At 38.5% G+C, this 288,358-nt stretch overlaps 4 protein-coding genes, 2 non-coding genes and 1 pseudogene across 9 annotated transcripts; 5 read left to right on the forward strand and 2 right to left on the reverse strand.

The window, feature by feature from the left end:
• Positions 1 to 32,536: 32,536 nt before the first annotated feature.
• ALG6 (ALG6 alpha-1,3-glucosyltransferase) lies at positions 32,537 to 84,352 on the forward strand. 2 transcript variants are annotated; one of them, XM_020288992.2, is made up of 15 exons: positions 32,537 to 32,632; positions 37,174 to 37,443; positions 42,385 to 42,469; positions 48,961 to 49,050; positions 50,900 to 50,988; positions 55,127 to 55,209; positions 57,241 to 57,305; positions 59,346 to 59,531; positions 60,134 to 60,269; positions 62,636 to 62,721; positions 64,143 to 64,227; positions 66,459 to 66,529; positions 80,509 to 80,577; positions 80,703 to 80,901; positions 82,420 to 84,352. In XM_020288992.2, exons 2-15 carry the CDS (start codon positions 37,362 to 37,364, stop codon positions 82,615 to 82,617), a joined length of 1,524 nt encoding a protein of 507 aa, XP_020144581.1. In that variant the 5' UTR covers positions 32,537 to 32,632; positions 37,174 to 37,361; the 3' UTR covers positions 82,618 to 84,352. The 2 variants fall into 2 exon arrangements, with proteins under 2 accessions (XP_020144581.1, XP_020144579.1); XM_020288990.2 differs by lacking the exon at positions 32,537 to 32,632 and adding an exon at positions 32,686 to 36,577.
• Positions 36,337 to 36,423, forward strand: LOC142869823 (small nucleolar RNA SNORD16). Its single transcript, XR_012918375.1, has one exon. It is a non-coding gene; the product is annotated as a small nucleolar RNA SNORD16 (small nucleolar RNA).
• Positions 84,353 to 86,751: 2,399 nt separating the features above from the next.
• Positions 86,752 to 150,459, reverse strand: ITGB3BP (integrin subunit beta 3 binding protein). Of its 2 annotated transcripts, none has more exons than XM_012767122.3 (9): positions 150,308 to 150,459; positions 130,112 to 130,154; positions 119,833 to 119,968; positions 107,283 to 107,352; positions 99,190 to 99,268; positions 98,668 to 98,761; positions 98,203 to 98,262; positions 91,801 to 91,848; positions 86,752 to 87,086 (listed from the first exon to the last, which is right to left on the reverse strand). In XM_012767122.3, exons 3-8 carry the CDS (start codon positions 119,894 to 119,896, stop codon positions 91,802 to 91,804), a joined length of 414 nt encoding a protein of 137 aa, XP_012622576.1. In that variant the 5' UTR covers positions 119,897 to 119,968; positions 130,112 to 130,154; positions 150,308 to 150,459; the 3' UTR covers positions 86,752 to 87,086; position 91,801. The 2 variants fall into 2 exon arrangements, with proteins under 2 accessions (XP_012622576.1, XP_012622573.1); XM_012767119.2 differs by lacking the exon at positions 150,308 to 150,459 and adding an exon at positions 150,172 to 150,299.
• EFCAB7 (EF-hand calcium binding domain 7) lies at positions 150,362 to 197,605 on the forward strand. The gene is made up of 14 exons (XM_075999000.1): positions 150,362 to 150,673; positions 152,943 to 153,130; positions 156,583 to 156,794; positions 157,413 to 157,499; positions 158,206 to 158,401; positions 158,844 to 158,965; positions 170,694 to 170,835; positions 176,041 to 176,150; positions 178,718 to 178,875; positions 180,170 to 180,303; positions 185,441 to 185,589; positions 191,864 to 192,073; positions 194,525 to 194,632; positions 196,286 to 197,605. The coding sequence occupies exons 2-14, from the start codon at positions 152,944 to 152,946 to the stop codon at positions 196,358 to 196,360; spliced, it is 1,890 nt and encodes a 629-aa protein (XP_075855115.1). The 5' UTR covers positions 150,362 to 150,673; position 152,943; the 3' UTR covers positions 196,361 to 197,605.
• Positions 161,893 to 161,954, reverse strand: LOC142869805 (U7 small nuclear RNA). The gene has a single exon (XR_012918360.1). It is a non-coding gene; the product is annotated as a U7 small nuclear RNA (small nuclear RNA).
• Positions 171,207 to 176,028, forward strand: LOC105872864 (heterogeneous nuclear ribonucleoprotein A1-like; annotated as a pseudogene).
• Positions 197,606 to 213,416: 15,811 nt separating the features above from the next.
• On the forward strand, positions 213,417 to 279,452 carry PGM1 (phosphoglucomutase 1). 2 transcript variants are annotated; one of them, XM_075999006.1, is made up of 11 exons: positions 213,417 to 213,871; positions 249,712 to 249,874; positions 250,228 to 250,374; positions 252,508 to 252,633; positions 255,525 to 255,715; positions 256,973 to 257,127; positions 260,224 to 260,339; positions 269,165 to 269,300; positions 272,261 to 272,444; positions 275,161 to 275,295; positions 278,823 to 279,452. In XM_075999006.1, exons 1-11 carry the CDS (start codon positions 213,626 to 213,628, stop codon positions 278,910 to 278,912), a joined length of 1,689 nt encoding a protein of 562 aa, XP_075855121.1. In that variant the 5' UTR covers positions 213,417 to 213,625; the 3' UTR covers positions 278,913 to 279,452. The 2 variants fall into 2 exon arrangements, with proteins under 2 accessions (XP_075855121.1, XP_075855124.1); XM_075999009.1 differs by lacking the exon at positions 213,417 to 213,871 and adding an exon at positions 243,060 to 243,374.
• Positions 279,453 to 288,358: the final 8,906 nt, after the last annotated feature.

Raw genomic sequence — 288,358 nt, forward strand, 5'->3', positions numbered from 1 at the left:
CCCAGGCACCTGCGACGAAAGGCACTGGAAACAGCTCTCGCATTGAGATTTAAAGGCAACACGATTGATATCTGCTTTTTATTCCACTTAAGAAAAAAAAAACTATAGGAAAGGGGGCAGATTTATTTGCAACGAAAGGAGGGAACGGGTTGATTTTTATAGGGAAGATTTTAGCTTTCGGCTACACACAAATTTAGACACGTTTCCATTTCCTCTGACACTCATTTCTAGGAAATCAATCCAGTCTCGAGGCCTGTGGCCTCTCAAGCATCCTCAGGACGGAGTTCCTAGGTGGGGCCCCCGCACCCAGTCCCTCGGGGACCGAAGAGTAGATTTGGATATCCAGGGAAATTTGAGCGAAGAGTAGCGTGAAATACTTGTACCGGCTGTGCAGGGCTCTCGATGCGATAGCAGACGTGGCCTCTAGGGGGCGACGAGCAGACGGAAAACTTCCCGATTTGTCTCTGGGGGTCCACCTCCAGCCCTCAAAGGCCTCTCTTTCCCTCGCATGGTCTGAGCCTCCCGTCACCCTTGCTCATCCCTGGGCCGGGGGCGCTCAGGTCGAATTTCAGAGAAGTTGCTTTCCTCAGCCTGTCTACTGGAGGGGACAGAGTCCCCAGGGGGAGTGTGTCCCTAAAGATTGGGAAGTAATAAAGTTTAGTGATGAGGAAACATTAACTTGGAAGCAATTAAGAATTATATTTGAGGTTATTTATTTTACATGGTTTATGGAAAGAGTCTTGGCAGTGAGGAGAACATGAAACGCTATGTGGGGAGGGGGCTGTGGGGGTGTTTTAAAGTGCATCAGTTGAGACACTGTCCTGAAGAGTGTGTGAGCTGACAGAAAGCTGGTTCCAGAGCCATGTGTCGACTGACCCCACCTGTGTCCGTGGTGGTGCAAACTGCAACATAAAGTAGTGACGGGAGGGGGGTTGGAAGGGCATGCTGAGAGTGCCAGGCCCAGTTTGGGTGTGTGCGGTGGTGGTGGGTGTCTCTTTCCTTGTAGGGGATGGCAGGAAGAAATGGGATGGTGGGAAGACAGGCCTTGCAGAAGGTGCTGGATTCAGGGATTAAGCATTTCCTAACTGTGACTTTGTACAAACTGCTAAGTTTCTTTTTGAATCCCCCCCCCCCTTTCCTTGACTCTACAATGACAATGTGTCTGCCTGACGCTTGGGCTTGCAGAGTTTTAGGTGAGCGTTAGTGAAAAATATTTTATGAACTATAAAGAGCTGAGGGCATGTAGAGTTTGGTTTAAAAAAAAAAAAAAGCCTCTGGACACAGAAACAACTCTGTTCCAAGCACCAGTAGTGTTTGGCTTGATTTTGAACAACTCGATTTTAGGTGTGAAAAAATGGGTTTTTCTAAGAGGGGTCATAGAACCTGCCCTGGCCCCCGGCTGCCTGGAAAGATGGAGCAAATGAGAAGCTGGTCAGAAGAGGCTTTTAAAACGTAGGGCCTCCTCCTGGAGTTGAGTTCTTCGACCACGCCTTAGGAAAAGCCCATGGTGTCCACCTACCCTTCTACCCGCATCCCCCAGCCCCACAGGCCAGGCATATCTCCTTCCGGCAGAGCTGTCTGCTTTGCGGTGTGCCCCCATGCTTCCACCGTCTGAGGCAAGTGGGGAAACCCGAGCCCTCCGCTGACAGACGCCCATTAGGGTAAGAAGCGGCCGTGCAGGCAAATTAAAGGTAACCAGATTCCAACCCCGCGTAAAAGACCACCCTCCCTTCGCCGCCCTCCGACAGTTGGCAGAGTTACACCCGGAGCCAACTCTCTCTTCGCCACTCCCACTCCCCTCGCCCTCTTAGGAATGTACAAGCCATTCTTTGCTCCCTGGGGTGCGCCGAACAAAATTGGAAAAGAAATGTAAAAACAGCCAGGATGTCTCAAAGAAGCACAACCATCTCATTTTTATTTCCTCCGAGGAGGGGTCTTACATTAGAATTTTCCTAAATGAAGAGGTAAATGAGGCCTCTACCCCACTTTAACATAAAACCGGTATCAAAAGTTCTTTTCCAGCTGACTTTGGGCCTATGCATCCAGCCCCATCGGGGCATGGCGAGGTGGGGAGGAAGGGGTCACCTTCATTTCCTTGCCCAAGCCCTCAGGAGCTCAATTTCGGACGCTTCTTCAGAAAAGAACAGTCCTAGAATATCGGCGTTAGACGGCGCCTCGGGGATCAACCTCTCCCTCTCTTCACACAGGCCCACCCAGGAGGCCCCGTGACTTGCCCAAGGCCACTCGGCAGCCCAAGCGTAAGCCACGGAAATCAAGCAGGAAAAGGCGTTTGTTACCCGGGTAGACTGCGCCACCGGAGGAAATGAAAACAGCAAACACTGGGTCAAGGAAGGTTGGGAAGGGTGGAGAGGAGCAGAAAAAAGACACAGGCGCTGGCCGAGCGGGACTCCGTTCCGGGGGGAGGTAGACTTAGACCTGGGGGCTTCCCGCGGCCTAGGCCGCCGGCTCTGCGCTCACCCGCGGGCGCCGCGGGGCGGTGGGGACCCACGGCCCCATTTCCTCCTGGCCTCGTCATTTGGGAGGGAAGGAGGCAAAAACTGCGGGCCGGAAGCTCCCCTCACCCAGCGGGCCAGCCGCAGCACTGCCGTGTCGGCGGTGGGTCCCCACGGGCGTCCCCCAGCCCACGCCGAGACCACCCCCTCGCCAGCCTCGAAGGCGCGGCCTGCGGGACTCCAGCTCCCCCTGCCTGGAGGGCCGGAAAGGAGAGGAGAATCCGAATTCATTAGGGAGGACGCAGAGCTGTAAAAGGCACCCGCAGCGGAGATGGGCGTGCGGCGGGCGCGCGCTGGGGCCTTGCCGCCGGGCCCTGTCCCTCGGCGCCGCCGTTGACTTGTAAATCCCCGCCGAGTGAACCTGGGCAGCCGAGGCGACCCAGCCTGGGATCTCTGGGGAACCTGGAGCAAGTTTGCTGCGCACTAGACCATAGCTCTAGCAGGAGGACTCCCGGCCACCCGGCCAGGCTGGGGGGTGGACGGGAGTGCCCCCAACCCTGGACTGCTCGCCCGACCCCAAAGCACAGTGAGAAGTATGCTTTCCGCGGTTGGGCCCCTGTCGCTGCTACTTGTGCGGACTCGGCACTTGGAGTTCTCCTTCCCGGGGTCCGGCGACCGGAGCTGCGGTGCACGTCGTATTGAAGAGGGGAGCTTTGGTTCTTTCCCTCCCTTCGTCCCTCCCACTCTCAACTGATGGTAGGCAAGACTCAGTTTTCTCCAAAAGAGCCCCTGTTACCCTTTTCTGCAAGGGGCGCGTGCCTAGGTTCGCAGGGAGTTCTACCGTCAGCGCTAGAGCAACCTCAAACCCCCAATTTTCTCTTTGCTCTCAAGCTCCACCCAGGTGCCACACCTCCTCCGGGAAGCCTTCCTGAGCCTCCCCGCCCGCTTGGAGCCCACCATGCCAACTAATGAACCATTGTTATCAGTTGATCCTGCGTGGAGCCCACCATGCCAACTAATGAACCATTGTTATCACCGATGCCCTCTGAGTTCCTGGTGAGCTCCCCACTGCCTCGCATTGCTGAGCACGAGGCCGAGGATCCAAATTATTTGTCTAATCAATGACAGCCTCAAACCATGGGGCGGGCACGGGGAATCTTGAAGGCTGTTACTTGATCAAATCAAGTCTTTCGCAAGAGTTTTGGAGTCTGTTTTCTTTCCATTTCTTTTCTTCAGCTCCCTTTTTGTATAACAAATGCTTTTATAAACACCCTGTTAATTTTTTAAATAAATGAATTTAAAAAGCATTTATTAGAGATCTAAAAAGTGTAAGACCCATCAACTGCTCATGATATAATTGGATTTCCTGGCATGTTTTCTCTTCATTGTGAAATTAGTGGAAAACTTCTCCCAGCCTGAAATACCAGCAGCCAGTTTCACCTCCCACATGATAGAGAAACCCCTCCAGAACACCTTGGTTTTCAGCCATCTTCTTCTCCAGTTTTTCCAATGGAAGAGGAACCACTGCCTCACAAAACAATCCATTCCACTTAGGGGCATTTTTATTTGTAAAATTGTCTTTCTATTATAGAACCTTTTTATTTCCTTAATAAAGAATAGTGAATTTGAGAGTCATTGGCTCAGATTTTCATATTAAAGATGGGCATATTACCATATATTGGGTTTCTTTACCTAGAAATACAAAGAAACCACTTTGGCACACAATCTCCTGTGGGGCTTCTTCAAATTATTCACCGGGCCTCATAATTCCTAGTCCTAGTCCTGACATTGAACTTGGAAGCCCATGTAAAGACCACTATTGAAAAATTTAGCTGAGAAAAAGAGAGAAAGCAATTATAGTATAGTAACTATCGTTTCAAAATGATAAGGGACTGGATCATTCCTTTCTACTACCACCCATGAGGTCTGATGAATAACTTGAAGAAGCGCCACAGGAGATTGTGGGCAAAAGTGATTTGGCTTCTACCTACATTGAAACTACTGTTTGTGGGGAAAGCTGAGCAAAAGCTAAAGCTTTCAGAAAGCATCTGGATTCTGTATTCAGCACAATTGTTCCAGGGTGGTCCATGGGCCTTGCTTTGAGATCTACTTGGAGAGCCTTAGTTACCTACTACCTCACCAGGGGTTAGGTTCAGACTAGACTGGTGGTAAAAATCTTATGGAATAGTTGTTAGAATTTTGTGTTCTTGCTTTTTAACCAGACAAAAAAATTTTTTTAAAGTTAAATCAGGCCAGGCATGGTGGCTCACGCCTGTAATCCTAGCACTCTGGGAGGCCGAGGAAGGAGGATCGCTCAAGGTCAGGAGTTTAATACCAGCCTGAGCAAAAGTGAGACCCTGTCTCTACTAAAAACAGAAATTAATTGGCCAACTAAAAACACATATATAGAAAAAATTAGCTGGGCATGGTAGTGTATGCCTGTAGTCCCAGCTACTCAGGAGGCTGAGGCAGGAGGATTGCTTGAGCCTAGGAGTTTGAGGTTGCTGTGAGCTAGCCTGACACCACGGCACTCTAGCCTGAGCAACAGAGTGAGACTCTGTCTCAAAAAAAAAACCAAAAACCTTAAAAGTTAAATCATTTTTCTCTGTCATTGCTGTATTTTTTGGCATAAAAGTTATCTCTTACATATCTGTCATCTAAACCATTCACCATACAAAACTAGGAACTTAGATGTCTTCTCTGAAAGATATTCATGCAGATTCCACTATTTAGTATAGAGAAACAGAAAGAAGAAGAATCCTAGATTATTAGGCCATTGTCTTCCAATTGGGATCAAGATAATGTGCTCTTTTGTATTATACATTTCATGCATTTTTTGCAAATTTATATCCCAATTGCGTATTTCCCATTGATTTAGTCTTTACATAGCTCTTTCAGCTTCTTTCTTTGCCACTGTTACAGATTATACCAGTAAACCATCCCTCAAATCTACCATCTTGCAAATGTAAATGTTGGTTACAAGAGCAAGGTAGTATCAAGATCAGCAGAAATTAATCACAACCACTGTGAAACATCTGCTTTATTGATGGTACTTCAACGGCATCACCTTTCCACATACATCAGGAATTATGACTTTATGATAAAGTTGCTCTTATTGCTGGAGGGAATTGAGTAGAACAGTTAATAGATTGGATTAAAAGACAAGAGGAATTCCTAGTCCTAGTCCTGACATTGAACTTGGAATCCCATGTAAAGACCACTATTGAAAACTGAGCTGAGAAAAAGAAAGAATTATAGTATGATAACTATCATTTCAAAATTTTATCTTTTTGAGTAACTGTTAAAAAATTTAGAGTTTTTTCAAACCTTGATTTTACTTTTGTCTTGATTTAAGATATCTGTCTTTCTAAGCTATCTGTCATTCAAATCTCCATCAGTTTGAGAACTCCTTTACTCTGATATTGATGCTATATGCTGTATTTCAGACTGAATCATTCTCTTCTACTACCACCCATGAGGCCCAGTGAATAACTTGAAGAAGGCCTACAGGAGACTGTGATCGAATCCACCTTCAATTTTGGGAACCATAATTCTAGTGCAAAATCTTCAATATACTTATGTAATGGGTTACATTTTTTTCTGTTGCTTTAAAATATTCTTAAATTAGGCCAGGCACGGTGGCTCACGCCTGTAATCCTAGCACTCTGGGAGGCCGAGGTGGGTAGGTTGCTCGAGGTCAGGAGTTCAAAACCAGCCTGAGCAAGAGCGAGACCCTGTCTCTACTATAAATAGAAAGGAATTAATTGGCTAACTAATATATAGAGAAAAAATTAGCCAGGCATGGTGGTGCATGCCTGTAGTTCCAGCTACTGGGGAGGCTGAGGCAGTAGGATTGCTTGAGCCCAGGAGTTTGAGATTGCTGTGAGCTAGCCTGACGCCATGGCACTCACTCTAGCCTGGGCAAAAAATCGAGACTCTGTCTCAAAAAAAAAAAAAAATTCTTAAATTAAATGAGATGAAGTTTGAGAAGCGTTTATTAGTTTTAAGAGCTAAACACTTGTCATTTAACAGATATCTATGCTATGTTTTCCAAATTGATTCTTTTCCTAGGGAGGGTTTCTTATTTGAGACACAGAATGATATTCTGGAAAAAGCATGGGCTTTGGATTTGATAATCTTAGGGTCAAATCCTGGCTCTGCCATTTCCTAACTATGTGATCTTGATCAAAGTTACTTAGCCTCTCTGATCTCAGTTTTCTTATCTACAAAATGGGGATCATAACATGAAGATTTACTATTATGTATTTGGAATTCTCAAATATGGTGGCTATATTACTATACAGTTTTGCTGCTTTATAGTGGTCATATTTTCATGAGGCTACCTTTATTTTTTTCTCTGATATATACCAAGTAGTTGTCACATTTCATGTTTAAAAATGAAGTTGCTGAGACCACAGTCCCTTCTCTCTGAGCTAGGTATCATTTTTGTGTTCCCACAACTTAACAAATGTGAAACAATTTACTCTGCAGTGCTGCTTGGTAAATCACGTTTTCACTTTCAGGATATTTTTCAGTCTTGTGGATGAGAGGTCTTGACAATAGTCATTAAAGATATGATAGCATTTTCACAAGAACAAGGACATGTGCCTTATGTCTCTTTGCTGAGCTCTGGTCTAGGTGGAGTAATTTTAACATTTGTCTAGAGCCACACTAAGATTTCACTGGGGGAAGTCACTATCTGCCTAGATTGGATCTGATTAGGTCAATACCTAATTTTTGAGCTCATAAAACCACCTCAGCTACACGATAGGGTTAATGGGGGGATGTATAAAAGAGGATGGCATAGAAGTCAGATGACTTGGGTTTGCTGGCTGGTGACTTAGATTATTATAATCTGATGGAGACTTACGTATCTGTTTAGCTTACTCCAATTAAACCAAACATCATTTAAAAAGTAAGGGGGGGCCGGGCGTGGTGGCTCTAGCCTGTAATCCTAGCACTCTGGGAGGCCGAGGCGGGCAGGTTGCTCGAGGTCAGGAGTTCAAAAACCAGACTGAGCAAGAGGGAGACCCTGTCTCTACTATAAATATAAACAAATTAATTGGCCAACTAATAAATATAGAAAAAATTAGCTAGGCATGGTGGCACATGCCTGTAGTCCCAGCTACTCAGGAGGCTGACGCAGCAGGATCGCTTGAGCCCAGGAGTTTGAGGTTGCTGGGAGCTAGGCTAACGCCATGGCACTCACTCTAGCCTGAGCAACAGAGTGAGACTCTGTCTCAAAAAAAAAAAAGAAAAGAAAAGAAAAAAGTAAGGGGGAAGGTAGGAAAGAGAGAGAATGAAAAACCATTTAAATGTGAAGTTGCACTGAATTCCACTCAATAGGCATGAGATACAGGGAACTGAAGCAAGAGTGGCACAAAGTTGTCTGTTTCCATGGTTAATCTCAGTTCCCTTACACCTTTTATAGTGTGGGCCAATTGCTGCCAAAAATGGGGTCTTTGTGTTTACATATGCTGCCCTTATGTTTTGTACAGCATGGCTCTAAATGCAAGTCAGCCATTACATTCAGTTTAGAGCTCGACCAAACGAAAAGCTGGCTATTAGATTAATGGAGAGATGGTATGCTTGTATTCTATACTATTAATATAAGGGCAAATTTAAGGGGTTTTGTGGCTAATTTTATTATATTTGATTTTTACCTTACATGTTACTTTAGAGTTTAGCTCCTGCACAAGATGCAATTTCCACTGTAATATCTGCCTTACCAGGGTTGTTCTGGGGATCAAATGATATATGTTTAATTGCTTTGCAAAATTCACAGTGCTATGAAATGTAAAATGTTTCTGTCATCTAGACAAGACGTGGCTAGGAATCCATTTAAATGGTTTTACTTTTATTTGTTTTGTGTTTTCACACAGAAAGTAAATGGTAGCCGAACACAGAACAACAACCATGATGAGGATGATGATGATGATGAAAGGAGTTAAGATTAATTGACCACTTACCACATGCCAGGAATGTGCTTAGTGCTGTAAGTGGATTTTCTCAATTATATATTGTTTTAAGAAGAATTTTTCCTCCTAGCTTTTTCTCTCCTCCAGGCCCTCCTGAAGGTACTTCAATTTCAAATATTATATATGCTTTCTGAGAAGCTTCCAAATTACTTCGGTATCTGTGTATGTGTGTGTAACTAGTATTTTTTCATTCTTATAGAGCTAGACTAATAAGTGCTAGGTGAGGAAATACTTATTTCCTACTCAACATGTTTGTATGGGAAGGAATTTTCAGGAGAGAATTGTGAGCGTCTTCCTCTTACTCCCTCCTCAACTGAGGGAAGGAGACTGACTTACCTGACTGATGAGTTTGGAAGAAGGAATTCGGCATGTATGGATTCGCCACACCCATGCATGTTAGACCTGCCTCCTTGAAGAGAGGTTGCATTCCCATTTCAGTTTCTTTTCTTTTCTTTTTTTTGAGACAGAGTCTCACTTTGTTGCCCAGGCTAGAGTGAGTACCATGGCGTCAGCCTAGCTCCCAGCAACCTCAAACTCCTGGGCTCAAGCGATCCTCCTGCCTTAGCCTCCCAGGTAGCTGGGACTACAGGCATGCGCCACCATGCCGGACTAATTTTTTCTGTATATATTAGTTGGCCAATTAGTTTTTTTCTATTTTATATTAGAGACGGAGTCTCGCTCTTGCTCAGGTTGGTTTCGAACTCCTGAGCTCAAATGATCTTCCCGCCTCGGCCTCCCAGAGAGCTAGGATTACAGGCGTGAGCCACCACGCCCAGCCCCCGTTTCAGTTTCTGCCATGTTGTGACCTTAGCAGAACATGCTCTACATTTGTGGATGAGGTCCGCACCTGTTTAGTGCTGCCGGTGGCTGGGTAGGTAAGTCTAACTAGTTCAGCAACTATTAGGAAGTCAACTTGGTTGTACATCCTTCAACTTGGCTTTTGCCAGAAATAAAGCTAACATTTTTTTATCTCTGACTCCTGGGTCTACTTCTTAGTTGGTTTCAAATTTAAATGGGCAATATAGAAGGGTTCTCAATTTACTACTTAACTATGAATTAACTACCTTAACAAAAGGCAATATAAGGAAGTGGTATGGAAATGAGATTGCCTGATTTCAATTCTGACTCTATCACTTATTAGCTGTGTTGCCTTATGCAAGTTACTTAACCTCTCTGTGCCTTAATTACCTTATCTTTAAAATAGGGACACTATTGGGTGCTTGCTTTGGCAGCACATATTCTATAAAATAGGGACAATATTGGGACCTACCCCCATAGAGTTGGTGAGAGGATTAAATTAGTTAACATGCAGAGTGTTTCGAATAGTCCTGAGCATATGATAAGCATTCAACTGATGTTAGCTATTATTATCATGATATCCATACTAACAGCCTGCGGATATAATCTAAATATTTGCAAATAATTTGCATTCAGCTTCTTTCTTCCTGCAATGGACTGAATGTTTATGTCTCCCCAAAATTCATATGCTGAAATCCTAACGCTGAAGATGATGGTATTAAGGGTGGGGCCTTTGAGAGGTGATTAGGTCATGAGGGCAGAGCCCTTATAAATGGGATTAATGCCCTTAATTTGCTTGACTATAGTAACCCTTTCACTATATATATCAAAACATATTGTACACCTTTAGTATATGTAATAAAAATAAAATAGTCACAAAAGAAAATAATAGTAAAAGAAATCATACAAAAAGTAAAAAAAAAAAGAAAAAGGAAAATATCCCAGAGAAATGAGGAATCCCCTGTCCCTTCCACCTTGTTGAGGTTGAAGCGAGAAGACAGCCACCTATGAAGAAGCAGGTCTTTACCAAACACTTTATCTGCTAGTGTCTTGCTGTCACACTTCTCAGCCTATCCAGAACTATAGGAAGTAAATTTCTTTTTTTTTTTTTTTTTTAATTTTTTTTTTTTGAGACAGAGTCTCACTTTGTTGCCTGGGCTAGAGTGCTGTGGTGTCAGCCTAGCTCACAGCAACCTCAAACTCCGGGTTCAAGTGATCCTCCTGCCCTAGCCTCCTGAGTAGCTGGGACTACAGTCATGCCCAGCTAATTTTTCCTATATATTTTTAGTTGGCCAATTAATTTCTTTCTATTTTTAGTAGAGATGGGGTCTTGCTCTTGCTCAGGCTGGTTTCAACTCCTAACCTTGAGCAATCCTCCCACGTTGGCCTCCCAGAGTGCTAGGATTACAGGCATGAGCCACTGCGCCCGGCCGGAAGTAAATTTCTGTTGTTTATAAACCACCAGTCTATGGTATTTTCTTATAGCAGCCCCAACAGACTAAGTCACCTCCTTTAAAAATGTTGATTCACTGATTATTAGCACAGGGGCCTTCTCTGTGCTAAATATAGTAGGTTAGTCTTTTTTCTCCCATTTTCTCTACTTGCCACAATCTGCAGAAATGAGACTCACAGTGACATTACCTGGGGACACTTTTCAGCCTAGTCCACGTGATCATTCTTATTTCAGAAGCCCATGGCACTTTGTCTGTCCTATACAATTTAGTAGTAAAATGTATGCCGTCATATGTAGTGGGATGCTGGATAGGGTAGACTTTTAAAACGAGAGGCAGAATCACCTGAGTGTCTCTTAGGGTGCAGATACATTGCAGTTATGTTTGGGAAAGAGTGTTCAACATTTTACTATGGAAAATTTCAGACACAGAGAAGATGAAAGAATTTGTTACAAGTACCTGTGTACTCACTATTCTACTATTAGCATTTTTTTTTTTTTTTTTTTTTTTTTGAGACAGAGTCTCACTTTGTTGCCCAGGCTAGAGTGAGTGCCGTGGCGTCAGCCTGGCTCACAGCAACCTCAATCTCCGGGGCTCAGCGATCCTACTGCCTCAGCCTCCCGAGTAGCTGGGACTACAGGCATGCGCCACCATGCCCGGCTAATTTTTTGTATATATATTTTTAGTTGGTCAATTAATTTATTTCTATTTTTGGTAGAGACGGGGTCTCGCTCAGGCTGGTTTCGAACTCCTGACCTTGAGCAATCCGCCCGCCTCGGCCTCCAAAGTGCTAGGATTACAGGCGTGAGCCACCGCGCCCGGCCTACTATTAGCATTTTAATACACTTATTATATAATTGATCCATCCATTTATCCTTTGATCCATCCACCAGTCCATCTTACTTTTCTGATGCATGTTGAAGTAGAGTATTGCAATAATATTTTTTTTTTTTTTTTTGAGACAGAGTCTCGCTTTGTTGCCCAGGCTAGAGTGAGTGCCGTGGCGTCAGCCTAGCTCACAGCAACCTCAAACTCCTGGGCTCAAGCGATCCTCCTGCCTCAGCCTCCCAAGTAGCTGGGACTACAGGCATGTGCCACCATGCCCGGCTAGTTTTTTGTATATATATTTTTAGTTGGTCAATTAATTTCTTTCTATTTTTAGTAGAGACGGGGTCTCGCTCAGGATGGTTTCGAACTCCCAACCTTGAGCAATCCGCCCTCCTCGGCCTCCCAGAGTGCTAGGATTACAGGCGTGAGCCACCGCGCCCGGCCTGCAATAATATTTTGAAATGCTTACACTTGATTTTCTGTGGCTCTTCTATTTTCTCTTGAGAAGAAAAAGTGGGATGGCGTAGTGGACAGGATCCGGAGCCTGATTGCTTGGGTTTGATGTCCAGCCCCACCACCTGCTAGCCGTGTGACCCACGTAACATTACTATGACTCAGTGTCCTCATCTGTAACAAGAGAATAATAACAGTATCTACCTCATGAAGTTGTTGTGGGACTAAATGAGGTAGTGCATGCAAAGTGCTTGCAATAACGCTTGGCCAGCAAACACTTGTGGAATGATCACTTGCACTAGGCACTTTCTATGTATTAACTCATTTAATTGTCACCAAAACCCCATGAGGCAGTCCCACTATTATTAAATATAATGAATATTAACTATTATCATTTGTTATAGCAGAAATTCATAGAGAAAAAATTATGCTTAGTTTTTGAGTTTGTAAACAGACATTTTGAAGTTCATGGCAAAGAGGCCGGGCAAGGTGGGTCACACCTGTGATCCTAGCAATTTGTGAGGCTGAAGAGGGAAGATTGCTTCAGGCCAGGAGTTTGAGACCAGCCTGAGCAACATAGCAAAACCCCATGTCTACAAAAATAGAAAAATTAGCTGAGTATAGTGGCGCATGCCTGTAGTCCCAGCTACTTGGGAGGCTGAGGCAGGAGGATCACTTGAGCTCAGGAGTTTGAGGTTGCAGTGAGATTTTTTTGTTTGTTTTTTGAGACAGAGTCTCACTTGTGTTGCTCAGGCTAGCATGCCATGGCGTCAGCCTAGCTCACAGCAACTTCAAACTCCTGGGCTCAAGCAATCCTTCTGCCTCAGCCTCCCAAGTAGCTGGGACTATAGGCATGCGCCACCATGCCCGGCTAATTTTTTTCTATATATTTTTAGTTGGCCAATTAATTTCTTTCTATTTTTAGTAGAGATGGGGTCTCGCTCTTGCTCAGGCTGGTTTCAAACTCCTGACCTTGAGCAATTCACCCGCCTGGGCCTCCCAGAGTGCTAGGATTACAGGTGTGAGCCACCATGCCCAGCCTGCAGTGAGCTGTGATGATGCCACCACTGCACTCTAGCCCCAGCAACAGAGCGAGAATTCATCTCAAAAAAAAAGTATATATATATATATATATATATATATATATATATATATATATATATATAGAGAGAGAGAGAGAGAGAGAGAGAGAGAGAGACAGTAGTTTGAGAAGAAACGCTTTTTGAAAGAAACTGGGCTTGTTGCCTGTGAAAAGCCAAAGTACTAAAGGTCAAAGTTTATATCACTAACAATTGATTTGGAACAATAGATAAAGAATCTCACCTGACCAAATTATATAAAGATGCTTAGCCTTGGTGAGGAAAGAGAGAAACAACCAAGGAGAAGCTGATTAGGGTATCTGGGACTTGTGCCAATCAAGGCAGATTTCCAGATTGGGATGAAAGTACCTCTGGTCTGGATTTGACAGCACAGGGGAACTGTCCTTCCCTGTGACTATCCAGACTGGGGGGGGGGGTGGTGGTGGTAGGAGAGTAGATCTTGAGGTGGAATGATTTATTTTTTTAAATCTTATCTCTTTTTCCAGTTTAAACTAGAACTTGTCATCTACCACCTCAGGAAAGGGAAGCCATAAGAAACAATATGTTTAATTTTTGGCTTTTGAGCACTAAAAGCCAAAGACCTGGCCCCAAAATAAAAACAAACAAAAAACATGTTTGGGCCAGGTACAGTGGCTCACACCTGTAATCCTAGTACTCTAGGGGGCTGAGGCAGGAGGATCACTCAAGCCCAGGAATTTGAGGTTGCAGTGAACAATGACACGACTGCACTCTAGCTGGGTGACAGAATAAGACTCTGTCTCAAAACAAAACAAAACAAAACAAAAAACATGTTTGGAACAGTATAGTTGTTTCTAGTTCCAAAGCAGATAGAAATTCTCCAGATTAGAAGACAGGAACAGTCCCAGGCAAACTGAGACAGTTGGTCGCCCTACTTGGGAGGGTCTTCTGTTTCCAATTATACTTGATATTTATAAAATAAATTTAGTAAAGTTAGACTGTATTGAAAATTCAGTATTCTACCAATAAATGCAAGGCCTGGCAATTTCTCAGCATCCCTACTATATATGACATAAATATTAATAGCTGGAACTCCCAAAATTTTTAGGAAGAATTGCTATATTTGCTGACTTGAGTTGACTGTAATTTTCAATTGTTCCTAGTTTTGCTTTTTAATTTAAAATTCTTGTTCTAAGCACTTTACCTCAGTAGGCTATATAAAGGATAATTCATATATATTACTTTCCAATTGTTTTGTATAACCATGTTTATTTGCCACAGGAAATAAGAAATAACTATATTAAGTATTAGCAATATGGAGTTGTAGTTAAGAGAACGGTCTCAGGAGGCAGATTATCTGGGTTTGAACACTAGCCTTGCCCCTTTTTAGTTGTGTGATTTTGGACTAGTTTTATTTTTTCATATGCAAAATGAGAACTAAAATAGTATCCACCCTAGTAAAATAGTATCCACCTAGTAAAATAGTTATAAGGATGAAATTAGTTAATATATGTAAGGTATGTATACTGGTGCCCAGCACCTAGTAGGCACTCAGGAATCATTAGATGATCTGCAAGTTCTTTTGCTTTACTAATGAAACTTAACAGCTATTTTTTTTTTTTTTTTGACATAGAGTCTGGCTCTGTTGCCTGGGCTAGAGTGCAGTGGCATCATCATAGCTCACAGCAACCTCAAACTCCTGGGCTCAAATGCTCCTCCTGCCTCACCCTCCTAAGTAGGATTACAGGCATGTGCCACTACGCTCAGCTAATTTTTCTATTTTTTGTAGAGATTAGGTTCTTTTTTTTTTTTTTTGCTCAGGCTGGTCTCGAACTTCTTGCCTCAAGCAATCCTCCCACCTCAGCCTCCCAGAGTGCTACATTTCGAGATGTGAGCCACCACTCTTGGGGAAACTTAACAGTTTAACCACAGTTCATTATTTTCATGAATAAGACTTCACTAAGAGTTGGGAAAGCAGATGAGAATGTTTTCTGAGATGACACATCATTTTTCCCCCTAAATTTTAATAAGACTGTCCTATGGACTGAAATGTATCCTCCCCAAAATTCATATGTTGAAGCCTCAACGCCCGATGTGACTATATTTGGAGACAGGATCTTTAGGAGATTATTAAAATTAAATGAGGTCTTAAGAGTGGAGACCTAATCTGATGGGACTGGTGGCTTTATAGAAAGAGAAAGCTCTCTCTTAATCTCCACCCTCACCATCTCCCAAGCCCCCATGAATCTTTGTCTCTCTCTAGGCCCATGCGCCAAGGAAAGGCCACGTGAGGACACAGTAAGGAGGAAGTCCTTGCAAGCCAGGAAGAGAGCTCTCACCCAGGAACCAACACTATTAGACCTTGATCTGGGACTTTTAGCCTCCAGCACTGTGAGAAAATTAATTTCTGTTGTTTAAGCCACTCAGTCTATGGTATTTTGTTATGGCAGCCTGAGCAAACTAAAACAGATTGCTAATAAGTAGTAAAGACCTGAGGAAAACTCGAGTGGCATTTATGTGCCAAAGAATGGGGGCAGTCGCCCCAGTTTTGTTACCCCTTCCTGCACTAGGCAGAGGCACCTGATGGCTGGCAGAACGATGACATGGGACAAAGACCTGACTGCTCGGCCCAGCCCTGCCTCTCACCAGCTGAGTCATCTTGGGCATTCCTTTAATTTCGTCATGCCTTGATTTTTTTCCCCCTCAGTATAAAATGCCATATAGGAGGATAATACGCTTATCTTTGTTTAATAGGGTCGAGTTATTTCCACTTCTGAAAAAATCCTGAAAAAAAAAAAAAAAGAAAAAGGGTCGAGTCACATGTTTGAATCAATGACAAGGCTGAGATGAAGGAGAAGCAACTATATAAAGGCCAAGAACTTACAAGACAAATGGGTGGAGCCAGAAGCAACTGGCATGAGAATAAGCCCCTACTTCTTTTCAGAGATATTGAGAAGGGCGTTGTATTTTCCTCGGGAGGTGGAATGGGGGTCTGAGTCAATCTCATGACATCTTACAAGAAAGGGAGACCTTGGCTGCCATCCGGGTTACCAGGAGGTTTTGCTAGATGCTCTCTAAATCATCTTCCAGCTCTTAGGGTCTATGACTTCATGACTGGGAGGTGGGGTAGGGGGATGAGGAAAGGAGCAAAGAGGGAGGATGAGAACACAATTGTGTTTAAAAACAAAAAATATAATCGGTCTCTAAATTGCCCTTTACTCCTACAAAATAGAGGGATCTGTCTTCTTCACATATGCATTTCTTTACGTGTCTGTAATATTCATTTTAAGTTGATTGGGATGCCTTGTCTGGGTCTCCAGCACTTCCTTGGATAGCCCTGGTCCTATAGGTCACTAGGGGCAATGCTGTCCCCTCTCATCTCTCATCCACACCTGCAGGGTATGTATTAGATCGGGGCTAACGTCTCAGATGAACATTGAATTCCAGCTCTGCCACTCACTGCCACGTACCTTTGAGCAAGTTACTTAAGCACTCTATGCTACATGCCATTTTATTTTTTAATCTGTTAGGTAGGGATAAATAAAATACATACCTCATATGGTTGTTGAAGGCACTAAATAATATAATATTTAGAAACTCCCTCCACATTTTGAATCTCTTGAGAACAGGGACCATACCTTTCTTATTCTCATGCCTAGCATGTAGTAGGTGCTTAATCACGTTTTTTTTTTTTTTTTGAGACAGAGTCTCATTGTGTTACCTGGGCTAGAGTGCCGTGGCATCAGCCTAGTTCACAGCAACCTCAAACTCCTGGGTTCAAGTGATCTTCCTGCCTCAGCCTCCCAAGTAGCTGGGACTACAGGCATGCGCCACTATACCCGGTTAATTTTTTCTATATATTTTTAGTTGGACAATTAATTTCTTTCTATTTTTAGTAGAGACGGGGTTTTGCTCTTGCTCAGGCTGGTTTTGAACTCCTGACCTCGAGCAATCTGCCTGCCTCAGCCTCCCAGAGTGCTAGGATTACAGGAGACATTCTCTTATATTTTATTTTTATTTATTTACTTATTTGAGACATTCTCTTTTTTTTTTTTTTGAGACAGAGTCTCACTTTGTTGCCCAGGCTAGAGTGAGTGCCCTGGCGTCAGCCTAGCTCACAGCAACCTCAAACTTGTGGGCTCAAGCAATTAATTAATTTCTTTGTATTTATAGTAGAGACAGGGTCTTGCTCAGGCTGGTTTCGAACTCCTGACCTCGAGCAATCCGCCCGCCTCGGCCTCCCAGAGTGCTAGGATTACAGGCGTGAGCCACTGCGCCCGGCGGAGACATTCTCTTTTAATCAAGGTTGCCAAGTTGGTGAAAGGTAAGCCTGAAGGTACTGGTGGCTGTCTTGTTCTGTGTAAGAAGGATCTGCCCAGAATAAAGCTCAGAGAAAGAAAAACAGACCCAAGGAATGGAAGGAAACTGATACCTGCTGACGTCTTTTAGCATCTGGATCCAGCCAAAAGTATGAGAAACACATCTCTCTTCAAGGAGCTTTAAGGATAGGTAAAGACGATGAGATCAGGGAGGGTCTGGCTGCCATGGAAACACATAAGCCAGGATACAAAATCAGGACTTTGGTGAGCTGAGGTCAGCTTCTGTTCAGCCAGCCAGAGACCTCTAGAAAGATGGAAATGATGGATCTGAGTTAGCCAGAAATGGGGGTGGCGAGGGGATTGATATACATGAGAGAGGGTGGGAAGGAAATGGAGTGTAAAAAGGAAAAACAATAGCTCAAAGGCAAAACAGCACAGTGCTTTCAGGGAATTCAACATAACCAAAGCATTTAGTTGTTTGTTAGCTCTCCTGACAGGAGGCAAGCTCCCCTTAACGAGGGGCGGTGATGAGATTGGTGATCATGTTCAGAAAGCTTGAGTAGACTCCTTGGCATAGGATCGATGTCTGGGCAAAGGATGTGGCAATTGTAGCCTTTGGCAAAAGATCAGGGGCCTGCTATGGCATACCAGGAGGAACACACAGCACTGAGGACAGCAAAGAGTGACTTTGGCAGGGTGACAAAAGCTAAACAAAAATGTCAGCTGCCTTGGGTAGGGACCATCATCTTTGGTATTGGCTAGACCATAGTACTGTCCTGCTAATTCTGATTGTTGGGTAGAAAACAATCATTTGCTGGAGTGGAGCTTCCAGAGATCTTTGTAAGGGAGCACCATCCTTGCTCCCATCCTCACCTCCTATAGATCTACTTACATGTATGCATAGATGTATTATATATATGTGCAAAGATGATCATTGCATTAATGTTTGTAAATAACAAGAAAGCAGAAATAACCTAAATATCCATCTGAAGGTGCTTGGGAAAATAAATTATATTATATCCAGATAATAGAATACTGTGAAGCCATTTATATGACTGATGTGGAGTAAGTTCTATATTAAGGGACTCTGGCAAGATGCTGAGCAGTATGTAGAACATGCTTCCATTGTAGGGGCTATTGTGTCTGTGGATGGGGACTGAGGTTTTGGGGGGAAAGAAAGATATATTTTTGCTTGTTTTCAATTTTTTTTTTTTTTACCAGATGTATTGTGCCAGTTATTTATTGCTTTATAACAAGTCACCTCAAACTTAAGGGCTAAAGTAACATTTTATTTGGTTACAATTACAAGGGTCAGAAATTACGACTGGGCTCAGATGATCATTTCTCCTGGCCTTTCCTGGAGTCACTCATGTGGCCACAGTCACCTGGTGACCAGACAAGAACTGGATAGTGTAAGATGAGGCCAGGTGTGGTGGCTCACACCTGTAACCCTAGCACTTTGGGAGGCTGAGGCAGGAGGATTGATTGAGGGCAGGAGTTTGAGACCAGCCTGAGAAAGAGTGAGATCCTGTCTCTACCAAAAATAGAAAAATTAGCCAGGTTTGGTGGAGTGTGCCTGTGATCCCAGCTACTTGGGAAGCTGGGACAGGAGAATCGCTTGAGCCCAGGAGTTGGAGGCTGCAGTGAGGTATGATGATGCCATTGTACTATAGCCCAGGCAACAGAATGAGACTCAGTCTCAAAAAAAAAAAGAGGGCCTCATGGAAATGTCTAGCTGTTAATGGTGGCTGGTATCTGAATCAGCAGCTTAGCCTGGGCTCCTTCATATAGATGCCATTGTGGAAGGAGAGCAAGAGAAGACACTGCAAAGCCTCCTGAGGCCTAGATTCCAGAGGAAATCATGCAATAATACTACCACATTCTACTAGCCAAGAAAGTCACAAGGCCAGTCCAGATTCAAGCAGCGGGGAAATACACTGTACTTCTTATAGAGGAGGTGCAAAGAATTTGTGGCTATTTTAAATCTACCGATTGCATAATATTACTTTTTTCAATAAAAGGTCCCCTTAATTAAAAAGATAAGAATTAATGCTATTTGTAAGGAACCCACAGGATTCTAAGAATTGGCTAGAACCTTGGAAATTATCTAGTATAATCCTCCTAAGTTTATAAGTAAGGATACTGAGGCCTAGAGAGCTAAAGTGTTTTGGATAAGGTAATATAGTAGCAGTATCAGGATTAGAACCACATCTTCTGACTTCTGGTCTTGTGCTTTTAATTCCACAGTAGGATTCCCTTTTTCAAACAGGGCTTATTAGTGATGTTTAAGAAAACTTGAAGACAACTTTGCAGTCCTATTGCTCTTATAGTTAAGAAATTTAAAGTTTCTATCTAAACCAAGCAAAGGAAAAGCCTAAGAAATAGTCCAGGCAATTCTGAGAAAAGCAGAGCAGGAATTTGAATTATCTATCTTATCTAGTCTTAGTACTGCTTCTGTTTTGTTAACATTTAAAAAAAAATTATTTATTTATTTTTTGAGACAGAGTCTCGCTTTGTCATCTGGACTAGAGTGCAGTGGTGTCATCATAGTTCACTGTAGCCTCCAGCTCCTGGGCTCAAGTGATCCTCCTGCCTCAGCCTCCTCAGTAGTTGGGACTATAGGCGAATGCCATGACACCTGGCTAATTTTTCTATTTTCAGTAGAGACGGGGTCTCACTCTTTCTCAGGCTGGTCTCGAACTCCTGAACTTAAGCAATCCTCCTGCCTTTGTCTCCAAGAGTGCTGGGATTACAGGTATGAGCCACCGTGCCTGGTCATCCTTCTTTTTCTAAGAAACCTAATCTTAGTGTATCTGTGGAATAAATAATTTGCTGAGTCATTAATACCTTGATCAAAATTGCTTTACAAAATATCCAAATGGGTCTAGATTATTTTTCTTTTTGGAATATTTTTAAAACTAAAATGAACAGTCAAATATACTTATCTTTGTTAGCCCCACTGGGAATTTAGATGTTCTCTAACAGCTCTGCTTAGTCTTTTTTTCTTTTCTTTTCTTTTCTTTTTTGAGACAGAGTCTCACTTTGTTGCCCAGGCTAGAGTGAGTGCCATGGCGTCAGCCTAGCTCACAGCAACCTCAAACTCCTGGGCTCAAGCAATCCTGCTACCTCAGTCCCCCGAGTAGCTGGGACTACAGGCATGCACCACCATTCCAGGTTAATTTTTTCTATATATATTAGTTGATCAATTAATTTCTTTCTATTTATAGTAGAGACAGGGTCTTGCTCTTGTTCAGGCTGGTTTCGAACTCCCGACCTCAAGCAATCCGCCTGCCTGGGCCTCCTAGTGTGCTAGGATTACAGGCGTGAGCCACTGCACCCGGCCTCTGCTTAGTCTTTAATTAATACAATTTTGTTAATAAATTGGTTGGTTAATGAATTTTAAATTAATTCAACAACTATTTATTATGAACCCACTGGTTCAAATTACTGTGCTGAAAATTGTAAAAAATATAGAGGAGAATAAGGCATGCACCCTCTTCTTAAGAAGTTTACAATCTAGTTGCAGGCAAACATGTACAACCTAACTACAACACAAGGAGAAAAGAATTGGATGCCATAAGGGAGGTATTAACAAAGTGGAATGAGACTACAGAAGAAAGATTATAGTAATGCCAACTGGACAGAGTGGGAAAGGCTATACTATTATTTATGGCAGAAAGAAAGAACTGAGGCTGGGCACGGTGGCTCATGCCTGTAATCCTAGCACTCTGGGAGGCCGAGGCGGGTGGATCGCTCCAGGTCAGGAGTTCGAAACCAGCCTGAGCAAGAGCGAGACCCTGTCTCTACTATAAATAGAAAGAAATTAATTGGCCAACTAATATATATAGAAAAAATTAGCCGGGCATGGTGGCGAATGCCTGTAGTCCCAGCTACTAGGGAGGCTGAGGCAGAAGGATTGCTTGAGCCCAGGAGTTTGAGGTTGCTGTGAGCTAGGCTGACGCCACGGCACTCTAGCCTGGGCAAAATAGCAAGACTATCTCAAAAACAAAAAAAACAACAAAAAACACCCCACCTAAATAAAAAGGCAAACTGGCCAGGCAGAAGTTCCTTTAAAAAGAGAAAATGCTGAAGTTGGCCCAAATTTCAATGAGAATGAAAACTATTCTGGTTAGTTTATTTTTCTTTATTTATTTTTTGACAGGGTCTCACTATGTCACCCAGGCTGAAGTACAGTGTTCTCATCACAGCTCACTGCAACCTTAAACTCCTGGGTTCGAGTGATCCTCCTGCTTCAGCCTCCCGAGTAGCTGGGACTACAGGCGTGTGCTGCCACACCTAGCTAATTATTAATTAATTAATTAATTAATTGTTGAGATGGGGTCTGGATCTTGTTCAGGCTGGTCTTAATCTCCTGGCCTCAAGCGATTCTCCTGCCTTAGGTCTCCAAGAGTGCTGGGATTACAGGCGTGAGCCACCATGCCTGGCCTCTGTTTAGTTTAGAACATAAGCTCATAAACTATTCCTCTCACGGCCTTGAAACCCTGTGAACAAGTTGAGTTGATGTGAGGATAGTGTTTTAACTAGCTATTGTTGCTTTCTTGTTTTAAATAAGACTTGTGATCTCATTTTATGGAGTGCCTGTGTTATTTTTCAACATCTGGTCACCTTATGATATGCAGGTGCTAATGGAGCAAAGGATGTATATCATTGGATAAATATGAACACTATATTTTTCTTGAGGGACAACACATATTCTTGGGACTTTTTATTGAGTTACGTTTTACTAGTCCTAAAATATTTAGAGTTATGTACTTAAAAGATACAGAGCATAGGTATTACATCCACAGAAAGTATTTTAGTCAGTGAATGTTCAATGTAGCAGGTAGAGATGAACTTAGCATGTCTCGTAGACTGAACTGGGAACAGACTCTTCAGCCATAAAATGCACTTAACAGTCTATTTAATAGTGGCGAGGTCCTTGAAAATGCAATATCCATGCTAATCTTGCCTTTTTCTAAATCACAGATGAAAAATAGGTCAGTTAGGTAGAGCCTTCTCTTTCTATTTAAAGTCTGACATTTAATCTATTTAAACAACTACCAAAACTTTATTAATTCAATATAAGAAAAGCGTGTTGAGAAAGTAGAGAACTTTACTTAAGAACACAAGGTTTTCCAAAATTTAATCTAGATGTCTTAGATCTCAGGACTCTATAAAAATTTCTACTTGGGGTTTTCAATCAAATCAGTAACAGCAAGGAAGGAACAGGAAAAAAAGCAACCCTGAATGTAATTAAATCTCACACTGTGAAATGGCTTAAAGGAACTGAGTATTTTACAAAAGAGAAGAGGAAAAAATTAGAAGAGAAACCTCCAGAGAAAGGATTTCTGCTTCTCTGATGCCCCTAGGGAAAATTCATTTGGGAAGAGAATATAGGGAGGCAGAAAGCTTCCAGCAGAGAACTACCCAAGGAGTCAAATTAGGGTTTAATGTGACTAGATACTAGCTTTGGTGCATTTCTTTTAAACCATAATGTTCTGTAGAATTCTTTGGAGAGGAAAATGCTGGGTATCTGATGAATCCTAATTACATTTCACTTGGGTCTATTTTGGAGAATGTTCACACTTTTCTTTTCAGCCCTTCTCACTTATTTCAGTAGGATTTAGTACTCTCTGGCCCCACCCTTCTAATCAGCCCAAATGTTTACCTAGGGTAATACAGTAGTTTCATCTTTCCCAAAAACAATTATAAAGAACAAGTGCTTCCAGTATTTGAAAAGCAAGCAACATAACACTATTCCACAACAGCTGTAGGTAGAGGTTTTGAAATAAATTTTCTTTTATTTTGCTTTTCTGTTTTTTATTTCTTCTCATTATATACTTTCTTTTTTTTTTTTTTTTTTTTTTTTTTTTTTTTTTTTTTGAGACAGAGTCTCACTTTGTTGCCCAGGCTAGAGTGAGTGCCGTGGCGTCAGCCTGGCTCACAGCAACCTCAATCTCTGGGGCTCAGCGATCCTACTGCCTCAGCCTCCCGAGTAGCTGGGACTACAGGCATGTGCCACCATGCCCGGCTAATTTTTTGTATATATATTTTTAGTTGGTCAATTAATTTATTTCTATTTTTGGTAGAGACGGGGTCTCGCTCAGGCTGGTTTCGAACTCCTGACCTTGAGCAATCCGCCCGCCTCGGCCTCCCAAAGTGCTAGGATTACAGGCGTGAGCCACCGCGCCCGGCCTATATACTTTCTTAGTTGTAGATTTGGGTGCTGTAATTGAAGGGAGAGGATACTTTCCTCCTCCCAGCCCTCTTCTCTAGATGCCGGAAGGAAGAACTCCTGGAAGAGAGAGGGCACCTAGAGGTTATTTCTCCTGCTTAACTGACTACTGTGGATTCAATAACAGTTTAGTTCTGTTCAGTTCAGCTCTTATTCAAGAAAACTAACTCCATCAATTATAGAAAATAACTTTTTATAGATAGAGTTTTTCCAAAGCTATCTTCACTACATATCCAGAAAGGATTATTTTCCTTTACACCATCAAAGCACCTAGTTTCTTTCCTTCATTTTTATGAGAATCATTCAGGTGATATGTAGTAGCTACTATTATCAGGCACATGTGGTATCTCATTTAGATTTTTAAATCCATGTTCATAGAGGCTGAGTGCTGCTATTGACAGTATCTGCTGTCTCCTTTCTCATTAAAACCAACCCCAAACCTACTATCAAACAAAATGGTGATAGAAAAATCACACCGTATGTATTTTGTGTCCTGACATTCTCTCTCCTCAGCCATCCTTTTTGGTTTGGTGATCTTTAAAAAAATGGTGAAAAAAGCAAAACATCAAGAAAGAAACAAAGACTTGGTTGGTGTCTTACCCTGTTTCACTGATAAGGACTTTGATTCCTTACTATAAATAAAAATTTATTTTAAAATCTGACTTTAAATCTTGATGTATTTACTGTACATCTTACAAGTTGGAACCTCCTACCATTTTGATTTATATGATCTTAAAATGGAGTTCTTACAATTTCCCTCGGGAAGACTTTTTGGTATGAATAGTTCTTACTGGCAGGTTGCCTCCTTTAAGGTTAGCCCAAATTTTCATTTTCAGAGACTGTATTAGACAAGTACCACGATAGCTCTAAGCCAATGGATCTGTATGCCACATAATAGAGTGTGACAATCCACTCAGTTGTGAAAGACACTGGAGATAAAGTAATAAAGCAGCATTTGTGTTATCATATTGGCTTTACAAATCTACTTAAACACTGACCCAACAGTGTTAGTCATTATTGGGAATTGTAGATGTTTATAATTCTCCAAAAATATGTTGGGATAAGTTATATCACATGCAATATATTTTAAATTTAAATTCAAAATCCAGGGCTCAGAGAGATGTAGATTTGTGACACTCCTTGGAGGTTTGGGGTCCATGAACCAATGAATACATTATATTACCACATTAAATAACTCTTTTTATCTGTAAAGATATAACATGTATTATTTCTTTTATGGTCCATATAAACAAAATCATTCTTATATGTATGATTATATACATATATACGTTTGAAAAATCTGTATATGAGAATAATTCTAGCTTGTATCTGAAATTGAGAGTAAAAATAACAATTATTATATTCTCCTAGACACTATATAATACTGTGTATATAATAATGCTCTAAGCACCTCAAAGGCAGGCTATTCAATACATATTTGTTGAATAAATGAGTATATCCATAAGCGATTATAAATTAACTTGATTAACTTTATTTAAGCAATAAAGAAACTGAAATCACTCTATTCACAGTATACAACAATTCACTTTTAGCTTGATCCATTTTGGTTCTATTCAAATATGTGGTTAGCGTCTGAAGTCCCAAAAGAGATTCTCTTTACCTGTAGGGCTGTTCTATGGTTTGAAACAAGGGCGACAGTGTGTGTTGTGTGTTTATGTGTGTGTGTTTGTAAAAGAAAGGGAGAGGGAAGAGGGTGGGGAGAGGGAGGGGAAGGGTAGCTGAAATAGTGTATAAAGAGAAACTCCCATCTCAACTATTTGTCTACCCAGTGGAATAGTTTATATCAGAAAGACAGAATAGGCCAGGCACCGAGGGTCACACCTGTAATCCCAGTACTCTGGGAGGCCGAGGCAGGTGGATCCTTTGAGCTTAGGAGTTTGAGACCAGCCTGAACAAGAGTGAGACCCCGTCTCTACTAAAAATAGAAAGAATTAATTGGCCAACTAAAAATACATGGAAAAAAAAATTTAGCTGGGCATGGTGGCGCATTCCTGTAGTCCTAGCTACTCAGGAAGCTGAGGCAGTAGGATTGCTTGAGCCCAGGAGCTTGAGGTTGCTGTGAGCTAAACTGATGCCACAGCACTCTAGCCGGGGCAACAGAGTAAGACTCTGTCTCAAAAAGAAAGGACAGAATAACAGCTACGTTATTCTTTTTCTTTATTTAACAGGATTCAAAATGAGTAGGTTTATTAGCTTCTTCCATTGGTGATCATTTTTTTTTTAAAGTATCATTATAGCCAGGTGAGGTGGCTCACGCCTGTAATCCTAGCACTCTGGGAGGCCAAGGCAGGTGGATTGCTCAAGGTCGGGAGTTCGAAACCAGCCTGAGCAAGAGTGAGACCTCATCTCTACTATAAATAGAAAGAAATTAATTGGCCAACTAAAAACATATATAGAAAAAAATTAGCCGGGCATGGTGGCGCATGCCTGTAGTCCCAGCTACTTAGGAGGCTGAGGCAGAAGGATTGCTTGAGCCCAGGAGTTTGAGGTTGCTGTGATCTAGGCTGACGCTATGGCACTCACTCTAGCCTGGGCAACAAAGCAAGACTCTGTCTCAAAAAAAAAGTATCATTATAAACTCATAGAAATGTAACAGGCAATTCACATTTGATGTGTTTCAATCCATTGTAGTTATTGTGCTTACTGATGCTCAATGTGTCCCATTGCTAGCAGGAGTCTCTTCAAGTTGGCTCCTTAGTCCTTTTGACATGATTATTTGCTTGAGTCATACTTTCCTTGCTATCTGGTATAACAAGATGTTCCAGATTTATTTTGAATATTTCTTTCCTTTTCCCTCCTTCCCTCCCTCCCTCCTTCCCTCCCCCTTCCTTCCCTCCCTCCTTCCCTCCTTCCTTCCTCCCTCGCTCCCTTCCTTCCTTCCTTCCTTCCTTCCTTCCTTCCTTCCTTCCTTCCTTCCTTCCTTCCTTCCTTCCTTCCTTCCTTTTCATTTTTTGAGACATGATTTCACTCTGTTGCCCAGACTAGGATACAGTGGCATATTGTAGCTGATTGCAACCTCAAACTCCTGAGCTCAATGGATCTTCTTGCCTCAGCCTCCTGAGTAGCTGGGACTACAGGCATGTGCCACCATGCCTGGCTAATTTTTTAAAACATTTTTTTGTAGAGATGGGGGTCTTGCTATGTTGCTCAGGTTGGTATTGAACTGCTGTCCTCAAGCGATTCTCCCACCTTGGCCTCCCAAAGTGCTAGGATTATAGGTGTGTGCCAAGGCATCTGGTTGAATATATATATTTTTTGAGACACAGTCTTGCTTTGTTGCCCAGGCAAGAGTGAGTGCTGTGGTGTCGGCCTAGCTCACAGCAACCTCAAACTCCTGGGCTTAAGCAATCCTCCTGCCTCAGCCTCCCGAGTAGCTGGGACTACAGGCATGCGCCACCATGCCCGGCTAATTTTTTCTCTATATATTAGTTGGCCAATTAATTTCTTTCTATTTATAGTAGAGACAGGGTCTCGCTCTTGTTCCGGCTGGTTTCGAACTCCTAAGCTCAAAGGATCCACCTGCCTCGGCCTCCCAGAGTACTGGGATTACAGGCGTGACCCACGGTGCCTCGAGCCTCGAGCCACGGTGCCAGCTCCTGGCCTCAGCAATCCGCCCGCCTCGGCCTCCCAGAGTACTAGGATTACAGGCGAGAGCCACCATGCCCGGCCTAGTATTTATGTTTTAATCATAGTTAAGATATTTATTTGTGGTATCTCTTAGAAAAATTGTACAATGTCTCAAACCAGCATTTCCAATAGTATGTTTCAGGGACTACTCTGTAGGATGAGAAGTACAGGGTGGGTGGGTTGTGGGGATAGGATTATATGGTCAAATAAGTCTTAAGATTCCATATTCTCTTGGAGAATCATGGTATAAATAATATATAAAAGGTTTTTGAGAAGATATGGAGTAAGGAATCCTTCTTAGATTTGTGTAACCCAGGGTTTTCGAATGTATTTGTCTGTATCCAAAGACTGTCATTGCCTGGGTGTGGTGGCTCATGACTGTAATCCCAGCATGTTGAGAGGCTGAGGCAGGAGCATTGCATGAGGTCAGGAGTTTGAGACCAGCCTGGGCAACAGAGCTAAACCCCATCTCTACAAAAGAAGCCCAAACTTAAAAATTAGCCAGTGTGGTGGCATGTACCTATAGTTTCAGTTACCTGGGAGGCTGAGATGGGAGGATGGCTTAAGCCCAGGAAGTCGAGGTTCCAGTGAGCTAAGATCAGGCTGGCCACTGCATGACCTTGTCTCTAAAATAAATAAATAACAGAGAGAAAGAGATAGACTATCCTCACACTATTTTGTTTTTGATGATAGTTATTATCTCAATAAATGAGAGTTCTGTGTAACATGCTTTGGGAATTGTTGCTCTCAAGTTTTCTTATGTGTCAGAGGGGGATAATAATACCTGTCCTACCATTCTCTCAGAGTTATTGTGAGGACCAAGTGAGTTGGATATGAAAGACTTTTGCTAATGCCTTTATTGGAATTATTGGAACTAAGCCTTTATTGGGAAATTGGAAATGTGGAGGTTAACTCTGACCCCATGCCACTTAGGTGGACTTATGCCCTGCAGGGGACAAGAAAGAGTGTAATGAGACTTGGAGATTTCAGAAGAGTCAGGGATTTCAGAAGAATGAAAAAGACATACAGGGATCAATTGAGGAAGATGTAATTATAGGAAAAGGGATTCTGTTTTAAAGAACAGCTATGATCAGATGGATAGTTTTCACTTGGAATCAAGGAAGATACAGAATCTATATAGAAAAGGGCTTGTTTTCTTAGTGAGTGGAAGTGATCTAGGAAAGGAACTAGACACTGATATAAAAGTGTGATATGTGTGAGGAAGTTTGCCTAGCTCATTGAGTATTTTTTTTTTTTCTTTTTTGAGACAGAGTCTCGCTTTGTTGCCCAGGCTAGAGTGAGTGCCGGGGCGTCAGCCTAGCTCACAGCAACCTCAAACTCCTGGGCTCAAGCAATCCTCCTGCCTCAGTCTCCTGAGTAGCTGGGACTACAGGCATGTGCTACCATGCCCGGTTAATTTTTTGTATATATATATATATATATATATATATATATATATTAGTTGGCCAATTAATTTCTTTCTATTTATAGTAGAGACAGGGGTCTTGCTCTTGCTCAGCCTGGTTTCGAACTCCTGACCTGGAGCAATCCGCCCGCCTTGGCCTCCCAGAGTGCTAGGATTACAGACGTGAGCCACCGTGCTCGGCCACTCATTGAATATTGAAAATACCTTCAATAAGGTATGTATTAGTTTGTTAAGGTTGCTGCAACAAAATACCACAGGCTCAGTGGCTTAAACAACACAAATGTGCTTTCTCATAGTTTTGGAGGCTAAAAGCTTGGGCTTAAGGTGTCTACAGGGCTGTTTTCTTCTGAGGCCTCTCTCCTTGGCTTGGTGATGCCCCTTTTCTTCTGTCTTTGCATGGTCTTTCCTCTGTGTGCATGCATGTCTGTGTCCAAATACCCTATTCTTACGAGGATGCCAGTTATATTGGATTAGGACCCATCCTAAATGACCTCATTTAATATTTTTTTCTCAGACTGCAAATGGAGACCTCATTTAATCTTAATTATCTCTTTAATGTAATCCCAAGAATGACCCCTGTCAATGAAAGTAGAACAGAAGAACCACTCAGGTTAACCCTCCCTAGATTCATGATCCATAGAATCATAAATAAATAAAATGATTGTCACTTAGACACTAAGTTTTGGAGTAATTTGTTAACCAGCAGTATGATTGGAATCATCACCTATTGGCCCAACTGGCTTTAAGAGATTAATATTGCTGCTTTCGGATTATCATCTTCCTTTAAAATACAACTGTTGAGAAGGATTACGTATTAGTGTAGATTGGTTTCAGAGAAAATTTTCAGATAGTATAAACTGTAGGCTTTTTGGTGGGGATGTGAATATATGTATACATGGACAGTTATATTGGAGGGGAAAGAATAGACTTCCAAGAGAGGAAAAGGCTATCCAAAGTAAGAACATATTAAAGACAAATTGTAATCACTATTATTTATTGATTGCATACAATGTATCAGGCAATACGTTCAAAACTTTACATGCATGATTTCATTTTACTATCATTATAATTCGGAGAAGATGATATTGATTCTCTTTTGGGGGTGAAATAATTATAGAGACATTAGGAGACTTTACCAGGGTCACACAGCTAGAAAGTAGAACTGAGATTTAAATCTAAACCTATTTGTCTCCAGAGTCAGACACTAGTTCTTAACCACCTCTCTATACTGCCTCTAAACTTGATCTGCTCTACAGTTTTGCCATGGCTTATCCTTTTTTTTTTTTTATCATAGTAAATGTTATCATTCAAAATGCATTTATTGAATGATACATAACATCTGTTATGTATAGGCACTGGACATTCAGAGGTGAAAGACTGTACCAACTGAGGGAATGAGCAGGAGTAGGTATGTAGATGGTAGTGGTGGGGCAGTTCAGCTATGAGTTAGAGGCTTTGAAATCTCTTCCACTATTTATTCAATGAACATTTTGAGCACCAACTTTGTGGTAAATATTGGGTCAGAAGCTATTGGGTTGAGAGGCAGGAATGAGAGATTGATATTGATTTTCATCATTTTAAGATGTATAGTTTTAACGTATTAATATTTCTGAGATTATTATGTGTTTTATAATCAATACCAGTTTGAATGGTAGCATTTTTTTTCATTCTTAGTGGTACATGAAATAAAGGTGCTTTGAAAAAAAATTGTTTTTCTGAGAAGGGGCTATCACTTTGTTGCCCACGCTGGAGTGCAGTGGCTATCAGAGGCATGATCACAGCTTACTACTGCTTAAACCTCTGGCCTCAAGCAAGCCTCCCACTTCAGTCTGCCAAATAGCTAGAACTACATGCTAAATAATGTTTTTGGCAATTAATGGAACCTTAGATTCAATAAAAATGTGATTTTTTTTGATATGCCAAACAATATGCTTAATTCTTATGATCTTGCAATGTACTGAAGTTCACCCTACATTGGAAACCATGTAATATCCTTCATCAGCTCACCTTCCTCCTCTTGGCCTTAAATATGTGTTTACTTAAGTATATTTGTCTATTTTCCCTCTATACTGTCTCCATTATTCTTCAGCAAAAACAAAAAACAAACAAACAAAAAAACACTTTCATCTTCAGCCCTACTCTTTTTCCTGGGCTTTGATTCATAACTGACACTTGAGTGTTACTATTTGGTTGTTATGCTGTAACCTTGAAATCAATACAACGGCACCATCTTTCCTTCAAACCAGCTTCTTCTCTTCTCTGGGCTTCCCAAAATGTATCAATTCTAGTAATTCAGTCTTGATTCTTCCCTCTCCTTTGTTTCGCTTCTATATATCTAGTGTGTTAGGAAGACCTGTACACTCTTCCTCTTGAACTGAATTGCTTCCTTCCTTTCCAGTTCCACTACTACATCTCACTCCAGGCCCTTCTCTAATCATACATGGACTACTATGGCGATTTCTATCTCTCCCTCTGATTCATCTGATCCATTATTATCACCACTTTAAATTTTCTCTAACACTGTATTGTGCACTTGATTCCTTGCTAAAAGCCACTTAATGGTCCCTTACTGATCACTGAATAAATTCTAAACACCATGGCCTGGTATTCAAGGCTCTCCACAATAGGCACCTTTATTACACAATAGCCAACTTTATTACCCACCATCTAAACTGGAGGGAATGTTCTGCACTTTTCAGCTGCCACGATTTTGGTTTGAACCATTTCCTATTCCCACTCTCTGGGCTTATCTAAACCCAGGTTTCCCTTCAGAGCTCAGCCAACTCCTCCAGAAAAAGCGTTTTCTGATAGTATGTAGTTTACCGGGAACCCTCTGCTCCTAACTCCTTCAGTGCGTAGTGTAATATACTAGCAATGTAGCATTTAGCATGTGTTCCTTTTTGTTACTTTCTAGCCATTTATGCATGAAAATATCGTTCCACTGAGAAATAAATCCTTTCAGAGCAAGGACCTGGCCATGTCTCTATATTTCCAGTGCTGATGGTCTTATAAATAGGATAAAACTGTAGATCTGGAAGTTCATCTAGCCCTACTGATGAAGACACCGAGGCCTGGGGTGTTGTTCAGACCCACTTAGTAGAAAACCATAGCCACAGCCAAATATTTGCTAATACTTATAATTGGAGGGCTTGGCTAATACAGAATGGCGGGATTCACCAGGGGGGAATGAGGGCATTCTCTGAACAAAGGAGGGCCAGTAGAAATAGTCCATGCATGACTGGACAAGGGCTGGATTGAGATGGAAATAGTCAAACTGTAAAGGAAGGAATCAATGCAAAAGGAAAAATGTACAGGTCTTGGTAACACACTAGATACGAATTTTTGGCAAATTTGGGAATAGGTGATTCAAGCTGCCCACTGGGGCACGTGTAGCACTGCTCGAGGGCAGGGCTGTGCTTCTGTGCAACCCGCAAGCTCTCCAAAATGGTTGGACGTTCAATAACGTTTCTCACGTGCAGTGACTTCCTAGCCTTACTACATTCTTCTTTGTGTGCATGTCGCTGGTAGAAAGTGAAGTAGGTTGGTTGCCCTTTTGGCGCCTTGAGGGCACAGGCCCAGAAGAGGACCTACTGCCCGGTGGTGAGGGCTGGCCAAGGGCTCTCTCCTCCGTGAGGCCAGCCAGGACCCACCCCTGACAGGAATCCGTGGGCTAGGCAGCCGCTCGGGCCTTGGCCACGATCCCGGGAAAGAAGAGTAAGGGGCTTTCCACCTGCCCCTGGCCTAACCCGGGACGGGCGGCCTCTCGAGTTCCAGCCGCTGGCGCCCCGCCTCCTGCGCCCGCCGCCTCCCCCCCGCGTCCAGGGTGCCCGCCCCTCCCCTCACGCTCGACGGGCTCGCTCCCGCCCGGGGCGCGCGGACGGCGCGCGAGCTCGCGGAGGCGGAAGGCCGGAGGCGTACCCGGCCGCGGGGGCGAGCGCGCAGGCGCCTTCCAGGGACCCGCTGCGGGCGCGAATCCCAGCGGCCGGTGAGCGGCGGGTTAAGAGCTCGGGATTCCGGGGCTTCTGGACGCCCGGCGGTGTGGGGAGGCGCTGGGGCCTCGCGCCGCGCCGCCAGCCGGCGCAGAGCCGGCCGCCCGGATCCCGGCTCCGCCCCATTCCCAGGGACGCGGCGCGAGGCCTCCTCAGCACCGGCCGCAGGGTCGCCTGGGGGTCGGGCGGCTGAAGGGATGACGGGGTCGTGGTGGCACCTCCTGGCTGGCGTGCTCCCTGCGGTTCTAGGGATCTGGCCCCCTGGAGAAAGGAAGGAGAAACGTCGGGAGGGATCTGTTGCCAGATCTGCTCCGCTGGGATAGCTGCCCTCCCCGGGTGTCGTGTCCACTGTGTGTGTGTGTGGGGGGGAAAGGACCTTTCAGACTGAAAGGAACAAATTTGGCTCTGGGACGTGGACGGCGGAATTTTCGGTTTTCGAGATGCACCCTCAGGGCAAAGTAGCACTGAAAGCTCCTCTGCCACCTGCATGGCAACTTCATGGCGTGTGGATGGGTTAGAACGTTGCCGTATTTTGATTTACAGGTGGAAAAAGTCATAAAGGACCCTTTTAACCATAAAGGACTGTTTAAAGAGAAGAGAGCTGTTAAAAGCCTCACATTATATCTTTAACCACACAGGACTCAGGAAGATTAGGTACCTCCCCTCTTCTCTCTTACACACACGCACTCCTACCTTCACACCTTCATTCAGCAAATACTTCGTGGGTACTTGCCTTCTGCAGACACTGTTCTAAGAGAGGGGAACAGAGCGATGGCTAAGACAGGAGAATCCGTGCTCACATGAGCTTTTATTCCAGTTGACACATATATATAATTTCCTTTTATACTTTTTAATTGGAATATAGCATACGTACAGAAAAATAGTGTACACAAATCATAACTTATTATCACAAATCACCTTACCACAAAGTAAACACATCTTTTATTATTTTATTTTATTTTATTTTGAGAGTCTCACTTTTGTTGCCCGGGCTAGAGTGCCATGGCATCAGCTTAGCTCACAGCAACCTCAAATTCCTGGGCTCAAGCTATCCTCCTGCCTCAGCCTCCCATAGTCCCAGTAGCTGGGACTACAGGCATGAACCACCATGCCCGGCTAATTTTTTAAATATATTTATATGTCTAGTTGGCTAATTAAATTCTTTCTATTTTTATAGTAGAGATGGGGTCTCGGGGTCTCGCTCTTGCTCAGGCTGGTTTTGAACTCCTGACCTTGAGCAGTCCACGGGCCTCGGCCTCCCAGAATGCTAGGATTACAGGTGTGAGCCACCCAGAATGCTAGGATTACAGGTGTGAGCCACCGGGCTGGTCTAAACACATCTTTTAATCACCATTCAAGGAAACAAAACATTTACAGTATCTCAGAAGACCTCTCTGGGGACCCCTCCCAATCACCAGCCCTTCTTTCCTCCCCAAAGGGAACCTCTTTCCTGATTTCTAACACCATTGAGTAGTTCTTCCTACTTACGAGCCTTCTGAGTTCTTCCTACTCATGGAACCATATGTATGTACGTATATATTCTGTATTGTCCAGCTTTTTTTTTACTGAGAATTAGGTGTGTGAGATTGTTCTGTGTCATGTGAAAATACAATTTTTGATAGTGAAAAGAATTAAGAAGAAAATTAAAGAAGGTAATGGTGCAAACAGTGAGGGAAGGAAAATTTAATAGGGTGGTCAGGGATGATCTTTCCAAAGGGATGACTTGAGATGAAACGTGAATGGGAAAAGATTAGCCACAAGTAAGCTGCATGAGTAAGAGCATTCCATGCAGAGGGAACAGAACTGGAAAGGAACTGAGGTATCAATGAATTTGACAGGTTCTGGGAAGAGAAGGAAGACCTTGTGGGAAAGTGGGAGATGAAGTTGGAGAGGCAGGCAAGGGTCAGATCTTAGAGAGTCTTGTGGCAGGGGAGATTTGGATTTTATTCTAAGTATTATTCATGTAAAGGAGATATTTTTGATGTCATTCTGCTTCCAGCATGAGCCACTTATGGAGGATGAGAAGGCTTATCATTTTACTCATCAAGGAAGCCCTACAAAAGTGGCAAAACTAAGTAGCCATTGGGAATTAGGGGAAACATTAACATGTTGAGAGACCAAGTCATGATTTATGTTAATTCAACACATAATTTGCTTCTAAAATCAGATTTAGAAGATACTTTAGAAATTAATAATCTATTCTAACATTCTAAAAATATTCCTGTCAAGTAGTCACTCAGTTTCTGTTTGGATCTGTTAAATAGGAACTCCCTTTTCAATAAGCTCATTTTGGTTTTGGACAGCTCGAATTTTTAGAAAAGTTTTCCTAATATTTAATCCAAATACCTGTAACATTGGTCATCACTTCTGAGTCCACACAGAACTGATAATTATCATTTATCTGTTGCTTCCTATTTGGCATTCATGCAGTTGATTTTTGTTTTGTGTGGAGGGGTTTTTTTTCTTCACATTGAAGTGCAGGACTTTGAATTTATCTTTGTTGTGATTTCTGGAGTTAGACATGGTCGGTCCGTAGATGCTGTCCAAATCTCTTTGGACCTGATCCCTTCATCCATCAGTTAGTGATTCCTTCTGCCATTGTGCTCTTAGCAAACTGGATCAGCATGATGTCAGTTAAGCATTATGTTCTTTATAACTTCATTAGGTCTATTAAGTGCTATTGGTAGTCTTATTTTTGCTACTTAAGGTTACTGGGGAAGTACTTAAAAATGTTTATTTGAACTGTGGATAGTTGACTTAAGTTGGTCACAGTAGTGATTTAAATTTCCCAGATAGAATATTAGTTAAGCTATATTTTTAGTTCCAGGAATTAGCATTTATGTAATAGATTTTAAACATGATGTCTTAGCAGAAAATAGTGTTATATAGTAATTCTGAAATACATGGTGCAACATGTTGATAAAAGGGGCTTTTCAAATTAGGATAAAAAAGAATGTGAATAGTTTATAATGGCCTGTAACCAGTGTCAAAGTCAGAATCTACATCAGAAAGTGATTTAATTTTAATTTTTCCTCTTTTCTTGCCTCTGCGGTAGAAGTTCCAGTGAATAATGAAGTAGTCAAAGGTGAATGCAGGCTGGGCATAGTGGCTTTCACACCTCTTATCCTAGCACTTTGGGAGAGGCAGGAAGATTGCTTGAGACCAGGAGTTTGAGACCAGCCTGGGCAACATAGTGAGACCTTTATCTACCAAAAAAAAGTTAAAAAAAAATTAGGTGGGCATGGTGGTGCAGCACTTGTAGTCCCAGCTACTTGGGAGGCTGAGGCAGGAGGATCACTCCTGAGCCCACCCAGGAGTTCAGACTAAAGTGAGCTATGTTGACTCGACTGCACTGCCTGGGTGACAGATCAAGACTCTGTCTTAAAAAAAAAAAAAAGAGAGAGAGAAAGAAAAAAAGTGAATTCAGTAGGAGGGAGGAAAGAGAAAGGGAATTTATATAATCTAAATTTGAATATTATAGTTACATAGCCTTATTAAATGCTTTGAATTGTCCTACCTGATTGAGGCGCTAGGCTTCATTGGTTTTGGAGTTGTCCATTGATGTTTTTATTTTAAGTAAGAAAATACTTTTAGCCCAGTAGGTGGCATGTACTGATTATACACTAAAATTTTCAGTTGATATATTATATTTTTCTGAATATATTTAAAATATATCCTGTGGTTAAAATAGTCTATCACTTGCAATGATGTTGTAATTTGTGTCTTGCTCTGTTCTCAGCAACAGTTGTCTGCTATAAAGAAGGTTGACAAAAATTCTTACTGAGCAAGACATAACCTTTTTTAATTCCTAAAACTTGAGAAATGTGATTCCTAACTGAGGAAATAGGAAAAAACATTCATCATTTTTCAAAGGGAAGAGGAAGAAGTTAATTTGCTTTCTTCTTTTAAACTCCAACCGAAGGGAAAAAGTGAAAAAGAATGTAAGTGGTTAATTAAGTTTTACTGCTTTTGTATTTTCTCCTCAGATTTCGGGATATTCTTACTATTTCTTGCAAAGGTTCATTTCTCTAAAATGGAAAGTTGGTGTGGTTAGTGCAAATATATTTTAGAAGAAAGGAAGTCAAAACCTAGCTACAGAAATTACTTTAGTGGAAGACTTTCCCAAACTATATATGAAGACAAAATTCCTCTTTCTCTCTGTACCAAAGATAAATCACCCCTTTGTCTACCTTTGTGGACTTATATCTACCTGTAGGTAAACATATTCTACATAGAACTGCTGGTGCCATTATCTACATATATCTGTTGGTTTTCTTCTCTCAGAAATATTCTCTTGTGAGAGCAAATCTTTACTGTATCTTTAGACATACTGAGTCCCATTTAACAGGGAGAGTTAACTTTTTGAGGTATATTTCTCAATTAAGGACTAGGGAATAAGGAACTTCAAACTACTCCCTTCCCTTCATCTCTCAAAATTACCACCACCTTCTAATTCTCTATCTTGCTACTTGATTTAATAGGTTCATTGTTGTAGGTACTGTGTTTAGCTAAATCTTGTATCTTTTTTTCCCTCTAGGCTACTTCTACATAGACATAATCAGTGTTGACTGTTTGGAATTGAAGCATCATTAAAATCTTCTCAAACTTCTCATTCCAAAGAAGTGATAACATTTTTCTGAACAAGAAAAGAAGTGACTGACTACGTGTTAAAAGTATTCTGGCAGTGGTCCTGTTTTTTTCCCCCCGCTCTAAATTTGAAGAACTATGGAGAAGTGGTACTTGATGACAGTCGTGGTCTTAATAGGACTAACAGTACGGTGGACAGTTTCTCTTAATTCTTATTCAGGTAAAACATTTTACTGTTTAAAAGAAAGGTAAAGCGGCCGGGCCCAGTGGCTCACTCCTGTAATCCTAGCACTCTGGGAGGCCGAGGTGGGCAGATTGCTCGAGGTCAAGAGTTTGAAACCAGCCTGAGCAAGAGTGAGACCCTGACTCTCCTATAAATAGAAAGAAATTAATTGGCCAACTAATATATATACAAAAAATTATCCAGGCATGGTGGCGCATGCCTGTAGTCCCAGCTACTTGGGAGGCTGAGGCAGGAAGATCTTTTGAGCCCAAGAGTTTGAGGTTGCTGTGAGCTAGACTGACACCACAGCACTCACTCTAGCCTGGGCAACAAAGCGAGACTCTGTCTCCAAAAAAAATAAATAAATAAAAATAAAAAAATAAAAGAAAGGTAAATATTCCTTTGAATAGATGTTTGTTTGTTTTCGGAACAAGTTACAGTTTTCTGACCAGGATAGAGATGAAAGAGAAGAATTTCAGGCTTTATTGGCATGTGCAAGACCATACATTTGGCCAGGCGAGGTGGCTCATGACTCTAGTCCCTAGCACTCTGGGAGGCTAAGGCAGGAGGATTGCTTGAGCCCAGGAATTTGAGGTTGCTGTGAGCTAGGCTGATGTTCTTCTGAGTATCCACCCATCTTTGGAGATAATGGTGCTTCTTTCTTCTGGGTATAGGGTGGGCAGCTCTTACATGAGGGTCTTATGATCTGCTTCAGGGGGAAAGTCAGTCTTTCTTGTATCTGTTGTTTCTCAAATTCCTTAACCTTAAAATATTCAATATGCCAAGGTGCCATACTTTGTAGTAGCCTGGCCTAAACCCCATCACACTCAATTGTGGAAGCTAAGGCTAGCTTGCTTAGTATTCCTTCTTTGTAAATGTGTACATTATTTAGGCAGACTAGACTACTTATGTATATTATTTGAATTTAAATTTTTCTAAAATTTCTATCCCTTACATTTTTAGAGCTGCTTATTATGTAAATTAATTTACACAAGCCTAAAAATATTGAATAAATACTGTTTGTTACTTTTAAATAATCCATGGGGAGTAGACAAATTTTGATTTTAGTATTGATTGATTATCATTTTCTTGCAGAGATTCACAGTTCCTCTGTACTTGATGCAATGTGTTACCAATGTTTTTAGAGCAAATAGCAACATTTGAGCTGAAGAAGATTATTTTATTTTAATGACCTTTTTCTCCCTAAGCTACATGGGCTGTTTAGGAGGAGAAAGTCATAGAGAATTGGTTTTTGCAAGATATCACTCATTGTTAAAGTATGACTGTGTTCTATTTAATCAGTTAGTTTCTCTCAACTTACCCATTGCTATGGAATGTATAAGAGGAAGATTTTATTATAGAAAATTTTAACCAGATTTTTTAATGATGTTTAAAATGTCAATGTAAAGACAGTATGTATTGTTAACAATGAAACTACTTGCTTTTTAAATTCAAACATAATTCTGAATAATTCAGCAATTAATAAAATGAACATTTAAGTGGTGCTTAAGCCCATTTTCCTGAGAATGAGACAAAATTGAAGCTCTATAAATATACATTAGAGTGTTTTCTTTATGTAATTCTGAATCTCATGTAAATGAATTTGTAGAATTAATCACTGTGGAAGGAATCCTTTTTGCCCTTCCCAAATGAAGCTCCCACAGGTACAGTTGGGTTGTCCTTCTGGGTTGCTTTAAGGGCACTTTAGCAGTTTTAAAAACTTAAGTACTAATTTGATAGCCAGTGTCAGCTGAATTTATTGAAGTAGGTCAGACTCTGGATAGAAACTTGTTTCTCAACCCTAAAGAGAGTCATTATCCATTCTTCTATTTGTTAGAGAATGGTAATAAATTCTTCCACATTGACCACAAGTCTAGAGCAATTTTAGAAGGCCTAGATAGTGGGATTTTTTTCAGGTGTAGGAAATTACTTGAGATCCTCTCTGACTTTTATGATCCCAGTGGATCAAAAACAAATAAAAACAAAACAAACAAAAAATCAAAATCAACTCTTTTCCCCCCAAAAGAAGCTATATTCAATGGTTGTATTCTTTAAAATAGAAATACACATATGCACGTACACACACACACACACACACCTCTATGAAATACACATGCAAAAATGCAATTCATTGAGAAATTATTTTCTTTAAAAAAATTTTTATTGTGGGCCATTCTCTCCTATTCAGTTTAATTAAACAATTTTTTTTTTTTTTTTTTTTTTTGAGACAGAGTCTCGCTTTGTTGTCCAGGCTAGAGTGAGTGCCGTGGCGTCAGCCTAGCTCACAGCAACCTCAAACTCCTGGGCTCGAGCGATCCTTCTGCCTCAGCCTCCCGAGTAGCTGGGACTACAGGCATGAGCCACCATGCCCGGCTAATTTTTTATATATATATCAGTTGGCCAATTAATTTCTTTCTATTTATAGTAGAGACGGGGTCTCGCTCTTGCTCAGGCTGGTTTTGAACTCCTGACCTTGAGCAATCCGCCCGCCTCGGCCTCCCAAGAGCTAGGATTACAGGCGTGAGCCACCGCGCCCGGCCTAATTAAACAAATTTTTAAAGTATTATATGCCTAGCAATATATTTCCTTTGAGCTCTAGAAAATCAATTTTTCTGTCTATAAGAACTAAAATTCTTATTTGGGTAGTAATTAGGAAATAGTATAGTCATATGACTAAGCATATGATACTAAAAGCATAAGCATTATGAGAAGTAGGTAATTAATATCAATATGCTTTTAATTTATAAAGGAAGGTTTCATGGAAAATTTAAGATTTGAGATGATTCTTATTTATTTTTTTTTAGAGACGGGGTCTCGCTCTTGCTCAGGCTGGTTTCGAACTCCTGACCTTGAGCAGTCCGCCTGCCTTGGCCTCCCAGAGTGCTAGGATTATAGGCGTGAGCCACCGCACCCAGCCTTGAGATGATTCTTGAAGGCTGGGTATGAGTTGAAAGAAGAAATGTATAGAACAGGGAGTAGTAAGCCGCACGAACAGAGGCTTAGAGTTTCAAAGTGCCAGACAGTAACTTGAAGATGTTTTTAGGCAAGAACCAGTATGTGGGCATCATTTTAAAGCAGCCCTGGCATAATTAATTGGTCTATCACCATAAATTAATGTTGCACATCCAGTAAGTGGACAATTAGGAACTCACAAACTCAACTTTTTTTGTTTTTGAGACAGAGTCTCACCCTGTTGCCCGGGCTAGAGTGCCCTGGCGTCAGCCTAGCTCACAGCAACCTCAAACTCCTGGACTCAAGCGATCCTTCTGTCTCAGCCTCCCAAGTAACTGGGACTACAGGCATGCGCCACCATGCCCGGCTAACTTTTTCTATATATATTAGTTGGCTAATTAATTTCTTTCTATTTTTAGTAGAGACGGGGTCTCGCTCTTGCTCAGGCTGGTTTCAAACTCATGACCTTGAGCGATCCTCCTGCTTTGGCCTCCCAGAGTGCTAGGATTACAGGTGTGAGCCACTGCGTCCAGCCAGAACCCAAGTCTTTTGAACTGAAAATCCTTGCTATGTCACACTGATTATATCAGCTTCCTTGCTATATCACCATTCACTGAGAATCTATTAGGTGCTACTACATCCTGAGAATACAAAGATTACGCCTGTAATCCTAGCACTCTGGGAGGCCGAGGCAGGCAGATTGCTCGAGGTCAGGAGTTTGAAACCAGCCTGAGCAAGAGCGAGACCCCGTCTCTAAAAAAAAATAAATAAGAATCATCTCAAATCTTAAATTTTCCATGAAACCTTCCTTTATAAATTAAAAGCATCCTGAGAATACAAAGATGAGAATTACATTGTTCTTTCTGAGAAACAGGTGTGTGTGTATACAAACACATGTGTATGTATACTGTGGTTAATTTTGTGCCAGTCACTCAATGTTTATATGCTATAGAGACATTAATCTACTTTTCCCATGATTATCTCATAGTGGTAGTATCTTCTTGGATAAAGATTCTAGCATTTAAAGAATATTGGTATAATTCAACTATTAATTGCAAGCAATCTACTTAATGTAGTGTTCCCAAACTGGAGAAGAGCTAGGTTACATTTCAGTGAGCAACAATATGTCATTCTTCAATGTGGCACACCTTCCCAATAGATTGAGTATATTTAACTATATGTGATTTTCACCTTACATGCCAGCTTAATAATCTGTGGCTATACTGTAGCTCTTTGAGCTTTCTCACAATTTTGTTGTCAACTATTAATTAGTGAGTGGGTGTTTTCTCTTTTCTAAATGGAAATACCTTTATGTCATTTTAAATGATTCAAGGGTAATAACCTACTTTAACCAAGTTGTACAGCATTTCAGAATAGGAGCTGAGAGTGTGGATTATGGAGCCAGTCTGCCTGAGTTCAAATCCAGACTCTGATACTTATTATCTGACCACTGCCTGGAGGGTAATAATAATACCTATTTCATAGGTTCATAGGCTTCTTGTATTTGGCACTTAGTAGACACTATCACATGTTAAGTTATTAAAGGTCTGTTATCCCTTATTTGAAAATTTTAAATTAAAATCAAACAATAAACTGACAGATTTCACATAATTCATTTGACCACAAAGTCTGAACTGATTAATGTCTTTGTAATATATAGTCTGATTCTATACTTTACCTTAAGTTATTTGTATATTAAGTTTGTATAAGACCTTTGTAAAATGCAGGTATTCATTATTATTTTATGATACTTATTGGACAGTATAGTTTCCACATCACTCAGGGGTGCTGGGCACTGGGACATGAGTGTAAGTACACCATCTGTACGGTTCCCAGGCCAACTAGTCAGAGACAACTCAGAGCATTCCTCAGAGCAGCTGGATTCTGCCGCATCTGGATCCCAAATTTCTCCCTTTCTTAATGAAATAAAAATCACTGATATGCTAAAGTACATTGTTGTATTGTTCTTTTTATCTTTTATCTTAGGTGCTGGAAAACCCCCTATGTTTGGTGATTATGAAGCTCAGAGACATTGGCAAGAAATTACTTTTAATTTACCAATCAAACAATGGTATGGATAATTTTAACTTGATTTTATTGTTTATCACAATCAGTTAATATATATTGTTTGAAAATATTTAGAAGGAAACATGCTATTTTCTTCATCTTGAGCATCCTCATCTCACGCATACTGATAACATTTATATGCCTAGCATATTGTCAGCCCATCTTTGAAATTTCATAGTGTTACAGCTGGTGGTCCCGAGGACAAACTGAGTGGCACACAGAGAGTCAGAGAATCAAAGTTTATTCACGGGCGGGCTCAAGAGGGTCTCGCCACCAAATTCTGATCCCCTTGTACCCAATTTTTCCCATTTTTATTAAGTTGGGGTGGTCCGAGGGCTGGAGTCTCACGTGGCTAAGGTAATAGGTTAGCTGTTGTGTCAGATAATAGGTTATTATTATGTTGATGCGCCAGGTAATAGATTAGTTGATGGGCCAGGTAATAGATTAGTAGTATGCTGATGTGTGTCTTCTGTGAGGGGCCCTTCTATTACCTGGCCCATCAACTAATAAATTAGTTGATGGGCCAGGTAATAGATTAGTAGTATGCTGATGTGTGTCTTCTGTGAGGGGCCCTTCTATTACCTGGCCCATCAACTAATAAATTAGTTGATGGGCCAGGTAATAGATTAGTAGTATGCTGATGTGTGTCTTCCCAGTGAGTGATAGCCTCATAAGGCCATTATGTGAGCTGTTGCTCTCGGGGTTACAGTTGTCTCTACAAATTTTATAATTGTTTTTAGTATGTAGGGGCCGGTGATGGTGCCAGTCCAGTATTTATTTCCCCGCTGTGGAGGGGAAGATATTCTGCAAAATGGCGGTGTCCGCAAAATGGCGGTTGGTGCCCGTTCGCTTTGGTCACTGAGGTCACCAGTTGCTGTGCCCATCCCAAACTGGTGGCTTCAAGGGGCCAGCCCGGTCGGTTAGCGTGGTCGGTTAGCGTGGTCGGTTAGCGTGGTCGGTTAGCGTGGTCGGTTAGCGCAGTCGGTTTTCCCAGTCAGGGAACCAAAATGTAACAGCAAATGTTATAGTGGGTGGTCCTGAGGACAAACGGGAGGCACAGGGAGAGTTGGAGAATCAAAAGTTTATTCTGGTAGGCGGGTTCAGAGAGGTCTCGCCAGCAAACTCTGAGCTCCGTCTATCTGATTTTTCTCACTTTTATTAAGTTGAGGTGGTTCCAGGGGTGGGGTATAAGGTGGCTAATGCCCGCCAGGTAATAGGTTAATTTGTGTCAGGTAATAGGTTTAGTGTTATGCTGATGCCCCAAGTAATATGTTAGTTGTTGCTCCAGGTAATAGCTTCTGTGTTTTGCTGATATGCCAAGGCAATAGATTAGTTGATGGGCCAGGTAATAGGTTAGTATTATGCTGATGCAGGTCTTCCATGGGGGGTGGGGGTCTCAGGTGGCTGATGTGCCAAGTAATAGATGGGGGTTTTCCTTATCACTAGTGTGTCAGTTCATTGCGTGACCTCCTCAGTGAAGCTTGGTCTGTTGTCACTGCCAAAGGAGAGTGGCAGACCGTGCCTGGGGATGATTTCTCTCAATAGAAGCTTTGCCACTTCCCTACCCTTTTAGGTCTGGGTAGGGACTACCTCGAGCCATCCTGAGAAGGTGCATATCACTACCAGCAGGTATTTATAGCCCCGACATGGTTTTACTTCGGTGAAATCAGTTTCTGTATCTTGAATGGAGAGGTTGCGGTGTACTGAATTCCTGGGGCCTGTCTTGGCCTGGCTGCTGCAGCGTTGGATGGAAGTTTGGCGATGTAGTAGTACCTGGCCCGTAGCTGCCTAAGGGCTGTTTTCCCTAAGTGAGTCAGGTTGTGATGTCTGGAGGCAATAGGGTATGCTAATTTATGGGGATAAAGATGTTATGGTTCTGTAGATGGCATCACCTGTCTGCGTCCTTCTTGGCCTTCTCCTGCTCTGCCCACTGGTTCTCTTCTGGGCTATATTTTGGTTCTTCGGGTCACTTGGGTGCCAACAAGATTTGGCACTGGGTTAGAGTGTTGTCCTCTGAACATTCTTGGCTGACTGCACTTTTGGCAGCTTGGTCTGCTAGACTATTGCTGGTGGCAATTGGATCTGTGCCCTTTTGGTGCCCTCAACAGTGGATGACCACAGTTTCTTTCGGCTCCCAAACAGCCTCTAGCAGTTGGAAGATTTCATCGCTATTTTTGATCTCCTTTCCGCCTACAATCAGCAGTCCCCTCTGCCTGTATAATGCACCGTGGATATGTATTGTGGCAAATGCATACTTAGAGTCTGTGTATACGTTTGTCTTCTTAATCCGGGCATGCCTGAGGGCTTGGATGGGGGCCGTAGCTCCGCCCTTTGTGCCGACCACCCTTAGGGCAAAGGAGCTGACGTGATTACCTCATCAACTGTGGTGACTGCAAAGCCTGCCAGTCGTTTCCCACTCTTGATAAAACTACCGCCATCCATGTGGAGTTCTAAGTCTGGTGCTGGTAGAGCACTGTCTTTCAGATCTGGCCTCTGGCATAGACTTCCTGTACCGCCTCAGTGCAGTCATGGTTCGGGGGCCCTGGCTCAGTGGGTAGGAGGGTGGCAGGACTCAAAGTCCGCACATCTCCAGGGTTACCTGTGGATTTTCACATAGTAGTCCTTGGTATTGTGCTAACTGGTTGCTTGAGAGCCACTGGTGCCCTGAGGTGTTCATTAGAGATATTACTGTATGAGGGACTCGCACACGGAGGTTTTGTCCCAGAGTGAGTTTGCCTGCTTCCTTGACTAGCAGGATGGTGGCCGCCTTAGCGCAGAGGCAAGGTGGCTACCCTGCCGCTACCGGATCCAATTGTTTTGACAAGTAAGCCACTGGTCCCTGCCACAGGCCCACGGTTTGAGTCAAAACCTCCAGAGCCACTTGTTTTTTCTCGTGTATAAAGAGGTTGAAGTTTTTGGTGAGGTCTAATAGCCCTAGTGCGGGGACTCTTTTTAATAAGTCTTATTTTCTGGAAAGCCCTTTTCTGACTCTCAGCCCATTGCAATTCTTTATTTTGAGGCCCACACAGGGGCTCGTACAGAGGCTTGGCTTTTAGGGAGAAATTTGGGATCTAGATGCGGCAGAATCCAGCTGCTCTGAGGAATGCTCTGAGTTGTCTCTGACTAGTTGGCCTGGGAACCGTACAGATGGTGTACTTACACTCATGTCCCAGTGTCCAGCACCCCTGAGTGATGTGGAAACCTAGGTACTTCACCTGTTGCCTGCAGATCTTTTTTTTTTTTTTTATTATTTCGGCATATTATGGGGATACAAATTTTAAGGTTTCAATAAATGCCCTTTTCCCCCTCTCCCCACAAGTCTGAGTGCCTGCAGATCTTTTCCCAGGAGACTTTGTGTCCTTTGTCAGTGAGCAATTGGAGCAGGCACATGGTTCCCCGGTAGCAGTCTTCTCTGGTTGGGCTTGCTAGGAGGAGACCATTGACATACTGTAGAAGTGCAGCGGGTTTCTTCTCACGGAAAGGAGATGAGGTCAGTAGCTAGAGCTTCCCCGAATGGAGTTGGTGAATTTTTTTTTATTTATTTTTTATTTTCATTTTTTGGAGACAGAGTCTCACTCAGTTGCCTGGGCTAGAGTACCGTGGCATCAGCCTAGCTCACAGCAACCTCAAACTCCTGGTCTCAAGTGATCCTCCTGCCTCAGCCTCCCAAGTAGCTGGGACTACAGGCATGCGCCACTATGCCTGGCTAATTTTTTCTATATATTTTTAGTTGGCCAATTAATTTCTCTCTATTTTTAGTAGAGACGGGGTCTTGCTCTTGTTCAGGCTGGTTTCTAACTCCTGACCTTGAGCGATCCACCTGCCTCGGCCTCCCAGAGTGCTAGGATTATAGGTGTGAGCCACTGCGCCCGGCCGAGTTGGTGAATTTTTAAATCTTTGTGGTAGCTGTGTTCAGTTCAGCTGGGACCCCGTGGAGGAGAGCATCCCGATACCTTCCAAGTGCCTCTAGTACGCTGTGGGAGTTGAAATCCCAATCTGGGTTGGTCTCGGACGCTGCTCTCTGTGCCCATTGCTCCACGTCCAAGGTTCTTGCTGGAGCCTGGTCCTGGAGCCGCCTCTGGGTCCCAGCTACAATCTGCCGTTGTTCTTCCGTGTTACAAAGAGTCAGAAGGATCTGGCGGCAGTCTTCCTAAATGGGATGGTGGGTCTGAAAGATGGATTCCAGAAGGTCAACGAGGGCCTGAGGTTTTTTGGAGTATGGAGGAGTGTGGTGCGTCCATTTCAGAAGGTCAGTGGTGGAGAAGGGCTGGTAGTACAGGACTGGCTGACCTGGCTGAACAGACCCACCATCTGTAATCTGCATCGGACCTCGCACCTCACACGGGCATCTGGAGGGCTGAAGTTGGGGCCTGAGCTGACCTTAGCTGGTAGGTGATGGGAGTGTCGGCACCCAATTGGTCTGGAACTGGTGGCGGGGTGTCTGGTGGATTTGGGGGTACTTCAGGAGGTGTCATGGTAGGGTTGTAGGGCAGTGATAGTGGATCCTCTTCAGGAGCTTCCTGATAGATGGGCTTGGACAGTTTGGAGTCTCTGGTCCTTTGGACCACAAAAATCCTGCTCTGTCCCTTATTAGCACAGAACCAGACCCAAGGGGGCACGATGTGAGGAATCTCTAGCCATGAATCTATGTAAGGGAATTGGTTGGGATGGCCAGGAGTCCCTGCCACGATTCCCCAAACTGCTCACACTGTGAAGAGGTCTCAGGTTCCTGTTGCGGGCCAGTCAACCCTGAATGTGGGCCATTTGTATTCACAGAAGGTCCTAAGTCTACTGGGTCTCAATGTGACACCGTAACTGTGAAAGCCTTCTTAAAGTTCTTTAACATGCATTTAAAGACCTTAGGCTTAGAGTCTACACTACCTATCCTAGACCCTTGGACGGTTTCGCAGCTTAACAGACAAAGTGGGGGAGGTTTTTCTCAGGCATGTGCCTGATTGCGTCCCCCTCGGGAACTTAGGCACATCTTGACGAAGGTGTACCCGTATAAACCCTGGGCGTTGTCGTTCCCTTTAGGGGAGTGAATCACCCTTTTATAAATTTTATTTTATTATTTATTTTTATTTTTTTGAGACAGAGTCTCGCTTTGTTGCCCAGGCTAGAGTGAGTGTTGTGGCGTCAGCTTAGCTCACAACAACCTCAAACTCCTGGGCTCAAGCAATCCTCCTGCGTCAGCCTCCCCAGTAGCTGGGACTACAGGCATTTGCCACCATGCCCGGCTAATTTTTTCTATATATATAGAAAAAATATATATATTGGCCAATTAATTTCTTTCTATTTCTAGTACAGACAGGGTCTCGCTCTTGCTCAGGCTGGTTTCAAACTCCTGACCTCGAGCAATCCGCTCGCCTCAGCCTCCCAGAGTGCTAGGATTACAGGCGTGAGCCACGGAGCCTGGCCTGAATCACCCTATGGCGTAGGACATTGTGGCAGAACCGCAGGTGAAGACCCACTCAAGTTCCGTAGCCGTAGCTGTGGAACCACAGTCCCTCTTCACTCACTCTTCACTCTCTCATTCAGACAGGCAGGAGTCACACATTCCCACCCTGGGAATTCCCTGCTCTTAGGAGGTGATCTAGCTCCTCTTTTGCCATCTGAGGGACCTGACTCAGGCGGGTCCAGGAACCTTACCTGGTCTGATGCCTCCAGACCTGATTTGACTTGTCCTTCCCTCCGGCGTGTCCGGGCGAGTTCGGGACCGGTGGGAGCTCCCGAGGAGCAAAGATATTCTGCAGAATGGCGATTGGCGCCGGTTCTGTTCTGTTGCCGAGTTCCCAACAGTCGAGTTCCTGACAGTCGCTGTGCTTGTTCCCCAACCCACAACCGGTGGCTTCAAGGGGCCAACACCGCGGTTGGTTTTCTGTGTCAGGGAACCAAAATGTAACAGCAAGTGTTACAGCAGGTGGTACTGAGGACAAACTGAGTGGCACACGGAGAGTCAGAGAATCAAAAGTTTATTCTGGTTGGCAGGCTCAGAGGGGCCTCTCCAGCAAATTCTGAGCACTGTCTACCAGATTTTTCCCATTTTTATTAAGCTGTAGTCTGAGGGGTGGGGTGTCAGGTTGCTAATGCCCGCCAGGTAATGTTAGTATTATGTTGAAGAACCAGGCAATAGCTTTAGTGTTATGCTGATACCAGGCATTAGACTAGTTGATGGACCAGGTAACAGGTTAGTATTATGCTGATGCGGGTCTTCCTGAGGGGTAGGGGTCTCTGGTGCCTGATGTGCCAAGTAATAGATGGGGGTTTCCCTTATCATCTCTACCAAAATAAAAAAAAATTAGCCAAGCATTGTAGCACATGCCTGAAGTCCCAGTTATTCAGGTGGCTCAGGCAGGAGGATCTCTTGAGCTCAGGAGTTTAAGTTTTAGTGAGCTATGAGGACGCCTGGGTGAGAGAGTTAGACTCTGTCTCAAAATGATAAAAAGTCTGCTTGAATATCAATTAATGGAATGGTGCTTTCTTTTTTTTTTTCAGGTATTTTAACAGCAGTGATAACAATTTACAGTATTGGGGATTGGATTACCCACCTCTAACAGCTTATCACAGTTTCTTATGTGCATATGTGTAAGTTTTTCTTCTTATTGTAACTCTGAATATTATTCTCTTTGCAGATAAAGAACCAGTGTGATTGGGCTTTCTTGAATAGAAAAGTGATTGCTCATAGCTGCTCTTGTAATTATGTATTATAAATGGGTTGTGAGAGTTTGAACATTTGTATAATTTCTTTGGAGGACAATCTAGAAAGAAATACAAAAACCTACCTTTGTTTTGAAGTAGAGATGTTACCAGTCATGGATGGACTACTGAGATCTTATATGGGTTAGTTGTATGTAGGAAAGCCTTTTTCTGGCATGGCCCAAAGTAAATGAAAAATATAGGTCCAAATGGTATTCTAACTAATCTGTCAAGTTAGAAACTAGAATTATTGTATTAATAGTGTTTCACTTATGATTAACATTCAGGGATAGAATTTCTCTTCCTTTTAAAGAAATTGAATAGTTTATAGAAGAAGAGAAACTTGTATTTTAGTAGAGACCCAGTTCTACTCTGTAATGGGATTCCATCTCATACTTGAAGAAGTGTGTCAGCAAAAATTTGAGGAACTTTTTCATAGTATCTCCTGAACTCATCTTCCTTGTTTAATTATTTCTACTTTCACCACACCATGTATCACTTAATGATGGTGATACATTCTGAGAAATGTGTTGTTAGGTGATTTTGTGGTCATGTGAACATCATAGAGTGTACTTACAAAAACTTAGATGTGACCGGGCACAGTGGCTCGAGCCTGTAATCCTAGCACTCTGGGAGGCCACAGCAGGCAGATCGCTCAAGGTCAGGAGTTCAAAACCAGTCTGAGCAAGAGTGAGAGCCCATCTCTACTAAAAATAGAAAGAAATTAACTGGACAACTAAAAACATACATGGAAAATGTTAGCCAGGCATGGTGGCACATGCCTGTAGTCCCAGCTACTTGGGAGGCTGAGACAGAAGGATTGCTTGAGCCCAGCAGTTTGAGGTTGCTGTGAGGTAGGCCGACGCCACGGCACTCTAGCCCTGGCAGCACAGTGAGACTCTGTCTCAAAAAAAAAAAAAAGCCTCAAAAACCTAGATGTATATGGCCTATTACACACCTAGGCTATATGGTGTAACCTGTTGCTCCTAGGCTACAAACCTATACACCATGTTACTGTACTGAATACTATAGGAAATTGTAACAATGATAAATATTTGTGTATTTAAACATAGATAAACATAGAAAAGGTACAGTCAAAATACAGTGTTATATTCTTATGGGATTATAGTCATGTGGTCCAATGTTGACTGAAGCATTATTATGCAGCATATGAGTATATTTCATAGTTTATAAAAATAAGCTTCATGGATTGAAATAAGCTTCCAAACATCATGATAATCAGTTATACTTTATAGTGTTTGGGGTAATATAATATGATTGAAAATTTACTTTATCTTTAACAATTATGTTTAGTTTTATGCAATGATTTATGATTAATAGCTATTCATTATAGCCAATTGTTATGATAACTGAAAAGATTGTAAATCATAAAACATGATCCTCTGCTCAATACTAGCATATTGTTCTTTATAAAGTATGTGTTTAATAAATGAAATGTGAGACACCAGATTGTTTTTTACACTGGTAGAATTGTGAAGGTAGGGTTTGTAGTTACACATTACATGGTTTGTTGGAAGATGAGCAAGAAAGATGCTGTTTCATAGCTTAAGTCAGTTCCACATGATTAAATAAAAAGAATAAAGCTTAAGCATTGACTCTATCACTTTATATATAAGAGCAATGGACAATTCTCAAAATAAATGCATATGTCCTCAAATGTCCTTATAGCTAAAAGTAATGAGGAATAAAGTACATGTATATATGCTTTGATTTGCAGGGCAAAGTTTATAAATCAAGACTGGATTGCTCTTCATACATCACGTGGATATGAGAGTCAGGCACACAAACTCTTCATGCGTGCAACAGGTAAAAGGGCAATAGGTATTGAGGGTAAAATTTGATTTTAAAAAATTTTGGATAAACTGATAAAAGTTACTATTTATTGTTTTTACTGACTTTAAAATTTTAAGCCAGTGCGGTGGCTCACGCCTGTAAGCCTAGCACTCTGGGAGGCCGAGGGGGGGTGGTGGATCGCTCAAGGTCAGGAGTTCAATACCAGCCTGAGCAAGAGCAAGACCCTGTCCCTACTAAAAATAGAAAGAAATTAATTGGCCAACTAAAAATATATAGAAAAAATTAGCCGGGCATGGTGGCGCATGCCTGTAGTCCCAGCTACTTGGGAGGCTGAGGCAGGAGGATTGCTTGAGCCCAGGAGTTTGAGGTTGCTGTGAGCTAGGCTGACGCCAGGGCACTCACTCTAGCCTGGCCAATAGAGTGAGACTCTGTCTCAAAAAAAAAAAAAAATTATACCTACACATACACATATATAAGACCAAATGTTTATGTAAGCAGAAAAAAAAGAGTAGAGAGGAATAATTCTGGGTGTTTTTAATTTTTATCTCACTTAATTCTTTGAACACCCAAATGAGGTAAATCCTTATATATATTTATCCTTATAATGCTTAATTTAAGATAAGGAAACTAAGGCATAGTTAAATGAGGCCAATAGCTTAGCCGAGGTCAGACAGCTATAAATTGAAGTTTTGGTTGTTGAGGCTGCTGCTTTAATATTCTCATTCCAAATCCCTTTCACTTTTTTTTTTTAAAGTAGACTTTACAATTGTGTCTCATACATTGTATTGTTGTGCATTGTTGCTAAATTAAACAATCCACTCAACAAATGTTTATTGAGCATCTATATGTGCTGTTCTGGGAGCTTGAATGTAATAAGCTTAGATTTCTTTAAAAGCTTTATATGACTCAGACTTTAATGCTAGCTCAGGCCTTCTCCTTTTTTTTAAATTTCAAAATATTAAGGGGGTACAAATATTTTTGTTACATGGCTATCTTTTATAATGCTTAAGTGAGGGCTATTCTTGTGCCCATCACCCGAATAGTGTTCGTTGTACCTGATAGGTAGGTTTTTGCCCCTCTTCCCTTCCCCTCCCTGCTTCTTGATTTCCAATGACCTTTACTTCTCTCTGTGCCCATGGGGGCCCACTGATTAGTACCAAATTATTAGAGAGTACATGTGGTGTTCGTTTTTCTATTCTTGAGCTACTTCACTTAGGATAATGATCTCTAGTTCCATCCAAGTTGTTGCAGCTCAGACCTTTTCCTTAATTAGTCTAAATTTAGCCAGAGTTTGTTCTCTCTACCGTTCATCCAGTTGTGGAATCTCAGGCCCAAGAGATGGTTTATGTTGCCTGGCTTTCCTTCTCCCACATCACTCCCCTTACCCCTCCAAAGCTTTAATCATTCCTGTACTGCACAGTCAGCATGTGATTATTCAGCTTCTGAACTAATACCTATATTTGCAGGAAACTCACAACATTTAGAGATGACAGACTATTTTTTTTTTCAGAGATCCCCCATCATCAAAAATTACCTTTTTATGTTGAACTTTCACCAGTCATTCCAGGTTTTGTTTCCTTGTGTTACAGAGAACAAATCTGATCCCTAATATACCTAATATATTACAAGCATTTGAGGTCACTTCTTCTCTAGGTTAAAAATTCCTAGATACTTTAGTTATTCCATAGATTGGATGACCAGTTTGTTGAATGTGATTAAGGTTTTGAGGCCTCTGTTCCAGCACTCCTTTGGGTACGTTCCTGTTTGTCAGTGTCATCTTAAATGTGGCATCAGGGCAGGCGTGGTGGCTCATGGCTGTAATCCTAGCACTCTGGGAGGCCGAGGTGGGCAGATGGCTCGAAGTCAGGAGTTCAGAACCAGCCTGAACAAGAGCAAGACCCTGTCTTTACTAAAATAGAAAGAAATTAATTGGCCAACTAATATATATAGAAAAACTTAGCCAGGCATGGTGGTCCATGCCTATAGTCCCAGCCACTCGGGAGGCTGAGGCAGAAGGATTACTTGACCCCAGGAGTTTGAGGTTGCTGTGAGCTAGGCTGACGCCGCAGCACTCACTCCAGCCTGGGCAACAAAGCAAGACTCTGTCTCAAAAAAAAAAAAAAAGTGGCATCAGGAGTTGAACATAAGATAGATTGTAGCATCTTACACTGACAGTTTACTATCACTTACCTTTTTCTAGACACTATATTTAGTGAGGTACAAAAAAAAATTGTCTATGTGGCTGGCTATGTTGTACATTTAGAGAACCTAATATATTTGGTTTTGTGGTTTTTTTGTCCTGAACTGCACATTTAGAGTTATAAATTACTATTTTTTGTTTTTTTTCATTTTTCTAACCTCACCTGCACCTCTCAAACTCTTTATATGCATTAATTAGTAAAACTTTACATTTTTTTAAAGATTAACATTTTAAAAAGATTCTCCTTTGCATTGCAACATTTGAGTTATTCTTCATAGCAGAAAATTTGGAGTATACAGATTTTGAAGAAAAAATAGTCTTCCCTCATTTTGAATATTCTTAATTTCTTCTTTTGCCTTGTAATCAGTATATTAAGGAGACATTCATTCATTTGAAGAATTGCTTAAATTTTTTTTTTTTTTTTGAGAGAGTCTTACTCTGTTGCCCGGGCTAGAGTGCCGTGCATCAGCTTAGCTCACAGCACCCTTCAACTCCTGGGCTCAAGCAATCCTTCTGCCTCAGCCTCCCGAGTGGCTGGGACTACAGGCATGTGCCCCATGCCTGGCTAATTTTTTCTATATATTTTTAGTTGTCCAGCAAATTTTTTTCAATTTTTAGTAGAGATGGGGTCTTGATCTTGCTCAGGCTGGTTTCGAACTCCTGACCTTTAGCGATCCACCTGCCTTGGCCTCCCAGAGTGCTAGGATTACAGGCGTGAGCCACCACGCCTGGCCAAGAATTGTTTAAATTCTGATATCCATATTTAAGCATGTGAACTTATGAAACTTTTAAACATACAAGTAAAGCTTCTCATCATAATTTGCTGTACTACCAACATTAAATTACAGTTACATTGGAGCATAAGTCAAATGGTTTAAAGTAAGCCTGTAATATACCTAAAAAATACCTTCCTATATTATATTACATGCAAATTACTTCATGTAAAGGTCTCTTTACTTTAAGTTAAAGTTATCCAGCTCTGGAGATCACTTCTTAGGGACTTGTCATGGTCCAAAGAGAAAGGGGCAAAAAACCAGGATTGGTCACGATTACATATATATGTAAACACATATATATCTGCTGTGCCATCCACATATATATATTTATATAGCCATCCATATAAATACAAGAAAGGTGGCAGAGCAGAAGGTAATGCAATTCTAGAAGTACAAGCTCTCAAGAAGCAGCATATTATGATTAAACCCCTTCTTTAGAAAGGTATCATTTCTATCACTGATAACACAGACTAAATTATATATTATGCCATCTTCAACTAACAGTTAAGGTAATAGTGAATATTCTTAATTTTTAAGCTCAAGTCAGAGCAAAGAGAGAATGTTGGATTCCAATCAATTAAATGTATAAATTTGTTAGAGAAAATTAAGAGACTCCTTTGTAACATAGTAATTAAAATTAGGCACAGGCCGGGCGCTGTGGCTCACGCCTGTAATCCTAGCTCTTGGGAGGCCGAGGCGGGCGGATTGCTCAAGGTCAGGAGTTCAAAACCAGCCTGAGCGAGACCCCGTCTCTACTATAAATAGAAAGGAATTAATTGGCCAACTGATATATATATAAAAAATTAGCTGGGCATGGTGGCGCATGCCTGTAGTCCCAGCTACTCGGGAGGCTGAGGCAGAAGGATCACTCAAGCCCAGGAGTTTGAGGTTGCTGTGAGCTAGGCTGACGCCACGGCACTCACTCTAGCCTGGACAACAAAGTGAGACTCTGTCTCAAAAAAAAAAAAAAAAAAAAAAAAATTAGGCACAGGTGAAAGGAATGAAAAGGACTAATTGTATGAATGAATGAAAAGGACTAATTGACGTGCCCATAGTGGGGTAGGAACCTTGTCTTAATAGAATTCTCAAGCAAGGTTAGAGGAAGGGAGGCAGTTTATGGGTGGTTGTAGATCCTGATGGACTCATGGTGAAAATTATTTACTTGTTTTTTCAGTTTTAATTGCTGATTTGCTGATTTACATACCTGCAGTGGTTTTGTACTGTTGTTGTTTAAAAGAAATCTCCACTAAGAAAAAGGTAAGTTTTAAAGCAACTATTTTCTTTCTTTTTTCTTTTTTTATTTTGAGGCAGAGTCTCACTCTGTTGCCTGGGCTAGAGTGAGGTGGGTTCAGCCTAACTCACAGCAACTTCAAACTCAAGTTTGAAGGATTGCTCAAGCAATCCTTCTGTCTCAGCCTCCTGAGTAGCTGGGACTACAGGCATGCGCCACCATGCCTGGCTAATTTTTTCTATATATTTTTAGTTGGCCAATTAATTTCTTTCTATTTTTAGTAGAGACGGGGTCTCACTCTTGCTCAGGCTGGTTTTGAACTCCTTACCTTGGGTGATCCGCCAGCCTTGGCCTCCCAGAGTGCTAGGATTATAGGCATGAGCCACTGCGCCCAGCCCGCAACTATTTTCTTTATTAGCCTAACTCTTAAGTATAGACTTAAGTATAGACTTTAGAGAGTCATGCTTTTGGAAACAGAATAAGGAACATTGTATCTTCTGTCAATTAATTTTCATTTAGAAAACACCAGCTTATCTCACAGTAATTATTTTAATGCCCTACTATAGTACTAATAAGACATACTGAATTTTATAAGTTATGTACTGCTGAACTACACACCATGCTGAATTTATTGCTTAACTGGTAAATCTGAATTTCGAGCTGGCTTGTGAGATTGACTAAATTGAAAGGCATTTTAAAAAGTTGTTATAAGGTCTGGCACGGTGGCTCACGCCTGTAATCCTAGCACTCTGGGAGGCCGAGCGGGTGGATTGCGCAATGTTAAAAGTTCGAAACCAGCCTGAGCAAGAGCAAGACCCCGTCTCTACTATAAATAGAAAGAAATGAATTGGCCAACTAATATGTATACAAAAAATTAGCTGGGCATGGTGGTGTATGCCTATAGTCCCAGCTACTCGGAAGGCTGAGGCAGCAGGATTGCTTGAGCCCAGGAGTTTGAAGTTGCTGTGAGCTAGATTGATGCCATGGCACTCACTCTAGCCTGGGCAACAAAGCGAAAAACAAAACAAAAAAAAGGAAAAAAAAAGTTGTTATATATTTTCATATTCATGGTTATCAAATATCCTTCTTGGTTATTTTAAATAAGTTAATCATTAGATTGACTTCTCTGATTTGTATATCCAAAAGTACTTCCTCTGATAAATGCCGTTTAGTCATTTTACTGAAGTATCCTATGTCACCTCCATGAAACTTTAGTGTCTAAAGAGTTGTTTTTTAAAAAAGGAAATTTTTATTTTTTTGAGACAGAGTCTCACTCTGTTGCCTGGGCTAGAGTGCCGTGGTGTCAGCCTAGCTCACAGCAACCTCAAACTCCTGGGCTCAAGCAATCCTTCTGCCTCAGCCTCCCGAGTAGCTGGGACTACAGGCATGCGCCACCATGCCTGGCTAATTTTTTCTATATATTTTTAGTTGGCCAATTAATTTCTTTCTATTTTTAGTAGAGATAGGGTCTTGCTCTTGCTCAGGCTGGTTTTGAACTCCTGACCTTGAGTGATCTGCCCTTCTTGGCCTCCCAGAGTGCTAGGATTACAGGCGTGAGCCACCGCACCCAGCCAAAAAATGGAATATTTTGATAAAAAGAAGGGATAGCATCTCAGGAAATTGGGAACATTTGCTACTTTTTTTTTTTTTTTTTTTGAGACAGAGTCTCACTTTGTTGCCCAGGCTAGAGTGAGTGCTGTGGTGTCAGCCTACCTCACAGCAACCTCAAGTTCCTAGGCTCAAGTGATCCTCCTGCTTTAGCCTCCCGAGTAGCTGGGACTACAGGCATGCAGCACCATGCCCGGCTAATTTTTTGTATATATATTTTTAGTTGGTCAATTAATTTCTTTATATTTTTAGTAGAGACGGGGGTCTCACTCAAGCTGGTTTCGAACTCCTGACCTCGAGCAATCCACCTGCCTCTGCCTCCCAGAGTGCTAGGATTACAGGCGTGAGCACCACGCCCGGCCATTTGCTACTGTATTAAATGAAAATCACAGTTTTACCCTGTTGATTTGAGTAATAGATTACTTATTTCACAATATTTTTCTTTATAGATTGCTAGTGCATTGTGCATATTGCTGTATCCAGGCCTTATTCTTATCGACCATGGACATTTTCAGTATCCTTTACTATTTAGAAATGAAGTCAGTTGCATATTATGAAATGTAGACTAAATTTATATGATGTTGTTATTCAGTAATGTCTTATTAAATATTTGCTAGAGTGCTTGCTTATATAAACTGTTTCAGAGTAGTATAAAATAATCTCTTCATCAGTCTTTTACTTGAAGGGTAAAGTACAGATTTATTAAAAGTAGAATTGCATTTTCAAATTTGTATAGCCTGGAAGCAGAATGTTGGTAACTGATTAGCTATTTCTGGGGAGTTGGGAAAAGAGTGCCAAGTATGGTTAAGCTCCTCTAATTCTAAAATGTATAACCTGTCTTCTGTCTTTTGTAAATGTTAACTGATGCTGAAAAAAGGAAAACAGTCTTACAGTTTTTTGTTTTAAAACAAAGTATTTCTCTAACAGATAATTGTAGCTTGAAGCTTCAGGACACTAAAACTGAATTATTAAAATCTATATGGATTTTATGTTTACATTTTTTTTTTTTTTGGAGACAGAGTCTCACTTTGTTGTCCAGGCTAGAGTGAGTGCCATGGCGTCAGCCTAGCTCACAGCAACCTCAAACTCCTGGGCTCAAGCAATCCTCCTGCCTCAGCCTCCCAAGTAACTGGGACTATAGGCATGCGCCACCATGCCCGGCTAATTTTTTTCCTCTCTCTATATATATATTAGTTGGCCAATTAATTTCTTTCTATTTATACTAGAGATAGGGTCTCGCTCTTGCTCAGGCTGGTTTTGAACTCCTGACCTCGAGCGATCCGCCTGCCTCGGCCTCCCAGAGTGCTAGGATTACAGGCGTGAGCCACCACGCCCGGCCTTATGTTTACATTTTTGATACTTAAAGTAAGGAACATTTAAACAAACAAATCTTAGAAGATAAATTGATAAAAATTTGTACATATCTATCCAATTTTTCTTCTAATGTATCAAATATACTACCTGCCCCCATCTCTAGGGGAACAAAAAGACATAATATTAATACACAGCAACATGGTTGTTTAGTTAATTTAACTGCTTTTCCTTTTGATGCCAATCTATTTTAATTATAATAAAATTAGTATGTGTGTGTATCTGTCATTTATATGGAGGGGACTGCATTTATAGTGCTAACTTCTATACTAGCTGCCGTGGATAGTTTATTTTATTTCTTGGGAATATTCCTTCATTTGTTGCCTGGGCGTAAATGCTTGGCTACCTAATAATCTTTGCAAAGGCATGGGGTGACATTTGACTTCTCCATTTAGGGATTTTAAGTTAATCTCTTTGTTTTCTTTTTTACATATTACTCAAACACTCCAATCTACTTGGTGTTGCTAAAGTTCTCTTGGGTCTTGGAGGGTGGATTGTCGCCTTGCTTCCCTGAGTTTATTCTATGCATTTCCTTTGCTGTGGCTTCTTTTTCATTTTGTTATCACTATCACTTCTGTCTTCCAGAAATATGTTGAAATTTTTATGATAACCCATACTCCTATTCTCTTTATGGCTATGAATTTATACTTTTAAAAAATTCCATTTCTTATCATTTTAAGGGTCTTGGTAAGGAGAGGAGGTAAACATGAGTGCTTAGCTCACCATTTTGAACTGAAAATCTCATTATGATGTTTTAATTAACAGTTATTAGTTTCTAACCAATGACGTATATTAATTTATATTATTGATGCATGTTATAGAGGAAGTTAGTGATCTCAGTAAGTTTTTTTTTTAAATTACTACTGTAGCATTGTTTTATTCTCTAGATTTTGGTATGTTATAGTAATATTGTGAAGTAATGTAACAGAAACAAAGCTATGTTTTAACTATTTAGAACTCTTTTAAACCTAAACAAATCGGTTGCTGTTTAGTAGTGGATTTAATAAATGTGAGGCTATTATATATACTTTCATGTTTGTTTATCACTTTGATACTTTCAATTTTCATTTGGACGTAGCTTTCATTGTTTATATTATCTTAAAATTGCATAAGAAATATTCTCTATAAAATACAAGATCTACCTCTTTTAATTATTGAGATAATTTCCTTGACACAGGAACATATATAATTCTGTGAGTCTTGGCTTTGCTTTGTGGGGTGTTCTTGGAGTATCTTGTGACTGGGACCTGTTAGGGTCACTGGCATTTTGCTTAGCTATAAATTATAAACAGATGGAACTATACCACTCCTTGCCATTTTTTTGCTTTTTACTTGGCAAGTGTTTTAAAAAAGATCTCAAAGGAAAAGGGTGAGTGACTTTTAAACACCAGAATTCAAAAATTTGCTTTAAAATAGTTTTTTTGGCATGCTTAATTGTAGGAAGGTGATCTTCCACTTTGCCTTTTGTTGATTTCTTATAAATGTGTTGGCCATGGTGTGAGTAGGAGGAAAGAGATTAAGTCATAGCCTGGTATTCTTTTATTTTAAATTTTCCTAACTAGAGAATTATTTTGATCAATATATATTTACTGGAGGTAATGGGGATTGGCTTGTTAGAGTACTGCTGTAGGGTTTCATCACTTTACAGCTTGTTCCATTTTATACTTATTATAAATACATTCTTCCCATTTGGTATTTTTTTCTTGACTACATTTCCCGTATTCCCATAGGAATGGCATCTAAGTGAAATGTTAATTAGGATGGTGATAGCAGTCTTTTTGTTGAAGTGCACATCTTAACAGTTGTGAATTTTTTTAACTCTGATTTGAGCAGACTCCCATCTTAAACCTATATTGGTAACATAGATTTAGCATTACTATACATTTGCATTCATTATATTCAGTGAGACTCAACTTGGTTTTTCAGAATTATTAACCTTTCCCTATCTTACTGCTTACCTTTGTTTTCTAGGTTTGTGTTGCTAATTAAGCTAGTTTGTACTGTTGTGGCTTCCTTCATTCTCTGCTGGCTGCCATTCTTTACTGAAAGGGAACAAACCTTGCAGGTTTTAAGAAGACTCTTCCCAGTTGATCGTGGATTATTTGAGGCATGTTTAAAAACTTTCCTCTCCTTTCTGTTACTGTATCTTTCCTGTGACCTTTAGGGATTTCATGTAGAAGACACACAAGGGCCCAGGTATGGTAGCTCATGGCTGTAATCCTAGTACTTTGGGAGGCTGAGGCGAGAGAATTGTTTGAGGCCAGGAGTTTGAGACCAGCATAGGCAAAATAATAAGACCCTATCTCTAAAAATAAAAAAAATAAGCCAGGTGCAGTAGTATGTACCTATAGTCTCAACTAATTGGGAGGCTGAGGTGAGAGAATTGCTTGCGCCCAGAGTTTGAGGTTGCAGCGAGTTATGATGATACCATTGCACTCCAGCCTGGGCAACAGAACAAGACCCTGTCTCTTTAAAAAAGACACACAGGAATAGAAACTTCAGCTACTCTCCTCCTATAATCATACCTTGCCAGTTATTTATTGTTTTTAGAGACAGTGTCTCACTATATTGCAAAGGCTGTACCTGCACTACAGCCTTGAACTCCTGAGCTCAAGTAATCCTCCTGCCTCAGCCTCCTGAATAGTGAGGACTATAGGCACGGGTACCTTGCTAGTTATTTAATTTAGCATATAACCCCTAGCTCAGCTGGCATTTTAATCAATAGGTAATATTTATGCCATTGTCAAATCCATAATTCAATTATATATTTTTCTAATGAAATAGGGTCCATAATGAAAGATAGTATAGAAGTTGCAGTTACAATTTTAACAGTTGTGTGATTTTTTTGGTTTATATACTCTTTTTAGTCTTAGAAAATTATTTGTTAAACTAATAATCATGTTTGCTTCAGAAAGATCTCATAATTCCTTATGAGATACATAACCTTCATCTATAGTAATTTTTAATGAGAATCTTTCAATTAATGCTAGTTTAATCACTCTTGTTAAACTTTTATTACATGAATAATTTGATCATTTAGATTTAGTAATTAAATCAAACAAACCATTTTTCTAAAACAAAAAGGCCTTTTAATAAAGTTACACAGAGACAACATATTTATAGATAATTTGCTTTTGAATAACATTTCTTTTAAAAAGAATTAGGGAAGCATATGTATCTTTCCAATTTTGAATATATACATTTCTATAGAATATCTTACAGTGGATTTATAGGAGGATGAAACAAGCATTTTGAAGGAGACTAAGAAAGGAGTTTGGTGTAAAGTAATGGGAACATGTGACTGTGGGTCACTGGGGATAATGGTAGTGGTGATACTGATAATAATATATGATCACTATTATTATTAATTGTTACCACTATTTACTTATTAGATGTGAGATATTTCCATGTAATTTTCTTTGATCCTTACAGTAGCTCTAAGGTAGCTGCTATCTCTGTTACAGTAACTCTGAGGTCACTATCAGGTTACTCTGAGGTTGCTATCCCCACTTTACATATAAGTAAACTGAGGTCAGAGATTCATGAAACTAGTATTTGACAGAGCTGTCATTTGAACTTTGAAAATTGTACTCCCAATCTCTTCTTTATATAACCTCTAACTAACACCTATATAAAGAAAAATTTAATTCTCCATATAAGCAGCCTAGTTATTTGCCTTACCTTCCATTTCAGAAATGGTATTTATCATGATAATTATAAAAATTAGTATAAGACATGCTTGATGTTTCCAGTCTCTTCCATTCACTTGTTGCCCTCAAAATCTGAAGAACATTTTCTTTGATGTAACTGAGGAATGTGGGATGGTATATTTGTCAGTGACAGTTACTTTATTGTTGTGATGCCTAGACAGCTGAGAGTCAAGCAGTTGTTTGGAGGATGAGTTTTACCAGCATGAGAGGTATAGTTACAATTTAATTTTGAAAGTAATCCTAGCATAACCGCTAATGTCTTTAAAATTCTTGACTTATTAGCAATTACTTCTTGTCATTGCTAGTGGCTTTTAGGTTACTTTAAATAAATTCAGGTGTGTGATAAAAATGGGTCAAATGTAATATGTATTCTATAAATTAGGGGAAAAAAGATTTCTAAGAAAAACTTCCAAAGATAAGCAACTTAAGTATTTAGGGATAGTGTACCGCTTTTTGAAAAATATTTAGTATTTCTTGGGAATATCTATGATTGGTCAATGATTTAGATCAGCTCTCATGTAAAACAAATGAAAAATGCTTGGGAGTGTGCTTGTGTATATGTTTATTTCTTGTTATTAATGTTTATTAATAATTTATTAATATTAGATAGTAGATTAATAATGTTATTAATCTACTTTGTTATAATTGTGAATAAAAGTTTTATATATCTTAAAAGTTTATTAGAGATTATGGGCTGTACTTTGTGGGGTGTAATATTTCTTTCAATTATATCAGAATGTAAAATCAACAAATCTCTTTTAAGGATAAAGTAGCCAATATTTGGTGTAGCTTCAGTGTCTTTCTGAAGATTAAGGATATTTTGCCACATCACATCCAGATAATAATCAGGTAAGAGACACAAAGTTTGTATATAGTATTGTATAGCTACTCTCTAAAAGCATTATTGTAATTAATATTTGATTTTTCTGGCATCAGTAGGGAATGAGGTCTTTTTCATTAGTAAATTTTCCACATAACTTAAATGTATCTGTCTACACAATAAAACTCTTTTCTTTGAATTGTTTTATGTGAAAGTCTTTCTGAATTGTTACCTAATTCTCTGCTTAAACAGAGAGTACACTACACATGATTTAACATTATCTTGAAGAGTCATGATTTTCAGTGATGTATCCATCAGGGTCAATTAGAATTAGAAGGAGTAGGTCACTGTGTAGTGTGTGTGTGTTTGTGTCTGTGTTTGAATTTATAATAAGGAATTGGCTTATGCAGATGTGGGGGCTGACAGGCAAACTGGAACTCCACAAGGCAGACCCTCTGGAAGGAATATCTAGGGGGAAGGAAGAGTAATTCATAACCATATGCCTTTAGGGAAGATCTAAGCCCTCTTTTAAAAGGTTAGGCCCTTCAGGATAATTTACCTTTTGATTAACTTAAAATCAGCTGAATAGGGACTTTACCTCTCCAAAATCTCTTCACGGCAGCATCTAAAGATAGTGTTTGAATAACTGAGGGAAGGTGCTGCCTCCGTCTGGCCTTCAATTCTTGGGAGAATTTCCCTTGTGGCCCACCCTAACAAGAAGCATACAGGAAGGGAATTCTTGGGACTTTAGTCCAGCCTAGCTAAGCTGATAAGTCATAAAGTTACCACAACTGGGAAAAATCAGTTCTTGTATTAGGTTATATACTTGTTTTCAGGGCTTGCTATTTGCCATGGTACTAAATGGCACCAGACCACTCTTGAGCCTGTGTGCATTAATCTAGGTTTTTTTCCCTTCCTACCTATCAGCCATTTTTAGGAGAAGCTCTAGTAGTTTCCGGCTGCCTTTTAAACTTGTTCTGATTTACCATGGGTTTGAAAGTCAGATAATCACCTTTTGTGAAATGAGGGCTAGACTCTTTTGTGAGTAAAGTTTAGGAATGTTTATGTTACAGATACAGCATTATCTCATACCTCATTATGTTTTCTTATTTTGAGTGTTTGGTGATTGACCTTCAACTATATATATATATATCATTGTATCTTTTCTGTACATCATATTAAATACTAAACTAACAGAAGCAATATTTAGTATTATGATATTTTGTTCTGTATTATATCATGTAATCATTTATGAAAGTATATATGTATTTTAATGTATGATTTTATGTAAATGTTATTTTGTCTTAATTTAAATTTAATAAATAAAAGTAAACTTTAATTTAAAATTAAATTAAATACATAATGTGATCCTTATATTTTAAAAAATATTTGTTTTAGTTATATTTATATCTCTATAAAAAACAATTTTATTTTTATTATTATTTTTTAGCTTTTGTTTTACATTTTTGAGTCTGCTTCCTTCATGCTTAAAATTAACACTTCAGCCCTCTCCCAAAGGATTCAAATTTACTCTGGTAAGTTTTTCATTACTTTTAATTCTTCCTACAACAATCTTTTAAAAATTATTTTCTTGTTCTGTACAGGATTTAGTGGATTGGGAAAGAGGACATTCATTTATTTGGCAAACATTTATTGAGTGCTTCCCATTCTTAGGTGCTATGTTGGACATCAGGCTAAGCAATGAGAATCTTTCAGTTTAATTCAACAGTTATTTAATTTGTTTTATATTAGTTAATGGGGTAATACAAAGAAGAAAACAGTGGTGATAAACATATACTTAAATAATTATGCTATAAAGCAGATGGTATTAAGTTCTGTCAGGTACAAATGAAGTCCTAAGTTGGTGTGGGAAAGGGAGATATTATCTTGGGGGAAGATTTTAGACAGCTGTTTAGAGCAAGTAGGATTTGAGCCAAGTTTTGAACGCTGGGCAAGATTTGGAACAGGAGGTTATATAGCAGAAGATAAATTCAAGACAAGAGGAAGTTGAAGGTATAGAGGTGGGAAAGGACAGGCAATGTTCTGGGAACAGCTATTAAACAGTAAAATTTGTGTGACTTTTATGTGTGTGTTGTGTGTAGGAGAGGAGATGGTGAGAAAGGAGGGTCAAAAAGGATCAAACTATAGAAGATCTTGAATGTCTGGTTGAAAGATTTGGAGTTAGATTTGTGTGCAAGAGGAGCCAAAAGAAGATTTTTGGGAAGGAGACGAGGCAGATCTCTGTTTTAGTAAGATGACTTGTGTCAGTTTGAGATGGGTTGGGTATATTTTCCATAGTTTAGGGTTTTTCTGAGAGGGTTTACAAATTCTTCCTGGTTGTATTTCGGTGGTATTTAAAATTTTTTCCTCTATACCATGGTCTATAAAATGACATTTAACAAATACTTTTTATAGTATCAAGAACATTTTGTTTATGAAAACAGTAAGTCCTAGTAGATTTATAAGATGACAACAGTTTAGAAATTAAGGTTCCAATTCTGGAACTGCCACTTACATATGTTACATTCTAAAAACAAGCTAAACAGAACAGTGAAACATTTCAAAAGTGCATCTCAGTACCAGAATACAAAAAGGATAGTTTCATGTTCCTCTTATTTTTTATTACCTTTTTATTGACAATTTCTGTTGTTTTGTTCTGTGAATAAACTCTGAAAATACCAAGTCATCTGTTGGTAATATTCTATAGGACATTTAGAACAGGATTGACATACTTAGTGATGCTTTGATATCTTCAATAGGCTTAACTTGAAATATTTTCAAGCTTATGACAGATTATTTTTCTAGGAAATAGCATGCTAAATAAAGGTATATTTCAAAGATAATGGAATAGAATTTCAGAGTTTGGGCAACTTAGGCAGAGAGATGATTACTTTTTGGATTATAAACCAGAAAAAACATTTTCTTAATTTCCTAATTTTATTCTGTTTGCTATGTTTTAAAATAAGCCATTGTGTTAAAAATTTTTTAGAAACTTATGATTTTTGTTATTTCATTCTTGTTGATAATGCTTTGAATTCTTATATATTTCTGAGAGCTTTAAGAACATTTCCTATCATAATTATTTTAAAAGTATTTTCCTTTTAATCAAATGGCAGAGGTGAATGAAGAGAAGAGGAAGGATATTGTATTTAGGAGGTGCTGTAGATGGGAGTTGCTGATGGAGATGTATAGCTTATACAAGACAATAATTCAGGTGTTTTGCTTGAATAACTAGATGGAGGTATAGACAGCTGTCTAATAATACAGAACAGAAACTTCTGAAAATAGATTTAAGTAATTTTTCATTTTAAACCCCAAATAGCACATTATGAATTTATAAAAAACATTTAGTATGTTTTATTGAAGTGTACATTTTAAAAATACTGAAATAGATTTGGCAGTTGATTTTGACCTTGTCCTTCACACTTTCAAATTTAAATTGTCAGAGATTTCAAGGGAGGATGAAGGTATGATTGTTGTGTCTGAGGTATTAAGTAGTTTTGTTTATTAGTAAGTGAGTCTCAGTGAACTTTTTTTTAGATGGTTAAGTAAAGCTTTATAGTCATTGTTTTCTGAAAAAATATTTTTATTTTTAAATTTGATTAAAATGTTATACATATTAGTGTTATGTTTACATTTTACTTCTAGATAGAAGCTATAATAAACTTTTAACTTTTTTTGAAATGATTGTTATTTAGGTTCAAAATTGACTTGATATTGTATTTTATAAGTTATAATATCTCATTTTCCTTCTTTTTTCTTAAAGGTTAGCTGTGCACTATCATTCTTCTTATTTTCTTTCCAAGTGCATGAAAAGTCCATTCTCTTGGTATCATTGTAAGTAGAAATGTTTGAAGTATGCATTTATTATGTGTTTATAACATATAAAAAGTTTATTATTTACATGTAAATATTCATTTGAATGCAGAGCCCACACAAATGTTGTATCTTTGCATAAAACTATCTCAGTCATATTTTTCTAGAATAATATCTATGACTTTACTTCTTTCCCATATACAGTACTTTAAAAAAAAAAAGGTAGAATTATTATTGACATACTTTTTATTTCTTCCTATTTCTTCATCTACATTTTCTATATGCTAATAAAAATTATATCCTCCAAAGAGGCTTATCTCAGATTACAGCCTGTTTGTCATTTTATTTGTTTCATTGTATTCATTTTCACATCTATTCAGTAGCCTTGTTTCGCTATTTACTTCCATGGTGTCTTTTATATGTTGCCTCCTTTCTGTTTCTTTTTTGCCACAACCTTTGTTTAGACTCTATTGGCAAACCCTAACCAGGCTACTTTGTTTTAGGAGCATTAAATTTTTTTCCTGGTCTTCATAGAAAGAACTGGGTGACAGTTGGAGGTATAATATCCAGTATCCTAATACTAAAATAGTGTTTGCCCAGAATACTTTGGAATACTTGAATCCTCTGCTAGGTCACTCCTGACTAACCACTACTCTACCTCTCACCCTGTATTCCCTGGGTTCCTATAGAAGATAGACATACAGAGTGACCAATGACAACTGGAAGGCAGTATGGCTTGTATTTGGTGAAGCTTTGGACTAAAACCTTAATGCAGAGCTTTCCAGGAAACTGGGTTGGCCTATCTGGAAGGCTTCTTGGCTCTGAACAAAATAGTCTCATTTCATTGCAGACTGAGATGACTGCTTACTGTCATCTGCTGAAGCCCAAACCTGAGTTAGATCTCACCACTGTTATGAAGCTAGGATGAAACTACACAAATCCCTAGTGCCAGTGGATGAAACTATGGTGAGGTATTACTTCCGAATATGTTTATTTTCCCCAGAATTTCTACTTCATAGAAAGGCAGCCTATTTAAGTTCTGTAATCTGACCAGATTAATTTTCAGACCCTGAACTTCCAGGGGTTCATTCTCTACAGCTCTACCCAGATTATTTGTAATAGCTCATGGCTTTAATACAATTTTGATCAAAAGATTTTAAAGTTAGCATTAAAAGTTGCTCTTGACCTGATCCCAGCTAATCTTTTATTAATCAGATATTCCATTTAATAAATATTTATTGAGTGCCTACTATGTGTCAGGCACTGTTCTGTGCGCTTGGGCTATATTTGTGAACAAAACAGACAAAAATCCCTGCCTTCTTATCTATCATTCTCAAGGATAAACACTAATAAAAAAAATAAAAACAAGACATTAAGTAGTGTATTAGAATAGTATGTAATAATAAATGCCATGAAGAAGAAATAACACAAGGCAAGGTAAATTGGGAGTACTAGAGGAGGGAATGCAGGTGCAGATTGCTATTTTAAATATGGATGTTAAGGTGGGCCTCACTGAAGATATTAGAGTGGCTCAGAGGAGGTGGGGAAGTTAGCTGTATGGATATCTGGGAGAATAACAGTCTAGACAGTGTGAACAGTCAGTGCCACGGCCCTAAGATTGGAGTATGCCTGGTATGTTTAGGGAACAACAAACTGGCCAGTGTGGCTACAGTGGAGTGATCAAAGTGGGGAGTATTAGAACATGAAGTCAAAGAGGTAGCAGGGGTCCAAATTATGTAGTACCTTGTAGGCCATATTAGGAACTTTGGTTTTTATTCTGAAGGGAATGGGGAACCTTAGGAGGCTTTTGAGGAAGTAACTTTATCTGACTTAATATTTTAAAAGAATCACTTTGGCTGTGGGTCAAGTAGAGAGTATATGGAGCAAGTGTAGAAAACATGGAGACTATTCAGAGGGCTATTACCATAATCTAGTAAGAGATGGTGGTGTCTGGGACCAAGATAGTAATAGTGGGATAAGTGAGAATAGTTTTTGGGTTTAGTATATGTAGAACCAGAAGGTTTCCTGATGATTTGGGTGTAGCATGTGAGGGAAGGAGAAAAATCAAAGGCGTGTATATGGTTTTTGGCCTGGAACTAGAAGGATGAAACAGCCATTGACTGAATGGAGAAGACTTCAAGTGGAGCAGGATTAGGCTAGGTGTGGACAGGGTAAAAGGTTTCTGAGTGTTTAACATGTCTTTGAACATCCAAGCAGAGGTGTAGAGTCAGCATTTGGATATGAATCTGGATTGGATATATAAGTGGAGTTCTAAAGAGAGGTTAAGCTGGAGATGTAAATTTAGGAGTTTGTCAGTAGAGATGATATTTAAAATCATGAGACTGGATGAGATCACCAAAGAAGTGAGTATTGACAGAGAAGACGACTGAGGATTGAGTCCCAAGCCATAGTGTTACGAGGACTGGGATAAGAGGTGAATAGGAAAGACCAGCGAGGTAAGATGAAAACCATGAGAGTTGATTGACATCCTAAAAGTGGAGTGACAGCTGAGTGAAGGTGTTTTAAGGACGTGAGGTGATCAATTGTATCATATGCTGCTAATAGGTCAAATAAGATGAGGGCTGAGAACAGATTATTTGCCTTAGAAATAGGGAATTCACTGGTGACTTTGACAAGGCCAGTGTTGGTGGAGTAATGGAGGGAAAAGCCTGATTTGAGTAGGTTTAAAAAAAAAATGAGGAGGGGGCGGAGCAAGATGGTTGAATAGAAACTTCCAGTGATCGTACCTCTGCACAAACACCAAATTCAACAAGTATACATGAAAGCAACACCTTCAGAAGAACCAAAAATCAGTCCACCAAGGCAGTACCACCAGGAGTCTGCAAGAATCACAGTATTACAGTGCTTGGGGGACCCTCAGTGCTGATACGGCTGCAGTAACCAAACATTTAAATCATAATACTCAATTCCCTTTGAACATCCAAAAAGCTTTCACAAAAAGGATGGGTTCAAACAAGCCCAGACTGTGAAGATTAAAATAAATACCTTCTCAAGTCAGGAATAGGCCTAAAATTAAAAATAAATAAATAAATAAATAAATAAATAAATACCTAACTCTTCAATGCCCAGACATTGAAGAACATCCACAAGTATCAAGAACATCCAAGAAAACACGACCTTAACAATCGACCTAAATAAGATACCAGTGACCAATCCTGGACTGATGGAGATATATGACCTTTCAGACAAAGAATTCAAAACAGCTGTTCTGAAGAAGCTTAATTAACTTAAAAACAACACAGAAAAGGAATTCGGGCCAGGCGCGGTGACTCACGCCTGTAATCCTAGCACTCTGGGAGTCCGAGGCGGGCGAATTGTTCGAGATCAGGAGTTCGAAACCAGCCTGAGCAAGAGCGAGACCCTGTCTCTACTATAAATAGAAAGAAATTAATTGGCCAACTCATATATATAGAAAAAGTTAGCTGGGCATGGTGGCGCATGCCTGTAGTCCCAGCTACTCGGGAGGCTGAGGCAGTAGGATTGCTTGAGCCCAGGAGTTTGAAGTTGCTGTGAGCTAGGCTGATGCCACGGCACTCACTCTAGCCTGGGCAACAAAGTGAGACTCTGTCTCAAGAAAAAAAAAAAAAAAAGAAATCATCTGAAGATATACAACTCATTGGTAATAGTAAGTATACAAATATAAAATACTCTATTGCTATAACTGCCATGTAAAAACTGCTTATATCTTGAGTAGGAAGACTAAATGACAAACATATCAAAAACAACTGTAACAATTTTTTGAGAGATAGATAGTATAAAAAGATAGGGATGGAAACAACAAAAATTAAAAAGTAGGGGAGGGGATAGAGTTAAAAAATAGAATTTCTGTGAGATTTCTGTTTGCCTGTTTGTTTGTAAGCAGAGTTGTCATATGTTTAAAATAATTGGTACCTGGACATTGTCTTGGAGGAAAAAAGAAGAAAGAAAAAATAAAATAAAATAAAATAAAATAAAATAATTGGTTATGTTTTTTGCAAACCTCATGGTAACTTTAAATCAAAAACCTACAATAGATACACAAAAAGGAAAAAGCAAGAAATAAAACACTCTACCAGAGAAAGTCATTTTTAATAAAGGAAGGCAGGAAGGAAGTAAAAAAGAAAGAGAGGACAACAAAACAACCAGAAATTGAATAACAACATTGCAGGAGTAAGTCCTTACCTAACAATAACAACATTGAATGTGATTGGATTAAATTCTCTAATCAAAAGACATAGAGTGGCTGAATGGATTTAAAAAACAATAGCTAACCTATATGTTGTCTGCAAGAAACACACTGTCCCTAGAAAGAGATACATAGACTGAAAATTAAGGGATGGAAAAAGATATTCCATGCAAATGGAAATCAAAAAAGAACAGGAGTAGCTATACTTCTATCAGATAAAATAGATTTCAAGACAAAAACTAAAAGGAGACAAAGAATACCATTATATATAGTGATAAAGGGGTCAATTCAGTAAGAGGATATAACAATTCTAAATATATATGCACCAAAACACTAGATCACCCAGATATATAAAGCAAATATTATTAGAGCTAAAGAGAGAGATAGACCCCAATAACAATAATTGTTGGAGACCTCAACACTCCACTTTCAACATCGGACAGATCATCCAGACAGAAAATCAACAAAGAAACATTGGACTTAATCTGCACTATAGACCAAATGGACCTAATAGATATTTACAGAGTGTTTTATCATACACTTGCAGAATACACATTCCTCTCAGCTCATGGATTATTCTCAAGAATAGACCATATGTCACAAAACAAGTCTTAAAAATTTCAAAAATGTTGAAATCATACCAAGTATTTTCTCTCACCATAATGAAATAAAACCAGACATCAATAACAAGAGGGACATTGGAAAATATACAAACACATGGAAATTAAACAATATGCTCCTGAATGATGGATCAGTGGGTCAATGAAGAGATTAAGAAAGAAATTTAAAAAATTTCTTGAAACAAATGAAAATATAACATATCAAAACCTATGGCATATAGGAAAAGCAGTAATAAGAGGAAAGTTTACAGCAGTGAGTGCTTGCATCAGAAAAGTAGAAAAGCTTCAAATAGACAACTTAGTGATGCATCTCAAAGAACTAGAAAAACAAGAGCAAACTAAACCCAAAATTAGTAGAAGAAAAGAAATAATAAAGATCAGAGCAGAAATAAATGAAATCAAAACCTCCCAATACAAAAGATCAACAAAATGAAAAGTGGATTTTTTGAAAAGATAAACAAAATTGACACACCTTTAGCCAGACTAACAAAAAAGAAAGAAGACCCAAATAAATAAAATGAGAAATGAAAAGGGAGACATTACTGATACTGCAGAAATCCAGAGGATCCTTAGAGACATAAGCAACATGTGACAGTAAGGAAAACCTAGAAGAAATGGATAAATTCTTAGACACATACAACCTACCAAGATTGAACCAGGAGGAAATCCAAAGCCTGAATAGACCAATAACAAGTAATGAGATAGAGGCGGTTATAAAAAGTCTCCCATCAAAGAAAAGCCCAGGATAGATGGTTTCACTGCTGAATTCTACCAAACATTCAAGAACTAATACCAATCTTACTTAAACTATTCCAAAAAATTGAGGCGGAGGGAATACTTCCAAAGTCATTATGTGAGGCCTATATCACCCTGATACCAAAACCACACAAAAAAGGAAAACTATAGGCCAGTACTTCTGATGAACATAGATGTAAAAATCCTCAACAAAATATGAACAAACTGAATTCAACAACATATTAAAAAGATTATTCATCATGATCAAGTGGGATTCCTCTCAGGAATTCAAGGATGGTTCAACATACATAAAGCAGTCAATGTGATACATCATATCAACAGATCAAAGGACAAAATCCATATAGTCACTTCGATTAATACTGAAAAAGCATTCGATAAAATTCAACATCTTGATAAAAACTGGATATGAAAGGAACTTATTGAGGTAAAACAATATGGCGATAAAAACGATAGAAGCCATGTGTGACAGACTCATAGCTAGTATATCATACTGAATGGGAAAAAACTGAAAGCCTTTCCTCTAAGATCACTCCTGTTATTCAACATAGAGATAGAAGTTCTAGCTAGAGCAGTCAGATAAAAGAAAGAAATAAAGTGTATCTTAATTGGAAAGGAAGAAGTCAAATTATCCTTATTTGCAGATGACATGATTTTAGATCTAGAGAAACCTAAAGACTCCACACACACACACACAAAAAACTATTAGAACTGATAAGCAAATTCAGTAAACTGGCAGGATACAAAATCAACATACAAAAATCAGTAGCATTTCTTTATGCTAACAGTAAATCTGAACAAGGAATCAAGAAAGAAATCTGATTTACAATAGCTACAAATAAAATACTTAGGAATAAACTTAACCAAAGAAGTGAAAGATCTCTGTAAAGAAAAGTATAAAATATTGATGAAAGAAATGAAAAAAATGGAAGATATTCCATTCCTATTGATTTAAAGAATCAATATCGTTAAAATGTCCATATTACCCGAAGCAATCTACAGATTGAATGCAATCCCTAGCAAAATCCCTATGACATTCTTCACAGAAATAGAAAAAATAATCCTAAAATTTATGTGGACCACAAATGACCCAGAATAGCTAAAGGTATCCTGAGCAAAAAGAACAAAACTGTAGGAATCACATTACCTGACTTCAAAGTATACTACAGAGCTGTATTAACCAAAACAGCATTGTACTGGCATAAAAACAAGACACATTGACCAATGGCACAGAATAGAGAATTCAGAAATAAATCTACACATCTTATCTTTGTAAATGTACCAAGAACATAAAATGTTCATAAGAACATAAAATGCAAAAGGATAGTCTCTTCAATTAATGGTGCTGGGAAAACTGGATATTTATATACAGAAGAATGAAATTAGGCCCTTATCTCTGGTCATATACAAAAACCAAATGAAAATGGATTAAAGACTTAAATCTAAGACCTGAAACTATGAAACTACTAAAAGAAAATATTGGGGAAATGGTTCAGGGCATTGGTCTGGGCAAGGACTTTTTGAGTAATAACCCTTAAAGCACAGGCAAGCAAAGCAAAATTGGACAAATGGGATCACCTCAAGCTAAAAAGCTTCTACACAGCAAAGGAAACAATCAGCAAAGTCAAGAGACAACCCACAGAATGGGAGAAAGTATTTGCAACGTACCCGTCCAAAAAGGGATTAATAATTAGAATATAATGTGCTCCAACAAGTCAATAGGAAAAAATAAAATAATCTGATTAAAAAATGGGCAAAGGATCTGAATAGCCGTTCTCAAAAGAAGATATACAGATGCCCAACAAGTATACGAAAAAATACTCACCATCATTAGTCATCAGAGAAATGCAAACCAAAACTGTAATAAGATATCATCTCACCGCAGTTAAAATGGCTTTTATCAAAAAGATAGGCAAAAAAGAATGCTGATGAGGATGTGAAAAAGGGGGACCTTCCTACACTCTTGATGGGAATATAAATTAGTGCAACCATTATGGAGAACAGTATGGAGGTTCCTCAAAAAACTAAAAATACAACTACCATATGAGCCAGCAATTCCACTGCTGGATACATATCCAAAGGAGGAGAAATGAGCATATCGAAAAGATATCTGCACTCCACCTTTATTGCAGCATTATTCGCAATAGGCAAAATTTGAAATCAACCTAAGTGTCTATCAACAGCTGAATGGATAAAGAAATGGTGGTATATATATACAATGGGATATTATATAGCCACAAAAAAAGAATGAAATCCTGCCATTTGCAACAGCATGGAAGGAACTGGAGAACTTTATGTTAAGTTTAATAAGCCAAACACATAAAGACAAATCTAGCATGTTTTCACCCATATGTGGGAGATAAATACTAAATACAAATGATCTCTGGAAACAGGGTAGAATGATGGCTACCAGAGGCTGGGAAAGGTAGCAGGGAGGAGAGGATAAAGTGAGGATGGTTATTGGGTGCAAAAGCATAGTTAGAGGCCGGGCACGGTGGCTCGCGCCTCTAATCCTAGCACTCTGGGAGGCTGAGGTGGGGGGATTGCTCGAGGTCAGGAGTTTGAAACCAGCCTGAGTGAGACTCAGTCTCTACTAAAAATAGAAAGAAATTAATTGACCAACTAAAAATATATATACAAAAACTTAGCCGGGCATGGTGGCACATGCCTGTAGTCTCAGCTACTCGGGAGGCTGAGGCAGCAGGATTGCTTGAGCCCAGGATTTGAGGTTGCTGTGAGCTAGGCTGATGCCACGGCACTCACTCTAGCCTGGGCAACAAAGTGAGACTCTGTCTCAAAAAAAAAAAAAAAAAATGCATAGTTAGATACAATGAAAAATATGTGATATAGCACAACAAAGTGACTATAATCAACAATAAGTTAGGATATACTTTAAAGTAACTAAAAGAGTGGAATTGGAATTATTCCTAATATAAAGAAGTGATAAATGCCAGAGATGATGGACACACTAACTACCCTGATTTGATTAATCCATATTGTATGCCTGTATCCAAGCATCACATGTACCCTATAACCATACACAACTGTTATGTACCCATAATTATAAAAAATAAAAAAATTAAATATTAGAGGAGAATAACTGAAGACAAGTATGGAAAGTTCTTGGTTATTTTAGAGAAATTTTAAAATTATTTAAAATAATTTTGGTAAAGTACATAAATTTTACCATTAGTACATTCACAATGTTATACAACTATCATCACTATCTACTTCCAGAACATTTTCATCACCTCACAAGGAAACCATACCCAAAGCAATCACTCCTTATTTTCCCTCTTCCCATTCCCTTCTAACCATGGATCTGCTTTTTGCAAATCTCTATGGATTTGTCTATTTGAGGTATTTCATATAAGTGAGGTCATATAGTATGGGGCCTACCTTTTTCACTTAGCATAATATTTTCAAGGTTTATCTGTGATGTATTAGGATTTCAGTCTGTTTTATACCTGAATAATATTGCATTGTATGGATATACCAAATTTATTCATCCATTCATCAGTTGATGGGCATTGCATTGGGTCATTTCTACCTTTGACTGTTGTGAATAGTACTACTGTGAACATTTATGTACAAATTTTTGTTTGAACACTTGTTTTCAGTTCTCCTGAGTACATATTCAGGAGTGGAACTGCGGGGTAACATGGTTATTCTATATTTAACTTAAGAACCACCAGACTGTTTTCCATAGCAGCTGTACCATTATGATTCTCATTAGTTATGTGTGAGGGCTTCAATTTCTCCACATCCTTTACTGCACTTGTTATTTTCCATTATTTTGATTATAGCCATGTTAGTGGGTATGAAGTGGTATTTCACTGTGGTTCTTACTCGTATTTCCCTAATGACTAATGATATTGAGCATCTTTTTACGTGCTTGTTGGCAGTATGTATATCTTCTTGAGAGGAAAGCCTATTTAAATCCTTTGTCCTTTGAACACTACTATTGGGACAAAAAAAAAAAAAAAAGTAAATCCTTTGTCCAATTTTTAGTTGGGTTGTCTTTTTGTTGAGTTTTAGGAGTTCTTTATATATTCTCGGTATTAACTTTTATTAGATATGTGGTTTGCAAATATTTTCTCCCATTTTTTTACCTTCTTTTTTCTTTTTTATTCTTCTTTTCCACATGCAGACCTTTTGGTTGATCATTTTACCTTCTTGATAGTGTTCTTTGATGCATAAAAGTTTTTAATATTGATGAATTTCCAATTTATCTTTTGTTGAATGTACTTTTGGTGTCATATCTAAGAAACCATTGCCACATCCAAGGTAATTCTAAGAGTTTTATGGATTTATATCTCATATTTAGGTCTGTCATCTAATTTAAGTTCATTTTTATATATGATGTGAGGAAGGTAGACTAGTCTTTAGAGGAGTTTTATTGAAAAGAGGAGCAGAGAAATAGGGCAATAACTGGTAGAGAACATAGAGTCAAGATAGGTTTTTTATTTTTATTTATTTTTTATAAAGAACAAAAATTTATTTTCTGACAATTCTGCAGGTTGGGAAGTCTAAGGTTAAGATGCCAGCATCTGGCAAGGGCCTTCTTGCTATGTCATCACATGGCAGAAAGCCTCACATGGCAGAAGACTTCATATGGCAGAAGGACAAAGGGAGAGAGACAAAAGGGGACCAAACCCACCCTTTTAAAATGATGTTAATCCCACCTATGAGGGCAGAGCCCTCATGGCCTAATCACCTCTTAAAGGGCGATTAAATTTCAACATAAGCTTTGAAAAGCACAAATATTCAAACCATAGCAGCAGGTGCATGAACCACTTAAGTGGCTCCTCCAGCCCCAGTCAAGCCTTCAGATGATTGCAGCCCTGACCAACTTCTTTTTCTTTTTTTTAAGACAGAGTCTCACTCTGTTGCCCTGGCTAGAGTGCCATGGCGACAGCCCAGCTCACAGTAGCCTCAAACTCCTGGGCTCAAGCGATCCTTCTGTCTCAGCCTTCTGAGTAGCTGGAACTACAGGCATGCACCACCATGCCTGGCTAATTTTTTCTATATATTTTTAGTTGGCCAATTAATTAACTAATTAATTAATTATATATTTTGCCAATTAATTTCTTTGTATTTTTAGTAGAGACGGGGTCTTGCTCTTGGTCAGGCTGGTTTTGAACTCCTGACCTTGAGCGATCTGCCCGCCTTGGCCTCTCATAGTGCTAGAATTACAGTCGTGAGCCACCGCGCCTGGCCCCTGGCCAACTTCTTGACAATCTCATGGAAGATCCTGAGTTAGAAACACCCAGCCAAGCTCCTCCTGACCTGTAGAGACTCTGAAATAGTAAATGTTTATTGTTTTATGCTGCTAAGTTTGGGGGTAATTTCTTAGCAGCAGTAGATAATTGATATACCCTGGATGGCTCAGATCATCCTTTTTTGTTTTATTTTATTTTATTTTTATTTATTTATTTTTTTATTTAAGCATATTATGGGGGTACAAGTGTTAAGGTTACGTATAGATAGGTTTTTTTAAAGAGAGGAGCAATAATGGCATGGGAATGATCAACAGAGAAGGAAAACTGATGATATAGGAGGGAGGTACGAATTGGCTTTGGACAGATATATGAATAGCTCATCTTCAGTAAAAGGAGTGATTAGAGTGTAATGGCACATATGCTGGGAAGGGAGTAGATGTGATGGTGGGTATCTGTGAAGGTTCTAATTGTTTCAGTTTTTTTATTGAAGTGAGAGGTAAAGTCATCAGCCAAGAGTGAGTTGGAGCTGTTCAAGTATAAGGAAAGGAGAAGGTGTGAAATATTTTTCTAAGGAGAGACAGTGTAAACAGATTAGGGAAATATTATATATAGGAATTACAGGGCACTTGAATATCATGATCATGTATTTAAAGTGAGACCAGTTTGGGTAAATGTGTTTCTCCAGAGCAGTTGCTAGCATGATTGGAGTAAGTGTAGGGGGGCGGGGGGTAGAGTTGGGTATTTCTAAGTCTGTGGTTTTGTCTGGTGAAGATAACTTCCTTGCTTAGGGGCTTAAGAGTGAATGCATGGGAGTGATTATAATGATTGAACTTTGAATTTAAGGTGAGTAAAAAGGGAAGAAGCCATGGGGGTGAGAAAAAGTGAAAAGGTTATAGGAGCAATGGATTGAAGTTCTTGGTGGAATCAAAAGATTGTTGGGGTAGGGCGTGGGCGCGGTGGCTCACGCCTGTAATCCTAGCACTCTGGGAGGCCGAGGCGGGTGGATTGCTCTAGGTCAGGAGTTCGAAACCAGCCTGAGGAAGAGCGAGACCCCCGTCTCTACTATAAATAGAAAGAAATTAATTGGCCAACTAATACATATAGAAAAAATTAGCTGGGCATGGTGGCGCATGCCTGTAGTCCCAGCTACTCGGGAGGCTGAGGCAGAAGGATTGCTTGAGCCCAGGAGTTTGAGGTTGCTGTGAGCTAGGCTGACGCCACGGCACTCACTCTAGCCTGGGCAACAAAGTGAGACCCTGTCTCAAAAAAAAAAGAAAGATTGTTGGAGTTGGGGTACCTAAAAGGCAGGAGATAGTGATCAGGGTAAAGGTCATGAACTGTGATCAGGGATGGGTAGTAGTCTAAAGCATGACCTTAAGGGATAGGATTAAAGATGAGATCACCGGAAGAGAGGAGTTCCAGCAAATGAGGTATGTTGGAAGGATTATCTATGTACATATTAAAATTGCCAAGAATTAAATAGTAGTGACAATTTGTAAGGAGCCTAGGAACTTGAGGTTGCTGTGAGCTAGGCTGATGCCACTGCACTCACTGTAGCCTGGGCAACAAAGTGAGACTCTGTCTCAAAAAAAAAAAAAAAAAAAAAGAACAAGAGAGGGAGAACAAGGAAGTTATCTCCCACCTTCAGGTCAAGTGATTTGGGAGCTATGGAAACAATAAAAATGAACAATTGAGAGGGCAGAGGGGCAGCATTGTCCTCAGGCAAGAGAGCCAGTGATTGTTTCAAACAGGTGGTGAAGGGACAGGTTCAGAGAAGAGGCTGAGGATGTACAAGATTTTGCTGCATGGTTCTGAATTTTAGGTACCTTGAGGTTAGGGGCTGAGTTATATTCATGTTTGTATTCCTTTCAGAACATTGCCTGTATGTACTGTTTTTGAGTAATGCTTGTGTTTGGTAAATAAATATTGAATGAATAAATGGGAAATAATTAAAAGCCAGATAGAACAATATTTATTAAGCACCTGCTATTAATATGTGCTTATTATTAACATGAACCCTTTAGAAAGCATTAAGCAGTGAAATGGAAAGGCCTCTAGTATTTTCTTTTAGTATAGTAGTTTTCAATCAGTTTATATATTTCCAGGGCTTAAATCTCATATACTAGTTGACACGGGGGAAAAATATCATCCTTCTAGGAAAGGGGGGCAATGCTCAAATCTTTATAGAGCATTTTTAAAAAGGAGATACAAAATCATAGTAATAATGATAAATATTATTCAACAACCACCTTTAGAAAGTTTATTTTTACATAAAAAAAATAAACACTAGATGATACTTTCAAAGAGTTATTTCAGCTAAACAATACAACATTAAAAAAAAATCACTAGATGATACTTTCAAAGAGTTATTTCAACTAAACAATACAAGGTATTATTATTTTCATTTACCCATAAGAAAATAGGTTAAATTAATCATTTGCTTAAGGTCACATAGTAAGTGTCAGAGATGGGACTAGGAATTGGGGCTTCTGACTAACCCTTTCTCCTTGAGCATTGTTACAGTTGAATCCAGGCGGTATTGGATCGGGAGTTGTGGTAATGCCACAGAATTTGGAGCTATGATCCTAAACAGCTCTTTGATAAAGGCAGTGGTTCCATTTATTGACATTATGCTTCCTGTATCTAGCCCTTTTCATGTAACCTCTTACTACTAATCTTTTCCTTTTTTATTTTAGTATTATCAACTTATTTCCCTTTATAACTCTTCTTTGTCTGTATTGTCCTTTTCAGTGGCATGATGATCCTGCCTGTTATACCTCTGGTTTTTAACTTAGCTGAGTAATATGTAACATGAAGGATCATAAGAGAGAAGTTTGAAAACAACTGTCTGAGAATTTATTTCATATTTACCAAGTAGTATGAAATATATGAGAAAGCTTTCTTTTTCTGAATGTGCAGATCTGTTTATCTGATCCTTTCCTTAAGCTACTTACTTGTATGATGGAGAAAAAAATATTCCATTAATGGTGTACTGGAAGCAGCAGTTTTCCATTTATTATAAGGAATTGACATTTTTTTGTCTAGACTAATTTAGTTTGGACTAAAATCATTCAGTAGTTCATAGGGAGACCTTCTTGGCTTTTTTTTTTTTTAACTACCCCTGAAAATCAGACAGATAAAATGTGTTCATAGTTTTTACAAGTAGGACCTGAAATTATATTCTGTAATATTAAAATTTTTTTTTCTTTATCATTTTAGACCAGTCTGCTTAGTTTTAAATGAAATTCCTTTCATGTCTACTTGGTTTTTACTTGTGTCAACATTTAGGTAAGTCAAAATAATTTCCATTTAATATTTTTAATATGATTCATGTAAACTAATTTAAAATTCTTTTACAAAGTAACTATGGTTTGGATTGATTCTTTTGATTTTTTAAAAATTTTCCTTTACAGTATGCTACCTCTTCTGTTGAAGGATGAACTCCTAATGCCCTCAGTTGTGACAATGATGGCATTTTTTATAGTTTGTGCATTCTCCTTTTCAATATTTGAAAAGACGTCTGAAGAAGAACTGCAGTTGAAATCCTTTTCCACTTCTGTTAGGAAGTATCTTCCATGGTTTACATTTCTTTCCAGAATTATACAATATTTGGTAAGTTGTTCAGTTTTTAAGGAATGGTATATTTTTCAGTATTTCAATAATTTTCAAATTATTGAAATTTCTTTTTCCTTTTATAGCTTTTTGAGATATAATTCACATATATCCACACATTTAAAGTGTGTAATTCATGTTTTTAAGTATATACCCAGATTTGTACAACATACAATACTGTACTGGAATACTGATATAGACCATCTCCATCACTGCAGAAAGTTCTATTGTACAGTACACTGGTCTAGAGAAGAAAACTGACTACACAATTACATAAACGTGATAATTATTTTTATTGCTCATTTTGGCATTTAATCAAATGTGACCTTGTAATCTTATTTAACATTCTCCTAATTAAATGGAAAATTCTTTGAGGCCAGATGATTACATTTTCTTTCATATGCTCCACTGTTCTTTTTTTGAGACAGAGTCCACCCTGTTGCCTGGGCTAGAGTGCCATGGCGTCAGCCTAGCTCACAGCAACCTCAAACTCCTGGGCTCAAGCAATCCTTCTGCCTCAGCCTCCCAGGTAACTGGGACTACAGGCATGTGCCACTGTACCTGGCTAATTTTTTCTATTTTTAGTTGTTTGGCTAATTTCTATTTATAGTAGAGGCCAGGTCTTGCTCTTGCTCAAGCTGGTCTTGAGCTCCTGAGCTCAAGCAATCCTCCTGCCTCAGCCTCCCAGAGTGCTAGGATTACAGGCGTGAGCCACCGCGCCAGCCCTTCACTGTTCTTTACTAAAACATTAGCTCACTGTAAGCATTCAGTGAATATAAAATGTAATTTTTCATTTGCCATGGAAAACTTTTTCATAGACAAGTTCTCGGGATTAGCTTGGAATTTGCATATTGATACATAATAGATGTATATATTTTGGGGATGTGTGATAGATAACTCGATATATTCATATAATGAGTAAAGATCAAATCTGGGTAATAGGGATTTCCATCACCTTAAATATTTATCTTTTATGTTAGGAAAATTTGAATTATTCTTTTCTAGCTACTTTGAAATGTACAATAGAGTAACTGTATTCATCCTACTGATCTATCAAACACTAGGTTTTATTTCTTCTAATTGTGTATTTGTACCCATTAGCTTAGAATTTTATATCCTTTGGGGACCTAGGGCTCCAAGGGGATGCCATGAATTTAACCCTGACTAGCAGTAACATCTATCCCAGATATCTTTCTTCAGTGCCTGGGTGGTATGAAGTATTATGAGATAGGTGTTCTCAGGCTTTGGCTATATGTGGGAATCACTTAGCTTTGAAAAGTACTGGGGCTACTCTAGAGATTCTGATTTAATTGGTCTGGGGTGTAGCCTGGGCATTGAGATTTTTAAAACCCTTCATATGATTCTAATGTAAAGCCAAAGTTGAGATCTACCAGGAGAGATTGGACCTTCAACCTTCACTTTAAATTCTGTTCATTTAATAGCTACAAATCAGTGTTATCAGTACATTATGTTTCACCTTCCATTCTACTTAATAATACTTTTTTTCCTCCCTTATAGTTTCTTGTCTCAGTGATCACTATGGTCCTTCTGACGCTGATGACTGTCACACTGGATCCTCCTCAGAAATTACCAGACTTATTTTCTGTATTGGTGTGTTTTGTATCCTGCTTGAACTTCCTATTCTTCTTGGTATACTTCAACATTATAATCATGTGGGATTCCAAAAATGGAAGAAATCAGAAGAAAATCAACTAGTTGTATTCCTAAACAAATGTGAAAATGTGAACCGTGCTAAAAGGTTTTGTGAACTTTTTGCTGTGTATAAATGAAATTATCATTTTAAGAATCATGGAACTATAGGAAAGGAAATCATGAAAAGTCATCATTTTCCATACAAAATAAACGTATGTCAGGACCAAAGAACAATGGAAGCTTTTATTTTCTGTCTGTTGTCTGGCCAAAGCATTGTAAAAAATTGTAGTTTTATTAATATTCACAGCTATTCAAGTGGAAAAAGAAGAGAAAAATGTCCTTAATCTCAGTGTTTACTTAGGAAATATACTCTATATATTATGTCTTGAAAATTTTGAGAAAGATTTCTTGGTCAGGTGCAGTGGCTCATGCTTGTAATCCCAGCACTCTGATGCTGAGGTGGGAGGATCACTTGAGCCTTGGAGTTTGAGACTAGCCTGGGCAACACAGTAAAACCCCATCTCTAAAAAAAATTAAAAAATTAACCAGGCATGGTTACACACCTATAGTCCTAGCCAATTGGGAAGCCAAGGCAGGAGGATCGCTTGAGCCTAGGAGTTAGAGGCTGCAGTGAGCTGTGGTCAGGTCACCGTGTTTTAGCCTGAGTGACAGAGCAAGACCACATCTCAAAAGTGAAAAAAAAAGAAAGAACTATTTCTTGATTTTTGCTTTGTCTAAATCTACTTTATCAGACCATATAATAGTCTGATGAGAGAATTGAGCCCCTTCTTTTTATAGGAAATCACCAATTTTGGTATTCAAATTTAGTTTTCCTTACATTTTAGAATGCAATTAAAGAAGTTTATAAATTATTTTTCAGGGAATTAGATATGTGATAATCTTTTTAATTACCGAGAAGGCAATTTAAACTGTTTGAAGTTTGAACATGCCTTGTTACATGTACAAATCTGAATTTCTTTTTAACAAGGCAAAAAGATTTAAACCATGTCCTTTATTTCCAAGAATGCAGATTTACTTGAATCCAATTAAAAAATGAATTTTCCTAAGGAGAAAAAAAAGAACTTTCTTGAATTTAAATCTAAGTTTGAAATCTAAGTAGTTTGAGTGAAATCTTTTTAATTATTTATGATCACTAGTTCTAAACTTCCATAATCATTCTGTTTCACATTAACTGCATTATATAGGATTCCATCCTTTTCTTTCCTTTTTTTTTTTTTGAGACAGAGTCTCGCTTTGTTGCCCAGGCTAGAGTGAGTGCCATGGCGTCAGCCTAGCTCACAGCAACCTCAAACTCCTGGCTCAAGCAATCCTCCTGCCTCAGCCTCCCAAGTAGCTGGGACTACAGGCATTCGCCACCATGCCCGGCTAATTTTTTGTATATATGTTAGTTGGCCAATTAATTTCTTTCTATTTATAGTAGAGACGGGGTCTCGCTCTTGCTCAGGCTGGTTTCGAACTCCTGACCTCGAGCAATCCGCCCGCCTCGGCCTCCCAGAGTGCTAGGATTACAGGCGTGAGCCACCGCGCCCGGCCAAGGATTCCATCCTTTTCTTGTGACATGGTTCAAGGTTACCACTGCCAAAGCATTGGTTCATGTCATGCTTCATGTTAACTTTGTCTTTTTAATACTGTATCCCTCTATATTGGCATAAGCTCGTCTTTACTGTAGTATTCAACTGGCAGAAATAATGTATGATATCCATGTTGTAATTTCTCATATAAAGATATGTGTTCTTTAGTCTCTGTGATAAAAATAAAACAATCATTTTACAATCAACCTGTTTTTTAGTGAATATATTTATTTCATAAGATAGCATTAAGGCATATTAAGTGGTGGTATGTTTTAAAACGGTGCAAATCAAACCACATACACACAAAGAAAATTTGGTTCTGGATATGGATAGTTGCATGCTGATGCAAGGAAGTATATGTCTGATAAAGGAAGTGGGTTTAGACAAAGCAAAAATCAAAAAGTATTTCTTTCTCAAATAAATGTGCATAAAGACTCAAAGGGCAGGTCAGCACAGAAAAGCAGCCTTGAATGGCTGCCGAATCAGCAGGAACATTGCTGTCCATGGTCACCATCTGTAATCACTGTGCCCAAATGTCAGCATCTTGGCTGGCTGGTATAGACTTCTTTTTTAAATTTTGTTTTGTAATAGTATACTTGTGTTTAACAAAGAATATTGATTTAAATAAATGATGAAATTTTAAGTTATAACTTCTAAATAATTGGAATAGAAAAACTTTATTTAAAAATAAAAGTTTTATATAAACATTAGTAAAATAGAATGCACCTGTATTCAAGGTATCCCACAGGTAAATTCTGTAAATACATGCACATTTTTCAGATGATTTAATCATATTGAGGTATACTGTAGCTTTTATAGAGACCTGTAGCCATTGTCTTATAAGTCAAGTGTCTTTCATATCTATTAAAAACCAGTTTAAGAGTATACTTTGAACTTAGAGGGATTAGGTTCCAAAATACCAAAAATATCCAGCAATGAATAAAGATCACAGAAGTAGCCAATTCCAAAGCACTTCTCTTAGCTAAACTCAGGATTATAAGGATGCTTTAAAGATATTCAAGTTATGCAAAAATATTAAAGATAGATTTTTCACCTTCTTCACTAATATACCTATCAAAAAATGAATCATTCTAAGTTATTTTCAAGTACATTTTAGATGGAAGAGGCATTCTGAGAAATGCAGTTTTCTCAGTTGCCAATAAACTTAGGTTTGCTTCTTAAAATGAAGAGAATGGAGTGTATGTTCATGTATCATATAAGAGGCATACAGAAGTCATTTTCCCTTGAGGCCTCAGGGAGGGGAGAAAAATCCCCGATGTAGCATTCTGTCCAAATGATAAACCACAACTAAGTGAGTGAAACATTTACAAAAGTCAAGACAGCCAAAGAAGCCTCAATAGAAAGAAAGAGATGGATAGGATATAACTAAATAATGGTTCAAGTAACACAATGGTTTCAAGTCTCAATTGGTCTCTCTTGTGTTATGTTCATTGGAAGATCAGGGCCAAGTATATCCCCTCCCCCCACAATATAAACATTAGTTTTGTGTGTGGTTCTTTCTGCTTTGTCCTTCATGTGGCCTCCAAGGGTGATAAAGCGAGAGTCATCCGATCTACAATGAAGGGAACTGGAAAATGATTCTTAGCAGACCCAGCTGTTCTGAAAGGCAAAAGCTTAGTGTATCAAGAGGTCAAACATACAGTAACTGGTTTAATAGCATTAAGCACATACCTGCATAATTTGGATTACATATGAAACCAATCTACTTCTTAACCCTGTATTTCCTAACTAATGTAGGTTACTTTATAAAATGTTTTGGCTATATCCTAGGGTTAGTTTTCAATCCTAGAAAAATCCCTTTTAGTTATCTTTGGTAACATCCTATTATAAGGACTGTATCATAAAGTATTTTTAATATTTAGCAGATAGATTATCTTTAAAAATCTCATTTAAATAGTACCAAGAAAATCATTAATGAAGGCAATCAGGTTTAATAGTTAAGGGGGTTACTATGTAATAACTATGTCATTTATATTAATAATTTTTAAAAAAACACTTTCATTTTAAAAAGTGAATCTGAAGTTTCTCTAAGTGGGAAATGAGTCATTTCAACTTTAATTTGTTAAATTTTGTTTCATATTTTCATATAGTATTTTTGTTTTCATGATACACTGAATCATATGACATATTTTATACGACTTTTGTCAAAACTTACAGGAAAGTTCCAAAGGTAAACATTTTTTTCCCTATGGAATTGGTCAAATATAGAATTTTTTATCAAGATAATAATATACTCTGTGATTCTCCCTCTCCCCTTTGTGAGTGACAACACAAACCAATGATGATACAAAATACCACTATAGAACAGATATTTAATGCTTCAAAATAATTTGGAAGGGATCACATACTGCCCCATAATACAGGTCTTTTCTTCAAATGCAACAGTCTGTGTAGTTTAGTTCAAAAAAACTCAATATTTAAATGTCTGTACTGAAAAATGCATTCCTGCATTTTATAAAAGGTGTGAAATTTAAAAATTTTAAAAAATAAGCAGCTGGGGCTTTAAATGGGAAAACTGGTACCTAATTCCACTCACCATTACATTTAATCTGAATTTTAGGAAAATATATAGCTTTACCAAAGGTGCCATTTTCTGATATGCTTTATTAAGTCTATCCACAAATGATAAAAGTATACAGAAATGTATGTGATACAAAATACAAGTCAAGATCCTCCTGTACATATTGGCTTTATGTTAAAGGGTCAAGAAGAAATGTATTATTTACATTGAGATTATCTACTGGTGTGTGTAGAAAGTTTAAATTAGCTGCAAGAAATTTTATCTAGACACGCACCTGCCTAGTGCTATGAGCTGGTATTTACTGGGCAGATTAATTACAAATATTTCTCTGTTCCTTTAAATATGATCAGGCAGATGCAGAGGTTGCTGCTCATAGTGAGTGCATTTCTTCTAAATGCCTGTGGGATATAAAAGGTGATTATTACATCATCAAGAATTAGTTTCCAAATTAACATGCATCTCATACATGACTTAAGAAATGATTTTAATACCCGCTTACCATGTAATTCAGTACCTACTTTAGTTAGATACTGGTAACTTCTTGTTTGCTTATTTTTGAATCTTCTAAGGAAGAATCACCTTCCCAAATAACTGCCAATATGACTACTCTGACATACCACTCCTCACCTTGTGTGTCCATACTTGAGATACTTCTGAGAGAATTTTAAAACTCCAATATGACCTACAGAAAATGCCAAATTTACATGCCTTTGTCTGTAAGCCTCAGGGGCCTTTTAGCAGGTGTCTCCTCCAACAGCTGCCCCAGGGGAAAAAAAAAAGACAGTATTTACTGTGTCAGATGCCTCTTCAGTGTGTCCCTCTGGGGACTCCTAGTGGTGGTAAAAGCTCTTACTCTTTTGGCCTTGTGACCCTAGTGTGAGAAGCCTTTGAAGAAAGCAGCCATTGGCAACTGATGGCAAACATTCCCATAGGGCCTTCAAGAAATGACCTAATCATCCCATCCAGAGGTAATCCATGTCTGCTCTGAATTCCTGTAACACTGCTTATTCTTCATGTGGTACTTACAGTAGAGAGGAATGTTTATATCCCTCCATCAGAAGGGGAAGGAAATTCTGTCAACTCTTCCTCTTTCTATACCCCATGGAAATATGACAGATTTGATTGGTCAAAATCTGGAACATTCATTGGTCCACATTTTACTAGTAATATTACAGATAAGTATTTTTATATAATTTTCTTCCCCACTGTGTAGATTCCCTCTCACTGCCTACTCTCAAGTCCAATGGGACTTTTCTGTTTCCTAATTTCATGTAAGGAAACCAACCCGTTCCGTGGCTCTGACTTGCGACCAGGGTTGTAAATGCACATCTGTGGTCTTCACAGCTTTAGGCACATGGACTTGGGTGTCTATTTCAAAGATTAGCTTTCTCTTCAGGTTCAGGAAAGCACACAGAGTCCAAGATTTAGATTCAGTGTGGGAGAGAAGAGGTTCTATTTTGGCTTTAAGGCTTAATCGGCTTTAGTTACCCCAAACTTCCGATAGAGGGCCTGCCATGTTGGAGGTTATCAATTTCTCCACAATCAAGTTGATACTTTGATCCTCACTGGATTCACTATCCTCGTTTGTACTTGCTATTGGCCAGAGCCTGGAAAGAAGAGTCTGAACTTGTATCACTTATAATAGCTTGCCTTACATTGTTATTGTTTCATGTGTATAAACCTTATCTTGCTAGGTTTCAAAGGTTGTCATTTTATACAGTGCTTTGTTCAAACTAAGCCTCATACTTTCTTTCTTTAACCAAGTGATTTATCCACGTTGTTACTAGATAAAGTATCCCGGTTATCTTCTGTTACTATTAGCCAAAATCATGTTTTTTCTCTTCCCCTCTTTTGATGGTTTTAGCACTCTGCCTATGGCCTCTGGGTTGCTGTCACCCTTACTTTCTCTCTTATTCTAACAATATTTCATAAAGGCTTCATTTTTTAAAAGCCCTGAGAATGAATTTTTTTTGTTTTTGAGACAGAGTCTCACTTTGTTGCCCAGTCTAGAGTGAGTGCCGTGGCGTCAGCCTAGCTCATAGCAACCTCAAACTCCTGGGCTCAAGCAATCCTTCTGCCTCAGCCTCCCAAGTAGCTGGGACTACAAGCATGTGCCACCATGCCCGGCTAATTTTTTGCATATATATATTTTAGTTGGTCAATTAATTTCTTTCTATTTTTAGTAGAGACAGGGTCTTGCTCAGGCTGGTTTCGAACTCCTAACCTCGAGCAATCCGCCCGCCTCAGCCTCCCAGAGTGCTAGGATTACTGGCGTGAGCCACCACGCCCAGCCTGAGAATGAATTTTTATGGGACAATCCTCCCCACTGAACATTTACAGGTCAAGAGGAATAATCCCCGAAATGTGAGGAAGGGCAGGAGCTGTTGTGCAGACAGGGAAGGTGGCCACAGTGGTATCTGGAGTACTATGTGTGTCCGAGGTTTCTAGGACATAGGCAAAATCAAGGAGTTCATACCCTCCCTTATTCTTACTGGCAGGGCAGCTATGACAAATGCACAAAAGAAAAGCAATGAGAGAACATGGAGGAGAGGGATCTGGGAAGCCTAGTAGAAGGTGAGTTCTTAGCAGGTTTTGAAAGAAGGGTAAGATTTTGACAATGATGAGGGAAAAAGCATGCTAGGCAGAGGAGACAAGAACAAGGGTAAGGAAGAAAGGCACTTTCTGGGGGATGTGTCTGGGAAATGGCGAGTAATCTGGAGTGAATGAGGCACAACGGAGAAATTGGAAAGGTAAGCTGTGATCAGATCAGGGAGAGTCCTGAATGTCAGTTTAAATTTGGATTTTATTGTGAATATGGTAGAGTGATAATTTTTAAAGTACAGATTTGTCCAATAGGAGGATAGGCTGTAGGGGCAAGGGACTAAAGGGCAGAGAGGTTGGTTACAATGGGGATAACAATAATCTGGGAGAGGTAATGAAGGAAGAAACTAGTCCAGTGGCCTGGAAAGAACTAAGCATTTTCAGAAGTAATATGATCTGGAAGCAGTTTGGATATGCAGACAAAAAGAGACAGAATTTTGAGCTTTTTAGCCTGATCAATGGAATGATGCAATCCCTAGAAAGGTAGAAGGACAATTTCAAAGGAGAAATGATGAAATCAGTATACTTGAGGGACATTGTATGGCAGCTGAAATTGTGGGTTTATAGCTCAGTAGGGAGGTCACAAATAAATTTGGAAACCATATACAAGAAGGTGAAAACTAAAGTCAGGGGAATAGATGAGATCATGAACAAAGTGCTCCAAATGGGAAGAAAACACTGTCAAAGCAGAATCCAGGCCAGGTGTGGTAGCTCACACCTATGATCCTAGCACTTTGGGAGGCTGAAGCAGGAAGATCACTTGAGGTCAGGATTTCAAAACCAGCCTGGGTAACATAGCTAGACCCTGTCTCTACAAAAAAATTAGCCAGGCATGGTGGCATGTGCCTACATAGTCCTAGCTACTCAGGTATTCGGGAGGTTAAGGTGGGAGGATTGCTTATGTCCAGGAGTTTGAGGTTACAGTGAACTATGATTATGCCACTGTACTCTAACCTAGGTGACAGTGAGACCCTGTCTCTTAAAAAAAAAAAGATATCCCCAAATTGTGATGATCTTTACTAGAATCCATGAACAGAAAGCTATTCTCAGTATTCTAAATTCCCCGTAAGTTTATTAATTAGAATGTCATATACTAAATGTGTATATTTATTTGCTTAAACATATACCCAGTTATGATATTTTATAGGTGAGGAAACTCAGGTACAAGGTCAAGAATATGTACCCACGATCACCATCTAATACAATATTTCTCTGATGGGTTTTTATGAGTCAGAAATTTTATAAAACATCTAACCTTAGAATGAATGAATATAGGTATATGCGTGTATATGTATATATCTCTATCTATCTATCTATCTATCTATCTATCTATCTATCTATCTATCTATCTATCATATCCTTAATATTAGTAGGATATAAAATCCTAGGTCAGTAGTGAAATCTGACATTCATAGATTATTACTATGCAGTGGTCAAGAGGATATGTTCTGGTGCCAGACTACTTAGCTTAGTATCCTGGCTGTGTCTCTTAGGTAATTCTGGGATAAGGTAATTAGCCTTTTTGTGCCTTAGTTTCCTCACCTGTAAAATAAAGATAATAACTGTATCAAACTCACAAGTTGTTGTGAAGATTAAATGGGATATGTACAAAGCACTTATAACACTGACACATAGAAAGTGCTCAATGTTAGCTGTTATTATAAGCTATTATTTATGGTATACAATAGAACGATCATTTTAAGGAATGAAAGTGACACAATTTTCTATATAAGATCATTGCAGTACTTTAAAAACGGCTTGTTTCTTGAGATACTATTTCCAAAGAAGAGTATTTTGGGGATAAAATATAACTTTTATTTTGCTTTAATTTTTTTCCCTAAGTGACACCAAGAAACACCTGGTTAGCTTCTAAGAATCTTAATTAATACTGACACCACAAAGTCTGGGATGATGCCAGTTCTTAATGTGAATGTTCAGTTACAGGTGCACTAAACACTCATATCGCCTCATGACTCATATTGCTTCTAGCATATATGTTATTATATAATAAGCTACTTATAAACATGTAATTTTTACTTGTATTGCTGAATCAATAGGAATTGTTTTGAAGGTATAACTAGTTAATCTATAATTATTTACTTAATTTAGCACATTTCAAAATTTAACAGATTTGTTATATCTTGTTTAGTCGGATGTGTTTTATAGAAATTATAACCTACCTGTTGGTATCTATTTAGCTATTTATACAAAAGGTGCTCAATTAAGGGCCTTCTTTATACCCAGTTAAAAATGTGCCCTCACTGACTTTTAAAGCTAGCCTAGTCAGCTCTAAAGTGTTATTTTATAATAAGCCTCTAACTCACAGATCTTGTGTCCTCCTGTTGTTTATAAGAAGAGATGAAAGATAATTTCAACTAAAGCTCCAAAGCTCATGCCCCTGTTTCCTTACTGAAAGCACCAAATCTGATAATGCAAGTAAAATGTTTCTACCTGAACAAAACACAGTGAAATTTAACAAGGTTAAACTGAATTAGAAAGGTAAAACAGTACCTCAGTTTAAAATGGATTTAAGGAATTCATAGCTGTCAGGATGACATTCTGTATGAAAGAAGAAAGATTGTTTTTCAGAAAATAGTCCAAAGTAACTTGTCACAGTATATGACACAGAATAAATGCTGAATCGAACTGAAATTAAAATAACCTAAAGCTTTATTTTACATTATATTAATAAATAGCAGTTTGGGGGCTACAGATTCTCATTTCAATATACTACTGATTCGATTTCAGAATGTACATTTTAAAATTTGTTTTGAAAACTGCCAAGACATTTATTAGTATGATGCATGCTTAATACCATTGTTAGTATACTTTTTATGGTTTATTCTAATTTCTTGTCATTTATGCTAGATTCTATACTCCTGAGGGCAGGACTACGTCTGCCTTGATATCAGTTTACCCCAATGCTAGAACAATGCCTGGCTCATAGTAGGAATCCAATGAACATTAATGAGGTGTGTAAGGACATAGTAATTTATAAGTTTTTGAAAATATTTAAAAATTCCTAGTGGCCATTTGCTGTCATTAATTCACACATCCATTGCCCTGTATTGTGGTCCTTCTTTCCAGGTTCTGTACTAGACTCTGGGGCTACAGTACAGAGTTAAGACTTGTTTGTTTGCCAAAAAGGGGCCTAGAAAGAGTCCTGCAACCAGTTACAATGCACTACAACATTATACATTTATAAAAATTCAGACAAGTGTTGTGGCAGCCTAGAAGATGAAGCAATTTAGCTTTACCTAGGAGAGCTGGGGAGAGCTTCAGAGGATGTGACATCTGAGACAGACCTTAAAAGATAAGCAGTAGTTTGCTAGACAAAGAAGGAAGAAAGCACAATCTAGGTAGTGGGAAAAGCAGCAGAGAGGCCTGGAGTCCTGAAAGATTCCAGAGGGCTGAAGCATGTCGTATGGATAGTATGAATAAAAACGACCATCTTCTTCCTATCTGAGGTCTGAGCTGGAGGAGAAATCACCTAATATTTAATAATTACTCAAGTCCTGCTTTTAACTGTATAAGTAGCTATATAACACTAGAAACATCAGATCTATTATATATGTGTTTAAAATATATAAACCACTTACTTAGAGAATTTATTCAACTCTTTTTTGTGGGGCTTTTTTGACTAAGAGTTAAAAATGGAAAAAAAGTTCACCTGTCAGGTGACATAAAGCCAATTTCTACTAAATGTGCCAGAATAATTTTTCTCCATCTCAAGAACAGTTAGTCTTCAGTCTATTCATTACTGTCTTTTTATAGTATTTTTATTTAATAAAACCTATTAAGACTACCATACAAATCTCTTTACTTATGCTTTTATCTTTTAACTGATCAATTTTTATATTGCTGACATCCCTTCTTCACCATTTGCTCATTTAAAAATTCATAGTATGTGAGATATGTCTCTAGGGAAAATGTCTATAAAATTTGTTACAGCTGGCAAATGTGTATGAGTCAGTGATAGCACATGACTAAATGCTTCACAGAAAATAAAATTTGTTTCTGTAGTAAGCAGAACTGTTTAAATGTTATTTATTTTTATGTTTCAAAGAAAATATATTGTGAAGTGTTGCATTGATTTAATACGCAACAATGTCTGTGTACACGCTGTAGAAGGAAAATTTATGAAACCTTTGCACAACTCCTTTAATTGAATTTTCCAAATCTCTCACCACACACAAATAATCAATATCTTCTGCAGAGAAAACCAGTCAGAATTATTACAGTCTTTCTTTTCAATTTTGTTGTCATCAGCACATACAGAGCACCTGGATATTTGTAATGTCTGATAGCAAGTTACTTACACCTCTTAAACACATAATTGCTACTAAGTGAGCCCAAATCTATAGTTTTTTTTTACTGATTTTACTTAAAAAATTTTTTTACTGATTTTACTTAAAAGAAAAATTATCATACTTCTAGTAAAGTATTAAAAAATTTAAATCATGGAAGAAATTATTAAAAAGGCTGTGAAAAGTAATAAACAGTTTGCTTTTACTTAAATCCTAGACAAATCTGAAGTAAGCATTTTTAGCAGCTGAAATGAATCCCCAAAACAGTGATGAATAGTGTAAAACAAGAGCATTAACATTATTAATAGGAAAGGTATGAGCCACGTATAGCATACATGGCAGCTGAATCCTTATAAAGAGCTAAGGCCTACAGTTATACATTAATGTATATTTGTGCTACCAAAATTAATAGCTCCATTTTTTATCTCCAGATAAACCTAGAATGTTAAAGCATAAGGGGGAATTTTTGTTGTTTCTCCTAAATCTCATCATGTCTAAAATTCAAACCTCAGTGCTTTTAAAATTGAAGTATATGTTTGAAAAAAGATATTGTTTAATGTTAAGATAAAATAGAAAAAACTAAAAGGTTAGTAATCTTTTGGGAGTAAAATTATTTAGCTGATGTGATGAATACTTTTTCAAGCCTGAGTAGGGGAAAGAACAACATATTTTTATGTTTAAAAATACTTCAGTGGGTGGTTAGAATGAAAAGGCAGTATCAACCTATTTTATAGTCTTAGAACAGAGGGAGTTTAAAATTTGTCTAAGAATTTGATAACTTTAAAATCCTATAACCAAGATGAATTTTACAATGAAAGAACACACTAAGTTAGCTAAAGAAAACAGGAACATTATAGTGTATATTTTTTTTAAAAGAACAGAGCTAGAAATTCTGAAATATTTTCTATTATAAACAGCTGAAACAATCAACTTTTTTGAACAATGTGAAGTTCAGATGGTTACATTTCATTTAAAATATGCATACTGCAACCTACACAATTATTTTCACAGCAGATAAAATATGTTTTGGACTGAAGCTAAATGTCTTGATTTCATATCTTGGCAATTGCTCTACAATTTGCTTACATTCTTTTCAAAAACATTTTGTTTATTGGAAGTACTAGTCATAGACAAACAATGATGGTATTTTTTAATATCTCCAAGAAAATGAAAACACTAAGTACTACATAATGCCATCTATTGACTAAGGAATATCTGTATCAAGTTGTTTTAAGTAGAGGTTGACTATGTAAAGTAAATAAATTTCATGCTTTACCATGTGATGATAATGTGACATTCCATCTGTATCAACTCACTGAATGGTCATAAGTTTTAAATCTTCACCATAACAAATTTAAAATAATTTTGAAAATTCACATCCAAAGCTAACAGAAAAAGAATCTTTCATTTCACTATTTTCCTAATAGTCATAAAGCCAGTATTATTGAGGAAAACGAAGTTAAGCTTATTTCCTAAGTAATTGAAGAAAGAAGTTCCTTTGTTAAAGAAATCTGTATTTAGCAGGGGAGATCCTCTTTTATGCATACACTCCATCAAGGCATTCCCTGATTTACAAGGTCCAGCTCTTTTGAAAACTATAAAAATCTCAGTGTGCCTTTTCATGTTATTGTGTATGTTTTATATTTCTCTTGAATAAGTTATATAAAGCCTTAACAATGTATGTCAGATGTCTATTTATTTAAAACACTGCTATTGTTATTTTTACAACTACACTCTTCTTCCTATAATAAAGACTGCAACCGAAGTTAAATGGAACTGCCATTGAAATGAAAAAATAAATAGAACTAAGAGACTGATTTGAAGGGGCAATCTGACTGACTTTCAATAGAATTTACATAATTTCTAATATTATGAAGATTCCTAAAACATTTTTAAATTTAAACAATTCTGGGTACTAGCATAATAAAAGAAAAAGGCAAAGTAGAAATTTCTATAAAAAGCTGAAGGCCAGATCTCAAAATAAGAAACATAAAACACAAATTAATTTGAGATGTCAAAAAATTAGCAAAATCCTCTTAAAGGGGTGAAAATTCTTAGCTTAGTAAAAAAAACTTACATTAGTGTGTGTTTATATTTATATATCAACTAAACCAAAAAAGAAAAAAAAGCCTCCAAAACTAAAAATATACACATTAGGAATTAGAGAAAGAGGTAGGAAAAACATTCAGCAAAATGACTTAAACGCAAATTATAACAAATATAAGCGTTAATCTGTTTTTCATGCAACATTAATTTTCCAAAATTAGTTGGAAAGCTAATGATGTTTAGAATACCTCAGGAAATATAAAGAGCTAGTAAACTCTTGCCAAGAAACAGAAATGGAAGATGACTAATACATAAACACAACATAATACATATTAATATATAAATATTATATTATATATTTTAAAACTCAGTTTTCATTTAAATCTCAACAAATAAAATGAATGATTATTAGAATCTTTTTTTTTTTTTAAGAGACGAGGCCTCGTTCTGTCACTCAGGCTGGAGTACAATGGCATGATCATAGCTCTCTGCAGCTTTGAACTCCTGGGCTCAAGTGATCCTCCTGCCTTAGCCTCCAGAGTGATTGGGGCTATCGGTGTGTACCTGGCTGATTTTTTTTTCATTATTTTTTCTTAGAGATGGGGTCTTGAACTCCTGGCCTTCAGAGTTCCTCTCATCTCAGCTTTTGGAGTTGCTTGGATTATAGGCATGAGCCACTGTGCCCAGCTATTATTAAAATATTTAAAACATGATTTAGTAATACAATCTCCTCTACACATGAACAAAACTCAGTCCTTTGGGAAAATCTGGTAATGGGCAAGTCTTAATGCCTAAAATAATTGAAAATAGTTTTAAGGCTGATCATGCAAAACACACAAAGAATTGATTGATATATATTGGCTAACTGACAGGAGATGACAAAAAATATCCCCTAGAAGGAAAAATTTTAATGAAGTATTAATATTTTCGGAAAAAATTTTTTTACATTATTAACTGTGACAATTCAGTAACTTGTTCTGGAATTTTTCCCCTTGATTTCTCAAAGCTGTTTGTAAAAGCCAAGTATGTGAAGCCTGATTCTAATTAGTTCTAGGAAATTACATATATTTTTATCAAATAACACTATTGGCATAGAATATAGAGAAGAAAGATTTTTTTTTTCTAGCTGGGAAATAATAAATATTTCAATTTCCCATTATGATCCTTTAAAACTTGTCAAGTTAGGAGAGACTGAAATCACTGAAACTCAGTTACACATTCTAATCAAGTTATACAACTAAAGCAAGACAGAAGAGATCAGATCCCAAGCCATGTTCTTAAATTCTTGGGATCACAGCAGACGTCAGCTATTCAAGTGAAAGGCTCAGGAAGCTGGCTAAACTCCCTTCCCACATGAGCTTTGAGGCTGGGCATGGTGGCTCACGCCTGTAATCTTAGCACTCTGGGAGGCCCAGGCAGGCAGATCGCTCAAGGTCAGGAGTTCGAAACCACATGAGCTTTGGAAGAGTCTTGCCATGGCTGCTGCCCTGCCATGACTCAGTTAACCAAGGGATCTGACTTGCTGGGAATCCCAGCACTTTCCATCACAAACTTACTCCTGGTTTATTATTACAAGTCCTAAACCTTAACATACTAATACTAGATTGTTGAAGCAGTTTCAGTTATGTGTCAAGTTTGAATCTGAAAGTTGGGATGACTGGATGATTTCATTTGTTAGGAAAAGACAACATGGAATAATGAAAAGACCATACATAGTTTTTGAGATCAGATTGGTCTTTAATCGGAATTCCTGCTGTCACTTAAGTAGCAGTGTCTTTGGGCAAATTACTTAATATTTTTTGTGTCTTTGTTCCTTGTCTATGATGACAATGATAATACAGTATAGCTATCTTGCTGTAAAGATCTGTTGATCCTAGTATTAAAAATATAGTAATTATTGGTAGTCATTGGCACTTAAAAATGGTAGACTGAAACATGGCTATTCATTTCAAGGCCTAATACTACTTGCAAAGATTGCTAAATGGTATCCGTACTGGTACTATTAAAACGATCACTTTTACGTTGGTCTAAAGGTTTTAATATCATATAGTCCATGATTAATTTGCTCATTGAGGTGTGGCTGTGTATTTCCTATGGGAATTTAAAAACTGCTAATTTAGTTTCCCATGCTATGAAATGCCTGGAGGCATAGGAGTTCATAGTAGATGAAACATCATTAATGATTTGAAAGAGTCCAGATTACTGGTTATAAAATAACTTTCAGTGCTTTGTGTATCCTTCTAACACACCACTGAAAACTGTAGTACATCTGTGCATTGTTGCCCCTATTTTTCTGTTTTCTTAAAAAGAAATTTTAATGAAGAGACAAAACTAAATCTTACACTGAAAATTGTATTTCAAAAGACATATAAAAAGTTCAATCATCAGAGAAGTTGATCTCATCAGATACTGTCTTCTGCTAAATGCAATATACAGCTTTTCAAATGAGATTCATGGTCTTTTAAAAGAACACATTAAAAAGAACCCATGATGATTGGTTTTAAGTAGTGAAATGAGGTAAAAATATCTCTTTATGTTAAACTAAAACACAACTCTTTACCTTTGTGAAGAAGTCCTGAACTCTTCTTTTCAAATAGTTTTTGTTTTGTTACTTTTGTCACTAAAAGAAAAAAAATTCCATATTAAGAATTAACATGGAATATGAATAGTTTCTCATTACTTGTAAGAAACAACTTTATAGCAAAAATAATTCAAAGTCATACATATTTATAGGTATCAAATATAAAATACAATACTTTATTATATCTTATTTTTAAAATGAATGCTACATAAAAAAGCCTACTATCAGTTTCCAAAATATATTCTTTTCCTTCACATTCAAGAGGAATCCCTAAAATAACATACCACGGTAAAAGATATGTGGCTTCTTATTTAAAGAAGGCAATAGCATTTTTATCACATGCCTAGTAGTGGTATATATAAGGATGTCCATCAAATTTAAATGAGAAAAATTATAGTTTATCTTTAAAATTATTGTCATTGAAAACTCATAAATTCTTCTTACTCAGTTCTTTGGTTTTCTGCATTTCTCTTTTTAAGAAACATGATGTACCGGAGATACCAATGAGATTTTCAAGCTCTCTACTGCCCTCCAAAGCCTAAAAGAAAGCCATCTTAAATGAGTTTAGTAAGTTCTCTACATGTATAAAATTATCAACAAACCTAGAGAAAATGCAGTATACATTGTTTCCTTCATTTGAAAAATTTATATTCTATATTAGGAAATTTAACTTCTTCTAGTAGGTCAACTATTTCAAGCCCTAAAATGCCTGAATAAAAACAATTTGTTATTAACCAACTAGAGTAAACATAATCTACAAATTTACTTAAATGTAAAAAAGTCAGATATTACTAAAATATTAAAGTAATGTTCTTATAAGAAAAAAATTCCCATGAAAAGTAAATTAAACATACTCTCTACAAATGCTTTCCTGGATTAGATTATCTAATCAGAGGCTTTTTTCCTATTATCCTTTCCAAATGAGGTAGTAGAAGTATGAAAAACTGTGTGGAAAAAAAGGCAAACCTGTATACTATTTAAATTTTGCATTATCTCCATGATTTCTTCTGATGATTTCTCAACTTTGGATAGCAACATCATGAATCTAGAAATGAAGAAAAAAATATTTACCAAGAGTATTTAAACACAGCAAATCATTTTCAGAGCTTTAATTCCTTTTAAAAGAATTTAGATTCAGTTTTCTAATCCTTTCTTTACATTTTTCAAAGTGGTAAAAGATATAAATGTTCCTCTTTCATTCTTTCATTTCTTTACCAGAACAATATATATTATCAACTATCATCTTTCAGAGTTTCACTTCCTCTCATTCTCACTGAACTGCTCCTTTCTCCATAATGCCACCTTGAGAACACGAATACACCGCTGTTCTCTTCTTTACCTTGACCTGAGTCTATGAATCAGTATCACACAGGGACTTTCTTTTAATAAAAAATACGTTTTATGACTTTAATATAGTTAAGTATGAAAAAAGATATGAGGGCAATCTTTTAAATTTGAAAGTAAAGAAAGGAAAGGAAGAAAACTTCACTTGGAATTTTACCTTTGGAATGTATCTCCAGCTAGCATTTTGGAAAAATTCTCGTACATTTTTAAAAGAAATTTTATAACTTTATATCATGCTTTCTTTACTTAATATAACATGACACACATTTTTTGAGCCACACAGTTCATATGTCTGTAATTTTAATGGCTGCACAATACGCTATCTAGTAAACCTACCAAAGATGATTTAACCATTCCCTTATTGTTGTAATTTTAGTTTCTTTCTCAATTTTAAGATCCCATTGCTGTATATGATAATCTATACCAACACAGTCTAATAGAAATATAATGCAAGCCACATATGTAATTTAAAATTTTCTAGCAGCCACGTTAAAAGGAGTAAAAACCAACAGGTAAGCATAATTTTAATAATATATTTTCTTTAACCCAATATATCTAAATTATTACCATTGCAACATATAATCAATATAAAAATTATTGAGTATTTCATACTCTTTTTCAAATCCCATGTGTGCTTTACAATTACAACACATCTCATTCTAGATTAGCCACATTTCAAGTGCTCATTAGCCACACGTGGCTAGTGACTACTGTTTCAGACAGCACAAATCTATACTATCAATTTTATAAGAGAAACCAAAAATTCTATTCAAATGCTTTTCAAGATCACATCAGTGCTAGATGTGCTAAACATTAATTTCTGTGCTATTAAAAATAGGACAAATATAACAAAATGTTAAAATTTTCACACATAATATATATGTACAGTATGTTTCATCTAAGTAAAATTTATATCTAAGTATATAAATAAGAAATGGAAACTTCACAGCATTATGCAAAAATTAAAAATTATGAGAGGACAGAATTATGGGTGATTTTTTTCTTTAAAAATTTTCCTTTATTATTATGTATTGTCAATTAAAAGTCATCTGTCGGAGGCCCTAACTGCTTAACAGTGGAACCTGGTTTGAGAGATAGTGAGTGACATAAAGGGATTCCTGCTCTTCCCATTGGGCTCCAAAAGCCTGCAGGAACAAGAGGATGTAAGTGACCCCTACCCAAGCTGGGACCCTCTACCTTCCACATGATGCCAAAGCCTGCTAAGTGCCATAGGGTGCAAGGTGGAGGCAAATAAGCTATTAATACTTTGCTATGAGAAGGAATCCTGGGAACTTCTTACCTTGCATCTTCCATCCCTTTCCTGGGAGGAATGGAGTGCAAGGGTATTTCCAGGCTGGTGTGGTGGCTCACGCCTGTAATCCTAGCACTCTGGGAAGCCGAGGCAGGCGGATTGCTGGAGGTCAGGAGTTCGAAACCAGCCTGAGCAAGAGCGAGACCCTATCTCTACTATAAATAGAAAGAAATTAATTGGCCAACTAATATATATATAGAAAAAATTAGCCGGACATGTTGGCGCATGCCTGTAGTCCCAGCTACTTGGGAGGCTGAGGCAGGAGGATTGCTTGAGCCCAGGAGTTTAAGGTTGCTGTGAGTTAGGCTGATGCCACAGCACTCACTCTAGCCTGGGCAACAAAGTGAGACTCTGTCTCAAAAAAAAATAAAAAAGAGTATTTCCAAACTGTCTTATATCATAAAGAGCTGATAATACTCCCTTTTGACCTTCAAGGAATTGTGTGGGAAAGGCTGGGTCCTGTAGGGCTGCCATCTTGAATAATTCCAATGGGCACTTACATAGAATAAGATGTGAATGGTACCCCCAGGAGTTGTGCAGTGTAGCATCCCTAAAGGACCTACTAGCAGCTCTCCCAAATAAAGTTACCGAGGAGCTCAGCTAAGCAAAAGGTCTTTACAACCTTTGAGAATTATATGGACTAAGTATCAATTATCTGGGGACGTTGTTTCAAGACATCCTTGACGGCCGGGCGTGGTGGCTCACGCCTGTAATCCTAGCACTCTGGGAGGCCGAGGCAGGCGGATTGCTTGAGGTCAGGAGTTCGAAACCAGCCTGAGCAAGAGCAAGACCCCGTCTCTACTATAAATAGAAAGAAATTAATTGGCCAACTGATATTATATACAAAAAAATGAGCCGGGCATGGTGGCGAATGCCTGTAGTCCCAGCTTCTCGGGAGGCTGAGGCAGGAGGATTGCTTGAGCCCAGGAGTTTGAGGTTGCTGTAAGCTAGGCTGACGCCACGGCACTCATTCTAGCCTGGGCAACAAAGCGAGATTCTGTCTCAAAAAAAAAAAAAAGACATCCTTGACATGCCTAAAGCTGCTTTTTCAGGGACATTTGTCTCTACTGCAGGATCAAGTAGACTAGTGGACATACCATCGTTCCTCTATATTCTTCTTGCTAGAGGAAATCAACTCTTTCAACCACCTTGATAGCAACTAAGTTTCCATGGATCGTTTTGTAACTGTCATACAACTGTTAAATCCTGAGAAATTCAGAAAGTGTGTTCTTTTCCACATCTTTTGAATTATTGGAGAAGCCTTTATAATCTTTGGAGATAAACTACTTGCTGAGCAGATTTTGGGGGAAATGTGGCTGCCACTTTCTTCATTCTAGACAAAATGGCACTTCTTATACACATACTTAATCCCACTTATGCTGGAAAGTAAATTTTGCCTGCTACTGAGAGCCTCTTTCTATATATTCAGTGCATGGTTCAAATTCTACTTTGCTGCCCTAATACAGCACTATTGTTTGCTTAGAGTTTTTAATATCATCTTGATGTTCCTTCACTAATTTATTTCTGAAAACCAATAACGTTTCATTTTGTTAAGCTGCCTTCAGAATATATTTCTCAAGTTTATTATGGTATAAAATTTCAAAGTTATTGTTGCTCTCCCTTTCAAGTTGGTCAGAAGTATCATCAGTGGGTGCCATTCATATCTTACAGAATACAGTTCCTTTCAACAGATTTGCCTCTGGCTAGACTAAATTGGATCAAATATTTTATCTTATAATGGCCTTTTGAATCATCCAGATGTTGATGGGCTACTGCATCCAGATATCTAGTGACTGCTACCAGTTTCATGGTATTCTTACAAGATTTGATCAAACCCTGTATTATGATCAAAGACTATTGTAGCACAACTTGAGGAATATGAAATCTTGGTCCTCCTTGAATAAACATTTTTCTTGCTTATCACTAGAGTAAACATCTAGCAGCTTTCTTTTTTAGCATCTTAAGTTTTTCCCTTAAGAAAGCCTTATGTCAAAAATTCAGGATTTTCAGTGCATTTTTCCAATTTGCTTAGAAGAGTCTCATTGTGAAACTCAGAGTTTTCTCATATTCCTCAAAGAGAAAGTCTTTATTGTTCTAAAGACCAACTGAAATTAGATGCTACAGCCAAATAAAATCCAAGGGAAGCATTGGATATATCCATTAATTATGCTTTTAACTCCCTCTATATTAATTTCTTCAGTCTTAAGCAAGTCATGTATAACTTGACTATCAAAACTATAATTCTGCTCCAGTTCTAAGTTTTTCCTATCGTGACCACTTTCAATTATTTTCTATTCTTAGCTTCAAATTTAGCTTCATCATTTTCCCTTTCTCTGTAAAGTTCCTCAGATGTATTCTGAGTAGAGAACTAAAAGAATAAAGAGAAACTGTCATTAAATTGGTGATTCTAATTAAGATTTGTTGATGTAGGTTGTTAGCAAGCATTTATGCAGAGGCTGCTGTGCCATCCTTGATGTAGAAGAAAGGGAAGCAAAGGAGAAGAGCAGATGAAAAAGGAGCCCAGTGATTTCTCAGAGATTCTTAGCATGCAAGCCATGGTACCTACTGTACTAACAGTGTAGGCACTGTAGATATAGCAAAGAGGTAAAATCTTTAAGAGCCATGATAATGGCCACTCATGATCCTGATTTCCCTCCTTTTTATAACTTCCGATTGTTTGACATATGTTTTCCTCATTAGATTGTAAGTTCCATGAGGGCAGGCAAGTTCCAGGAATACCAGTATGTTATTTACTGTCACAGCCCATGTTATCTAATATGGTGTCTGTAGTATGATAGGTGCCCAATAAAAATTTGATGGATCAATGAACTAAATAAAAAAGACCTGGTCCAGTAACTATCCATCCTTAAATCCAAATGAAACATGCACATCTTTTAGTTTTTTCTTTCTTTTACTTCTTTCCTATCAGAGACTTCATGATTCATCAATTCATTTACATTGTTGAGAAAGTTAATTACCTCAGCCTCTTAACCTTCTGCCACATATATGTTTTTCTGATATGTAACACTGAATTTCACTATCTACTTGTCTTTTTTGCTCCTGGCTTAAGCTGCGAGTGCTATAGAAAAAAAATCTTATAACAGTACTGATAGTCAATATTAGAAGTATGATTTTGCTGAGCCCCCGATGCTGTTTAATTCTCCTTTTACTTGTTAATTCAACAAATATTCTTCCTTTCACAAATTATTTCTCAAAATAATGGTCTAACCCAATCTCTACTTCCTCCATATTGAAATTAACTCTTATATTCAGATTTTTGCCTTCTAATTCTACTAATAAAATACTCTAAAAAGCCACAAATAAACTCTTAATTCATTCCATTACTAAAAGCTGTTATTTGATTAGCACTGTATGGGGGAAGGGCATGCTTATAGCCTTGGTTTGGGCGAGGCAAAGGCATTACATGCACCTAAAATGTTTGTACCCACATAATACTCTGAAATAATAAAAAAAAAAAACACCTGTTATTTGAAAGTTATTATCTCCAAGAAATTATACTTTGATAAAATCTCAAGTCTTGAGAGTTACATCTACACAACAGAGATGAATCCTCAGGTTTTTCTGTATCCTTATAATACTTATGATTCATACAGAAAAAGGTAACCAGGTCACTGAATTACTTTGGATGACAGTTGGATTATGATAACAATGAATATACTGCTAACATTTTTAGTGCTAAGTTCAAGGCACCATATTTGTTACTTTACAAGCTAAATCATATTTAATTTTCAAAACTCTCTGTAATAAATATTATCTCCATTTTACAGATATGAAAACTGAAGCACAAAGAAATTATTTAATTATCCAGGGTTACATAACAAGGGGCAGAGTCAGAACTTGGACCCAGCTGTGTTTGGCCCTACGTTCTTAATCATTACACTATATTTCCAAAAGTATAATTTACTTATGACTGGCATCAGAATTTCTCAGTGAGAGTGTTAAAATAGAAATTCCTAGGCTGTCTCCAAGATCTACTAATCAAGAATGTCTCTAGATGGGAACTAGAAATATGCATTTCCAGGTGATTCTTATACATATCAAAATTAATTAAAAACATTTTTTCCTGAAGACTGTTCAAATAAAAAAATCTGGTTAATATAAATAAAATTGATACCTCTTTGTCAAAAAAAAAATCCCTATGTTTAGGCATATTTAAAAATTTTTTTGTATCCTGAGACTACTAAACTCATTTATCAATTCCGGGAGTCTCTTGGTTGATACAAAATCAATACACACAAATCAGAGGCATTCATATACACCAATAACAGTCAAGCCGAAATTCAAATAAAAAACGCAGTACCTTTTACAATAGCCTCAAAGAAAATTAAATATCTAGAAATATATTTAATGACAGAGGTGGGAGACATATACAGGGAGAACTATGAAACACTAAGAAAAGAAATTGTAGAAGATGTAAACAGATGGAAAAATCTACCTTGCTCATGGATTGGTAGAATAACATTGTTAAAATGTCCATACTACCTAAAGTGATCTACAGAATTGATGCAATCCTATCAAAGTACCATCATCATTCTTTACAGATCTAGAAAAAATAGTTCTATGCTTTGTATGGAACCAGAAAAGACCTCATATAGCCAAAGAAATTTTAAGCAAAAAGAACTGGGATGTATCAGTCTACCAGACTTCAAGCTTTATTACAAGGCTATAGTAGCTAAAATAGCATGTTAATGGCACAAGAACAGAAATACAGACCTTTGGAACAGGACTGAGAAACCAGAGATGAAACCATCTGCATATTGTCATCTAATCTTTGACAAAGCAGACAAAAATATACACTGGGGAAAAGAATCTCTTATCAATAAATGGTGCTGGGAAAACTGGATAACTACATGCAGAAGATTGAAACTGGATCCCCACCTCTCACCTCTTACAAAAATCAATTCATGGTGGATAACAGACTTAAATCTAAGGCATGAAACCTTAAGAATCCTAGAAGATAATGTAGGGAAGACCCTTTCAGACATTGGCCTAGGCAAAGAATTTATGAAGAAAACCCCCAAAGCAATCACAGCAGCAACAAAAATAAATAAATGGGATCTGATCAAATTAAAAAGCTTTTGCACAGTCAAGGAAACTAACATTAGAGTGAATAGACCGCCTACAGAATGGGAGAAAATATTTGCTCTCTACACATCCGATAAAGGGCTGATAACAAGAATCTGTCAAGAACTCAAAAAAATCAATAAGAAAAAATTAAACAACCCCATCAGTAAATGGGCAAAGGACATGAACAGAAACTTTCAAAAGAAGACAGAATAATGGCCAGCAAACATATTAAAAGTGCTCAACATCTCTAATCATTAGGGGCACTCTAGCCTAGGCAGCAGAGTGAGACTCTATCTTAATAAAAAAAAGCTGTCCTATATTTCCCTCTAAAAGTTTTAATCTTTTACCTTTCACATTTAGGCCTACAATCCATGTGGGACTGATTTTTGTGTGTGGTATGAGGTAAGGGTCCAAATACAATTTCCCCCATAATGATAGGCAAGTGATCGTGGTATTTTTTATGGAAGGTAGCAGTTATTTAGGCAGAAATGCCTCCATTGTGCAGAAAGAAATAATACAGCTAACCCAACTAAGTGAAAATATTCTTTAAAACATCTTACTCCCATAATTCTAAATCTCAGATTCCTGAATATCCTTAAAGAACTTTTTTAATCTGAAAAGACCGACTTTCAGAAGAGGGTGTCCTGAGAAAATTACTGACATCAGATGTTCTATTAATAAAGTTCTCATAATAAAATGGCATTCCTATTATACATGTTTCTCCTGAGACTGATTAGCACTGCTGAATTCTTTATGCTTCTACACCTTATATATGAGTTTCTAAATTTCTATAGTGTAGAACCAAACACCAATCTACAGTGACTCCACCAGGTACTGAAGACCCATGAGACATCCTAGAAGTAGGTGTCTCCTTTCTGATATCTCTAATTGGTTGCTGACATATAGGCCTTCTGGTTTCTCTAGATCTCTTACTCTGCTGGCGTCACTGTGTTCCTAGCTCCATCTTGGACCACCTATTTGTTAGACATCATGTTCCCAGACTACGTATTACTTCTCTATCCATGGAAATCTGAAATGAGTATTTTTCTCAATTCTACCCTAAGCTGGTCTATTATGCATACATAGGCTGGGAGAACTGGCCTCAATGAGTATTAAAATTAAGCATCATATATCACCATTACATGAGTACCAAAAAACACATTATAACTAAGGTAATTTATTTCTTTAAGAAAGAATATTTCAGTTCAGGAATAAACTATTAATTTCTACAAAGGATTTCTCTTAAGTCATCATATTAACAAATATGAACCTCTTTCTGTAAGACACATGTATATAGTTTCAAAAACAAACTTACTCATCACTGTCTTCCATTGAAGATTCCTTTCTTTCAGTTAAACTGAGAGGATTACATTTTTTTCTCTTTCCTATATGTGTGTATAATAAAGAAGAGGACAAAAAGAGAGAAATCATTAAATTTGAATAGAATTCAGATTGCTAATTATATATATATATATATATATATATATATATATATATATATATATATATATATATTTTGTGTGTGTCTGGGGGAGGAGAGTGAGGGGTCTCCCTATGCTCGCTATGCTATGAAGTGCCCTGGCTACTCACAGGCCAGTCCCACTACTGATCAACTCTGTTTCTGACATGGGCCAGTTCACTTTTCCCTTAGGCAAACTGGATGGAGATCCCAGCTCCTGGGAAGTCACCATATTGATGTGGAACTTAGTGCAGACACATAACTGACACAGTGCCTTATAGCATACAACTCCTGGGCTCAAGTGATCCTCCCGCCTCAGCCTCCTGAGTAGCTGGGTCTACAGGCACATGCCACCACACCCAAGCAGATTGCCAAATTTTAAAATAGAAAATAAAAGGGTGGACAAATGAAAGAATGGTAGGAAAAGAAAAAGTATCCTATTATGTTTTTCTTATTTCCCATTCTCCTATTTTTTTATTTATTAAGATATTATATAGAAGAAATAGGCTGGGTGCAGTGGCCCACGCCTGTAATCCTAGCACTCTGGGAGGCCGAGGCGGGTAGATTGCTCAAGGTCAGGAGTTCAAAACCAGCCTGAGCAAGAGCGAGACCCCGTCTCTACTATAAATAGAAAGAAATTAATTGGCCAACTAATACATATAGAAAAAATTAGCTGGGCATGGTGGCGCATGCCTGTAGTCCCAGCTACTCGGGAGGCTGAGGCAGGAGGATTGCCTGAGCCCAGGAGTTTGAGGTTGCTGTGAACTAGGCTGACGCCAGGGTACTCACTCTATAGCCTGGGCAACAAAGCGAGACTCTATCTCAAACAAACAAACAAACAAAAAAGATATTATATAGAAGAAATAATCTTTTGAGTGAAATTTCTACTGGGGCTTGGTATATTAAAAAGAAAACTAGAGAAATCCAATTTGATAATATAACTAGGTTAAAATCCACTAGTAAACTTTACTAAATAAAGGATACTTTCATTAAATATTTTAATCAAAGATATCATATTAAGGCTTCCAGTTTGCATTATTTCACCCCTATTTTCTTCAAGTTAACCATAGGGATTGATGATACTAATACCTAGAAAACATTAATGTTCTTAGTGATATCACAGTCAAATAAATTTAATTTTAGGGATAAAAATACCTGGCTCTTTATTTTTTAAATTGACAAATGAAAATTATACATATTTGTAGTGTACAATATGTGTTAATATATGTATACATAGTAAAATGGTCAAATCAAGCTGATTAACATATTCATTACCTCACATACTTACCGTTTTCTTTTTTTGTGGTGAGAACACTTAAAATTTACTCGCTTAGCAATTTTCAAGTATATAACACATTGTTATTTACTATAGTCACCACATTATACAACAGATCTCTTGAACTTATTCCTCCTACCTGAAATTTTTTATCCTTTGACCATCATTTTGTTTATTTATTTTATATCTTACTTAACCCTATACACCCATTATACTTTTATAATGTAATCAATATAAAATTAATAATGATTTAAAGTCACTCAACCAGGCAGGTAGAAAAAAGGATAAAAAATTATTAATGAGATAATTTATACTTTTTTTCACACTAAATTTTTGAAATCTGGTGTAGACTTTATACTTACAGTGTATCTCAATTCAGACTAGCCACATTCCAAATGTTCAATATCCACATGAACTGAATAATATAGCTCTAAGTAATACTGCAGAAGATCCAATACTTCCAGATGAAACAAAATATACATATAATATAAAAGCAATTTCTTTAATTTTTCAAGTAGAATTAATATATTAAGAAATATATTATTGGCCAGGCAAAGTGGCTTATACCTGTAATCCTAGCACTCTGGGAGGCCGAGGCAGGCGGATTGCTCGAGGTCAGGAGTTCGAAACCAGCCTGAGTAAGAGCAAGATCCCGTCTCTATTATAAATAGAAAGAAATTAAGTGGCCAACTAATACATATAGAAAAAATTAGCTGGGCATGGTGGCGCATGCCTATAGTCCCAGCTACTCGGGAGGCTGAGGCAGGAGGATTGCTTGAGCCCAGGAGTTTGAGGTTGCTGTGAGCTAGGCTGACGCCAGGGTACTTCACTCTCTAGCCTGGGCAACAAAGCGAGACTCTGTCTCAAAAAAAAAAAAGAAATATATTATTGCCTAGAACAGATTTATTAATACTAGTTTACCGTTTTTCCCTTTGTTTAATTTATATTCCATTACTTGTTCCTATTACTTGGGAAAAAGCTTATTTAAATTATAATTTCTAATCTCTAGTATTTACAATTTCATCAAATAAATTGGTTTAGAAATTGATTAACAATAATTTTCTTCAGTGTTACTTTGGACCTTATGACTTCTTTCCTCCCAACCCCAACCTATCATAATTAAATAGTTATGTTAAAATATTGTCTAATGGCAAAAAGAGAAAAACTTATGTTTTAGACATTTTGCTAAAGCACTATTTCTCTTATTTATTAATGTTTCATTAATTGACAAGTCTGTATCCCTAAATTCCAAAAAGAAAAATATGGTTAAAAGTTAGTTTAATAAAGGATGTAAGGGAAAAAGGGTAATAATATTTTACTTGTGACTTTAGAGAACTTTGGAGAAATAAAACCATTAAAATGTCTCTTAAGAAAAAAAAATCAAATAAGTTGAAAATTATGTTTTGTAGAAAACCACAAATGAAACCCAAGTTATACATTAAACCTTCATTTCAGAAAATCTTTGCCTAAAGGGCAATACTAATGTCCTGAATTTTGTACTATGGTGTCTGTATTCAATAAAGCTCTAAAATTAAATATTAAAATTACATCATTCCTCTAACTTGTAATTTATTTTCACATTTCAGTACCAACAGTTAGTAATTTTAGGTCAGAAATAGTAAACATTGTTTTATTTAAATTTTTACCAGGTGTTCAATGCCTTTCTAAACATTTTATTATTGTAAAAATTAGTCAAATATCTCACTCTGTAAAATGTAGATCAGGCCAGGTGCGGTGGCTCACACCTGTAATCCTAGCACTCTGGGAGGCTGAGGTGGGCGGATTGCTCGAGGTCAGGAGTTCGAAACCAGCCTAAGCAAGAGTGAGACCCCGTCTCTACTATAAATAGAAAGAAATTAATTGGCCAACTAATATATATAGAAAAAAATTAGCCCGGCATGGTGGCACATGCCTATAGTCCCAGCTATTCGGGAGGTTGAGGCAGTAGGATTGTTTGAGGTTGCTGTGAGCTAGGCTGATGCCATGGCACTCACTCTAGCCTGTGCAACAAAGTGAGACTCTGTCTCAAAAAAAAAAAAAAAAAATGTAGATCAATAGCATTAATCTCAATCTTCTCATGGAAGGATTTATGTTTTTAAGTACTGTTCAATTATTAAATATGAGGAATTTTAATATTTCTAAGAATAACACGTGGATCAGTTATCAAAGACTGTTGAGTAGTATAACATATCATTAAAAGAGTTTTCCAGTTACTTAATAATTGCTTTCCTTTATTTCATTCCATTATATTTTAAAAAGTAAACACAATTAACATATCATATTAAAGGACTGTGGAATCTATATGGCATTTTTCTTACAAGGTTATAAGGTAACAGTTGTATACTTGACTCAGTTTAAGTGGTTTCACAAAACATTAGTTTTAAATGTATTATAACATCACTGAATCTGGACTATATTCAGCCTTACCTTTCTGGTAAAGCTCCAAGGAGCCCTTTCCCTAACTAATGAAGATACCTTTCAACAAATCATAACATTTGGAAGCACAATCAATGATGATGATGATAATACCTAACACTTAAAATGGTTTTTATCAGGACCAGCCACTGCCTTAAACATGTTACATATGATAACCAATTAATTTACACAACATCTGAAATAGTTGCTCTTGTTTCCATTTTACAGATGAGAAAACAGAGGCAAAGAATGATTACATAACTTCTCCAAGTCCATAAAGTCAGTGAGCAGCGGAGTCAGGATTGAAATCCAGCGATCTAACTGTAAAGACTGTGCTTTTAACTACGATATGCTTGTTGATAGATTAACCTAAAGTTCAAATAAATTTGCTGGTATCATACTGCTTCTAGATACATATATGGTATAACTGGTAAAGATCACTGGCATCATTTTGGTTTCAAACCCAAAGTTAAGAGTTAAAGAAAACTTTGACCCAAATCAACATTCAAGTGATTTGTCTAAGGTGGTCACACACAGGTCAGTAACTTTTTTAGAGTTAATTGCAGATCAAGTTGAGGATTGTAGGCTAAAAAGTGAGTGAGATCTTGATATGATCCTATTCTTTTAATTAACCAAATTAATATTAATAAATAAGAGTAGAGGGTAAAGAACCTCTTAAGAGGATCAACTCACAAAAAATAACAAGGTTAATTATTCTTTTTTTATTCAAAACAAAAATACCTTTATTAAGTCCCAAAGAAAGAAATGTAATATTCTTAAAATATTAAAAATATTAAGAATATTAAAGCCGGGCGCGGTCCTAGCACTCTGGGAGGCTGAGTCGGGCGGATTGCTCGAGGTCGGGAGTTCGAAACCAGCCTGAGCGAGACCCCGTCTCTACTAAAAATAGAAAGAAATTAATTGATCAACTAAAAGTATATATACAAAAAAATTAGCCGGGCATGGTGGTGCGTGCCTGTAGTCCCAGCTACTTGGGAGGCTGAGGCAGGAGGATCACTTGAGCCCAGGAGTTTGAGGTTGCTGTGAGCTACGCCACGGCACTCACTCTAGCCTGGGCAACAAAAGTGAGACTCTGTCTCAAAAAAAAAATAAAAATAAAAATAAAAAATAAAAAAAAATAAAAAAAAGAATATTAAAAATATTCTTAAAATATCTGTATTACTAAATAGAAAGCTATCAATGAGAAAATTAGAATTGCTTTTTATCTGCTAAAACTGTAATATTTGAGTAGTAACAACAAAAATATAGGTTTTTAAATATTTAACCTAAATATTTAAATATGTAACCTAAATTGGATTGTGGATCAGATTAAGAAACATTTGGTTCATGTATCTCAAATTGCTCATCATAGATTTAAGGAGATAGTAGTTTACCATTTCTTTTGGGATATAGATTGTTTATTCCTTTTCCCATTAAAAAAAAAAAAAATCAGTGTTGCTAGAGGCCTACCATTCTATTAGATTTTTCAAAGAACCAGCGTTTGATTTGGTTGCTTTTCTTCATTATTGCCCTGTTTTCTATTTAATAATTTCTGTTCATATCTTTATTATTTCTTCTCTATTTTTGGGGGTTCATTCTTTTGTTCCTTTTCAGTCTTTCTGAGGTGAATGCTCAGTTCATTAGTTTTCAATAATTTTTCCTTTATATAGTCATGCTTTGTATAATGATGTTTTGGTCAACAGACCACATATATTACAGTGGTCCCATAAGATTATAATACCACATTTTTACTGTACCTTTCCCATGTTTAGATAAACAAATACTATTATGTTACAGTTTTCAGTACAATAACATGCTTGCACAGGTTTGTAGCCTAGATGTAACAGGCTATACCACATAGCTTAGGTGTGTAGTAGGCTATACCATTCACGTTTATTTGTAAGCACACTCTATGATGTTTGCACAATGAAATTGCCTAACGACACATTTCTCAGAATGTACCCATTGTTAAGTGACACATGATTATATATGCATTTGTAAGTATACCTGGTCCTCTGCATTTGTGGTTTCCAAATCCATAGATTCAACCAACCATGGATTGAAAATATGATCCCCCAAAAGAAAGGATGGTTGTATCTGTACTGAACATGCATAGGCTTTTCCTTGTCATTATTCTCTAAACAATATAGTATAACAACGATATATATACAGCATTTACATTGTATTAAGTATTATAAGCAATCAAGAGATGATAAAGAATATGGGAGGATATGTGCAGGTTATATGCAAGTAATACACCACTTTATATAAGGGACTCGAGCATCCGTGGATTTGGGAATCTGAGTAGTGTCCTGATCTAATCCCCCACAGATACCAAGGGACAACAGTATAAATTTTCCACTAAGAAATGCTTTAGTATAATTTAGGTATAAATTTTTCCTCTAAGAGCTGACATGTTTTTACTATCATTCAATTCTAAATATTTTATATTTTCCATTATAAATTTTCTGATCAATGAATTATTCACAAATTTCTTGGTTTCGAAACACATGGGCTAAAATTTTTGAAGGACTGCCTTTTTATTATTAATTACTAATTGTATTAAATTTTGCTCAAAGAATGTAATCTGTATGATAGCAATTTTTAGTACAGTGAGATTTCCTCTGTGACTAAATTGGTTATATTTTTGTGAAAGTTATATGTGTGCTTTATTATATATTGGGTATTATACCTGTTTGACTATTGCTCATTAGATCAAGCTCGCTAATTGTGTTTAAATTGTCTATATCTTTCCTGAAATTTACCTGCTTCATCAGTTTTTGAATGAGGTAGTTTAAAATCTCCTACTATGATTGGGGACTTGTCAGTTTCTTCTTGTTATCCAGTCACATTTTATCATGTTTTGTTTTAGACGCACATATAGCTCAGGATTCTTTTATTTTTGTGGTGGCGAATTCTTCTTTTTCTCTTATGAAAAGGGTGTTATTATTAAATAACTTCAATGAAGGTTTTTTTGCTTTAAAATTACCTTTTCCTTTATATCAATATTAATATTCTCAAATCAACTACTAGCTTTTATAAAAAGCTAATATTTGCTTTGTTATCTTTTTCTATCCCTTTAGATTGAATTGTCTTATGTCTTTTCTTAAAGTATAAATAATAATGATATTAACAAAAATGTTTAAAATATGTACCAAACATATACTATATGCCAGGCATTGTTCTAAGTGATTTTTGTGTATTAATTAATTAAATATCACAATTCTGAGGTAGGCATTAGTATATTTCACATTTTACAGGCAAGAAAACAAAAAACACAATTGAAAAGTCAACTGATAGATATCCCATCATCTGCCTGAAAACACAAGGACCTTAAAACACTTAACTCCTCTTATCTGTGTGGTCTATTATTTGTTTTTAAGCCCCTCTCAAATTGTTTGAATTTTCCTTTATAGTCAGCAAAATCTGTAATTAGATTTCTGTAATTATATTTGTAATTATATTTACCAACCTGTTTGCTAATTTATTTTTTCACCATTGCTCTTTGTATTCCACTTCTTTATGTGAGGTTCAGTTTGCTCCTTACAGAAGTACATTCTTTAGTAGTTATTTTAGTGAGAATGTATAAATAGCAAACTCTCTGAGATTTTCTCTGAAAATATCTTTATCTTCACTTCTTAAATAAAAATTCAACTGTGATTCTTAGTTGGTATTATTATTCCATTTTCTGCTGGAGTCTGTTGATACTGATGAGACGTATTCTATCAGTCTGTCATTCTCTTGTAGGTAATATCTTTTTTTGGTTGTCTTTAAAATTTTCTTTGTCTTTGATGTTTTCCAGTTTAACCATGATTCGGCTAGATGTAGATTTGTTTTAATTTATCTTGCTCAAGCTAAGCATGCTACTTTAATTTGGAAATTCTTATCTTTAATTATGAAAAACTGATAGTCCTTATATCTTAGAATATTTCCTCTGCCCCATTCTATTTCTTCCTTATGGAATTCCTATTTTGGCAGATGCCATAGCTTCTTATTCTGCCCATAATTTCTCTTTACTGTTTTATCACAATCTCCTCTTCTTTATTTCTCTGTGCTGTTATATTGCTACAGTCTGGGTGATTTCTGCAGACCTGCCATCCAGTTAACAAGTACTTTTCTTTGACTATGCAATTTGTTGTTTATCCTTCTACCCTCACTATTAAATAACAAGTCTGAAGTGTTCTTGGGAGTAAAAGGGAAAAATTTACCATCCTTCCTTTTTTCTAAAACGCATACTGTTGACCCTTGAAGAACACAGGGGTTAGGGGAACTGACTTGCCATGCAGTCAAAAATCCAAGTATAACCTTTGACTGCCTCAAAACTTTACTAATAGCCTACTGTTGACCAGAAGCCTTATTAATAACAGTCAATTAACACACATTCTGTATATGTATTATATACTGTATTCTTTTTTTTTTTTTTTTTTTTTGAGACAGAGTCTCACTTTTGTTGCCCAGGCTAGAGTGAGTGCCGTGGCGTCAGCATAGCTCACAGCAACCTCAAACTCCTGGGCTCAAGCAATCCTCCTGCCTCAGCCTCCCAAGTAGCTGGGACTACAGGCGTGTGCCACCATGCCCAGCTAATTTTTTGTATATCTATTTTTAGTTGGTCAATTAATTTCTTTCTATTTTTAGTAGAGAAGGGGTCTTGCTCAGGCTGGTTTCAAACTCCTGACTTCGAGAAATCCACCCGCCTGAGGCTCCCAGAGTGCTAGGATTACGGGTGTGAGTCACCACGCCCGGCTATACTGTATTCCTATAATAAAGTAAGCTGGAGAAAAGAAAATGTTATTAAGAAAATCATAAGGAAGAGAAAATACACTTTTACAGTACAATGCTGTATTTATTAATGCCACAAGTTTATGCTGTATGTTTATAAGATGAATTGTTGGAAATGGTAGGCAGCAGCAGCTGAAGACTTTAATCTACAGTACATGTCAAGCAATTTGACTTTTTCTTGTAATGCCCTGACTTTTGTCTGCTTCTTGGGAGTACTTCCAACATCACTAGTGGCACTTCGTATGGGTCCCATAGTATTATTCAAAGTTTATGGTATTGCACTAAACACAATGAAAAATACACAAGAACTATGAACGATCACTTTCATTGCCATACACCATTTACTGGAGAGACAAACTGTTTACGTGAAGATTAGTGTCACATGGTGTTTTCAGCAGATACTCACAACGCTTGAGTTCACTGCAATAGCAACAGCAGGTGTCTACAAAATCATTATAGTAGTATAGTATGTACTCATTAATTTTATGCAGTTAGGATGTAATACTACATATTAACATTTGTTTACACTTCTCTCAACTGTGAATGGTGTATTATATGGTCTAAGTGTATGTGTGCATTGGTTTTATATCTGTATATATTTTATGGTAGTAAATAATAAAATAGACTAGTATCTACACATATTTTATGCATTCATGACATAGACCTTTTTCTTAATTTTTTCTATATTTTTAGGCTATGAAGTTTGTCTTCAAGGTTGTTCAAACTGTTGCAAATCTCCCAAAATTTTCAGACATATTTATTAAAAAAAATTCATGTATAAGGGAACCCATGCAGTTTAAACCCATGCTGTTCAAGAGTCACCTGTAGTAGTTCAGAGAAATTTGCTAAGAGTTGGGGGAGGGCAGTAATAATATACACAAACATATAAATGATATATATCATACACACATACACATATAGTTATATAACTTAACTACAGGGATACTTTTTTTTTTTTTTTTTTTGAGACAGAGTCTCGCTTTCTTGCCTAGGCTAGAGTGAGTGCCGTGGCGTCAGCCTAGCTCACAGCAACCTCAAACTCCTGGGCTCAAGCGATCCTCCTGCCTCAGCCTCCCGAGTAGCTGGGACTACAGGCATGAGCCACCATGCCCAGCTGATTTTTTTATATTATATATATTAGTTGGCCAATTAATTTCTTTCTATTTTTATGGTAGAGACGGGGTCTCGCTCAGGCTGGTTTTGAACTCCTGACCTTGAGCAATCCGCCCGCCTCGGCCTCCCAAGTGCTAGGATTACAGGCGTGAGCCACCGCGCCCGGCTACAGGGATACTTTTTGAGAAATGCATCATTAGGTGATTTCATCATGCAAATATCATAGAGTGTACTTAGGCAAATCTAAATGGTATGGCCTCCTATACACCTAAGCTATATGGTATAGCCTATTGCTCCTAGACCTACTATATACCTAGGCTACAAACCTGTACATCATGCTATTTGAACTTAATACTGTAGGCAACTGTAACACAATAGTAAGTATTTGTATATCTAAACATATTATTTAAACACAGAAAAGGCACAGTAAAAATATGGTATTATATTCTTATGAGATCGCGGTCATATTTGTGGTCTGTCACAGACTAAAACATCATTATGCAGCACATGACTGCTATCATGTACTTTATATAATTGTATGTGCTATACTTTTATATGACTGACAGTACAGTAGGTTTGTATAAGCCAGCATCACCACAAATCCACAATGTGTTGCACTACAAGGTTACAACAGCTATGATGTCACTAGCCAATAGGAATTTTTCAGCTCCATTATAATCGTATGGGACCACTGTGGTATATGCAGTCCATCATTGACTGAAACGTTATATGGCACATGACTGTATCTCTTAAACATATAAACTGAAAGTTGAAACAAATCATCCTATGTTTGGCCAATATGCAATCTAAGTAGAAGGAAGACATAGAACCAATTTGTTTTTCCTTTTATAACTACAGATAGATTTAAATCTAACGTTAAGTCTCTGTTCACGTAGTACATGGTTCAAATATACAGAGAAACTACATGTAAATATCTAAAGGAAGAATATCCATGTGGAGAAAACTGCAAGTGCAATGACTCTGTGGCAGGAAAGGGCTAAGTGTGATGACAAATAGCAAGAAAGTAAGAGTAGCTAAAGTAATGTAAAAGAAGAGTAGTAGAAAATAAGACAAAGGAGGTGGTCAGGTATTAGATGGATGTATGGCCTTAAAAATCATGATAAGGATTTTGGATTTTATCCTAAATGTGAAGGAAAGTGAATAGCACCTAAAATGTCCTTGAAAATGTTATTTAAATTTTACATTATGTTTTGTACAATATTTTAAAAGTGGCAGTTGTTAATACAGGTTATGACCTCATTTGGAACTTAAATGACTTCCTAAGTCACATTTTCTCATTTATTTGGAATTTAAGTTACTTCATAAGAGTCAGGCTTTCTCATTTTAAAATATGTATAAGATGACATTAGGATGAACAATGTTATGATTACAAATGATATAATCTTAGGATCCTAGGTAAAATTCTCCTGTTTTGAGACTTCTATATGTGAGATATACATGTTACAGAGTACATTAAACATATATGTACAGTCCAAAGAATAACTAGACTGAATCATGTAGGTCAAAAAATAGAATATTGCTAACACCTCAGAAAACCCTGCTATCTGACTTTTTTAAAAAGAGCTTATGTAGGACTATAATCTGTGATAATTATCCACTTAAATGTCAACTGAAATCATGTGACCAATCTTTTTATGGGCAAAAGGAATGTTCCCTTAAGTCCATATTTAATTTCAAAATGGAAATTGAGTACATATCAACTTAAAATCTATTCACATTTCAGAATAGAGATGTGTAATCTCTAAGGTGTTAATTTTAATTTTAAAAAGATAGGTATATAAAAACAGAAATATGAAACTTGAAGAAAATGTATATACTGTTATATATTTTTGTGAAAGCAAACCTAATAGTAATAGCTTTAAGATAAAAGGCATTTGATTAAAGTAAAATCAAAGACATTCAAAAGTTTAAGATCTCATTATATGTTTCATTATAACAAATTAGTTAAAATGAGCAGAATTCTTTGTTTCTATATAGCTTCTAGTGTATGCTTAGCACTCAATAAATGTTAAACAGTAAAATATGAATTAGGCTAATCACCACATACCTAAAACACACTTTATTAAATTTGAGCCTATTTAAATTTTATATTATAGAAACTGACATGTCACTGATTCATGACCTTTCTCAACAGAAAAAATTTAACCTATGAAATTGAGATTTGTGGTTTTAAATCAATATTTTAGCAATAAACCACCAGAGAACAACAAATATGTATGTTCAAAAACTAACAATATTTTAAAATAAAGAATTTCATATTAAAATTAGGTTGTTCTCTATGGAAAATTCTACAAACCTTTTGTAAATGCATTTGAAATAGTAAAGAAAAAGAAGAGAACGAAATATAATAAATAAAGGCAAGCTATATAAAGATACACTAAATGTGGATAAAACTAAATGGACAACATGGATAAAAATAACATTTAGAAGTATCACTCTTAAACTGTTATGCAGCAGTATCTGAGTTATGCTCTCTTTAATTTATGCACATGATGGATAGCTTGTTAAGGGGCATATCTGTAACCATTATAATTGATAGTAGCTGAGGGCAGTCAAGCCATAATTTCTATTTAATGGATGGGATAAGAAGGGAACAAAGTCTGCAGTAGCATTTTAAAATAAGTGCCTAGAAAGTTTACATTTATGTCCAAAATAATACCTACATTCTAGCCTTTTCTATGTTAAATTCTTTGAGAGAGGAGAAAAATCAGCTGCAAAAAGATTCACATATTATTAAATCAAAATCTTCATTTAACCAACTAGAAAAATCTTACAATAAGTAGAAAAGAATGTTCAACTAACCATTTGATGGTCCATTTCTGTGCTCTTGTTCTTCAGAACTTGTGGGAGAAGCAAATGGGCTCATTTGACAAGTTCCAGTTGTTGGAGAGTAAGGTATAATACTTTGCTTCCTTGTGATTTTTGAAGAATCAAATGACTGGAAATAACAATTGAGGACAGAAATACTTATGTTTAGTTACAGATCTCTGAAAATACACATCTTTAAAAACTCATGGCTAGGCATGGTGGCTCATGCCTGTAATCCTAGCACTCTGGGAGGCCGAGGCAGGAGGACTGCTTGAGCTCAGGAGTTCAAGACCAGCCTAAGAGTGAAATCTTGTCTTTGCCAAATATAGAAAAATTAGCAGGGTGTAGTCCAAGCTACTTAGGAGGCTAAGGCAGGGGGATAGCTTGAGCCCAGGAGTTTGAGGTTGCAGTGAGCTATGATGACACCACTGCACTCTAGCTGGGGGACAGAGAAAGACTCTGTCTCAAAAAAAAAAAAAAAAAAAAAAAAAAAAAAAAAAAAGACCTCAGCAAAATTCAAGCCAACACTCATTTCCTTGCTCTTTCTTTTCAGATTCCAAATACACTCAATTAGCACTGTCAAAGTGAACACTATTCTTTCAAATTAGGATTAGGTAGATAGTTCAGGTCTCTACAACAATTAAGGTATCTCAACTTGATATTTATGAAATCTTAACATTAAAGGGTTACTATCTTCTGAGATGGTATTTCCAAACATTAGAGATGGTTGACTCTCCCAACCACATCCTGACTTTTGTTTTCAGCTGAACCCGAAGTATAATTATGGGGCCAGAACAGGAAAACAGCGAAGCCTATTCCAAAGACCCAAAGACTATCCTAGGGAAGGATCAGTGCTGTTCTAAATCTTCACAAAATGCTCTGACATAATATCTTGCTTTAATAATGATGAAAATTATGTTCAAACAATTGACTCTGGCATTTAAGGCCTTTGAGATTTGGCCTGTCCTACACAATCAACCTCTGTTGTCGCGCCCGCCTCGCCAGCAAGGAAGACGCGGCAACCGGAGTTCTTCTGACAGCGCTTTATTGGGGAATCTGAAGGTGACTAAAGCGGAAGACCCGGAGGAGCTCTCGGAGCGGGCTTATATAGGCACTAAGTACATTAGGCAGAATCTGATTGGCTCACGCAAGAGCCCTCATTAGCATACTTGATGAGAGACAGGAAAAAGCCCCTACACCTGCGCGGTTCACCCTGTTTATCAGTCTTGTGGTATGGGTGTGACCAGGAAGTCGGCGCCATCTTGCAATGGCGTTAACACCGAGCCCCACACTCTGTAGCTTCCTCCTTTGTATTCCCAAAGGTGTTGTGCAAACATACCTCTTATTGCAGGTAATATTTTAATAATTTTTTACTTTTCTGTCTGCCCCATTAAAATTTGCTCCTAAAAATCATTTTTTCATCTTTGTACCCTAGAGAACTAAAACACGTATAAAGAATTAATGACTTAAAAGGAACAGTCTACTAAACTTGGCCATGCCACTCTACTCAGGATATACTCAATTGTTCATCAGTTCAGTCATCCAATGTTCACTGACACCTATAGTTTCAGTTACTAGGCTTGCACATTTGGGCCTCAGATCATTTTATGATGTCAGCTTGGAATGTTCTCTTTCTTATCTTCCCCAAGACCTACTCTTTCTTTAATATAACAAATTATTCTGGCCTCAATGAGTAGATTCTACCAAAAGTTAGAAGAGAAGAGATCTTAAGTTAGTAGTGTGCTACAGAAATTTAGAGAAGAGGAGAAATCAAAATGAGCTGCAGTAATCTGTCACAGAAAATAAAAAGGGTGAAAAACATGAAATCCAGAGTGGAATAGACAGCACAGGATGGATACGGGGGATGAAGGAAAAGTCTGAAGGCTCATGTTGCCAACACATTATAGAACTAAACTATACCTTGGTAGTTGACTTGAAATAGTTACAGAATTCTGCATTGTCAATTATGTTTTATTTTTAAGACATCTATGGCAGAAATAGTGGCCGTGTTGCTTTTTTCAATAATCTTAGTTTAGTTCCAGAATCTATAACATCAAAAATTTTTACAGTTAAATTATAAATATTTCTTTGTACTGGGGTACAAAAACACTCTTTATTTTATGTAGCCACAGTAGTAGTCACAAACATAACTAATATCTTTAAAAAAAATCAAACTATAATATCAAGTTATAACTCTAAAGCAATCTTTTTGTAAGGTGAAAGGGTTTTAAGTCTCTTTATCAGGTGGTTACTATTACCTCTCCATCTTGAGTTTTTACCTGCTTATATGAATTCAGTCATAAAGTATGACATTTATCCAATCCCTACTCTACTTTTCCAAGAATTTATTGCCCAGAACTATTTCACTGTGTATGTACAAGAAATGGAAGTTGCTACCCTAATGTACATTTATGTCAATCTGTTTTCCTATTTTCCCCAAAACATTATTTTATCCAATTGCCAAATGTCTAAACATTGCAATTGTAGATCATACATTTCTCCTTGAAAACAATTTCCTAGCTTTCAGAAAATAACCGTGTGTGTGTGTGTGTGTGTGTGTGTGTGTGTGTGTGTATTTGGCTTCCCTTTAAAAATACTGAGGCTTCTCTCCTTTTTTTTGGTTGTTTATGTAGGTTAAAAGAAAAATGTCTGTCTACAACTACCATACATAGAGGGAAAACTGAAAAGTTACCTTTCTCTATTATTCCATTAAATATTCTTCAGTTAACAATGTATTTCTATATATTTGCTCTACTGGTAAACACAAAGGCATAGCCTTACTTCCCTAAGTTTTCTTTCTATTCAGATTTTACTTTCAAGGTCTTCTGACTTTCAACCTTTGAAGATTAAAAGTGATCCTAGAATCCATCTAAGAATTTCCATTCTACCATAACCCAAACTTTGAAGGTCTTAGCCTACTCATGAATCTCCCACAACAGGAGGAATTAAGAATGGGAGTTGAGAGAAAACTGAGCTACTAATTGAGAAGTCAGCACTCTTTCCAATCAGCAAGGATGAGCACTACCTAGCAGACCCTTTAGAAAAACAGAGGAAGAAAAACTGAGAAGAAAGGAATAGATTTGGCTAGAGAAAAGAAAAGATTCAGGATGTAAACAGAATGTTAAAAAAAAATAGATGTCACAACCACTTCTTTAATAATTTACAACTGCTTCTAATATTTACTGATTCAGAGATATTTAACACCTCTACTAAACAAAAAACATGCCATGATCTAAGATTCTATGATCAGTCTAAATGCAATTGTACTTTTTGTAAGGAGGTCAAACCTTGTACATTAGCAAAACTAAAATTTGAGCATTGATTTTCTGCCTAAAAAAAATCAATATTCTTTCTATAATTTCAAATGGAAATGACATTCTCCTTCCACATCTCTCACAAATTGTAGCTAGCTTGCTTCGTCACCTTTTTTAAAGCATCTTCTACCAAAAAGGTGCCTGTGTTTTATTGATTTTTTACCTGTTATAAACAGTCTAGAAAGTACTAACTAAGGGTTCTTTTAGGATGAAATATGGGATATAAAGGATTTGCTATTATTATTATAAACTACTGACCTATGCTGAAATATTTAAAACAGATTATCATAGGCATTCGGTCAACCGGAAACAAAAGGGCAGCCAAAGGGAGATAATTCTTTATAAACTTATACTGGTTAGTTAGGTTATTGGAATATCCTACCTAAGATATAATTATTATGTACTACTAGTACTAATTATGGAATTTCCATTAGAAAACTCTAAATACTAGCTGCCCTCAGGGATGTTTCACAATTTGAGCCTAGGATTCTTAGAAGAATGCTAGATATCAACTAACTTCCTATCAGCTGCCACAATTACCATCCTTAATGGCCCTAAAAATGTTGAGGTCTTGCTGTTTTTATGGTAGCTGTGGAGAACAATAGCACTTTGCACTTATCTCAGTGATCTTACAGATATATCAGGGAAAGAATATGATCAATACATTAAATCTATGGTAATGGAAATGCTCTATTTCTTGATTAAGTGTTTGATACAAAGGGCTATACTGCTCATTGAATTGTACACTCAAGATCTGTGAATTTAATGATACGTAAATTTCACCTTGATAAAAAAATTTAGCAAGAAAAAATATGGGCTAAAAAAGTTGATGCATTCATTATTCTATTTGTGCTCATTTTTCACAAATTTAAGATACTAAAATGTTAATTTTTTTTTAATTTTGGCATATTATGGGGGTACAAATTTTAAGGTTTCAATAAATGCCCTTTCCCCCCTCCCTAAAATGTTAATTTTAATAATAAAGATATCATTACTGTACTGTTACTCTCTTGCACTATAATTCTTAAGATTTTTTTGTTTTGTTTTGCTTTTAGTGGGCTCAGGAGTAGAAGGAAAGAAATAATAAATGTTAAAGAGAAAACAGATGAAATAGAGAAAAAAACACTAGAGAAGATCAATGAATCCAAAAGTTAGTTGTTTGAAAAGATCAATAAAATCGACAAATCTTTAGCCAGACTGACAAACAATGGAAGAAAGAAAGAGGATTCAAATTATTAAAATCAGGAATGAAAAAAGGGATGTTTTTACTGACCTTGAAGAAATCCAAAAGAATAATAAAAGGAAACTATGAACAATTGTATGCTAACAAATTAGATAATATAGATGAATTGAACAATTTCCAGGAATGCACAACCTTTCAAGATTGAATCATGAAGACCTGGAAAATCTGAATAGATTGATAGCATGTAAAGAAATAGAATATTCAAAAAATTTCCAACAAAGAAAAACCCAGGACCAGATAACTTCACTGGCAAATTCTCTCAGTTTTTAACGAAAATTGACACCAAGCCTTTTCAAACTCGTCCAAAAAATAGGAGAGAAGAATTCCTAATTCATATTATCCTGACACCAGAAACAGACAAAGACATCACAAGAAAATTATAGAATAATATCCCTATGAATACAGATGTAAAAATCTTAGCAAATTAAAAGCAGTGGCATATTAAAAAATTATACATCAGGTCCAAGTGGAATTTATTCCAGGGATGGAAGGTTGGTCCAACATATAAATACCAATCAATGTAATACTATACCATATTAAGAGAATAAAAGAAAAAAAACACATAATCATCACAATTATGCACAAAAACTATTTGACAAAAGCTAACACTCTTTCATGACAAAAACACTCAACAGAGTAGGAATAGAAAGAAATTTTCTCAATCTGATAAAGGGCATCTATGAAAAGCCCACAGCTAACACACCTAATGGTGAAATGTTGATGCTTTTCACCTAAGATGAGGAACAAGGCAATGATGTCTGTTCTTGCCACTTCATTTAACATTGTTCTAGAGGTTCTGGTGAAAACAATAGGAAAAAAAAAAAAAAAAGAAAAAAGAACCAAAGAAATAAAAGGCATCAGATTAGAAAGGAAATCAATAGTAAAACTATCTTTACTTGGAGATGACATGATCTTATATATAGAATATCCTGAATAATCTACCAAAAAACCCCAAATCAGAGCTAATAAACAAGTTCAGCAAAGTTGCAGGATACATGATCCACATGTAAAAATCAGTTGCATATCTGTGCATTAGAAATGCCTAATCTAAAAATAAAATTATGAAACAATTCCATTTATAACAGCATCAAAAAGAATAAAATACTTAGCAATAAATTTAGCCAAAAAAAGTATAAGACTTGTATTCTGAAAACTATAAAACATTGTTGAAAGAAATCAAAGATTTAAATAAACAGAAATATATTTCATGCTCATGATTTGGAAGATTACTATTGTTAAGATGCCAATTTTCCCAAAATGATCTGCAAATTTGATGTAATTCTTATCAAAATTCCAACTGCTTTTTTTTTCTTCCAGAAATGGACTAGCTGATTCTAAAATTCATATGGAATTGTAAGGGATATAGAATAGCCAAAATAATCTTGAAAAAGAACAACATTGGAGGACTCACACTTTCTGATTTCAAACATTTTTTAAATTAAAAAAATTACAGTAACAAAGACAGTGTGGTAGTGGCATAAGCACAGACATATAGACGAATGGAATCGAATTGAGAGTCCAGAAATAAATCCATACATTTATGATCAATTGATTTTTGATGAGGGTGCCAAGGTCATTCAATGGGGGAAAGAATAGCCTTTTTAACAAATGGTCCTGAGACAACTGGATATCCACATGCAAAAAAATGAATTTGGCTCCTACCCTCACACAGTATATAAAAATTAACTCAAAATGGATAAAAGACCTAAATGTAAGAGTTGAAACTATAAAACTCTTAGAAAGAAACATAGATAAAAATCTGTTTTCAGGCCGGGCGTGGTGGCTCACGCCTGTAATCCTAGCACTCTGGGAGGCCGAGGCGGGCGGATTGCTTGAGGTCAGGAGTTCGAAACCAGCCTGAGCAAGAGTGAGACCCTGTCTCTACTATAAATAGAAAGAAATTAATTGGCCAACTAATATATATAGAAAAAAAATTAGCCGGGCATGGTGGCGCATGCCTGTAGTCCCAGCTACTCGGGAGGCTGAGGCAGGAGGATTGCTTGAGCCAGGAGTTTGAGGTTGCTGTGAGCTAGGCTGACGCCATGGCACTCACTCTAGCCTGGGCAACAAAGCGAGACTCTGTCTCAAAAAAAAAAAATCTGTTTTCACAGTAGCTTCTTAGATATGACACCAAAAAGACAATCAATGAAAAAATTAATTGAACTTCATCAAAATTAAAACCTTTTGTGTGTCAAAGGACACTATCAAGGTAAAAAGATAATCCACAGAATTGGAGAAAACATTTGCGAATCATATATTTTATAAAATGGTGGTATTCAGAACATATACAGAACTCCTACAAGTCAGCAACAAAAAGATAACCCAATTAAAAAATGGACAAAAGATTTGAGTAGCTATTTCTCCAAAGAAAATATACAGATGGCCAATAACCACATGAAAAGATGCTCAACATTATTTGTCATCAAGGAAATGCAAATCAAAACCACAATGAAGGCTGGGCACGGTGGTTCATGCCTATAATCCTAGCACTCTGGGAGGCCAACGCGGGCAGATTGCTTGAGGTCAGGAGTTCGAAACCAGCCTGAGCAAGAGCGAGACCCCGTCTCTACTATAAATAGAAAGAAATTAATTGGCCAACTAATATATATATATATAGAAAAAATTAGCCAGGCATGGTGGTGCATGCCTGTAGTTCCAGCTACTTGGGAGGCTGAGGCAGGAGGATTGCTTGAGCCCAGGAATTTGAGATTGCTGTGAGCTAGGGCAAACTCTGTCTCAAAAAACAAAGCTCTGTCTCAAAAAAACAAAAACCACAATGAAGATAATACTTCACAACCGGTAGGATGGCTAGAATAAAAAAGTCATATAATAACAAGCATTGACAGGATGTAAAGAAATTGTAACCCTCATATAGTTTTGGTGAAAATGCACAGTGGTGCAGGTATTGTGGAAAAGAGCTTGGCAGTTTCTCAAAAAGTTAGACATAGAATTACTGTATGACCCAGCAATTCTACTCCTAGATATATAACTAAGAAAACTGAAAACAGTCTGGGGACCATAGCTCACATCTGTAATCCCAGCCCTTTGGGAGGCTCTCACTTGAGGCCAGGAGTTTGAGACCAGCCTGGGCAACACAGTGAGACCTCGTCTCTACAGAAATTAAAAAAAAAAAAAAAAAAAAAAATTATCTGGGCTTGTTGGTGTGTGCCTGTTATCCTAGCTGCTGGAAGAGAAAACTGCTTGAGTCCAGGAGTTTGAGGTTGCAGGAGAGCTATCATCACACCACTGTACTCCAGCCTAAGCAACAGAGCAAGACCACATCTCTAAAAAATAAAGAAAGAAGAAAATTAGAAACATGTGCATACAAAGGCTTGCACAAGAATGTTCATAGGAGCATTATTCATAATAGTGAAAAAAACCTCAAATGTTCTTCAACTGAGAAATGGATAAACAAAAGTTAGTAAGTATAATCCATACAGTGGAGTATTATTCAGCCACAAAAAGGAATGAAGTACTGTTACATGCTACAACATGGATGAACTTTGAAAATGTTATGCTAAATGAAAGCCAGACACAAAAGGGTACATATTCTATGATTCCATTTATATGAAATGTCGAGAATAGGCAAATCTATAGAGACAAAAAGTAGATTCGTAGTTGCCAGAGGATGGAGGAGGAAGAAATTGAGACTAACTACTAATAAGTATGGGGTTTCTTTTTGGGGTGATGGAAATGTTCTGGAATTAGATAGACAGGATTAGGCCATGGAAATAATCAGACTTAGAAGTTACTTACTAACAGTAATAGAACACAACATTTGCATGCTTGCCCAAACATCATGGAGGATTAATCTCTATGAAGGTCTGTAGCTGCATTAGGAACACTGGGAGGTAAGTGTTCCAAACATCTCTGGGAAAGGAAATAGCAGTACCTTAGGATAAATGGACTATCCTTCAACCAATCGGCATATGAGGACCATCTCCTTTCCTTGGACACCAGAGTTTTTTTCCTTCAGCATCATATTGGTAAGGCAAAATGACCACAAAGTTACTACTTAGTTCCTCTATAGCTTCACAAGTACTCTTAGAATTATAGGTATATATTTTGAATGTCCAATTTCCTGTTGTATGGGCTAAGGCAGCCTCAATGGGACCATGGGCCAGCGGAGTAGATAACTAGGAGTCAGGCTGCTTCAGGGCTATGTTGTTAGTGGAGTAGAGGAAGTATATGAGAGCTGTCCAGAAAGTATCCAGCCATTGCATATTACATTTTTCATATTATATGGCTAGATACTTTCCAGGCAGCCCTTGTATATGTAGCCAAGGAGAGAATCCCAAACTTAACACCAGAATAGAATAGTTGTTAGATCTAAGATGTAAATATAGAGCTACACACAAATGATGAGATAGGAGTACAAAAGCTAAAAATATTGGAAATAGCTCAGGAAATAGGAAAAAAATATTGAAGAAAGGCCCAGGCTAGGATTCTAGAAACCAGCTTTGAGAAGGTGGTGGCCATGTGGTACCGAGCTAACTCAATTGGTTTAAAGGTACAGAACTGGGCCAAACATAACAATGTATTTTTCTAATACAGGATATCGGCTGTGGCATTGGCTACCTTGACACATCTTCATCTGAAGTAAAAATGGATAGAAAGCCTGCCATGATGGCCATTTACTTCATGAAGAGAATGGATTCTGAAATGGTCATTCTTTTCCATTCAAATAATGTTACCATCTCCCAAAGAACAGTTTTGGGGAAGAAAAGAACTGTATTTCATTTCAAGCTGGACTACTCATCTACCAAAATACCATTCTGACCAAAGAAACAGATGCAGAATTACAGTCACAGCTGCATTCTGCACAGAACTAGTTGGATAATGGTACTCTAAATTGCTAATTACACTGTTAATGATTTTTTTAGTGTCATTGCAGTATTTTGCCACCTTTGTTTAAAATTTTTAAAAAAAGCACATAGGAAGTTTTTTAAATGGTAAATTTCCGTTTTGTTAAATACCATTGAGTCTTCCAAAGAGAAATTCCATATAAAATATTTTCTTGAAATGGCATTCACATATGAGATTTTATAGGAGCTCATTTATTTACTAGCTATTTATTTGAATTTACTTTCTCACCACTTTACTTGCATTTAAGATTACTGAGTATTAGTGTCTGTATCTAGATCCATAGTTGGCATGAAAAGATAATAAACTAACATATGTCATGATATGCTGGCACTGGGAATGTCCTATGACTAGATTTACAAAAGTATAGCAACATTACAATTTTATTTTTATTGTGATAACTATGGTGAAATTTATTACAATGTTAGTACTTTGTCATTTAATCCATGCCCGCATAACTGAGGGAGGTAATTACATTTTTGATATAAAAATGCTAATGTTTTTATTTCATTTTAGCAGATTATAGTATGCAGATTAAAGGTATTGCTATTGTTCCATATTGTTTCTTACACATTTAAGTGGCAGACTACTTTTTTCTACAAATAGTGAACCAATTTCTACTAAATTATTTCTTAAAGGTTTTTAAATAATTTGTTTCTTAAATGAGCACCTCAAACTGACCAGAAACTTCCACATATTAGATATACAAAAAATATTTTGTATACAGAAAATGGTGTATCAATCATATCACATTGTGTTTTGATAATTTTTATATTTAGCAAGGAAAATCAGTAGTTAAAAATTAAAAACACAATCATATCATGCAATCACAAACTCTTAAGCAAATACTTACATTTTCTTCTACCAGACCATCCAATTTCAGTGATCTTTTAGCCCTGTAAACAAAACATTTGAAGAAATCTTAGATTTGGCATGCTTTAAGTACCCAAATACTAAAGGACAAGATATAAAAACAAAGGTTCTAAGTTATTTTTGCCAACTAATTTTATATTATTTATTAAAGCAGAATACCATATGAAGATAGCAATTATTTATGAGGATGGTTTGTTTTTAATAGCATATTTCAAAATAGGATAATAATTATTAATAAATATTTAAATGGATCACTTTTTATATATGTAGTTTTATATACAATGACTACCACACAATTTAAACATTAAAGTCATAAAGTCTTACTCAAAAATTAGTATATCTGTCTGCTTTAAAATACCACTAATAAAAATCATACTTAAGAGCAAAATAATTTACCTACCTTCAACGGAGATGTTGAAAGTATATTATTTGCAGATATAATGCACTAGGTGTTAAAGGTATGAGCAAGGTGAAAAAAGTTTTGCACATTATTCTAGCTTTAAACATGATTCAGTGCAACCAGACTATGACTTAACAGAGGAACAGATGCTCTATGTCTTTATAAGTCCCCAATCCATAAGAAACTATTTTTTGTTTCCTTCACTAAACTGATTCAGGAACATGCCAGGCTCTCTCTGTGCAAAATCTGTTCTGCTAAACTGGATGCCCAGCTGTTGGTGACAATGCTTAGAAAGGAAAGCTGAATATTTATAATACTTTATTTCATACAGCTGTCTTCTAAAGAGCAGTCATCAACATTTTATTGAATGCACGCTAAATGCTCAAAGGAGAAAAAGGTCAATATAAATTAAAACTAGTTTTCCCAGTGACAAACACAGCATTAAAAGTACTTTCTTGATTGCTGAGAAATAGAAATTAAGTTATTTTAAAATATTAGAGAATTAGCGCATAAAGCCAAAGAAGACTGTATCATAAAGACTGTATTATACAAACCAAAAAAATTTTGTATAGATCCTAGAAAATGATTATTCATAATAGCTATAATTTATAAACAGAAACAAGAAAAAATAGAAGAGATGGTCAATCTAAGAAAATTACTGGGCAGTAAAAATACTAAATACAAAAATTTAATCTATTTTAAAAGGATTACTCAATTTTGCTATCATATCTACATTAGCTTATCACAACATTATTTCTCGAGATTAAACTGGTTTAAAGAATTATTTATATCTTTTAGAAGTTCAATTTAATGTGAATTCTCAATGAAACAAGAAGAGAACAGGGGTAAGAACAAACAAAAATGGAAGATAATGTTTAAAAAATGTATATTTAGCTTTGGAATATACATTGCCCTATTTGGGTACATGAGATGTTCTGGTACTTATAACACTTCAAAAATAGAAATCAAAAAACTCAAGTTACACAGTACAGCATTTCTTATCCTTTTTTCTAAATGGTGTTAAGATGCAATACTACCTTTTAGAAGACCACAAATCCCATCCTGATGTTAACTGTTTAAAATATTATTGCTTTATTATTGATGGTTAATTCTTAGAGAAAGTAACTAAATGTTTGGATTTAAAAGGTTTACAGATTAGGTTTCAGGTTGATCTAAGAAACCCAAGGAAATATGTAAAGGTAAATAAGAAAGTGAGCTGAATTAAAATAGGCTCTCCTCTCCCACTTTATCTATTTGGTGAGAATCTAAAAACATGACTTATTGAGGGCAATATAGTATTCAGATAATTCAGGCATCTAATAACCAAAAGTTGATAATATTTATAAAAATCCTAAAAAGATTTAATAGACAAGACTAGAAGAAATCATTTCATTCAGTCAAAAGAGAAAAGAGTTTGTGCAACTTGCCTACTATCATACGTCTTGAGGGAAAGAAACTCAGATCTCAAGTCCCATGCATAATAAACCTTTGTTGAATTGAGGGGGAGGGAATGATGAGCAAACCTACTAGAGGAATTTATGACCGCCTATTCTTTTTTTTTTTCTTTTTAGCGAAATGACCATGAAGTAAACCTATTCTTAACATTGTATCAGAACTGAACCCACTCACTTCAAGTTATCATTCCTTAAATTAAACATCTATTATACACACAGCACTCTTTTACCCAGGTAATTTGTATTACATCATGCATGAGATGATTATTTAAAACACCCATTAATTTTTTTAAACAAGTCAATGAGTTTGAGGGCAATTTTAAATTTTTATATAATTTTAAACTTTTCCAAGAATGAGTATTGTTATCGTTTACCTGGACTTAACATTTATTTACATTTTGTTCCATGTGCTTTATCATTCTCTCTCTATTCACATATTTATGCATACTTTTTCTCAATCATTGAGAATAAGTTGGAGACATTGTACACCTTTCCTTGTAAATATTTCCATGAATTTTTCTAAAAGCAAGAAAATTCTTTTTCATAAACACAATACAATTACCATGATTAAAAAAATTTATCAATACAATACCATCATAAACAGTCTGTATTCAAATTTTATCACTTTCTTAATAATGTCCTTTATAGCCAATTTCCTTCCAATTCTAGGATCCAATCCTGGATCACGCATTGCATTTAGTTTCTCCCTTAATCTGGAACAGATTTTCAACCATTCTTTATTTTCTTTGACCTTAACATTTTTCAAGACTATAGGCCATTTTTATTTTTGTAGACTCTCTCTCAGTTTATCCGATATTTCTCCATGATGAGCTTATGTATTTTTTGGCATAAATGCCACAGAAGTGATGCTTCCGAGAGCACGATAACTTGAGGCATAAGATGTTGATGTACTGTAATATCAGTGATATGAATTTTGATCATTAAGATGTTATCTTCTAATTTTCTCCAATGTAATAAACAAAAAATCTTACATATAAAGAGCTATTGATGATTTTCTGACTCCATCATTCCTGTGCACTTATCAGTCAGCATTCTACTCCAAGGAATAGTTTTCTCTTCTCCCTTTTTCATTCATATCACTATAGTGTTATGTATTTTTATTTTAGCCTATGGATTTTAAGCCATTCTTATCATTATTTATTTTGATGTTTAAGTGTCCCAAATTTGGCAGTAAGACCCCCAGCCCCTTCACAATGGCCCCTGTTTACCCTTGTAACTCAGAACTCTTTGAGTACTTTCTTACTTTCCAGCACAAAAAAATTTTCTCTGCACTAGCCTTGGAATCAGCTTTTTCTCCAATGACAATTGTTTCATTTTAGTGGACCGTGGTATTTAGAAATCAAAATCTGGGCATTAAATGTGTTCATTGCTACTTACATCATTGTTTATAAGCCCTCTCAGTGAACAGAGCTAGAACAAATACCACACAACAAAAACATTTCTATCTACCTCTATTTTTAGTGTGTATATAAAAAATTTTATAATTTTATATCAACACCTCCAATGCCAAGTCAACATATTTGAAATTGCTCTATCAAAAAGTGAGAAACCTGGCTCCCTCATCTGCAATACACTTATTTGCTCAAGCCTAGAATGCATAGAAACTAGTTTCAGGAGTACTAACATATATCACTGTGGAAAGCAAATCTCTTTTACTAAGGTTCCATATTTGCTTAGTATTTTTAATGTAAAATTTATATACAGTGAGTAGCACAAATTGTAAGCATATAGAAGTGAGTTTTAACAAATGCATACTATATCCCTGTAACTCACATCCCTATCAAGATACGGAATATCTGAATCTGAGTGGGTTCCTAAAGGTCCTTCCAAGTCCATCATTTACATCATATACAACTACTTTTCTGATTTCTTTAAACAGATTAGTCCTGCCTATTCTAAAATCTCTTATAAATAGAATCACATAATATGTACTCTGTTATTTATGCTTAGCATAATTGTGAAACTCATCTATAATGTTGCATATCATATATTGTTTTTATTTTAATATCTCATTATATTAATAAACCCTTTATTTGTTATTCTCCTGTTGATGAAAATTTGGCTTGTTTTTACTTTTAAGCCATTATGAATAAAGCTTCTATGAACAAACCTTTCTCAAGTTTTTTTCTTTTATTAGCTATATTGTATTCACTTCTCTTAGATAAATAAGCACCTAGAAATGGGTTTGCTGGATCATTGGATGGGTATATATTTAACTTTGTAAAAAGGCCACCAAAATGTCTAACAATATGCTTACTGTCCATTTATATATCTTCTTTTATTAATCATTGGTTCAAGTCCATTATTTTAATGAGGTTTTTATCTTTCTACCATTGAATAAGTCTTTATTATTCTAAAAATACAGTAAGTCCTTGTCTTATAAATAATTTCTCCCAGTAAGTTGCTTGAAAATTCATTTTCTTAATGGTGCCTTTTGATGGGCAAAAATTTTAAATTTAGATGAAGTCTAGTTTATCAATTTTTCTCTTTTAGTTATTGTTTTTCTTTGTCTTGCTTGAAATTTTATCTACCCCATATTGCAACACTATTCTCATCTATTTCCCTCCAGAAATTTTACTTTTCACATTTAGGACTATGACATATCTCAAATTAATTTTTGTGTGTGATATAAGGTAGAGGTCAAGGCTTTTTGCCAGCACCACTTGAATTGCTTTGGCACCTTTGTGGGCTATTTCTGGACTTTCTATTCCATTTCACTTATCCATTTGTCCTTATGCCCAAACTACATCAATTTCATTACCACCACTTTATATTAATTCTATTAATAGTTAACGTGCATACTCCAACTTTATTCTTCCTTTTCAAACTGTTTTGGCTATTATAAGTCATTTGCCTTTTCATACAAATTTTGAAATCAGTTTTCAATTTCTATAAAATGTTTGCTAGGCAAGGGGGTAGAAATAGATGGCTGAACAGAAACCTTCAGCAATCTTCCCTCCACACGAATACCAAACTCAACAACTATCCACACAAGCAAGCTCCTTCAGAAGAACCAAAAATCAGGTGAGTGATCACACTACCTAGTTTTAACATTATATCAAGGAACAAGGCACAGAAGAGGGAAGAAAAAACAATCTTGCATTGCCTACAATACCCCTACTCCTCCCCACCCCCAGCAGTGCCAAGCCAGAAGGCCAAGTGGAGAGAAAATCTTTGGGGGCCTGGGGGAGGGAGAGTAAAGTGATTATGGGACTTCGCATTGAAACTCAGGGCCACTCTGGCACAGTGGAATATAACATTGGGCAGAATTCTCCTGGTGCCCACAAAGGGAGCATTTAGACTACCCCACCCAGAGAGGAATCCTTAGCCCTGAAATCCCAGGTCTAGCTAGTCCCATCACCAGCTGGCAAAAAGCAGCCTGGGGCCTGAGCTAAATTTACAAGGCAGTTGAGCTACAAAGGCTGCAATCTTTGGGCAATTCCTGTGACCCTGCTGGCTCACAGCCGGTGAACTTGGGGTAAACATGAGACACCAATAGTGGTGGCCAAGCCAGTGTCTGTGTCACCTCCTTCCCCCCAACTCCAGGCAATGTGGCTCAGGGAGTCATCTTCCACCTGGGGAAAGGAAAGGGAAAAGTTCTGAGGATTTTGCTTTGCAACTTGGGTACCAACTCAGCTGTAGTAAAACAAAGTAACAAGCAGACCCCTGAAGCCCCTGAGTGCAGGCATTAAATCCTGGAAGACATTTTTGGACCCACCTTGGGCCAGAAGGAAATATGCTTCCCTGAAGAGAAAGACCCAGTCCTGGCAGGGTTCAGCACCTACTGACTAAAGAATCCTTGGTTGTTGAATCAGAGGTAGCCAGGCAATAGTCACTCTGGGCTTTGGGTGAGATTGGGCTGACTTCAGGTGTGACCTCTCTCTGGTGGCCATGAGAGAGTATCCACTTCACTCCTGCTGCAACTCCAGCAGCCCAACACAGAGAGTTAGGGGAGAGAGTGAGAGAATTCGCTTGGTAATCCAGGGAATTCTCTTATGTCTTACCCAAACCCACCAAGGCAGTACCAATAGGAGTCTGCAAAAATCACAGCAATACTGGGCTTGGGGCATCCCCAGTGCTGATATGGCTGCAGTGACCAAAGATTTAAATTCTAACACTCAATTCCCTTTGAATACCTGGAAGGCCTTCTCAAGAAGGATGGTGTCAAACAAGCCCAGACTGCGAAGATTCAAATAAATACCTAACTCTTCAATGCCAAGACAGCAACAAACATCCACAACCATCAAGAACACCCAAGAAAACATGACTTCACTAAAAGAACTAAATAAGGTACCAGTGCCCAAGCCTGGGGTGATGGACATACATGACCTTTCAGAAAAAGAATTCAAAATAGCTGTCCTGAAGAAGCTCAATGAACTTAAAGATAACACAAAGAAGGAATTCAGAATTCAGCCTATCAGAGAAATTGAACAAGGATGTTGAAATAATAAAACTAATCAAGCAGAAATTCTGGAGTTTAAGAATCCAATTGGCAAACTGAGAAATGCATGAGAGTGTCTCAGCAGCATAGGTGAAAGAATAGATAAATTCCTAGACACATACAACCTGCCAAAAAGGTTGAAAGAAATCCAAAGCCTGAATAAACCAATAATAAACAATGAGATAGAAGCAGTGATAAAAAGTCTCCCATCAAAGAAAAGCCAGGACATGATGGTTTCAATGCTGAATTCTACCAAGCATTCGAAGAACTAATACCAATCCTATTTAAACTATTACAAAAAATCAAGGAGGGAATGAATACTACCAAACTCATTCTACAGGCCTATATCACCCTAATACCAAAACCAGACAGATACAATAAAAAAACTATAGACCAGTATCTCTGATGAACATAGATGCAAAAATCCTCAACAAAGTACTAGCAAACTGAATTCAACAACACATTAAAAAGTTTATTTACCATGATTAAGTGGGATTCATCCCGGGGATGTAAGGATGGTTCAACATGCACAAATCAATCGATGTGATACATCATATCAACAGATCAAAGGACAAAATCCATATGACCACTTTAATTGATGCTGAAAAGCATTCAATAAAATTCAACATCCTTAAAGGATAAAAACTCTCAAAAAACTGGGTATAGAAGGAACTTACTTCAACACGATAAAAGCCATACATGACAGACCCACACCTAGTATATCATACTGAATGGGGAAAAACTGAAAGCCTTCCCTCTAAGATTTGGAACAAGACAAGGATGTCCACTTTCACCACTGTTGTTCAACATAGTGCTAGAAGTTCTAGCTAGAGCAGTCAGACAAGAGAAAGAAATAAAGGGCATCCAAATTGGAAAGGAAGATGTCAAATTATCTTTATTTACAGATGATATGATCTTAGATCTAGAGAAATATGAGGACTCCACAAAAAGCTATTACAACTGATAAACAAATTTGTTATGAAGTTGCAGGATACAAAATCAACATACAAAAATTAGCAACATTTCTATATGCTAGGAGTAAACAATCTGAACAAGAAATCAAGAAAGTAATCTGATTTACAATGCTAAAAATAAAATAAAATAAAATACCTAGGAATAAACTTAACCAAAGAAAGGAAAGATCTCTACAATGAAAACTATAAAATATTGCTGAAAGAAATTGAAGAGGACACACAAAAAATGTTAAGATATTCTATGCTCATGGATTGGAAGAATTTAATATTACTAAAATGTCCATACTAATGAAAGCAGTCTACAGAGTCAGTACAATCCTCATCAAAATACCAACACCATTCTTCACAGAAATAGAAAAAATAATTCTAAAATTAATATGGAACAAAAGATTAGAAAAATAATTCTAAAATTAATATGGAACAACAAAAGACCCAAAACAGCCAAAGCCATCCTGAGCAAAAAGAACAAAACTGGAGGAATCACATTTCCTGACTTCAAATTACACTACAGAGCTGTAGTAACAAAAACAGCATGCTCCTGGCATAAAAACAGACACAGAAATGGGACAGAATAAAGAAATCCAGAAATAAATCTACACATCTATAGTGAACTTACTTACCTTTGACAAAAGTGCCAAGAGCATACAGTGGAGAAAGGACAGTCTCTTTAATAAATGGTGCTGGGAAAACTGAATATCCATATGCAGAAGAATGAAACTAGATCCTTATCTCTGGCCATATACAAAAGTCAAATCAAAATGGTTCAAAGACTTACATTTAAGACCTGAAGCTATGAAACTACTAAAAGAAAACATTGGGGAAACACTTCAGGACATTGAACTGGGCAAGAACTTCTTGAGTAATACCGCCAAAACACAGGCAACCAAAGCAAAACTGGACAAATGGGATCACATCAAGCTAAAATCTTCTACACAGCAAAGGAAACAATGAAGAGAAGAGACAACCCACAGAATGAGAGAAAATATTTGTAAAGTACCCATCTGACAAAGGATTAATAACTAGAATATATAAGGAGCTCCAATTACTCAAGAGGAAAACATCAAATAATCTGATTTTAAAAATGGGCAAATAATCTGAATAAACATTTCTCAAAAGAAGACATACAAATGGCCAACAGGTATATGAAAAAATGCTCAACATCATCAATCATTAGAGAAATGCAAATCAAAACTGCAATGAGATATTATTTCACCCTGGTTCATACGGCTTCTATCAAAAAGACAGGCAATAACGAATGTCAAGGAGAATGTGGAGAAAGGGGAACTCTCATACACTGGTGGTAGGAATATATATTAATGCAACCACTACGGAGAACAGTATGGAAGTTCCTCAAAAAATTAAAAAGAGAGGTACCATATGACCCAGCAATCCCACTGGGTACCCAAAGGAGGGGATATTAGTATTTTGAAAAGATTATTTGCACTTCCATGTTTATTGCAGCACTATTCATAATAGCCACAATAGTTTGCTTGGAATCAACCTAAGTGTCCATCAACAGATGAACGGATAAAGAAATTGTGGAACATATACACAATAGAATATTATATAGCCACAAAAAGAATGAAATCCTGACATTTGCAACAACATGGATGGAATCAGAGAACATTATGTGAAGTGAAATAAGCCAAGCACAGAAAAACAAATCTTGCATGTTCTCACTCATATGTAGAAGATAAATATTAAAAACAATTGATCTCATGGAGACAGAGAGTACAATGATGGTTACCAGAAACTGGGAAGGGTAGAAGAGAGGGGAGGATAAAGTGGGGATGGTTAATAGGTACAAAAATATACTTGGATGGTATGAACAATGTCTGATAGCACAACACAGTGACTATAATCAACAATAAGCTGGGGTATAATTTAAAATAACTAAGAGTGGAACTTGAATGTTCCCAACACAAAGAAATGATAAATGCTTAAGGTGATGGCTACCCTAACTACCCTGACTTGGTTAATTCACACTGGCTGCCAGTATCAAAACATCACATGTACCCTATAAAGATATACAACAATTATGTACTCATAATAATAAAAAATAGAGAATGAAAAAGTTGCTAAAATTATTTTTAAAATGTTTGCTAGGCTTATGGCAAGCACTGAATTAAATCTAAAGATCCATTGGAGAGAACTTTAATATTTAGTCTTCTAATATGTAGGGGACTGCCATATATTTTCCTAGTTTAAGAATTAAAGTTAGTGAGTAATGTACATGTTCTGCCCAGAGTGTTTGAAAGTAATGTGTTCCAGACAGGCTCCCAGTGATAAACAAAGGTGTTGCCTAGAGGCATAACAAAGGACCTGAATTGTAAATAAGCAAACTGAGCTGTCCGGCCCCATGGCATTGGGGGTCTGGAGGCCACAAGATAAACACCCCATAAGATGGCTGGTTAGTCAATGACAGGTAAGACCCTTCAAGGGAGGGGTGACCTAAGCCAGGAGAGGCTGCCGGGGTTCAGCTGAAGATCTTAGGAGGTCACCCTAAGACAATCTGGGGATGAGAAATGCCCCCTGTGGCTTGCCTTGCCCATCCTTGCTAATCTTGGTCAGCTATCTATGCCTGGCGCCTAGAGCAACCACCTGGAGATTCTGAGTCAGGGGACATCTGCTTCCCTAAGGCTATTCCGGAATTTATGGCCATTGCTGCAATGCCTGGGTGGTTATGAACAAGGAACTAACTTTAATTTTTTAGAGTATAAAAATAAAACGGACACGGTGTATTATTACTCGAGTCAACCATTTGTATGTGTGTCTGCATTTTTCTTTGTGTTCTCTGTTTGTGTTCATCCTCCATCCTGTAAACGGGCCACGACACTAATATATAAACATGCCCCCATTTATCTTTATCTTTAATTTCCCTATGTAATATTTTGTAATTTTCATAGTAGAGGTAATACACATCTTATGTTAAATGTATCATAAGTATTTTATATGATTATGAATGGAAAATCTTTTTTTTGAGACAAAGCCGTTCAGTTGCCCCAGCTGAGCCGCTAGTGTGTCCTGGCGTCAGCCTAGTTCACAGCAACCTCAAACTCCTGGGCTCAAGCAATCCTCTTGCCTCAGCCTCCCAGGTAGCTAGGACTACAGGCATGCACCACCATGTCTGGCTAATTTTTCCTAAATATGTTTAGTTGTCTGGCTAATTTCTTTCTATTTTTAGTAGAGACAGAATCTTGCTCTTGCTCAGGTTGGTTTTGAACTCCTGATCTCGAGTGTTCCTCCTGCCTCAGACTCCCAGAGTGCTAAGAATGAATGGAAAATCTTAAACCTTAATTTCTAGGTGTTTGTTGTTGAAATATAAAAATGTACTGAATCTTTGTATACTGACCTTATGTCCTGCATCTTTGCTAAATAATTCTAATTGTTTTGTGGATTTCTTAGGACTTTCTACATTCATAATGTCATGGTGAATTACTTTTACTTTTTCCTTTCTAACATTTATTACTTTTTTGTCCTTTGTTGAATATTCTAAGTGGTGAGAGGGCACATTCTTCTCTTGTTTCTAATTTTATAAAAAGTGTTCAATACTAAGTATCATATTATACGTAGGTTTTTCATAGGAATGAGAAGTTCCTTCCTATTCCTAGTTTTGTGAGAGTTTTTATTTTATCATCAATGTTCATGTTCTTTTTACAACTATTAAGGTGAATTATTTTATTCTACTTTTTAAAAAATTATAATTGATTTACAATATTAAACGAACTTGCATTCCTGGGATAAACCCTAGTTGGGCATGATGTATTTTGCTGTTTATATGTTGCTGGATTAGATCCGCTAAAGATTTTTGATTCTATGCTTGTGAGATATATAGTCAGTAATTTTATTTTCTTATATTAATAATTCTTTTATCATATTTTGTTATCAGGGTTATGTGGTATCCATGTTATAAGCATTAAATGAATTGGGATATATTCCCTCCTCTATTTTCTAAAAAAGTTAATGTAAGATTGGTATTTCTTCTTTAAATGTACCATAGAATTAGCCAGTTAAATAAGCTGGGCCTTTGTGGAAAGGTTCTTGGTAACAAATTCTGTTTTTTTGATAAGGTTATGTAGATTTTCTATTATATCCTATGCCATTGTGCTAAATTGAATTTTTCAAGAAATTTGTCAATTTCATATAAGTTGTCAAGTTTACTGAAATAAAGCCTTTAATGATATTATCACTTTTAATACCTACTCCATAGTGATATCTCTTTCATTTTGGATATTGATAGTTTGTGTTCTCTTTGATCTAAATGACTACCCTTTCATTTTATATGATTATTTGTTTTTTCTCTTGTTAGCCTGTTATATGTTTTTCCCATTTTTTTTCTTTATTACTTTCGAGTTTGTTGCTTCTTTTCAAAAAAAATCTAAGCTGATAATCTCTACCTTTTCATTGAAGTTTTTACTGTACTTAGACTTAATGGAATTATCATATGGTTGGGCCTACCACTTTACTACTTGTTTCCTATTTGTCCCATCTGTTTTTTGTTCCTTTTTTCTTCCTTATCTGCCTTCTTTTGAATTAACTGAATATTTTAAAATATACCACTTTAATTCCTTTCTTTTTTAGGTATGCCTCTCTGTATTTTTCAGAGGGTACTCTGGGCATTTTAACTTATCAAAGTCTAGAGTTAAAACAGTACTACTTCACATAAAACATAAGAATCTTGAAACATTATAATCAGCTCCCTTTGTCCTTTGAGCTACTGGTGTAATACATACCATGTCTGCATATGTCACAGGTCCCACAATAGTGTTATAATGTTTGCTTTAAACATTCATGTCCTTTCAAGAAGTTACAAGCAAAAAATACAGATACTCCTTGACTTACAATGGGTTACGTCCTGACAAACCCATATTAAATTGAAAATATCATCAGTCCAAAATGCATTTGATACACCTAACCTACTGAACATGTGATGTTAGCACACATGTGAGCATGTGATGTTAACCTAGTCTACTTTAAACATGCTCAGAACACTTACATTAAGAAACAGTTGGGCAAAATCATATAACACAGAGCCTATTTTATTTCTTTACTCTTTTTTTAGGAGACAGGGTCTCACTCTGTTACCCAGGCTAGAATTTAGTGGCACAATCATAGCTCACTCTAACCTCGAACTCCTGGCTCAAGTGATTCTTTTGCCTCAGCCTCCTAAGTAGCTGGGAGTATAGCCACGCGCCACCATGCCCAGCTAATTTTTTTCTTTTCTTTTTTGTAGACATGGGGTCTTGCCATGTTGCTGAGGCTGGTCTCAAACACCCAGCTTCAAGCAATACTCCCATCTTGGCCTCCCAAAGTGCGGGGATTATTATAGGCATGGGCCACCATGCTCGGCCTCAAAGTCTATTTTATAACAAAATGTTGAGTATCTCATGTAATTTATTGAATACCGTATTGAAAGTGAAAAACAGAATGGTCGTATTGTTGCTTGAAGTCCAGTTTCTACTGAATGTGTATTAATTTTGTACCACCATAAAATAAAAACATAGTAAGTTGAAACATCGTAAGTCAGAGACCGTCTATAAAAGTATAGTATTTAACTTCATATCAACAATTCCCAATATTCTTTGCTACTTTTTATAGATCCCAATTTGCCTCTGGTGTCATTTCCCTTCAGCCCAAATAAATTCCTTTAGCATTTCTTCTAGGTAGGTCTGCTAGTGACATATTCTCTCAGTTATTGTTTATCTGATATCTTCCTTTCACTTTTGAAGACTAGTTCTCTAGATATAGAATTCTGGGTTGACAGATTTTTTTTTTCTCTTAGCACTTTGAAAATATTATTTCACTGTCTTCTGAGTTTGTTTCTAATGCGAAGTTAGCTTTGATTTGAATAGTTTCCCCTACATATAAAATATCAATTTTCTATGGCTGCCTCATGATTTTCTCTTCATTTTTAGTTTTCAGCATTTTGAGTATAGTACGCATACACATATGTATTTGTATACCTGTGTATACACACACTTATTTTTAACCTTGATTGCAGTTTACTAAGCTTATTGGACTTGTAATATTATGTTTCTAGCAAAATTAGAAAATTTAGGAATCATTATTTCTTAAAATATATATTTTTTGCCTCATTCCCATTTTCCTTTGTTTCTAGGATTCTAATTACATATTTTAGACCACTTGATAGTGTCCCATAAGTCATGGAGAGTACAGTTTTTTCCCTTTACTCTTTCAGTTAGATCATTTCTAATACTATCTTCAAGTTCACTGACTTTTTTCTTCTGCCAGGAAGCTCATACAGTGAATATTTTCATTCCAGACATATTATACTTTTCAGATACAGAATTTCTACTTGCTTCTTTTTAATTTCTTTAATTAGCTCCTACTTATCTTCTGAGATTCCCCAAGTATTCTTTCATTGTGATCATTTTTTCCTTTAAGTCCTTGAACATATTACAAGTTCTTTAAAGTCTTTGCTAATACTAAAATCTGTGTTATCTTTCAATTATTTTTTTTCTCTCAACAATGAATCACATTTTATTTCTTTGCATGCCTAGTAATATTTTATTATATGTTGGACACTATAGATGACATGACATAAATACTCTGGATTCAGTTACCTTACTCTTTTTTTTTTTTTTTGAGACAGAGTCTCACTCTGTTGCCCTGGCTACAGTGCCATGGCATCAGCTAGAGTGAGTGCCGTGGCGTCAGCCTAGCTCACAGCAACCTCAAAGTCCTGGGCTCAAGTGATCCTCCTGCCTTAGCCTCCTGGGTAGCTGGGACTACAAGCACATGCCACCATGGCTGGCTAATTTTTTCTATTTTTAGTTGTTTTGGCTAATTTCTTTCTATTTTTAGTAGAGACGAGGTCTCACTCTTGCTCAGGCTGGTCTTGAACTCCTGAGCTCAAGCAATCCTCCCGCCTCGGCCTTCCAGAGTGCTAGGATTACAGGCATGAGCCACCATGCCCAGCCCAGATACCTTACTCTTGACAATTTTGTTTTGACAGGCATTTAACTTGACTAAATTCAAAGTCTAAACTCCATCTCTCCTGTGAAGGGGAACAGCTGAAATCTCTGCTCAGTTCTTTCAGCATTCCAAGTTGTTGCTTCCTGTCATGCTCCATAGAGTCTCCCCAACTCACACAGAGTTCAGAGAACCACAAGAACTTAAGCAGTTTATATCCACATTTTGGAGCTACCCTCTTTACAAGATTTTCCCTTTATTTTCCAGCAAGTCCAGTAATCTCAAACTCTTACCATAATTCTTTAATGCATTGACTGCCACACTAGAAAAAAAATCTTTTTCCTTGGAGCCATGGTGTTTTATTAGGAAAATAGAATAAAAACTTTAAAAACAAAATGATCCTTTCTAATTTAATGCAAACATTTTTTAATTGTTTTCTGTGTGTAAATTATATGCAACTTGAAAAATAATTCTCGTGGCTCCCAAGATGAAGAGAAGTGTGCTTCATGAGGCCCCTGGGCTCAAAACTAGCATGAGTTAAATATAGCTCACATAGCAGTTAATGTGTTAAGCCAGTAAAACTGGAGCTTTCTGGTTGAGTTCTAGTTGTACTACACCACGTGGACTGTTTTTAGGCAAAGCACTATTAAATGCAAACCATGCCCATTGTAGCTTTCTTATTTCATGGGTCAGCGCCTCTCCAATTTCTGCCTCTTTATGGTTGCTCTCTAGTGCCTTTAAGTAGTTGTTTTTGATACTGTCTAGAATTTAAAAATTGTTATCTGTGAAAGATTCCATCCAATACAAACTACTTTGACACAGAACTCCCATCTATGGAGTTTTTATTTCAACAATTATATTTTTTTGTTCCTAAACATTTTAGTCATCCTAGTTTAAAATCTGCCTAGTTATTTTTTTATATTCTCTTATTAACTGCTAATTTTTGTGATTCAACTTTTTAGTTCCTTAAACATTCCGTATAATTATTTCATATGGTATCTCTGATAATTCCATTTTGTAAATTTCTTGGAATATAATTCTGATTATTATGTATTATAACTTTCACTTGTGATAGCTACCTTTTGGGTTTGGTTGTCTGTGATTTTGGGATATCTTTTGGTTGATCTTAACCTATGGAAAAACTGGGAGCCGAAATTGAGGATGCTCTCCTCCACAGACGTACATTTGATTTCAGCACTAGCCGAGGGATCCATATTAACCAGAGATGATTTTAACTCCCATCCCTGCTTGATCCCCATGTGTCAAGTTTTTTACTTTTTTATCTTGCCTCTAGCTCAAGTCTATTGAGTGCAACATGAATATCTGTATATATATTCAGGGTAATCCTACCTTTCATCTGTGCATATTCCATGCAGTTAGGTTTCAGCTCACTATATTTGGTTTGCCCCTTGAGATTTAATCCCCTATAAGTCCACCAATGCAATAAAAAATGCAATTTATACAGAATCTAGTTGTTTTGGAATGAAAGGGATTTACAAAGATTTTAATCTATTAGGGGATATTTTCAGGCCATTATAAAAAGGTTCCATTATACTTTCCTCTATTATACATTACTGACTTTTACGAGCAGGAGAGAATTGTAGTTAAATTTCATATTTTTCATACTTATATCAAGTAATAACAATTTCACCAACCTTCTTAAAAAAATGCAGGATACTTTTAAGTAAAAGAAATTATGTATCTTTAAATATCAACTATGATTCAAAAGATGTTTATTAAATGTTCAACTTTTACTTGGCCTGACACATTTCACCTACCTTTGTTTCTTTATAGTCAATCCACAAAATAAAACTGTACTTGGCATTATCACCGGTTTGACTACAAACCAAAATAGGCTAAATAAAATAACTCAGCAGATCCAGAATATGCTTATATTCATTTTCCTTTATCAAGGAAAAGAGAGTACATTTTAAAGTTCTCTCAGAAAACTCTCAGACTTTTATAAATATATCAGCAGAACGGAAGCCACTCTTTTACACAGTGTTACAAATAGTTTTCTCTAACACTAATGCTATGCCAACTGTGTAACTTTAGTTCAGTCATAGCTTAGAATGGAGTAAAGTTAACTCTCAGAAATAGATTGAGTGTCCTTGGTTTATTAGCAATGGTGATATATGCTAATTAAGAAAGACTAAGTAAATGGTACTAGGAAGCTTTGTAAAGGAAAAGATGGAGGAAGAAAAAAAGTTCTACAACGGGATTTATTTATAGCGACAGCTACTATAAAGTTATATTTGATGTTAGTAGTATATAAATATAAACATGGTGTGAAATCTTTTCAAAGTAGCAACTTTGTCAATTAATAAATATTTATTGAGAAGCTATTTTATCAATGAGGACACTGAATAATAATCTAAGGATCACACAGCTGGAAGGGCAGATGATTAGCCTAAGGAAACTAGCATCAGCATTTATCTAATTAGTTTGTTTCCTCAGTTCCAAGGCAGTATCTAAAGGATCAAAGAGAAGGCAGAGAAAACTACACTTAGTATTAAAGATAGGAAATCTCTAAATACTCTAAAACACATTTTACATAGTATGTAATACATACTAAAGAATAAGTGTAAGATGTGCAAGTTATGAAACCTAAGAAAATAAGCAACCATAAACTCACCACATAATTCAAGAAACCAGGCCGGGTGCGATGGCTCACGCCTGTAATCTTAGCTCTCTGGGAGGCCGAGGCAGGCGGATTGCTCGAGGTCAGGAGTTCGAAACCAGCCTGAGCAAGAGCAAGACCCCGTCTCTACTATAAATAGAAAGAAATTAATTGGCCAACTAATACATATAGAAAAAATGAGCCGGGCATGGTGGTGCATGGCTGTAGTCCCAGCTACTCGGGAGGCTGAGGCAGCAGGATTGCTTGAGCCCAGGAGTTTGAGGTTGCTGTGAGCTAGGCTGACGCCATGGCACTCACTCTAGCCTGGGCGACAAAGCGAGACTCTGTCTCAAAAAAAAAAAAAAAAAGAAACCAGATCATTACTAATATGGCTGGGTATGCCTGTGTGTTCCTTCTGTATCCCATCTGATCCCTCCAAAAGGCATCCATTAAAATGAATTCTGTATTACCATTTTCCTACTTTTTTCCTTAATAATCTTACTACACACATACATAATCCTAAATAATAGTTTATTTTTGCATGTTTTTAAGCTTTATAAGATCTATAAATGAGTTCTTTCACTCATGTTTTTAAGATTCATGTATTCACTCTATTGTCAATGGATATTTGCTTTCATATTTATTTTAGATTCATTTAGGCCACATATATTTCCACAATTACTCATCACTGTATTGAAGATTTTTACTGTCAAGATTCAAAGAAATTATAAATGAGATAGATCACATCTTTCCATAAGTTATATCACACATTTAGGCTTTCAAGTGCATACTACAAAGTCATCTTCTCAACATCTAATCCACCTCACACGTAACTTGCCAGGATGGCTATTTGCACCATTCCCATTAACGACCTCACAATTTACCACATTTAACACATTAACTGCCATGTGAGCTGTATTTAACTCATGTTAGTTTTGAGCCCAGGGCATTGTGAAGCATATGTAACTCTCATGCATCTTTTTACCTCTGAATACATGTGGTGCGCAAGCAACTCATACTGCCATGTAGTAGCATACTGTTATGTGACAGGAGGTCCTCTGGGCAAAACCCTGCAATTGGTTCATGAAAATATACTTGTTGATGTTCTTACTGTTACAATTAACGTTGACAATTTAATTGCATATAACTCATGCACAGAAAACAATAAAAAGTAACAATTTTTTCATTAAATTAGAAAGGATTGTTTAGTTTTCAAAGTTTTTATTTTATTTTAGTAATAAAACACCATGGCCCCAGAGGAAAAAAAAGTTTCCAGTGTGGCACATGATGTGTTAAAAAAAAAACAAAAAAAAACTGGCCAAGGCAGGAGGATCACTCACGCCCAGGTGTTCAAGAGCAGCCTGTACAATGCAGCAAGACCCTGAATCTATAAAAAATTTAAAAATTGGCCAGGCATGGTGGTATGGGCCTGTGGTTCTAGCTACTTGGAAAGCTGAGATAGGAAGATTGCTTGAGCCCAGGAATTTGAAGTTGTACTGCGCTATGACTGTGCCACTGTACTCCAGCCTGGGCAGAGTGAGACAGACTTAGATCCTAACTCTAAAAGTAAATAAATACTCCAGCCTCGTTGACAGACTGAGACCTGTAAAAACTGTCTGGAAAAAAATTTAAAAATTAATAAATAAATAAAATAAAGACCACTTAGTTTACCAAGAATGATAGAAACCCTCTACTGAAAATGCTATTATACTTTATGCATTATCTAACTGTTAATTTGGTCTTAAATCACATTGCTAAAACATGTAAACTTAAAGCAGTTGCTATATATGTGAGATGCCATCCTCAATTTTAAGATTGTGAATTTATCGTCAGAATATATTTACCTCAAAAATCTCCTAACATGTACCTGCTGATATGTTAAGACAGTAGTCAGAAAGTTCTACTTTTAATAGTTTTTTGGTTTGTCACTCTTAGAACAGCAATATAGTTCAGGAAGTATCACTACTTGTTAAGCAAATACAAATATTTGTTTTCATTGTATGTCTACTTAGGGATTTTTTTATTATATTATCTTGCAGCTTTGTTTATATGATAACTGGGGGATCATTCTAATGCCACAGTAGGGAGATAAGTCTTTTTGCTTAATTCTGGGAAAAGGAAAACCTCCTCAATAATCCATAATGTAAAAGTAAAAGATGCATTTATTGATACCTATGTGTAGGACACCATAAAGGCGTTGAGTTTCTTTATTTGTAAAGATAATAGCATTATCTCCTAAGGTCCTTTAGGATTCAATGAGAAAACGTAGATAAATTGCTAAAGATGGTACCCAGATCATAATTAAAGATTCAATACAGGTTATTATTTCTGAACATCTTCCTACTTTCATGTCGTCATATTTGATACAAACAATTCCCCTGCTGTGTTACTCTGCATCTTACTCAATCCTGAAATTAACAAAGGATTACTCTGGAGGCAGTATCAAAGCCGGGGGAGAAGGAGCAGCCAGAAAAGAATTTCTCACGTTAGATATCCACCCCATCCCTCAAGTTCTTTAGTGACTTTTTTTTTTTAAGTTTCTATAGGGCAGCAACTATGTTTTGTGCATTTCAATACAGGATGGATTAAGGGGAGGAAGAACAAATAAATAGTCTCTTGCATAATGCCTATTCCACTGTGGTCATTTTTCAATAATCAGATGGCGCCTGATGATAAATTGGAGATCATGCAGTACAAACTTTTATTTTTATAAGAAAACTGAAACCCAGAGTCCATAAGGGACTTGCCCAACAGTGACTCTTAAGTGGAATCAGGTGTCCTGACCCAAGTCCATTAGTTCTCCCTCCAGTTTATATGAACTTACCACATTTATCTAGGCACTAAAAGGCTTTACAAGTTATATGGGCATGTTTTCATCTACTCTGTTTTATCCTCGGTATGTTAACCTTATTTAAATGATTACAAGTTAGACATCGCCTAAATACAGCCCAAAGCCTACAAAATCTGTTAAAAGCCTTGGAGAAACAGAATTAAAGTGAACGAGGACTACCGGATGAGTACTGCTGGAAAAGAAGTAGAGGTGAGTTGAGAGTACCAAGCACGGGGAACTGTCAAAAGAGGAAAGACGTTCATACTCAAAACATAGGAAAACAAAAAGGCTATTGGGCCACATAATTTCTACTCTTCTTGCTCACAGTGGGCCTCTAAACAGCAGTACCTGGGGAGGAGATACCTACAGCATTTCGAGATTCAGAGAAGCACCACTGCCACTGGATAAAACGAACTGAGTGACTTCTGAGAGAGCATCCGTGGAAAGGAAACCAAGAACGAAAAGCGCGGGCAAGAGAGCCCAGGACACTGTGTCACACCTACCGCGGCCGGCCGGAAACACCGTCTTCACAATAAAGGATCCGAGTGTGCGCGAGGAATGGGTGAGGTGGGAAGTCTAGGCCCCTGCTGGTTGCAACAGAGGACCCTTTCTCACTACTCTGGCCATAGCAACCCCCAGATTGAGGAGCAACAGAGCCATCTCTGTTCTCTGTGGATCAACGATTTCCTATATTTCTAGCCGGACCGTTTGAAGAGGTGCTCTGTATCTTATTTCCGGTGGCGGAGAGGTGCAGTTGCCATGGTAATTAGAGAAAGGCCGATATCTGTCCGGCAGCGGTGAGAGGATCGCGGATCGCGGAAGAGCTGAAGAGAATTGGCTGCGTTTCCTCGTTTGCGAGCTGGAATTAGGTAGCAAACAGCTCGCTGTCTCTGTCTCTTCACTCTCTCTCTCCCGCGCTGTGCGGCTTTCTCTTCTCCCCTTGCTTCTTTTATTTCTTTGTCATAAACAGTTGGTCCATGTATGCACCTAAAATGTACATATAAATGCAGTTTTATTTCCAGAGGAATGCAAAAACAGAGAGATGGTGCCCGAAATTACCTGTGAACATATTTCACTGTGTAGGGGTGGTTACTGGATGACCCTCTGTTTTCACTTGGCCCTTTAGGCGCTTGTTAACAGTTTATTTTTCTTGTTATTGTGTGGCTGGTTATTTATGGAGCCGTTTGCTGCAATGTACTCTCTAGGCCCCTGTCTCCGTCTCGGGCTGGAGTTTTAAATAAAGGAGGTTTCCAAGCCTGAGGGGTGCAATTATATATTTATTTAAGCTTCAGTTTAGTCTCTCGTTGCAGAAAGGAAAAGAATAGAATTCTGGTGCATTTCTGCCTTGGGATCTCCACGTGAGGGAGTCACCTTATTTAGAAAGAGTATTTAAGGACGATCCTAAAAATACTTATATTTTAAAATTGCTTGCTACAAAGTAAGCATTCATTTTCTCTGCCTTCTTGGAGCAGTTTCCTTTCACATTTGTGAGGAGATGCGTGCATGCATATGTGTTTAAAACTCTGATGCTTAATTATAGTGATACCAATTTGCAGTAACCAGACTGTGACACCACATCCCTATGGGGTCCTTCTAAATCTGGTGTAATATGAAAGTGTCAGGCAGGCGTTCTGTGTATTATAAATAGGGTACTTCATCCATGATAAGCGATTATTATCTTTCTTTCCCAAGTGTAAAAGACCTATATAATTCAAGAAGGTGCAAGTGATTTAGGCCTCCTGAGTAAGAATCCAATGAGTCCTGAAGGGGACCCTACCTGTGTCATCTTATTGTTGAACTTGAAATATTCAGTGTATTAGGTTGGAATGTATTTTTAGAAGTCAAACCTGGGGAAAGTAATGTTGTGCTGTTAGACCATCAGCACAATTTAATACCTCATAGTAACTATTGCTTAATAAACCTTCATCCATCCACATTAACAAAGAAGAAACTGTTACCAAAATTTACTGTGTTTTGCTGCTTACTACTAGCTGGGTGACATCTCTGTTCCTCAATTTTCCCATCTGTAAAACAGACAAAAAATACTTGACCACTATAGTAGGGATAAGACAAGATATATGACAGTTCTTTAAGCTCTTGTGAGTAGAGGTGCTATTTAAACCCCAAATATTATTGATAATAAAGGACCACAGTAAAACTCCATGATAGTGCTAGCTATGGGACTTTTCAAATTCAGTTATCTGAAATGTGAGTCTACACTATGGAGATGTTCATGAAATCTCGTTGATCCTGCTGTGGAGGATGGGTACCAACTAACAGTCATGTCCAAATTCTCATTATTGTGGAGTTTCATACTATCTACAGTTTATTTATTTATTTATTTATTGAGACAGTCTCGCTTTGTTGCCCAGCCTAGAGTGAATGCCGTGGCATTAGCCTAGCTCACAGCAACCTCAAACTCCTGGGCTCAAGCAATCCTACTGCCTCAGCCTCCCGAGTAGCTGGGACTACAGGCATGTGCCATCATGCCCGGCTAAGTTTTTCTATATATGTTTAGTTAGCCAGTTACTTTCTTTCTATTTATAGTAGAGATGGGGTCTCGCTCTTGCTCAGGTTGGTTTCGAACTCCTGACCTTGAGCAATCCACCTGCCTCGGCTTCCCCGAGTGCTAGGATTACAGGCGTGAGCCACTGCGCCTGGCCCTATCTACAGTTTATTTAGCACTTATTATGTACCAGTGTTCTATATGCTTTACAAGTATTAACTGATTTAATTATCTTGACAACTCTATAAAGAGCCTTATCTGACTGTCCTCTTATTTTGAGAAAATAGATATGTGCTTTTACTTTGTCCTATGATGATTCTTTTGTATTATCTTTGTACTTTGGCTATTATCACATACTTGAAAAACAATTCACATATGTGTATATATACATATATATAATTAGAAATCAACTGCCAAAGGCTATGTCCATATACATATAGTGTTCATCTTTTTCTTCTACATATAAAACCTTTAATGTCTTGATTTTTTCTATATATATGTTATATTTTCATCCTTTTTATATACATATAAAAACTTTAATATCTTGATTCCCCTCCATTTGAAACATGATGATAATGCATTTTAGGTGATTAACATTGACTAAAACAAATTTTTATATTATTTTCTAATAGAATGGCTATCAGTCCAGGAAGTGATACAGATTTCTCCAGCCAGAAATCAACGTTTTCAGAGAGTCCTCGAACAAAGAAATTTCCACTAACTGAAGAGGAGATATTTTATACGAATTGTAGAGCTGCCTACTTAACTGTCTTCAAAAGCAGTTTAGAAAACATTGTGTCTAAAGATCAACTTTACTTAGGTAAAATTTAAAAACTTAAATACTTTTCCTTTTTGTTGAAAGTTAACAGGTCAGCAAGACTGGAATTAGAATTACATTGTTGAATCATCTCAATTTCTTAGCAAAACTTGAGCAATGGAACTACAGCAAGCTATTATGCCATTTTATATAGTTACATATTCAAGGAACTTCAAAATAAAACTTTCAATATTTATACAGACTGGATTGGTAAAGCTTCCATCAATTACTACTTAAAATTTTTTTTAATTCTCATTGTAGTGCTTTAAGATTTATAATAATAGAATTCAAATACTTTTGGCACCAAATCACTATCTGGATTTGACCTATCTGACAAAATGTGAAGAATAGATAAAATGGGTTGAATGTAAAAGTGAAGTATTAGGAGATAAGTAAAATTTTAAAAGAGAATTAAGAGTTTTGGGGTTTTACTTTTTTTGTTTGTTTTTTGGGTTTTTTTGTTTGTTTTTGTCTTTTATTGCTTCTCTCCATTATCACATTTTAAAATTCCTCTGGTAACAAATGTCCTGAAAACCACTGGATTTGGTCCTTGCCAGGGTTATCAGATGACTTGGAGGTCTTTAGTTACCCAAAAGTGATAAACATCAATACCAGATAACATTGACTACTCATGTCAGTTTCATCAAGGCTAATAACTTTATGGGTAGAGAAACTGAGTTATTTTACCACCTATAAAAGCAGTTTCTTTTTCTATAACACTGAAATTGAAAAAAAGAAAAAAAAAATTAAAAAAAAAAAAAAGCAGTTTCTTTAAACCTAAACTCTGACATATTTTTGCATCAGTGTCTTGGGTTTGTAGGCAATAAGTTCTCTATTCGAGGAAATCCATTTTAGGGAATATGCAAATTGAAAAGATTAAAATTTATTTGATGTCTAATAAAAGACATCATTTGTAAAATAGTTTAAATGCAAATGTGTATGACTGAAGTGATTTTTAAAATCATGTTCAATTTTACTTCAATTTACATAATTTTAAAATTAGTTAAGTGTTATATTTTGAATTTTAAGTATTAGTGTTTAATTCATATATATTAAATGGTATAGGCAGAAATCCAATTAATTAAAATTACATGTAATTTGCTATCATTGCTAAAATATCTGAGTTTTTTCTCTTTATTCTTTTGAAAATATGCTGAGGTAAGGAATCCACTAAGTTTAAAAGTTTAACACGCCTTGCATTATTACTATGGCATTTAGTTTGTGTATCAAAGAGTATGTATTAATGAGGTGCTATCAGTCTTTTTAAATTTTGTGGGAGGATAGCATTGCAGTATTTGTCTCTTCAGTGTTATATATACTTTTGGTTTTATAGTGGAATATTCTTTGTAACACTGTAACAATTGATTCCAGATAATCTAGTTTTTAGAAGTAATGTGAACGTGTATCTTTCTTACTTCTATGTCTTTCATCTGTATGCTTCTGCTACTTATTTAACATCTGCCCTGACGTTTCCATTTCAAGGTCAGCTAGAGCACTACTAGCATTACCACAGCTTAGAGTTCCTTTTTTTGTCAATTTATAAATAATAAAGGTATTACCATCTCATGGCAAATCTTAAAGTAAACCCTGGGAAAAGATCAGTATCTTGGTGTTAACCTTTAAACATCTACAGTTACATAATGTTTTTACTACTATCAAAGTTAATAATGAGATCCAACTAATTCTGAACCTAGGGATTAAAGTTAGTTATTAGGAAATAGATTATATTAGTTTCTTAGATATGGGGATGTGTACTTACTGAGTACATACTTTGGCGTATTTAATTTTCTAAGAAAGGTCTTTTGTAATTAAAAGCACATTTTTAAAAACAGTATTTTGTATTTACTGATGATAACAACAAGTGTATGCTAAGCTGCCACTTGTGGGAAAGAATTACAAACCTATTTTCTTTTCATTTTTTTTTTTCCTTTTTTTGAACACTTCCCAATTTGTTTTACACACCTATTTTCTTAAAGCTGGACAGAAAATATAATTTTCTTTTACATGGATTTTTGACCTTCTAATTACAAATTCATTATTCTTCTACTTGTATTCTCAGCTTTTAAAGGGTGTGAGTTGGCTGGGATTGGAATCCTAAAACAAATATGCCATTTCTCTGATTCTGTTAATAAATGAATTAAGGAATTGTCCATTTACACACTAGGCAAAATACTTATGTATATTTTATTCCTAGGACAGCATGGTAGTCAGGGCTTTTTTCTGGATCATGGAAAATTTTTTAAAATTATATTATTTCCAATGCTATGAATTTCCACAGAGGACCCCACTTAGTTCTTTGCCTTTCAAAGATATAAGAACCTGATTAAAAATTAAGAGTAGTTTGGTCAATTTATCTCCACGATAGTCTTCTCTCAAAGTATGTTGACATTCTTGACTTTTATCAGGGCCATAAGTGCAAGTGAATACTTTTGGTTCATATATTTGATATTTGGAATATGATTAATGTTTTTTAGACCCTACTACCTAGGAATGATGAACACATCATGCCTTGTTCACATTAATATTCTTGAATGATTTCCTCATTTCAGTAAGATATTTGGGCCTTTTAAAAATTGATATATTGTAATCATACATATTTATGGGATACAATTCGATGTTTTAATACATATATTGTATATTATATCCATCACTTCATGTATTTATCATTTCTTTTTGGGAAGAACATTCAAAAGATTCCCTTTTAGCTATTGTATTGTATGATGCCTACTGTTAACCATAGTCACCCTACTGTGCAATAGAACACCAGAATCTATTTCTTCCTATCTCATTGTAACTTTGTACCCATTGACCAACCTCTCCCCATTTTCCTTTTCCCCATCCCCTCCCCAGTGTCTAGTAACCACAGTTCTATTCTCTGCTTCTATGATAATGATTTTTATTTTTTATATTCTACATATTGAGATCATGTGGTATTTGCCTTTTTGTGCCTGGTTTATTTCACTTAACATGTCCTCCAGGTTCATCCATGTTTTTACAAATGATGGAATTTCATTCTTTTTTATAGCTGAATTGTCATTAAGATATTTGCTGAGCCAGAAAAAGTGATAATTTATGCTTTTTTGCAGTTATCCTTATGTCATTAAAGCAATAAAGTAGATGATTGTTTTTAATCTTTTTTTTCCTCTAAAACCTCTTAAGTAAGTCAGGTATTATCAGTTATTGGAACTATGTAGGTTAAGACCAAACTGTCAGAATAAGAGAAATCTATTTAATTCTGGCATTCAAGAATTTTAGCTGGAGGCATATATATTTTTGTTTTTCAATGTAGTCAGGCATACATTGATATCACTAGACAGTCAACACTATAGGTAATGTATTATTGTATGTATAGTATATCTGTTTAATATCATAATGTATAATGATTTGAAGAAAAATACACTTAGATGCCAATTTCAAATGTTACAATAACAAATAATACTTGTTTTATTGGGCAGCTCTTCAGCATGCAGGAAGAAATCCATCCCAAAAGACCATTAATAAGTATTGGACTCCTCAAACTACCAAACTGAATTTTGATGATTTTTGTATAATTTTAAGGAAAGAAAAACCTACTTCAAAATCAGAACTGCTAAAATCGTTTAAGCAATTAGATATAAATGATGATGGCTCTATTTTACACACTGACCTTTATAAATTTCTAACAAAGGTAAGATCTGTGAAATCGTTTTATAACACACACATTTTGCAAAACAGCTTGGAATCTAGCTTTGGTTACTAAAGTTCACATTAAATATAACTATTTCATTGACAGGTGAAATGAATCACATACATGTTATTTATAAAGTACGTATGGATCCTTCTGGATGAAAGGTGTAAATAAAAGATAAAGTATAAAATTGAGCCTATGTTTCAATCCCTTTGTGCTCCTATGCAGTTCTTTCCTGGCCAGAACTCTTTGAATAGGTCCATATATGATAAGTAAAAGGAAAACAAAGTATAAATGGGATTAGGAATTTGTTCTGTTTCTTGGTACAATGTTAGAAAAATATCATTACTCTAAATTCAATAGTGGTTATTACTGACTCTCTGATCCAATTATGAGAATTCAGTAAACTGTAATTCAGCACACTTTCACGATATTTAATAAATCATGAAATTTTATTTTATATAACAGTCTCATTCTTGCTTGACATAATACTCATTATGATTTATAATGAATCTATATATTCAAACTTACTTGTAAAGAGATTAAAATGTATTTCTAATATTTCCATGAATAACAAAGTGGTAATCATATTGCTTTAAAATAAATCTTTTTTTTCAGAGAGGTGAGAAGATGACTCGAGAAGAAGTAAACGCCATAATAGATTTGGCTGATGTAAATGCTGATGGCAAATTTGACTACATCAAGGTACATAAGCTCACATTGATGTAAATTTGCATACTGTGTAGGAAAAGTATTTTTATGTCATTTTTTCCCCAGGTTTATTAAGCTAGAACTGACAAAATTGTATATATTTATGGTGTACATGTAATGTTTTGATATACATACACATTGTGAAGTGGTTAAATCAAGCTAATTAATGTCAGAAGAGTGTTTTTAAAGGGACATGTCTTTTTAATATTGGCAATGACATACTTACATACTCATTGAAATTTAATCTCTTCAGTCCCACAATTGTAATCTGATGACTATATTAAAAATAATATAACCAAGTTAAAATATGTGTGTACTCACATGCACAGACACATCCACAAATATAGAGACTTCCCTCAGAAATGTACCTTTTCTAGGATGGAAGCATCATAAAAATTATTTAGAACAAACGCAAGTCTACACATGTCTTGTAAAAAAATAATAATAAATCACCTTTCCTTGTGTAACATTTTATTTTCACTCAGAGTATGACCTCCTCATTGAATCATGGCTGCATTTTACTAGGTCACTTGAGGCTGGTCAATCTGATTCAAGAAAATAAAATGAGTAACCAAGTACAATAGGAAATATATTCTGTCTATCAGTCTATCCCTTGCCTACTAATGTACATTTGCCTTCACCTCCTTCCAAATGTATGATTGAGTGTTTTACCCACTGGACTACTTTTTATTTCCTGCAGTTTTGTAAATTATATATGACAACCAATGAGCAGTGTCTCAAGACTACACTAGAAAAACTAGAGGCTGACAGTAAACTGAGTCGTCATCAGTTTGGAAGCCACATCAAAGGGTCCCCTGAAAGGGACCCATCACCAGTACCAAAATCATCACCTAGAGTCATAAGAAAAACTGATCAGGAAACACTCTCAAGTAAAGGTATTTACTTTTAACACTAAGAATTTCTTGATCAGGAATGAAGGTTCATATTCAGATACTTTTTCCTTCTATCTCAGCTTATCATTGATAAAACAAATGAGAATTAACTTTTGTTAGCTACCATTTTTAGACTTTCTTAGCTGTAAAAATCTATTGAAGTAAAATTTTATTATGGAATTTGACTTGGCTACGCTCATTATATTTTATTAAAACGAAATTTTCAGACTGAAAGATTACATATTGAAATAAGAAATCTTATTAGTAGATCATAAATTAGGGACCATTAAAGTGTGATAAATATAAAACTTCTGACTTTATTTCAATAAGAAGAAGAAAGAGTCAAAGTAATACAATAGACCTTTTATATTGCATTGTGTTTAGAAGCAAACTCCTATTGACAACTTTTCATAATGTGAGACCAAATAACCATTACTTATTACAGGTGACATCAGGAGTTCTTTACTGTCAACAAACAGAAAGTTCAAAACATCTGTTTTCTTCACAATTACCATGGGTGCTAATAGTAACCGAAACTCAAAGTTAACTGAGCCAAACTTGATAAAGGTATAGTATTTTAAACTAATAGAAATTACTTTTTCTAAAAAAAAAAATTGACATTAAGTGTACTAACTATTCAGTGTCTACAGAGAACTAGTAAAGTTTGCGAAGAAATTCTTTTAAGTTTTTTTTTTTTAGTTTGAATGCTGTGGGATGCAGCATTTCTACCTGTAAGCCAGTGTAATACTTTTAAAGTATAAATGTTGAATAAGAATATTGTTATTATAAGGTCTTCAGTTTGAAACTGATGACTCTTAAATTTTTGAACTTGATGAGTAGATTATCTAATTATATACTTGTGTAAGCAAATTTTCTGTTTTCTTTAACAAATACTTTCCATATGTGTTTCTTATAAATAAATCATTCATTTGATATCAATTCCTATGAGAGAAAGACAACAAAGTCACTTTGCTAAGTCAATATTTGTAGAGTGTTAATATTGATCTTCTTTCTTTGTTTTCCCTTTCTAGACTCAACCTTTACTAGTTTTCTTTCAACAGAAAATAATAGCTACAGAAATATAAAACATTAACTGGAAACTGCTAGGATACATTAAAAATGTGTACCTAGAGACCTCTGTAAAAGGGGGAAAAATGGTTATGACCACATACTATAACTGCTGTTAGAATACTGAACTGATTGTTCTCAAGAGTCACATTTTTGTTTCAAATAACAACTCTGTATTTGTTATTGAACTCTGAAGTCCCTTATATCTTTAAATTGCTAGACAGTGACATTTGTTCTATATTAAAATTTTAAAACATTATCTCTAAGGAATTTTGTTCAGACTGTTTAGGAATCTGTACACCCTAAGCAATTTGGTGTGCATGTCCAACATGTTCACACGCAATATTTAGTGTTCTAACAATATTATTTTCCAACAATGGAAACTTTTTATATTTTGCAATTAAATTAATTGCTAATAAAATTAACTTAGTTAAATACTTACAGTTTTCCTGATTCAAAAGTGTAGATAAATATAATTTTAGCCAGTGTAAAGAGAGATATAAATAAATGTTAATATGGATTACATTAAGTTATAATAAGACTTTTTCTGTGCCATTAATTGGGCCAATATAATTTTTTAAGTTTAGTTCAATTCAACAAATATGTACTAAGCAGGCAATGTATGCCAGCTATTTTGCTTAATGTAAAATATGGGTCTTGAATTAAAAGTGGAAATTTTCATTTCATTATTAATGATATAACAAGGTAGTATAGCATAATGAATCATTTATTCAAAAAATATTTATTGAATGACTACTGCTCTGGGCCAAGTGGTGTTCTAGATATTGATCAAGAGCTTTGGATAGAGAGAGACTTGAGCATGGATCCTAGCTTTGTCACTTAATATCTGTGCAACTTTGAGTAAATTAGTTAGCACCCCTTCTGAGTCTCAGTTTTCTTATCTATAAATTGGGAATAATTATATTTAGTGTGTTTTTAGAGAGATTTAAATCATCTACTATAAGTAAAGCATTTAGCACAGTGCCAGGGACATAGTATTTACTTTAATAAATAATAGTGTTGTTAATATTATTACAGAATTAGGAAATGACTGTAGGTTTTCATATGGGAATAACATAATGAAAGTATAGTTTAAGAAAAGTTGTTCTACTACTGTATTATGTATGGGGACCTCAAATTGGAGAGACTAAGAGGCTGATAGAGTAATACAGATATAAAATGGTGATAGCTTGGCCTAGGGTAGTACCTGAATGTAGTAAGGAAGGACCAGGTATAATAGACCTGCCATCTCCAACTCCCAGGCTGCAGACTGGTACCATGGCCTGTTAAGAACTGAGCCCACAGCAGGAGGTGAGTGGAGGTGGCAGCAGCAAGTGAAGCTTCATCTGTATTTACAGCTGCTCCCCATCTCTGGCATTACTACCTGAGCTCTGTCTCCTGTCAGATCAGTCACTGTCTCTTATCACCCTCAGATGGGACAGTATAGTTGCAGGAAAACAAGCTCAGGGCTCCCACTGATTCTGTGTTATGGTGAATTGTATAATTATTTCATTATATATTACAATATAATAATAATAGAATAAAGTACACAATAAATGTAATGTGCTAAATCATCCCCAAACCATACCATGCTCCCCCACTCCCCCACTCCCTGGCTATGGAAAAATTGTCTTCCATGAAACCTGTCCCTGGTGCCAAAAAGGCTGGGGACCACTGAAATAGACAGTGTGAAAATTAGTCGGTAGGCTATAGTGATTGTCTAACAAGAAACTATTTTAAGTTTTGTATCCAAGAAGTTAAGAATAAGGAATGGTGTGGATGGATAATAATTGGGAATTAGGTAAAACAACCTAAGAGAATTTAATGATTAAAAGATGTCATACTGTCAAGTTTTTAATTCTGTGACTTTCATATAAAATTTAATGATTTGGGGAAATATTTGATAGCTCTGTTTTTTGCTTTTGTTCTTTTTTTTCTTATTTTGGAGACAGGGAGCGAGGCTGTAGTGCAGTATTGTGATCATAGCTTATTGCAGCCTAGAACTCCTAGGCTTAATCTATCCTTCTGCCTTAGTCTCTTGAGTAGCTAGGACCACAGGTACCTGCTATTATTCCCAGCTAATTTTTTTTTTTTTTTTTTTGGTAAAGACATGGTCTCAATATGTTGCCCAGGCTGGTCTCAAACTCCTGGCTTCAAGCTGTCCTTCTGCCTTGGCCTTCCAAAGTACTGAGATTACAGGCATGATACACTATGCCTGGCCTTATAGCTCTGTATTTTAATATCCTATTTCTGATCTTGATATTGCCTACTGTTGCTTACTATCTTGTTATTTCTTAAGTGAGCTGAAATGATTGTTTTAAAAAAGAATCTGTGACCCCTTTGTTATTCAGCAAGATTCAGTTCTTTGTTTGCATTTTACTTTAAAGTTTTGTTTTGGGGGGATTTTTTCGAGGGGAGAGAATTGAAAGGGATTTCTAATAAAAAACAGAAAACCTGGTAGACAAATACTAAAAGAGCTGTAACACTTGAAGTTTTTTTTAAAAAATGTTATAAATTTTATATATTTTTGAGGTTTCATAACCACTCTGAGAAGTCCTCAATTATTTAATATATAGAATGAATTACTAAAAGGATTGTTAAATTAATTTTCTTCAAATACTTTAAATCTATTTTAAACAAGTTTGGGTACCTCAATTTCATATAGAATAAAGAAGTATGGAATTGGGACAGAGCAGGAGAAATTAGAAATCAGAAATTAGAAAATTGTTGTAATGTGGTAGTGTAAGACAGCCTTTAAAGCATAAATCCACCCAATTGGTAAAGGATTAGAATTACAGGAGGAAATAAGATCTTTATAGGCACTATACATATATTACTTTCTATTGGCCATACTTAGGTACTATATTACTATTCTTTTTTTAATCTTCAATTGTATCCATTTGCTTAGGTTCTGTAATGTTTAAGGAATGTCAAGAATTTTCCTTTGAGAGAGGAATAGATTCAACTTCCTTGCTAAGGCTAGTCATGACTAGAATTAGAATAGGCCCCAGACCATCAGTTGTAAACTCCAGAGATATAATACTTCCTATATTCAGAATCCTAATTAGAATATGCCTACATATATGTTTTACACATACATGCTTTACAACATTTGCATACATATCATATATATCATACAATCTATATATTATAAATGTGTACAGCATCTGTTATTCTCCATATATGTTATATATATATCTATATATAGCAATACAAATATAAACATTTTGAACTCAAAATGGTTCATTGTCTGTTAATTTTTGTGAAAGCTCCAAATAATTTTTTATAATAGTTTCTCACATTTTTAAAATATCGATTAATTCAACCCATCAATTAGATGGCAGTCCAAATCAATTTTTCCTTTCATAAACCATCTACTTAACCTTTTATTTATAAGTATGTATAATTTATAATTCTTTAAAAACAAAAAATTTAATAACTGTCCATTTACATACTTAATACCAAAAGGAAATGACTTTCTAATAAGTATGTGATATAGGATATCTTTATAAAAAAACAACAGTGATGATGATGATAATGGTGATATAAGTTCCTCCTCTGAATAAATCTGTGGCTGTTCTATTGCTTAATCATTCTTCCTCACCTAAAATTTTAATAATGATACAGAATTTGTATGTCAAAACAAATCATGTTCATTCACTACAGTGTTCCAAGAAAAATGTTAACTATACAGATATATTTTTTGATAGCTAGAATTTTCTACTTTAATATTTATAATTTGTGTTTTTCATCATTTTCTTAAACATTATGAATGAAAATAAACAAAATTTGTATATGACAAATAAATGTAATAATGCATTTATATGAATTTACCTGAATTGGTTGAATATAGCACCACCTCATGCCCTGTGTGAGAATTACAAGCTATTTTATTTCTGCTTTATAGTCTCAAAAAATTACATTATGGAATTTCTTACTCTATCATTCTAAATTTTTTTCCAAACTCAACCTTCTTTCATTTTTCTCATAATATTCAAACTGTCAACTTAATCTATAATTCTTTCAAATTGATTTATTTGAATGAGTCAGCCAATTTGTCAGTACTTTTTTTCTTTTAATTCATAACATCTCAGTCTGGGTCCTACAGAAATAGCTTTGTATGATTGAAAGTCTATTTGTTTTAAAGGAAATTTTAGGTTGAATAAGCATTGTGTGTTTAATAACTCTGGCAGATCTTATGAAATCAGATACTTTCTTTTAAACAGTAGAGCTACAAATGCTAGTAATGTTATTTGGTAGTCAAAATCATCTGAGTATTACACTGATGTTTGGTTGATATAAATAATATGGTATTTATTGTACTTCTGTTTTATAATAGCTGTTATTCTACCATTTCATAGCTTTATTAATCCATTTATAGTATTGAAGTATGCAGTTTACCTGTCTTTCCAAAGAAAATTATACATTCTCTTCTACTGTAGTATTACTTTCTAGAATGGAAATTTAGGAAGGGTCTGCAATAAAAATGTTTAACTTGCTCCCAAGCTAAATTTTATAAAGCCATTTCCTGTTAGTCCATGGCACTGCCCCCAGAAGTACCATCAGCACATGGAAAAATTCCAAATTTAAGGAATTTTTCACAAATTATATTCACTACCAGTGTACCAGGCAAAATATATTATTTTTTGTGGTTTCATTTAAACGGGGGGGACTGCTACACCTATGATTACAATACAAATTTAAGAAATTTGTAGCTATTAAAAATCTATATTAAGTAAGAAAATCAAATGATTAAGTTTAACACTTAAATACATGGATAATTCAGAATGATAATGCTTTATCATACTTTATTATGATAATATCATAAACATAGTTTCTTTTAAAAATTGGCTTTAAGAAATCATGGCAGATATTTAAATGTGAACTGGAACAGAACTCAGAATATAGCTGGTACACTGCAGAGAAAAGGAGACGTAGGTCCCAGCTCTGGTTCTGTAATCAGTAAGAACTGTGATATTACATATATTGCTTTATTTTTCAGACTTTTCTCATCAATCGAAAGATAAGTCTGGATTAGATTGCTTTGTATTTATTTATTTATGAGGCAGAGTCTCACTCTGTTGCCTGGGCTAGAGTACCATGGGGTCAGCCTAGCTCACAGCAACCTCCAACTCCTGGGCTCAAGCGATCCTCCTGCCTCAGCCTCCCGAGTAGCTGGGACTACAGGCATGTGCCACCATGCCCGGCTAATTTTTTCTATATATATTAGTATATTATATATATATATGTTAGTATATATTTCTATATATATTAGTCTTTCTATTTATAGTAGAGACGGGGTCTCACTCTTGCTCAGGCTGGTTTCGAACTCCTGACTTCGAGCAATCCACCCACCTCGTCCTCCCAGAGTGCTAGGATTACAGGCGTGAGCCACTGCACCCAGCCTAGATTGCTTTTTAGATTTCTTCTACCTTTAATATTCTAAACTAGTATCCCATACCATTCCAGATAGGTAAATATAAAACATATATTTATAAAATATATTAGAAGAAATTCCATCTGATGCTATAATCAAAACTAATTGAAAGGAAAACATTTAAAATATAGCTATTAATTATCAGAATCATAGTTCAAATGATCTCAAAGGGTAACTTGCCTAAAGACTGTATGAGTATTTTTTTCCTTTCTTGTCATCATTGTCCAAGGTCATGTTGATTATACTAAGAGGATTTGGCTCTCAGGTAATACCATCAACTGTTTTTAGTCCATATATATTCCCATCTAAGAGATTTTCAGGGAAGCTAAATGGAAATTTGTACACACTCTTACTCATCATTAATACTTGAACTTTTGGCTAAAGCCCAAGTTTGAACCTTATTGTGTCAGAGATAATAAAAAGTTTGAATTTGGTACCCTGAATATACTTGCTTTTGGAGACATGATCTAATGGTAAAAGCATTGATTCAAAAGTCTTGATCTCTTAGACCTAATATTTCTACAAACTCCTTATAAAACTCTGAACTTCTGAGGACCTCAATTTCTCCTTTTATTAAAATGACTAATTTGTATCAGCCATATTGCCTCATAGCAATGTTGTTGAAATATCATATATAATGACTTGTTTCTGTTATGGGCAATATGATTAAGAAGATGAATTCTAATAATTTAAGGTCACATCTTAACTTCTCAGAATTAAAAATAAACATCTTTTATACCCCCAAAGCTGTGACAGTGTGTGTGATTAATGAATGAAAGCTTGAGTAATATTTCAGCAGTTACGATAAAATTTTAAAATCTTAAAATTCAGTTTAAGAAGAAAAATCCAAAGAAAATATAAAAATAAAAATAGAAAACTTGCATAAGTTGAGAAATAACAAAAACTAAAAGAAGAGGAAATAGAGAAAATACAGACATCAAAACTTACAAAAGGTAGTTAATATCTAAAGAGTCAAAAGAATTGATTAAAATATGTAAGAAAAATGCCAAGGCTACAATATGAGAATAGGAGATGAATAGGTAGTTCACACAAAAGGAAACAAAAATGAACACATGGAGAAATGTTCCACCTTACTATTAGTAATCAGGGAAATTCAAATTAGTGTAAAAGTTATTACAATACCATTTTTTAACTATTAAATACTTTAGGCATATAAGAAACATATGGAATAATATAATGAATATCTTATGTACCCACACCTTGCTTAAGAAATCATCTTACATATGCTTGAGCCCAGGAGTTTGAGGTTGCAGTGAGCTATGATGATACTCCACTCTAGCCCAGGCAACAGCAAGACTCAGTCTCAAAAAAAAAAAGAAATTCCAAACAAGGTCACATTGAAAAAAAAAGGAAAGAAAAAAATAATAACAAAATTAAAAAAAAAACACAAAGAAATCATCCCATACTACCACCCAATTTTTTTCATGGTAACACAATACTGACAAGTATGGTAATATTATTACATTATATACCAATGGTGGTATTGTAAAATTAGCATCACTGTTTTATAAAGCAAGGTGAAAACACATGTCATAGCCTTAAAATATATATATATTTTTTTGGCCTAGTTCCTCAAGGAAATCATTCATCAGAAGAAAACCATTTAGACAAAATAGTATTCCTTTTGGCATTATCTATAATGATGAGAATATCCAAGATTTTAGAAATAGTTAACTAAGTGATGGATACCAGTTCAATTTTAATCATAAAACCAGTTAAATTGAAATTTTGAACGTTACATAGCAAAATGTTTTTTCTGTGGTAACATATACACTATGTAAAGTTTACCATTTTATTCATTTTTTAAGTGTACAGTTAAAAAATGTACTCATTTTTCAAGTGTACTGTGGCATTAAGAACATTCACATTGTTGTGCAACCTTCACCACCTGCCATCTCCAGAACTTTTTCATCTGAAACTCTGCCCATGAAACTAACAATAGTTCCCCATTTCCCTTTCCCCACAGCCCCTGTCAACTAACCACCTTTAGTTACTTTCTACTTTCTGTCTCTCTGAATATGACCTCTCTAGGTACCTCATATAAATAGAATCAAGAAATAGTTATTCTTGGCTTATTTCACTTAGCATAATGTCTTCAAGGTTCATCCATGAACCTTATAGCATATGTCAGAATTTTATTTCTTTTTAAGACTGAATAATATTCCATTGCATGTATATACTATATTTTGTTTATTTTTCTATCAATGGACATTTGGATTGTTTTCACTTTTTGGATATTATGAGCAGTGATGCTATAAACACTGGTATACAAATATCTGAGTCTCTGTTTTCCATTTTTGGGGGTATATACCCAGAAGTAGAATTGCTATATCATATGGAATTCTAGGTTTTTTTTTTTTTGAGGAATTGCCATACTGTTTTTCACAGTGACTTCATCATTTTATATTTCAATGAGCAATGCACAAGAGTTTAAATTTCTCAACATACTCACCAACCCATTTATTTACTGTTTTTTTTTTTTTTTTATAATAGCTATCTTAATGGGTGTGAAGTGGTATCTCATTGTGGTTCTGATTTGCCTTTCCTTAATGATTAGTGATGTTGAGCATCTTTTCATGTGCTTATTGGCTTTCTGTACATCTTTGGAGAATTGATCAGTCCATTCCTGTGCTTATTTTTTTTTTTTTTTGAGACAGAGTCTCACTTTGTTGCCTAGGCTAGAGTGAGTGCCGTGGCGTCAGCCTAGCTCACAGCAACCTCAGACTCCTGGGCTCAAGCGATCCTTCTGTCTCAGCCTCCCAAGTAGCTGGGACTACAGGCATGCGCCACCATGCCCGGCTAATTTTTTCTATATATATTAGTTGGCCAATTAGTTTCTTTCTATTTATAGTAGAGACGGGGTCTCGCTCTTGCTCAGGCTGGTTTTGAACTCCCGACCTCGAGCAATCCGCCCGCCTCGGCCTCCCAGAGAGCTAGGATTACAGGCGTGAGCCACCGCGCCCGGCCTCTGTGCTTATTTTTAATCTAGTTGTTTGGTTTTTTGTTGTTGTTTTGTAGGGATTCTTTATATATTCTAGATATTAATCTTTTTTTAGATATATGATTTGCAAACAATTTCTCTCATTCCATGGATTTTCTTTTCACTGTTAGTCGTGTCCTTTGATGCACAAAAGTTTTTAATTTTGATGAAGTCCAGGTTGTCTAGTTTTTCTTTTGCTGCCTGTGATTTGGTATCATATCGAATAAATCATTGCCAAATCCAATATTAGCTTTCCCCCTCTGTTTTTTTCCTAAGGATTTACAGTTTTAGCACATTTGGGTCTTCAATTTATTTTTAGTTAATTTTCATATATAGCATAAGGTAAGGGTCCAAATGCATTCTTTTGCATGGGGATATCTAGTTTTCCTAGCAACATATGTTGAAAAGACTGTCTTTTCCCTTATTAATTGGTCTTGGTACCCTTGTTGAAAATCATTTGACTATATATGGAAGAATTATTTCTAGGCTGTCCAACTCTTTCTATTGATCTATACATCTATACCAGTACCACACTATTTTGATTATTATAGCTTTGTACTAAGTTTTGAAATCAGAAAGTATAGGTCCTCCAGCCTTATTCTTTTTCAACAGCAAAATATTTTGGATATAAGATTAAATATAAAAAGCATAACATAAAATGGTGTTTAAGGGCCGGGCGCAGTGGCTCACGCCTGTAATCCTAGCACTCTGGGAGGCCAAGGCGGGCAGATTGCTCAGGTCAGGAGTTCGAAACCAGCCTGAGCAAGAGCGAGACCCCGTCTCTACTATAAAAATAGAAATAAATTAATTGGCCAACTAATATATATAGAAAAAATTAGCCGGGCATGGTGGCGCATGCCTGTAGTCCCAGCTACTTGGGAGGCTGAGGCAGCAGGATTGCTCCAGCCCAGGAGATTGAGGTTGCTGTGAGCTAGGCTGATGCCACGGCACTCACTCTAGCCTGGGCAACAAAGCGAGACTCTGTCTCAAAAAAAAAAAAATTGGCGTTTATTAGAAGGTAAAAAATAAGTTTCTATATAAGGTAATTATTAGAAAGGATTACATAAAAATCAAAGTAGGAAGGTAGAATCATAGGGATTTTTTTTCTTGTTTTTAAATTTCTTATTTTAAATATATTAAAATAATATAAAATATGAAAATAATTTTGACATAAAATAGAAAAATGAGATATAAGTGTATGTTAGGATAATTTAGTCTTTAAAAAAAGTAAGCAAAAAATAAATCTCAATGTAAATTATTTTTGGTCTTGTCTTTTCAGTGCCATGGGAAATCTTTTTCTATAATGGATTAAAAAGACATTTGTGATGTTATTGTTAGAGAGCTAATGTATACCTTTTCAGTAGTTATCAATATTACTAAAGCCTTGAACTTATTATCAAAATATCCTTACAGATAATTTTCCAACATCTTCCTTTATCAAGTTACTTTAAAGTCTCATTAGTACTCTATTTTTGGAAGTGATTAGGAGTAGAACAGAAATATGTCTTACATTGTAGGTAGGCAAGCCTATTGATGATAAAGTGCAAAGCATTTTTACACACATCTGAAGTAATGGCACAATTTCCTGTAACTTCAATACCGAATCCTTTACTTCCTGCCCAAGGTGCCATTTTCAAGTTGTACTTAATTCTATAATAGTTATGAGATCCCACATAGACATATTAATTCAGACTAAAAGCGATTTGGCTAGACCCAAAGATGGTAGAGCCAATACAGAAAGGTCTTTCTCAAAACTGATATTTATATTTATCAACATTTTTCTGTATCTGTGAAACTTTTATTCAAAAGTTATCTTCAAGTTCTAGTTACCTAGACTTGAAACAGTTATTTTTGGTTGCCATATACTTGAACTAGAGTTGTGTCTTTTTTTTCTTTCAAAATATTTGTTCTAGCTGTCCTTAATTCTTCATTTTTATTATGCTCCTAGCACTAATCTGACCTGGATTATTACAGCAGTATATTTATTTATTATTTTGCATCAATACTTTTCCCACTCTCGTGAACTTATCTTTCTTATTTCTTCTCTCCATTCTTCTCTTCTTTCCTTACTTTTCATTATGTACATGCTGTCAATTCTTTTTTGTTTGTTTTTTTTGGTTTTTTTGAGACAGAGTCTCGCTTTGTTGCCCAGGCTAGAGTGAGTGCTGTGGCGTCAGCCTAGCTCACAGCAACCTCAATCTCCTGGGCTCAAGCAATCCTGCTGCCTCAGCCTCCCAAGTAGCTGGGACTACAGGCATGCGCCACCATGCCTAGCTAATTTTTTCTATATATATTAGTTGGCCAATTAATTTCTTTCTATTTATAGTAGAGATGGGGTCTCGCTCTTGCTCAGGCTGGTTTTGAACTCCTGACCTGGAGCAATCCGCCCACCTCAGCCTCCCAGAGTGCTAGGATTACAGGCGTGAGCCACCGCGCCCGGCTATGCTGTCAATTCTTCATGGTATAGTTCATTAGTTGCCCACTCAATTTATATCAATATCCCCCAGTCAGTCAGACAATAAATATTTGTTGAACACCCTCAATATTTTAGGAACTTGGATTATAATATTTTTTGCGTGTATAATTCTTTTTTTGTCCTAACTGTATATTACCACCAATTATAATTGAATTGTGTTATGCCTATTTTTTTGCCTCCTATTTGCACATTCCTGAAGCACAATGACTACATTTGACATTTCTTTTATATCCTCCTCAAATTTCTCCTTGTTCCTATGCATGCTGGAAACATTTAATATATATTGGTGAAAAAAGTTTTTCCTTCATTTCAGGACTGGCAATGTATACAATCGAAAGGTTGCTTCTTCTTAGAAGAAGATGGTGAAATCATTAGTCATCAATACAGGATGCAAATAGCTCAGAGGTCCATGGTTTATCTTACAATTAAGCCATTACACCTGAGTCAAGTTGAAGGTAAGTTTAAATTTTCTATATATTTTTAAAATATCAATTTGTACCCTCTTTGAAAATACTTACGTAAGTATTCCATAGTCCTGGTTAGTAACAAAAATAATCTGCCTAAGTAAGAAACATATGGTTACATTTCAAGAAAGAGTTAGTTTATATATGGACTGTGTTATCATATTATGCAAAGCAAGTAAATTGCTTTGTGGATATGTTTAAAGCATGTTTTATTAAAAAACAAGAACAAACTATTACTTGGTTTTTTATTATGTAGAATTAACTTTTTATTTGCTAATTAATCTTAGCTTATCAATTAATTACTCAATTTTTAAAATTAATATGTCTAAGAGAAGTTCTGTAGGGGCATAATTTGGGACAGTATGAACCTGTAAGTATTTTTAAATATATCTTCAAAGTCCTATGTCAATGACTTAGACCATCTGAATAATCTTTGTATTCATGGTAATATTCTTTTCTAGATAAAAAGCAATAATTTTCTAGTATCTAAAATGGTTATTATATAATTTTTAATCAGTGAAAGATGTCTATAAGGGGTGATTCCCTAGATATCCTTTTAATGTTGATCTAAATCAATCTTTATTTTTCTTTTATAAGGTTTACATATAAACATTTTCTGACTAGAGAATTCTCCCCCACCCCCATTTTTTCCCTCCTAAAGTAGAGATTTGGAAAGTCTTCACTGCATATCTTGTAGGATACTTACAATATTTGGTAGGTGATACTTATAAATGATAATTATAATGATAACTTTTCAGAGAAGAAAATCAAGATAGCCCTGCAAATTTAGTGGATTTGTTAATTCTCTGTATTCTCATGAATAAGATTTCTTTATTCAAAGGTATATTGAGGGCCTTATATGTTAAGCATCAATTTAGGTGTTTAGGGTATATCAGAAATCAAAAAAGACAAAAATCTCTGTCCTCATAAACTGATGTTTTAGTAGAGGAAACAATAAATAATAAACATAGTAATAAGTGACATGGTATGTTAGAGAATAAGTGCTATGGGAAAAACATGGAGGGAAAAAGGGATTGTTAATGCTGAGGGAATGTTGGGTTGCCATTAAAATGGAGTGATCAGTATATGCTTCATTAAGAAGGTGCCAAATGAACAAAGAATTTGAAAGAGGTGTACAATTATTAACTGCTGCATTAAAAATTACCCCCAAATTCCATCATTTAAGACAAACATTTGTTTGCTCATGAGTTGGTAGGTCAATTATATAGTTCTCTTAGTCTGAGCTAGGCTTGGCTTTTCCCTACAGGGTTTACTTGCACAGTTGTGTTCAGCTACAGGTAAGCTGGTGGCTGACTTTGCTAATCTTGGCTGTGTTCTTTCCTATGTTTTGGGTCTTGGCTGGGATCACTTGACTCTGCTTCATGATTTATCATCCTCCAGTTAGCTAGCCTAGACTTGTTTTCATGGTGTAACATGGCTCTGAGAAGAAAAAGCAGAAGCACGAGAGGACCTTCTGGTCTGGGCTCAGAACTGGCATCATGTTACTTCTGTTACATTCTGTTGCTCACAGCAAGTCACAAGGCAAGAGTCACAGAGTGAGGAGATAGACTTGATTTCTTGATGGAGGAGCTGCAAAGTCACATTGCAAAGGGCTGGGAATGTAGAGAGGGGAAGCCATTTTTGTTGTCTCCCACAGAGACAAGGGAATAAGCTTTGTGGGCGGAAGGGTGGTGGAAGCGCTGGGTGAAGAGTGGAGGAGGTGGCAGAGCATTCCAGGTAGAGAGCGTACTTTGTGCAGAGGCTCCTAGTTGAGAGTATGCTGGTGTTAGAAGAACAGTGGCTAGAGTGTCTACAATGGAATAAGTCAGGAGGGAGGTGGGGAACAAAGAGAAAATCAGATAGAGGGTTGGGTTTTTTCCCCCATATTTAGGACTTAGGCTTTTAATCAGAGAAATAAGGATTTTCCTCTCATTCTTTACAAGGTTTTTCACCATGGATATGGCCAAGATTTCTCTCTTTATCTTTGATTTTCCTCAGTTTGAATGTGTGTCTAGGTAGTTTTTGCTTTTGTTGTTGATGCTGTTGTATGGGGATTTTTTGGATTTTTGTTTTTTGAGTTTTTTTGTATTTTTATCCTGCTTGGGATTCTCTGAGCTTCTTGGATTTGTGGCTTGTTGTCTTTTTTTTTTTTTTTTTTTTTTTTTTTTTTGAGACAGAGTCTCACTTTGTTGCCCAGGCTAGAGTGAGTGCCGTGGCGTCAGCCTAGCTCACAGCAACCTCAAACTCCTGGGCTCGAGTGATCCTTCTGCCTCAGCCTCCCGGGTAGCTGGGACTACAGGCATGCGCCACCATGCCCGGCTAATTTTTTATATATATATCAGTTGGCCAATTAATTTCTTTGTATTTATAGTAGAGACGGGGTCTCACTCTTGCTCAGGCTGGTTTTGAACTCCTGACCTTGAGCAATCCGCCCGCCTCGGCCTCCCAAGTGCTAGGATTACAGGCGTGAGCCACAGCGCCCGGCCGCTTGTTGTCTTTAATCATTTTTAGAAAATTCTCTGTCTTTATTTCTTCAAATATTTCTTCTGCCCTCTTTCTTCTTCTCCCATTTGTATGGTACCTGATATCTCTTTCTCCTCTGATCTACCACAGGTAAGCCAGTGTTTACATCACATCTCTCCTTGGATTTTAGGCTACATAATTGTCCTGTGACTTTAGCTCTGATAGGTTCAAGAAAAGTTATGATTTTGTAGTTCATTCTCTTTTTCTTCCTGTTAGGGAAGAAGCAACGCTCTCCTAACTCTATTCCATTAGAGGATGTTGAGTAGAAGGCAGGACATAATCTGACTTATATTTTAACAAAAGCAGTCAGGTTGCTATACTGAAAATAGGCTGAAGGATACTCAGAAGAAAACCAGGAGTCCAGCAGAATTCTAAGAGAGAACTAATAATGCTTTGAACTAGAACATAGGTAGGAAAGGGAATAGTAGAGATTCTGGATGTATTTGGAAGGTAGAACCATAGAATTTCCTGAGGATTCATTTTGATATGTGAGATAGGGAAAGAGTTAAAGATGATTCCAAGATTTTTGACCTGAGCAACTGGAAGGAATGAATTGCCATTAACTGAGATAAAGAGGAGTATAGATGTACAGTATTTTTTTAAAAAGAAATTGGGGGAGTCCAGTTTTGGTAATAGAAATCCAAGTAGAAATGTTAAATATGTAGTTGATTATATGAGTCTAACATTCAGAGGAAAAATCCTAACTGGAGATGTAAATTTTGGGGGTATCAGCATATAGATAGTATCTGACATCTCTTCCTCCTGTGCTCTACCACAGGTAAGCCAGTGCTTACATCCCATCTTTCCCTGAAAAGATCTGTTTTTCCCTGAATTTCAGGCTACTGAGTTGTCTTGCAACCTCAGCTCTTGATGAGTTCAAGAAAAATTATGGGTTTTAGAAAGTGAATATGTAGCCTTTCTGTCCGTGGACGCTGCCGAGGAAGTATCGTTGAAGTCTCTCTTCCCACTGCCGTCACGTCTAAGTCAGAGTCTCCTAAACAACCCAAACAGCTGCGGAAGCTATTCATCAGAGGGTTGAGCTTTGAAACAACCGATGAGAGTCTGAGGAGCCATTTTGAGCTATGGGGAACGCTCATGGACTGTGTGGTAATGAGAGATCCAGACACCAAGCGCTCCAGGGGCTTTGGGTTTGTCACATACGCCACTTTAGAGGAGGTGGATGCAGCAATGAATGCACGGCCACACAAGGTGGAACCAAAGAGAGCTGTCTCCAGAGAAGATTCTCAAAGACCAGGTGCCCACTTAACTGTGAAAAAAAATCTCTGTTGGTGGCATTAAAGAAGACACTGAAGAACATCACCTAAGAGACTATTTTGAACAGTATGGAAAAATTGAAGTGATTGAAATCATGACTGACAGAGGCAGTGGCAAGAAGAGGGGCTTTGCTTTTGTAACCTTTGATGACCATGATTCTATGGATAAGACTGCCATTCAGAAATACCATGCTGTGAATGGCCACAACTGTGAAGTAAAGAAAGCCCTGTCAAAGCAAGAGATGGCTAGTGCTTCATCCAGCCAAAGAGGTCGAAGTGGTTCCGGAAACTTTGGTGGTGGTCGTGGAGGTAGTTTTAGTGGGAATGACAACTTTGGCCATGGAGGAAACTTCAGTGGTCGAGGTGGCTTTGGTGGCAGCCATGGTAGTGGTGGATATGATGGCAGTGGGGATGGGTACAATGGATTTGGTAATGATGGAAGCAGTTTTGGAGGTGGTGGAAGCTACAATGATTTTGGCAATTACAACAATCAGTCTTCAAATTTTGGACCCATTAAGGGAGGAAACTTTGGAGGCAGAAGCTCTGGCCTCTATGGTGGTGGAGGCCAATACTTTGCCAAACCACGAAACCAAGGTGGCTATGGTGATTCAGTAGCAGCAATAGCTATGGCAGTGACAGAAGGTTTTACTTATTCCCGGGAAACAAAGCTTAGCAGGAGAGGAGAGCCAGAGAAGTGACAGGGAAGCTACAGGTTACAACAGATTTGTGAACTCAGCCAAGCACAGTGGTGGCAGGGCCTAGCTGCTGCAAAGAAGACATGTTTTAGACAATACTCATGTGTATGGGCAAAAAACTGGAGGACTGTATTTGTATAACAGGTTATTTTAGTTTCTGTTCTGTGGAAAGTGTAAAGCATTCCAACAAAGGGTTTTAATGTAGATTTTTTTTTTTTGTACCCATGCTGTTGATTGCTAGATGTAATAGTCTGATCATGACACTGAATAAATGTGTCTTTTGTTTTTTTAAATGTGCTGTGTAAAATTAGTCTACTCTGAAGCCATTTTGGTAAACTTCCCCAAAAGTGTGAAGATAGAATTCCTTTAGGGTGATGCCAGGTTCTATTTGAAATTCATTTACAACCTGCTTAGGTGGAGGAGCCATTGTCTTCAGAAACCTTGGTGTAGTTGAACTGATGGTTACTGTAGTGACCTGAAGTTCACCATTAAAAGGGGTAATGCAAGGAAAAATCATGGAATTATTGGTTATAAAGATAATTGTTGGCATATCCTATGCAATATATCTTAAATCGAATAATGGTACCAGATAAAAATTATAGATGGGAATGAAGCTTGTGTATCAACCATTATCATGTATAATCAATAAATGATTTAAATAGTGATTGCTTATTTTAAGGTGTTTGGGGTTTTTTTGTTTATAGGAAAGCCATCCCCTTGGTTATCAGTTGATACTGCCTTGTATATTCTTAAGGAAAATGAGAATCAAGCAAATCTACAACTCATGTGTTTTACTGAACTACAAAATAGAGAGGTATACATATTTATTTTCTAATATTTAATTTAAAAATATAGTATGAACTCAAGGTTGGGGAAAATAATAGTTTTTCTATATTTATTTTATTTTTTAAGGTTTTATGTTCCTTGTAAACAGTACTTAAACACTATAGATATTATATGTTTTATTAATTGTAAAGAACTTTTTCTTATTTCCTGAGATTTGTTAAGAATTGAGGATAGGAGCCCAAAAATGGTTGCGCATCCCTAAAGTCCCAGCTACTTGGGAAGCTGATGCAGGAGGATTGTTTCAGCCCAGGAGTTCCAGGCTGTAATATGATTGTGCTTGTGAATAGCCACTGCACTCCATCCAGCCTGGGCAACGTGGTGAGACCTTGTCTCTAAAAAAAGGAAGAAAAAATTGAGCATTGACTGGCAGTCTTAGATCTTGTCTTTATAACTTATAGGTTGTATGACATTATGTTTTACTTTCCTTTTCTCTAAATGCTCTGATGCCTTATATATGAACTTTTTTTTGATATACTCAATAAAAAAGATTGGTGCCAGCAGATTTTTTTTCCCCTAAATACAAGCAATTCAAAACTTTGGAAAAGTTGCTCTAGCTGTGTATCTTACTTATATTACTACTGCAAAACAGAAAAACTTAAAGATTGCTATCCTCAGGCTTGACTTATTATAGGGTTCAAAAATAGATTGATATGAAGAAATGCTTTTAAATGTTTTTATATGTTGCCCATGGGTTGTTCTGATCTTTTCTAATTATATATTTACTCACAGGCCAAATGTGTGAGGCAGATACATAAATGTGGCTATTTATTTTATGAGGACTACAAAATACATCTGCTGCACAACAACAGAAATAATACTATTCAAGGGCTTACTGTAATATCATATTTAATCTTTATATAGGCCCAATGACAGACAAACATTTCCCTGATGGAATGTTATATAAAAGTCTTTATTGTAGGCTTCCTAACAGACAAGAATAGTTATAGTTGAGAAACAAAATTGGCAGAAGTTAATGTTTTGACTAAACTCTTCTTCAGAACTGACTACAAAGTTAAGTTTAGGATAAAACATTATCTAAAACAATAGCTTTTTCCATTTTGTTTTGGGTAAAATTGCTTTCTTATGAGATAGCATGTATAAAAAAGTACATAGCAAGGCTGTAATAAAGTTTGAATGAGTTTCTATTTACCTCTTTTCTATACAGGCTTCTGTTTTGTTAATCTGTAATATATGATATTTACAAATGATTTTTTATTTGTATTTTTAGTTTCATAATTATTTTCTTTAAGAAGAGTTTTTGTGCCCATGAAAAACTTTCCATTTGCCATCCACAGTGGCAATGCAAGCTTATAATATGTGAAGATAAGGGAGGTTCATGGGATAACACATATTAGCAAGCTCCAAGATCTGTTTTTTTCACTCCTGAATATCAGTCTACATATGGCTGATCTCAAAGCTTATGGTTTCCAAAGCATAGGTATGGTAAATGTTTAGTCTTAAAAATGACCCTAAGTTATACTGGATTACTTCTGGTATCAAAATAGGACATCATGACCATAGGATGAATATGGTTTCTTTGACTTGTCAGGGCCAAAATAGGATGAAACACAGAATTCAGATAAGCAAACTTATTTGGTGTATGAGTCTCCAGGATGACCTAAGATACATGTTGGTTTTGAAAGGAATTTTTGGACATCATACCCTATAGGATTCCCTTGGACTAGTCTGTGATAAAGAGGAAATAGCCGTTTGCTTAGCTATTATACACAACTAGAAAATGCTTAAATTTAATGTATTTGACAAAGATAACCCCTAGTTTTTATAGAAAACTTTTGGCCTCCAGAAACTTTTTAGGAGATACATAGAGAAATACTATTTGCTTTCTTTTATAGAACAGGAAACTAAAATGTTTTCATATACAAATGTCCTGGCACTCATTATAAATATCCAGTAGTTGACAGAAACAGAATTTCATATAAGGCAGGTTTATATGGGATTCTGCCTCTTGTCTTATAGTCCATATTACATAAATAATAATAAAATTTTAGTGCCTTTGTCCACATAATTGGACTCTTAGAAATATGGTTAATTCATATAAGTAGTGAACCCTTTAAAAATATATTTAACTTTTGTTTTATGTCATTGAACTCTGATTTACAAATTATACATTTATATTTAAATCAAATTAGGAAACTGAAACCTGGAATATTATTACTTTTTATTAAAGGAGATCAGGGTTTACACAAAAATTTATCCTAAGGTTTATTCTTTCCTTCCTGTTAAAGATATTTGCATCATAAACATTTTTGAAGATTATTAGGGAAGATTTAGAAGATATATAATTTCTTACCTACTATAATTTTAAGCATTTGTTTTAAAAATATGTAAAGAACTAATATATCTAATGGTCTTATAATGGGGTTATCATTAACAAAAAGAATTTGAATCCTCTAAGATTGATAGAACTGTAATAGAATTGGTGAATATTGATTAAAAGGTCATTTTTAATGCTTCCCTTTCAGAAGAAAATCTCATTAAGACTCATGGTTGTTTGTATAATTCTTTTGAGAAAAGGTGTTTGGATGGACTGGTGAACTAGGACCTGGAATTTACTGGTTAATTCCTTCCACAACTGGCTGTAGGCTGAGGAAAGAAGTAAAACCAATAACAGAAGAAGCCCAACTCGTATATAGAGATGAAACAGGGGAATTATTTCTTACAAAGGAATTTAGGTAAGTTTTGCTATTAGGGTTGAAACTAAAACATCTAGACTAGATGTATATGAATAGCCTATCTTCCTCCCTTTCTTTTGGTTAGCTCCCACCCGTATCCTTAGATTCTAATTCAGTTACTCTTGTGGCAACATGGGTGAACCTGGAGGACATTATGCTAAGTAAAATGAGCCAGGCATAGAAAGACAAATATACCACATGATCCCACTTACATGTGGGATCTAAAAACATTTATCAGGTGTCGGGCAGGTGGGAGGACGAAGAAGGGAATGGGTATATACATACATAATAAGTGCGATGTGCACTGTCTGGGGGATGGACATGCTTGAAGCTCTGACTCGAGGGGGGATGAGAGCCAAAGGCAATGTATGTAACCTTAACATTTGTATCCCCATATTATGCTGAAATAAAAAAAAATAGAATTTTTATAATGTTAAAAAAAAAGTCAAACTCAGAGAGTAGAAGGATGGTTAATAGGGGAAGGAGTTAAGGGAAGCAGGGATGTTGGTCAAAGGATACAAAATTTCAGTTAGGCAGAATAAATTCAGGAGATCTATTGTACAACATGGTGATTATAGTAAAAACAATGCATTATATACTTGAAAATTACTGAGTGTAGATTTTAAATGTTCTTACCACAAAAAATAAATATATGTGATAATGGATATGTTAATAAGCTTAATTTAGTCATTTGACAATATATACATATATCAAAAAATCATGTTATATACCATAAATATATACTGAAAACAAAACAAAACAACTTTATTCTCTAGGTATCTGAAAATGATCCTCCGTTCACAGGCCTGGGATTTTCATTCATTTCTGGGTTCCATACATTTGGCAAATCAACTTTAGTCATATATCTACCAATTTTTCCCCCACTAGATAATTGCCTTTAGAAATAGATCCTGTTACACTGTTGATTTAGATAACTGTCAAATATGAAATACAAAACTTAGGTAGTTCTCCCATACCTTAGATATGCACAGTAAGATTTGGCTATGAGTAGAGAGGAAGAAGAAAGTAGATTAGAGAAAAAAAGGAGGAGAGAACTACTACTATTCATTGAATTCCTACTATGTGTTGAGATACTGTGGTTGCTTCAGAAGCTTATTTATTTCATGTAATACTAGACTCAGCCAAAACTGTATTTGTATATATTAACTTTATGGTTTACAGAAATTGTTTAATGCCATGATATTACTTCCTTTTGAAAGTTATCCTCATAGAAAGCTTCTTTAGTCTATTTGTCTTAGAGATAAGAAATAATTTATTATTTTTATAATTTTAGATCCGCTTTATCAAATATATTTGAAGTAATTGATTTAGATGGAAATGGTCATCTTAGCCTTGAAGAATATAATTTTTTTGAATTGAGAACAAGTGGTGAGAAATGTGATGAAGATGCTTGGGCTGTCTGCAGAGGTAAGCACTTTTCTTTTTCTTAATAGATGGGTAAAAATATATATATATATATATATGTACATCTCTAAGAAGTCAAGCTTTTCCTCCACAGGATATTATTATAGCCTTTAGTGACAATTTAAAAGTAGTAGCATTGTTTATAGATCATAAAAACTTAAACATCTATTTTCTTTAAACTTATAGTTAGTGTAATACTCAAGTTAAAAGAAACTGTGAATTACTCAATCATAATTTCAGTTTTCACCCTATGCACTGAGGGGCTTAGAAAATAAAAAAAACTGAGCTCTTGAAATCACTGGGCCTGAAGTGGTCAAGAGCCACAAATTGTGTCCAGGAGAGGGCAGCAAAGAGCTAACAAGCTAGAGCTTTACTTAAAATTTAAGGTTTCCATGAAGTTGTTTATACATGTTAAGAATTCTTTAATGGTTTTTGTATTTGAGTGGAATTAAGAAAGTCCATCCATGGAAGGATTGAAGCCAAAAATGCCAAGATGGACAAAGAAAATCACTGAGAATGAGGCCAAAGTCAGTTGTCACTTAGGAGGAGTCTGGGAAGAGGGTGTAGGACGTTATGTGTTTAAGGCAAGGACTGCAAGATCAAAGGGGAAAGCCAAAAAACCATCGCCAACCACAGATCTTAGAACAAGAAGTATGAGGAAGCCGGAATGCAGTCAGGAGAGATTAACTCATCTATGCTGTCACTGGGTTAGTAACATGCGGTTCTGAAAATGGTCTAAGCTTGGCAGGTCAGTGAGCGCCAGGTGGGAGTCTGTTTATCTAAACAGCAGGTAGTGTAGAAATATAATATTATTAATATAAAGGATGTTTTTTAGTTTATCTCTTTTTAGCTGAAAGTTAACAAGAAATGTATATTGATTTATAATATTAAACTTTGACTAACAGGATTGATAATATATACAATAGAGTATTATCTATAGGAAGATATAATTATATTGTAACTTTAATGATATAATCTTTTAATTCTGTTTGTTGACACTCTAGTTGGCACATTCTATAAGAGTGAATCATAATTAGGATTTTCTAACGGTAAAGTTGTTGATAAGTAAAATTCTAGTTTAATAATTTAATTAAATTGGCAAAGTTGACAGTTGACAGTTTTTAAGAACTTACCATACACCAGGTACTGATATAAGCGTTTTTACACATCAACTCTATGACGTAGTACTTTACTATTATCATTTTACAAATAAGGAAATAGAATCAAAGAGATTAAGACCAAGTTACACAGCAAGACAGTTTCACAGCTAGGTTTTAAACCCAGGCAGTCAGTTTCCACAACCTTGAACTCAATGCTATCATAAAGTCTCCAAGAATGATTGACCTGAAATATGATTTAGGGGCATGTACCATTTACTGACAATAATACTGCAAAGAAAGGAGCTTTTAAGGTTCTGAAATGTTTCCTTCTCATCATATGTAATATTAATTTTACTCATCTCTCCCCTTGATAATAAGAACACATAAGATTGCTTTAATAAACTTTTTTAGACTTAAAGTTGTTTTTATTTTTATTTTGTTTATTAATAGATTCTATTTTTTTAGAACAGTTTTAGTTTTTTTTTTTTTTTTTTTTTTTTTTGAGACAGAGTCTCACTTTGTTGTCCAGGCTAGAGTGAGTGCCGTGGCGTCAGCCTAGCTCACAGCAACCTCAAACTCCTGGGCTCAAGCGATCCTCCTGCCTCAGCCTCCTGAGTAGCTGGGACTACAGGCATGCGCCACCATGCCCGGCTAATTTTTTATATATATATCAGTTGGCCAATTAATTTCTTTCTATTTATAGTAGAGACGGGGTCTCGCTCTTGCTCAGGCTGGTTTTGAACTCCTGACCTTGAGCAATCCGCCCGCCTCGGCCTCCCAAGAGTTAGGATTACAGGCGTGAGCCACAGCGCCCGGCCTAGAACAGTTTTAGTTTTACAGGAAAATTGGATAGAAAAATATAGGGATTGCCTATATATCCCTCCTTGCTCCCAAGTTTCCCTATATTAACATCTTGCATTAGTATGGTACATTTGTTACAGTTGATGAGCAAATATTGATACATTGTTATTAACGAAAGTCCTTAGTTTATATTAGGACTCATTCTTGTCTTATTCAGTTCTATGAGTTTTGACAAGTATATAATGTCCTGTGTCTACCATTACATTATCATGTAGAATAGTTTCACTGCCCTAAAATTCCCCTAAGCTCCACCTATTCATCTAATTATTCATCCCCCTAAACCCTTGGCAACCACTGATCTTTTATTATCTCTATAGTTTTGCCTCTTCCAAAGTGTCATATAGCTGGAATCACACAGTATATAATCTTTTCAGACTGGCTTCTTTCACTTAGCAATTTGCATATAAGGTTCTTTCTTCCATGTCTTGTGGCTTGATGGCTCATTTCTCTTTATTACTGAATAATTTTCCATTGTATTGGCATACCATCGTTTGTTTATATATTCACTTATTAACATTTTGGTGGTTTCTAGTTTTTGGCAAATATGAAAACAGCTGCTGTAAACACTCATGTGCAGGTTTTCATGCAAACATAAGTTTTCAATTCATTTCAATTCAATAATTACTGAATTGTATGGTGAAACTATATTTAGCTTTGAAAGAACTATCAAACTGTGTTCCAAAGTGGCTATACCATTTTGCATTCCTGCCATCAATGAATGAGAATTCCTATTGCATCACATTCTCATCAGTATTAGGTATAGTTAGTTCTTTGGATTCTAGCTATTCTAATAGGTATGTATTTGTATCTCATTGTTGTTTTAATATGCAATTGCCTAATAACATATAATGCTGAGTATCTTTTTGTGTGGTTGTTTGCCTCATCTTTGGTGAGGTGTCTGTTTAGATCTTTTGCCCATTTCTTTTTTCTTTTGAGATAAGGTCTTGCTGTGTTTCACAGACCGGAGTGCAGTGGTGTGATCATAGCTCACTGCAACCCCAAACTCCTGGGCTCAAGTGATCCTCCCAGCTCAGCCTCTCAAGTAGCTGGGACTACAGGCTCATGCTACCATGCCCAGCCAATTTTTTTTTTTTTTAGAGAGATAGTGTCTCACTATGTTGCCCAGGCTGGTCTCAAACTCTTGGCCTCAAGCAATCTTCCTGCCTCCCAAAGTGCTAGTATTATAGGCATGAGCCACAGCACCCAGCCTTGCCTATTTTCAATTGGCATATTTGTTTTCTTATTGTTGAGTTTTAAAAATTCTTTATGTATTTTAAATATAAGTCCTTTATCAGATGGGTATTTTGCAAGTACTTTCACCTAGTCTGTGGCGTTTTTTTTCATTTTATTTTATTTTACTTTTTCTGTTAACCTGACTGGAGTGCAGTGGCATGATCATAATTCACTACAGACTCAGACTCAAACTCCTGGGCTCAAGCAATCTTCCTGGCTCAACCTCCTGAGTAGCTGTGACTACAGGTGTATACCACCACTATGCTTAGCTAATTTTTCTCATTTTTTGTAGAGTTGGGGCGGTCTTGAAATCTTGGCCTCAAGCAGTCCTCCTGCCTCAGCCTCTCAAAGTGCTGGGATTACAGGCGTGATCCATCGTGCTTGGCACTGTCTTTTCATTTTCTTAACACTGTTTTTCACAGAGCAGAAGTTTTTAATTTTAATAAAGTCCCACTTAACAATTTTTATTTCATGGATCATGCTTTTGGTTTTGTGTACTTTTGGTGTTATATCTAAAACTTTATCACCAACCCATGGTTGCATAGATTTTCTCTTGTGTTATCTTTAGAAGTTTTATAATTTTGTGTTTTACATTTAGGTTTGTGACCCATTTTGAGTTAATTTTTGTGAAAGGGGTAAAGTCTGTGCCAAGATTTTTTTTTTTTAATGTGGACGTCCAGTTGTTTCAATACCAATTTTGGAAAAGACTATCTTTTCTTCATTGAATTGTCTTTGCTCTTTTGTCAAATATCAATTGAATATATTTGTGTAGGTCTGTTTCTTGTCTCTCTATTCTGTTCCCATTGATCTGTTTGTCAGTTCTTTCACCATTCCACACCGTCTGTTGATTACTGTTGCTGTAAATGAAGTCTTGGAGTCAGGTGTTAATAAATGTTTTAAAAAATAATGACGACTGAGAATTTTAAGTTTTAAAAGTAGATTAGTTTTTTTTTGTTTTTTTTTTTTTTGAGACAGAGTCTCACTTTTTGCCCAGGCTAGAGTGAGTGCCGTGGCGTCAGCCTAGCTCACAGCAACCTCACACTCCTGGGCTCAAGCGATCCTCCTGCCTCAGCCTCCTGAGTAGCTGGGACTACAGGCATGCGCCACCATGCCCAGCTAATTTTATATATATATATATATATGTATTAGTTGGCCAATTAATTTATTTCTATTTATAGTAGACACGGGGTCTTGCTCTTGCTCAGTTGGAAAATAAAATCTTTCCTCTTGTAGTACAGTTAACAAAATATAATCTATAAAAAAAATGCCTATTCATTATCTATGTTATAGATAAATTCAGAAATTATATATGTCTAGCTACTTCTAGGTGAATTTAGTTGTGCTTATAAGTAATGTTAAAATGGGCACTTAGACCTGCCTGGAAAATGTAGTTGATTGATGTACTCCAAAATGTTCCCCATGGTCTAACAGTCTCTTAATATCTGTGGCCAATTTGGTTAAAATTAGAGGAATTAACCATATAGTAGTCTCATTAAATCTGGCAATATCCATATTTCCCTTTTTGAAACTCTAATAGTTTTGGGGGTATTTTTATCAAATTCATCCAGGGTTTAAGTGGCAAATACATTTTAAGAATTTTAATTTTTAAAATATGTATCAGTATAATACTATAAGTGAGCGAACAGTTTGGAATTCACATAGAAAAAAATGCAGTTTCCTCTAATTTTAGAATATATTTGCACAATTTATAACTTCAGAATTTGCTGAAAAACTAAATCATGTGCTGTTATGTACCTATGCTGAGTTGTGAGAAATTAGAAGATAGCCCTCAAGCATATTCTAAGCCATTCTCATTCCATTTTAAGACTGCTCATAGAATCTTAAGGCCTCCATTAAAATGAACATTCATGAGTAATAAGTAATAGACATTTTATTAAATGTATGAACTTTAAAATTATGTAAGAAACTTTTGGTTGTTTTAACAGAGAATTTTGATACAAAGAAAAATGAACTAACAAAGCAAGGATTTATGGATTTGAATTTAATGGAGGCCAATGATCGAGAAGGAGATCCTCGTGACCTTTGGGTAACTCTACACTCGATGGGCTACAACAAAGCCCTGGAGCTGACAGCGGTAAAACATTCTTAAAGTTTTGCCAGTGGGTTTAGTGTATATAATATTTTACCCCATGAACATTTTCCTGACACATGACTTTTGAATTGGGTACTCAAATTCTTGAACTTCATTATATGAATAAATCCTGGGTGCAAAAGGTTAATTCTGCTAGTTTATGCAAGTTTCTATTCTTACTTGAAATTTAGTTACTGCCAACAATTAAATAATTCAGAGATAAAAGAATTTGAACATAAGACATTAAATAATTATGTTTACTTTATAATTGGAGGTGTCTATCTGAGTTACTAAGTCTCATTTATATAGGGAAACTCTTTATCCTAACAGTTTAAAGATTCTCTTAGAATAAGGATAATGTGTCTACATGAAAATTTGGAATTCTGATCTTATAAAAGATACTTCTTGGGTTAAAATCTGTAAAACACTTGGAACAGTGGCTGGCTCATACAAAGCACTGTGTATGTATCAGCTATTATCATTATTATTAATATAATATTATAGAGGTTGAATAAGACTTGTATGAACCAGAGGAGTAATAAAAATTGGGCATTCTTAAATTTTATATTTCTGTGTCAGATTTAAAATATAGAATTTAAGAGTTTCAATTTCAGGCTACATGTTAGATATATTTGTTTATGCTCTTAAAATTAAAAATAGTATCTGTCCTTTTCCATACATGAATCAACTTAAGAGGGCAACACTAGCATTGACAAATTTTAAGTTTTAAATGCATTGAGACTTTGGCTTAATTCCTAGTTTTGACATCATTCAACATCCCTCATAAACCGGTTTTCTGAGAAGTTCTCTATTTCGTAATAGAAGGTGAATATAGTTACAGTAGCTTTGTATATCCTACTTTAACCTAACATTCAGTGAATCCCACATTTTAACTATGGTGTAAAATCAGCATCTAATCTATGAATAGTATTGATTCTGCTAAATATGTTTTTGCTTAATAGTGAAATTAGTTAAGAGCAATTTAAGACTTTTTATAGCATTTACTGATTTCATTTACCTTTGAAACCATAGGCAAGAAGGCTTTTTGAGATAAAATCTTGTTTAATTTTAATTTTGTTTATTTATTGAATAGGTAATATATTCATGTCATTTAAAATTCAACAGGTAAAAAAATACAGCATATATTAGAAAGTGTCAAAGGATGATGAGAATACCACTTAATAACTGAAATAAAAAGACAAAGCTGAATTTATTGCTTACTATAAAGGAGAACTGTGCATGTCAGGCATAGTCACTTCACTCAGAGCAAAATGCTCATTTTATTTGTATAGAGTTTAGGGGAGGAATGAAGTTCAGAGATTGCCTGGCTTTTAGAAGTATAAATGAGTTGACAGCATCTGGGGAAGCATGGTTACTCTGGTGAGACTGTTGATTGGTTGGCACTTAGCGGTGTATTTGTTGATGTGAATCCATCTCTGATTTCCTGACTTTCAAAAGTGAGGAGCTGACACTGGTTACCTGTTAAAAGTGTATCCATTGAGGTGGAGTTGTACTTTTTTATTTTTATTTTTTTGAGACAGTCTCACTCTGTTGCCCAGTTTAGAGTGTCATCGCATCAGCCTAGCTCACAGCAACCTCAAACTGCTGGGCTCAAGCAATCCTTCTGCCTCAGCCTCCCAAGTAGCTGAGACTACAGGCATGTGCCACCATGCCTGGCTAATTTTTTTCTATATATTTTTAGTTGACCAATTAATTTCTTTCTATTTTAGTAGAAATGAGGTATCGCTCTTGTTCAGGCTGGTTTCGAACTCCTGCCCTTGAGTGATCCACCTGCCTCGGCCTCCCAGAGTGCTAGGATTACAGGTGTGAGCTACTGCCCAGCCTAAGGTGGAGTTGTTCTTGATCAATTTAACAGATTTAAAATCAGTTCCGATGGCTACTGTTACCATGACAACAGAATAATCCTTTTTTTTTTTTTGCCAATGTTTATGAGAACTTTTTAATTTTCGGTTCTCTATTGATTTTATCCAACTAAAGCTGTAGAAGAAACCATCAAAGATTCACTCAACAACTGTCGTTTATTTTCTTTGATGTGTTTTTATCTGTGGAAATCTGATTTCAGTTTATACATTGATTATGAGTTCATCTTGTTTTTGACTTTGAATCATGTTAAATCATCTGTTGGGACAGTGACTGTGCAGAAGCATTTTGAGACTCTAGACAACATTTAGGAAAAACAAATATAACTAGAAGTATTATAACAAGTGAGTGGGAGGCACTCCAAAATTGTGACCCCAGATTTTCCAGGCGAGGCCAAGAAAACAAGTCCCAAATACTCCCTGAGTCTATCTTGTATAGCCTTTTACATAATAGTTTCCTCTTTTAATTAGTTATAGATTGTTTTACTTGTAGTACTAATCCAGGTACAACCTGAAGTACTAGCATTGGTACAGACTCCTCCCTGGTTGTTCAAAAGAAAATCCAAGGCTTTTAATTATATAATCAATTAAACTGCCTAGTTTGAACAAGTTAAACTGGTTTGTTATGCCCCAGGGCTGTATTACTTATTCTATCAACCAACATGAAGAAATAGTTTTTTGTTTTTTTTTTTTTTTTTTGAGACAGAGTCTCACTTTGTTGCCCAGGCTAGAGTGAGTGCCGTGGCGTCAGTCTGGCTCACAGCAACCTCAATCTCTGGGACTCAGCGATCCTACTGCCTCAGCCTCCCGAGTAGCTGGAACTACAGGCATGCGCCACCATGCCCAGCTAATTTTTTTTTTTTTTTGTATATATATTTTTAGTTGGTCAATTAATTTATTTCTATTTTTGGTAGAGACGGGGTCTCGCTCAGGCTGGTTTCGAACTCCTGACCTTGAGCAATCCACCCGCCTCGGCCTCCCAAAGTGCTAGGATTACAGGCGTGAGCCACCACACCCGGCAAGAAATAGTTTTTTTGATGACTACTTGGATGGCGTACCTCCAATGGATGGTATCACTATCTTTAGGAGTCTTTTTCCATAACGGGTTGATTATTTTGGAGTGCATGTAATAAAATGTACCTCATTGAGGGTGTTGGGGATCATATACCCTTGGAATGGCCTACCTAATAGCCATTGAGAATAATTAACCTTGGATCTGGGTTGGCAGTCTGATTTCTATATAGGAGCTGTACAAGATCCTTAGTGGATCTCTAGGTATCTTGTTTCTGGGTGTTGTGACAAATAGTATGTGTTACATTTGTATTTCTTGTAGTTCAAGCACATATTCTTTAAAGTCTCAACTTAGGCAAATCATTATTACTAATAAGGAGAATATGATGAGCCAAGTCAGATGTATGCAGTAAAGAGAAAATCAGTAAAAAGGATAAACAAAAGTATGCAGAGAAGATTGTAACCTGTAGTAGAATCTTGTTCTAATGGTCTTAGGAAGAAGCTCTTTATTTCATATGGTCATGTGCTTGTTCAAATGTTCTTGGGTTAGCAGTTCATTCTATGGATTGTCTGTTCTCTGGAGAACCTCACTTTAAGATCTCCAGAGGATGTACTTATCCAACTCTGTGAAGACTCTTTTCATTTTTCCAGAGGTTTGGGAACAATAAAGACAAAAACTATTTTTAAGTAAGGAGGAAAGCCTTATGTAATCCAAATTCATGAAAAATTGTTCCAGTTAAATGTGTTCTTTATCACAGGATCAATGATTTGGAATGTCCTAGCAGCCATGATGATTGTAACTTTTCAATAAGGAAATCCTTGACCCACCCTGAAAATAAATGTACTATTATTATTATAGTAGCACATACTCATAAACTATAAAGGGAGAGGCAACTATATAAAATCAATTTGGAAATGCTCAAAAGGTCTTTTAGAGCATAGTCTCAGTTCATGTCCCATTTTTATAATTTTTCCAGGTTAATTTAGTTACACATAAGGTATAGACTGACCACATCCTTTACTATCCTAGAAAAGCTTTTCCCCAGTGTTTAATATTAAAGCCAATTTGTCCCCATTAGAATGAGTTGTTTCATGAAGGATTTTATTTAGTGTTAGGTGGCCAGTCTGGTTTTTACTAGATGTTACCTTATGGTTCTTCCAACTCAGTGGTTCCCAGTGTTTCTTTTTAGCATTTGACAGGCTAGGTTTTGTGTATCTTTGGTGACATTGCTGAACTTCTCCATGGATTTGTTTTATTTTGTTGTTGTTTTATATAAAATCCTTTGTAAGGACTTTAGTCAGAGTATTCTGTTTAGTATAATGATCTGTTAAAGTATTTCTACAGTATATGAAAAGTGTTTCTATATTGCTTTTGAAGGAGGACCCCAGATAGTATATTAGCTTCTATAATACCCTTTTTATATTTCCTTTATGCCAGTAGTTATTTTAGGTGCCAAATCATTAATGTATTTATTGTTCATTTTTAAAGGGTGCCTGAGAAAGTGAAAAAAAAAAAAAAACCCTTCTTTTTTTCTATAACATTTTTTTTTTTTTTTTTTTTTTTTGAGACAGAGTCTAGCTTTCTTGCCTAGGCTAGAGTGAGTGCCATGGCATCAGCCTAGCTCACAGCAACCTCAAACTCCTGGGCTCAAGCCATCCTCCTGCCTCAGCCTCCCAAGTAGCTGGGACTACAGGCACAAGCCACCATGCCCGGCTGATTTTTATATATATATATATTAGTTGGCCAATTAATTTCTTTCTATTTTTATGGTAGAGACGGGGTCTCGCTCAGGCTGGTTTTGAACTCCTGACCTTGAGCAATCCACCCGCCTCGGCCTCCCAGAGTGCTAGGATTACAGGCGTGAGCCACCGCGCCCGGCCTTTCTATAACATTTTTAAAAGTCAATATTTTAAAAAGTATGCTAGCTATTAGTTTATATATTTTACTTTTTTTGTTTTTTTTGAGACAGATTCTTGCTCTGTTGCCCAGGCTGGAGTGCAGTGGTATGATCATAGCTCATTGCAGCCTCCAACTCCTGGGCTCAAGCAAGTACTGAAAAGATTCTGGTAATATTTTGCCACTTTTAAAGTCTTGGTTATCAGAATTATTCAGCCAAAGGGTATCAATATTTGAATAGTCATTGGAAATAAAGCATCTGAAAAGATCTTTGTTAGAAAGGCTTATATTCCCACATCCAGCTTTTCTTGATGTCTGCTAAATTAACTTCAGAGTTTTTATCCTTTACCCATGCTCCACCACCCCCTGTCCACCACAAACATGACCACCAGTGTATCAGTATGTGTAAATTTATTTATTTATTCAACAAATACTTATTGAATACCTACTATGTGATATGTCTGTAAATAAGAGACACTGAGGATATAATGATGAATAAAATAGTTAAAATTCCTGCCCTTATGGAGTTTATATTCTATAAAAGAGAATGATTAATAAAATGGAAAATAAATAAAATCATCTCAAAGGTTTTTTGAAAGAAACAATCCAGAGGCTGAAGTAGAGAAGGACAGTGAAAGAGTGAGGGAGGTGGTAGGCTGGAGCAGAACTTTCTGCAGAGGTGGTACCTTAAGCTTTAACATGAGGGAGGAGGACAAGGTACCCATATAAAAAGATATGAGGAGAATCTTCCAAGTAAAGAGAACACTACATATGAAGGGCCTCATGTGCTCTAGAATTTGTAAGATCTGTGTAGCTGGAGCATAGAGCAGCAGGAGACTGGGTTAGATGGAAAGGCAAAGGCTATTGTGTGCAGCACATTGTAGGCTACTGTAAAGATTAAAGGTAAGCATTAGAAAAATTAAGTTCCAAATGCAGAAAATATTTTTAGATTCCATTGTATACATATACCAAAAAAAGAAAATATTTTTAGATCTCAGATTTTAAAAGTGTTTTTAGACTTAAGTTTAAATTATGAATTTATTTTTCTATATTCCATCAGTCTCCATGCATTAAGTTTGAATTGTAAACATAACAATTTTTTTAGAGCACTTTTATGAATTCTTTCTGTAGCCTTAAACTTAGAAAGGGAAATTAAATAACATGATATTTGTTAGTTTTGAACTAATGGCAGGATGATATTATGGCTTAAAGGAGATACAGTATTACTGATATGTTAGAGGTTATAGTTTCCTTTCCTATGAACATTATCAGTTAATATACTATCAAAAAGTAAGAATTTCATACATTTTTATTACTCAATTCAGAGTAATAAAATTTTCCCCTTAAAGTTTATCAGAAGGAAAGCTGGAATGTTTAGTGTATCTTCTTAAATCATAGGATAAACATACTAATAATAAATTAAATAATTTATTTTAAATTCTATCAAAAGGCTAAAATAAAGCAAGATTTATTTTTTCTTCCATACCAGGCATGTCCCTTTGTCATCGATATCTATGCAGAAAAATGCAAGCCAAGAATTAAAGCTGTTCATATGGAGCCATGTAGTGGGCAACTTGAGAAGGCCATTTGTAAATCTGTTCTTAACAAAGGTGATGCCAAATTAATGGATGGCTATGAAAATATAATCATACATACTTATAATTATAACACCTGGATAACATCAGTTATTGAAAACAAGGTATTAATTATGAGCTGGTTCCCCTTTTTGCTATGAAGTTTACTATATTACGTCTTCTTTCTCATTCTATTCTTACATAGTAATTAAATATCCCATTACATTAATAATGTTTGTAATGGATAATTATTCTTTCTCCTCAGATTTCTAACTCAAGCTGGGCATGTCAATTTTTATATGATTTTTAAAAGTTTGAAATCATTGTTTTTCTCTTAAAATATGAAAAATAAGTATTTGGAGATTAATGGAGATAGAGCATAATCTAGGCACAAAATATTTAGTTACTAAAAGTCTTCACATATACATAGCTATTTTAATAATAGACATCATGTTTTAAGGAAATATTATAAACAAAGAAAAAATTTAACCCATGTTTTTACACCAACTATGCAATCAGATCATATAGATTTTCATCATTTTATCTAAATAAATGTATTCTGTTGCCCAGGACCTACTTTTAGCAAGCTAATTATTTCTAGCTTTGGCCATCTTTCCTGCCACTATCGATATTATAGGTCAAGAGAATACAAGCATAAATTCTTAAAGTCAGAAGCATCTAGTTCTTTAGAAATTATAAATTTTCACAAAACCTTACACCTGATGGCTGGGTACTTAGTACTGTTGGCTTATTTCTTTTAGTTCCTAGGCAAGACTTATTTTTATGCCTGCCATAAATTTCTTAAAATGTTTGGCTGAGTTTTTAGTCAATCTGAGAATATATTATATAACTAACTCTTTTAGTCAGAATAGGAGCCACCAGAAAGTATAAAACATGGTCTCTGCTTTCAAGTTTATGGGCTGTAGTTGGAAAGACAAAATTGATACTCTCAAAAGAAATAAGAGAAAAATTAAACATTAAATAATATAGTACTGTTTGTATGTGCTATAGGAGTTTTATTCTATTTGTTTCTCTTGTAGTTGTTGTGAATTTGAACCATAGAAGTTGGGGAAGGATTTGTGACAAGGGGGAGGGGATGGTGGTGCAGGGTGGTGAGGGATGATGAGAGTTTAAATATACAGACAGCCTTTAGAAGCAGGAGAAACAGTGTAAGGAGGAAACATGGCAAAGGGTCAATATGAAGTGTAGAGGAAAGAGTGGGAATATCTGCTTTGCAGAAGCAGAGAGCTTTATTTGGAGTGTTAGGAAGGTAAATAACAGATAGAATGGATCTAGATTAGATATGCTATTTTGGAAATGAGATAGAAGAGTTTAGACTTGATTAAATAAGCTTGAATCCCCAACTAGTAGATTGTAATCTTCAAATCGTATAGCCTTGCAGGGTGGTTCTAAGATACAGCATATTTCCCTTTCTGCCTTCTATGTTTTATTAGGATTAAAAGAGTGGAAGGGAGTCACTAATTCACCCCAACCCCTTTGCTCTGCTATTACCTACCGTTTCTCAATCCTCCACCTCCTTTTCCCAAGGAAAATTAAACTTTCTTCATAAAAATGTGATAATAATACTAATATTTTAGAACTTACTGTGTGCTAAGCATTTATATATATTAGTGTATTTACTTCTCACAACCCTATGAGGTAAGTGCTATCCTCACTTTACACATGGGAAACTGATGTGTAGGGAAGTTAAATAACTTGCAAAAGGGCACATAGCCAAGTAGTAGAAGAGTTGAGGAATAAATTCAGGCAGTCTTTTGTAGTCATTAGGGAGTGATAGTAGTTTCTTTAGCAGGGGAAGATTTTGACTCCTGCATTTTCCCCAGTTATCCAACTTTATTCTGTGTTCCCTTGCTTCTTATCCACCCTAGAGACCATTATCCATTCTCTCAACTGTCACTTCTTACATAAAGTTGTCTTTGAATCCCAGTCTGGGCTATTGTTCATCTTCTGTGTTTATATAGCTCCCTGTGAATAGCTCTATTATGAGACTCAGGAAAGTATTTGCAATTGTCATTTTATTTATCTGTCTTCCTTAGACCAGGAATTAGGGCCCAGGAATTGTATCTTTTCTCTCAGTACTCCTAGACCTTAGAACAGTGCCTGACACACAGTCGATAATAAATATATGTTTATTGAATGATTGAATGAATGAGGAACATAATTAAAGGGATGTTTTAGGCATATTAGTTGTAAGGTAGTAGTAGAATGAATGGAGGGTAGAAAATTAGAGATAGAATTAAAAAAATAGAGACTATTGCTATAGTAAACCAAGGATAAGATAATGTGACCCTAGTATCCATAATGGCCTGGAAATGAAGATTAAAAGGTAAATTCAAGTCACATGTAGAAGATAAAGTTTATATAATTAGTGACAGATTAGAAAGAATGAATGAGAAAAAGTCACAGATACAGAGTTGGAAAAAAGAGCCAATTTGTACAAATTTGCAGTAGACTATATGACATTAAAACAGAATTTCAGGGCTTATTCTGAGGTTTATATTTCTCTGTAATTATTAAAGAAAGGACCAGCAACTTATGAAATCTTTTTTTTATAGTCAGATGATAAAGTGATTATTCACATCAACAATGAGCTAAGTATAAACTGCATAAACAACAGAGGACTCGACGTATTTGCAGTAGAAGTGGCACCCAAATCTACAATGGTAATGTATTATTTTCTAATTAAAGCCTTTTTTTTATCTCTTTGAAAAGAAATTTTTGCTTTAATGCTATGAATAAACGTACATATGAAATGAAGTGGAAAATTATTTCAAGTGTGTTGTTTATATCAGTTTCATTCTATACTTAAATTCTAATGCAGTTCTATCACTATTCGGTTGAATGACTGGGAAGTTCACTAACCTCTCTGTTCTAGTCTCTTTAAATGTAAAATTAAGATGATATCACTAGTTTTAGGTACTTCACAAGATCAAAATAAAGGTAAAAATAAAATGTGCATGAAAGTACTTTTGAACATCATATAGAAATATAAAGTGGTACTAATAGTAATAAGAATTTTGATAACCCAACATGTTTTTATCTACATTATTAAGATTTTCTAAAATATCAAAAAAATATATTTTCTAAGGTAATTTGAGAGGGAAAATATCTCTGAGTTTCAAATAAACAACTATGTCAAGAGTGAAAATAGCTGTAGTTCTAATATTAGCAGTACTCTGGGGTTCTAATTTAGGCAGGAGTTCAAAGGCACATGGACAAATCGATAGATCCCTAGGGTCTAGTTAAGGGAAAAAGGAGAAAGCTTTCTATTCTTACTCTTTCTTTCTCCAGACTGTCCATGAAATCCTTTTTCTTTTCTTTTCTTTTTTTTTTTTTTTGAGACAGGACATTACTCTGTCACCCAGGCTAGAGTGCAGTGGCTTGATCACAGCTCACTGTAACGTGGATTGCTCAAGCAATCCTCCCAACTCAGCCTCCCAAGCAGCTAAATGTGCTACCACTCTTGGCTAATTTTTAAATTTTTTTGTAGAGTCAGGGTTTCACTATGTTGCCCAGGCTGGTCTTGAACTCCTGGCCTCAAGCTATCCTCTTGCCTCAGCCTCCCAAAGTGCTGGGATTGGCCAGGCACCGTGGCTCACGCCTGTAATCCTAGCACTCTGGGAGGCTGAGGTTGGAGGATCGCTCAAGGTCAGGAGTTTGAAACCAGCCTGAGCAAGAGCAAGACCCCGTCTCTACTAAAAATAGAAAGAAATTAATTGGCCAACTAAAAATATATAGAAAAAATTAGCCGAGCATGGTGGCACATGCCTGTAGTCCCAGCTACTCGGGAGGCTAAGGTAGAAGAATTGCTTGAGCCCAGGACTTTGAGGTTGCTGTGAGCTAGGCAGACACTATGGTACTCTAGCCCAGGCAGCACGGTGAGACTCTGTCTCAAAAACAAACAAAAAAACCCCAAAGTGCTGTGATTACAGGCTTTAGCACTGTGTCTGGCCTACAAAGTCCTAAAACATTCTGGGACAGGTTAAAGAGAGATTATCTTTTCTGTTTCTCCAATTAAGATTTCAGAAAATGCTCTAGGCTTATCAAGGAAAGGTATTTACTCCACTTTCTGCCATTCTTCTTTACCCGCATTTACACACACCAACTGACAATTAGTATGTTAGGGTAGGATTTAGACTGGATTGTCCTGTTAGATCTCAGATCATAGCTTTCTAGTGCCTGTAAAAATAATACTATAGAATTTTATCTGCATAGGGATATTTTTTACATAAGGCCTAAAAATGTCCTAATTGAAAAAATATCCAAAAATAACAATATACAAAAGGAAAGTAAAAGCTTTCTCTTTTTATGTGCAGGTTTGTCAACATGTAATGCCCCTGAATGAACAACAAGAATGGATATATTATTGTATATATTCCCTTATTTCTTAAATCTAAGAAGTATTTCAGATTTATTCTGTTATTTGTTAATCAACTAAATACTAATCAATTTAACTGATATACCTAAATAATAATCTAATTTATATGCATTTATATTTTATGTCCATGTTATATATACTTTATTATTAAAATATAAATAATCTTTTTAATGTGTGGCCTTCTTACTTTGGTGGGAACTCTAAGCACATTTAATTTAGAAATAGTAAGTCAAAATAAAATTACAGGTAAGATTTTAAAAATTAGTATTCAAGGAATTCTACAAAATCTTTTATACTTTAGATTTATCATACTCACCTTAAAAAATCTAAAAGGAAATGTAAATATAAAAATAGCCAGTTAGCTTTCCAATCAAAAAAATTAAACCAAAACTTATAAGCACTTATTTTTACATTAAGAGCCCAAATCTAATGATAATATTAGAAATATTTTGTTCTAATAGTAAATTTTCATGAATTTATTTGTGGATTGCTTTTATTAAATATATTTTGAAATAATAGGAGTTAAATCAAATATACATTTAATGAAGCAGTATAGGGCATGAAAAATTAGGCAATTAAGAACTGTATGACAATATCAGTAACAGAATACCTGACCAGTAAATGTCAGCTTTTGAAATATGAATGCCATTATGGCAGTATATTTTTTTCATAACGAGTACATGTTACCATGTAGTTTAAATGTCATTTGGATTTTTGGACCTTGATTTAGATATCTGTAAAATGGGTTGTCATTACTAGCAGTTTGAATTCTTCAGATGATGTGTCTTTAAAAATAATGAAATGTGAAAACATTTTATTAATTGCCAAATGCCTTATAAATTCAATAAATGTGATCATATATTCTATTCTATTTCACAAAGTATTGAATTATGGAAAATTAATTATCTGGCTATGATACTAAAAGCATATAATAAAGGTATTATCTATGCCCCCAAGTTGTAAAGGAGCTTTTATAATAGGATGATAGGTGACATGAAGTGGTATCATTAGAACATGGAGACTCAAGAAAAAGAGTAATAGGCACTTAAGCCTTACCTTCCACCACTGTCATCACTTAGATATATCAAGCCATTTTCCCCCCTTTCCATTGCTCACTTATTAAAAAGAAAAAAGACCCAAAACTGTCTTACTGGTCTTATTTTCAATTAGTAAAGAAGACAAAGATGTTTTGTTTCAAGTTAAACTTTCTTCTAAGTAAATGAAAGCCCAAGGGAATCAGCTATATAAAGAATATAAAATATACTTTGCCATTCTGAAAATAAAAGGAAAGAAAAAGAATAAAAAAAATAAAGAATATAAACTAGGCTACATTTTTGGACCTTTAACTAAATTATTTTTTAAGGATTACCTGAGTACTGTGGTACTGGAATATCCAGAAAAACTATTCAAAAGTCCTGAAATACTTGAGTCATAGACTGATAGTAATTCTTTAACCAACCGAATTAACATACAAGAATGTTTTCTTTAATTTTGAAAGGTGCTTTGTTTTTTTAGAGTTCTGCCAGATTAACCATGTTATTTTGTAGGTAATTTTGCATGGTGTTTAATTTGAAAAGCAAAAGGATCCAGCTTACTAAAAAGACATCTAGATGCACCCAATCTCTCTTGTGCTCTAAATTCTATCCCTGCTTGTCTCTTCTGTGTCCCCATGGAAACTTCCCATGAATGAGTTTTATCTACAAACATTCCATTTATATTGGCTTTTCCTCATTATTATTTACTCATGTTCTAGACTCTTTATCTTTAAGAAACCTCTCACTTCCCATCTCTCTCTATCATCTTACTTCTTTCCTCCCCTTCACAGTGAAAGAACTTGAAAGAGTTGTCGATGTTTGCTACGTCTACTTTCTTTTCTTTTTTTTCCCCAGAATATTACGGGGGTACAAATGCTTTGGTTACTTATATTGCCTTTGCACGACCTGAGTCAGAGCTACAAGCATGCCCCTCCTCCCGACAGCACACACCACATCCATTAGGTGTGAATTTACCCATCCCTCCTCCCCCTTTCCACCTGCCTGACACCTGATGTATGTTACTTTTATATGTGCATAGTAAGTGTTGATTAATTAGTACCAATTTAATGGTGAGTACATGTAGTGCTAGTTTTTCCATTCTTGTGACACTTCACTTAGAAGAATGAGCTCTAGCTCCATACAGGATAGTACAAGAGGTATTAGTTCACCATTTTTTATGGCTAAGTAGTACTCCATGGTATACATATGCCACATTTTATTATTCCACTCATGTATTGATGGGCACTTGGGTTGTTTCCACATCTTTGCAACTGTGAATTGTTTTGCTATAAACATTCTAATACAAATGTCTTTATTATAGTATATCTTTTTTTCCTTTGGGTAGATACCCAGTAGTGGTATTGCTGGATCAAATGGTAGTTCTACTTTTAGTTCTTTGAGATATCTCCACTATTTTCCATAGAGGTTTTACTAGTCTGCAGTACCACCAACAGTGTATGAGTGTTCCTATCTCTTCACATCCATGCCAACATTTGTTGTTTTGGGACTTTTTTTTTTTTTTTTTTTTTTTTGAGACAGAGTCTTGCTTTGTTGCCCAGGCTAGAGTGAGTGCCGTGGCGTCGGCCTAGCTCACAGCAACCTCAAACTCCTGGGCTCAAGCTATCCTCCTGCCTCAGCCTCCCGAGTAGCTGGGACTACAGGCATGCGCCACCATGCCCGGCTAATTTTTTCTATATATATTAGTTGGCCAATTAATTTCTTTCTATTTATAGTAGAGACGAGGTCTCGCTCTTGCTCAGGCTGGTTTTGAACTCCTGACCTTGAGCAATCCGCCCGCCTCAGCCTCCCAGAGAGCTAGGATTATAGGCGTGAGCCACTGCGCCCGGCTGTTTTGGGACTTTTTGATAAAAGCCATTCTCATTGGAGTTAAGTGATATATCATTGTGGTTTTGATTTGCATTTCCCTGATGATCAGAGATGTTGAACATTTTTTTCATATGTTTTTTGGCCATTGGTCTGTCTTCTTTTGAAAAGTTTCTGTTCTTGTCCTCTGTCCACTTTTTAATGGAGTTCAATTTTTTTCTTGCTGAGTTTCCTGAGTTCTATATAGATTCTAGTTATTAGCCCTTTATCAGATGTATAGCATGCAAATATTTTCTCCCATTCTGTAGGATGTTATCCATTCACTGTAATGATCAAACTAAAAAGCTTCTGCACAGCCAAAGAAACGTCTACTTTCTTGACTCTTGTTCATTTTTTCCAGTTAATTCAAACAGTGGTTGTTCCCTCGTAGGACATCAATAACTTCTTTGTCACTAAATCCAGAGGATATTTTAAAGTCTTCTCTCCAGTGTTAGATACTGTTGATCTTTCTAGGACACCATATTCTTCAGATTTTCTTCTCACATCTGACCATTTCTTTTCAGGCTTCTTTGCACCCATACCTCTGTAGTTTCTCCCAATTTCCACATTCTCTCCCACTTCAGACCCTTTATATATAACATTTCCTTCTTGCTGTAGAATAATTCTTCCCTCCCACTTCCCTCCTCCTCTTTCATGTCTCAATGAATATGTCACTTTTCTCAAGAATCCTTTCCGGATTACTTCCCTTACTAAGACTGCTTTGATGGCCCTAACACTTAGTGTTCATTCTTTGTTGTAGCATACACCCTACTGTATTGGGATTGCTGTTTATTTATATATACTTTTGACTAGGTTGAAAACATGACAGTTATAACCCCAGCATATGCCATAGAAACTGCAATAGATACATAATAAATATTGGTAGTATAGTTGAGTAAAATGAGTGGAAAATAAAAAATAAATTTATATATAGAGAATGAAGGTTTTCTAATTCTTAAGGATATTTATAAATTAAAACTAGAACTATAAGTATTAAAAGTCTCATTAGTATTCAATTCCATTCACCCAGACTTTGTTTTTCATTTCATTAACAGATTAACAAACAGCAGAAGCAAAAATTTAATTCTTTCACTGATTATCTAACATGCAGTTTTAAATTGGAGAATAGATTCCTGATAACTATAATTACTTCCAATTTTAAATTTTTACAGTTCTGGTATTATAAAACCAGTTGAAATGTTAAGTATCACATGCTGTCATAAGTGATTCTTAAAATTACTATATTTATTAATTCTATTGATTTTCTATTAGGTGTTGGAGTAGACCTGTTTTTTAAAAAAGCCAGTGGCCTTCTTTGAGAACTATTTTCATATACGTTAAATATGAAGCAGAAACTTCATGTACCACACTAATGATATTTTGGATATAAGCCAGGAAAAAAGAAATGTATTTCTGATTTTGGCCACCAGAGGGTGAACATATTATTTGATTCATTAGAGAGAGAGAGAGAGAATACTTCTCAGCACTATGTTAAATTTTTTATGACTTCTAAGACTGCTTTTGTATGTATTGAACACTATGGCTATATGTGTACCCAGGCATATACAACCATTCTTATTAGAGAGTATGTAAAAATTATTTCTCTCTACAGTTTGGTTAGTCGTAAAAAAAAAAAAAATAAAAATAAGTAAAAATTATTTCTAACTTGTAAACTGGATACTAAGTCCTCTGCTCTTAAAAAGGTACTGACTTTCACTTGTTCATGAATTTACAGGTATAAAGGCATTCAGAAATAGCCCTGCTAGCCTTACATAGTATTGTAAGCTTATCTTTGCTACTCAGCCTAGCTTAATTTGTGGAAAAAAAAAAGAACTACACAATGATTTGAGGAAAAATAAACAGTTGGACTGATTTAGAGGAAGTAAACCATCTCATGTGGTGAGATAATTTGGGGGGCAGGAACTAGAACCAGTTGTTGAAAGTCTAAGGGATAAAGGATTTTGCTTGCTTTGAAGTGTTGGTACTTGTTAACGATGGCAAGTACTAAGCAAATGAAGAAGAGCTATCCTAAATTCTTATGAATATTTTACACACTGTATTTGTGGTATTTGACCAAAGTTAGTTTACACTTTAAATACTCTGCTATTTTTTTACATAATACATTTCTGAAAATATATGTTAATGTTAAGAAGAAGAACTACATAGTATAAAGGACTTGGAATATGATTCCATTTTTCAAAAATATTTTTCAATTTCTTTTATACACAATTGATAAATATCCAATATTTTATATGTATTCTTAATTTTATCTTTTGTTTATAATGGAACACAAGATCAGCCAAGTTAAATTCAAGGCCAGCTTAAGCTCAATCATCTGATTCAGGCTAATGTCAGCATATAATGTAAGTGCAATCGTGCGAGTTACAGAATGCTGGCATTGTAAGCTTTCTGGCAATTTCAGATATGAGTATGCAGAATTACTAAAAGGTACATTTGTCTATGTCCTTTTAAACATCTATTACAAAAATTGTCTGGGTTTAGCTTTTGAAGAAAAAAATTTTTTTTTCTTAGCAGAGAAGTAAAAATATTAGGAGTAGAGTAAGCTGGGGAATGGCACACAGGGACATCCAATTAGCAAGTATCTATTACACATTACATTAGTTATAATAAAGAAGTAGTAGGCAGATCTTTGTCCTCAAGAAAAGAAAGAGCCAAGGAAAAGAGTTACATGTTAGCACATTAGGAAATAATATTAAATCTTAAATGAGTAAACACTGATCATGAAGCATTAAACTATTAATAGTGATGTGGGTATGGGAACACATGAGGAGGGAAGGATTGCCCAATTTAGGGGAGATATGGGGTAGATGAAAATATCTCAGAGGATTGGATGAATGAACCAAGTGTAGTTTGAAGCTAAGCAGTGCTTTGATTTGGTTTTAGTGATGTAGTATATTTTAAAATTTAAATGACATTAAAAGGGGCACATTTTAATGATTATTAAAGGAAATGAGGCATAGGCTTTAAAATACTGAGTAGCACTATACTAAAATGTTACACTAAGTTTGCTAGAGCAAGTTTGGATAAGTTGGTAAGATGAATGGTGGGTTGGAACAATCAAGGGAACCAGCTAGAACTTTAACTGACCATGAAGAGTAGGGGATATTTAGAAACAGGAGAAAAATGGAAATTTAAGGTATTTTCTCATGTTTTTTACTTTCCCTAGAATGTCCTATTATTGTATCTTTACCTATTGATATCATGGGCAACAGGTCAATCATATACTTATTGAGTGCTAGTGTGTGCAGAGTACTGCTTTAATTGCTGCTTATATAGATATGAGCAAGCAAGACATTGTTCCTGCCCTCATTATACACAGTCTACCAGAGAAGATAGATTGTGAACAAGTATTACAGGCTGTACCTCTAACATACATTTTTTAAACGTCTCATCCTTCATAAAAACTGTAATTTTTTTCCCAATCCAGAAGAAATTATTCTACTTCTTGAGCTTCTATTTTAAAATGAAATACCTTTTTTTTTTCCTGTGGGGTTTTTATTTCAGATTTTTAAAATATCATCATATAGTAAATATGCTCCCTTTTTTGGTGGTGGAGGGAGATCGTGCAGTTGTATTAATTTAACACACACATAGATTCATATAACCCCCACCACAATTAGGATACAGAACGCTTCTATCACCAAAGAACTCCCTTATGCTGTCCCTTATGGTCACATCCCAGCCCCAACACCAACACACACACACACACACACACACACACACACACACACACACACACACTCCTGACCCCTGGCAAACACTGATCTGTTCTCCATCATTATAGTTTTCTGTTTTTATGAATGTTGTATCAATGAGATCATGCAGTATGTAACCTTTTGAGACTGAATTCTTTTAGTCAGCAGAATGCCTTTGAGAATCATCCAAATTGTATGTATCAGTAGTTCATTCCTTTTATTGTTGAGTAGTATTTTATTACATGGTTGTATCACAGTTTATGCATTTATCTGCTAGGTCGTTTTCAGTTTTTGGCAAATATTAATAGAGCTGCTATACACATTCTTGTATAGATTTTTAGGTGAACATAAGTTTTCATTTATGTACAGTAGATACCCAGAGGTGCTGGATCATATGGTAAATGTACATTTGACTTTTTAAGAAACTGCCAAAGTGTTTTTAAGAGTGGTTATATCATTTTGCATTTCCACCATCAATATTTGCGAATTCCAGTTGTTCTACAGCCTAATCAGCACCTAGTATTGTCACCATATTTTATTTGAGCCATTCTAGTAGATGTGCAGTGGTATCTCATTGTGGTTTTATTAATAATTTGCATTTCCCCAATGAGCTAATGATGTTGAACAACTTTTCATAGATTTATTTTGCCATGTGTATATACAGTATCCTTTTTGGTGGGATGTCTCTTTAAGTCTTCTGCCGAGTTTTAAATTAGGTTGTTTATTTTCTTACCATTGAGTCTTTATAAATTCTGGATATGTCTTTTATTGCATATGTGATTTAAAAATATTTTCTCCTAGTCTATAGCTTGTTTTTTTTATTTTCTTAAACTGAATCATATGGAGAGTAAAAGTTTTTAATTTTAGTGAAGTCCAATTTATTAATTTTTTAAAATAATTATGCATTTGATGTCAAGTCAGAAGTCGTGTAACCCCAGGTCACAAAGATTTTTCTCCTGTTTTCTTCTAAAAGTTATACAGTTTTACTTTGTACATTTATATCTATGATTTCACTGATACTACACTGTCCTAATTACAGTACCTTTATATAATAGTCTTATAGTCAGGTAAGGTGATTCCTCCAATTTTATTATTCTTTTTCAGAATTATCTTAGTTATTCTAGTTTATTTCCCTTTTCTTATAAATTTTAGAACTAGCTTGTTTATAACTACAAAAAAATTCCATTGGGATTTTGACTGGTACTGTGTTAAATGTATTGATCATTTGGGAGGAATTGACGATGTTCATTATATTGACTCTTCCAGTCCATGAACACGGTATATCTCTCCATATATTTAGGTTTTCTTTTCTTTCATCAGCAATTTTGTAGTTTTTAGCATGCAAGTCCTGTACATCCTTTATTAGATTTATACCTAAATATTTTATTTTTATGAACTGTTATAAATGATATTGTTTTTCAAATTCCAGTTTCCGGTTGCACATTGCTAATATATAAAAATCTGATTGATTTTTGCATGATGGTCTTAGATCCTTGTTGAACTTATTTATTAGTCCTAGGAGACTTTTTTGTTTTGTTTTGTGGAGTTTTTTTTTGGGGGCGTAGGGTAGATTCCTTGGGATTTCCTACATAGAAAAGCATGTTGTCCGCAAATAGGGACAGTTTCATTTTTTTTCTTTCCTATCTGTATGCCTTTTACTTCTTTTTACTTGCCTTGTCGCACTGGCTTCCATTATGATGCCAAGTAAGAATGGTGAGAGTGAATAGCCTTACCCTGCTCCTAGTCTTAGGGGGGAAAACATTCAGCCTGTTACCAATATGATGTTAGCTATGGATGCCCTTAATTAGGTTGGGGTATTCGCCTTCTCTTTCTAGTTCACTGAGAGTTTTTATCAAAAATCGATGCTGAATTTTGTCAGATATTTTTTCTGCATCAGTTGCTATGACTGTATGGTTTTTCTTCTTTAGACTGTTACTGTGGTATATTATACTGATTGATTTTCAAATTTTGAACTGGCCTTTCATTCTCATGATAAAGTTCACTAAGTTGTGATACATTAAGTTCTGAAGGAGACTGCATTTCTTGCCTCTTCCAGCTTTTATTGGCTTCCAGCATTCCTTGGCTTGTGACTCCATCATTCCAATCTCTGCCTCTGCGGCTTTCTCCTCTTCTGTGATCAAATCGCCCCCTTCCTCTCTCTCCTAAGGACATGTATGGCTACATTTATAGCCTACCTGGACAATCCAGGATAATCTCCCCATTTCAAGATCTTTAATTATATCTGCAAAGTTATTTTGCCATATAAGGTAACATTCATAGGTTCTGGGGATTAGGACATAGATATATTTTGGGGGCCATTATTTAACCTACCACCGCATTTAACAAGGACTTGAGAACATTGATGAAATGGGATAACAAAGACATTCTCTCTTGAAAAATGTCCTTCACAATCTATATTTTTAAAAATCTTATCTTTTTGCCATTTAAAATATTAATATTTGCATATAAAATATTCATATAAATTAATTCAGACTGATATCCTTTATAGAAGATTCCAAAAATGAATTCCAAGGAAAAAGTCCAATTTATCATATATCAATCCTTTTCACATATAGCCTCATGAATAACCACTTGACAATGAAACATGAGTTCAGAAACTATTATTATTTTGGCACAAGAACAAACTTAATTTCAGAATCACAGCTTTCAGATATCCATAAACATCTGAATAATTTATGGATACAAATAGAGATTGAATGGTTTCATATTGCTTCCATATGTAGGAACTAGTCATTTTAGGAAATTACAAATAGATCAAAATTTAATCTAATAAACCAAATCTGCAGTCAGGAAGAAACTATGATTTAGTCTTAACAAATGGACTAAAATGACATTTGCAATATGGTTCAGCATTAATTTGGGTTCATATAGAATCATCAATTAGTTATTTGCCAGCTACAAAATAATTGAAAATTCTTATAGGAGATTATCTATAACTGACATGTTCCATTGGAGTTCTGTTAATTGAGAGACTGCTTTTCAGGCTCTAGGGTAGGAGAGGGATTTGGTGGCCCATTCTAGTCCTAAACTGGAAACATTCCCAATATTCCTCAATATAGATTATTCCACCATCATCTGACGCTACCAGATAGGAAGACAAGTGTACACAAATGTAGAGTTGTATTTTGTTTTTAACAATAATATAATACATTCTTTTATTGTATGTCATACAGGTACCTTCTAAGGCTTTGTCTACATGTTGTTAATGAATTACTTTTCAATATTTCTTATTTTGATACTCAGTTTTGTATAAGCCATGTAACTAATATTTGTTAAAGGACTAATGCCACTTCGATCACCCACTTCACCATCTAGTGTTTTCATTATAAATTCAATAATCTTTTTTATCATAAATTCCACATATATACCATTTATTATTTGTTGCAGTCATCAAAGATTGATATCCCATGGTAAATACATTTCTCTAAATCATAACAAATGGAATGGAAATCATGATATGTGAATAGTGAAGGTAAAACTGTCTGTAATGAATACCATATTTGGAAATGGGATTTGATCATGCATCATACATTTATCTAGCCAGGATTTAACCTACCTCCCATTTATACACAGTTGTATATGTAGGCAGAGAAATCATTCAGTTGTTCCTTGACTGAGAACCTAACCAAATTCTAGGTAATTTGGCTTGTAGGAAAGCCTCTAAGCAGCATATTAGTAACTTGCTCAAGAAGTGGATCTGCCTTGCCTTTGAACGTAACCTAACAGATTTGAGTTCAGGTTTATGGAAGGCTGGATGGCATTATAGAAAAAAACACATCTAATTCTTCTTCCTGCTGGGTCAATGTTTCTAAATAAATACTCTTTCAAAGATAAAAAAGCCTAACTTTTTCATACTGCAGTATTGCTGGCCTTTAAATGCTGGAGTTTTTCAGAGCTCAATGTTGGGCTCTTTTTTTTTCTTTCTGTACTCTATATCGGAGTACAGGGGGGATCTCATCCCTTCCATGTCTTCAAATACTTCATATGCTAATGGATTATAAACTTATATCACTTATCCAGGTCTCTTTTATAATCTCTAGATGTCTATGTTCGAACCTTATTCTATATATCCTCTTGGATGTATGGCAGGCACTTCAAGCTTTCCATGTCCAAAACAGAATTCATAGTCATGCCATATCACCCTCCAATCCCAGGCAGTCCCCAGTTTTTGATGGTTTGACTTATGATTTTTCAACTTTATGATGGTGTGAAAGCGATACACATTCCACAGAAACCATACTTCAAGTACCCATGCAACCATGTTTTTCACTTTTAGTATAGTACTCAATAAACTGCATGATATATTCAACACTTTATTATAAAATAATCTTTGTGTTAGATGATTTTGCCCACATGTAGGTTAATATAAGTGTTCTGAACACATTTAAGGTAGGCTAAGCTATGATGTTATGTAGGTATATTAAATGCATTTTTGACTGATAATATTTTCAATTTATGATAGGTTTATCAGAATGTAATTCCATTGTAAATCAAGCAGCACTGTACTTATAATATTCCCAATCCCAGGTTGCTAGGAGACACCATTTGTTTTCACTCACCTCGTACATAGCACCATGGCCAGCTGACTCTGAAAATACTTTGAGTCTGTTCACTTCAGTGCATCTCCATTGTCCTTAATCTAGTATAATTCACCAGTTTTCCACCTACCTACCTGGTTTCACTTCATCCACTTTTTTCAATTTATTCATTCACACAGCAGCCAGAATGATCTCTTTAAAATGCTATTATAATAATGGTTTTCCTCTGCCTAAAACTCTTTACCTATGCTACAACAGGGATGAACCTTGAAGACATTGTGCTAATTTAAATAAGCAAGACACAAAAGGACAATTATATGATTCTACTTAAATGAGAATAGAATAGTCAAAATCATGGAGATGGAAAGTAGAATCGCGGTTTCCAGGGACAGGGGAGAAATGGGGGGTTTATTGTTTAATGGCTACACAGTTTCAGTTTGGGATGTTGAAAGAGTTCTGAAGATGGATAGTGGTGATGGTTGCACAACAATATGAATGGACTTAATGCCACTAAATGGACACTTAAAAGTCACTAAAATGGTAAGTTTTGTGTTATGTATGTTTTAACCACAATTTTAAAAAACCCTTTTAGTTGCTCATTGTTGTTATAATAAGGATCCCAATACTTGACACTATCTAGAAGGCCCAGTATGATCAAGCCCACCATTCAGCCCAATCAGTTTTTATGCTCTAGCCTTTCAAGGCAGCCTTACACTGGCTGCCTTTCAAGTCCTTGATGACGCTAAATTCTCTCTTATATCAAACCTTCCTCCTTAACGTTCGCTCTCTTGGAATGAAATGCTCTTTTCACTGGCCTTTCTGGCCTTCACTGTCCCTTTTCAGTGGCCAACTACTCCTCTTCCTTCCAGGCCTCAGCTCATACATACATCACTTCCTCCAGGATATCTCCCCTGACTCCCTCCAGTGATCGATCTCCCTAGTCACACTCTAACGGCACCTGTACTTCTTTGTAGCACTTATCACAGTTATGACTTATTATTCAGTATCTGTCTCCTTCAACATATGTGTGAGACCAGCAACCACTTTGAATTGTTCATTTAATGCCTTTCAAAGACCTGGCATTTAGCAGAAGTTCAAAATGTATTTGTAGGGTGAATAAATCAATACACAAATGAATATCCTCTAAAGGGTAAAGAATAATTCATTAATGAAATAATGTGAGGATTGCTACTTTAAAGGTATTTCAAAGAAAAAAATTAATGTATTTTTTATTATAAAAATAATACAAATTCTCTATAGAAAAATCTGGAAAATCCAGATAAAACAAAGAAGAAAATAAATATTACCTTACCTACCTTATGTCCCAGAGGTAATCATTGCTACTTATCTTGGTATATTTTTTCTTGTCCTTTTTGTGTGTTTGTATGCATGTGTGTGTGCACATTTATTAGAGAAATAAAATACCCCACTGTAATAATATGTACACAATTTTGTTTATGTTATACTATTTACTTATGCCCATATTGTAGGTAATCCTCATTTAGAATATATTTTGATAAATCTCTCGTAGCATCTTGGATTTTTATTAGGATTAATTAATAAAAGTAGAAATACTATGTGAACGTGAAAAAATATGAATTAGAAAATAGATTAAAGTAGTACATGTACCACCATAAACTATGCAAGAAAGACAACTTACTTTTTCTGTAACAACTTAATATTTTCAAATTTTCATTCTGCTTGGGTGCAGAAACTCTCAGATTTCTATAAGCAGATACAAATCTCAGTCCAGAAAGGTAGGTGTTCAAGAAATAAAACATTTTTTTTTCAGAATTCATCTTGATTTCTATTTCATTCCATTGAGATAGCCCACCTGGAGCCATGATACAGTTAGCTTAGATAGTGCTGAAGCATTTGGGAAGAACATCTGGCCTTTGATACCAAATGTCTCTGCAGGCATATAATCATCCTCTCATGTTCTTGGTCATTGGTCCTCACTGCCAAGAATTCTCTCATTTTTGTCTGTATGTGCTTCTTAGGTCCAATGGCTTCTTTCCCAACTTCACTGCCACCATGAGGGAACAGGAAATCATTCTGCTGGTTTTTTATACATACTACAACTTGGAAATCTCTGCAAGTCAGTTTCTGAGTATGGGCAGAACCTGTGAATATGATTTATCACTTTTATGAACATATTACATTACATGGCAAAGGGAGATTATCCATATAGGTCTAATCCCATCACACGAGCTCTTTAAAAAACAGTTTTCTTTGGCAGTTGGAAGAATAGGAAGTCAGAGATTTCAATCATGAGAAGGACTCAAAGTAGTAAGAAAGCGGACTCTGGCTCATAGCCAGCAAAGAAATGCGGGTCTCAGTCCTAAAACTGCAAGGAAAAGGATCCTATCAATAATCTGGGCCGGACATGGTGGCTCATACCTGTAATCGTAGCACTTAGGGAGGCTGAGGCAGGAGGGTTGCTTGAGCTCAGGAGTTCGAGACCAGCCTGAGCAAGAGCAAGACTCCGTCTCTATTAAAAATATAAAGAAATTAGCCAAACAACTAAAAATAGAAAAAATTAGCCGGGCATGGCGGCACATGCCTGTAGTCCCAGCTACCCTGGGAGGCTGAGGCAGGAGGATTGCTTGAGCCCAGGAGTTTGAGGTTGCTGTGAACTAGGCTGATGACAAGGCACTCTAGCCCAGGCAAGAGAGTGAGGCTCTGTCTCAAAAAAAAAAAAAAAAAAAAAAAATCTGAATGAGCTGTGTCAAAAATAAAATCAGACCAAAAATTTTTTTAAAAATTTAAAGTTTATCGTGGATACTAAGAACTGTTTAAAAACTGGGAGACTTTTAACCAAAAGTGATAAGATGCCCGCTCAACTCACAGCAATTACAGTGTAGCTTATAAAACATAAAGGAAGAAGCATTTTGACCTTTTTCATAATTGGCTGTTATATATTAACATTCTTTTAAGGCAAGCAGAGCTGTTTAAGCTGATTTGTCTGTAGCTGATTGGCTTACTTTCATTGAATCATGCTGACAGAGATATTTTGTGGTTTGTTTATGACTAGAGCAGTGTTGCAGGGAAATCAGGATGACTTAATTATTGGTTACATGGCTATAGATGGGTGGTTGGTCTTGGGGTATCTAAAGTGGGGTCTCCATTTTTATTTATCATTAGCATGTGGAAGCAGATTCTTTCCAGAGTTTCCAGATAAGAGCCCACGTTGGCAGACACCTTGATTTCAGTCTTATTATATACTCTGAACAGTGAACCCAGCCAAACCCGCCCAGACTTCTGACCTATAGAATTGTAACATAATAAATGAGCGGTGTTTTCAACTGCTGAGTTTGTGGTAATTTGTTACACAGCAATAGAGAAGTACAAGTTGCACATCCCAAATCCAAATATCCAAAACTGAAATGCTCCAAAATCTTAAGCCTTTTTGAGCTCTGACAAGATGCTCAAAGGATGTGCTCATTGGAGCATTTCAAATTTTGGATTTTTGGATTTAGGATGCTCAACCAGTAAGACGCAAACATTCCCAAATGTGAAACAATACAAAATCTGAAACACTTGGTACCAAGCATTTTGGAAAAGGGATACTCAACCTGTAATAGAAAGGGATTATGTGAAGGGATGATTACCAAGAAGCAAGAATCATGTGGACCACCTTAGATCTCTTTATCCCAGGAGTCCAGCCAGGATCAGCAGAGGCCTGCCCAGATCAGCAGAGCTACCCAGTTAGATCACAGAATTATGAGCAATAATAATAAATGATTGTTGTCTTAAGCCACTGAAATTTAGACTGGTTTGCTATGCAGTTAAAGCTAATTGTTATAGAATTATAGATCAATTCCTCTTAAATGAAAAGCCCCATCCTACTTCCAAAGATAGTGACGGATATATTAATAGAAAGAACATGGGATCTGAACTTGAGCCCGTCACTTTATATTTACCATTTACTGAGTACTTATTTATTAGTGCTGTGGTAGGAGCTCTATATTCAGAATCTAATTTAAACCATACAACTCTCACCACATGTACTCATCAGCAAATTGGTATTAATGGAACAACACCTAAGTGTACATATAGGAGTAACATTTATCGGGTGTCGGGAGGGTGGGAGGGGACAGGAGGGAATGGGTGTATACACCCACAACGAGTAAGATGTGCAACGTTTGGGGGATGGACATGCTTGAAGCTTTTACTCGAGGGGGGAGGGGGGCATGGACAATATAAGTAACCTTAATACTTGTACCCCCATAATACACTAAAAAAAAAAAACATACAACTCTAAGGTAGGTATTTCTAAGACTCTGATTCTATGCTATATTTTTATTTTGTTGAGTTAGGTAACCTAACATTCACCATTCTATCCTCACCTCTCTTGTCCTTAAAAGGGCTTTGATTATATATTACTTAACTCATGAGATTACACTGCTCTGTAAACTGTGAACTCTTGTGTAAATATTAGAAATCATTACCAGCAGTGGAGGGGTTCAGTTTTCACACATCATTTGCCACTGAAACTCATCTACTGTAACTTTCATAACACATACTGTATCTACATAACACATACTATATCTACATATATATTGACACTTGGTTTCTGAGAGTCAGCACTCACAACCCTCCATGTTTGATCAAGATACACCAATTAACCCTGAAAGAAGCATGAAGAAAATCTAACTCACAGGTTAATGATAAGTTCTGGTTTTGGAATTGGGGAAGGAGAGATAATACTTTTGAGGGCCTTTATGTTTCAGGCACCATGCTAGATGGTTAACTTTCATGGGTTGATTATGACTGAATTTGTTTGCACTAGATGTGGAGCCTGGGCCATTTCAAAAGTGTATCAGGTAATTGTACTGTGTATCTATGGTTGAGAATTACTGACAAAAACCCCATTAATTCTTGCAAAAATCCTCTAATATAGGTTTTTTATTCATTTATAGTAAAGAGACAGGTGCCCACAAACATTAACTAACTTTCCTAAGGTGATACATCTAGAAAACCCAAGTTTTTTTCCACTTCACCAAAATGACACATTTCTTGATCAGAGGAAACAATCGCTCTCACCAGATCAAGGGAGATGCTAAACCTACAGGAAAAACTGAAGGTTCCTACTTAATAATCAAATGCCCTCATTTGACCCTGTTACATCAGTTCTTGTTGGTCTCTTCACTGAATTTCAATAACATGAATAACTGGCTTATTTTGATGGCAGTCATACTCTACCTTACCTTATATTTGTACCTATATTTATCAAGGCCTCCCTGTATGTTTCCTAGTTGCTAAACCCGGTGACGTGGCAGGCAAATCATGATAAGAGCCCTGGTTTTGGAGCCAGACCCACCTGGATTGGCCTTCTGCATGTGCTTAGCTGTGTGGCGATGACAAGGCATTTTATTCTTTGAATTTCAGTTTTGCAAGCATAAAAAAGGGAAGAATAAAGCCTGTATTTCAGTAAGGTTTAGGAACACTACATTCAATAAATCACAGCTATTTGTATACTCTCCCTCACCAATGGAAATAAAGTGTGTGGTGCAGCAGGAAACATGGAAAGCAGTAAGGTGAGTTCGATCTTTGGAGTGGATTCCTTTTCCTAACTCAAATGTCTCTACATTTGGGGAGAAGATAGAAAAGAGTAAGGAACCATGAAATCTAGCTGAGGTTGGCACTTCAGTCCCTCCCAACAGGTTTCCAGAAAGTTATTCACACATGATACACCAGCCAACTCAGGAAATCCCACCCTGCCTCACGTCCTTGCCCTATGACCAGGTCTCTACTCCAAGCTCTGCCCCTGCATTTAGGGGAGGAGTTGCGGACTTCTTTTTATAGTGGATTGGTTTACCAAGGGGAGGGCAAGTCTGAGAGGCTCCACCCATTTCACGGGAGGCCTGGTGAGGGCGCTCCCCTTTCCCCTCCCGGCTGGACCAGCGGGGAGGTGGGCCGGCGGTGGCGGAGGGAGGGCCGGGTCCCCAGTCCCTTTAAGGAGGAGGGCCGAGCGCGGCGGCCAGGAGAGCGGCGTAGCCCCCGCCCGCCCGCCCGCGCCCTCACCCCAGAGCAGCTGCAGCCCTAGCCGTGGCCGCCCGCCGCCAGCAGTGTCCGCTCCGGCCCCAGGCAGAGAGTCGCCACCATGGTGAAGATCGTGACTGTTAAGACCCAGGCGTACCCGGACCAGAAGCCGGGCACGAGCGGGCTGCGGAAGCGGGTGAAGGTGTTCCAGAGCAGCGCCAACTACGCGGAGAACTTCATCCAGAGTATCATCTCCACGGTGGAGCCGGCGCTGCGGCAGGAGGCCACCCTGGTGGTGGGCGGGGACGGCAGGTTCTATATGAAGGAGGCCATCCAGCTCATCGCCCAAATCGCCGCCGCCAACGGGGTAAGGGACGCGCCGGCCCCTCCGCGGCGTGCGCCCCCGGCGCGTGCGCGACGTGCGGCCCGTGCGCCCTGCTAGCTCCGGGCCGGGCCACTTCCGTGCGCCTGTCCCAGTCTCCACCTCCCGCTCCTCTGCGCTCGCACTTCTGGCCTGGGGGCCCGACGGAGTCGCCGTGTGAGGGGAATTGGCCACGGGGCCTGCTGAGCTGCTCGCCTGACTCCCAGCCGGCGGGGAGGTGTGGGAGCCGCACTTGACCTTGGGAGGCCCGCCCGACCCTCCTCCTCTCGCTCCTCCCCTCGCTCCTCTCCTCCGTCCCCTTTCCCCTCCTTCCCCTCCCCTCCCGAGGCCTCTGACATTTACATTAACCTTTGCTGCCTCTGAAGATACTGTTGCGGCGCGGAGTGCAGTCATCTTAACCGGGAAAGCTTAGACGGCGTCGCCTTGCTCAGAACCCCCGCCCCCCGCATTGCCTGCTATTCTCGTCTGGCATTGGCGCGTCCCGCAGGCTCGGAGCCCGGCGCTTTAGGGCAAGGGTGGCGAGAGCATCCACCCCCTTGGGGCGTCAGGCCAGCAGATCTGAGCAGGCAGGTGCCAGATCTCTGACCCTACCCACTAGTGTGCGTTGGTACAGAGCTCCTGCCCTTGCGTGGTCTGCTTGCTGGGGCTCAGGCTTTTGAACAATCTTTGGTGCTCTGGATCTGTTCCCCGGAGGGGGCTGGAGCTGAGTTCTCTTTAGAACAGAAAGAGCATACCCGAGGGCGCTGTTGTGTAAGCTGGCGCGGTAGGCCAGGAAATTGATGCAACACCTTGGTTCCGACCCCCCACCCCCCTAAGCAACGTTAACTGACTTAATTGGGCAGATCCACTCCGATAGGCGAAACTTTAAAATATAGGCTTTTCAGTAAATCTGATACATGAAAATGTGGATCTATAAAATTGGTAAATTGGGGCTAACCACTTTTATAACACATTTCTAAGGAGTTCTTCTGAGGAGCAAGTTTGCTTCCTGTATTTAAAATAAGATATGACTTACACCCAACTCTTCTGGAAAAATATCCTAAAATGGTTATTTTTATTCACTTTAGAAGTACTTGATGTACCTTTTTTTATGAACATATTGAATGACATTTTACCAAGCACCATGGTAAGCACGTCACTCGTGGGATGATCTCGTTTACCTCCTGCAGCCCTGTGAGGTGGATGCTTGTCTTCAAGTTGCCAACAATAACATGGAAGCTTAGGCAGGTTAAATAATTTCCCAGAACTATAATGACAGCACTGAGAATCCAGTATAGACCTGCCAATGCCAAGAACTTGAACGGCTTCTGAGAATGAAGGGACGCTTGGATCTAAAGATCTATTTTCCAGTCTCCAAAATCTAAACTGGGCCCTATTTACATTTGCCTCCTTGGGTCCAACATTTATAAGCATCTGTGGAGCAAGATTGTCTGGATTTGTCTTCTCTGTGCCCCCGACTTTTCAGACAAGCATCAATTCCCATAAAAGAAAAACAAGCAATAGCTGTATCCCATTAGATTCCTTCATCTCCCTGTTACCACCTGTGCTGAATTCACATTTCATTCATTCAACAGGCCCTGAGCCTATCCCATGGACAGAGAAATGTGTGGGTTACAAGGATTCAGACACAAGACTCATCTTTAAGGAGTTTACGCTAGAGTGGGAGTCTTAGGGGTCCAAATGGAAAGTTGTACATTTGGGAGTAGTGTGGGGTATAAAGGAAAGAATTAGTTAAGACTGAAAAAAAAAGTTCTTGAAATTTCATTATCCTTTAGGTACTACTCTGTTGCTCTTCTCTCTTTTAGCCAACCTGGTACAAGTTCCTGCATTCACCTTGTCTGATCCTCACCTGCCATTCACTCACCACCTCACTGCAATTTGGCCTCTGCCCCCTCCGCCACTCTGCCAAAATTGTTCTTGCCAAAGTTACTGCTGGCTTTCTGGTTGCTAAGTCCATGGAACACACTTAGCCTTATCTTATTTGACCTTTCTGTTGAATTTGGCACTGCTGATTTTGCTCTTTTAAATTTCTTGCTCCTTTGCCTCCATCTCTCTCTCACCTTTTGAAAGTTCCTTCATGGACTGCCTGCCCTACCTATACCCTAGCTGCTTCTTGGAGTTCTATTCTAGCTTACTACTTCCTTATTTTTTCTCTCTCTCTTTTATTGTTAAATCACCAGGTATTTAAATATGCTACTCCTCTTCTGGTGTGATTCAGTTCAGGTAGCTTTCCCCCGACACCCTGTCCCTGCCACTCTCCTTTGCCTGGTAAGTAAGTGCTCCTCTCCCACAGATGCCTCTAGAACAGATTAATCAAATTCAAGTGAAATTATCTGTTTACATGTCACATTCCCCCACTAGAGAGTAAGCTTCTTTAAGACAGGGTCTGTGTTTTACCTGTATCTGCAATACCTGGAACAATGTAGCATTCAATGAATCTTTGTTCAGTTGCTCTGAATTAATTGTGAGTCACTTTTGTATTCCAGCATATGGTTGGTGACCAATAAATTTATTATCATCAAACATTTATTATGTGCTTGATTTGTATCAGACATTGGTGCTTGAGATACAAAATACAAAAGAGATTGTGCTTTCCTGTCTTGCTCTCAGGAAAGACATAATATAGCAGGGGAAGTTGAGAAGAATAAGCAAACAGCTGGGTAGTGCTCCTGTGGTCCTAGCTACTCAAGAGGGTGTGGCAACAAGATCACTTGAGGCCAGGAGTTCAAAGCTGTAGTGCACTGTGATCATGCCTGTGAATAGTACTCCAACCTGGGCAACATAGCCAGACCCTGTCTCTTAAAAGAAGATGCTTGTGATAACCCTAAAAAGAAATAAGCAGACAGCACAATGTGTTAGGTGTTACGTTGGAGGTATGTGGCCGATATTTTAGGGACAAGAGAGTGGAGGACTGTACTTGGAAGGGGAAGATGAAGTGAGGAAGGCTTCATAGAAGAATGAAGTCTTAAAGAATGAGTTTTGAGTTCCCAAGATTAATTTGTTGAGTGGGAGGAATTCTAGGCAGAATGAATAAAAATCAGGGAAGTTGGGGACTCTTTTCCTGGTCAAGTTATTTAATTTCTGATCCTTTTTTCCCCATCTGTAAAAATTGGGAATAATACGTACCCAGAGAGGCTGTTGTGAGGATTAGATGAAACATATTTAAAGGTACCTGGCAGCCCCTTCTCACCTGGAAACTGTTGGAGTGACACTTGTATTATCAGTGTTCCGCTGATATTAGGACAGTCAGTTAATCCAACTTGAGGCAGATATTAGCCCTCCAGATGGATTGTCTCCCACCTTCTTCTAACCCTTAACAGCCCCAACCAATATAGAGGGATTCCATTTTAGTCTGAACCTAACAGGGGGCAAGTGACAAAAATGTAACTTGGATTAGTCCAAGTGAAAAGGAAATTTATTGGCTCATGTTACTGAAAAGTCCAAGAGTTAGCCAGTGCATATTCTTTAGTTCAAACTATTCCTGGTCTCTAAAAATCACTTCTGGGGGCCTAGTGGTCTGCAAATGACCAGTACTGGGAACTGGGGAGTTCACAAGTAAAAGGATGTATGGATATTTTAAAGGGTAATTTATCACCATCCTAAGCATCTAAGTTCCCTGTATCATGGGAACTTATGAATAAGCAGGTTTTTAAATCAAGTCACAGGGGTTCTTTTGTCACAGACTGCTTTGCTACTCCATTGTGAAACCTATGGAGCCCCTCTTCTGAAAATAATTTTATTTTTAAGTGAATAAAACAAAAAACAAAGGAAACAAAAATTATATTGAAATATAATTAGCAAAACATTAAAAATCAAATTTGTGATATAGCAAGCTATGTGCTTCTTTATTGACATATTATTAATAAATAATAAAATCAAGGGGTGGGTCTAATGTCTCACTTCAGAGTCGTGATGAGTATAAATGATATTTTGAGACATCTACAATCTCACTATTTTAAGATAACTATAATGTGATATGAAGAGATCTTTGATTTCTATTGATGATAAAGTCCCAGGTAGCAACAGCATTAGTAGTAATAACACTACTGTCACTGTGGCTTACTTCCTACATTGATATTAATAATTGAATAAAATGCTAATTTCAGTTAGACGTTAGGGAAAATAAAAAATTTTTTGGTTTGTTTTGTCTTTCATATTCATGGACCCAGCTGAATTCTACCTGAGGGTGGTCCTAGTGTCCCATTTTAAGAACTCCTGCACTAAACAAATGATCCCCAGTTAGTGTCGGCTGCTGCCTGCACCAAAATCGGCCTCAAATACATGAGCCAGAGATTAAGGGTCTCATGTTCTCAGAACAAACCAGTGGAGCTTTGAGAACTTCGTCTTACAGTGGAGGAACTCTACTATCTCATTAGGAATGAATCACTCTTTTCTGAACTTTCATGAGGCCGTGCTGCAAACACTGGTGAAGGAATATGTTTCTGAGTGTAGTTCACAACATTTACTGAGAAGAAAATGAAGGAACACTGAGCAGTGGGAGGAGGGCAAGAAGGTTTGGGACTCTTAGGTAATTGGTGTTGCAGGAGCACCTTGCTACCGTTATTTAAAACCTGATAGATACCCTTGGGGCAGGGATGACTTGGCAGAGAAACATCCTTGGGTCCCTTTCTAATATGCTGTCACATCCATGTTTTTGAGCAAGGTTTTTAAAAATTATCATGGGCTTTTGAATGATTGTTCTCCCTTGTTTACTCTTTCTGATTTTGAATCAGCATTGAACGCCAGGGTGAGTAAGTATTGTCCTTTTCCATCCAGGAGTATACAGTCTTTGGGGGGTTTAAACACAAGACAGACATACACGTACAAAAAACAGAATTAGAAAAAATGCTGAGTTCGGAGAAGGGAGAGAACATTCTGAATTGGGGAAAGAAGGTGGAACTTATGTCTTGAAGGGTGGATGGTGTGCAACCAGAAAGGATGGGGCCACCTTGCAGGAATGGGGATCAGCAGAAAGAGGTAAGGAAGCGGGAAGGGGCAGGACTGTATTTTAGAGCCAGGCACTTAGTCACTAAACAGTCTTTGTTTCATAAAATACTTAAATCAAGATCTTTGGGGAGCTTCTCTTTCTCGGCTTCACTAATGCTCTTGCTAAAAACCCTTTTTGTAAAATTTTCTTTCTTAATCAAATCTAATGCCCATGAAGCATCATAGACTAAAAAGAAAAACATTCTCCCTTTTTGAAATAAAGATATTTTTGGTAAACAAGATTAGATAGGGAAAAGTGATGTATTGTCTTGGGAAGAACGAGTCAGCCAATAAATGTTTGTTGAGCACCTACTTTGCACTGTTCTAGTTCTAGGGATATAGCAGTGAAAAGAACACAATTTGTTCTCCACACAGCTGGGGGATTCTATTAATAGTTGAGGGAGGTAGGTGATAAATATATGTGTCAGATGAAGATATTAATAAATTCTCCAAAGAAAAATAAAACCTGGTAAAGGGAGAGAGCACTGTAGGGCGGGCTGCTCTTTACGGTATGGGGATTGAGAAAGCCTCTCTGTAAACCTCATGAGGGCAGAGACCTGAATCAAGTGAAGGAGTGAGCCACACAGACATCTGTGAAAAGACTTCCAGACAGAAAGAGTTAACTGTAAACGACGAGCACCCTTAATCATTTAACATTGTACAATTATGCTCCAAGTAAACAAAGGTAGTAGAAATTTTTATTATTATCCTAGTATACTATGAAGTTTTGCATATAGTATATTACAAGTATTATTGTATTATGAATTTATCTTGGGATAATAAGAGGTATAATTAGCATCGATCAAATATTTAATAATAAATGTTTTCTCTCTTGGACTTTGTAGTGTAGGAAAAACTTTTTGTCTACCCTCTTGGGCTATATATTGAGGGCCTGCAAATTAAACTGCGAAAGACATATTCACAACAAAAAAGACTTTTTTCTTTTACAGTACATAATACTTTTTTAAAAAAATTTTTTTCAAAAAAGACATCTTTACACATGTGGGAGTTCACAGAAATGTGACAGGAGACAGAATTTGGGGCTTTTATACCATCTTAATAGGGGAAGGGAGAGGGGAGAAGAGCACTTGCTGGAAAACATGACTTTTAGGAAAGGTAAATGGGTCCCTAAGAGAATAGATGGGAGATACAATCGATCGCTTTGTGACAGAGTCTATTTAGGTATGGTACTAAGAGTCAGTTGTGAAACTCTTGGGGAGGGACTTTATGACAATTGAGTTCTTTTGGCATGCTCTGCTTTTAAGGCAGAAAAGGGAGTTTAGTGAAAAGCCTATTTTCAAATGCTTTCAGCTCAAAATTTTTGTTGTATTTTTTCTTTGTTTAAATTTATTTAAAAATATTAAGGTGGTACAAATGTTTTGGGTTCATAGATAGCTTTTATAATGTGTAAATCAGGGATATTAGTATGCGCATCACTCGAATAGTGTCCACTGTACCTGATAGGTAAGTTTTTGCCCCTCCCCTCCTCCCCCCTGCCCCCTTCTCGATTTCTGATGACTTTTCCTTCTCTCTGTGCCTGTGTGTGCCCATCTATCTATTAGTTCCAAATTAGTAGAGAGGAGATGTGGTGTTTGCTTTTGCATTCTTGAGAATCAAAATAATTTTTATGTCACAGTGGTGTAGTCTGGACCCGTTCAGACTTTAGAAGAACTTTCAGGAGAATGTTTTGAGTGAGCTATACTCCTAAGAAGGTAAAGCAGGAAAGTTTGAATTGATCCATTTATTCTCCCCTAAATTCCCTCAAAGTCCACAGAGACATATCTGGCCTTTTCTGTCCGCTTTGAAGCTGTGCTCACAGCTGGGATCCACCTTTTTACAATGGCTCCTGGGTGTGTGTTAAGTAAGTAACTGAGGGCTCACCAAGGGCTTCAGTTGGGAGGATTTGGAGACTTTTCTCAACTGGGGTCCTCAAAGAGGAAAGAAATCACAAAGGGCGTTGTTTGGAAAGAGTGAGAAAAGTGTGCCTTAGCTTTGGGATGTGCAGACGGATATAAGCTGGGTTTTGTCTTTTTTTTAAAGCTTTGGCTGTTGGAAGTCCTCCTTCCCATACATACCTTTCCCCATCATCACTGAGTTCAGTCTCCACAGAGTAAAGACAGCCCTGCATAAACACAGCGGGGAATGCTAATTAAGTCATGCCAGTAAAGATTTAATCATGAATCAAAAACACCTTGAAAATTATTTTTTAACATTGGAAGCATTTTCTTTTCTTTTTCCTCTTTATGAGTACCCCATAGTGTTTCTGAAAAGATGAACGCAGTAGACAGGTGGTAGTACAGAAAGATTTGGTTGACTTGTCCAGCCTGCTAGTGGAACTGGAAATAGGACTCCAGTCTTCTGATATTTCATCCGGTTGATCTTTTCCATAAATAAGTATATCTCAAGTAGTTCTGGAGATTATTACAATATCCTAGTTGATAGCTTGGGGAAACTAGACTGGGCAATGTTAAGTAGGACTTTCAGAGCTTTTAGTATGCAAATGAGTCCTGTGTGTTTGCAAGAAGTCCCTAAACAGAATGATTTTGGCAAATACCAAGCTATACTAGGTGAATGTAACCATCTATACTTTACTGGAATCTTCTTGGATTTAAGTTTGTTTCTTTTTTAAAAAGCTGTTGTTAATGGCATGCAGGGAGGGTGAGATTTTGTTTTCCCAAACATATATATACCCCCATGCCTTATTTTGGCAGCTAATACCTGAATTTGTTCTTGGCTGCTTTCAGCACCATTGATTCAGCCCAAGGAATATTTTCCTCCCAGGTCACCACATAGCAAGGTTATGGAGTAAGTGACAAAAGTCCTGACCAAATATCAGTTGCCTATACTGTCCTCCAGTATGCTCACAAGCACCTCTGTCGCTCAAGAATGAATTGAAATGGCTGCTTTGTTGTGTGAGCCCAGAGGGTTTAATCAGCATGGTGTCATAGCCATTTGGAGGCCAAACCAACCAGGTTGGGGATCATCAACTCTGGCAGGGAGCTCAAAACGAGCTTATCAGTTAAACTATACTGACTGTCTCCTAGCGTGCAGCATGGAACAAGACAGGCCCAGTCCTCATCCGCTCGGACTCAAGGTCCAGAAGGTTTGCGTTGGAGGCTGGAGGGTTGCAGACAAGCAAACACAACTGCTACAAGGTACACTCAGCGCTGTGACGGGGGTGAGCAAGGAAGGCCATACGAGCAGAAGAGACGTGTGCCTGGTTCAGGCAGAGGGAGCAGGGAAGTGACAACCCAGACCTGAAGGTGAAGAGGTGAGAAGAATGTACCAGGCAGAACCAGAGGTGAACAGGCTTGGTATGTTAAAGAGGAGACTCCCCCTGCCCTGTCCCCAAACTCTGTATTTTTTTTTTTTTTTTTTTTTTGAGACAGAGTCTCGCTTTCTTGCCTAGGCTAGAGTGAGTGCCGTGGCATCAGCCTAGCTCACAGCAACCTCAAACTCCTGGGCTCAAGCGATCCTCCTGCCTCAGCCTCCTGAGTAGCTGGGACTACAGGCACAAGCCACCATGCCCGGCTGATTTATATATATATATATATATATTAGTTGGCCAATTAATTTCTTTCTATTTTTATGGTAGAGACGGGGTCTCGCTCAGGCTGGTTTTGAACTCCTGACCTTGAGCAATCCGCCCGCCTCGGCCTCCCAGAGTGCTAGGATTACAGGCGTGAGCCACCGCGCCCGGCCCAAACTCTGTATTTCTATTTTGTACTCCACAAGAAGCAACTGCACTAAAATATATATATATATCTCATGTTTTATATTTTACAAGATACTCCTGCATGTGTTACCTCATTTCCTCTCTACAACAAACCTTTCAGGTTACAAAGTCAGGAAAAGAAACTGGGAACTTTCCCTGCTGTTCCTAGAATGTGGGAGATGTTGGACCGTGTTCTACACACCAGGTCCCAATGAGAGTGGCTGAGAACACTGCCAGTGTGGGGGGAGTTTTAAGCAGGAAATGAGCATCTGAAGTGAGGAGGTGTGCAGATCTTGCTACTTGGATCAAAGCCACTTTTCTCACTATTGAATTGAATTAAAACCGGCTTTCAGAATCACAAAAGAAGAGGGAAAATCCACGTCGAGGCACAACTGTTTTTCTTCCTTTGATGATCCACGTAAAAAATGAAATCTGAGCCAATAGAATATAATCCTAGGACCAGATGGCCTCCCGGGGTCAATGGGGCAAGTCATTATCCTTTAGTGAGTATGGGGAAGTCACATTTTATCATGGGGTTGGTTCTAGGGTTTGAGTGGAAGATGAAACTTTAATCAGAATCATCCTTAAGGCCGGGCCAGGTGGCTCACGCCTGTAATCCTAGCTCTCTGGGAGGCCGAGGCAGGCGGATCATTTGACTTCAGGAGTTTGAAACCAGCCTGAGCAAGAGCGAGACCCCGTCTCTACTATAAATACAAAGAAATTAATTGGCCAACTAATATATATAGAAAAAATTAGCCGGGCATGATGGCGCATGCCTGTAGTCCCAGCTACATCGGGAGGCTGAGGCAGTAGGATCGCTTGAGCCCAGGAGATTGAGGTTGCTGTGAGCTACGCTGACGCCACGGCACTCACTCTAGCCTGGGCCACAAAGTGAGACTCTGTCTCAAAAAAAAAAAAAAATAATCATCCTTAAAATTCTGTAGGAGAGTAGCACATTGGAGAACAACATGCACAACAATATGTATGTCTTTAAATGCGAAAATAACAGCAGGGCAAGATGATCATACTTTGAGAGGCCTGGGAGACTAAGACTGAGCAAGGGCATGTGGTCCTTGAGTGAAATGGTGGCAGAATTGCCCACGCTATTTAAATCTCATTTTTTTCGTGTTCATCTCCCTGGCAGTTATACACACAGTAGTTAAATTTGTGCAAGCTAAATACCTGAGTGATGCGACTGCACTGCAGACTCCTGCTGCTCCTCAAGTTGCCCATAGGAGAAGCATCTTAATCATGATTCAACACCTGCGGCTTGGAGCGCTATGCCCTTGTGGCTTCCTACCTGGCTTATGTTTAAACTCTCTCTTGGATTTCTCCAGCAAGGCTGGACTCAACGTGGTAGCTCAGTTTTGGTTGCTCTGGAAGAATATACCTCAAGGTGCCTCCCAAAGTGAAATTTGATGTACACCATGACGCATCTATTTTAAGTCAAATAATTTGTACAGTTATATAGATTCAACTGTGATAACAGAGACTCAGAACAGTAACGAGTTAAACAAGATGAAGTTTTTCTCTCCTTTGGTGTCAGCAGGCCAAGACTCGTGTGGTGGGCCCATAAGGTTGGGACCCAGCCTCCTTCCGTCCTGCTGCTTGGCCAGCTGGAAGGTGTTGCGCTTGCCTACCTGGCCGCAGAGGCTCCACGCCACCCATCCACATTTCAGCTAGTGGGTACAGGAAAAAGACAGGGCAAAGTGCTTTTTCCCTTTACAACCTGGAAATTGTACACCTCACTCCTGCTCACGACCCATTGGTTAGATCTACCACACAGGCCACATTTACCTGCAAGAAGGGCTGAAAAATGCCTTTGTATTGAAAGGCACGTGAAGGTCAGATGAAAATGGGTGGTTCTGTTACCTTAAGAGAGGGAAGGAAAACTAGAAATCTGTGCCATGCCCCACCTCTTTGGCCATGCAGATAACCACACCCGCTGTTCTTCCCACCCATAAAACACATGGCTCCTCCCCAGGGGAGGCAGCCTAGATTTCTGCCAGTTACCCAGGCAGTACTACATGTCCGTGAGCTCTGGACATGGATGCAGAGTTCCCTCCATCAGCCCATGTGTGGCTCCTTGGGGTTCAACATTCAGTAAATTTAAAGACAAGTTATCAGCCCTTTTCCCCAACTAACTGTATATGTAACTATGTAACTATATAGAGAGGGAGTTATGGTTATATATAGTTATGTATGCAGAACAGTCACCAGCCAGAGTAGTGTGCGCCTTGTGCTGGCTGGGAACACAGACTGCCTGCCCTGGCAATGAAGTAGGTCCACAGGGAGCCCTGGCTCTGCCCTCAGGGAGGAACTCTCTATCCTCTTGCTCACTCAGCAGTGAGCATTGGAGAGTTGGCCCCGAAAGCCCTTTAGGGGACTGCACAGCTTTTTTTGCAACCTTCCTGCTGATGAAAGTTGGGTGCTAGTTGGTGGGTGGGGTAAGAGGCAGGGGTTGCTTTTGCAGGCCAGGCTTGTGGTTTCTTTCACTATACAGTTCCCCCTCACACTTAGGCTTCTGGCCCATTCCGATCAGTTCCGCATGCTGGTAACCACAGTGAAAGTTCTTGTCTAGATAGTTTTGGGGTTCTTTTTGCTTTTTGATTTTTTTTTAGAAACAGGGTCTTGCTCTGTCATCCAGGCTGGAGTGCAGTGGCCCAATCATGGCTTAGCGTAAACTCAAACTCCTGGGCTTCAGCAATCCTCCTGCCTTAGCCTCCCGAGTAGCTGGGGCTACAGGTGCACACCGCCATTCCTGGCTATTTTGGCTTTTTTTTTTTTTTTTTTTTTTAGAGATGGGGTCTTGCTATGTTGCCCAGAATAATCTCAAACTCCTAGCCTCAAGTGATCCTCCCACCTTGTCTTCCCAAGGTACTGGGATGACAGGTATGAGCCTCCTTGCTCAGCCTTCATCTCGATAGTTTTGGAGCCTGAAAAATATCTGGCTTATATTTATTGGCCTCTATGCTGTGTCCCTTACCTGATTTCTTCATTACCGATGACCACCTTGAGACAATAGGAAAAGAGGCTGGATAAGAAGGTGGTCTCCTTAATATGATCCTGGCTGGTGGGCTGGTTCCTGCTGTCTGACAGAGAAACCTGGGAAAGATTTGAGACACAGCTGTTTCTGCTAAGCCTGCTGGTTGATGTACAGTTGCTTTAGCTTAGGTACAGATAATCGCAGCTCTGTAATGCCACAAATTCCTGGGCCTGGACAGCATCCTTTGGAGGCCATAATCAAAGAAAACTTCCCTTAGCAAGCCATAACCTCCTTCATTTCTACCTGCAGAATGGCCAGTCCTTGCCTGAGCTCCTGTCTTTTTTGTGTTAACAAGTAATAGACAAGTACTCCTATTATAAATTCTGCCAGCTGTTTGCCTTGAGCTTTGGATTTGGTTGGCCAGTGGTCTGCTTTCTGTGCTACTAGAGGTAACAACATTGCCATGCCAAAAAAAAAAAAAAAAAAAGAAAAGAAAAGCATGCCAGTGCCACATGTTTTGGATTCTGTTTTGGTACAGAATACCAACCGTTCTTATTAGTTAAAATGTAGGTTTGGCTGCTGTATTAGAGTTCCAAAATAAGGTATTTGAAATAAAAGTTTGTAGTAATATTAATTAATAGAACCTTTTCTTTCCTTGACTGGGTGCAGGCAGTGCTAGGCTGGTGTGTAGCTCCATTATGCAAGGGGACCCTCGTTCCTTCTGTTGCTCAGCCCTCCCTAGGGTGCTGCCCTTATCTGCATGGTCCGAGATGGTTGATCGCCACCACCTTCATTCCAGCCAACAGCACGGGGAGGAAGGGAGAGAGGCACACCTTCCTCAGAGCGTGCACATGCCTGTGTCACTCAAGTGCCACTGGCCAAAGCTTACCTACGGCCACCTCCAGCAGCAAGGAAGGCTGGGAAATACCCATTTTGTTCTGGGTGCCATCTGTCAAGCTAACCATTTGGGATTTGACAAACTAAATGAAGGGGAGAATTGATGTTGGAAAACAACCAACAGCTTACACTGTGATAAGCATTCCTTCCAAATTTGGTGAAAATCACTCAGTCATTTTCAAGTGGTAGTGTTACAGAAAGAAGACAAAACTTAATTTTATATAGGTAAATAGATTTTTGCAAGAGACCTTGGCTGTCAGTTATCCCAACCTCCACCTTAGAAAGGAACCAAGGCACAAACATATCCATTGTGGGGGACTTTTTTTTTTCCAGCATATTATGGGGGTACAGATTTTAAGGTTTCAATAAATGCCCTTTCCCCCCTTCCCCGACAAGTCTGAGTTTCCAGCCTGACCATCCCCCAGATGGTGCACATCTCACTCATTATGTATGTATATACCTGCCCCCTCCCCCCTCCCACCTGCCCAATACCCTATTACTGTAGTTCCTATGTGTCCACTTAGGTGCTGCTCAGTTAATACCAGTTTGCTGGTGAGTATACATGGTGCTTGTTTTTCCATTCTTGGGATACTTTACTTAGTAGTATGGGTTCCAGCTCTAACCAGGAAAATATAAGATGTGCTATGTCACCATTGTTTCTTAGAGCTGAATAGTACTCCATGGTATACATATACCACATTGTATTAATCCATTCTTGGATTGATGGGTACTTGGGCTGTTTCCACAGCCTTGCAATTATGAATTGTGCTGCTATAAACATTCGAGTGCAGGTGTCTTTTTTGTAGAGTGTCATTGGATCTTTTGGGTAGATGCCCAGCAATGGGATTGCTGGATCAAATGGTAGATTGTGGGAGACTTTTTAAATAAACTACCTTTATTGAGATATAATTCATATGTCATACTATTTAAAGTGAATTTGTCCATTCAGTATTTTTTAGTATATTCAGAGGGTTGTGCAGCCATTACCACCATCTAACCTCAGAATATTTCCATGATCCTAAAAGAAACCCCAACTAATGGTTGCAGTCCGTCTCCTTTGCTCCCCCTACCCCTTCAGCCTTAAGCAGCCATTAGCCCACTTACAGTCTCTGTACATTTGTGTGGGTGAATTTTGCATGAACCCAATGTCCAGTTTTGGTTGCCAGGCAGGGGAAGTTATATTTCGCAAGTGAAACCCCAGGAGCAGGAGCAGCAAAGGGAAAGATATTTGTCAAGAGCAGCAGAATTAGTGTCCCATGATTCTGTGCGCACCATCCTAAGCGCTGGAGAGGCAGAGTTAAAGATGCCCTCATTCTCAAGGAGCCTCCAATGGAATGGGGAAGATTGACATGTAAAAAGCAGACAATTACCGTTGGGTATTGCAAGAAGAATAACGTTAGGGAAAAGAGGTGGCCGTGGGAGCGCAGGGCCGGCCTGGGACTGAAGAGGGTGCACAGGAGGATCCTGTGGCTGGTGAAGCCTTTTCTGCAGGAGACGAGTCTATTTTTCTCAGCAGACTCCAAAGTAGACCAGACTGTCAAAAAAAAAAAAAAAAAAAAAAGAAAGGAGGAGAAATTTCTCTAGGAGAATACTTTCTTCATTTTCATGAGTGTAAGCAATCAGATATCTTTTTTTTTTACAAACATATTTGAACTTATATATTCAAATTAGTATTGTACCCTGCCAAATCGCCACTCTGGGAACCGTGCACTCACTCCAGTGATGCGTCTAGTGCTCAAAGCATTTTGAAACTCCTCTGTGGGAGTTATTTTTCAGCCAGTCGGTTTATGGGTCACCTGGGAAAGCCAGTCACATTATTTTATAGTCATGCCTCATTTTTCACCTAAAACGATGTAACAAGATTTGATCACCCACTTTATTCATTAGACATGGCTCCAGCCAATTTTTGTCTTTTTCCAAAGTTCAAATCTATTCTCACAGGATGAAATTTGTTATGACTGAGGACTTTCAAAGAAAGTGCCACAGACAGTAAAGACGGTTCCCCAAAAAGAATTAGGGTGATGTCAGCATTGTTTGAACAAGTATGTTGACTCCCAAGGAGATAGTGCTAATTGAGATGAGTGAAGGAGATAGTGCTAATTGAGATGAATGTACTCTGGCATAACTGTTTAAAGTGAGTTGCCATATTTTATACCGCTCGAGCACACTGTCTTGTAGAGAGATCTTAGAAGAGAGTTCACACTGAGGAAGGGTCTGGCGTTCTGCTTTCTGCAGTCTACCGCAGTGGCTTGGGGATGCAATGCTCTCCTATCCTGTTGAATATACAAACCTGCTTTGGTTAGGCATTTAGGAGCTGTACAAACTGGGAAAGTTTCTTAAAACTCAACCAGACAAAATGGCCTTCACCTCCGAAGGAAGTCCTAAGCCGTGAAACCAGAAACCCAAACATTAAGCCATTGCCCACTTCGACTCTGAAAGGTCATGAGGCCAGAAAATGGATCTGGGATGGCATAACCATATGGGGACAGGGAAAGGCCTTTTGATTTAGTAATAAAACTGTGTTACACCACCTCCATGGGGACTTTGAAAAATGCATACTGTGGAGCAAGATGAAATATATTTTAAAGGAAGATTTTAAGATGAAGCAAAGGGAAACAAGTGCAGGAGATTGGTCCTGGTCATTAAAGTCCAGCTTCCTCTCTGGGCTGGGCCACAGAGTTGGCTCCAACCTGTTTGTCGTCAAATCCATGAAAAAAATACTTTATCCCACAATTCACCATGGCCAGTTCCTGTGTATGTAGATGTGGTATTAAAAAGAGTAATAGGGCCAGGCACAGTGGCTCACGCCTGTAATCCTAGTAATTGGGCAGGCCGCAGCAGGAGGATTGCTTGAGGCCAGGAGTTTGAGACCAGTTTAGATAACATAGTGAGACCCTGTCTCAAAAAAAAAAAAAAAAGAGAGAGAATAACAATAATATCTGCCTTGAAAGATTCATGTGAAGATGAAATAAAGTTTGTGAGGCACTTATTGTAGTGCCTGACATTGTGTTTAGTAAACAGAAGGCTCTGATGATTCTAATGATTGTTACGATTATTCCAAATACATTGGAGGGCAGAGGGAGGGGACAAGGAGATGGGCCAATGGGAGGGTCTTCTGGTCTGCCACCACCCTCACTGTGGGATGTCCTATCCTGCTTCTGTCCACACATTGTGCCTTGGCTTTGATCTGTCAGGCAGCAGTAGGTTCACAGTTGCTGTCAATTGATCTGAGAGCTTCACCTGGTTTGAGTCATGAGCTAGCAGTGGATATAGCTCAGGATGGGTATTTCAGGATGGATCTGTGGAACTGATACCTGGCTCAGGCCAATGTCTTACTGCAGATGAGAAGCTGCAAGGTATGTACGCTGGCATTGCCACAAACCTCCTGGGACACAGGGATTTGTTCACTTGACAAGCATTGTTGAACACTCTGTGCCAGGCACTGTGTGAGGTAGTTGGGGGTACAAAGATGACTACGACAAAAGTCCTTGTCCTTGGGATGCTCATGCTAGTGGAGGAGACAGGCACATCCATGGGTAGTTACAAAAATGTGGTGGGAATGCAGATGGCAGATGGTTCCTGACTTATGACCAATTGACTTAACGATTTTTCAACTTTACAATGGCATGAAATCAATACATGTTCAGTAGAAACCAAAGTTCGAATTTCGATCTTTCCTAGGGCTGGTGATATGCCAGTTACCTATCAAGATCCTCCACACCTGTTAGCCTATAAATTTTGGAACCAAAATGTCTTTCTTACAGAGAGTAAGTGTTCCATGTGTAGAGCCTGAAGGGAGGGGGCCTGTTCTATATAATTTTAAATTTTCAGTCATCAGCCTGATAACCCAATTATCTCATCTCAAAAGAGCATTACTTGGGTATGGTGCCTCATACCTATAATCCCAGCACTTTGGGAGGCCAAGGCCGGAGGATTGCTTGAGGTCAGGAGTTCAAGACTAGCCTGAGCAAGAGCAAGACCCTGTCTTTACAAAAAACTTAATAATCGGCCAGGCATGGTGGTGTGCACCTGTAGTCGCAGCTACTCAGGAGCTTGAGCCCAGGAGTTTGAGGTTGCAATGAGCTATGATCACACCACTGCACTCTAGCCTGGGTGACAGAGCCAGATCCTGTCTCAAAAAAAAAGAAGATGCACAAAAGTAAGGAAAATTGTGCCTAAGTAGCTTAAGTACTGGTCATAGTGTTTAGTACTTGCATGCCTTAAGGTGGTAGGATGGTTGTTCTGGTAAATAGTTGGTTGAGTCTGCTTGTTCCAGAAACGTCTCCTGAACAATATTTAGGGGGATGCTTTCCATCCTTCAAACATTTACTGAGCATTTTCTCATGACTCAGTACTGTGCAATGCATTTGGAGCATGCAGAAGTGCATAAGACAGTCTCTGTGCCTGGGCATTACGATGCCGTGCCTTGTTACCATGTTTTAGGAGCCCTAGGGAGGGGAGCACGCAGGGGTAGGGAGGGGAGCACTCAGGGGTGGGCAGAGGAAGCTCCTTGGGGGAGGTGTGTCTGAGCCAAGTGCTGAAGGATGATGAAAAGGAAGCCAGGCAAAAGTAAAGACATGGAGGGATGGGGAAGACATTCTATGCAGAGGAAGCAGCACATGCAAAACAAAGGAGGCCCTTGTGGAAAGTAAGACCACAGCATTAGACTTTAAAATAGGGCCCCTGCTAACCTTGGCATTGTAGGAAGGGAAGAGGGAGGCTGCCAGTGACTTGGTTGCTATCATTCAGGTCCTTAAGCCCTTGAGGCTTTTTTTTATAAGTAGGTCTTACCCCATCTGGGAATTATCTTATGACCTCGAGGGAAGGGAAAATCTTGGAGACATAGGTTAGCAAACCTAAAAAACTATTATATTTGTAAGGGGGACTGGGTCACAGTGTTTGTCGGGTAACACATGGCTCTATCAGTTTGCTACAACTCTATCTTTTACCAGCTGGTTATGTGACTTGTAACACTGTCTGCTTGTGACCTGGTAGCGCTAGGGCAAGCCTTCTAACTTGGGTTGACTGATCCAAATCTGTGTGTAAAATGAAAGATCTACAGTTCATTAAGGTAGATTGCACATTTATAGACACAAAAAAATTGCCAAAAACAAACAAAACCTACAGTGTGATTGTGTCATTTCCTACAGCTCTCACTCTGAAGTTGGGCAAGGGGCAGGGATTCCGAGTGTGCTGTGACCCTCTCTTTCTCTCGTTTGCCTTGGTCTCCATCCTGCTCTGACTGTCACGCGTCACTTTCCCACCTCGAGTTGAGGAGTTTCACAAAGGCCTCTCCTGCGTCTCTCTGGAAGCAGTCCAAGCTTTCAGCCTCAACCACACAGGCTAACCAGCTGTACTTCCTTCACCACTGCAATTTCTACCTCTGTTCCTAATTGTTATTGCACAACTCTGTGTGCCACAGAAACTTCTTACAACACCAGCTCTCAGGCGCGGTGCCCTCTGAGCAGATGCCCTGTGCTTTGGGAAGTCGTCTGTGATGGGGGCAGGAATTTTCTAGTTGAGGTCGGTCACAGGCAGGGAAGCCACTACTGACTATTACCTGGAAAAACTCGCCTCCGTGATCAGAAACCCTAGTCACAGAGGCTGTTCGACACTCTCACTTCAATAGTTTAGTCACCCAGACATTTATTGACTATTATGTGCCCAACCCCATTCCAGGTACTGTGGTTGAAAACGAGCAAGATGCAGTCTCCCTCCTCAGCACTGAGCCAGGGAGGAAGCTTTTTTGTACATACTGAGCCACAGCACACACTGTGATACTTAGTGATGAGACCCAATTGCTCTCGCAAAGGAACGGCGTGGGGGGCAGGGTGGGTCTTAGTCTCTTGGGGCTGCCTCCTGCCATAACAAAGCACCACAAACTCTGTGGCTGGAGACAACAGATATGTATTCTCTCACACTTCTGGGGGCTTAGAAGTCTGCAGTCAAGGTGACAGCCAGCCGTGCTCCCTCTGAAGTCTCTAGGGAATAATCCTTCCTCTCCTCTTCCTGCTTTTGGTAGTGGCGCTCAGTCCTTGGTGCAGTGTAACTCCAGTCTCTGCCTCTGCTTCATGTGGCTTTCTTCCCTACGTGTCTCTCCAACTCTCCCTCTCCGTATAGACACCGGTCATTGGATTTAGGGCCTAGCGTAATCCAGTATGACCTCGTCTTAACTTGAGTACATCTGCAAAGACCCGGTTTCCATATAAGGTCACATTCTCAGGTACCTGGGGTTAGGACTTCAATGTAACTTCTTTTTTTTTTTTTTTTTTTTTTTTTTGATGAGGTGGTGCACAATTCAACCACAGCACCTGTGCTCTGCCTGCCAAGTGCAGGTGGGTTGTTCAGGCACCAAAGCTCATATACTTTGCACTCGGTTGATAGCTCCTTTCGGAGTCACATGGATCTATTTCCTCTTAATTTTCTCCAAGTTCGAACAACTGGATCATTCAAAGGGGCCATGTAGCCCAATGACGAGAAACCCGAGCTTTGGCATTAAAACTGGGTTGAAGCCTGCCTTCCCAATGTATTGGTTGTGAGACCTTAAGCAAGTCACCTAACTTCTCTAGTCTCAGTTTCCTCATCTGCAAAGTGGGAATAGTGAGAACACCTACAGGGTTGGGTTGTTACTAAGCCTGCATGAAAAGCTACACGCAGTGGTAGTCACCGTGCTAAGCACTTTACATGATCCCATGTAATCTTCAACAACTCTTAAGAGATTGGTATTTAGACCCTTGTCTTACAGATGAAGATATAGAGATTAAGTGACTTGCCCGAGATCTCCAAGATACTAAAAAGTATCAAGACGTGGGATTCAAACATGGATTTTGACTGTGCTGAATTCCTCAAGGAACACATTTTTAATAGAGCTCTCTAGAGCTACTGTCTAGGTGTTCCTAAACTTTTTATGTTGGGGTACAACCTTTTATTTTCCTAAAGCCTTGCTGTCATGGAAGCCTGAAGGCCAAGAGACAGTGCCTTGCTGCTGCCCTCTCGAGCCACTGCTCATCCTGGGAATTTTTTTTTTTTTTTGGAGACAGTCTTGCTCTTGTTGCCCAGGCTAGAGTGCACTGGCATCTCCAAAGCTCACAGCAACCTCAAACGCCTGGGTTCAAGCAGTCCACCTGCCTCATCCCCGCAAGTAGCTGGGACTACAGGTGTGTGTCACTGCACCGGCTAATTTTTCTAGTTTTAGTAGAGACAGGATTTTCACTCTTGCTCAGGCTGCTCTCAAACTCCTGACCTCCAGCGATCCTCCTGCCTTGGCCTCTCGGTGTGCTAGGATTATAGGCGTGAGCCACCGTGCCCAGCCTCATCCTAGGAATTAATTCCCACAAAAGCCCACCTTTCTTTAGATTGCTGTTTTAAAGGCCTTTGTTTATTGAGTATTTGCCATTCACATAACAGCACGCTACATTAAGAGGAAATGTAGCATGATAGTTAAAGAGCGTGGGCTCTGGAGACAGACTGCCTGGGTTCAAAACCCACATCCACAATTGGCCAGCAATCTGCCCTCGGACAGATGACAGTCTCTGTATCTCCCAGTTTCCTCATCCCCAAGATAGGGGCTGAGAATAATAGTATTAGTCTTACAAGGTTGTCTTACAATGAGCTAATGCTTGTAATGCACTTGGGATACTGCCGGCACATTGTGACCTACTGTTTGTTTTCTCCTACATATAACAACTTTTTTTTTCTTCTTACAAGCAAATACTTTTTGATGTTTTTTACAAACATACTGGAGAATCATGCACTGCTGCCGGCATTGGACGCAATCCTGGGCCACAAGTCTGCACACTCCTTTGCAACGGGTCCTGCAATGGCAGAACCTTTCATCTCGCCTTTATTATTTACTATGACCCCTGCATTATCTTCAAAATAAAGAAGCACACCATCTTTGCTCCGGTATGACTTTTTTGTTTTTTTTTTTTTTTTGAGACAGAGTCTCACTTTGTTGCCCAGGCTAGAGTGAGTGCCGTGGCGTCAGCCTGGCTCACAGCAACCTCAATCTCCTGGGCTCAAGCGATCCTCCTGCCTCAGCCTCCCGAGTAGCTGGGACTACAGGCATGCGCCACCATGCCCGGCCAATTTTTTGTATATATATTTTTAGTTGGTCAATTAATTTCTTTCTATTTTTGGTAGAGACGGGGTCTCGCTCAGGCTGGTTTCGAACTCCTTACCTTGAGCAATCCGCCCGCCTCGGCCTCCCAAAGTGCTAGGATTACAGGCGTGAGCCACCGCGCCCTGCCGGTATGACTTTTGTTGTCGAATTACCACTGCCGGATGTACCTTTTTTCTGAGCTCTGGTTTGCCTTTCTGAACCGTGGCCATCACCGTGTCACCCACACCAGCAGCAGGAAGTCTGTTCAGTCGTCCCTTGATCCCCTTCGCAGAGATGATATACAGATTTTTGGCTCCCGTGTTGTCAGCACAGTTGATCACAGCTCCTACCGGAAGACCAGGGAAATGTGGAATTTCGCACCGGAGGACCCACCACATCCTCGCTTCGACATCTTGAACGCTGGAAAAGGAGAGAAAGAGTATAACAACTTTTAAGGCAGGTGTCGTTGTCCCTATTTTATAAATAACAAAACTGAGGCCCAAAAGGCCGTACGCAGCTGGAAGATGCAAGCAAAGCCTGGCTTCAGACCCAGGCCTGTCGGATGCCAGAACCCTCTGGACTCAAGCAGGCATGGGGCTCATCCACCTCCGACCCTCTGGGGGTGTTTGGTCAGTATTTATCGCTCAGACCAACCCATCACATCCGTTCTCTCCTGCCTGTGCTCACCTGTTTGGAGATCAGGGGATGTGTTAGAAGGACGTGATCAGACCTTACCAATACCTCTTTCTATTTTCGGTAGTTTGGGTAACATTTATTGAGTGGCCGGTGTATGCCAGGCATTGTGATGAGCACTTTATGTGCCCTTCCTCATTCCCTTTCAAACCCTCTAAGGGAGGTTTCAGTATCTCCATTTTACAGAAACTCTGGCTCACCGGGACTCCATAGAAAAGGACGTGCCCTCCTTCATTCACTTCCTTTACAGCTGGACATCCAAGTTCGGTCAGACGTGTAACTGAGAAAGATCTTAATGATGAGACGGCCAGAGAATAGCCATTTCTCTCCTCTTAAAAGCCCAGGAATCTCATCACATTTTATGTATTGGATGGAGGGCCAACCGCTGCCTGACACAGGACTTGAATCTTGGTGGAAGGGTGTCCCTAGGGTTGGGCAAGACAGCAGCCCTGGGAGGGGGTGGGTGAGGCGTGGTCCCTTGTGAGGCTGCCGTAAATCTTGCTTGTTTTTCCTTTTTCCACCACAAGAGGGAAACATACAACCATGAATGATGTAAAATTACTGCCATTCTTTAACCTGTCCTCTTTGCCAAAGATTTTTAATACTTTACTCCTGGTAAGAGCTATGATATGGGAAATTCTTCTGTTAGGTCCAAAGGAATATTCTTAAGGCATTTAAATTAAAATTTTCTTGAGAACACTCCAAAAAGGAAGTAAGATAGGTGAGATACATATATACATCAAAATTTTATATGAACCACATAAAATGCTGTTTTTATAGGTCAAAATGGTTGCATATCTTCGTCACGTGTGCATTCCTATGAAAGGGGTTCCTAAGACCTGTTTTATCTTCAGGTTGGGGAGATTGTTTTGAGACTCGCCCACATGGGTTAAGAAGGGCATTGTTGGAGGTGGGGAACTCCTTCTCTCTCCCTCACCGAGTGCTCATTGCTCCCTGGTGAGCTCCCAGATGACTACTTTTATTACTCTGTTTTAATGATTTGTTGACTTATCTATCTCTCTTTCTAGATCCAAAGTTTCTTGGCACCTTGAGTCTTGGTCATCTTCCCGTGGTGCACAGTGCCCGATGAAATGAGTGGAGTAAACCAATTTATGTAGTAAATATTGGATAGCTGGGTGGTGAACAGAAGGGTTGATGCCTGCTGAAGAATGTACATTCTCAGAGGCAGCCGTTTTGTATGTTTTTATTTGAAAATCTACTTCAGGAGTCCTTTTTGAACCTGGGATTCTGTACCGCTCTAAGCCATCTGGCCCCTGTACTTCTTCTGGCCTACCTTCTTCATATTGTAATGTAACTTTTCCTTTTCTTTAAAGAGCATTTCCTAACTCTACCAAAACTCATGTGGATGGCGGCCTGCTTCAATGGCTGGGTACAGAACACGGCTGCATGTTTTCAGATTCAGGACAGTACTAACAGCCAACACTCACGCGGGGCTCAAAAAGCCCAGAACCTTCCAGTGCTAAGCTCTTTACATTTAGTAATGCATCATATCTTTAGATACCAAACCATGCAGGAGGTTCTATTTTCAATCCCTATTTTCAAGGCAAGAAAATGGAGGCATGAAGAGCTTAAAGCACCTTGCCCAACGCCACCAGCCAGTGAATGGTACTCTGCCTGTCTCCCTTCCGACTTCAGAGGGGAACAAGGGAGCAGTTTCCTCTCTTCCTCTTCTTGCTTGTATGGGACAGCAGGTGGAGCCCGAGTCAGAGCTGGCAAAAAGGGTGCAGGCCCTCCCGGAGCCCAGGGCAACGCTGTGAAGAGATGCAGGTGGTCACAAGTAGCAGAAAGCCAATCAGACTCCAGTGAGTCCCCCTGGGGACCAACGCACCAGGACTGCGCATTTAGAGGGGCATCTCCTGGCAGCCCGGGCGGGGGGGGGGCGCTTGGGCCTCCCCTGAGTCAGGCTGGGCAGCTATTCTGGTCTCCCGTCTCTGTCTCTGCACATCAGCTCCATTTCCCAGTCCCTCTGCTGGCCCATGTGGCAGTAGAAGTTGGTTTCTTTGGTGTGATTTTTATTTGCAAACTCATTTATTCAAACGCCTTTGAATATTTCAAATTTATAAATCAAATGTTTATTTCCTTTTAAAATTCTTTGTCTAATAAGCAAAACTTTTGAAGTATTGAAGTCATCACTTAATGGAATAAGGGTGACAGCAGCTACCTGTGTAGGGTACACTGTGCAAGCCCTGGTTTCAGAGCTGTCTGTGTGTTACTTCATGCAGTCGTCACATCTCCAAGTGAGAGGGGGGAAACTGTCATTATCCCCATCTTTGCAGATGAGGAAATGGAAGCGCGAAGAGGTTGAACGACTGGTGCAAGGTCACACAGCGACTGGCGGAGCAGGGGTTCAGACCCTGGCAGGCTGGCCTGAGAGTCCATCCCCTTAGCTACTACAGTGTATACTGTCTGCATCTAATGGCTTAACTTACAATACAGTCCAAGTTTTCTTGACCGTTCCACTAATGTTTATAATTTTGATAAAATTCTCTTGCGTCTTTAAACTTAAAATCCCAAGTCTAGATAAGCTACTCAACTGCACATTATAAACTAGAATCACAAGGCTAGTCTTTAGATAAGCTTAATATCCCACATTTCTTAAATGAACTTAAAATACCAAATATACCTAGATTTTCCCTAAACTTGCGCCAAAAAGCTCGATTTATTATCTGTATACTATGAGATATACTTCATTATCTCTATACTTAATCGTAAATCTATGTTTTAAAATGTACATTTAACGAATCATTCTCTCGCCCCAAGTGATTGGGAGTTACCTTTCCAATTGAATCAGAGTGGCAAGGCCAGCTAGATGAGGTGCAGGCCGGCCAGGGGTCTGGATGTGGAACCACCACCCTGGCCCAGAATGCCAGTGCCAGTGGGTGTCTCAAGTGGCTGTGTGTGTTCACATCCCATGTTCCCTAATTCTCAAGTCTGATGCAGCTGCAACCCCTGCCTACTTGAGAAGATTCATCTAACCTATTTTCTCCTTGATTCTATTCTGAATTCTTTTCTGATTCTTCCCATACAGCCAGGCCACACCGCTTAGAGATGTAAAACTGAGCCAGAGTTGGACCCTGCCTAGCTCTCACATGTTTTATGTGTTGTCTGGCTGTATCATCAGCAACAGTCCTCTGGATATTCTCACGACACGACCTTGCCCCATAGCAGCCCAACTTTCTAGTTCAAGGCTAACGGAATCTGGCTGGTGTACTTTTTTTTTTGAGACAGAGTCTCGCTTTGTTGCCCAGGCTAGAGTGAGTGCCGTGGCGTCAGCCTAACTCACAGCAACCTCAAACTCCTGGGCTCAACCAATCCTGCTGCCTCAGCCTCCCGAGTAGCTGGGGCTATAGGCATGCGCCACCATGCCCGGCTAATTTTTTCTATATATATTAGTTGGCCAATTAATTTCTTTCTATTTATAGTAGAGACAGGGTCTCGCTCTTGCTCAGGCTGGTTTCGAACTCCTGACCTTGAGCGATCCGCCCGCCTCGGCCTCCCAGAGTGCTAGGATTATAGGCGTGAGCCACTGTGCCCAGCCTGGCTGGTATACTTTTGAGTGCCAATTCTAGGCTCCAAGGAGAGAAGATAGGAGTGGTGCAGCTTTGGTCAGGTGTCCAGCCCTGTTGATCATGGCTTGGAGTGAGGGTCCTGTAGTAGAAACGTAGCCTGGGAGTCCACTCTTGTGGAGTGGGGTTGGGGACAGTTCTCAGAGAAGAAGGGGAATGAGTAGAAGGCACTATGAGGAGAAGGTGTCAGAGGAAAGAGAGATTGTTCGGGGAGTGTCTTCACAATAGAAGAGAAAAAAGCAGCAGTGTTCCCGCTGGCCCAGGGACTCGAGTTGAAGTCGTGTGTAGCCGGCTGGCAGGGGGCTCAGTGCCAGACAGGATCATGTTGACCAGGAGCCTCAAAGCCACCCCAGCTAAGGATGGAATCCTTCTTGCAAGCCTTGATTAATCTTTTTTCAGCCTTTTATTCTCCAAGCCATTCAAGGCACCATCTGCAGCCAATCAACTTTCCAAAAGCATACTGGTTTATGTTCTTCCTGCTTAAAAATCTCCATAGCTACCCTGTGCCTACAAAATAAACTTTAGCATGGTTCATGAGACTCTATAGTCCTGCCCCAACTATTTCTTCTGTCTTATTCCTATCACTGCAACCACTCAAGAGCCACAGCTCTGTAAACACATCTGCAGGACAGCACCAAGGCCACCAAGCTGTGATGGCTCCTTTCTGCTGTGAATGTCATCAGAACAAAGGCCCATCTCCTGTGTTTCTACCCCTTACCCTCACTCAGAATGTGAAAAAATAACGATTCATATCTCTACATCATTATCCAGTTCACAGAGGCTCCAGTTCAACATTCAGCAAGGTGATCTTCACAAACATCTGGTGAGGCAGGTATCATCCCATTTTAGAGATGAGGAAACTGAGGCTCAGAGGAGTGAGGGGGGTAACATATACTGATAATCTGCTGTATGCCAGGCATAATACCAGGTGTTTTCACACATTACCTGTTTTCAATTCTTGGAACAACCTTGAGAGCTATCCCCATTTTACAGGCTCACATCGACTAAGTAACTTGCTCAAGATTATATACCTCCCCTACATTTTAGAGGCCAAGATTTGAGCCCTAATTGTGTCTGCCTCCTGAACATGTGCTCTTTCCATTGTAGCACAGCGCCTAGCCTGGGGTAGGCATTTACTACCTGCTTAGCTATTGCTGATTGGAGGAATGGATGACTGTTTCCCAGCTTGTGTTCCCCACCCCTGGGGACAAACACTTTGAGCGCTGTGGGCCAGGCACAGGCACCTGCAGCCATCACTAGTGGAGGGCCTTGGGCTGCGGGTGTGATGAACTCTGCTGCTTTTAGCCAAATTAGTAGCTTGCTTTCTAGTGCTTGTGCTAAGAAATGGGTTAGCAGGTCCATCCCTTGTGCCCAATGCTATGGAATTTGCTTAAAAAAAAAAAAAAAGAATTCTTGGTATGGAGAGATAAACTTGCTCAGGGCCTGGGTCCAGCGCTCCTATGGGGCCTACGACGTAATAGTTAGCTGCCCAAGAAATATTTGTTGGTGGAAAGAAAGAGAGATGGAATGAATAAAGGATTGGCAGGTCTACGGCTTCTGCTGTATGCGACTAGGAAGGTATCATCGCCGGTGAGAACAGGAGCTGGAGTCTTTGCGAGGCTGGGAGCGAAGGGGTTCATAACTCTGCCATCGTGAAATTGATTGGACCCAAGACCAGTATGAAAGTTCCTTGTCTGGAGGGAGTAATCTTTAAATCCCCCATATGGTTTAAATGTAATTTGTGTCATTGTGAAGGAGTACTGGCAACGCGGGCGAATTCATTAGGCCAAATTGGGTTCGCTATGCTCGGCAGGAACGTTTCTGAAGATGAAGTTCAACCTTTGCTGGAGAGCTCAAACAAATGAGTTTCTTAATAGCTGCCCCACTTAGTCTGAGCGTCTTAGGAAGCTTAATGTTTTTAATGCCTCTTCTTTTTCCCCATACTTCACAGTCCATCTAACATTGCTGCTTCTGGTAATATTTTTATATGGGGTTTTGAGTTCTATAGTGTTCATAAAATTATGACTCGGGCCCTATTTTTAGAATAGAAGCTTTTCTAAGGAAGGATTCTGTCCTTTTAGTTTAGCTTTGCATATTGACAAACATCATGCCCGACACATGTAGTTGCTTAAAATCTTACTCTCATAGTCCCAGCTTCAGAAAGAGTTTCACTGTGAACGTGGCAGACTGCCAGCAGAGAACATGCTGGAATGTGACGTGTTGGGTGGGCAGAGAGGCTCTGGTTGGGGACACGGGAGACCCCTCATGCCCAAGTGCCCCTGAATTTACCCTGGGATTTCAAGATCTCATTAAGAAAACTCCCAATTACGTGGCCGGTTGCTCTGTTATTCCAATGAAGAGATTATTGGAATGATATTTCATAAATCTAGATGTATTATTGAATATGTCAAGATACATATGCCAGCCTAATTTGCAAGCCCACATAAAACCGGAGAAAACTTGGCACAGAATTTTAAAAATGCATTTTGCAGTAAGTTAAAAAAACAGTGGGTATGTTAGTTGTTAATAAAGTAAGCTTGCTTTTTAAGTTAATTTCTACAGAATTTTACTTTAAAGACTAATTATAAGCCAAAACAAGCTATAGAAAGTAATTGTCTTTTGGCCGGCTGGTTTTCTACTTAATAATGTGTCTTGTGAATTGTTTTAATGTTATGTCTTGAGATATTCCCTGCACATCAGCCAGCCCCATTTGTCATTTGAAGGGGACCCTTGCCAGTGGCCTACTTTCCACTCACAGGCCTGTTAGCTCTGCTGGTCTTGTGCAAATCAACCCCTGAACACGAAGTGTTCTTGCCTAACAGAGGGTCATTGGCCGTTCCCGGTGCCTGTGTATGTCCGGACCTTGCTTGACAAGTTAGTAGAAAAAGACTCAGATCTTGTTTCCCAAGGGATGATTCACTTTTCCCTTGAAAACCTTGACTCAGTGCATGTCAAACTCCTCCAACACGTGGCATGATTAGTCCTGGGTTACTTTTTAAGCATCCTTAACAAGTTCACCAAAACCTTGACAATGGAGCTTCTTAATTGGCAACGTCTGCTGAACAAGATAAAGAACACACATGTGTGTATTTTAATAGATTACTAATAAAATCTAAGGGATCAAATGGGATTGGATATTAAATTTATTCAGGTAAAATGTTTTTAAACGTCTTGGGTTCTTCAAAGGCAAAGAACTTAAACTGCTTCTCTAAAAACATTTTCTTAGAAGTGAAGAACATTTAAAACTGAGAAAATTTAAAAAGTTAATCTTACGTTCATTTTATTCTTCTAAATAATAGCTTGATCCAACCTCATGCACTCAGAAAAACATACATTCCCCTCCTCCCCCGTCCTGCCTATATTTTCAAGGATTTGGTGCACCCTCTTCCCCACTTGTTCATAAATTCAAAGGAATGATCAAGCCAGTGTTAATCCAGTGCATATTTAAAGGTATCTGTTCTTCTAGAAGTGAATACTATGTTGTTAAATCTTTGGTGGCCAATGAGTAAATCTGTCTGTTAGATGATTTTTTTTTTTTTCTAACGGGTTGCACATGGGAAGCAGAAAATCCCTGGGGTATCAAAGTGATGGTGATGTAAGAAATCCAGAGGTAACTGAGATCCCTCGCTTCCATTTTAAGATTGACCTTTAACTGGCTAGATGGCATGGAGCAACTTTAGCTACAGATGGCCTTCCCAGAGATGAATGCCCAGAGAGGCTCTGGTGTAAGGGGTGGTGGGAGCAGTGAGAGCCACACCAGGGTGTCTTATTCACTAGCCTGCTTCCTGGGACTGCAGTTGCTCCGTCTTTGCCTGAGCTCTGAGAGTGGAGTCTGGCAGCCACCTGGTGTTCGTTGCTGCAGACTGCTGCATGCAGCGCTGTTGGAGCTATCTCTTCCCCAACGGAGAGATGAGGCAAAAATAATTGAAGGGTATTTGGCTTGGCTAAGGGGGCAGAAGTGTCCTCATCAAAACAACTTTGGAGACCTGTTTTGTGTGTGGGTGTGGGTGGGTGTGTGACTCTTAACTTTTCCACAAGAGCTAACGACAACAACAACAAGGAATTAGCCAAGCTGTCTCATTGAGAGGGATCGTCCAGGCAGAACCTCGATTTTAGTTACTCAGTCGACAGATACCATTGATTGCAACTGCAGGTTGGACTGTTTTGGGGGACCCTTGACTGCTTTCTGAACACCCTCACTGAGCCAGTGGTGGAAGTGAAAGATGAGTGATTTTGAAGAATGGATTTCTGGGACATACAGAAAAATGGAAGAAGGTCCCCTCCCTCTGTTGACTTTTGCCACAGCTCCCTACCACGATCAGAAACCAGGAACGAGTGGATTACGGAAGAGAACCTACTATTTTGAGGAAAAGCCATGCTATCTGGAGAATTTCATCCAGAGTATATTCTTTTCCATAGACCTAAAAGATCGCCAGGGATCATCACTGGTGGTTGGTGGAGATGGGCGGTATTTTAATAAATCGGCAATAGAAACGATAGTGCAGATGGCAGCTGCCAATGGGGTTGGTATATGATAAGTATTATTATGTTTCTGGCTCTCCAAATAACCCCTTATTTTGCAGAAATATGCAAACATGCAAAGATTCGTATATGGCATACACCTCAATTCTACTAACAACCAGTTAAGTTTCATTGTGACTTGGGAGATTGTTAAACTCTGAAAATACTCTAGCAATTACAGTTGTCACACTGGGATATTAGAATGTATAATATGTTCAGCTTCTTATGTGTTGTATGCTGTTCTTGTGCTTGAAAAAGTACCTGTTGCTTTTTAGACATTGAAAGCACACTCTCAGCCTTAAGCTGTTTTATCTACATTCTAACTAGCTTCAAGGGGCACCCTACCCTATGTAAGAGGGCTCTAATGAATGGTGGAGAGAGGAGGATTTTGTTTTCTTTCAATGGCTTCCTTGTTGAAGTTCAGTCACTTGTCAAACAGGAAAACAAAAGCCAGGGCATGCTGTTGTTTATGGATCCTGGTAGTCATGCAGAAATGCTGGGAGGGGCTTGGAAAATGTTAGGTGTGAGCCTTCCAAGAGGACCTGTTACAGGGGCACCTGCTTATAATGACCTTGGACACAAAGAAGCCCCTGTGCATGGTGAATTTGTGCATCAGGGTAGAGATAATAACTCCTGTAAGAAAATAATATAAGGAGGCTCTGGTAAAGCTCTGCATCGTGAACAACTGTGTTGGCCGGATTAAGCAAATGAGAAGGGATATTGTACCAGAAAGCATTGATCTTGATAATCTAACAATTTGCACAGCTTGCTGATTTACAGGAAGGTGGGCATCAGGACATTGCTGGTTTTGCTCTGCACATTCCTCTGCAGGCTCAAAAATATGTTTTTAGTGTTTTAGATAATACTTAGCAATAATCCGAAGCACCCAGCCCTTCGGTATCCACAAATTTTACACATCTATTATTTCTTTTCTGGAAGAGATTGCGATTCTGAGAACATAAAATGTAGTATTCCAACCAAATGTGTGGGGCATTTGTTTTCAGCCTATTTTAATAATATGCCAAGCAGGTGTGTTTGCAGAAACCAAATTAAAACAAAACCAAACCAAACACACCGCCACCTAAATGTAAAAGTATTTGTAGGTCCTCTTGTTTATAATGAGTTTTCCTTTGATGTGCAGTTTCAGAATCTGAATGCCTCTCATGTAAAAATTGCTGATAAAGCACTCAAGTATGAAATTATTATGAAGCATACACATTTTTACGATAAAATGTGACATGCTATAAATTTTGTCTTTGAGGAGAGCTGCAAAGGGAATGGTATTAGGATGCTTTTAATCTTGTGAGAGAGACGGATGGAACATTATTTCTCTGCATGTATCTGGACTGTTGACTGGACCTGGCACACTGTCCCCTTTGCTGTGATAGATTTGGCTTCATTTCATTTTTGTGTGGAGCCGAAGGATGTGGAAGAGGTGGTAGGAATGTGTAATTCAGGCAGACCCTGTGGACTTTCTCAGATTTACTATCTGAAGCTTTGCTAAATAATACATTTAAATGATGATAATTGACTGAGTATGGTAGCTGCCTATTTGTTACAGCTGTGGCAGCCCAGGCAATATTTTCAAGTCTTTTCAAGGACATTTCTTATTAAAAACAGTGTTGCATTTAAAACAGCCATGCTGTCCAATTGAATTACTTAAAACATTTAGTGGACTGATAATACCTTTTAATCTGATAAAAACCTATGAAATTCTAAAGGGTTTGATTTCTTCCTTTTCTAACATATCTTAAAATCTGACTATTTTAACATCCCTTTGAGTGTGCATAGGACTTCAGGGAGGAAATCTAAAGGAAGGGTAATTATTGACACAGATTTTGGCAAAAGTCAGTGTTCCTGCTTCACTTCACCTCCACTCCACCCATGAGGCAATTCTTGGAGGACTTTTCAGCCCACTCGGCTAAATAGAGATCATTTCACTTTTTTCCCTTTAGCATACTTTTATCTGGTGCATTTATGGATTATAGAATATGATTTGCCTTCTTAAGAAGTTTCTCTTTGTTCTTATATGCATGGAGCTATCTGCTTTTACAGGACATTTTAATGTACAAAATGAGATATTGTGGGTCCCATTTAGATTATTGATATCTCATTTGGTCCCCAGAGCTCTAAATTTAGAGGTAAGTTTACAGGTGAGAGCAGAACTCGTGTGTATGCCTAGCAGGACAAAGAAAATGGAACTTGGGTTTTTTTTTTTTTAATGAAACATAAGAAAACAAGCCCTATTTTCAATAAAAAGGAAAAATTTAAAGTGTGTTCCCTGCCATGACTATTAAATGTTTGGGGAGCAATGAGATACCCATTTTGGTGGCTAGACCTGAGTTATAAGGAAGGAGGTAGTGGGAGAGGAGGGCAGACAGGGGAGGCCGTTTGATGATTGACTCTAAGTGCCAGGCTCAGGGTGTTATCTCTAACTAGAGAGCCAGGGAAGGTAAAATACAGGTAACATCAAATTTATCATTTGAACCACTTTCAGTGTATGGCTCAATGGCATTAATTACATTCGCAATGTTGTACAATCATCACCACTATCCATCTCCAGAACTTTTTTTTATCACCCCAAACAGAAACTCTGTACCCATTAAACAATCACTCCCATTCCCACTCTGTCCAGCCCCTGGTAACCTCTAATCTCCTCCCTGTCTCTGTGAATTTGCCTATTCTAGAATCATGCAATACTTGTCCTTTTGCATCTGGCTTATTTCACTTAGCATAATGTTTTCAAGATTTATCCACGTTGTAGGATGTATCAGAATTTCATACCTCTTTTTTAAGTTAAAAACATTTACACTATATATGTCCCTCCAATCACACCCATATCTATAGATAGCAATGTCATCTTTGAATACAGTGATCAATTTTTAAAAAAGAGTTAATTGTGATAAAAACACATAATAAAATTTACCATCCTAACCACTTTTTTTTTTTTTTTTTTTTGAGATAGAGTCTCACTCTGTTGCCCAGGCTAGAGTGCGGTGGCGTCAGCCTAGCTCACAGCAACCTCAAACTACTGGCCTCAAGCGATCCACCTGCCTCAGCCTCCCGAGTGGCTGGGATTACAGGCACACGCCTGGCTAATTTTTTCTATTTTTAGTTGTTTGGCTAATTTTGTTTCTATTTATAGTAGAGACGGGGTCTCGCTCTTGCTCAGGCTGGTCTTTAATCCCTGAGCTCAAGCAATCCTCCCACTCAGCCTCCCAGAGTGCTAGGATTACAGGCGTGAGCCACCTCGCCTGGCCTTGTCCTAACCACTTTTTTTTTTTTTTTTTTTTTTTTTTGAGACAGAGTCTCGCTTGTTGCCCAGGCTAGAGTGAGTGCTGTGGCGTCAGCCTAGCTCACAGCAACCTCAAACTCCTGGGCTCAAGCGATCCTGCTGCCTCAGCCTCCCGAGTAGCTGGTACTACAGGCATGCGCCACCATGCCCGGCTAATTTTATATATATATTAGTTGGCCAATTAATTTCTTTCTATTTATAGTAGAGACGGGGTCTCGCTCTTGCTCAGGCTGGTTTCGAACTCCTGACCTCGAGCAATCCGCCCGCCTCAGCCTCCCAGAGTGCTAGGATTACAGGCGTGAGCCACCGCGCCCGGCTTGTCCTAACCACTTTTAAGCGTACGTTTCAGCAGTGTGTGTTGTGTGTTGTGCTCTACACTATAACAATATAGTGTTGTGCAACACATCTCTAGAAATTTTTCATCTTGCCAAACTGAAACTCTATACCCATTGAACAATTCCCCCATTTGTCCCTCCTCTGGCAACCACCACTGTACTTTCTGTTTCATGATTTTTTGACTACTTTAGATACCTTAGATTCCATGTAAGTGGAACCACACAGTATTTGTGTTTTTGTAACTGGCTTATTTCAGTTAGTATAATGTCCTCAAGTTTCATTCGTGTTGTAGCACGTGCCCAGATTTCCCTCTTTTTTAAGGCTGAATAATATTCCAGTGTGTGTGTGTGTGTGTGTGTGTGTGTGTGTGTGTGTGTGTGTACGTGTGTGTATTTATATATACCCAACATTTTGTTTACCTGTTCATCTGATGATGCACATTGATTTACTTCCCCCTGTGGCTTTTGTGAGTAGTACTGCTATGAGCATTGGTGTATAAGTGTCTGTTTGAAACCTGCTTTCAATTAGGTATATATCTAGAAGTAGGATTTCTGGATCATATAGACAGGGAAGGTTTTTGAGTAGAATAAGGGCACAGAATTATGGTTTAGAAAGATGAACTAGGTGGGCCTGAGTATATAGAATGGATTAAGCTGGGGTAGAGCAAGGGAGGTTCAGGTGGGAGAGAGGCAGGGGAGATTGAATTAGGAGCTGTTATCATGGTCCAGATATTTTTGAGAGAAGGAGGGAAATACAGCAATACTTCCCCTGTATCAGGTTGAGGAGTAATATTCATAAGGTGATTCACAAGAAAGAGTTTGGTTTGGGAGAGGATGGTTTTGGTCAAATGTACCTCTTTTGCGGCTCAAGAGAGAGAAGCTACCATGGATTTACCTTGCTTCTATCTCTTGACTTTCCTTCTTACCCTTAGCCCTGGTATAATCCTCTCAGCCTGGAACCATTGCTGACTGCAGATCTTACCATAAGGAACAGTAGAATTAAAGGGGTGACTTGGGAGTGTTGCTTAATGTTCGTCAGCGTCTCTTTCCACACTAAATGCATACACATTCTAAGTAAAATTAATGGGCTTGATGTGCAAATACAATTTCCATATAACTCTGGAAGCCACTCTGGGTGATTAAATTAACACCCCTAAGTTTCCACTATGGAAATTGTGGGACTGCCCAAACATAGGCTTTTATTCTCATCACAACCACACCTGGCAACATCTGGAAGGGTGAGATGTCACCTTTCCCACCATATTGTGTCAGGAGGTTTCAGTACCTTCCCCAGCTATGGCCACTAATGTGCTGTGTGACCCTGTCATGTCATCTGTCCCAGTGTCTGCTATAGCACCTTTCCATCAATGCTTGTTATTATTGCTGTTCATTGGGTGCCAGAATGAATGAATGGGCAGGACTGTGATAACTCCGGACCTCAGCTTCCTCATGTATGCAGTGGCACTTGGGAGGAGCAAATGGGAGAATGGATTGAAAGTGTCGTGGGATATAAAAAGCACTCTGCAGCTCATTAATAAGCATCAGTATTGATCCCGCACCATCTCCAGGATCCTCTAGTCTATAAAGGAGCCAATTTACAGCTCCTACTCTGGTGGTTACCATTTCCTGGGCAAGGCAGGACAAAACAAATACATTAGGGCAGCTACAATGAAAATTGTTCAGAGATAGACATGAGAGCCAAGAGGTGACTGAAATGAAGCCCCTGCTTCCTGGGAGGTGGTTGGTAGTAGAGAGGTTGGTGGTTTTCAGTGACCTATGGGAGGATGGCAACGCTGAGTCCCAGAAAAACTCCCCATTTTATAAGTCTTTTTTATTATATATAGCAAGTCACATCTTCAAGTAAGTCAGAGGAACTGTCAGGATGTTTGCCTTATTTTCCAACTTGGGTCATGTTGAAACAGATATAAATTACTGTCATTTTAACGTAAAAAGATTTAGGAGCTGTGCTGATACCATCTGTGAGAGAGACAGGAAGAGTTAAGAATGCAGCAAAAGTCCCACCTGTAGTCCTTTCAGGCAGGTGGTTCTGACTAGTTTCGTCAGTAACAACTCCTGGCATTCTTGTCTTAGGTCCAGGAGGTAACCCAGGTACACTCTGACATGGGTAGGTGTGTCTTGCTTTGAGAAAACCCCCTATATGAAAAGTCCAAGATGATCAGAAAGATAAATTTACAAGATGCATTTTATAATATCCTTGATATAAAGTTTGCCCATTGTACTTTTCAAAAATTTTACTTTACAAAAGCCTTCTCTTTGTATAGAATCCCTTTAACTAGCTAAACTTATATCCTCTCTCCCATTGCAGATTGAAAGTATGATTGAATTGGATAAAAATGTGGGCTTTCTCACAATCTTTCAATGCATCCAAATGACGAACCTGATCTGGAAAGGCTCTGTTTGGAAGATGCTATGTTTTCTTGCCAGAGCCTTCCCCAACCCCTGAAACACACACACTCTTCTAAAACTACAAAGTCCCAAAAACTATCTGAAGGAATGGCTTTGTTCCACAATGCTGATTCTACTTCAATAATATGGTGGAGACATTCAATCTGTCAATGTTCATTAAAGAAAATCTTTTCTCATCCAGTAGAATATGTCTTTGTATGTCTGCCTCTTTTTCTGGGGTGTCTGTGCGGTGGCTCTAGATTTATTGATGTTAAAGTGTGGGCTCTGGGTTTCTTCTCCTAGATTGGTCGCTTAGTTATTGGACAGAATGGAATCCTCTCTACCCCTGCTGTATCCTGCATCATCAGAAAAATCAAAGCCATTGGTGGAATCATTCTGACAGCCAGCCACAACCCAGGAGGGCCCAATGGAGATTTTGGAATCAAATTCAATATTTCTAATGGAGGTAAGTTTGCTGTCATTTTGAAGACAGGCAATTTTATATTCAGTAGGATAAACCAACACCTGAAGCCTTGGGAGGCCAGAGTTCTGGTTCCGATCCTTTAGCAGGGGGGCTATTTGCTTTATTTCTGCATTTTGGTGACAGGGAAATGATTCTTATTCTTGCTGTATGTGGATATGAAGAGCCATGCGCAAATCATCACTAACATATTTCGTTTTAGAAAAAGTCCTGATGCTCTGCTGCCTGAATGATGACATGGTGCATGTGCTAGCGAGGAGGAACTGATGAACTTTGGATTCTTTGTATTTTCATGTCAGCTGCACAAAGTGACCTACTGTTTGCTGTTTGATTTCCAGGTCCTGCTCCAGAGGCAATAACTGATAAAATTTTCCAAATCAGCAAGACAATTGAAGAATATGCAATTTGCCCCGACCTGAAAGTAGACCTTGGTGTTCTGGGAAAGCAGCAGTTTGACCTGGAAAACAAGTTCAAACCCTTCACAGGCATGTTTGCTTTCCTCCTCTTACTGCCCGCTCCTGTTTCCAACTTGAGCAATTTTCCTTTGGAGGTATTAATATAGTGGGTCTTCAGCTATGGAAAGATTGTGGTCACTGGGCTTTGTAAGCATTAATCAATTAACAAGTGTGGAATTAGGTTTGGGAGTCCAGAGACCTGGGCTTTCTGGGTCCTGCCAGTGATCACCTTCGTGACATTGGGTAAGTCATTCCCAATTCTCTGGGCCTCAGTTTTCAGACCTGTAAAACAAATGGCCTTGACTAGAAGACCTGTAAGACTGCACTCATAGTTAACTTTTACTGACCTCTTGTTACATGCCAGACTCTTCACATGCATCATTCCATTTTATTCTCACAGTAGACCTGGGAGTGCAGCACTGTTAGTATTCGATATTTACAGATGAGGAAATGAAGGCTGAGAGAGGTTAATAACACACTCAGGGTCCCAGTCAGGGAATGGGAAAAAAAACCAGGATTTAAACTCAGGTGTCAATGACTCCCATGCCTGGCCTTTTTTTCCCCCCCCTGATTCAGTAAAATCAATCAGACCAAGTTTGAGGACTAAATTGAAACTCCTTGTATAGGCAGCTGTGTTTAGCATTTTGTTGTTGAATGCCAAGGTATTGTAATAATTGATGGAATAAATGTTTATACAGTTATTCATATTAATAAAATGAGAATGAGATGGTTGGCAATGGACTTTGCCCTAACATGTATTCTTTTCTTCTGGACTGCAACTTTATGCAATGCATTTTTTGTTTGAACCTACCCATCGAGAGCTGACAATTCATCCTAATAAAGATAAAGTGGTACTTTGGTACATCTCAAAGATGTTCTTGGGTTTCAGAAAACACCAGCAGAGAGTTTCTTAAAATTTTAATGTCTTGAAAATATTCAGAACCCATGAAAATGCAACAAGAACAACAATACTAAGTTCGTATATTTGTTTTATTTCTTAAGCAGTATATGTGAAAAGTGATTCACTAAAAAATTTTGTTTTTAATTTTTTTTTTTTTTTTTTTTTGAGACAGAGTCTCATTCTGTTGCCCAGGCTAGAGTGCTATGGCATCAGCCTAGCTCACAGCAACCTCAAACTCCTGGGCTTAAGCGATCCTTCTGCCTCAGCCTCCCAAGTAGCTGGGACCACAGGCATATGCCAACATGCCCGGCTAATTTTTTCTATACACTTTTAGTTGGCCAATTAATTTCTTTCTATTTTTAGTAGAGACGGGGTCTCGCTCTTGCTCAGGCTGGTTTCGAACTACTGACCTTGAGCGATCCACCCGCCCCAGCCTTCCAGAGTGCTAGGATTACAGGCATGAGCCACCGAGCCCGGCCTGTTTTCAACTTTTTACCATTAAATCATGATGACTAAAAAAGAAAAAGACCTGAAAAAGAAAAAGAAGAAAAGTAGGCGTTATGTTTTCCGTTATCTGTAACACCAAAATGCACCTCTTACGGAGATGACTAGGGAGCAGTGTGGCTGTCTAGCAGAATTTATGCCACCTCCATTGAAAGTCCCCTGTGTGCCCCATCCGGGCTGTGTGGGCAAGCGCCTTAACATTTCAGACCTTAAGCTTGAGGCGCGGTGGCTCACGCCTGTAATCCTAGCTCTCTGGGAGGCCGAGGCGGGCGATTGCTCGAGGTCGGGAGTTCAAAACCAGCCTGAGCAAGAGCGAGACCCCGTCTCTACTATAAATAGAAAGAAACTAATTGGCCAACTAATATATATAGAAAAAATTAGCCGGGCATGGTGGCTCATGCCTGTAGTCCCAGCTACATGGGAGGCTGAGACAGAAGGATCGCTTGAGCCCAGGAGTTTGAGGTTGCTGTGAGCTAGGCTGACGCCACGGCACTCACTCTAGCCTAGGCAACAAAGCGAGACTCTGTCTCAAAAAAAAATAAAAAATAAAAAAAATAAAGTAAGACTAACAACATTTACTTCTCAGGAAAATTGTTAGTATTAAATGAGATATTGAATAGCTCTGGGATATTGGAACTGCTCCATAATTGTCCTTTTAAAACAGCCATTGCAGGTTTATAACAACGTAATCATTTCGGAGTATGATATTTCTAAATGTGTTCAATCCTTCCATCTCTTAACGCTGCTTGATCTCACAGTGGAAATTGTGGACTCGGTGGAAGCTTATGCTGCGATGCTGAGAAACATCTTTGATTTCAAGGCGCTGAAAGAACTACTTTCTGGTCCAAACCGGCTAAAGATCCGTATAGATGCCATGCATGGAGGTATGCGGTCATTTCTCTAAGATTCTCTTCTCTCAGAGATAGGAAGTCGCTCTCTACTATGTGTGTCACAGTGCTTTAACAACGCTCTTCTCAAGTCTCTCTCCAACAGTTTTGAAACAGAGTTGTTTTGCAACCTTTTCCAAGCAGTATTCACACAGATAAAAATCTAATTGTCTGTAGCAAAAATAGTAGCGACATTCCTCAGGGTAAGCTAGCGTGAAGGTCAGCATTTCCACATTAAGCGTCAGGTTTTGAGTAACATGCATCTGTTGTCGCGGACTCTCCCTCCCCCTCCCCCTCCCCTCCCCCTCCCCCTCGGAAGATACCGCTCATTCTTCTGCACACCCCCGTGTATTTCTGAGGAGGGAATGTATTTGCTAGATGTGGCAAACATGCCCCTGAGCCCTGAACCCCAGCAACACCTGCCCCTACTTGCTCCTTTTCTTAGAAGAGGGGAAAAAGCAAGCTGAGGACTAAATTCAGGAACAACAGGATGTGTATATCCTTCTCTTCCTCCTCTGTGGGTGGTGCGGTCAGGTCAGTAGAGACTGCAGCCATCACTGTGAACCGGGGCCGTGGAGTTTTCTCATATGTAGGAGTAGGAGAATTCCTGAGCACTTAGATTGTCCATGTCTGTGGTCCCCAGCCCCCAGGCCACAGCCGGTACTGGTCCGTGGCCTGTTAGGAACCCGGCCACGCAGCAGGAGGGAAGCAGTGGGCGAGTGGAGTGAAGCTTTATCTGTATTTATAGCTGTTCCCCATCACTCTCGTGACTGCATAAGCTCCGCCTCCTGTCACATCAGCGGTGGTGTTAAATTCTCATAGGAGTGCAAACCCTACTGTAAATTGCACATGCAAGGGATCTAGGTTGCACACTATGAGAATCTAACGCCTGATGGTCTGAGGTGGACCTGAGGTGGTGATACTAGCACAGGGGAGCGGCTGCAGTTACAGATCATCATTAGCAGAAAGGTTTGACTGCACAATAAATGTAATGTGCTTGAGTCATACTGAAACCATCTCCCCAACCACCCCGGTCCGAGGAAAAATTGTCTTCCATGAAACTGGTCCCTGGTGCCAAAAACATTGGGAACTGCTGATCTATGTGTTTTGTGATAGTTTAGAATGTTAGAACCTTTGAGTGGCAGGGATTCTCCCTGGTGTGGAGAATCTGCCTACGTGGGGAAGACCTTCTGCCCAGTGCTTGGACCCTTTCAGTGATGCCGGCTGGGGCCTCCTGTGACACTGCAAACCATGGGTAGAAAATCTTCTCCTAGCGGGCTGAAATTTTCCATCCCTGGAACTTCCCCCCCTGGGATCCTGGCTGGCCCTCTGGAGTCCCACAGAAAGGGTCTTCTTCCTTCTTCAGACGAAAGCATTCCTGTCATTTTAAGCCAGTCAGCAGACATGTATTGAGAACCTGCTACATGCATGCTTGGCGACTAGGCAGGCAGTTGGCAGATGACTTCCTTCTAAGAGTTTGGGGAATGTTTGGGGGCATGAGGCAGGTAAAAAACTAACCACTGCTGGGCCAAGAAAATGAGAGTTAGAATCTCAAGTATTGTCTTTGGGGTTAGAAAAAGGCATAGTTTGATTAGGGGTATCACGAAAGTTTTCCTGGAAGAGATGGCAGTTTTTCGTAACACTCAGCTTTTAGGAAAGAAAGAAAGATCTAGGGTGATGGAAATCAAGCGATGGTTATTCCCAGCAGAGTCAATGACTTTCACAAGGATGTGAAGGTTTAAAAATAGATGCCACATTAGGAGAATGAGGTGAAGCCTGGGCTGGCTGGAGAATGGGGCTTGTAGGGGGGTACTGGGTAAGAGAAGCTGGTCAGGAAATAGAATTCTTTTTTCCAGGTCCTTCAGTTGTTCCTCTAATGCCTCCCTTTCTGTATCCCTCACCGCCCTGGCTGCCTTGGCCCCATTCTGTGGTGTGTCAATAACCTGTGTAACGTGCGGCCCCTAATAGGAGACACTCTGCCCTGTTCTGACCTCTGGCATGTGTTGTGTTGGGGCTAGTACCTTCCTTGATGAAAACTCATCCTCAACATCTTAGAGATGCATATTCTTGGCTTACAAAATGTCATTGTAAACATATGTGACTGGTTTCTCCTGTCACTTGTTGTTACTGGTTTTTGTTTGTATTTTTTTGACCAGTTTTTCAGAAAGCTTGACATCGTAGAAAGATAGGAGCTCTGAATCCCAACCCCTACTCCTATTAGCTGTGTAAGTTTGGGCAAATTTCTTATCTCAGAACATCAGTTTTCTTATCTATAAGTTGGAGGTTATAATCACAATGTAAACATTTGTAACATATGTGCCAGGTACCGTTGCCAATGCTTCCTATCGATTAACTCGTTTAATTCTCACATCAACCCTGTTAGGTGGTTACTGTTATGATCCTCATTTTGCAGATGGGAGACACTGAGGCCCAGAGGGATTAAATAACTTTCCCAAAATTGTACAGCCAGTGATTGGCAGAGGTGGGAGTTGAACCCAAGACATTCTGATTGCGGGGTCTAGACTCTTAAGCACTGAGCTGTCCCACCTTGTGGGTTCTTCTGGAGGACTGAATGAGGAAATGGTTGAGCAGTACTTGGCACAGGTGTACAGTAGGGCCCATAAGATTAGTTCCTTTCCCTTCCCTCACTCTTTCCCTCGTGACTGTCCCCACCTTCCCAACCTAATCTCTCATTGTTCCCTCTTACAGACCCTTCTTCCCCAGTCAGACTTGCTCTTGACTAGCCCCTGAATACAGTTCGTACGTTCTCATTGCTGCTCTTGCCTTTCTTCTCCCCGGGATGCATCCACCTCACCCCCCATCCTCACATACTTTAAGAAGTTTTATTTTCCGATTCCCCACGTACTTTTGCTTTGTGCTTTCCGCAGTTGTGGGACCATATGTAAAGAAGATCCTCTGTGAAGAACTCGGCGCCCCTGCAAACTCAGCAGTCAACTGCATTCCTCTGGAGGACTTTGGAGGCCACCACCCTGACCCCAACCTCACCTACGCAGCCGACCTGGTGGAGACCATGAAGTCAGGAGAGCATGATTTTGGGGCTGCCTTTGATGGAGATGGGGTGGGTACAAGTGCATTTAAGTGAACTCTGGTGCAGGCCAGGCCTGATCTTGCAGATGAGGACAAAGGAGGGATTGCTTCTACCAGGCCCTGGAAGCCACTGTCAGGGGTCTCTCATTGTACCCAAGGTCAGAACTAAATTATTAAAAGACCATCTTGAACAGAAATAAGAGTCACTGCAATGGAACCCATGTGTTTAATTTCGGATATCCATATTTGCTAAGAGTGGCAGGTAAATGGGTTCCAGGTATGATGTAATGACTGATCCTTCCTGAGCTCCTTAGGTTCTACATGCCTGTCCTAAAGAAGGTTTCTGCTTTCAACCGGCAGCTGGCTACTTATTTAATCCCTGGAAAAAGTTTGGGTCTTTTAAGGTGCCCATTCATTCACATTAGCTGAATGTTGAAACTATAATTTTATATTCTATATGAAGATGATATTGAGAGAATTAACTTGTTATTCCTTCTCTACAATGAAAATGTTTGTCAATAAGCTGTTTTATTTACACTGGTGACTGTATCAGACAATGAAGGGATAGATGTGTCTTAGGTTGTCTCCCTGGTGTCTCACAGGTAGTAGGTGCTTTACTTAGTACATGTACTTAGTAAACATGGATTCTAGCTAATTCTAGCTGATGATATTTCCTGAAAAATAATTTTTCCCTTATCAAAATTTTGGGAAATTAAAGGGATTTCCTAGCAGACATTATTTCACAACGCGTCTTTGTGATACGGTGTGTGTTGGGTGGTTTTCCCCTCCATATTCCCAGGTACTTGAGTGTGACTGTACACCAGGCACCAAGGAACCAGTGATAGTGGCAGCATGTTTTTCTGGGTCCAGTACCCAATGGAGGGGCCAGGATTTAGGAGCCCTTCCTTGAAGAAATCTGCCTTAGACCTACCAAACTGTGTAAACAGCCAGCGTTTCCTCTCTCATTGTGTTCTCCCCTCCCCTGGGAGAGAGGCGATTGGTTCCAGAGTTTGGAAAAGGTCTAGGAGGTTAACATTAGCTGGCCTCTGGAAGGAGAACAGAGTATTTGGCTCAAAAGAAGTTTGCGCTTGCACTTTAATTGAAAACAGTTTTAACTCTTTGGCCCAATGGTACTGTATATACCCATTAAAAATAAAATCCAGTGTTTAAAATCCAGTATAAGTAAATGTATCAGTTTTCAATTTTATAAAAACCCCCATGGAAGATAGTTTGATTTCTTGTAGTCCGATTAAAAGGTCTTCCTTTGAATCTTCTTTCCCCCCTGTAGGATCGAAACATGATTCTGGGCAAGCACGGGTTCTTTGTGAACCCTTCAGACTCTGTGGCTGTCATTGCTGCCAACATCTTCAGCATTCCTTATTTCCAGCAAACCGGGGTCCGCGGCTTTGCACGCAGCATGCCCACCAGTGGTGCCCTGGACCGGTAGGTCTCTCCATTTCCTTGGCCCTCCTGTCTTGGATTGTCTTGGTCCTCACCGTGCCCTTCACCATGCCCAGTGCACTCACTCGTCCTTCCCTTCCAGCATAGGCCTTCTGGTGCAGAGCGCTCACTGAGTGCTTCTTGTATGAGGGAATGGGTGGTTTTTTCCTGGATTAGATGCCCCCCTCTGCGCTCCCTTTGCACCCTGGACTTCCTCCCTCGTGGCACTCAGCTGTGTTCTGATAGCCTGCGTGCCTGACTGGCTGCCCTGCTGGGCCGTGTACTTCTGCAGAGAGAGGATTGTTTTTTTCATCATCCTAGACTCTGCCTGACCCTGGTGTGCCTGGCACATAGCAGGACAAACACACACACACATCATTTTTTTTTTTTTATTTTTTTTTTATTTTTTTTATTTTTTTTTTTTTCTTTTTATCTGGCTTCTGAGTGAGACATCATTTTTTGAACAATGAATGAATGAATGAATGTTAATGAATAAATGAATGGATAGCTCTTTAACTGTACTCAAGACATTTTTCTAGAAGACCACTTTTACTTTAGCAGTGTGCACAGAGTTTGGGTGAAAGAGCATATTGAAGCAATTTTGGAGTTTCAACAGAACTGGATCACCCATGTACACACAAGCACAGTGAATGTTCATTTGTGTAAAATCTAAAACAGAAAGTTCAAATAGGTAAAAAATTACATTCAGTTTTTGTGAGATAGAAACCAGTGACAATAAATAGTTGCTATCTCAGATTTACTTGTTTGTATATTTGTGTATTTATTATGTATCACTTCATTGTACAAAGGCTTTAAGGTGGCTTATGAGATCACATCTAAAAACTTGAAAAATAAAGTAATAAGTAACAAATGAGGATTAGGGAAAATATTAATTAGAACATGTCAGATGCCCTAGAAACGTTTGCTAAATGAAAGATAAAGAAAGATGAACTAGACTGGGCATGGTGGCTCATGCCTGTAATCCTAGCACTCTGGGAGGCCGAGGCCGGAGGATTGCTTGAGGTCAGGGGTTCCAGAACAGCCTGAGCAAGACTGAGACCCCGTCTCTTCTAATAATAGAAAAATTAGCCAGGTGTCATGGCATACACCTGTAGTCCCAGCTACTCTGGAGGCTGAGGCAGGAGGATCGCTTGAGTCCAGGAGTCTGAAGTTGCTGTGAGCCAAGCTGATGCCATGGCACTCTAGTCCAGGCAACAGAGCAAAACTCTGTCTCAAAAAAAAAAAGAATTAATGAGTAAAAGGTCAAGGCCAGGGAAGACAATAGACTCAAGTATCTAGCCTCTTATAGGGATAGCTAATATTTATTGAACATTACCTTGTCCTAGACACTAAATCTTTAATGTGTTTTAAGTCATTTAATTTCTTAGACCAACCTCAAGGTAAATGCTGTATATAACTCCATTTTATTTTATCCTATTAAGTTAGTTAATTAATTTAGTTAGTTTTGAGACAGGGTCTCACTCTGTTGCCTAGGCTACAGTGCAGTAGTGTCATCATAGCTCACTGTAGCCTCAAACTCCTGGGCTCCAGTGATCCTCTTGCCTCACCCTCCCAAGTAGCTAGGACTACAGGCACGCACCAACCACCACGCCTGGCTAATTTTTCTGTTTTTTGTAGAATTGGAGTCTCATTCTTGCTTAGGCTGATCTTGAACTCCTGGCCTCAAGCAATCCTCCTGCCTCAGCAACCCCATTTTACTGGTGGGAAAACAAAAGGACAAAGAAGTAACTTGACCAAGGTCACCCAGCTAGTATATGGCTGGGTCAGAATTTGAACCCAGAGCCTTTGCTCCCATATTTGGGGCCATGCAGTAGTTTCCTATTGGAGGGGAGCTGGTCACAGAATGAGTGTTGACTTCACTTCAGCTAACAAGAAAGTAATAACTAATATCCATGCAGTGGTTCGTAGTTTATATAGTGTTTTTACATTCACCATCTAAATCCTCACAGCATCCTCATTTTAAAGAGGAAACTGAAAGTCAGAGAAGTTAACAGTCTTGTCCAAGACCCCACAGCCAAGTTAGAGCTAGAATTCAAACCCACTGTTTCTGCCTCCAGCTCCTATGTCTGAAGCTAGGAGCTGGTTTGTGGCCCTACTATCATCCATTAAACCCATCAGGTCCTGGAATGCCTTCTGTGTCATACACGAACAGATTAATTCTAACTTTTTGGAAAAATTGATAATACATATATAGAAATGCAACTGAAGTACGTCCTTATCCAGATAAAAGTTTATTGTATTTTCATGGCTTTCAAAATTATAGATTGGATTTTCCTCAAATATTAGCAAACCCTGACATTGCTTGGATAGGAATAAGGCAAGCGTTCCGGAAGCAAATCTCACTAAAACAGTGAGTGAAAACTGTCAGATAACTTTTCCTGTTCAAAAGGAAAGGAGTTTTTTTGAAAAGTCACTCAAAGGTTTTAAAGTCTAAAGATGTCTTGGGAGAAGTAAAAGAGGTATTAGAAGGGAAAAGGGACCCCCCCATCAGTGTGAGTGACCCTGGTGCAAACAGGAGAGACCCCCTGGGTCCTCTCCCTACAGGGCCTTCTGATGAGATGAAAGACCGTTGACTGGGCAGTTGAACACTGGGCAGTCAATGATCCTGGCTGGGTGAACTTGGTCTAATCACATGACATTCTGAGCCCTGTTTCCTTCTCTGTAAAATGCTGACCTCCCAAGCCCAGTATTTCATGATTCTGTGATTATAAGTACATCAAAACATTGTTCTTTTGTTTGTTATAGAATGGTTATAGATGCAGTCTATGTCCAAAACACATGGATTTAAATAGCCTACAAAATAGCCCTGCACATTTTACTACTGTTGTTTCTTCTAAAATATTAAACTCAGTGTTTTGAATTAATTCTTTCTTCTTCCCCCTCCTCTGAATCCACATATATAATAGCCCATTGTGCACAAGTTTTCTCTTATGATTTTCCACCAATCTTAGAATTATGTATACCTCTGAGCAACGCTAAATGGGACCCTTGATCACAATAACAGTTGCTCTTTTCCATCCTCACACGGCTACGCTAACAGTCCTGCTGTGATGTAACTTTGATTTCATGCCTTTGAAGGGTGGCTAATGCTACAAAGATCGCTTTGTATGAGACCCCAACTGGCTGGAAGTTTTTCGGGAATTTGATGGATGCGAGTAAACTGTCCCTTTGTGGGGAGGAGAGCTTCGGGACTGGTAAGTCACACTCCTGTGCTAGCATTTTCCTCCCTGTAACTGCTACTTCCAGTGAAAGCTTAGACTGCTAAGGTAGCACTGAAATAGCAACAGTAGCTGATGTGTCCTACATCAAGACACAATTTATTTATAACAACTCTGATGAAGTGTACACATTTGAAAAGCGGCAAGTGCATTCAGCCAGGAGGGCTAATTTTACTTTGAAAGGATCACATCTACGGAGACAGGAAGTTTGGGGGCCTCCTTGGCGGCATGGTCATTGAGTCTGTAGGGATTAGACAGAGTGATAAACACATTTTTCTTCCCTCAGTGGTCAAGGAAACCTTTATAAATGTTTTCATTTCTGGAAAGAAATAGGATAGAGGGAGTGTGTTTTTCATTTTTGTTTAAGAGGAGGTTTCAGCACAGTATTAAATCTTTCTCTTGCATAGACCCAGTTTTTCTATAGCAACAAGTTATGATTTATCAAGGTTAAATGAAGGAAGACCATGAGGGTGGAACTAAGTTGCTAGGTGATCAAGAAATTAAAACTATATCCTTGTGCATGAGGGTGTGTGTGTAATTGCAGTACAGTATACTCGGGGGATCACCCAAGACCCTTAGACCCAACTCTCTGCTCTCCTTCCTCCTCTCTGCTTGTCCAAATACTGACCTGAGCTCCCACCTTCTTCATGACCCTTCCTATGACCTCATTCTACCTACATCAGTCTCTCTTGCCTAAACTTATCTGTTCAGACACGTGGGTCTTTCCTAGGTCTTGGTCTCCAGCCAGATTGCAAGGTGCTTAAGTGGCCATATTGCTTCTCGTCCTATTCTCTCTACCCAATATTTTGAAGTAAAAGGACTGATCTTCTTGGCCCTTTAGTATTCTGGTGTCACCCTTTAGCAAAGAAAAGAAGATCAAAACCAAGCCTTCTGTCAGCCTTGCACTGAGTTGCAGTTCATGCCAGGTGAAACAACGGAATACTGACATCACTTCCTTTCCTACAAGGCTGGAGGTAGGGTGGGTGGAATGAGCTGGTAAATGTTGAGGCACATATTTACAAAGTTCTAAGCAATTTAATATCTTTGAGAGAGTGGTAGTACTCTTTGGCTATAAATTGACTTGCTCAAATTGGAAGGTATTAAGAAACATGGATGAGTCTTGGGGTTGAACAGTGTCCACAACAAAGGCTAGATCACTCCCCAGAGTTCTGGGTCTTTAATCAGAGATTACAGGGCACTGCCTAGTCCCTTCCTACTTCATGTAATGTAGATGGTGCCACATTAGTCCGAGGGATACTACATGAATGAGGGGGCCTTCTCCCTTGAAATACCCCCCACCCCAGTGTCATCTGGTGCCGGCGTGGTGTCAGTCATTCTTCTTTACAGATGAAGATGTCTTTGAAGGCAGGCACTGTGTCAAAACCTTTGGTTTCCTGCCCTGCCCTTATGTCTCTTTTATCAGTGCTGAGGCTGGTGAAAAGAGCAAAGTCTTGAATCGGGTTTCCCAGGGTGTGTGGTATGTGGAAGATTCTAGTTCCAGGAGAGGGTTCTGGGAGTCCACAAAGATTGGGAAACATGGAGTATACCTCTCTATCTCGGGTATTCACGATGATAGTAGCATTTGAAGGTTCCAGAACATTCTACTTTAAGGAATACTGTCAGTATAAGTTTTGCCCAAACATAGGTAACCACAATATCTTTTTTTTTTTTTAATGGTACGCACAGTAACATCTTGTCCCACAGACCCCTGTGGGAAGCACTGAGTAGGAGGGATCAGAGCCCCAGAGCCAAGTAGGAGTCCCTGGCGTTGACTGGCTGGGAACAGGCCTGGTGACAGGATGGCACAGGCTGCTCCTCTCTTACATGACAGGACTTCAGATTCTAGAAGCAGCTCTCAGGTCCTTCCTTCTCCAGGCCTCCCATCCTTGGTTCTTCCAGTTGTTCCTCATCTCATGTTGTTTATAGAGCCAGCACCAGCCTCTAGATGTTTCCATGTTCACCAGTGCCCCTCTTGGAAGGTGGTGCCTAGAACTGAGCCCAGATCGTCCAGGCCCGGCCTGGCCAGTGAAGAGTAGGGTGGGATGAGTCTTTCTAGTGATCTGGGCACAGTACTTCTCTTTATGTAACTTTCACTATGTTAGCTTTTAGGCAGTTTCATAATACTGTTTATGTAAGGCTGTGGATAATTAAACCCTTAAAGTTTATACCTGGAAGCATTTGCCAAGAAAATTCCCCCACGTTATATTTGTGGAATTGATTTCTTTGAACCAAAGCATTCGACTTTAGACTATTCCTTGCTGATATTTGCTCTGATTTATTAACCCATTCAACAAATACCTAGTGCCAACCATGGTTTTTTCTTCCCCTTGATATATTTTATGTCCAAAGAGAGAATGTATCATGAGAATAATCCACAAGTTCTTTCTCAGAAAGAAAGAAATTTGTTGTATAATATTTCTGAGATAAACATTTTTTTTTTTTTTTTAGACAGAGTCTCACTCTGTTGCCCAGGCTAGAGTGCCATGGCATCAGCCTAGCTCACAGCAACCTCAAACTCCTGGGCTCAAGTGATCCTTTTGCCTCAGCCTCCCAAGTAGCTGGGACTACAGGCACACGCCACCATGCCTGCCTAATTTTGTCTATATATTTTTAATTGTCCAGCTAATTTCTTTCTATTTTTTTTAGTAGAGACAGGGGTGGTGGTGATGGGGGTCTCACTCTTGCTCAGGCTGGTCTCAAACTCCTGAGCTCAAACTATCCACCCGCCTCGGCCTCCCAGAGTGCTAGGATTACAGGTGTGAGCCACTGCACCCGGCCCTGAGATAAACATTTTAAAAAACCAGGCTGCATAGCCATGGGTCTTCACCATTGCAAACAAGTACAGCTGAACTTACTGAACTGAACTGATCTCATTTAGAGAGGAGTTAATTTCCACCTACCCCATCCTTTGCTAGTGAATGTTTACAACAGTTCCTTTATGGAGTTTCGCAGGGTGGATGTTAGCGATTCTGTGAGCTTTGAAATATTTGCATTCTATAGCTTAATTGAGTGCAGGGCACTTTATTTCTGTATTTTTCCAGGAATAGCAGAGCCAATTTCTCAAGAAAGCCTCTTTGACCTTTCAGAGTGGGTCAAATCCCCTGAGTATTGGCTTACAAGGCACCACAGACCTCTCTTTTGTGGCACTTGTTGCAGTTGTGATTTTACAATTATTTGTGATTATTTGATTGTCTGTTGGCTCCACTAGACTGTAAGTTCCATGAGGACAGATTGTATCCCGAGAACCTCTCATAGAGCCCAGCATAGAATAGGTGCTCAGTAAACATTTGTTGAATGAATGAAAGAACACTATTCACTTGGCACCTTCCATTTAGACAAACAGAATTCTGCTGTTGGAAAGAACTTTAAAAGTCGTTTGATGTAATTTCCTGTACGACGCTGCAACCATAAGTGACCCGTCAGTGCTTTCCAGCTTAAACACCCACCTCAGTGGAGCATCCACACCTCACCTCTTGCAGCAGCCTGGGACTCTTGTGAGGACTCAACATCATTCCCACCTCTCGGTCCAGGGTTGGGGACCCCGAAGTCTTCATGAGAAGAAACGAGCTTCTACAAAAGTTAATTGCAAAGAGGTGCAAAAGGGAGTCAGACTTCAGAAGAACTGGCTCACCAAGTAAAATAAACATTTGAAGAATACGCCCATAATATTACCAAGTATACATTAGTCTGTTCGTGGTGGAGATACAGCAACTTTCTTACCTGATTATCATAACTACAGAGGCTAGAACATTTCTTCAGACGTCAGAATTACAAACACAAGGGATAAATGTGTTTTTCATTAGAAAATCAGAAATGGGGACCAGAACTAGCCAGGAGGAATCTGTTGTTTTCAGTTGATCTCATGGTGCAAAGCTGTTTTTTCCTCCTAACTGTGGATGATGAGGTGCATGTTTATACACAATGACAGAGGGCAAAGTGTCAGTTCTGTCCCACCTTGGATTCGTCAGGACATTGGAAGTAAAGTCATTGAATAATACAGACTGTCTTTGCCTTTGAAAGCCTTCCTCAATAAAATAGGGCACTTGGGGAAAAGGGGTAGGAAGCCAGGCTAAAGATGAACCTGGTATCACTTGGAGATATGCGAGTAAATTATGGTCTGGTCAGGTCCAGAGGTGAGCAGTGTCTTCCCTGTCCCATCTTGAAAAGGTTCTAGCGATAAAGTGTCATATAAGAGTGCTAACTTGAAGATATTCAGCATTCATGCTTTGCAGATTTCTTTTAATCTAAATTTCTTATGAAAAGTCCTTCATGTTTGTACTTCTTTGCATCCATTTGATCCTCAAATGTTTATTGAACTTTGAGTGTATCCTGGATGCTGGGTTAGGCTCTGGAGACACGGTAGCAAGCACGGCCTCCTTACGGAATGCTCCATGAGTTTCCATCTGGGGAAGGAGGTCAGACCCTGCCAGGTAATTACAAGTGTGCAAAGTGATAGAAGGGCAAGTACAGGGCACTGCTGGAGCTTCACACGCAGGGTGCCTAACCTGGATCTGAGGTGTAAGGAAGCAGATTTTCTATCTCGTTCTCTGCCCATTCTCACTTTCATAGCTCTTGAGTCCATTTCCCAGCAGGTAAAGCCCCCAGGGGAAGGCTGCAGCATCCCATGTCTAGGGAGATCCCAGACAGAACACCCCAGTAGAACGAGGCTTGTGCCCTAATTTTAACTAACTCCGTTGAACTGTTACCTGAAGGTCTGTCTCCCTCACCTGTCTGCGTTCATCTGTGAGGGCAGGGGACGTGCCTCACGCATCTTGGTATCCTCTCATGTGCTTGGAACATGCTGGCACTGATTCACGTTTGTTGGATGTAAAGTGAAGTTAGTGTGAGGACACAGCTCCTGCCTGCCAGGCACTTGCTACCTCCCTCCAGAGGCGCCTCACAGAAAGGGGACAGAGTTCCAGGGGCTGTCATGAGGCAGCGCAGGAGGCATTGCTAAGTGGAGAGTCTGGGACTGCTGGGGACAGCCCCCTGGGGGCTGGAGTGGTCTGGAAAAGGCTTCCTGAGGAGCTGGCCTTCCTTTCCGAGTGAAGTTATTTGTGCAGTGGAAGGCCGGGAGGACAGGACTGCGGAGCCTCCCGGCCAGTCAGCTGGGGCCTGGCCTTTCTTAATCCTTACTGAGAGCTGACTGTGGGTCAGGCGCAGGGTGGGGGTGGGGACGACTCATAGTGTAGGGTGGGGTGTGACCAAGGGAAGGGTAGAAGCACAGAGCGGGGACAAGGAGGGCGTCCTGGATAAGGGCGAAAATGAAAGGAATTGGAGGAGATGCAGCCAGGCAGATGGTGGGACCCCCAGGCAGAGGGAGCAGTCTGTTCAGGGGGCTGCAGGAGAGAGAGAAATGACGGGGAGAGACGGACAGCCAGCCAGACAGACACTGGTACTTTCAGAGAACTCCACGTAGCTGTTTTCAGCTGCCATGTCCCCGTCCTCAGACCCGTGGCCTGGCAGGGGCAGAAACCAGGCAGCCCCTGAAATGCCCACGCTGGTAAGTGTGATCCCTCAACCATTAGCTCTTGGCTCCCTCAGCAAGGGCTGACATTTTTCTTGGCTGAGACCCAGAGTATGCCCTGACTGAGCCGAGTTTTCGCTTATCACAAGGTGCTGATTAGGCCAAAGCAAAGTGACAGGTGCTCTTAGACGCTGAAAGGGCAGAATCCCGTGCACGCACTCAGTCCCCGAGCCAGGCCAGTGTAAAGGGACCCGGTGCAAAGCCCACCCTTGCCCTGTGTCAGCCGCGGCTGGCCTAGGAGCTGCTCACGGTGTTTTCCCTTCTCACAGTTAAGTGAGCTTGGCTTCTTTTACTTTTTAACAATTAAAACATAGAAGTAATTCATATTCATTACAGACATAACTCCAAGCTATATACTGCTGTCATGAATTCCCAATATATTGGGGAATTAAATAAAAAAGGAAGAGAAAGCTCTGTAATCCCAGTGCTCAGAGGAAAGAACACATTGGGTTATATTCTTCCATTGTCTTCCCTCATATGTACAGTTAAGCATTATTTTTGAAAGCTTTGTAAGCTCAGTGGAAAAGAATTTTCTGTAAAATATGCTTTTTGTTTTTCCCTTTATTCATAATGGTATCTTGCATTTATATGGTGCTTAACAGTTTATAAAATAGCCCCACTTGCTTTATCATAATGATTTCTCACAGTTGTGTGAAAGAGGTTAGCATTATCTCCATTTTACAGTTGAATAAACTGAGGCTCAGAAAAATTAAGTAACTTGTTCAAATTCGAACCTCTTGTAAGTAACAGAGCCTCAAATTCAGGCTTTCTGATTGTTAAGTTAGCAAGCATTTCCTAATAAGCCACAACTGTACAAGTTAGAAGCTTTAGAAACACATATATGCTCCAATGCCTTTTTTCACTGGAAATATGCCATTATTCATCAGAATGCAGAAGAAAATGAAATTTATCCAGCCTTCCTGAGTATTAATCAAATTACATAGAGTTTTTGGTACATCCAAGGTGATTTAGTGAGATTAACCAAAACATTCAAAGGGACTGAGGGTCATACAATTGGAGCAGGTCTAGGATATCTGTTTATGTTACCAGGATAGATACTTCGTTTCTAATATTACATGTATGATTTAGTTATCTCCAAGTAACTTGGTCAGAGTTGGGTAAGACTTTTAGATTTTATTTTCATTTCCATATAAAAGAAAAAAAACAAGTTCTTCACTTACAGTAGGAAAAGCAAAAAAAGAACATTGCCTCCTATGCAGTCAGTCTTGCCAAAAGAGAAAGAAAAAAGAAAAAAGTTCAAGGGGGAAAAAAAAGGGAAGGAAAAAACCTGGAGCATGGACAAATAATTCCAGGCTGTATACTGCTGTCATGAATTCCCAATATATTAGGGAAGCTGCCAGAATCTCGCTTCTCAGGATGAACTGTTGCCAAAACATATCATTTACAAAAGCCGTAAGAAGCAGAGAGCTAACTTTTTCTTCCTTAAAATAGCAGTAAAGGCAAATAAAAGCCTATAGATAATAAAATTGGGTAAACATTTCTAAAATTTGTTATATAAAGCACTAAAAATATTGCCTACTATTTCTAGTTTTGCCAGCATCCAGATTGTAAGGACTGTTACTTCTAAAAATTGTATCCCATTGAAGAGAAAAACCTTTTGAAAGAAAAAGTTGTATGTTTTTATGAACCCAAAATAGAAAGAGAATGTGTTGGAGTAGGTTCATTAGTTGACTCACTCATTCATACACTCTTTGTAATTAGTTATTTCCTATATTCCTTGTGCTATGCCAGTCACCAGACTTAGTTAAAAGGATAAGTAAGAGATGCCTCCAAAAAGTCCATGGGTAGCAGGGAGAAAGACCCAAACAGGAGGATGGCGCCACCCTAGAAGTTTTGTGAGGTTGCTCTAGGAAAAGAGAAAAGAGCTTGTAACTGCAGAGGGAAACAGGGAGCTAGTCTCAAAGAGGAGAGAGGACATTTGAGCTGGGTCTGAAAGGATGAAGAGGGAAGGAAAAAACTTAGCACATGCCTCCTGCATAGCCAGCATTGTGCTAGATACTCGGACAATTCCAAGACGAGTAAGAACCAGTGGGAACCAGGGCAGCAGGCACATAGGGAATTCAAGTTATGACAATATGCAAAGCATGATTATAGAAGGATAGTATAGAGTCTATTCAGAAGTCAGAAAATAGAGCTCAATATAGTCTGCTTTTTTTCCAAATAAGGAGTTTAAAGGCAAAAAGTGGGAGTTCTGTTCCAGACTCTTAGAAAAGGGTCTCCATGCGTATAAGCATATCTGAAGGAACCAAATTTTTAAATTTTGGTAAAGATTTTAGCCAGGACCTTAGCAGGAAATCATAGTTTATTTAACCAGTCCTAGTTGGTTAAATAACAATGTCTTTGGATTGGAGTTGCTGGATCCATGAGTAGGTACGTTTTTAAAGCTTTGATACTTTTTGCCAAATTGCTTTCCAGAAGTGTACCAATGTACTCTCCCACCAGCATTGTGTTGGAATAGTTTTCCTTATACCTCCCCTGATACTGGGTGTTCTAATTATGAAATCTATGGCCATATTTGTCAAGCAAGTGGCAGTCTCTTGATTGTGGTTTTAACTTTATTTTCTCTTAAAAATAATGCCAGCTTTTTATTATGTTTATTGGTTAACTGTTTTGTTGTTGTTGTTTTTTTCTTTTTGGCAAATTGCCTATTTATATCCTTGGCCTGTTTTTCTGTTGAGGTTTTGTTTTTTTTCTTAGTGCATAAGATTTTTTTCCACTCATTAGGTGTGAAATTCATTTTGTTATGGCGTTTTCCCCCAATTGTTTAGCTAGTTATCCAAACACCATTTAAAAATGGATCCATTCTTTTTACACAGCTCTGAAGTGACACCTTTATCACATACTAGAGCCTCATATGTGCTTGGGTCTCTTTCTAGCTGTTCTCTTTTGTTCCATTAAGCTACCAGACTAATTATTGACATTTTATACTGGTCATATTCTTCTGCTCTTTGTTTATTTAAGACTCATTTTGTTTTTTTCTTCACGTTAATACTTTATAATTGATACATGAAGTTCCACCTTATTATCTCACTGACATTTTTATTGGCATTTGCCTTAAATTCCTAAGTTACTTTGGGAAGCATTAACTTCTTTTCAATATTATGTTGCTTTCTTCAATATGTGATTCTTTCACTCAAGTCCTCAGTTGAGTGTTCTGACTTTTCCATGGCCATCCGCATGCTCGCTGTTGAGTTTATTCTCAAGTGTTTGGAGAAGTCCCGTTTCTCACAGCAGCCGGCTCTCCCCTCCACAGGCTCTGACCACATCCGTGAGAAGGACGGACTGTGGGCTGTCCTCGCCTGGCTCTCCATCCTGGCCACCCGCAAGCAGAGCGTGGAGGACATCCTCAAAGATCACTGGCAAAAGTATGGCCGGAATTTCTTCACCAGGTAAGCCCCAGCCTGCCTGGCCATCAGGCAGCGTGGGAAATTCGGCAGAGAGAATTCTCGTGCATACACAGCCTGTCTTGTCCTAAGTGATAGTAAAACCCCAGTTCACCCAGCCTCTACCAATTGGAGATTTTTAAAATAATTCAGTCAGGGTTGAAATGAAGTCAACTTTCATGTCAGCCATGAAGAATTAGGCCTAAAAATTTAGCTAAAAATAATCAAAAGAATAAATGTTTTATAAGCATTTTTAAATGTACCCATTGGGTGGACATTATCATAAATTGGATTTAGATTCAAAGAAGTGGATTCGAATTTTATTTCTTCCCCTTACTCGACGGGGGAGTCATTTAGCCTCGCTCTGTACTCAGTTTTCTCATCTGTAGAAATGGAAATAACAGTCTAGCTATTGGGAGGATTAAATGAAATATGAAATCATATTTCCTTATTTCTTAAATTATGGAAATAATTATGCTCAGTCCAAATCAACTTTACTGATTCATTAAAATAGGACCCCAAAGGCTTTATATTTGTCACTACTTCATTAATTGATTCAGCAAATATTTACTGTATGCCTACTTCCTGCTGGGTACTGGGTATTCAGCAGTGAACAAAATACTCAGAACACTTAATAATAATTCTTTACCAAATGTATTTCTACTTTGAAAAAGCATTAAAAATTTGTTGACAGTAGTGCTTTTCACTCAGTCCAATTTGCCTTTCTCCCAGTAATTATAAAAATCTAACAAAATTTTTCCTGGACCTCAGTATTCCAATTATAGAAAGGAAATATGATAAAAAGAATATTAGTTAAATTGTTTACCTATAAGAAATGAGTGGGTGTAATTTCTATGGACCTTTTTCAGTTGCCATTTTTATAAAATGGATGTGTTAGACTAGAGAATTTACTTTTTTTTTTTTTTCTTTTTTGAGGCAGAGTCTCTGTCACCCAGGCTAGAGTACAATGGCATCATCATAGTTCACTGCAACCTCAAAGTCCTGGGCTAAAGCAATTCTCCTGCCTCGACCTCCCAAAGTGTTGGGATTACAGACATGAGTCACTGCACCTGGCTAGACTAGAGAATTTTAAAAATATATTCCGTGTTTTAATCTATGATCTCTGGATAGTAAAGAAAGAATTCAAACTTAAACAATGTGGGCTCTTCAATCAGAATCCTTTTAACTTTGGACAAATTCATTGTCTTCCTCCCTTAAGCTATTCTTTTGTGGAAGGCATAAGTAATAATTGCCAGCTGGTACCACACAGTAGCCCTGGGATCCAAGGCAAGAATCTCTACTCTCTAATAGACAGAAAACCCTGGGAATTCAGAATCACAGTCATGGACTCTCTAGAGTCTCATAAAAACAGGACCATGTCTGGTTTTGTGCCCCAAACACCTAGGTCATTGTAGAAACTGCATAATTATGTTTTGAATAGATAAATGAATGAATCAACAGATGAACCATGGCCAGAGTGGAATTAGGAATAAGGTTAGGAGGGGTTGTTCAGAGAAAGGGTCACTGTTGAATAAATTGAACATCTCCATATAAAAACTATTTTAACATATTTTTATTAATTATCAGATAACCAAGTATTACAAATCAAATCATTAGAACCTGCATTGATGATGAGTTATGACTCCACTGTACTCTCCATTTATTGCAGAAAAATGCTAGGCACTTTTGCATGCCTTGTCTCATGTCAGCCTCAAGATAGTTATTGAGGCAACTGAGATTCTGAGAGATGGGACAACAGGCGTATAGTCAGACAATTAATAACCAGTAGAGGCTGGATGCATAGTTCATTCTATCTGAATGCAAAGCCCAGACTCTTTCCGTTACACCCCTCTGTGCCTAGGATTTATAAAACATTGCCCTGGAATACCCAAAGGTCACAGATATAAAGCACAAACACCTGGTTGTAATTTCTTGCTGTTTATCATTTTAACTGGGGGAAAGAGCTGACTTCGAGATTAAGGGGACTATTTTGTCCTTGATTCATAGAATCTTGGAGCCAGACTAGGTTGGCCTTAATTCCCCAGTAGTTCTCATGTCTCGGAGGTGTCATCTTGCACATACCGTATTTGTTTCACTATTGCAAATAAATATAGACTCTGCTCTCTTGAGCCTCTAAAAAATAACTTTCGTAAGAGGGTGTGTGCCACTGGGTCAAGAAAAGCCACCTGTAAGAGTCTTTAACATCATTAAGAAAGAAGTCAAGAAGAATTCTTGAAGGAAAAATAATGGTCATAGAATTTCATTTGCAATGTAAGCTATGCACTTTTTTTTTTCCCCTTGGCCTTTTTGCATGCACACTGGGCCGCCTCTGTCTGGAGGGAATCGCAGCAGTTTGGACCAGAATGCACGCTCCCTGAAAGAAGGGAGGTGTCTCAGGTGGAGAGTTCGTGTTTGGCTTCTTCATCTGGCCAGTGAAAACTTGGCTTCGCTTTAGGAATCTCTTGTGGAGACTGGAACTCTGCTTAGTCAAACTCTCAGCAGCCTCGGGCAGGTCCCAGACTGGGAGCAGTCCCGGCATCCACCCCAAAGAAGCTCACGGAATTTGGAAGCGAAGTGCCTCGGTTATGTGCTCCTTTATGTAGCGTTCTCTAGAGATAACATTGCTTTTGATTCTACCTCCTCAGGATGTTGTGATTAAATGTTAGATAGTATCTCTCAAAAGCCTTTGAAGCATCTTAGAGCTTTATTCTGTAGAAATGCCAAGATAGGTGTTTCCTGCTTATTCAGAAGCTCTTAACCCTTCCCTGAAATCCTCCAAGCCCTTCCTTTCATCCCTAGCCTGTTCCGTCCTCAGTGACTGACAGGCCCATATTTTTTTGCCAGCTTCTTCTGAAGTTAGATGGTTTTGGGGGAAGGCCAAAGAAACGATGAAGAAAGTGCTGATTGAGATACCTGGGTATGATCTGAAGTTAGCCCGTGGGCCTCAACTCCGTGACTTCTTCCAGGTATGATTACGAGGAGGTGGACGCTGAGAGTGCAAACAAAATGATGAAGGATTTGGAGGCTCTCATGTTTGATCGCTCCTTTCTGGGGAAACAGTTCTCAGTGAGTGACAAAGTATACACTGTGGAGAAGGCTGATAACTTTGAGTACAGTGACCCGGTGGATGGAAGCATTTCAAGAAATCAGGTAGGAACAGATTTAAGTGTGTTTGGGAGAGAGGCCTCAGAGCTCATCTCTGTAGTCTTGAGGGAAAAAGGAAAAAGGCCTGTGGGTCGTTTTTCCTCTGCTGCCCTGTTTGTTTAGGTCTACTGGTTTTATGCTGAATTACATGTGACTCTCATATGCACTCGTAGGGACAGTGGTTTGTGCCCTGGTTCCATCAATCCCCCATGCCCTCATTCTGGGAATCTTAGCCTGGACTCCATGGGATTTTTGCACCCTCTGGAACATGCAAGATGATGTGTTGTGTGTGCATGCAGAAAGGAGCCCCAGAATCTAAAAATCGCGGAGAATTGTGGCCTTAGATATCAACTCCTCTCTTTTCTCTCAAGAGACTGTAGCAGCATGATAGTGGGAGAGTGACATTATCATACACATTTTTTTCTTATGTTCTAATTTCTAAAGAAAGAAGAGAAAAACACAGGGTGTCCCAAAAGTCACCATACATATGGAAAATGAGAAATTGTAGGTAAATGTACCCTTATTTATAAAATATTCATTACAAAATTTAAAAAATTTTTTTCCTTTGTATGGAGACTTTTGACACACCCTGTATATGAGGCATTCCCAGACTTAGAAATGCTAACAGTCATTATCCATGGCACGTTACCTGTATCCCACCTGACAAGGCAGTGGGTCGCAAGACACCAGCTCTTGCAGAACTACCAAGCAGGACCCAGTGGCCAATCTCCCGCTCATCCCTGATGACTCGCGGTGGGGTCCAATTGCGGTGCCAACCCACCCTTTTCTCTGTTGCCCTCCCCTGCCTGCCCCTCCCTGGCAGTGGCCAATCTCCTGCTACGGTTTAGAACCTGGACCATTTTGAGTAGGTGTAGACAGAATTGTTAGGGTTTCCCTCACCATGTGCTGGGTACCCAATGCTGCAGGCTGGGTCGGGCCTTCTCCCAGCTTCTCATGAACACTCAGGGGCCCAGGTCCTCTCACCTCTGGTTCTGTTGCTAGCTGTTGTCACGGAATGGACTCATCTCTGGTAATTTAGAAACAGAGATAGTGAAGAGGGGGGATGAAGATTCTGTTACAGCTTCCAAGTTTGCTTTTTCCTGATAGACCCAGGTTTTTGGCCTGGTCCTTCTCAAGGCACCTGACAGGATGGGTAATGGATGGGCTGCGTGATTTGTTGAAAGCTTGTCTTGGAGAACAGTTAGGGAACGGGTAGATGGAGCCTGGCCACAGCGCCCCCCAGTGCTTGGAGTCTCCCGTCCCCAAACCCTAGCATTGAGTGGTTTGTCATCCTTGTGCCTGTCCACCATCTGTGAGGACTTTGGGTCCAGTATGGAAGATTGCAAATTATGTCTGAGCTAGTCAGAACAAGGGAGATCTGGGGTAGGGGAGGACAGGGGTGTAGAAAAGGAGAGGCAGGGGCCAAGGGATGGCAGAGGGGAGCTGAAGTTTGTGTGGTTAAGCCTTCAGGGAGAGGGACATTCAGGAAAAGCCAGCTCCAACTCCACATACCTCCAGCCCCTGCTAGGAGGGAGGAGGGGGCAGAGGTGCGTGTGGGAGGGGGCGACATAGGACGGGGCTGCTCTCTGTGTGCTGTAAAGAAGGCAGCTGCTCCACTTTCTGTCACCAGAAACCTGAGCAGTTGGATGGACAATGGGGTGGGAGGGAAAATGTTCCAAAACAGATACAGCATCAGCAATGGAGTGAAAAGAATTTAGAAGCTTCAAGTTGAAGCTGTGAGGGAAGGAGACCAACCCTGGTATATTTCTAGAAAGCAAGAAATGATAAGTGAAAATGAACTATATTCCGTCCATGGTGACTAACTGGAGCATGTACTCTGTGTATCTCATGAGCTGTCCTCACTAATGAGCGCTAATGAATATCACAATAAACACTGGACAGACAGCAGGCGAGGAGTAGTGTCTTTCCTGCTGGTCAGTCTTTCCTTCTGGTCATCACACAAAGTTCTTCTTTTTGTGGAAGAATGGATAGACTCAAAGACCTCAGCAACTGTCTGGCCCAGCCTTTTTCCCTCAGGTTAGGGAATATCTACCCAAGAGTCTCCAACTTTTTTTCTGAAGTAAGAAAGTGACTGAGGACCAAAGATACTGACAGGGAGGGGCAGGAGAGGGCAACAGAGAAGAGAAGAAGTTGGCATTGCACTTGGACCACACTGCATGTCGTCAGGGATGAGGTCTGCAAGAGCCAGTCTCTGCCATTCAGAGACTCCGGCCTCCTGTTCTCTTTTCCAAGCTCTCTACCAGGGTTTTGTAAAGAGTCTTTCCCCTTACCTGCCTGAGACCTCTTCTGCTCTGGTTTCAGCCCCTTCTGTCCATGTTTCCCTTCCCATCTGGGGGTGGAATTTCTGCATCCAGTGGTTTTACTTACTTATTAAGCTTCAAACTAGAATGGTTAGTCCATAAATCACAGGGAAGCAGGGAGGGGAGGGAAGCCCTCGTGTCATCCGGCGTCATGGAAATCAGGTCTCCCCACACCCCTAGAAATACTCCTCCTACCTTGGCCAAGCCCCCGTGGTCCAGATGCAGAGAGGCTGACAGAGGCTGACTTATGAGGCTCAATTGCTGCCATTTATCAGGGACCTAATCCTCCAATTGATCAAGTATGGATGAAATTAGCTCCCCAGTGGACCCCTCATAATTTGCCAGCTTTCAATCTCCCTTCCAGCATGTAGGGAAAACAATTCTCTGCTTATCCCTTCCAGGGCTTGCGGCTCATTTTTGCAGATGGTTCTCGCATCATCTTCCGGCTGAGTGGCACTGGGAGTGCAGGGGCCACCATCCGACTGTACATCGATAGCTATGAGAAGGACGTTGCCAAGATCAACCAGGACCCCCAGGTAATGCCCAAGCCCCGTGCCCTGATTAGGTCTCCTGTTTGAAGGAATGACAGTGGTTCCATTGATCCTGTGTTGTCACTACCCATTTATCAGATGACCCAACAGGGTACCCGCTATACTCATTTTCCTCCATATCTCTTTCAGGATGTCATTTACTATTTTCCCAGCTCTGTTCTAAGACCCTTGCATGAATATACTCATTTAATTCTCAAATGAGGTAGATGCTATTATTCACCCTATTACAGATGAGGAAACTGAGGCACAGAAAGGTTAAGCAACAGTTAATTGATGGCAGATTCAGGATAACTAATCTTTCAATCAGCCCCTCTTCAGGTGTTCTGGTCTGATCACCTGCTCTGGCAGACTACAAACTGGTTCTGGTTCTAGATTTGGTGGGGGCGGGGAGAGGCAGTTTCCATGAGGCTTCACAGAAAAGTCTGCAGACCTACAGCCTGGGGGGGGTTCTCCAGCCACCCACAAAGAGTCTCCAGAAGTATGTCCATGTGGGGAGGGACTCTGGAGCCACAGATGGGACAGAGAACTTGGAGGACAACCATCAAAAGGGAGGAGCCAAGGGGAGGCAGGGACATTCAGGGCAGAGCTTCCCCAGGTTGATGGAAGCTCCCAAGCAGAGCTCCACAGCTAGGAAGAGTTGAGGAAGTGTCGTGGCACATTAGCCCCTGCTAGGCGATTCATAACACATATTGTACCTTAGAGGCTCCAAGAAAAGTTGCAGGAAAGACACCCGTTGAAATAGCTTTTGCCAAAGGACCTGAATAGACATTTCTCCAAAGAAGACAGACGGATGGTCAACAGGTGTATGACAAGGTGCTCACCATCACTAATCATCAGAGAAATGCCACTCGGAACCACAATGAGGTACCACCTGGTAGGGTGGCTATTATCAAAAAAGATGGAAGATAACAGGTGTTGGCAAAGATGTGAATCAGAGGGAACCCTTGTACACTGTTGGTAGGACTGTAAATTGGTGTAGTCACTTTGGAAAACAGTATGGAGGTTTCTCAAAAAATTAAAACTAGGACTACCATATGATCCAGCTATCCCTTCTCTGGGTATTATATCCATGGGAACTGAAATCAGTGTCTCATAGAAATATCTGCAGTCCCAAATTCATTGCAGCACTATTCACAATAGCCAAGATAGGGTACCAACTTAAAAGAAATTATGATGTGTATGTGTATATATATATATATTTATACACACACATACACACATACACACACACATATAGAGGGAGATCTATGTATATCACAATGGAAAATTATTCTGCCTTTAAAGAAAAAAAGGAAATTCTGCCATTTACAACAACATAGATGAACCTGGAGGACATTATGCTAAGTGAAATAAGCCAGACACAGAAAGATAAATACTGCATGATCTCACATATGTGGAATGTAAAAAAAAATGAACTCAGAGAAACAGAGTAGAAGGATAGTTACCAGGGACTGGTGGGGGCGGGAAATGGGGAGATGTTGGTCAAAGGGTACAAAATTTTACTTACATAGGATGAAGAAGTTTTAGATGTACAACATGGTGGCTATAATTACTACTGTATTGTATACTTGAAATTTGCTAAGAGAGCAGATCTTAAGTGTTCCCAGTATTACCACCACAAAAAAAAAGGTAACTATATCATGAGATTGATATGTTAGTTAGCTTGACTATAGTAATTAGTTCACTATGTATATCAAAACATCATACTGTATACCTTAAATATAAACAATTTTTATTAAAAAATTAAAAGTAAAATAAAGTCGATAGCAATTGCCATGCTTATTTTTCCACAAAGGCTTTTTTTCTTCTAACACCTAATTAAAATCCTGTGAAAATTATTTGGAAACCCCTAGCATAGTGGTTTTGAGCATAGGTTTTGGAGTAGGAGATATCTTGTTTTAAATTCTGTTCCTGCCACTTAATAATTGTGTGTCAGTGGGTAAGTTTTTTCAATTTTATGAGTCTTGGTTTCCTTGTCTGTCAAATGACAGAGTAATACCTACTTCATAGAGTTGTTATAGGGATTTAGGAAGACAATAATGCAAAATGCTTAAATACTGTGGCTGGCACATAGGATTAACTTTTGAGAATAAGCAGCTCTTACAGTTCTTTTTTTTTTTTAGTCTAAATTTAAAAAAAAATTCTAAAAAACATGTAACATAAAATTTACCATCATGACCAGTTTTAAGTATTATGTATATTCTCATTGTTGTCCAAATTTTTTTTTTTTTTTTGCAAAACTAAAACTCTATACCCATTGAATAACAACTCCCCATTTCCCCTCTCCTCAGCCCCCATTCTACTTCCTGTGTTTATGAAATTGACCACTCTAGGTACCTCATCTGAATGGTACAGTTGATTTTATTACAAAAAGGGGGCGGTGAGAGAATGCATCACTTTTACATTTTTTCCAGTATCCAGGCTCCAGGTTTTTTTTTTTTTTTTGCAAGTTAACATTGGCTTACCTGTCCAGTGACATGGTTAGTCTGGCTCCAGTTTCAATCATCACCAGAACCCTCTTGTGTTGTAGGCACTCCTCAACTGTAACCAAGGGCAGTGAGGTCTGCATTCTAGACACTTAGAATAACAGAGCAAGAGGAAAGGAAGAAGGAAAGTGTGTCTGTCTCTTTATCCTCAAGATAAGTACCCTGCTCGTGGTAGATACAAAGAGCAAACGAAAGGTGCTGCTTCTGTGCCACGGTGCTGGGGGTGTGATGGCACTGAAGGGGCGCCCCTTATCTGTAGCTGCTGGGCCACAGCCTCAGCACCTCCTGGGGACTGTCCAAGCCCTAAGGGGAAGGCGGCGCGGGCTCAGCTGGTAGAGTCGATCCTCCTTCTCATCCACGTATAACACACTGGTGGAGATTTAGATAAGAGAAAGCGCCAGTTGGCAGTAGAAAATGTACTATCCTGCCTCTGCCATTGAGTCATTTGGTCAAATCACTTCACCTCTTTGGGTATCAATTTTCTTATCTGTAAAATGGGTAGTTCATCTAGACGAGTAGGGTTTCTTTTTAAATATTAAAAATATTTATTTAAGCAGGAGAATTCTTTTTTGTTTTTCTTTGAGAGGTAGATGTGGGGGCGGGGAGCTGTCACAGTTTGAAAGATCTCTTCAGGTACAGTGTGGGAAACCTCTTGAAGGATGCAAAAGTGGATGTGGAGGCCCAGGTGAGAGAGGGAACATCGGCTCAGCAAGGGTTGTGGCAGTAGGATGGAAGGAAATGGGTGCGGTGTGAGATATTTAGAAGGTAAAGAGCACTCAGAGGAAGATGTCAAAAATGACTCATTTCACTGTACATGAAAGACTGTGCAGTTGATCCACTAAAAGAGAAACTGCTGGAAGTAGGGAGAAAGAACCTATGTTTGTTTTCAGGCCTGTAGAGTGAGGAGGCCTGGCAGTAGGCAGTCAGACGCGTGGGGCTGGAGCTCAGAGGCTGTTAGGGCTGGTGCTAAGGGTCTGTGTTTAGAGAAAGTGATGGCAAATGTGCTTCTCTTTGTGTCCCCCTCAGGTCATGCTGGCCCCTCTCATTTCCATCGCTCTGAAAGTGTCCCAACTCCAGGAAAGGACGGGCCGCACTGCACCCACCGTCATCACCTAGGAAGACGGGCCAGACGCGGTACGTCTCTCCACGCCAGGACCCAGCCAGGCCCTCGGATTGAAGAGCGTGGACAGAAACACAGTGTGTTTGCCAGGCTTTTTAGGATTTGATTTTTCCACTAACCCTTTGTCGACAAATGGTGCGTTTGTAAGACACTGCTAATTGAGGAAGAGGACTGGGGGGCTCATGCTAATGTCAGTTCCTTTCCTTGCCCTTCTGCACCGCTGCTGCGTGTGGGTGTTTGTCTCCTTAGCATCGGGCGCTGTTTACACTACAATGGAAGGCAGCAGGCGAGGCCACTTTTCATCCTTAGGATGTGCCAGTGGCATGACAGTGCAGATTCCTTTCTTCTTGGCAAATCTCCACCCCTCCCTCTACTGTTTACATGTAACCCAACAAAACGCAATTTCTGGTGCCTTCTGTCCAATTAGTTCTTTCCTCGGAGTGAGACGTACTTACTTGTCTACAGATTTCTGTCTTATTTGGCAACGTAGTCCCATTCACACAGATATTTTGGGATATTAAAGCAAAATAAGCTACTATTGCGTGTAGTCTTTTTTTTTTCTTAACTACAAAGTGCTTTTTTTTTTTTTAACTTTCAGAAAGAAAAACGTTTTTTTTTTTTGAAGAAGAAGAGGGTATTATATTTTGTTTTGATGTCCTAGCCAGAAAACAAAATAGTATCTTGGCTAGGTTGAAAATCCTTAGACTCAAGAACTGTAATTTTAAATCTTAGCAGAATCATCTGAGCTCTGATCCTTCCAAGGTAGACAAGTTAGGCTTGATGTGGATAACTTGGAACAAGGGCAAGGAAGATGATTTTGGGGAGATCTTAAATAGCAAAGCACTGCCACGTGCTTTGCAATGCTGGAGTGCCTTGATGCCTATGGAAGGGAAGGAGGCAGAACTCTCAGAATCCCGGAGCAGGATTACTGGCATTGGGCTGGAAATCTGAGCCCACTGGCATCTTGTTGGTCTCAGAACACTTATATTCCACCCACAGTGTAACATTGTAGTTAAAGGCATCACTTGGGAGCCAACAGACCCCAGTCTGAATCTCATTTAAGACCTTGAGTGACCTTTGACTATCATTCCCCTCATCTTTAAAATGGAAATGAAAATAGTTCTAACAGTATGGAGTCGTTGAGTGGACCTGTGTAAAAGCATTGAGCGTAGGATATCTAGTTCATGGTAGGCTGTCAAGTAAATGGAAACCAAGGTTATGTTTAAGATATTGTTTCTCAATTTTAAAGTACTATACATATAGAGAAAACAGAAACTATAGTATGAATATTTCAATACATTTTATAGTTTGGAAGGTGATTTTGTAGAAGTGGAAGGCACTTCCACAAAATCACCTTGCCATGTGGACCATTCCAGAAACTCAGCCCAACTCTGCACACCTCCCCCACTCAGTGGTGCTTGTTCACCTTCCCTGGCTCTCTTCTGCCTCCTCCTATGCTGAATCAGCTTCAGACACCCCCAGTTCTGTGGCCCCTGGGATGGCTTCAAAGATTTCTTCCTCACCCCTGACCATAACTCAGCTGCTTCCCCCGACCCCACTGGCCCCAGCTTGGGAGCTACAAGCTCAGGTGGGGAGAGGGAGGTGGCTGGAGCCAACGGGCAGTGGAGGTGGGCGTGGGCGAGGGCCACCCTTTCCCCCCTGTGGCTTCCAGGCAGATGTACCCCAACACACGCACCCCCGGCAGCGCACAGCCGGGCCTCCCGCCTCCCAGGATTGATGTGGTCTGTGAGTCAGGCTTGTTTTCTTCGGGGCGTGGTGAGGATTACAGTGAGAAAATTGGTTTGGAACTGTTTGGGGCCCAACTCTGAAATTTCACTTTTCCCCTCCCTCTTGACATTCAGCTATTATCTTGGAGAAGCAGTTTCCTGTTCAGGGATGTTCCCCAGACCCAGAAAATGGCCTGGCTTGCAGGGGCTGGGCCCTGCCTCCTAGGGAACAAAAGCGGAGGCCGAGCTCACTGTGGTGCGGGGCAGTGTCATTTCCTGGCCCTTTGAGTCCAGGCTCCGAGGACCGGGTCCCCTGCCCCCAGGTTCACCCAGGCCGCTTTCTTCTGCATTTCTTGTCGACTCACTAGACAGCAGCTGGCCTTGCTGTGTAAGAATCCTCCAGAAAACATACTCACCCTGCACATGTCTGTGTTCTGAGCCCCAGCAGAGGGGGTGGATCCGAGAGTAGAACAGCCTTGCGGCAGGGGCCACCGTGTCTCCGTGGGTGTTGGCAGGGCCACCTCATGGCCTTCTGGCCCTCGCTCTTGCCGCTCTGATCCATTCTCCACATCACCAGCTAAGTGCTCTTTCAAATGCCCACAAGGCCCATGTGACCTCCCTGTCTGCCTGTCACTTACCGCCCCCCCCCCCCAGCTCCTCTCCCTCTACTCTCCACCTCACATGCATGCTTCAGCCACAGGGGGCCACTGCAGTCCCCTGGAAGCACCTGCTCTTCTCCCCGCCTGAACCACCTCCCCCCTCCCCCCTCCACACGTGCCCCCAACTCCCGCTCGTTCCCCAGGTCTCAAACGTCCAAGCCTCAGAGAAGCTTTTTCTGAGCCTCCAATGTCTGGTTTGGGAGCTTTTTCTAGTGCTCTCATAGCATCCTGCTCCCCCTTCCTGACACTCACACACCTTCTGTTAACAACCTGTTTACTTTCCATTTCGGCTACCACCCTGGGAACTCCTGGAGGGCAGGGGCTGCTTTTTTCGCCAGTGTTTACTCAGGATCCAGGCCCGTGCCTGGCATGGTAAAAACATCATTCAATAGTGAATGAATGAGTGAATGAAACCTACTAGTTGCATGGCAGAGTGTTTCCTTATGCTGTGATCTGTGTGATCTGTGAAGTAGGATTATCTTAAATTTACAGGTGACGAGTGACTGGACCAACTTACATGGCTAGTAGCTGGCTAACCAGGACCTCGTTCACAAAGCTGTAGAGGCTGAAAATGAGAAAGCACCCAGGAGAGAGGGGAGGGGAGAGGGGTACTGGCAACAAGTGGGAGTTATGGTCATGATTACTCCGAATAAAACTTTTAATTTAAATGTTGAAAAGCATTTTATTTCCCATTGCTATAAAACTTAATTAGGGGTATAGTTGGAGAAGAGTTCTGCTGAATACAGAAATGGGTTATTTTTCTTCAAGGAGTAGAATCAGCAAAGCCAGGCCCAAGCCTCAAGGCCCCCTCTGTGCAGATTCATGGAAGGGAACCCCTGATGGGTAGAGCGTGTGCCTTCTGGAAGGCTGAGAAGCTCGCCTTGGTTCCCATCAGAACAAGAGTGACTCCCACAGTTGGTGTGTCATTACACTAAGGAAGTGAGGTCACTGTCGGCAGGAGCATGTCTCATGTCTGTCTGATTGTCCTATGGAAACTTTTGAGGTCTTCAGTTTGGTTTTTCATAAAATATGAAAGCTCTGCCTAGATAGATCCAGTAAGTTAGATTTGTGGGTGTGGGCTAATCACTATTTTCCCAAAAGCACGTCTTCTGTGATTCACTGAGTTGAGTATAACTCTCCAATTAACAGAAAGGCTAGTTAAGAGTAGCAACTTATTTGCTTTTTGTGACGGTGTTATTTCATAGCAGCTCTGTTTGCACTGGTTTCTGACTTCATTTTTGCACACTGTTATTATTCCAGATAAAGAAGTGAAAATTTTAGCTGGGCATAATGGCGAGCTCCTATAGTCCCAGCTATTGGGGAGGCTGAGCGGAGGATCGCTAGAGCTCAGGAGTTTGAGACAAGCCTGGGCAACATAGTGAAAACTTGTCTCAAAAAAAAAAAAGGCAAATTTTGAAAGTTTCTGGTTAACCTTTGCTGTATAACAAAGCACCCCAAAATCTAGTGGTATTAAACTTTTACATGACTTAACTTTTGCATGCTCACAGATTCTGTAGGTCAGGGAATCAAATGGGGCACAGTGGAAATAGTAGCTTGTCTCTGCTTTGCAATGTCTGGGGTCTACCTGGTATCTTAGTCTGTTGGGGCCACCATAACAAAATACCATGAACTGGGTGGCTTATAAACAACAGGAATTCATTTGCCACCATCCTGGAGGCTGGGAAGTCCAAGGTCAAGGCACTGGCAGATTCAGTGTCTACCAAGGGCCCAATTTCTGGCTTATTGTTGGCACCTCCTCTCTGTGTACCCCCCATGGTAGATGGGCCAAGAAGAGGTCTTTCTCAGGTGTCTTTTATAAGGGCTACACCTTCATGACCTAACCACCTTCCCAAGGCTCCACCTCCTAATACCATCACCTTGGGGATTAGGATTTTAACATATGAAATTCAGGGGACACACATTCAGACCATAGTACCTGGGCAGACTGGAACAGCTAGGAACAACACAAAAGGCTGGAATCCTCTGGAGGTTCCTTCACTCACATGTCTGGGACAACTCAGTGTCTCAGTTCACCTGGCATTGTCACATCCACACCTGTACGTGACCTCTCTGTGTTGCCTGGGTTTCTCACAGCGTGATGCTAGCTTCCAAGAGAGCCTCCCAAGAGCAAATGTGCCAAGAGAGTCCAGTGGAAGCTGTATTTTCCTTCCCTACCTTTGGAAGTCACCCAGCGTCACTTCAGCCATATCCGGTTGGTTGCCACCAACTCACTCAGGCCAGCCCAGCCCAGATTCAAGGGAGTGTTGGCCACATCGTGTTGCAGAAGAAGAGTATGTGAGATGGGGGCTATTGTAGCCATCCTTGGAAGATACAATGTCACAACAGGATTTATCTCTTCTGGACATTTCATATAAACGGAATTGCATGATATGCGCCCTTTTGTATCTGTAGATCTCTTATTATAACACAAAGCCCCTAAACTAGGAGCTTCTCCAGCGTGAAGACTGTTCTGGTCATCTTTTTCTTCACGGTGCTATGAATTCACTGTTTATTAAATGAAGGACTGAATGAGCACTTGAGAAGCAAATATATGTAGACACTAAATAGAGTCTGAGGTTTGCTGGGTGCTCGCTGTGGGCCTGGCATGGTGCTATGTGCTTCGCAAAGGTGACCTCACTATTCCCTCATCACACACACCCTCACGAGATGAGGACTGTAAAATCCCCACTTTACAGACTGGACACACAGGGAGGTTAAATGACTTGCTTCAAGTCCCATCTAATGGGTGCTGGGCCCAGACTTTGAACTTCTGTCCCCTGCACTTCTAAACTGTATGCAAAGGAATGCCCTTTAGAGTTCAATCTCCTCTGCCTTCAGTGAGAAAAATGGACGTCTACAATGCGTTCACAGGTATTTATTGAGCCCCTACGATGTGCCAGCCACTGCCACATTAGGGGCCACAGATTAGCCAAGAACAAAGGTAATTAATCCCCAAACGGCAGTTCCCTGCGCCGGGCAGTGGGGTGGGGGTCTGCGTGCACCAGGAGCGGTGGGGTGGAGGGGCGCAGGGCACGCAGCCCAGCTGAGCCAGCCTTTCTATCTGTGCTGTGAGCAAAGCACACCGCTAGGTGTGAGCTCACTGCCACCCTCCTTTGTGCCCTCAGGGCTGCTTGGGAAGGGCGCGGGCCTCGCCTGGCCTGTCAGGGCGCAGGCAGAGAATCCTGCCCTGGCAGTGGCTGTCAAGGCCCTGCCTTTGTCTCAGGAAAGCAGGCAGCGCGTCCTCCCCGCTGCAGGGCAGGGCAGAGCTGCCAACAGCGTTTCTGGCCCGCCCAGGGCTCTGCTCTTCTCACAAAGGCTGTTGTGTTGCATCTGTTTTGCTAAGTCAGATAGTTACTTGATTTCCACCTCAGAACTCAGTGCCAGCGTTCAGTGTTGCAGCCCCACTGCCACAGGCCGCGGTGTGAGGAGGGATTCGGGTTTCTGGTGCCTGGTGAGAACGCACTCCTCCGTTCTCGGCGGGGGTCAAAGGAGACGTCCCACACCAACCGTCAAACACTCGCCCAGCGCGCGCCTGTCAGCCAGTAGGTGAAGGGGCTCTGGTGTGAGGACGGGCCCACACCACCTCCGTGAGATACCCAGAGGCTGCTCTTAGCCTGCTGTTCCCTCCCTGTGGGCCCCCCATGCAGGCCCAGGGCGAACGGACAGGGCCACTGCCTGTGTGGGGTCCTGCCAGGACGTGTGAGCCCAAGGCCAAGCTGGGCCTGAGCAATGAAGGGAAATTGTCAGAGGCCAGGGCTCAGCCAGAGGCCTCATAAGTAAAGGGGGGGGAGGACCCCAGAGTAGGCTGAGAGGGAGGCAGAAGGTCTAAGCCAGAGAAATGCGAAGGGGAATCATGAGCACAGAAACTAGGGTGGACAGAATCAGGTTGGGGCAGGAATGCCCCAGTGGCTGGGATGGTAAAGACACCAGCCCGGGATTGTGAACAAGTGTTCCGTGGGATGTTTCTGTGGGAACTCTGTGAATTCTAACTAAGGTTGAGGGTCTCTCTCCAGAGAAGTTGTTCATCTGTTTCTCTGAGGTAACTCAAAGGGATATCTGGAATACTTTTTAAATTAATTTATCAGCTTAGGGATTTGAGGACCATGCAAGTAGAATAAATTTTAACCCCCAAATCAAGAGAATATTCATGTTTATGAAGTCTCAAAGGGGGTGGATTTTTTCTCACCCGGAGCCCAGGCCAAGACACAGATGTTTCCTCATTATCTCTCCATGGAGACGGGTGCATTTTGTTTTGTTTTGTTTTGTTTTCCTGGTCCATTATTTCTTCATTTGCTGACGTGCTCAGCTACAGGAGTTTGGGCAGTAGGGAGAAAGATTCTCAGATCTAATACCTATCTCATATAGGCCCAAGATGTTGTCTCCTTTCCCCATGTGACGTAAAATTCAAGTCTCTTGGTTACCCGAGATGGGAAGAACTTTCCAAGGGAGCCACAGCTTCAGCTACTTGCTTAACCTTGTTTTTCTGGTTTCCTCCTTATCTTTGGCCCTGGAGGGTTTCTTATATTTTCCTGCAGTTGGTGGGTGTTTCAGTTTTGAATCTGAAGTCCTTATTCTTCCACTCTTTCCCCCTTCATTCCAGCCTTCCATAACCAGTGTGATATTTAATAAATAAATACATACATAAACAAATCTTATAGTGTTTTTCACTTGGAGTCCTTCAGTGGTTTCTCATAGCTTTCTATTCTTTTGTCAATGTTTTTGTGTATTCCACCATCTTTCCCAATTCTCTTTTATAATCCACACTCCTTTTCCTTGGGGGAAACTCTTCCCGTGTTCCACGTGGCCCTGGGGCTATAAATCTCTCCCCCTCCTTCCTTCTCTCTCTGCCTTCACTCTGACTACAGAGGTCATGGCCAGGGTAGGCTAATCATTGTAACACATGCCTGTGGACCTAGCGATTGGTCCAGCGGGTAGGCATATGACCTAAGCTGGACCAATCAGTCTTTCCATGATTTTTTTTTTTCCAAATTGGAGGTAGAGGGGTAACTATATCTTCCTTTTGGATCATAGGTTGTAAGAATACAGGCCAGGAAAATATCAGTGACTATTTTCCTACCAGATTGACAGAACCTGTAAGTGCAGGAGAGAATGAGGCCAACTGATAAGAAATGCAGAAACAAGCAGAGACAATTAATTAGTGGAAAAGAAAGTCTTGATGATATTGTTTGAGCTGCTGGATCCAGCCATACCTGGAGCTTCAGTGATATAAACAGATAAATTGCCTTTTTACTTAAACAAGTTTGCATTAGGTCTTTGTCACATGCAACAAAAAGAGACTTGAACAATAGAGGGCCAGGCCCTGCACGTAACACTCTAAGGCAAGACGGCCCTGTGTGATCTAGTCCCTGCCTATTACTCCACCTTTACCTCACACCGCTCTTCCTCTCTCTCAATGATCCATCGATACTGAACTTATTTCAGTTCTTCACGTGTGCCAGGCTCCTTCTTGTCTCGGGGCCTTCACACATGTTGCTCTCGGCTAATTCCTACACCTCCTGCGGGTGTCTGCAAATATTTATAGGTCGTGTCTTTAGGGAGGGCTCCCCTGACTGCCTGGCTAGGCCAGAGTCCCTCTATACCCCCTACAGCACCTGTGCTTTTCTGTGTAAGCACTCATCATAGTAATAATGAACACGTTCTTTGTGTACAGTGAGACAGTTCCTTGTTTACAGTGCATTTTCGCCACTGCACTACAAGCTGCATGAAGTGAGGGACCATTTGTCTTGATTATCATTGTGTACTTGGTGCCTAGCACAGTGCCTGGCACAAAACAGGTGCTCAGCAAACATTTATCAAATTTAAACAAATGAGTGATTGAATATTTGACTCAGATGGCTATGCCTTCTATCTCCATGGGTTTTGTTAACTTATAAACAAACACTGGCAGCCCTGATTCATAATGTGACCACAGAAGCCTCCCTGGAGCAGGAAAGGGCCTACCGTGTGATGTGGTCAGGCATTCTGAGCCGGATTTCTGTCTGAACAGGCCAGAGTGGACCCTGCTCCCAGGAGATGGCAGTGTTGTACAGTCTCTGACTCATCAAGGCTTCCAGACTCGCTTCCCTGGGACCTTGGAAGCTATCGAGCTGGACCTTGACCCCTCAAGCCATGGAAGCCAAGTTCCAGGGCCAGCTGTTCGAAAGAGCTGTGTGCGTTCAAAGCAGCTCAGAAGAAGAGCCTTTGTTCCGGAGACCGGCAGTCCCCCGATCCAAGATAAACAGTCCCTTCCCTTCCCAATCAGTGGATCTGGTTTGGTCCTCTGTTCAGGAACTCCATCTTTCCAAGGGCGGCTCAAAGGCTCCCTCTCAGCCTTTAAAGTTTACGATCTCCTAGGAGAGAAGATCCAGGCCAAAGAGTGGGTATCTTTTGGTGCTGTGGAAGAGTCTCCTTACCTATCATTTCTGTCTTAAATCCTGAGGCTGCTACTTACCGTGAGTCTGCATTAGCACCACTCCCACAGGTGGAGGGCTCTGTTCAAATGCTGGCTCTATCACTCACCCTATGACCCAGGACAAACCTCTTATCTTTTCTAAATAAAGAATATAGTTATGTCTACTTCTCGGGCTTGTGCTGAGTGATTAAGCCAACAGCGTGGAGACCACCTGGCACGGAGCCTGGAGTATAGTAGGTGCTTAGTAAACATCAGTTCCCTTCTCTCCCCCCTTCCCTCTCTCTCCCCTCCACCACTGGGCCACCTGTGTGTGTGAGGGGGTGGGGATCCGGAGGGTAGGAAAGATTCCTCAGTAGGATTTTACTAGCAAATGTCTAGAAACAACCACCTTCTTCACTTCCCCCAAGCACCTTCCTGTCCGCAGTGTGACCGTGAAGCCAGATTTAAAAGTGCCCCTGGTCACTGGAACTCACCCCAGTCTCACGATGCATGTCACCGTTCTCATCCACGTGAGCCTGGCTCCCGCTGCCCCCCACCGTGGGGAGGAACCAGGTGCTCCTAGGAATCCTGACGTTCCCCACCCCCTCATCCCTCACTCCCCGGCCCAGGGGCCTTGGCTCCTTCTCAGTTCATTTCTTTCTTCT

This window comes from Microcebus murinus, chromosome 2 (genome assembly GCF_040939455.1).
Source record: "Microcebus murinus isolate Inina chromosome 2, M.murinus_Inina_mat1.0, whole genome shotgun sequence".
Classification (NCBI taxonomy): domain Eukaryota; kingdom Metazoa; phylum Chordata; class Mammalia; order Primates; family Cheirogaleidae; genus Microcebus; species Microcebus murinus.

Bases quoted from the DNA above. Each gene is read 5' to 3' on its own strand.
- ALG6 (XM_020288992.2), top strand. From the start codon at position 37,362: ATGGAGAAGTGGTACTTGATGACAGTCGTGGTCTTAATAGGACTAACA. The intron at 50,989-55,126 runs GTAAAAGGGCAA...TTGTTTTTTCAG, and splicing joins ACTCTTCATGCGTGCAACAG to TTTTAATTGCTGATTTGCTG. The intron at 64,228-66,458 runs GTAAGTTTTTCA...TTTTTCTTAAAG, and splicing joins AAGGATTCAAATTTACTCTG to GTTAGCTGTGCACTATCATT.
- ITGB3BP (XM_012767119.2), bottom strand. The intron at 107,353-119,832 runs GTTAGTTGAACA...ACACACATATAG, and splicing joins CAGAAATGGACCATCAAATG to GAAAGAGAAAAAAATGTAAT. The intron at 98,762-99,189 runs GTTTGCCTTTTT...GCTTTCTTTTAG, and splicing joins AAAATTTAAATAGTATACAG to GCTTTGGAGGGCAGTAGAGA.
- EFCAB7 (XM_075999000.1), top strand. From the start codon at position 152,944: ATGGCTATCAGTCCAGGAAGTGATACAGATTTCTCCAGCCAGAAATCA. The intron at 156,795-157,412 runs GTAAGATCTGTG...CTTTTTTTTCAG, and splicing joins TTTATAAATTTCTAACAAAG to AGAGGTGAGAAGATGACTCG. The intron at 185,590-191,863 runs GTAAAACATTCT...CTTCCATACCAG, and splicing joins AAGCCCTGGAGCTGACAGCG to GCATGTCCCTTTGTCATCGA.
- PGM1 (XM_075999009.1), top strand. From the start codon at position 243,075: ATGAGTGATTTTGAAGAATGGATTTCTGGGACATACAGAAAAATGGAA. The intron at 257,128-260,223 runs GTAGGTCTCTCC...ATGCCTTTGAAG, and splicing joins ACCAGTGGTGCCCTGGACCG to GGTGGCTAATGCTACAAAGA. The intron at 275,296-278,822 runs GTAATGCCCAAG...TGTCCCCCTCAG, and splicing joins AGATCAACCAGGACCCCCAG to GTCATGCTGGCCCCTCTCAT.